Source organism: Phyllobates terribilis, unplaced genomic scaffold (genome assembly GCF_046119375.1).
Source record: "Phyllobates terribilis strain yellow unplaced genomic scaffold, ASM4611937v1 Scaffold_5__5_contigs__length_657084704, whole genome shotgun sequence".
In the NCBI taxonomy this organism is placed as follows: domain Eukaryota; kingdom Metazoa; phylum Chordata; class Amphibia; order Anura; family Dendrobatidae; genus Phyllobates; species Phyllobates terribilis.
This window is the reverse complement of record NW_027362765.1, coordinates 457,853,167-458,064,423: the sequence shown is the minus strand read 5'-3', so window position 1 is coordinate 458,064,423 and position 211,257 is coordinate 457,853,167. Positions and strand designations below refer to the sequence as shown.

The following is a 211,257-nucleotide window of genomic DNA, read 5'->3' as shown; positions in this document are numbered from 1 at the left end:
AGGCCAGTAGGGGGAGCAGGCTGCCCCTATAAAAGCTGGAACTGGGGGCAGGGTTAGAGAGAACTTGATGGCCTGTCTCAGGACTGAGACTTGTCCCAGAGCAGAGCAGAGCAGGGACAGACAGTTGTATTGCACCTAAGAGGAAGTGTGGCAGGAGGAGAGCCACAAGCCAGAGACAAGAGGCGAAGAGAGCCTGTCTTGGCAGATAGAGGACTTAATCTACCAGACTTTGGTGTCTGAGGCTGGGAGGATTCTACATCCTCCAGCAGATAACCAGTCCGCAAGGGACTGTATATTCCTTGGCCTAAGAAGCCTGGAGGCCCTGCCACAACAGAAGGGACCAGCAAAGCCGTACAAGGCTGGGAGCAGAAAGGAACCCACGTCGCAGGCCATACAGGCGAGAATACACGGAAAGCTCGGAAACGTGGGCTGTTACCCTATAACGAGGAGATAGCCAGAAGGAGCACAGAAAGCACGGTAGGCCTACACCCTCACCCTGACCAGGGCCAATTTCCCCATTGCTCTCAGACATCCAGGTCCCCTCCTAGCCGGGACTGTTTATGGGTCAGTTTACCTGTTTTAGTAAAGACCCTGGACTGCAACCTGTTGTCTGTGTGCTCTTTGCTCCTCCAGCACTATCAGCACTGGGACTCTCACTACCATCACTCCCACCATCCATTATACTGCCCTGGGGCCGCACTCTTCCCGTGGGGAGTCACACCATCCCAGCTGCACACCTCATCAGCCCCAGCGGTCTGCCTTGCAGCGGCGGTACCTAATGACCGCAAATCCACGGGTGGCGTAGTCGGACATAATCAATAGCACATAACTGACTACCACTGGCCTGACCACCCTGAGCCACGGAACCGGGTTGCCACTACTACTCCCATCGTTCCCTACTGCCCGGATCCGAGTGCCCCACGGCCCAGGGGGCGAGTCAGCTTTGGCGTAGTCGGCAGGATTTCGTGCCCGCAACCACCGGGTACTGCGTGCCTGAAAAAGACTTTTGTAACTTACCTGTGGCGAAGTTTCCCGCCGTCCGGAGTCGTTTCCCGCCATCCGGAGCCGATTCCCGCCATCAGACGCCATCTTGGACCGTTTCCCGCCGTCTTCCCGCCATCCGCAGCTGTTTCCCGCCATCGGACGCCATCTTCAGGACGCCGCGCGGGAAGAAGAGGGGCGTGGACGCCAAAAGCGCGCGAGACCCGAAGCTCCGCCCCACGCACCGACGCTGCGCAAGGTCCTGGAAGGGAGAGAGAGCGACGCTGACGTCATCAGGACGCGACGCAAGGTCCTCGTCCAGAGCAGCAGCAGCGGAGCCGCGGCCTACAGGAGAGGATCGTCGGAAGGTAGGCCACGCTTAACTAGGGGGGAGGAAGATGTCGGACACAGAGGCGCCCACTACCACCAACGCAGCTGCAGCAGCGGTGATGCCCTTTTCCCTGCCCTACATCCCTGGAACGGCCTGGCTGCCCAAATACTCAGGGGAGCCCCATGCCCTAACTGACTTTAAAGAAAGGCTGTACAGTTTGTTCCAGGTTTACCCCCTGACGGAGGAACAGAAGGTCAGCATACTAACAGGGCAGTTAACTGGCGCAGCCCAAAGGGAGGTAAAGTCATGGCCCACTGAGGAGAAAAGGACTGTGAAGGGTATTCTGGCCCGGCTGCGGGGCACCTTTGACACACGTACCTCCGCTGATATTAAAATGAGGTTCTATGGATGTAAGCAGCGGGCACAGGACAGCATCAGAGACTATGCCCTCAATCTGCAGGAAGCCTTGAGGGCTATTCAACAAACTGACCCTGGCAGTGTGCAGGAAACGGATAAGCTGCTAACAGAACAATTCATAGAAGGTCTGCTGTCTAGCGCCCACAGGGCCCAACTGCGCCTCATGTTCTTTCAGAACCCCGACCTGACCTTTGCCCAATTTAAGGACAGGGCCATAAGGGTGCTCCGTGAATCTGCAACCAGTGGCGCTATAAACCCCCGGCGCCCTGCTCTCACCTACCACCAGGAGGCGGCACCCTCCTCTATGGACCCCGTGGGGGCTGATGCACAGGCCCTGAACCAAGCCCCGTCGAAAGATCTGCACCACCAAGTCCAGGAGCTGACCAGGAGCGTCGCGGCGTTGACCAGGACCGTCCAGGCGTTGCAAGTGGACCCGTCAAGACCCATCGAGCTGGCTTCAAGTCCGGAGGATGTCCCGTGGCGTCAACAGAGGAGGATCCCGTCGTTCCAAGGGAGGCCCACAGACCGCTACGCCGAGGATGGACAGCCCATTTGCCGTCGATGCAACCAGCCCGGACACATTTCCAGGTACTGTAATTTAAACGGGTCCAACCTGGGGCAGAGGGCCAACCCCCAGGCATAAGATCACCAGGCCCTTATAATTGGCGTGATAAGTACTTTGGGGGGCGCCCGGTTTTACCCGTGGTGCTGGACGGTATCCCTATGAGCGCCTTGCTGGATACTGGGTCGCAAGTAACCACTATCCCTTATGTACTTTTTAAGCAGTATTGGACTGATGCTGATATCACACGGTATCCAGACAGTAACTTGAGCATCATCGCCAGTAATGGCTTACCCGTGCCGCAGATGGGGTTCAAGGAGATGACCATTAAAATTGGTAAAGTTGAACTACCGGCACAGGGAGTGATTATCGTGGACATTGACCGTCGTGAAAGTCACCCTAAAATAACTGTTGGTACTAACGTGATCGAAAATTGTCTTTCAGAAGTAATTGTAATTCTACAACAGGTGGCGGTGAATGCTAGTTCCAGCCAACAGAGAGTCCTCAACAAGGAGATAAAAGCCCTTATGAGACGGCAGCAGGTAGAACTGTCTGGTGGTTAGATCGGTAGCGTAAGACTGAGTGACCCGTTCCCCATTTCCATGCCTCCCAAAAGTGAAATGATGATCTGGTGTCGGACTGCAATCGGGTTGAGAGGTAGAGACTACCAAGCCATGGTAGAACCCGTGTACTCAGACAGCAGGCCCACCATTTTGACAGCCCGGGGGGTGGTTGATGTCCATCATGGGAGGGTGCCCGTCCGCATCCTCAACATTGGGGAGAGGGAGGTACACTTACCCAGGTACGCTACACTCGCCAAACTGTTTGTTGTCGAACACAAAGCTATCAGGGCCGTGGAACCCTTGCCTCCATCTCCACAGGCGGAGGGTAATGGCTCCCAGAAACAAAAGGAGGACTGGTGCCAGAAACTCCATGTGGGTGCTGACTCCACTCCCCTGCACCAAAAACAAGGAGTCTTACCGGGTGGTACAGGAGTACGAGAGAGTCTTTAGTAAGCACCCGCTAGACTTCGGCAGAGTAAAAGGGATAGAACACCACATCCCCACAGGGAGCCACCCACCAATAAAAGAAAGACACAGACCTGTACCCCCTGCACATTATCAGAACGCAAAGGGCATGCTAAGAGAGATGAAAGAAGCTGGGGTTATTAGAGACAGCTGTAGCCCCTGGGCAGCCCCCTTGGTTCTGGTGAAAAAGAAAGACGGCACCATGAGAATGTGCGTGGACTATAGACAAATCAACTTTATCACTCACAAAGATGAATATCCGCTGCCTAGAATAGAAGAGTCTTTAGCCGCACTAAAATCAGCTAACTTCTTTTCTACTTTGGACCTTACTAGCGGGTACTGGCAGGTTCCTGTGGCAGAGGCTGACAAGGAGAAGACCGGCTTAACCACCCCGATGGGACTGAGTGAGTTCAACTGTATGCCCTTCGGGCTCTGCAACGCACCAGGGACCTTCCAGAGGCTGATGGAATGCTGTCTAGGGCACCGAAACTTCGAGACGGTCCTCCTTTACCTGGACGACGTGATCGTCTATTCAAAGACCTACGAGGACCATCTAAAGCACCTGGCCGAGGTGTTCGAAGCCCTGGCAGGCTATGGCCTGAAGGTGAAACCATCGAAGTGTCACCTGCTGAAACCAAAGGTCCAGTACCTAGGGCACGTGGTAAGCGCGGAAGGAGTGGCCCCCGACCCTGACAAGGTCACGGCAATCAAGAGCTGGCCAAGCCCCTCGAACATCAAAGAGGTGAGACAGTTTCTCGGGTTGGTAGGCTACTACCGAAGGTTCATCCCCGGGTTCACTAAGATGGCAGCTCCTATGCAGGACCTCCTGATCGGACAGTCTAAGTCCCGAAGTCAAAAGCCACCCTTCAAGTGGGATAAACCGGAAGAGGAGTCCTTCCGCCAGCTAAAGATGGCCCTCACGGGGGATGAGATCCTGGCCTACCCTGATTACGGCCAGCCTTTCATTCTCCACACAGACGCCAGTAATGTGGGACTGGGAGCCGTACTGTCCTAAAACCAACAGGGCAGAGAATGGGTGATCGCATACGCCAGTCGGAAGCTGAGGCCCACCGAGAGGAACCCGGAGAATTACAGCTCCTTCAAGCTAGAATTCTTGGCGGTGGTGTGGGCCGTGACGGAACGCTTCAAGCATTACCTGGCCTCCGCAAAGTTCACCGTGTACACGGACAACAACCCATTGACACACCTGGACAATGCAAGACTGGGTGCCCTGGAACAGCGGTGGATGGCCCGTCTCTCCAACTATGACTTCGTGATCAAGTACCGGGCAGGCAAAACCAATGCCAACGCGGACGCCCTATCAAGAATGCCTCACTTACCTGAGGGTGACGAAGACCCAGAAGAGCTGGAGGAGGTAGAACTCCCCGCGTTTCACCGGTATGGAGCCGCTCAACACTCTCACCGCGTGAAGGAGGAGGATCTAACAACTGTGATGATCAATCCCCTACCTCACCATAGCTGGGCCGAGACCCAAGATAGTGACCCTGCAGTCCGCCTGGTGAAAGATCTGCTGACCCGGGAAGACGCCCGCCTAGATCCCGATGCCATAGAGGAAGCCAAGCAGCTATGGAAGGAGAAGAGCAAGCTGTTCCTCTACGAAGGCAAGTTGTGCAGAAGGATTGTCAACCACCGGACGCACGAGCTGACCTGGCAAGTCGTGGTCCCAAGGCGGGATGCAGCTATGGTCCTGGGGGCTTACCATGACAGAGCGGGACACTTCGGTTGGAAGAAACTGGAGTTCCTGCTAAGAGGAAGGTTCTTTTGGGTCGGCATGAGAGGAGCTGTAGAAAAGTGGTGCAGAGACTGTGGCCCTTGTCACCTAAGGAGGAAGGACCGCATCAGCCAGAAGACACCCTTGAGGCCCATCGTCACCACGCAGCCTCTTGAGCTGGTAGCTCTGGACCATGTCAAATTGGCTCCCAGCCGGTCAGGATACATCTATGCCCTGACAATCGTGGACCACTATTCCCGTTTTCTAGTGGTGGTCCCGGTAAAGGACTTGACAGCCCAAACAGCGGCCAGAGCCTTCCAGCAATATTTCTGCCGTCCACAGGGTCCAGCGTTCGAGGCTGAAATCTTCCAGGAGTTCTGCAACCTCTATGGCTGTAAGAAGATTCATACAACGCCTTACCACCCCCAAACCAATGTGATGTGTGAGAAGATGAACAATATAGTCATTGATCTCCTAAAGACGTTGCCCCTGGAGGAACGCAGCCTGTGGCCAGAAAAACTGCCGGACCTGATAGACCTATACAACAATATCCCGGTGAATGCTACAAACTGCACCCCGGCTTACCTGATGCGAGCCAGACCAGGTAAGCTGCCCGTAGACCTGGAAATGGGAGTCCTGACGCCTGAGGACACCTCCCCGGATGCGGACTGGGATACGGAAAGGCAACTGCAGTACAAGAAGGTACAGGAGAGTATGGAGAAGAGGCTGGCCCAGGTGAGAGAGAGGCAAGAAAAACTCTTCAATCAACACGCCCCTGCTGGTCCCCTAGAACCTGGTGAGCAAGTCCTAAAGCGAAAAAGAAGGCTATATAAGTTGGACGACCAGTGGGAACGGGAACCCTACACCGTACTGCAGTCTGACCACGACAACCCGAAGGTGTGCGTGATCACCAAGGACGGAGGAGAAACCACTAGCACCGTCTCCAGAGACCACCTCAAAAGGTGCCCCGAGCAACTCCGTAGTGCAGAAGAGGATCAGAGTGACCTTGAACCCGCAGAGGACAAGGAAGAAATGATCAGCACCGTTCTCGGAGAGTTCCCTCAGTCCTGGACTCGCATAAATGATGCCATAGTGGTACCCATCCTGCATTTCCTGCAACCGGCACAGCAACAACCAACACCAGAGCCGGAAGGTGAAGAGGAGCAAGCGGTTCCAGAGGCAGAAGAGCCTGTACCAGCAGCCCAGGAGAGTCAACCCTCTGCTGACAGTGAGCCTGCCATGCCTGCGGTAAGCCATAGGACCCGCAGACAGCTGCCTGCACTACCTGTACACCCAGCTGTTAGCTGTACCCCTAACGCTAGTGGGGAAAGCCAGGTTGATCCACCACCAGACAGTGGGCTACGTAGGTCAACCAGGAGCACAAAGGGGCAGATACCCGCTCGCTGGAGAATAGAGCGCGCAAAAATTGTAAATAACCCTGTTACCAAATGTTGAATTTGTAACATACCTGGCGGCGTCCTTGCATGGTGGTCCATCTCCCACTGTGCAAGAGCGCGCACTTGATCTCCAGTCCAGAATGTCTCTCTGGCTTCCCTCCATGCTGTCTGTTTGTGTCTGTTTCTGCTGCTTAAGGGCGGCGCCCGATCACTTCCTGCTTTTTGTACCTGCTGTGGGTCACACCCCTTGTGCGTCCTCAGCCTATTGCTGTCTGTCACCTGGTATATAGCTCAGCTGCTCCCATCTATCCCTGCCTGAGCATAGTGTTTCATTCAGTGTGTGCTTGCACTCTGAAGGTGCCAGGTCCCGTTCTGTGTTCTCTTGTCTGCCTATCCTGGAGGCTGTATTTCCAGGCCTGTCTGAACACGCTCCTAGCCTGTTCCTCCTGCCTTCTAGGGGCCGATTACCTAGACCCGTTCCTGTATCTTGTCTGACCTGTCTGAACACGCTCCTAGCCTGTTCCTCCCGCCTTCTAGGGGCCGATTACCTAGACCCGCTCCTGTATCTTGTCTGTCCTGTCTGAACACGCACCTTGCCTGTTCGTCCTGCCTCTCTGGGGGCCGTATTCCCAGACCCGCTCATGTATTCCGCTGCAGTGTCGGTCTCCTCCGTACACTCAGTTCCAGTCTGAACTCTCTCCTATCCTTTACCTGTTTTGCCTCTATGTCCGTTCCCTTCCTTTTTCTGCAGAGTCTGAACTCGTACCTAACTCCTGCTTGTTGTCTCTGTACTCCCGTTTGTGAGTTTGTGGTCCACTCGCTACTTCTCTGCTAGTACCCTGTGGGTGTCTGGCTCTGCCTTTCCCTTCCTGTCTGTTCCGTGTGAACAGAGCCCTGTCCCCCCTACTCAGCCTAGCCTGCTCTGACTCCTTTGCTCACCGCTCCGGCGGTTCTAGCCTGCTCTGACTCCTTTGCTCACCGCTCCGGCGGTTCTAGTCTGCTCTGACTCCTTGCTCACTGCTCCGCAGCCTAGCTCCGCTCTGTCCCTTTTGCTCACTGCTCCGGCAGTCCTGTCCTGCCCTGCTTCTACCCGCTGCTCCGGCAGTCCTGTCCTGCCCTGCTTCTGCCCGCTGCTCCGGCAGTCCTGTCCTGCCCTGCTTCTGCCCGCTGCTCCGGCAGTCCTGTCCTGCCCTGCTTCTGCCCGCTGCTCCGGCAGTCCTGTCCTGCCCTGCTTCTGCCCGCTGCTCCGGCAGTCCTGTCCTGCCCTGCTTCTGCCCGCTGCTCCGGCAGTCCTGTCCTGCCCTGCTTGTGCCCGCCGCTTCGGGCGTTCCCTCTCTGCTGTGGTTGTCTACCGCATCTGCGGTTCTGTGACCCAGTCTGTACTGGGTCTTAACCTTTCTGTGCTCCAGCCCGTCCTTTCGGCCAGTACCTCCCTGCCTGCATACTCGCCTGTATCCACCCATCTGCATACCTGCCGTGTTTGCTTATATCCACCAGTCTGTGCCAGCCTAACCTGCCTGTTCCTGAGTCCCAGTGTGTACTGGGTCCTATCCCGCCTGTGTTCCTACCTGCTAGTGCCTCCCTGTCTGCACTCTAGCTGCGCTTGCCTTTACCCGCCTGCCTGCATACCAGTCGTGCCTGCCTATACCCTCCAGTCTGTGCGCCAGCCTAACCAGCCTGATCCAGTAATCCCTGTGTGGGTCAACCCCCGTGTCCGGAGTTTGACCTGGAGTAGCACCTGGTCCCTCTGCCCGGTTTCTCCCTGGTGCACTGGCGTCGTATGCCGTCGTGCCATCTTGGTCGGATCGGCCAGATACTTAGTCACGCCCCTCCAGGCACTCTCCGGTTCATGGTCCAGTGGAACCACAACACCCGCACACGCCAGTCAGTCCGGGCGTGTGCATAACAGCATGCTCAGGCCATGGTTCCCGTTGAGCCCCACGGCCTTCGCTCTGAGAAGTTTTCCAGCGAATACATGCATTAAAAATAAATAAAATTTATTTTTTTTTTTTCTCAGCTGAGTTCCAGGCGAATTACGCACCCGTCCAGATGGATCTATCTGCTCTCGTTCCTGCGGATCCGCCACGTTACTATGGGGATCCAAGACAAAGTCGTGCATTTGTGGAGCAATGCATGCTACACTTCAAGTTCTACCCTCTATGTTTTCCCACCGATCGGGTTAAGGTGGCATTCATTATGTCTTACCTGGCGGGTGATGCCTTGGAATGGATCAACCCCCTATATGAAACACAGGATCCGATCCTCCTGGACCTAATGGCCTTCCTGGTGGCCTTTCTAATGGTCTTCGATGATCCTAACCCGGAGGCTCCTGCTGAAGCTTCACCTCCCAATATCCCGGAGCAGCCCCGATGGGTAATGTGTGTGGGTAGCGCAATAGTCCTCCAGCCCAATGAGACTACTGTCCACCCAGAATCTTCACAGGGTGACTACGCTTTCCGGAATACATCTCCCAACCTCAAGAGGCAGTCCAGACGTGCTAGACGTAGAGGCAAGCCGTCACGCCAGGGTCTGTCCTCCCTGAGACCTCCTGACCCCAACCTTGAAGTCCCTACTGAAGCTTCATCTCCCTGTATTCCGGAGAAGCCCCAACGGGTAATGTGCGTGGGTAGTGCACCGGTTCTCCTGCCCAAAGAGACTTCTGCCCATCCAGACTCCACACAGGAGAACTTCCTGCACCCGGCATCAGATGCTTCACCCACTTTAACCGGTGTGCATGTCCAAGGATGCTCCAAAGCTGTGGTTACCTCAGAGTCTGTGCACCTCTACTACCTGGCGGAGGACCCCCTGTTGCCTCTTGAATCCTCCGGGATACCACTCGATGACAAATGGAGAGAGACTTCTCTACACCCGGTACTCGATACTTTGTCCGCTTCGTCCTGTGAGCCTGACAATGGGTACCCCAAAGTGGTAGTTACCCCCGAGTCTCTACACCCCTCCGACCAGGCGGAGGACCTCCAGTTGTCTCCAGAACCCTTCGGGGTGCTACCTGGTAGCGGAAGGACAGAGACCCTCCTATACTCTGTACCTGATACCTCACTCGCTTCGTCCAGTGAGTCCAACCTAGTGTACTCCGAAGCAGAGGTTACTCCCGAGTCTCTACGCCCCTCCGACCAGGCGGAGGACCTCCAGTTGTCTCCAGAACCCTTCGGGGTGCCACCTGGTGGTGAATGGTCAGAGACTTTCCTATATCCTGGATCTGATACCTCCCTTGCTTCGTCCAGTGAGTCCGACCTTGTGTACTCTGAAGCAGAGGTTACCCATGAGTCTCTACACCCCTCTGACCAGGCGGAGGACCTCCAGTTGTCTCCAGAACCCTTCGGGGTGCCACCTGGTGGTGAATGGTCAGAGACTTTCCTATATCCTGGATCTGATACCTCCCTTGCTTCGTCCAGTGAGTCCGACCTTGTGTACTCTGAAGCAGAGGTTACCCATGAGTCTCTACACTCCTCTGACCAGGCGGAGGACCTCCAGTTGTCTCCAGAACCCTTTGGGGTGCCACCTGGTGGTGAATGGACAGAGACTTTCCTATACTCGGTACCCGATACCTCGCCTGCTTCCTCCAGTGAGTCCGACCTAGTGTACTCTGAAGCAGATGTTTTCTCTGAGCCTCTGCACTCTTCTGACCCGGCGGAGGACCTCCAGTTGTTTCCTGAATTCTCCAGGGTACCACCAGATAACAAAGAGACAGTGACTTTTCCTCATTATGTACCTGATAACCCGTCTATTTCTTCCTGTGAGCTTGACAAGATGTACCTCGAAGCAGAGATTACCCCCAAGTCTCTGTCCCCTTCCAACCCGGTGAAGGACTTCCAGTTGTCTCCTGTACCCTCTGGGGTGCCACCTGAAAATATGTGGAGAGAGACTTCCTTGTGTGCTGTTCCTGGTACTCCACCCGTTTCGTCTGTTGCTGAGGATGGCTGGATAGGAGGTAGCATCCTAGCTAACCAGATGAGATCAGTTTTTCCTGTGGACAGTGGAAGTGATCTCCTTGAAGTGAACGACTGGTCCTCGAATTCCCTGCGGAAGATTCTGGCAGGCCTGAAGAAGAGGGGGCGTAAGGGGGGGGGTACTGTAACATACCTGGCGGCGTCCTTGCATGGTGGTCCATCTCCCACTGTGCAAGAGCGCGCACTTGATCTCCAGTCCAGAATGTCTCTCTGGCTTCCCTCCATGCTGTCTGTTTGTGTCTGTTTCTGCTGCTTAAGGGCGGCGCCCGATCACTTCCTGCTTTTTGTACCTGCTGTGGGTCACACCCCTTGTGCGTCCTCAGCCTATTGCTGTCTGTCACCTGGTATATAGCTCAGCTGCTCCCATCTATCCCTGCCTGAGCATAGTGTTTCATTCAGTGTGTGCTTGCACTCTGAAGGTGCCAGGTCCCGTTCTGTGTTCTCTTGTCTGCCTATCCTGGAGGCTGTATTTCCAGGCCTGTCTGAACACGCTCCTAGCCTGTTCCTCCTGCCTTCTAGGGGCCGATTACCTAGACCCGTTCCTGTATCTTGTCTGACCTGTCTGAACACGCTCCTAGCCTGTTCCTCCCGCCTTCTAGGGGCCGATTACCTAGACCCGCTCCTGTATCTTGTCTGTCCTGTCTGAACACGCACCTTGCCTGTTCGTCCTGCCTCTCTGGGGGCCGTATTCCCAGACCCGCTCATGTATTCCGCTGCAGTGTCGGTCTCCTCCGTACACTCAGTTCCAGTCTGAACTCTCTCCTATCCTTTACCTGTTTTGCCTCTATGTCCGTTCCCTTCCTTTTTCTGCAGAGTCTGAACTCGTACCTAACTCCTGCTTGTTGTCTCTGTACTCCCGTTTGTGAGTTTGTGGTCCACTCGCTACTTCTCTGCTAGTACCCTGTGGGTGTCTGGCTCTGCCTTTCCCTTCCTGTCTGTTCCGTGTGAACAGAGCCCTGTCCCCCCTACTCAGCCTAGCCTGCTCTGACTCCTTTGCTCACCGCTCCGGCGGTTCTAGCCTGCTCTGACTCCTTTGCTCACCGCTCCGGCGGTTCTAGTCTGCTCTGACTCCTTGCTCACTGCTCTGCAGCCTTGCTCCGCTCTGTCCCTTTTGCTCACTGCTCCGGCAGTCCTGTCCTGCCCTGCTTCTACCCGCTGCTCCGGCAGTCCTGTCCTGCCCTGCTTCTGCCCGCTGCTCCGGCAGTCCTGTCCTGCCCTGCTTCTGCCCGCTGCTCCGGCAGTCCTGTCCTGCCCTGCTTCTGCCCGCTGCTCCGGCAGTCCTGTCCTGCCCTGCTTCTGCCCGCTGCTCCGGCAGTCCTGTCCTGCCCTGCTTGTGCCCGCTGCTCCGGCAGTCCTGTCCTGCCCTGCTTGTGCCCGCCGCTTCGGGCGTTCCCTCTCTGCTGTGGTTGTCTACCGCATCTGCGGTTCTGTGACCCAGTCTGTACTGGGTCTTAACCTTTCTGTGCTCCAGCCCGTCCTTTCGGCCAGTACCTCCCTGCCTGCATACTCGCCTGTATCCACCCATCTGCATACCTGCCGTGTTTGCTTATATCCACCAGTCTGTGCCAGCCTAACCTGCCTGTTCCTGAGTCCCAGTGTGTACTGGGTCCTATCCCGCCTGTGTTCCTACCTGCTAGTGCCTCCCTGTCTGCACTCTAGCTGCGCTTGCCTTTACCCGCCTGCCTGCATACCAGTCGTGCCTGCCTATACCCTCCAGTCTGTGCGCCAGCCTAACCAGCCTGATCCAGTAATCCCTGTGTGGGTCAACCCCCGTGTCCGGAGTTTGACCTGGAGTAGCACCTGGTCCCTCTGCCCGGTTTCTCCCTGGTGCACTGGCGTCGTATGCCGTCGTGCCATCTTGGTCGGATCGGCCAGATACTTAGTCACGCCCCTCCAGGCACTCTCCGGTTCATGGTCCAGTGGAACCACAACACCCGCACACGCCAGTCAGTCCGGGCGTGTGCATAACAGAATTGTTTGCAAAGTTACATGCATGTTTGGTAATTCTGTGTTTCAGTTTCTTGCAGCTACTGTATGGACTCAAAGGTTATGGACTTTTTATAACCGGGACCTTGTATGGACTGCGTTCGGAGCCTAACCAAAGAATGAACTAAGATTGTAAAGGACTTGGGGTAGGACAGACCCCCACCTGGTTAAGGCTCCCCGTTGTGCTAGTGATATGGACACCCGGTCACAGACCACACTGTGACCTTAAGAACTCAATCTGTGCGTCACTTGTATACTAATATTTTATGGTTATGCATATTGTCTTTGTTTATTGTTTAGTCCCGGAGTACTAAATTTCACTAGGGGGGAATGTGTCACCCTGGCCTGGATGCCACAAGTGTAATTAAAGATGTGTCTGAGAGCAAGGGGGAGGTTCTCTAGTCAGGGGAACATTAGCATGCAATGCCTCCTGCCTCAGGCCAGTAGGGGGAGCTGGCTGCCCCTATAAAAGCTGGTGCTGGGGCAGGGTTAGGGAGAACTTGATGGCCTGTCTCAGGACTGAGACTTGTCCCAGAGCAGAGCAGGGACAGACAGTTTTGTATTGCACCTAAGAGGAAGTGTGGCAGGAGGAGAGCCACAAGCCAGAGACAAGAGGCGAAGAGAGCCTGTCTTGGCAGATAGAGGACTTAATCTACCAGACTTTGGTGTCTGAGGCTGGGAGGATTCTACATCCTCCAGCAGATAACCAGTCCGCAAGGGACTGTATATTCCTTGGCCTAAGAAGCCTGGAGGCTCTGCCACAACAGAAGGGACCAGCAAAGCCATACAAGGCTGGGAGCAGAAAGGAACCCACGTCGCAGGCCATACAGGCGAGAATACACGGAAAGCTCGGAAACGTGGGCTGTTACCCTATAACGAGGAGATAGCCAGAAGGAGCACAGAAAGCACGGTAGGCCTACACCCTCACCCTGACCAGGGCCAATTTCCCCGTTGCTCTCAGACATCCAGGTCCCCTCCTAGCCGGGACTGTTTATGGGTCAGTTTACCTGTTTTAATAAAGACCCTGGACTGCAACCTGTTGTCTGTGTGCTCTTTGCTCCTCCAGCACTATCAGCACTGGGACTCTCACTACCATCACTCCCACCATCCATTATACTGCCCTGGGGCCGCACTCTTCCCGTGGGGAGCCACACCATCCCAGCTGCACACCTCATCAGCCCCAGCGGTCTACCTTGCAGCGGCGGTACCTAATGACCGCAAATCCACGGGTGGCGTAGTCGGACATAATCAATAGCACATAACGCACTACCACTGGCCTGACCACCCTGAGCCACGGAACCGGGTTGCCACTACTACTCCCATAGTTCCCTATTGCCCGGATCCGAGTGCCCTACGGCCCAGGGGGCGAGTCACTGCCACTATACAATGCACTGTGTGCATATATATATATATATATATATATATATATATATATATATATATATATATATATATATATACTAGATGGTGGCCCAATTCAAACGCATCGGGTATTCTAGAATATGTATGCAGCCGACCGGGCGCGACTAATCAGCGAAGCAGTATTTAAATGGGTTGTGCATTACTTTAAATTAACCCCCCAATGTATCCCCCCGGGGCCCCTAATGAATTTTTGGAGAACCGGGGAGCGAGGCCGCCGGTCAGGGTACTTCTGCTGCGAGCAGCCGGGAAATGACCGGCTAGCACAGGGTGAGCAGGTGAGCATGTGAGGGAGATGACCGGCTAGCACAGGGTGAGCGTGTGGAGGTGTGAGGGTGAGCGTGTGAGCATGTGAGGGTGAGCGTGTAAGGGTGAGATTGTGAGGGTGAGCGTGTGGTCATGAGCGTGTGAGGATGAGCGCGTGAGGGTGAGCATGTGAGGGAGACGGTGTGAGCGTCTGAGGGTGAGCGTGTGAGCCTCTGTGGGTGTGCGGGTGAGGGTGAGCGTGTGAGGGTGAAGGTGTGAGCATCTGACGGTGTGTATGTGAGGGTGAGCGTGGGAGCGTGTGAGGGTCAGCATGTGAGGGTGTGCGTGTGAGGGTGTGCGTGTGAGGGTGAGCGTGTGAGGGTGAGCGTAGGAGCGTGTGAGGGTGAGCATGTGAGGGTGAGCGTGTGAGGGTGAGCGTAGGAGCGTGTGAGGGTGAGCGTAGGAGCGTGTGAGGGTGAGCGTGGGAGCGTGTGAGGGTGAGTGTGGGAGCATGTGAGGGTGAGTGTCTGAGGGTGAGCGTGGTAGCGTGTGAGGGTGAGCGTATGTGGGTGAGCGTAGGAGCGTGTGAGGGTGAGCGTGTGAGGATGAGGGTGAGTGTGTGGAGGTGAGAGCGTGAGGGTGAGAGCATGAGGGTGAGCATGTGAGGGTGATGGTGTGAGCGTGAGTGGGTGAGGGTGAGAGTGTGAACGTCTGTGCGTGTGAGCGGGTGAGGGTGAGCAGGTGAGGGCGAGAGTGTAAATTTGGCACCAATATCGCTGATTGGTCGCGGCCGGCGGCATCGCCGCTGACCTCCATGCGGCTGCCGTCGGGAGATCAGCGGCTAGGGCCGTTGATCTCCCGACGGCAAGTGTGAAAGGAGGACCGGGGACCGGCGCCGCCTAGGCCGCCGGTCGGGGTACTTCTGCTGCGAGCAGCCGGTCATCTCCCGGCTGCATCGCCGCTGACCTCCGTGTGGCAGATGAGCCGCTAATGGCCGCCATCTTGTTCTGAAATCCCGCGTCGCTGGCCGCGGCCGGACCAATCAGCGACGCGGGATTTCCTGGACAGAAGGACAGACAGACAGACGGGATAAGACAATTATATATATTAGTTATATATATTAGTGTTATATATATATATATATATATATATATATATATATATATATATATATATATATATATATATAACATGATGGCAGACGAGCTGTAGCTGTCAGTCAGTGAGGGTTGCAGACAGCCGTGTGTTTGCTGCCAAAAAAAAACATTGATATAAATGGAACTGATTTTCAGATCTAGCGATGTCTGCTACCGACAACCCGAATTATTTATAGGCCGGGTTATTCTGTATCCCTGTTTACTATTTCTATATTGTGTCATCAGTGTGTTTGTTATAGCTGCACTGTGACCTAAAGCCCCCCACACATCCGATGTCGGCCAGCAGCTGTGTCTCCCAGCACCCTGAGGCTGTGTGCCCACGATCAGGAAAAGCTGCATGTCTATGCGGCAGCAAACCCGCAGCGGCCAGATGTTACAGCATAGTGGATGGGATCTGTAGAAATCCCATGTCCACTGTCTCTGTGCACCCGGGGACACGGACATGCAGCACATCTTTCCAGACCGCAACATGTCAATTTCTCTTGAGGGTCCGCATGTGGACTTTCCCCATAGACTAACATCTATGAGGATAGTCCGCAGGTGAAAAAACAAAATCACGGCCGCTCATTTGCTTAATGAGGGCCGAAGCCACGCGGCTGTTCAGCAGCGTCGGGACCACAGGCGGCTCCTGATCTTGGGCACATTCCCTAATACAGAGGAAAGCGCACTTGTCTGAGAGCTGCCCCTACAATCAGTGTTTATTAGCTGTAAATCGTGACTTTGTTTATTTTAACTGATGTCACTGTGTTATAGCTGTGACATCACTATATTATAACTGTGACATCACTATATTATAATTGTGACATCACTGTGTTATAACTGTGACATCACTATATTATAACTGACATCACTATATAACTGTGACATCACTATATTATAACTGACATCACTATATAACAGTGACATCAATATATTATAACTGTGACATCGTTGTGTTATAACCGTGACATCACTATATTATAACTGTGACATCACTATGTTATAACTGACATCACTGTTATAACTGACATCACTATATTATATCTGTGACATCACTATATTATAACTGACATCACTATATAACTGTGACATCACTATATTATAACTGACATCACTAGGTTTATTATAACTGACATTATTATAAATATGACATTACTGTATTGCAACTAACATCACTGTTTAGTACAACTGTGACATAATTGTATTTTTTACTGTGATATCAGTGTTTATTATTACTGACCACTGTATTGTAACTGTGACATCACTGTATTACATCTGTGACATCACTATGTTTCTTATAACTGACATTGTATTTATTATAACTGTGGCATTACTGCTTATTATAACTGACATCGCTGTATTTTTTAAACTGTGATATCACTGTGTTTATTATTTTTTTACTCACTTATATAGCGCCATTAATTCCACAGCACTTTCAGACATCATCCTCACCATTGGGGCTAACGATCTAGATTCCCTATTAGGCTTTTTGCACAGTAAAGCTTGTCACTTCTTTCACCATTTTTCACTCATTGAAAGCAAAGGGTTGTCCAAAAAAAACACTGCAAAAAAACGCAGTTACCAGGTTTTCCTGCGTTTTTAGTGAAAACAAGCAGGTACAGCAGTATGTGAAACCCATTTACTCTTGCGGTTTTCCTAAGTTTAAACCATCTTGTCTTGGTCACCTGAGATGGCAGTTTGGATTAGTACAGTTTAATTAAATTAGTGATGCGTACAAAGTAAACAGTGGCCGACCAAGGTGTGAGACTGAACAATGCCTGTTGCCGACCAAGGTGTAAAATTGAACAATGCCTGAGCAGCTCAATGGCAGACCAAAGTGAGAAAGTAAATACTGTGCTAATATAGCGCCCCGAGGGCTCGGTTGCTACAGGGGTATTGCACCTCAACCAGAGGTGTGATATTCCACTCCCAGGTAAGGATGGAGTGTGGACCAGGGCTCAGTTAGCTGCACACACATACACTCCCCATTTCCGGGGGACAGCTCGACGGTGCTCCCATTTTTGCAGGCACAACTGACCATGTCCCTGGCTGGAGTGGGGAGGGGGGAGAGAACCCAGTGGTGTAGGAGCAGATAGGGGGCGGTTTCTGGAGCACAGGAAGGAGCTCATTGGGTGCAGGTCACCTGAGCTCGGGCACAGAGAAGCAGATAAAAGGTGGGAGCCATCTTAAGTCTAGGAGAGAAAGAGAGAGGGAGAGAGAGCTGACAGGGAGCTGCGGCTCAGCCTGAGTTCAGCTCCACGAGGCAGGCCTAGAGAGAAGGCCGGGGCCCATGAGGAGAAGGAGAAGGAGAAGGAAGGAAGGAGAAGAAACAGAGAAGTGGAAGGGCTCCAGAAACAAGAAGGCAGAAGGGACCCTAAGAGAGCAGAACGGTCAGCAACCGTTGCAAACCCCATTATACCGGGTGAAAGGGTCAGGCCGTGGAAAGGTACCGGATCCCTAAATTGGTGGAGGCGAATCTACCCTCAGCCAAGAACCGGAGGCTGTGACCATTTATTGGTGCGACCCCCCCCGCTAAACCTGCTAGGAAGGCACCATATAGGATAGCGGGAAGTGAAGGCCAACGCTTACCCGACACGGTCCGCGGTAGCTGGATAGAAGTCAGGACACTGGTGGGGCATGAGAGGCCAGAGAAAGGACAGAAGGGGGTCCTGTGCCACACTCCTGAATTGCCTGGGGGTTGATCGAGCCCCTCACCTGGTGGACGCAGCACGGCTCGGGCAGTCATTGCTGACAGAAGTGACGTGGATAACAACTGTGAGTAAAAGACCCTGGACTGCATCATTGGACTCTGTGTGATTTATGCTGCGCCTGCACCATCACCCCCAGCATCCTACTACACTGCCCTGAGGCTATACTCTTCCCGTGGGGAGTTGTCCTACCCCTGTGCTGCACACCAACACCAGCCTCAGCGGTCTGCCTCGCAGCGGCGGTTATCTCTGACCGCAATCCACGGGTGGCGTAGCCGGACATTCATAAATCTATAAATAGACTGCCACAGCATTAGGTCTGACCACCCTGAGCCACGGGATCGGGTTGCCACTACTACCCCCATCAGCACCGTACACTAGAAGGCCCGGTTCTGGGTACCCCACGGCCCAGGGGGCGAGTCACTACAAACTCAATGCTCTGCCAATGTATTGGGTAGACTATTCCTGAACAATTCACCTCCCCCCACTGTTACATTTGTAATTTTGGTTAATATGGTTTCACATATGTCTTGCATTGGTGACCTGTGTTCATGCTTCTGTGGTGGAAGCAAAGCTGAACTTTGAGATCCTGAAAAACGCACCAAAACCTGCATTTTCTACGCTGTTCCTTTTGTGCCAAGACAGCAGGTTTTGCTGCAGAAAAAAATGCACCAAAAACGCACTGTGTGAACATAGCCGTAGTATGTCTTTGGAGTTACCATCTGAATGTGTTAAAAATGCTGCAAAAATGCTGAAGGAACTGTCAAAGCACATTATGGCTTAAAATACTCTCAGAAAAAAAAAATCCAGCGTGTGTATTTTATTGCAGAAAACACTACGTATTTTACTCTCCAAGTGTACTGCGTGAAAAATGCTGCAAAAATGCTACGTGGGAACATACCCTTACCCTTTGCATGGGAATTTTATAGTTGTATAGGCACCAAAACTTCAGACTGCTGCTTCCCTACATGTACAATGACTTCTGGCCACCAACACAGCCATGCTTGGTCCATTTCTAGCCAACATCTGCCTCCCGCTCCAGTGTGGAGGTGCTCCTCAAGCTCCATGACAGTTCCTCCACCATGCTATCGATTTTTGTCATGATAATCTTGTAGGTAATGCCACTGTCTCTGGAGAAATAATACACAGCCCTGGTACTGCTGGAACTGGAGAAAACCCACATTTTCCTTTATTCTCTCATTTATCTGCAGGACTTAGAGTTCTCTGAGACACATGGTACAAACGTGGACATTACCACGTTTGTGCTTAATGATGCAACTCACACTTTCTAATTCTCTTCCAGAAAACCTGTTTAATATTTGTTATAAAGCTTTTATAAGCCGATCCATGAAGACGTACTGCACTTTCATGCTCGCCTGAAATACACACCACACCTTATAGACGCAGACAGGGTTTGCTCTTTTACTATAAAACTAAAGAGCTCTTTGTCATTAGAAACTTTGCTCGTTAATTCCCTACATAGGGTTGATAAAATATCACAATGTTATATTGCTTTTATACTAGACTCTAAATATGCAAATTGCTTCTCCAGAGAGGACGAGGACTAGAACTCTAGCGCCGCCTATAGGAAGTAGCAATCCTAAAAGTCAATATCGCCCCTTGTCACATGACTTAGGATAAAAGCCAAAATCTCAATTTGTAGACACAGTGTTTCGGGGTACTACTCCTCATCAGTACAAAGTATGAGATCTGATTTGGCTGGGATCTAAGGGGTAACAATTCTCCTTGTGGAGTGTGACGAGGCAAGCCTGGCATGTCAGAGTGAGGAGACTTATAAGCTGTGCAATTCTCCTCTGGGAAATTAAATATGCAAATTGTCTCTTCAGAGAGGAAGAGGATTATACATTTGCATATTTAATTTCACAGAGGAGCATGCATGGCTTATAAGTCTCCTCACTCTGACAAGCCAGGCTTGGCTTGTCACTCTTTACAAGGAGAAACGTTACCCCTTAGATACTAAACTCTAAAAACACACAGGAAAAGTGAGTCTAGAATGATTTCACTCATTGTCGTTTTTTCCAGGAGACTTCATTGCTTGTTACACTTTGGCTAGGTTCACATGTTCTGTATTTGAAACTTGTTTTTTTTATGCAACTTAAAAGCTGCTTTATAGCCACAATGTGCACAAAAAAAGATAGAAAAAAAGTGCAAGGCATAAAGATACAAATAAAAATATAATTTTATTTCAACATCAATTAAAATTGAATAAGCTAAAAAGCATATGCATGACACAAGACATTCATGGCTGGTAAATACCATAATAACATAATGGATCCACAATATATACAATCAACTACAATAGAAAGAGGGTACAATCATATGTTACAGATGGATACCAATGTAATAAAGGTGTTGAGGTACAATAGATGTACATAGTAATTAAAAAAAGATCAATTACCACAGGATAATTTAGTATATTTCCATAAGTATGGAGTGTAGAAAAATGCACAGTGGCAATAAGGGAAAAGTAACAAATCTCACCAGACCATGAAGAACCGCACCCAACATTTGAATGAAATGAAATGCTATAGAGGACCCCACTGCTGACACCGAGACATAAAAAGCTAGACTGCAGTTTGACAAAATGTATGTGAGTAAGTCAAAATCCTTCTGAGAAAACATCTTGTGGACAGATGAGACCAACTTGGAGCTTTTTGGTAAAGCACATCATTCTACTGTTTGCCGAAAACGGAATGAGGCCTACGAAGAAAAGATCACAGTACCTACAGTCAAATATGGTGGAGGTTCAAAGATGTTTTGGGTTTGTTTTGCTGCCTCTGGTATTGGGTGCCTTGACTGTGTACAAAAAGTACTACTTGTATGTCTCATATCAGATGCCTTGTTGTGGTAAAATCAGCAAGTCACTGGCAGCAGAAGTTTGAGTGACTTGCCAGTGCAGAAGCTATGTGAAGCCAATGCCCATAGAAGGGCAGAACACTAAAGAGGAGCGACAGCAGCCGGAAAGCGCAGGGACAGAGTGACGACGAGGGAGGAGAAAGATAGGATAATGAAGCTAGGAGGCAGCGTTATCTTCTGGACTGCTTATGCCCCATAGCCTGGAAGAGGTCATTTACATAAAGCGATAAAAGCTGATTTTTCCACAACAAGGCTTCTGATATGAGGCATACAGGGATGACTTTTTTCAGCAGTCTATAACCTGTATGCCCATATTAATAGGTCAGATCGCTCAAATATGGTGACAGATTCCCTTCTCCTTTTTTCCCTGCATTCCCTTTAAACACACATGCTGGGGATACTATGAAGTAGCATAATACAGGTCTGCAGAGCTCAAGGATGTGAAAGGTCCGCTTAAAAGTTTTTTTTTGCTAGATATTCAATGAGCTATCTCAGTCTCTAGCTGAATGTAATATTAGGCAGGCAAACTTTCAAAAAGGAATATACAGCCATTCAGTCATGGATTTTCAAAGTATACCACCCTCGTCAAGTATCTCATCATAAGTCCTGGAGAAAAATTAGGAGCCGGACCCCACTTTACCCTTTGTTAGGCTCACTAAGTGAGATGGATTTTCTAAGCCCCAGCAGGGGTGGGCACAAGGACCCCAGGCATTGAAGTAGCAAGCTGGAAGGCACATGGGCAGTGAGGACCTTAAATAGGTCTTGTTAGATGACATCATTGATCCACTTTGGGCAACTTGCAAAAATCGATTGGGAGCACAGCAGAGGGCAGCGGACCCAGGGGAAGGAAGCGGAGCCGTGGATACCCGAGACAGGTTTGTAACACCCTTACCAACTTCAGCAACAATTAGGGATCTAAAAAAAAAATGTGATGATGGTTTAGGTCTCTGTCCACTTCTCATCTTTTGCTGAGTCTGTGAGCATTCTCACTTTCCTCATCCGCTGTGATTACTAACTAGCTGGGTAGAGTTGGTCCACATAACAGCTGCTACCCTGGTAGTTAAAAGTCAACACATTTTTTATTTTTTTAAATCATTTTGTCCAGCATGGGAAATTATGAAACTTTGCAAGTCACTGTATCAGAGGATCTGCTTTCATTCCTGTATTGCATATAAAAGGCATCTAAACCCAGCATTTTGCTAGTTTTTTACTTGTCTTTAGCTGCATTGATATCAGAAAGTACTGATGTGGAGTACAGCTGATGGCAGTGATGGGTCAGCTCAGCACTTGTCTCCTCCTCTGAGTTTTCTGCTTATCAGAACAATCTCCCGCAGCAATTTACCGTATCCCCAGAGTTAAGCCCTCGTCTCACATAGCGAGATCGCTAGTGAGATCGCTGCTGAGTCACGGTTTTGGTGACGCAACAGCGACCTCACCAGCAATGTCGCTATGTGTGACACTTTGCAACGATCAGGCCCCTGCTGTGAGGTCGCTGATCGCTGCAGAATGTCCTGGACCATTTTTTGGTCTTTGCCCTCCTGCTGGTCAGCACACATCGCTGTGTGTGACCAGCGGGACCAGCGATCAGGCTGGTAACCATGATAAACATCGGGTTACTAGGGGCACACGCGCACTTAGTAACCCGCTGTTTATCATGGTTACCACTCTGCTAGGGTGAGCGGTAACCTCCCGCTCACCGTAGCAGGCTCGTAACCAGGAGCAGGACATCGTGGAAAGATTCTTTCCACGATGTCGCTGATCGCTGGTGAGCCTGCCTGTTTGACAGCTCACCAGCGATCACATAGCGACGCAGCAACGATCCCTGACAGGTCGTATCGTTGTCGGGATCGCTTTAGCGTCGCTAAGTGTGACGGGGCCTTTAGTGAGACTCTGGTGCTGACCCTGTCACTGCCATCATCTGTACTCCAAATCAGTACGTTCTGATATCAATGCAGATAAAAAGACTGGTGAAAAGCAGGGGTTTGGAATTCACTTACATGTAAAAAAAAATTTACAAGACAGAACTCAAACCACCTAATAAAGTGATTTGCAAAGTTTGATAACTTTCCATGTTGGATAAAATTATTTAAAAAAATAAAAATTTAGTTACCCTATAAAGTCTTATTTCTATATTTACCTGAATTAATATAATAGGGTCAGAATTTCACATTTGTTTTTTTCTCGCCTATATTCTCCATTTCCTACTTGTTACTTTTCCTGTTCCTCCCAATGTTTTCAGTGACTTTTTACCTTTGGGCCGGTTCTGTCCCTGCCCCCCAATGGTAGAGCGTGAGCGATGCAGGCCCGTAATATAGCTCTGGGATCAGATTCCTCACACTTCACCAGAGGTTCAAATCCCATTTATAGAAGCTACATGTGACCTGCTCAGGAGAGAGGATCAGCATTCACTGGCAGCAGGGACAGGAGAGGCAGAGGAGGGCTACATAGGAGCTGAAGTAAGTGGAGCGCAGCCTGGATTATCATACAAGCAGCCCAAGAGGCAGATCAGAGACCCCGGCCCCATCTCATACACTCTGGACAGACTTTGAGACAAGGGGCAGAGATTATCAGGTGACTCAGAGTGCACAGAGGACGTCTCCGCTCCCAGGGATATGTGAGAAGGGTAAGAGACGATGACTTGTACATATAATCGCTCTGGATCCGAGTCTTTTAAAGGAGTACTGACGCATAACATGTCACGTAACAGTAAAATTATTATTATTTTTAAATAATAAGTAACTTTATGAAAATCAGATTGTATTTTCAAGGCTTGTAACGTAGGGTAACAGCATACACGGGAACGTTGGAAAGCTTATATTCATATTATTGTTTAGTAAAAGTATTTTCTAACTTATCTAAAGTTGGCCAATGGCTAGTATAAGATGGGTATATTACAGATGCCAATCCCTGCCCAACCTGGTGACCTGAACTGACAGCTTTCTAGATCCCAAAGGCTATGTTCACACACGTTGTGTTTCTTTCTGCTGCAAATCTGCTGCTAACTTTTCTCTGTCAGGAAAACACCTGCGTTAAAAACGCAGGTTTTTGGTGCGTTTTTTTGTTGTGTTTTTGCTGCGTTTTTTTGACCACCCATTACTTCCTATGGGTGAAAAACAGTGCAAAAACGCAGGTGCGTTTTCTGCTGCAAAAACGCTGAAAGAAGTGACATGCTCTATTTTCCAAAAACACAACCAAGTCACAAAATACGCAGCAAAAAAAATAAAAAACAAGATGTGTGAACAGAGAATTCTGGTTTCTCATAGACTTTGCTGGTACTACAAAACGCAGCTGAAAATTTTTCATAAAAATCTGCAGCAAAATACGCTGCAAAACCCAACGTATGTGAACATTGCCGAGTCAGGCTGGGATTTGCGTCCATAATACAGGCACACAAATGCGCCAGTAATAAACTTGTCCGAAACTTGCCAAGGTCTCATCGTCATCAGGGAAAGATCCTTTAAATCAACCTAGATTAGCAACATCTCTTTGGGGCAATCACAAGTACTTATGATTATAAGGAGCAGTGGTCAGCAGACCCTTACACAGCCTGATGAGGTGTCAGATTGGGCATGGAAATGAGCCAATTTTGGTACTTAAAAACATGGGGAACCCAAGTCACCTCCGGTGGTTGTCCCTGGCACAAGGAACTAACAGCATTGGTCCTTCTGAATGTAAAGAGAAGAGGCACAGATAGGTGAAAACTTGTGGATCGTTCGGTGTCATTGTAGTCCGACCTTCACTGATCTTGAAATTGTCACCTATCCTTTGAAAGGAATCTGTCAGTGGGATGAACCCTCCTAAGCCGTCTATATGGACATGTAGGTCACAGAAAGCTGAATAAAATGATACCTTGATATCTGTGATCCGATGTCTTATTCCAGAGAAATCCACCTTTTTACTATATCTAAATGAGCTGTTAAGATCTATGGGCCGGACCTAGATTTTCCGGAGAATCTGCCTCCAGAGGGTACAGTAAATGAAAGGAGGAGGTACCAGTGTGAGACATGTAATGACTGACAGTCTGCTCTCCTGATCTACATGTCTCACGCTGGTAACTCCCCTTTAATTTACAATAATCTCTGGAGGCAGATTCTCACGGAGATCTATGTCCCACCCATAGTCCTGAACTGCTCATTTACATACTTAGAACAACGTGGATTTCTCTGGAATAAGATATCTGATCACAAATATCAAGGTATCATTTTGTTCAGCTTCCTATGACCTGCACACCCACATAGACGGTTTAAAAGGGTTGATCCTACTGACAGATTCCCTTTAAGGATGGCAATAAGCCTTTAATTAAATACTATTTTAGACCCTATATAAAGGGTATATCTGGGACTTTGTTAAAAACTAAAAATGTCCCTAAGTACTAGCCGGCATGTAGGTAGCAACTATCTGCCTGTTAGAGTTTAGGCATATTTTTAGTCCCGGATATCCCTTCAATGATATGTCCTGAGTACAGCGTTTATGGTGTAGAGAAAAGTGGACATGCTCATGTTCTGTATATACATATAGGTGTGACCCTTTTCTCTCCATCTAAAAACTTTATTTTGTTAAATGGGCCACAGATCAGTCATTGGGGTTTTCAGACTGGCCCAACAGAGAACCAACGACCAACAGTTCCTCTAGTGGTCCCAGTTTATGAAACAGGTCAAGGAGAAGACAACCTCAATTGAGTCCAATATGGAGTCCATCACTTGCTCTCGGAACAATTATTACAAGGGTCGTTCATAAATAATGTATTCTAATATATGGATGATATGATCTGTGTGCAGCATGATAACAGTGTTGGATGCAAATTTAAGTAGGTGAGCACATGGATGGCAGATGGGCCCTTGGATTTATTTATTAAGTGGACCTAAGGGGCCCCAGTCATGCACAGATCAGGGCAATTGAATTCGCTACTGCTCTCCACTCTATGACCTGAGTCACTTCTACTTGTAAAAAGAGCAATTTGGATAATAGGTGTATAATACAGAACTGCTCATAATGAAAACTAGTTAACGGTTGTCTGTACCTGGATACATTGTGATTCATAGTAAGACTTGGGTATTTGTTTAAAGCTTTTGCCAGCTTTAGTAGACATGTCAGCTGTAAGCAAGGACAAACACAGCCACCACAGTGACATGTAGATTCCCAGGCCGGGAGGAAATGTTCTCTAACCAAAAAAAGATTCAAAAAAGTATTTAAATGCTTTACCTATCTATTTATATGTATAATCTGCCTAAATGAAACATCAATAACATGGACTGTGCGATTAAATAAAAGTGAGCTGCCATACCAGAAACAGTCTATGGATGATGATGATGGTGGTGTTGTTCCGGGACCACTTATCCCTATACTGCACTATAGAGCTGACAATGACCAACCATCTGTGTTTCATAGTAAAAATGGAAGATCTTCCCAGTGCAGGAGGCAGACCTCTGTCCAGGAGAATATGTGGCCACCTTAGGAGTCTCCGTCAGGTCTGTATTATCAGCTGCCAAATGTGGGAGATATTCTATAGTAGAAGTAATGCTCACTAATATCTAATGGAATATTACACTAATTTTTTTGAATTTGTGCTTTTCATCTTCACACCCCTATACAGGGATCTGGCATTATCTGCCAGGTCTCCTTGGTTGCATCCATGGAATAGCTCCCGACTAGTGACGCAGGGTGAGGGAAAAACATATAGGACAAGGGCAAAGTCAGGTCAGTACACAACGTCAAGAGAAGGTGGATCTAATCCCAGGAAGAACTTCATTTTAACAGGGATGAAAGTGCCCAATTCTGGCGATCAGTGGGGTTCCTAGCTGTCCACCTCCACTAATCTAGAATGGATTAGCGAACCCCATTAATATCTAGAATGAATAACCTATAGCAACCGGGGAACCCACCAGGATAGTAAATATATAACTGGCAATAGCTAAGGAACACAAGATTTAAATAGAGTTCCTACAGTGCCCATTGGCCACCAAACCCAACATTGTGGTTGACCAATCAGTAGGACCATCACTGACATTGACAGCCTTGTCAATCAGCCTGGCTGGCATTAAAAGAGGTACCAACCCCAGTGGTATCACCATAAATGAGGAAGAGAGCTGCTGTGTCTGACATAATGAGCGGCACAGGAGTAAGGATGGGTACGTTTGTCCCAGTAATAAAGTAAGGAATGACTTTATAATTTTCCTGTCTATACTTTTAAATATTCTGCTTGCTTGATAAAATGTATCTATCAAAAAATAATATATTTATTATTTATTTATTTTGCTTTGCTTATATAGTGCCTACATATTCCCCAGCCCTTTACAAGCATTGTCATCACTGTCCCCATTGAGTCTCACAATCTAAATTCCCTACAATAAAGATGGGCTGGAAAGACAATAGCGCAATGGGGTCTTATCCAGATGAAAAGATATCAAATGAATGGGAGAATTGCTCACCTGGCAGGGTTGTGTGACCACAACCGCATAATACACTTAAGGCAGGTTACTCCACAAGGATTCCAGGATGGACGATAGTGAAGAAAAGTGGGTTAAATCCTGCGCTGCCTGGACAGAGGAGACCGTTGATATAATGCGTTTTTTTTGTCAACACGTTTTGAAGTTACACACTTCTTCAGAACCAATTATGGTGTGTCCTAAAGAAGTCTGTAACTTCGAAATGCGTTGATAAATAAACTTCATTTTATTCTACCCGGGTCTCTGACTCCATCCATCAATGGTCTCCTCTGTCCAGGCAGCGCAGGATTTAATCCATTGTTCTCCACTTTCGTTCAGTCTAAATTCCCTATCATTAAGTGTTTGTAGTGTGGGAGGGAACTGGAGGAAACCCACACAAACATGGGGAGAACATACAAACTCCTTGTCCATGGGGGTAATCCAGGACCCAATATACATGTCTGTAGGATTATGGCAGAACTTGTAACTTGATGATTTGTAGCCTGTAAATAGATCACTGCCTGTGGAGATCTGCTCTTCACGTACAGCGTTATGTAAGCCCGGTGTCAGCTCATATTTCAATGACAATCAGCTCCATTGAACAGTATACAACAATATGCAGGCAAAGGCAAGTGAAGAGTGGAGCATACACCTGCGCTGTAGAGCAGAAGACCTCCGGATGCCCTACAGGCTGGGCGCTCCCGGTATGGACACCGCAGACTAAGAGTAAATAAGCAGCTAGTAACTGGAACACTAGCTAATTATGTCAGGAAAATGATATTCCTAGCTGTTCCTCAATGTAATGTATAAGCCATTAAAACAATGACATATTATACTTAGTGTAGGTAATTTGGCAGTGAAATAGGAGTTTTTCCAATAATGCACATTGTGAAAGGTACATAGATGTGCAGGGACAGGAACAGACAACCCAGCAGCTATGGCAGCTGGCAAGGAGAGATGTGAATGGTATGCAGCCGGCTGAGAGGCATCATCCCAATCAACAAATAGCAAAACCAAAAGAAATGAAGTGGAGTATAAGCTGGTATGCATGCAACATGTAGGAGCATGTTCACACCGGTCACTAAACAGACAAAACTTAAGATAAAAACAAAATGAACATATACAGTGGGTACGGAAAGTATTCAGACCCCTTTCAATTTTTCACTCTTTGTTTCATTGCAGCCATTTGGAAAATTCTAAAAAGTTCATTTTTTTTCTCATTAATGTACACTCTGCACCCCATCTTGACTGAAAAAAACATAAATGTAGAAATTTTTGCAAATTAATTAAAAAAGAAAACTGAAATATCACATGGTCATAAGTATTCAGACCCTTTGCTCAGACACTCATATTTAAGTCACATGCTGTCCATTTCCTTGTGATCCTCCTTGAGATGGTTCTACTCCTTCATTGGAGTCCAGCTGTGTTTAATTAAACTGATAGGTCTTGATTTGGAAAGGCACACACCTGTCTATATAAGACCTCACAGCTCACAGTGCATGTAAGACCAAATGAGAATCATGAGCTCAAAGGAACTGCCCAAGGAGCTCAGAGACAGAATTGTGGCAAGACACAGATCTGGCCAAGGTTACAAAAGAATTTCTGCAGTACTCAAGTTCCTAAGAGCACAGTGGCCTCCATAATCCTTAAATGGAAGAAGTTTGGGACCACCAGAAGTCTTCCTAGACCTGGCCGTCCAGCCAAACTGAGCAATCGTGGGAGAAGAGCCTTTGTGAGAGAGGTAAAGAAGAACCCCAAGATCACTGTGGCTGAGCTCCAGAGATGCAGTAGGGAGATGGGAGAAAGTTCCACAAAGTCAACTATCACTGCAGCCCTCCTCCAGTCGGGCCTTTATGGCACAGTGGCCCGACGGAAGCCTCTCCTCAGTGCAAGACATATGAAAGCCCGTATAGAGTTTGCTAAAAAAACACATGAAGGACTCCCAGACTATGAGAAATAAGATTCTCTGGTCTGATGAGACGAAGATAGAACTTTTTGGTGATAATTCTAAGTGGTATGTGTGGAGAAAACCAGGCACTGCTCATCACCTGCCCAATCCAATCCCAACAGTGAAACATGGTGGTGGCAGCATCATGCTATACCCCCATGTTTTTCAGCTGCAGGGATAGAATGACTGGTTGCAATTGAAGGAAACATGAATGCGGCCAAGTACAGAGATATCCTGGATGAAAACCTCTTCCAGAGTGCTCTGGACCTCAGACTTGGCTGAAGGTTCACCTTCCAACAAGACAATGACCCTAAGCACACAGCTAAAATAACAAAGGAGTGGCTTCAGAACAACTCTGTGACCATTCTTGACTGGCCCAGCCAGAGCCCTGACCTAAACCCAATTGAGCATCTCTGGAGAGACCTGAAAATGGCCGTCCACCAACGTTCACCATCCAACCTGACGGAACTGGAGAGGATCTGCAAGGAAGAATGGCAGAGGATCCCCAAATCCAGGTGTGAAAAACTAGTAGCATCATTCCCAAGAAGACTCATGGCTGTACTAGCTCAAAAGGGGGCTTCTACTCAATACTGAGCAAAGGGTCTGAATATTTATGACCATGTGATATTTCAGTTTTTCTTTTTTAAAAAATTTGCCAAAATGTCTACATTTCTGTTTTTTTCAGTCAAGATGGGGTGCAGAGTGTACTTTAATGAGAAAAAAATGACATTTTTAGAATTTACCAAATGGCTGCAATAAAACAAAGAGTGAAAAATATAAAGGGGTCTGAATACTTTCCTACCCACTATATCTTGCTATAAATAAGTAAAAAGCAGTAGTGCATATAAATAACATAGTAAACACTGTCTTTTATTTAAAAAAAAAAAAAAGTGTAAAAGCCATCTCACCAGCGCCCAGGTGTACCCAGTCGGGTCGGTCCCATCCTTTAGTATTAAATATTATAGGAGTCGTACAGGCATGCACACTCAGAGTCACTGCGGGTGCGCTCTCATCCCTCTCTCCTGTCTGCTGCTCCACTTGCTGCAGTAGTTGCTGTGTGAACCTGTGTGCAGCGATAGGGCACTGATCGAGGAGACGGAACGGTGCACCGAGCCCTTGGCCGCACCAAATAGCCTTCATTTGCATATACAACAAAACCGTTTTGCTTCTGTAGAATTAATGGGAAATCTGTACAACAGGCATGCGTTCTACAGGGGCGAAGTCTCCATTGAGACACTATAAGGGCTTTAATTCAAGTTTTTGGGGGGTGACTGACTCACTTTAAAAGTTGATTTTGCTTGTAAATGGAGAAGACATAACCATTACTTATGAAAGCCAGTGACAGAGACTATATTTCTCAATAGTATAGAGCTGCTGTACAGGCTCAGTCAGATGCCATAGGTGTGGAGGTATCTTACCCTAGAGAAATGTCGCCACCAGGGAGGGAAGTAAGATAAAGAAAGACATTGGCCCAGATTCATCAAGATTGGCTAATTTGCGCCTCAATGAATCAGGAGCGTCTGAGAAGTGGTATGCTTCTCGTCACAAATCTTACTCCTCGAGGGACTCAATTAAGACTTCTGGCATAAGGAACACCACCGCCCACCATGAATGAGCTGTGACGTTATGCACCCATCCCACGAGGAGAAACTCGTGTGAAAACACCAAAACTTGCACAATTGCAACTTTTCAAAGCTTTTTACACCAGAAATCTGGCATAAAAGCTTTGATGAATTCAGGACCCAAAGTTGCATTTACGTTTCCCGATTATCAAAAACCAAGATAAAAATAAAATGAGCATATACCCTGTAGTAAGTCAGCAAGTAAATAGTAATAGTACATGTAGATAACATAGGGTACTTATTTAACACTATTGTGGTCAAAAAATCATAAAAGCCATCCCACCACGACAAGGTGTACCCAATCAGGACAGTCCTATCTCTAGTATTAAACCTCAAATTATGTCAGCAGATGGGGCCAGTAGCGGACACAGACAGAAGAGGGTCCCTGTGCAGGAACAGTATATGGGCCTTTTGCAGTCCCATAGCTCATCATAAAGCACAATTTCACCTCTTTGGAGGTGGTAGTGGCTCCTTTATCTCTTGGGCCCCTGTGCGGCAGGTTGTTCCAATGATATGTCTGCCCATGGATGGGGCAGAGCAGGACCCAGACCTGACTATTCAGGACCCTGCACAGCTAAGCATTTCATCTATATAGCTTCCAACTGGTAGGTGTCTGAACAGTCGGTCTTAGGTCCTGCTCTGCCCGATCTATACTTATGTACTTACTACAGGGTATATGCTCATTTTGTTTTTATCTTGGGTTTTGTGTGTTGGGTTGCCTCAGTGTGAAAGTGCATGTCATGGGTTTACCACGACAGAGAGGAGCCAGAAGACCGCAGCGTCTGATTACACGTAATCCTGCTTTGGTTAGAAGCACTTCTCCCTCATATTAAACAGTGCAGGTTTCTGTCAGCAGTTCAGGGGTTAATCTGTTCAGCTTGGAATCTCTGAAGCTTCCTGCTTGCAAGTTCTCAGCTGTGCAGTATCAGCCACTTCTCTCTCCTATATATACTTGTCTCTGGCAATCTGGATTGCCAGTGTTAAATCTTGTACGGCCTGGTGAGGAGCGAAGGAGTCGGTTTTAGTAGAGGTGTTTTGTAGAATTGTTCTTTGACTGTTGCTTGGTGTTTCGGCTGTGTGTATAGTCCCCATCCTCTCCTATTTAGTTTACCTACCTAATCTCTCCGGTGTTTCCCTCTATTGTCTGTGAGTGCATATTTTGTATGATTGGTATTTTCAGTTATTCTTTTACATCCCTCCTTGTTTGTCTGGTTTGTGTATTTACTATTCCTCCCCACTTCCCTGGGTGGGGGAGGGAACAGATTAGGGCTGATTCTGGAGCTCAACAAGGTACGTGGTCCCAGCATCTTCACCATCAGAAGTAACCTGGGGAGCAGGGAAAGCTAGGGAACCCCTAGCGTTAGGGACAGGGAAGGAGCCCCTGGCCCGGGTTATCAGACAACAGAATTGTGACGGAGCACCTACATAATTCACGTATTTCAATTTATGCTCCAGCTCCTTTCTTGGTTTTGCTTCACGATTATCGTGAATGAGTGTTCCTAATGTTTCTGATTGGACAGCAGAGGGTCCCTGTAAAAGTATGGTTTATGGGCGCCTTCAGCTCATAGAGCATCAACCTAATAATGTCCTGTCTCCAGGTAATTGCGATTTGTGACACATATTAGTTCGGCTCCTTACATGCACTATGGTAAATAGCTGCTTTTCGGGCCCCTGTAGAGCTGCACAGGTTGTCAGTCCCTGTATTTGGTGTTAATAAAATCCCACATCAGTGGTTATAATGCTACACGATTACGGATTGACAATTATATAAGAACAGATCTATTTGTGTGTAGTGATCTATAACCGCCAAAGCAGCAGTAATAATAATAATGACATCATCAGACTCAGGGTCTTGTGTCTGAAACCCCTCTTTGTTTTTTTAGTTTTGGCAGTTCATGTTTGGCTCCCTGTCCATGTGGTCGGATGAGGATTAGCTGTTGAGATCATGTTCCTTCTCAGTCGCTTAGCAGGACGCCGACAAATTTAGCTTAGAAAGACTCACACTTGTGATTGGTAGAACCCTAAACTATTACATGGACACCGCTCTACTATCAGATCTACAGTGCTGGACATTCACATTATTTCTGCTGCCAAGTTAGGGAAATTTTACTTTCTTGAGATACCCTAACTTTAGTCTCTGATTTTGAGTATGTGCGGATTCCACCTGAAAAAGCACTTAAGAATGTTAGAAAGAATGAACATTTGTCAAAACAACTTGCTTGATCGTATGTTCAGTCTTTTCGAACTTCCAACGTCGTGAAGCGGCTAATAGAAGTGACCCAACCATTCTTCAAATGGCTCACTAGTTTATATATACAACTAAAAGAAAGGTCTCAGCAGCAAAACCATGGGAAAACGGTCAAAACACAGAGTTTTACTGAAGTGTCTTGTGCTTCAAAAACTCAGCGGGTACACCAGTGTCTTAAAAGACGACGTGGGCACATACCCTTAAAGGGTTTATTGGTTGTACCCAATCAGTAGGATCAATGACGGTCTTCCGATGACACGGATTAACTTGAAAACTTGGTACAACTCCTTTAAAGGGAATGTGTTATCAAAAAATATCAGATTTTTTAAATCAGATTTTTATGTTAAATTGTTTCTTTTTAATCTTTAACATATATATTTATATAAAACCAAATCAGAAATCTTGCAATTTTCACACCTGCCACAAAGCCTAATGCTAGATTCGTACTCATATTCATATCTGACCGTACAGATGACCTTTCAGCAGTCTCTTTATCATTACAGGCTGGATTACAATGACAAAGGACACCTCTGTATACTGTATCACTGTGTAATACAAGAGAATGGGGTGGCATTGCTGGGCAGGATTATTACCGGCTCTTGTTGTACATTGTCAAGACGTTGATACAGCCCAATTAGTACCCACAATGGTGTGACACCTTTTACCCCATCAGGTTTATCACATTTTTTTTTTGTTCCTTCTAGTTTGATGTTTGGGAAAAAAAGAAAGTGGTAGCCAACTTTTTCCCTTTAGGGTCGCGGCCCCACTATCAGTATTCGGTCAGTATTTTTTCTCAGGAGTGGGAGCCAAAACCAGTTGAGGAACAATCAGAGAAAAGGTCTAATAGAAACAAGTCACCAATTCTACATTTATCACCCACTCCTGGTTTTGGCTCCCACTCCTGAGAAAAAATACTGACCGAATACTGACCAGATACTGATAGTGGGGCTGTGGCCTTATATTGTCTCTCCCACAGTTTCATGACCAGTAGTGATGTGCGCAAGTGTTCGTTACTTGAGTGTCCCTAGGGTGCGCGGGTACACACTGATTATCGGGGGAGCTCGAGTGAGATATTCGCGTCTCCACAGCCGCATGTTTCATAGCTGTTAGACAGCCACAAAACTTGCGGAGATTGCCTGACATACATGGGCAAGCCTGCATGTTTTATGTCTGTCTAACAGCCATGAAACATGTGCCGCAGGGACCCAAACATGTCACTCGAGCACCCACTATACTCCGTGTGTACCCGAACAACCTAGGGAAACTGGAGTAAGGCTATGTTAGTTCACACGTTCAGGATTTGAAGCAGAAATTTCCTGAGCGTTTCTGCATCTCCTTGGCAGGAAAAACGCTGCGGAAAAACAGTGCGGATTTGCCGTATTTTTGATGCGGTTTTTGAAGCGTTTTTTGAAGCATTTTTGTACATCAATGAATGCTTTTTGGAGCTAAATAAAGTTATTTGGTGGGACATTGCATAAACCCTTGGATTACCATCAGAACTGGGGTGAGTATATTGGTTAATTTAAATGATTAAAGAATGTGTCTGTTGTATTTCAAATAAAGTGTTTACTCTGTGTCTGTGTGTTTATTTAACTCTTTACTTTACTTTAATTAGGTGTGGTGATGAGAGGGTCTGATTAACACCTTGTCATCACCAAACAAAAGAGCTAGGTGTCAGCTAATTTCATTTGCCCAATCTCATTAGCATTTCCATTCATGTAATTTATTTGCAAACATGGTCCCTGGCCATTATTAACAGCTTACAGCTGTTTCTTTAGCCACTACGTCCCCCCAATCAGTGCTCAGCAGCGCTTTGGACGCAGCGTATTTTTGCTGTGTCCAAAACGCGGTGCTCTAATGCTGCACTTTTGTTGTCGGTACATGTGAATCCACTGCATATAATAACACTTCAATTAGTCAAAATCTGCTGCGGAGACTAGCGTGTCCGGTACAGAAATTGACATGTTGCCGGTGAGTTTGGGCACGTCGCCACGATCAGGAGCCGCTGCAGGTTTAACGCTGCGTGTTTATACAGCGTCAAACCCGCAGCGTCCAGATGTTACAGCATAGTGGCTGGGATCTCTAGAAATCCCATGTCCACTATGAATGCATCTGAGGCTGCAGATCGCCCGCAGACACAGACATGCGGCGCGTCTTTCAGGACCGCAGCATGTCAAATCCTCTTATGGAGTTGCTAGTCTCTGCAATAGAAATTTGACCACTAGAATGTATTCAATGCGATAAATCCGCATGGTTCAGTGAACACATGTGGATTCACCTGCGTTCAATAGAATGCAATGTTTTGGACGCAGCAAAAAATATGCGTCCAAAGCGCTGCTACTTCCGGATAGTGGGCACAGAGCCTAAAATTAAAGCGGTGGCGAGTGGGGTAATGGGGTTGGGGTTCACGTCAGCCTTGTATTGGCGGATGACGTGAAGCCTAGGTTAGTATTGGAGGGCGTCTATAAGACGCCCCATTACTAACTGCGTAGTAAGGTTATCGCTGCCTTTTCAATAAAAGACAAGGCCAGAATAAAGTATTTTAATGAAATAAAAAACACATGGTTTTTCAAAAAAATTTTTTTTATTGTACTCTGTCCGTGAATCCCTAGTCTCCTGAAAAAAACGTAAAAAAACAAATAACCATATCCCTCACCTGTCTGCCGTCATGACGCAGTCCACGATTACTGCTAACGATTGTCCCTCGGCGATCCAGGTCACTTCTACAGCAGTGACATCAGCAATCACTGATGTCACTGCTGTAGAAGACAGCAATGTATACTGACAGGAGGGTAAAATCACTCCTGTCAGTATAGATCGCTGCTGCAGGAGGTCACTGGGTGTCATCAGCTGAAGATCAGCTGATCAGCCCTGGTGAGCTCACCACCATGGGAAGAACATCGCCAGGGACCAGGACCAGGAGGGCACCCCCTCACCCCAGGTGAGTGTAGTGTTTTTTTTTTTTTAATTTTTACTTTTTTTTTTTCTTTTTTACACCGCGGGCACGCCAGCTCGGTTGAGGAGACTACTGCTCCCCCCAGCCGCACCACTCTCGCTGTTATCAGCGGGAGCAGTGGTCAGATGAGAGGAGTAGTAGTCCTCCTCTCCCGACACGGGTACCACCCGCAACGTGTTTCCGCCGCGAATTCACGCCTATCGGCTTTAATTGAAATGCAGCAAATCCACAGATATAAATATTATACCTGCGGATTTGCTGCGGTTCAATTCAAGTCAATGGGCGTGAATTCGCGGCGGAAACTCTCGAACAATGGACATGCTGCGTTTTTTTTCGCAGTGGTAATCCTGAGCGGAAATTTCCGCATCATGTGCACAGCACATCAGGATTACTATTGCTATAGCTAGCAGAGCATTTTTGATGCATTTTCGCGGCTTTTCCGCTCGGGAAAACCGCTGCGAAAACGCATCAAAAACGCTACGTGTGCACTTAACCTAACGAGCACTTGCGCTCATCACTAATGACCAGTAAAATGATTAATTAGTTTAGTCTAATTCAAACTAGATCCTTAGATTTAAGGAAATATAGTCCACTAAACAATTACATTTAATCACCTGTCCAGCAGCAGGGCAGCTATGTTATTCTACAATGCTGGCAGCCATCAATTTAAGACACTCCTTAAGATAATCCGTACCAAATTGTTCTCTTCACAGTAATATTGCATCTAAGCCATTTGTGAGTCAGACGTTACACAAGTGACAAGTTGATCCAGTATAAAAGATGTCTTCTGACAGTCAATGGTGCACGTGAGCAATGTTATGTTACATGATAACGCCCTGCCCAGGTGGAGGTACAGGCGTGTAACCCTGACGAAGCAATGCAGCAAGGACTCGGTAACATGCAGTAGTTTGGTTCGTGCCATTCTTGCATTGAGTAATGTACGGTTTTCCATAGAAGTAAGTCTAGTAAAATTCTAGAATAATTTTTAAACCTACCTGGATAATAAAGATAGGTTGGACATTTACTTTGAGTAGTCCATAGATGGGAAGAGTTGCCGTTGATACGACTAGCATTTCCATGCATTCTGATGCAGTTAATGCAAAAATATAATTCCATGTTAAAACGGAGCACATCCAAAAACCAAATACACTGAAAATGTTGACCAAAAACACTATAAAGATGGAGGAGCTAGATGCAATCTCCATAGGCAATAGCTGCCTTAGGCGACTATTCTTGCCTCTGCACGGCAGCCCTTTTGTGGTAGCAATTCACTGGATCCTGTTTTGGTAAACAGCTAAAAGGACAAAATTTGTGTCACTGTCCAAATATTTCTGGACCTAACTGTAGCTGTCAACTAAACGAGCATTCATCTGACTTTTAGAGTATAGCAGCATTCTGGATGAATCTCACCTGCGCTGCTTCCAAAACGCTGCGTTGTACATTACAAGCACAGTGGATGGATTTATAGATATCCCATGCCCACTGTGCTTCTATTTCACACTGCGTAAACTCACCCACAATGCGGGTTTACGAGGCGCAGCTTGTTCATTTCTGTAGTGGAAACGCAAGTCTCCGGTGCAGATTTTGACTCATTGAAGTGTCATTCCATACGGTGGATCCGCATGTACTGACAAAACAAGTGTGACATTAGAACACAGCGCTTTAGACTGCTGCTAGTTCCTGATTGTGTGGACGCACCACATATTTAAAGGGGCTTTCCCACCATAGACAATAATATACAATAATATGCAATCGCTGTGTTATCGGTGGAGGTCCAATCTCTGGGGCATCTACTAATCCCGAGAAGGAAGGGGAAGAGGCCCCATCAGCATGCATTGTGTCTGGTGATTTCAGTTGAAGAGGTGTTTAGCGCAAAAAAACTTTTTTTAACACTATTTTCGCTCAGCTCCAACAAAGTGGGCTGAGCTTGTGATAGAGCGCGATGACCCCTGACCATCAAATTCACAATGCGCAGCGGCATTTGCTACACTACAAATCTTACTCCAGTTGGGACTGTAGTAAGATTTGTGGTGACGTACACACAGAGGTGCAAGATTGGTGAGAAAATCACCGATCTTGATGAATCGGGGCCTGAGTGTTTTTATATTTTGTTCTGTGCTAGGATTGTTGAGGAGTGGACAACCCCTTCGAGTGAATGATTATTCATTTGCATGTTTGTTACACTTAGATGTTTCAGATCACAAAACAAATGTAAATATTAGATAAAGATAACACAAGTAAATACAAAACGCAGTTTTTAAATGAAGGCCTTTATTATTCAGGGAAAAAGAAATCCAAACCTACAGGGCCCTGTGTGAAAAAGTGATTGCCTCTCTTAAAACATAAATTAACTGGTTTATCACATCTTTGGGAAGCTGAGTTTAATTTCCCTAGTCACACACAGGCCCGATTGCTGCCACACCTGTTCTCAATCAAGAAATCACCTAAATAGGACCTGCCTGACAAAGTGAAGTAGACCAAAAGATTCTCAAAAGCCAGACATCATGCTGTGATCTAAACAAATTCAGGAACAAATGAGAAACAAAGTAATTGAGATCTATCAGTCTGGAAAGGATTATAAAGCCATTTCTAAAGCTTTGGGAATCACAGTGAAAGCCATTATCCACAAATGGCGAAAACATGGAACAGTGGTGAACCTGTGGCCGGCCGACCAAAATTACCCCAAGAGCACAGCAAAGACTCATCCAAAAGTTCACAAAAGACCCCACAATAACATCTAAACAACTTTTGCTGTCTACCAAAAAAACCTGAAGGAGAATGTCCGGCCATCAGTTTATGACCTCAAGCTGAAGTGTACTTGGGTTATGCAGCAGAACAATGATCGAAAACATACCAGCAAGTCCACCTCTGAATGACTTAAGAAAAAAAACGAATTAAGACTTTGGAGTGGCCTAGTCAAAGTCCTGACCTTAATCCAATTGAGATGCTGTGTCATGACCTTAAAAAGGCGGTTCATGCTCGGAAACCCTCCAATGGGGCTGAAATACAGCAATTTTGCAAAGATAAGTGACCAAAATTCCTCCAGAGCATTGTAAAAGACTCATTGCCAGTTATCACAAACGCTTGATTGCAGTTGTTGCTGCTAAGGGTGGCCCAACCAGTTATTAGGTTTAGGGGGCAATCACTTTTTCACACAGGGTCCTGTAAGTTTGGATTTCTTTTTCCCTTAATAATAAAGACCTTCATTTAAAAACTGCATGCTGTGTTACTTGTGTTATCTTTGTCTAATATTTAAATTTGTTTTGTGATCTGAAACATTTAAGTGTGACAAACATGCAAAAGAATAAGAAATCAGGAAGGGGACAAACACTTTTTCACACCGCTGTAGTCTAGACTATGTACTGTGAGATTAGTACATCAGCAGCAGGTAATTTGCTACAATGTATCAGGCTATGTGCCCAGGATGCAGAAAGGAAGCAGAAAATTTCTGCAGCATTTCTGCATCTCCCTGGCAGAAAAAAACGCATGCAGATTGTGCATGCGTTTTTCCTGCAGAATACATGCGGATCCACATGCGGGTTCACATGCGTTTCCGCATGCAGATTGACAAGCACTTTCCAGGCGATAGCATCACTTGGAAAGTGCTTGACAACTAGGTCACACTGTATAAATCCATGCAAACAGCATGGATTTATACAGTGTGAACCGTAAAAATTAAAACAAATAAAGCTATACTCACCCCCGAGGCCACGGCGTGGCTGCAGCGCTGCTTCCTGGCTGGTTCCCGGCTGCCGGCATATCGCGAGACAGAGCGGTGAAGGGCCTGCGGTCACATGACTGTGACGTCACCGAAGGTCCTTCAGCGCTGCTGGCATTCAGAGAGAAGACGCCGGACAGGTGAGTATAAACTTTATTTGTTATTTAATTCTTTTTTTACAGGTACAATGGTACCCAGGTCTGGATGAGAGTCTTCTCTCCTCCAGAACTGGGTACCATCCGCACATAGAGACGCATAGAAGCCGCTTGTAAAAATGTACAGACGCGCATTCTATGCGTCTCAATGCAAGTCAATGGCGGGAGTTCCGCTGCGCTTCCGCAAAATTAAATGACATGCTGCGGATTTTTGCATAGAACATGCGGAATCCCCTTGGGGACCATGTGGTGCGGATTACCTAGCGTTTCACAAGCGTTTCCGCTGCGGAAATTCCGCAGCATAAACGCTTGGAAAACGCTACGTGGGCACACAGCCTCAGTCTGAAATATCCATTGTTCTGCTCACAGTGTATTGTCTAGACTAGATACAATTGTATCCATTTCTCAGCTGAGAGCAGTGAGAGATACTGTATATACTGATTTGTTACCTCTAAATCTAAGGCCTCATTCAGACATCAATTTTTTTCACATACGAGAAAAACAGACCGATTACTCTGATCAGACTCTGATCAGAGTTTGATCAGGGTGTGGTATGAGTTTCATCTGATTTTCTCGTACGTGGAGAAATGGAAAAAAAAAACGTGATTTTCTCCATTCTGAGAGTCCATGAAAATCGGACTGCACTTGGATGTCATCCGAGTGCTGTCCGATTTTTTTCACAAACCCATTGACTTACATTACCGATTTGTGATCCGACCCTGAGATCAGACTTTTCTTAGATATCTTCCGCGGATCACTCAGTCCGAGGATAAAATTGGACATGTGAATGGCCCATAGACTATCACAGGTACAAGTGCTATCCGTAAAAAAACATGGATAGCACTCGTCCGCAAAAATCAGATGTCTGAATGAGTTCTCATTCACTTACAGCAAACATATTATTTGAAAATAATAGAAAACTGAGACAAAGAGTGTATTAGAAAGTTGTGGAACTTTTTATTCTTTCTGTGATTAAACTTTATTTACATAAAAATCACTTCAATTCCCTTATAAGTGAAACGTGAAGGCCGAATCCCGGCTCTGCAGCTTTATAGGTGACAGATGATCCTGGATTAATTGTGTCGTCTACTTCCTAGGTTTCTTGCTAGGGGCGGGTGTTGGCAGTGTGTGTTTAGCAGGTTTGGTGTGATGACGGGCGGGTCTCAGATAATAGTTTTATTTTAGCTACTTAGTGCAAGAGGAAGAAAAAACAACATTAATTCTGCATGTACAGTCAAGAAGCATATACCACGATCCACAGCTGCAGACCGCACACTGCATGGGATTCTCCAGTAAGGGAGGACTGAGAAGTCTTACAGCGAGGGCCTGCAGAAGAAACTACTAGACTATATGAAAACTACTGTAAGCGTCAGGGCTCTGAAGGGACTGTAATGATTAATCACTGTGTTCTCTGCCTAGATGTCTCTTTGATAGTCTCTAGTGACTGTGATATATTAAAATATGCTGGAAAGATGATGCAAACCCCAGCAGAACACTGACCGCAATAAGTGTCGTAATTTACCTTTCTAATAAAACTGTAATTGTCTTTATCTTTTTTTTCCCCAGATTCTGTCATTACACCAGAGAGTACAATATGGGAAATGACAACAGCCACAATAAAGAAGTCCCTAAGGTGAGTGGATATTTTATGAAATTACCTATTTTAAAGGGCTTGACCTACTTTGACAACGCCTTTTGAATCCCTGTTTCCCCTCAGTAAAATAATAACATCTATACTCACCTCTGGTGCCGGTGCCATTCCAGCGGTGTCGGCACAGGCTCTCCTGAGGCTCATGTGACACTGGTATGTCACCCAATCCCTGTGGCCAAACAGCGCCGGATTTACTCTCTTCCCCTATGGATGTAATTGACATCCGGAGGAAGTCAGAGCTGTGACTGCTCTCCCACTTCCTCCGGATGGCTTAATTTGTTTGAAGGAGGCAAGAGTGAAGCCAACACTGATTGGCCTCAGGGATCGCGTGACATAACAGTGTTACATGAGCCCCGGGAGAGCCGGTGCCGATAACGCTGGAATGATGCTGCAACTGTAGGTGAGTATAAGAGTTATCAATTTACTGGAAGGAAACAGGGATTCAGAAGTTGTCAGAGTAGTGGTGAACGCCTTTAAAGAAGTTTTCCGGTAGTGACAAAAATTTGGCTCAAACTGCATGAAATGATAATTAAAATATTACTTCACAGATTAATCCCCTGTTTCTCCCACGCTGCCACCCCAGAGCTCCCTATAGTCTCTGCTTGATTCCCTGAAATGTTCATGTGCTGTCTATCTACATGATCACTACAGCCAATTATTGGTCTCATGTCATTCACCTCATGATCATCGCTATGACCAGGGGTGGACATATCATTGGTGTCACCTGTGCAGCCACACAGGGTCCCAAAAGGTAAAGGGGACCCATTTCCACTTCCAAAGTAGGTGGAATTGTGCATTATGATGAGCAATTGAACTAAAAAGGGCCCATATATTGTTCTTACACTGGGGCCCTTTTCTGTCTGTGTCCGTCAGTGGCTACGACAATTGATCGGCTGCAGCAGTGACTAGCTAAAGTTTTGTGCATTCCAGAAAACCCTGGTAAGGGCTCGTTCAGGCAAGCGTATTATGCCTACGTATTCTGTCCAGAATAAATTTGTAGAGCACAAGGACCAAGGTTATGGAATAAGGCCGTTCATATGACAGTTTTTTTCATATCGCAGCATGCACTATTCTCTTCTATTTTTGAATGAGACTTACACACTTAATGGGGGGTACAACAAAAAAAAGAATCATATAAGGGTCATCCATATTGCATTCTTTTTTTTACAAATTCATTGTCTGTCTGTGTGTGTAGAGGGAAAAGACTACCTCTTGAAGCTCATCAAGAGAATGCCAAGAGTGTGCAAAGCAGTCATCAAAGCAAAAGGTGGCTACTTTGAAGAACCTAGAATATAAGACATATTTTCAGTTGTTTCACACTTTCTTGTTAAGTATATAATTCCACATGTGTTAATTCATAGTTTTGATGCCTTCAGTGTGAATGTACAATTTTCATAGTCATGAAAATACATAAAAATCTTTAAATGAGAAGGTGTGTCCAAACTTTTGGTCTGTACTGTATATGCCCCAGCTTCTCCTGTGATGTATATGCCCCAGCATCTCCTGTCATGTATATGCCCCAGTGTCTCCTGTGATGTATATGCCCCAGCGTCTCCTGTGATGTATATGCCTCAGCATCTCCTGTGATGTATATGCCCCAGTGTCTCCTGTGATGTATGTGCCCCAGCGTCTCCTGTGATGTATATGCCTCAGCATCTCCTGTGATGTATATGCTCCATCGTCTCCTGTGATGTATATGCCATAGCGTCTCCTGTGATGTATATGCCCCGGCGTCTCCTGTGATGTATATGTGACGCGCCCAGGGGATGGGGACGACTCGGCGCCCGGGCCTTGTTGCCTGGTTTTGGGGATGTTGCGGTGGTCGGCTCCCGGGCCCGTACCCTGGGGAAAGTTATATGGGATAGGGAATGTTCGTGATGCCACCTATGGTGTCTGGTGAGGATCACCAGCGCTGCGACTGTCCTCTGAGGCCGGTGTTTAGGCAGCTTAGTTGGTGCGGCTCCCAACAGGTGGAGCGGGGCCTCAGGGCAGCGTAAGTGAGGGGATGCAGGACAGAGGGGACCCAGCCGGGTCAGAGGAAGGATAGGCACACACACGACAGTTCACTTCAGTACCTTTACTGGTGGTGTTTCAGGCACGATCCAGGGCACTTTAGGGTGAAGGGTATTCTGTCCTCATGCAAAACAATTGAAGCAGAAACCATCCAAAACCTGACAAATTCAATGGACGAGAGAGTTCAGAAGCTCCTTTCGAACAAGCGGTCCTATGTGCAAATGTAACATCACCTAGAATAAAGTTTTGAGTTGAAAACTGTTTGATTTCAGTTTGTAATAACCTGCTAATGCTTATAATTTCAAAAATGACCATTTTTTTGTTCTTTATTAAAATGAAAAGGTTGAAAACTCTGCTGTGCATAATAATTTGGAACATGCATTTTGAGTGCAGTTTGAGTTTTTTATTTTTTTTAAAATATACTGTTATCATAGGCAGTTTGTACAAAAACCTTTCAATTGTACTCTAATAGTTATTTTACTGGAAAATTACAATGACTGCAATTCATATACGGTAGGTAATTTGGGAAAATCTGAGAAAATATTTGCATAATAATTTGGAACACAGTGTAGTCCTCCATACAGTATTATGGGCACCACATAGTCCTCCATACAGTATAAATGAGCGCCATTTATTGCTCCATATAGAATAATGAGCCCTATATATTGCTCCATACAGTATGGGTCTCATATAATGCTCCATACAGAATGGGCCCCATATAATGCTCCATACAGAATGGGACCCATATAATGCTCCATGCAAAATGTGCCCCATATATTGCTCCATACAGTATGGGCCACATATAATGCTCCATGCAGAATGGGCCCCATATATTACTCCATACAGTATGGGCCCCATATAACACTCCATACTGAATGGGCCCCATAGAATACTCCATACTGAATGGGCCCCATAGAATACTCCATACTGAATGGGCCCCATATAATGCCCCATACAGTATGGGCCACATATAATGCTCCATACAGTATGGGCCCCATATAATGCTCCATACAGTATGGGCCCCATATATAGCTCCATACAGTATGAGCCCCATATATAGCTCCATACAGTATGAGCCCCATATATTGCTCCATACAGTATGGGCCTCATATATAGCTCCATACAGTATGGGCCCCATATATTGCTCCATACAGTATGGGCCCCATACAGTGGGTATGGAAAGTATTCAGACCCCTTTAAATTTTTCATTCTTTGTTTCATTGCAGCCATTTGGTAAATTCTAAAAAGTTCATTTTTTTCTCATTAAAGTACACTCTGCACCCCATCTTCACTGAAAAAAACAGAAATGTAGAAATTTTTGCTAATTAATTAAAAAAGAAAAACTGAAATATCACATGGTCATAAGTATTCAGACCCTTTGCTCAGACACTCATATTTAAGTCACATGCTGTCCATTTCCTCGTGATCCTCCTTGAGATGGTTCTACTCCTTCATTGGAGTCCAGCTGTGTTCAATTAAACTGATAGGACTTGATTTGGAAATGCTCACACCCGTCTATATAAGACCTCACAGCTCACAGTGCATGTAAGACCAAATGAGAATCATGAGCTCAAAGGAACTGCCCAAGGAGCTCAGAGACAGAATTGTGGCAAAGCACAGATCTGGCCAAGATAACAAAAGAATTTCTGCAGTACTCAAGGTTCCTAAGAGCACAGTGGCCTCCATAATCCTTAAGTGGAAGAAGTTTGGGACCACCAGAAGTCTTCCTAGACCTGACCGTCCAGCCAAACTGAGCAATCGTGGGAGAAGAGCCTTGGTGAGAGAGGTAAAGAAGAACCTCAAGATCACTGTGGCTGAGCTCCAGAGATGCAGTAGGGAGATGGGAGAAAGTTCCACAAAGTCAACAATCACTGCAGCCCTCCACCAGTCAGGCCTTTATGGCAGAGTGGCCCGACGGAAGCCTCTCCTCAGTGCAAGACATATGAAAGCCCGCATAGAGTTTGGTCAAAAACACATGAAGGACTCCCAGACTATGAGAAATAAGATTCTCTGGTCTGATGAGACGAAGATAGAACTTAGCGCTCCAGACCGACACAAAACTGGAAAAGCAGTTGCGAGTAGCAACATCATCACTACCACCTACCACCACACCGCATACCGTATAATGCTGCATTCTTCACTTTTTTTAATGGCCTTGTTCCCATGTAGCATAAACGCTAATTGAGCTTTTTTGTGCAGAAAATCTGTGTTCAAGCAAAGTAGAAATGATTTAATGAAAACTCCTTCTCACTGTGAATCTAAAGACAATGTAGAACTGTGTATTTGGGCTTTTTTCCCCTATAGGTTTTTTATGTATGGCCTGGAAAAAAAAATGCAGTTGGAATTTTAACTGCAGAATTCTGCACTAAAAACAAAGCATAAAAAAACTCTGATTTAAGTCTGGAACAAAAACGGATCAGAAAAGGAGGAAAACTAATTATACAGAAAAAACGCAGCAGAAGAAAAGCAGGATGTGAAGATGGACTATGGCTGCCATATCATCCTTATCAAAGCTTAAAGCGGAGAATATTGCACTACATAAGACCTCTGATGGAGCATGTCCAATTTATTTTCCAGTTTTTTTTCTGACATATTTTTAGTTAAATCTATGGAAAAACGTTAGCATGTCTTCATATGAGGCTGGAGCCATGCAGAGATACAGAATGCCCGGCTGCACCACCCTGGTGCCCGGTTATGACTTGCCGTGATAGGATTGTGCCTGAGAGTCCTTTACCGGGGGTCACAGTCTATTAGCTGCAATTTAATTACCTCTGTGGAATCAACACCGAAAAATCACAACAAATTACATTACAAAGTGTATGAATGGGATATACTAAAACCTTATAAACCTTATTCACATGTTGTGGGAAAAGTGAAAACTGCACATATTTTAAGACATATTGTGGACAACAGAATGATTGACATTTTATATTATGACAAATGTTGACTTTATGTATAAATTCAATGCAGGATAGAAAGTTTAAGGCATCACGTATGATTATGATTTCTATTAAATGGATATTACAGCTTTTCATTTCTACATATGGGCCATGCGGGCGTCATCGCTTTTCCCTATTTGTAGTCTGCAGACGTAACAATGGTTCTGTAGTCTAGCCCCCTCTAGTGGCAGACAGATGAATTACATCGACTGATTTATCTAACAGTAAAGGTGCAGTCAGATGGCCACATAACACGCTATACAATGTTTTATCGGATAGTACTCGGCCCAGTGTTATACTATGGGGCTGTGCAGATCTGCAATTATTTTCTCATTCTGATTCGGCATGAGAGAACAATCGCAGAATGCTGCGAGTGGCTCCGATATTCAGATTACACACATCAATACAAGTCTATGGGTGTGTGTCTGAATATTGGGCTGCACTTGGATGACATCCAAGTGCAGTCCGATTACCGCAGACACAGAGAATGGAGAATACGGGAAAATTAAGTTCTCTGTCTTCTCTACTCCTGTGCTGCGATTCTCGCATGCGAGAAAATCAGATCACACTCAGATGATACTCAGATCACACTCTGACAGAGATTGAGCCAAGTTGTCGTTAGCATAACCGTTCCTATTCTCTCGCATGAGAGAATCGATGGCCATGTGACCCCGGCCTTAGGGCTCACTCAGACGTCTGATTTTTTTTCACATACAATTATTCTGATCAGACTCAGTGTGGTACGAGAGTCACCCGATTTTCTCGTACATGGAGAAATAAAAAAACAAAAATAAGTTCCCCCCTTCTCCATTCTGACAGTCCGTGAAAATCAGACTGCAGCACTCTTTTTTTACGGACTCATAGACTTGCATTGCCGATTTTGTTCCGACCCTCGGATCAAAATCAGACAGGTCTCCTATATTTTCCGTGGATCACTCTGTCCGAGGAAAAAATCGGACATGTGAACGGCGCCATAGACTACGCAAAATATGTACGTTCGAATGAGAGGGGAAAGAGACATGTAATTACAGAGCAGAAACCATGGGGGTTGTTAGAAGGGGCCATTAAAGTGGACAAAGATATAACAAACGCAATGTCTGTTTACAGGAGGAATCCACGACTAGTTCTAGCAAAACCAACACACAGCGCCCCCTCCAGGATGTCCAGGAGGTAAGTGTGATATCCTACTTATTTACAACCCTTAAAGGGGTTGTCCACCTTTATGAATATTTTTTTTTCTCAAGTGCATGCAATTGAAGCTAAAAATCATTTTTGCAATTGGGTTTCATTAAAAAATTTTGCACAGTTTGTCTTTTATAGCCGCTGTATTACCGTCTATTGCTGGCTGTAGAATGAGATAACGGGGTCGGCCACATTATCTTTAATTTATTATTTAATTTAATTATATAATTTTTAAGGACATGATTTTGTAGCACTTACTATTATATCGGTATGACAGGTTCTCATCCTGGGTCTAGCTCCAGTTTCCCACTGCCGCTCATTTATGGGTATTTTGGCTCCAGCAGTAAGAACTTGTGAAAAGTCCCCTTCAATGGACGTCTTCAAACAGAGGCAGGACAGACATCTGTCTGAGATGATTTAGTGAATCCTGCTTTGAGCAGGGGGTTGGACCAGATGACCCAGGAGGTCCCTTCCAACTCTACCATTCTATGATTCTATGATTCTATGAAAAGCACACATCACCGCTGCAGCCAATCTCTGAGCTCAGTGGCTGTGCCAAGGTAGACATCACAATCCACCAAACTTAGTGATTGGCTACAGCGGTGATGTGCACTGTAATCATGACATTACCACTGCAGTAAACACTGAGACCCGAGCAGTGATGGGGAACCGGTGCTGGACCCAGGGAGGGTGAGTATTTGTTCTGTTTGTTACTTTAGGTACATTACAGTGGTCGGGGTCCACTTTCCTGAAAGTGGAAAACCCCTTTAAGGGTGGACACGTATGTATCCATGAAAAAAAAATTCACAGTGCAAATCAATAAAGGGAATCATCAAGCTGTTTTTTTTTGCTATGTAATGACCGCACAAGGTAAGGACAGAGACCCTGATTCCAGCAATGTGTCACTTAGTTTAAAGGAAACCTGTCACCAGGTTTGTCCCATACAAGGTAAGGCCAGTACTGTAAGCCCTCATATACAGCATTCCAATACGCGCTATATAAGCCCCCAATCCGGCCTGCAACAAAAGAAAAACACCTTTCATTATACTCACCTGGGGGGGGCGGTCCGGTCCGAGGGGCGTCGCTGGTCTTGATCCTGCCCTTTGTCTCTTCTTGTGATGGCTTCCCCCTTCTGTGCTTTGTGTGGATGACACGTCCTATGTAATCCACACAGTGTCCCCGGCATTGCGCTCCTGCGCAGGCGTACTTCTCTGCACTGACCAGGGCAGAAAAAAGTACTGCAGTGACCATGCACCGGGTCTCTTTGTACTAGCAGAGCTCTGAATTCTGAGCTGTGTATAACCCCTCCCACACCACTGATTGGCAGCTTTCTGCATACACTGTGCATAGGCTGAAAGCTGCCAATCAGTGCTGGGAGGGGTTGGACCAGGAGGTACGAGACACCTAGTCCCTTTAATGATAATCTCCTGCTGATAAAACACTGATTGTATTGAAACAAAAAGATACCCTGATTCCTGCAATGTGTCACTTGGCTATCTGCCCCTTCATCATTGTGCTCTCAGATTACATAACAAAAACCTGCTGACGTATTTCCTTTAATTACTCTCTTTGAACATTTAAAAAGTTGGGAGGTATGATTTACTTTTATCTCTTTAACTAAAGCTGGGCATACACATTAGATTAACATTGACCAAACCAGTGACTTTGGTGGGACCAACAGACCATCTAATGTGTATCCAGGTGTCCTGACTCTAACCTTACTCTCAACTGACAGCAGCTGTTGGGGAAAAGGTGGATTGTGCAGTTGGATTTCAACATGCCCCGTCCTTTTGTTCCCACAGCTGATTTTGTATGGGTGGGGGCATGGGTATGGGCATGTGCATAGGTGGGGGCACGTGTATGGGTGAGGGGCATGTGTATGGGTATGTGTATAGGTGGGGGCATGTATATGGGTATGGGCATGTGTATGGGTGGGGGACATGTGTATAGGTGGGGGCATGTGTATGGGTATGGGCATGTGTATGGGTGGGGGGCATGTGTATGGGTATGGGCATGTGTATGGGTGGGGGACATGTGTATAGGTGGGGGCATGTATATGGGTATGGGCATGTGTATGGGTGGGGGACATGTGTATAGGTGGGGGCATGTGTATGGGTATGGGCATGTGTATGGGTGGGGGGCATGTGTATGGGTATGGGCATGTGTATGGGTGGGGGACATGTGTATGGGTGGGGGCATGTGTATGGGTATGGGCATGTGTATGGGTGGGGGCATGTGTATGGGTGAGGGGCATGTGTATGGGTATGGGCATGTGTATGGGTGGGGGGCATGTGTATGGGTGGGGGCATGTGTTTGGGTATGGGCATGTGTATGGGTGGGGGCATATGTATGGGTGGGGGGCATGTGTATGGGCGGCATGTGTATAGGTGGGGGCATGTGTATGTGTTTGGGCATATGTATGGGTGGGGGGGAATGTGTATGGAGTGGGGGCATGTGTATGAGTGGGGGGCATGTGTATGAGTGGGGGGCATGTGTATGGGTTGGGGGCATGTGTATGGGTTGGGGGCATGTGTATGGACTGGGGGCATGTGTATGAGTGGGGGCATGTGTATGGGTATGGGCATGTGTATGGGTGGGGGCATGTGTATGGGTGAGGGCATGTATATAGGTGGGGGCATGTGTATGAGTGGGGGGCAAATGTATGAGTAGGGGCATGTGTATGGACTGGGGGCATGTGTATGAGTAGAGGCATGTGTATGGGTGGGGGGCATGTGTATGAGTATGGGCGGCATGTGTATAGGTGGGGGGATGTGTATGTGTTTTGCATGTGTATGGGTGGGGGGCATGTGTATAGGCGGGGGCATGTGTATGGATGGTGGGCATGTGTATGGGTGGGGGGGCATGTGTATGGGTGGGGGGCATGTGTATGGGTTGGGGGCATGCGTATGGGGGGCATGTGTATGGACTGGGGGCATGTGTATGAGTGGGTGGCATGTGTATAGGTGGGGGGATGTGTATGTGTTTTGCATGTGTATGGGTGGGGGGCATGTGTATAGGCGGGGGCATGTGTATGGATGGGGGGCATGTGTATGGGTGGGGGGGCATGTGTATGGGAGGGGGGCATGTGTATAGGCGGGGGCATGTGTATGGATGGGGGGCATGTGTATGGGTGGGGGGGCATGTGTATGGACTGGGGGCATGTGTATGAGTGGGTGGCATGTGTATGGGTGGGGGGGTATGTGTATGAGTGGGTGGCATGTGTATAGGTGGGGGGATGTGTATGTGTTTTGCATGTGTATGGGTGGGGGGCATGTGTATAGGCGGGGGCATGTGTATGGATGGGGGGCATGTGTATGGGTGGGGGGGCATGTGTATGGGTGGGGGGCATGTGTATAGGCGGGGGCATGTGTATGGGTGGGGGGCATGTGTATAGGCGGGGGCATGTGTATGGACGGGGGGCATGTGTATGGGTGGGGGGGCATGTGTATGGGTGGGGGGGTATGTGTATGAGTGTGTGGCATGTGTATGGGTGGGGGGCACGGGGAGGTAGCTGTTAGTTAAACAAGTGTATGGAATGTGTATGGCTGGCCTCAGGTATATGCCAGCACAGTACTGCATCTGATATCAGACGTGTGGAAATTGGCAGCCCTTCCTGAACCGTATGTACAGTCATCGAGATGATAGTGCCCAGTCTCCTTGTAATTCTGTATGCACAAAGCAGCTATTAAGGTAAAGATTAGAATCATTTTCTGTTGTGCTTTGTTACATCCTGATTTTGTATGACATCAGTGACCCTATAGTTACTCATTTTGGGTCTTTTGGACCTTACCACTACTGTCCTGGCTGTTTGTTCCTGGCACAATTCATGGTTTCTGGAACATCCCTGACCTCTGACAGCTCTGAATACCAGGGTCCTCTCTAGGTGTCCTCTCCCTGACCCATCACTGACCATGTGTGGACAGGCTGGGTGGTTGTTTTTGCAATCTGACTCCTTCATTTCTGGGAACGACCTTGGCCCAATACAAGGAATTCACCTACATTGTGGTGTCCTTTCATTCCACGCCTGGGACCTCACCAGAAACTATGGTAGATAACATGGTGCTGATCCTATGTCTCTGATCCCAGCCTTATTAAGGTACAAAGTATTCTACAGCTTTTTAGCATTTATCTCATTTTTGTGCATATTTATTTTATATAGAAAATTAGTTTAGCCTAAACGTTGTGCCATTTTTTGCACTTTCTCATAAGGGTTCACGTTTCTGCATGGGTCAGGTAGTTGTGTCTTCTTAGTTTGGTGTTCATATTCTTGGAGCAATGTGAGTTAGCTCTTAGTGAGACTGTAGTACGCCATTCCCCGTCTGACCCCCCTGCCTAGAGACCCCAGTAACACTTGTTATGGTGGGGATTAGACGTACATGCTGTGAGGGACGGGCGCCAGAACTGCAGCTGACGAGACATGAAGGACGTCTTTGATGCTTGTTGGCTTTAGTCTTGTTCTGTAAAAACTGTTGTATGTTAAATGTTCGGTGAACAGAATAGTTCTTTTGTTAAAATTTCTGCTTTAGCGAGTTACATTGCGGTTACATGCACAATATACAGACACCGCGTCTCTGTGCACAGCTGATCTCACACGTCCTGCTTCTGACACCCCCCGCAAAGAGCCAGTAATGCTAGGGGAACTGGGCACATGCCAAATATTTCCTTAAGAATCTCTCACCAGATTTTACAATACAAACTGCATTGAAAATCCATGTCATAATGGTCCTATAATTCTTTGTAATAGATTTCCTGTCTAATATTAAACTGAGCATTTTAGGAGTTAAATGGGTTTTCCCACAAACAAAAGTACATTTTAATGAATAGATCTTGGAATAATGATAATTTCTACAATTGGATGTGTTTAAAAATAATGTTCCTGTGCTGAGATAATCTTATAACTGTGCCGCTGCTGTGTACTGTGTAATGGCTGTGTCTGACCGTGCAGGAACATGGTCTGATCCTACCACAGCTCCTGGGCAGGGGAGGAAGCAAAAGATTATACAGATAGCACAGCAGAGGATCACAACTGATTCTTACTTGTGAAATAAAACATTTCACTGCCTATTTTTAAACAATGTTTTACTTCAAAGTAAGAATCAGCTGTGATCCCCTGCTGTAATGTCTGTGTAATGTTTTTCTTCCTCCCCTGCCCAGGAGATGTGGTATGATCAGACCATGTTCCTGCACGGTCAGACACAGCCATTACACAGTACACAGCAGGGGCACATTTATAAGATTATCTCAGCAGAGCGACATTTTATTTAAACACCTCCAATTGTGGAAATTATTATCATTCCAAGATGTATTAATTAAAATTAACTTTTGTTCGTAGGAAAACCTCTTTAAGCTTTAACTGTAGCTGGACTCTACAGGAATATGCAGCCATTTTGACATGAATTTTCAAAGTAAGCACACCAGCCTCATGCCCTCTAAGGGATATTCTATAAAAACAAGTTGGTGATAATGTATTGATCGGTGGAAATCCAACCATTCAGACCCGCATTGATCGGCAGATCTGGAAACGGATATATGTGATAACTTGTTCACCGGAGAACACTTTTTAGTTGAGGTTTACAAATACCAAGATCAATAATGAAATACACAAAAATAAAAAAGTACTAGTTTATTTAAAATATAAAATATATAAAAACGGCCTTTGTTAAAAAAAAGAGAAGGAAATAAACCCAAAACAAATACACTGTCACTTAGAACAAAGACAATTGGTGGGTGAGCCGGAAATGTGCTGCTAAGTGAGAAGAATCAATAAATCCATTGATAAATGCAAAAGTAAAAATGTGCAAGATAATATAACAGGCGGTTACATCAATAAATTATGTTCAAGCTCGAAATAAAGGCCAAAGCAAGCCAAAACAAATAGGTAAGAATAAAAATACACATATCTGACTGAAAGAAGAGTAGAGATGCCGAAGAGAGGCCTAGAGAATACCGCACATAAATAGGGAGTAAAAGACCATAATGATATTAGAGAAGTTCACCCACCAATGCACAGCAGATATATGTTTCGCCAATGGCTTTGTCTGGGGTTCACAATATACAGGTTTCCGTCAGAATCCTATATATGAGGGAATCGATTATCTCATATGGGAACACAGTGGTGGCCTTTATCATGGGAGTATTGTCACTCTTGCCAGCGCTGGGGCTTCCACTTTTATGGTATTTCCATGGAAGAAATTCAAAACCCTGATGTACAGCAGATTTGCAGTTGCACTGCCATAGATCATAACGGTGTTTTGTCTAATTGTCATTCATTGGAGTTAATCCTCCCAATTTCTGTGCGGAATCTGTAACGTGACCGCAGGCCAAGTAGCCATGGCCGAGCTGCTGGATCATTACACCCTGGCACTTTACAGGAAAAGATGGCTCCTGGCTGGTTGTTGGTGTTAGCGTTATGTGGGCCTTGCACCCACCTTTAGCCAATGGTATTGGCTGGCCAGGAGCACAAATTCCACAGAATAATAAAGGAGACTTCCTTTCAAACATAGGTACTTTACTGAATTTGATAAGGGTTATGTACAAGGGATAGCGGGTACACATTCTTAAGCACATTTCCGCCACAATGTAAAGCATTTTCACAAACATCGTTTCCTTCCACTGTAGTCTACTCCAGGGCCGGTGAAGCACACTGTTTTGCCCTACGTCACCACAACCCAGCTTCTATCCCATAGTCCAGATCACTGAGTTTCTCTCTACTCGCTCATTGGTTCTGCGTCCTATCACTATGTACCTCCTGGATCTACCTCTCAGGACCCCCACTAGTCCCACACTCTCAGTCCTCTTTAGGTCCGTTACCTTCAGCACTAGCAAGCCCTCTGGTTTCTCGTAACACATCGACCTATCCAAGGACCCCTTTAAGGTGGAAAGCCAACCTGTCTCTTCAATAGCTCTCCTTTTAGGATCTCCCTATTCTTTGCTCCAGTCTATTCTTAGCAGTGGATCACCCCTTGGCAGCAATGCACTCTTGTTACCCTCACAACTCTTTACGCTCACTTACCCTGTTGTCTTTTTGCTGGGCAGAACTTTCCTATCTAAACACTATACTGACAGGACTTGTACTATACCTTACTCTATCACATCCTACATTACTATACACTATGCATATTACACTTTCAATGCTTGTCACACTCTATACATTACCATATTACAATATATATACAAGACGCATAACATTATTCACACTCTATTACAACGCTGTTGATGGCTTCAGGGGTAGAAATGTGACAGTACAGTCCACCACTCTTATAAATCTACAGTAGCCTTCACCTAGCTGACAGCTAAAATCCACACCGAAAATATCCAAAGCATATGAATGGGCTGGCAGAAACCCCATACACCTGTATGAGATGTGGACTCATATTGTCTAAGGCCTCATTCAGACTTTGCGTTTCATGTACGTTTTCTATCCGTGTTTTCCTTGGGTAGTACTGGTCCTCTTTGTAGTCTATGGTGCTGTTCACATTTCCATGTTTTTCAAATCCAATTGTCAAACCGAGCGATATCCCATTTTTACTGTTATCAGTAGAAAAACCGTACATTTTTTTCATATGAGAATAATGGATGGCCCTCTGATAGTAAAAACAGATACACTGACCAAAAACCGATGCAAATTGGATCCAGCACACCAATGAAAAACAGTCCAATTTTTCTTGTATGATTTTTGAAAGCACTAAAGCAATGCACCGCGATACGTGTGTATGTCATGGTGGTGGGTCTGTGTACAGGGGTCGGGGGCTAGTTCCTATTTTCTAATGAGAGAACTGAAGTTTTGTACATATATGATATTTAGCAACATGCTCTTACATACAGTACATAAAGAATAATGATGGTGTATTCATGTTGATTGTTTTATGGGGTTTTTAGGCTGCTTAGTCAGGAGGACGATGTCTTCTGAATGTCTGTGCCAGGGTGGAGCAAGGACATTGCTGCTTGCAGATGGAGAACTGTCTGGATTGGATTCTCATTGGCACAGCTACTGGAAAATATTAGGAGTACTCAGCGGAGGTTACTTGATCCCTCAGCAGCAGCAGCATGAAGGATTTGCTTTTTTGCTCAAGGTTTCTAGAAGCTGCACAGTGACTTTCCAGCGTTATAGACGAATGTCAGTAGCTGCGGAGACCCGTGTAGGGTAATATTATACTTATTGCTCGTGTATTATACAGCACGAGGCTTTTCTGCACAGTCAGGCTATGTGCACAAGTTGAGCAATTGCAGCAGGTTTTTCTGCTTTAAAGATAAATGTGTGGAAAAATACGCCGATGGTTAAAATCCGCAAGGAAAAAATCAGCAGCGTTTGGTTGAGATTTCAGAAATCTCATTAAAGTTTCTGGTACTGTAGTCTGCAGTGTTTTTTCCCTTGAAAAACGCTCGGGAAAAAAACGCAGGAAAAATGGGAAAAATGCAGGGTGTGAACAAGCCCTAATTCACAGCTCATTTACACAGTGCAGTTTTGGTGCAAATGCATTTTCTGTTGTCCTAACCATAAGTGCATCCTAAAGGGAAGAGACATATATAGCAAAGTCTAAGGCCAAGGTCACACGATTTTAGACTCTCTCATCCGAGAGAATAAGGCCGATTATGATAATGACACTCTGAACAAACTCTGATTAGAGCGTCATCATTGTGTGGTCTGATTCTCTCGGATGAGAGAATCAGATCACACTGTGAGGATAAGATGGAGAACAAAATTTCTACATCTTCTCCATTGTGGGAGTCATCAGAAATCGGAATGCACTTAGATGTCATGCGAGTGCAGTCCGATGTTTTCCACGCACCTATAGACTTGAGGGGTGAGTGGCATCCGAATTCAGAGTGAAATCACAGCATGCTGTGATTTTCTTCACAGACAGATTCTGTCAGTGAAAAAAACGGTCATCAGCGCTGCCCCATTGAATAACATTGGGCCAAGTGCTATCCGATAAAAAAATCAGATGGTGCTCATCCGATGTATTCGGTGGTATGAGCAAGCCCTAATGAGGACTATAAACCTTATATAGCTGTTGGTCAAGAAGCTAGTCCTACTCTTCCCATCCATACACATGCAGGTTCAGCTCAGCATTCATGTATTCTTAATGGGGAGAGAGGTATAAGCCACTGCCAGACATCCCTGGCAGCAGCTAATGTCCCTTGAGAAGTTATGTTAAGTCTAACATAACTGATCCTTATTTGTCCTAATTTGGGGTAAAATTAAGGACTCCTACCTTCCAGGTTAGATGGTTAACCAATCCCATTGAATTCAGTGGTCTGCCCTACCCTTATCTAATGTATATGGGCTCCTTTCTGCTTCTCATTTGTGGACTATGTCCTAGTCTAAAAACAAAAAATGAAAATCTGTGTGAATGAGGAGTAAAATCAACCAACTAACATACCCATAAAAATACTCTCCTGCCAGAGGCAATTATACACATTGGGCTAGGTTTACGCCATGTTTTGGCCAGTGCCAGTCAATTATCATTAGCTAAACATAGGAAACAAACAGTCCTTTTCACATACTCATTCAGCACAGCTACTTGTCAGAATAATATATATTGCTCCGCAGGGGCAGCTGCACCAAGAGGTAAGGGGGCTTCTACCACCTCCAGCGCAGGTGGAATTGTGCATTATGATGAGTTAATTGACTGCATCTATTGTTTTTGCAGAAGAGCCCAATTCTGTCTGTGTCCTTCCCTGGTGCACTGTACATGTTTTTTCATCCATTATAGGGTCATTCACAAAATAATAAGTTATTCACTATCTAAGGGATAGAGGACACCTTGCTAAGTGCTTGGGGTTCGACCTCAGGACCCACAGTGATGTCAAGAACGCTGCTCTGGAACCTCGAGAACAGGAAAGTTCACGTCCGCGGCCTCTGCTTCATTCATTGTCTATGGACCTTCCGTAGAAACACGGCTATTTCTGGCAGGCCCATAGACAATGCATGGAGTGGAGGATGAATATGCGTGTGAACAGAACCCAATTTTATGGTAAGTATATTTTTCTCCCTTTAGCTCTATGTAATATGTTCTACTGTACAAACATAGAAAATTGTAACAGACTGTAGTACTCATGATACCAAACTCATTTTGTTCTGATTGACTTACGCTACATCCCTCGTAGCCATGACAAGCCTCTGGAAGCACTAATGGGCCTCCCTCCATGGGCGCAGCTGGTTAATTCCTCTCTGGAGAATCTTAAGTAGTCCTATTCCAGTTGAGGTTGCCCACTGAAATGTGGCAATAATGGGCAAGATAAATGAGCTGTTATATTCCCTGTAGATGTCTAATTGATGCTGAGCAGTCTGCAATGTCTTCCTAAGTTCTCACCGAAGCCGTGATTTGTGGATGATGAGTGCATACGTTGTACATTTGGGAACTGCAGGGCACAACCTGATGTCAACTTTCTAATTAACCTCTATATCTTTGTATCAAGTATCTACAAAATCACTGAGATGTGCTGGAATGATTGATAACTCCCGTGGAGCAGACAGCTGGAATGCTTCCAAGGTATAGTTATAAGGGGAGCTAAGATTAGAGCAGTTTTCCTTTCCTGCTCTCTTCTGGAAAGTCTGGGCCATAACTTTAGTGAATGCAGGGGTCGCAGTTTCACCTGGAGCCCAGCACACCCAAAAGGTCCCTCTGCCACATAGGAGAAGAACAAAAACTCATGATAGTTGGGGGCCATCTTTGTAGATTTTGCATTGGGGCCCACGAGTTTCAAGCTACACCCCTGGTTCACAATCTACCCTCTCTGATATTCTCTCTTGTCATGCTTCATAGAAAGCAAGCCTGGAGATCCCACAAGACAACCACATGGTGTCTCGTTGACTACCTTCATTGCTTTCAGCCTTCAGTTTGGGATCTAAGGGGTAACGTCTCTCCTTGGAGAAAGTGACATCCCTGACATGCCGGTGTAAGGAGATTTATAGGCCATGCAATTTGCACATTAGTTTGCTTTCTTCTAGAGGAGGACTATCTGGTACCAGGCAAACCAGAAACTCCTCTAAAGGCCCCTTATACGTATTAGACTAACGTCAGCTGAACCCACCAATATCGACGGATTGGCCGACAGTCGAATGTGTATGGGGGTGTCGGCTGACTTATGGTCGGGAGAGATGCTGATCAGTCGTGACCGATTTTGGATTGCTGATCACATTGTTCCTCCTGAGATAAGCCGCAGATTGTTATGTGAGTCGGTGGATTCACACAGATAACAGAGGAGCACTCGGCCAAATGAGCGCTCCTGTGTTTGGGAAAGTCGGCTGAGATGGCTGTCAGGCAAAGCAGCCATCAAATGTGTATGGCCAGCCTAAGGCCACGGCCCCACTTTCAGTATTTGGTCAGTATTCAGCCAGTATTTTTTCTCAGGAGTGGGAGCCAAAACCAGGTGAGGAACAATCAGAGAAAAGGTATAATAGAAACAAGTCACCAATTCTGCATTTATCACCCACTCCTGGTTTTGGTTCCCACTCCTGAGAAATAATACTGACCGAATACTGACCAAATACTGGTAGTGGGCCGTGACCTAAAAAGAAGATCCACCTATAGGAAGCTGTTTTGGTGTTCTTGGCCCTTCATACAGACATGGTACAGGTAAGTCTCCTTCGTGTACTTAATATTTTTAGGTCAATAATTTTCCTAAGAAATAGTCCTATTCTTTTTCTCTGTTAATATACAGGGAATTAGATTGTCAGCTCACGTGCCGAGTAATGAGTGCAATGTGCATTCTTTGGAGGGTGCTACAGAATATGTTGGTGTTATATAAATAACAGTAATTTCATTGTCTTATATTAGCTATCATAATTTATTATAGTACAAAAACATGGTCAAGTGAAATACAGGCATTCTTGTGGAATTACTGGTTTATAATAATTTTTTCCTAGATTATACTTTGACCGACTGGAAAATCTTGTGGTATCTTTCATAATCAGAATAAGGCGGCACATTTCAATGCTGTTATTGTGGGTTTAAGGCATGTCAGACCACACTAACCAGGAGACACTGGTTTTATTAAATAGGATGTTTGTATTTCTTATGAGACAGGGGCTTTAGAAACCACAAATCCTCCCTATTCTGAGACTAATATATGTTCTTATAGGTCAGAGATGTCAAATACACAGAGGGCCAAAATTAAAGCCTTGGACAAAGTTTCTGGCCAAACTTGATATTTATTAAAATAAAATGTCTACAATTGAGGACATTTTTCATTATCATCAAATATAACAATAAACCTTTTCAGTTGGAAACAAATTTAAAGGGACAACAACGAACAAAGGACATTTTAATTAATAGATCTTAGAATAAATATTGCAATAATATAATATGTAATATAAGTGTAGTAAAAAGCACATGACCCAGTGGCCCAATTTAAATATATAATAACAAAGGATATAAAACCTTGAATAAAACCGATAAAAAAGTATGATGCAAACAAAAGTGCCCCCCAAACACAGTATGGTACCCCCACAGTGAATTCCTCCACAGTACCCTCCAAACACACGGTATGATGACTCTACCGTACCCCCTCCCTCATCCCCTCAACAAAGTATGAAGACCCCATAACAGTATGATTCCGCAACTGTAATCGTCACACAGCCCTCTAAAGAGTATAAAGGCCCCACATAGTCCTCCATACGGCATAACGGGGCCCTGCATAGCCTTCAATACAGTATAATGGGCACACATAGTGCTTAATACGTTATAATGGCCACAAAAAGTGCTCCATACAGAATAATGGCCCTACATAGTCCTCCATACATTATAATGGCCCCACATAGTGCTCCATACAGTATAATGGGCCCCACATAGTCATCTATACTGTATAATGAGCCCAACATAGTCCTCCATACAGAATAATGGGCCCCAACATAGTCCTCCATACAGTATAATGGGCCTCACATGGTCCTCCATACAGTATAATGGACTCCACATAGTCCTCCATACAGAATAATGGCCCCACATAGTCCTCCTTACAGAATAATGGGCCCACATAGTCCTCCATACAGTATAATGGGCCCCACATTGCTCCTTACAGTATAATGGCCCCACATAGTCCTCCATACAGAATAATGGCCCCACATTGTCCTCCATACAGTATAAATGGCCCCACATAGTCCTCCATACAGTATAATGGGCTCCACATAGCCCTCCATACAGTATAATGGGCCCATATAGTCCTCCATACAGTATAATGGGCCCATCATAGTCCTCCATACAGAATAATGGCCCCACATAATCCTCCATACAGAATAATGGGCTCCACATAGTCCTCCATACAGTATAATGGGCTCCACATAGTCCTCCATACAGTATAATGGGCTCCACATAGTCCTCCATACAGTATAATGGGCTCCACATAGTCCTCCATACAGTATAATGGGCCTATATAGTCCTCCATACAGTATAATGGGCCCATCATAGTCCTCCATACAGAATAATGGCCCCACATAGTCCTCTATACAGAATAATGGGCTCCACATAGTCCTCCATATGGCATAACGGGGCGCTGCATAGCCTTCAATACAGTATAATGGCCACACATAGTGCTTCATACATTATAATGGCCACAAAAAGTGCTCCATACAGAATAATGGCCCCACATAGTCCTCCATACAGTATAATGGGCCTCGCATGGTACTCCATACAGTATAATGGACTCCACATAGTCCTCCATACAGAATAATGGGCCCACATAGTCCTCCATACAGTATAATGGGCCCCACATTGCTCCTTACAGTATAATGGCCCCACATAGTCCTCCATACAGAATAATGGCCCCACATAATCCTCCATACAGTATAAAGGGCCCCACATAGTCCTCCATACAGTATAATGGGCTCCACATAGCCCTCCATACAGTATAATGGGCCCATATAGTCCTCCATACAGTATAATGGGCCCATCATAGTCCTCCATACAGAATAATGGCCCCACATAGTCCTCCATACAGAATAATGGGCTCCACATAGTCCTCCATACAGTATAATGGGCTCCACATAGTCCTCCATACAGTATAATGGGCTCCACATAGTCCTCCATACAGTATAATGGGCCTATATAGTCCTCCATACAGTATAATGGGCCCATCATAGTGCTCCATACAGAATGATGGCTCCACATAGTCCTCCATACAGAATAATGGGCTCCACATAGTCCTCCATACAGTATAATGGGCTCCACATAGTCCTCCATACAGTATAATGGGCTCCACATAGTCCTCCATACAGTATAATGGGCTCCACATAGCCCTTCATACAGTATAATGGGCCCATATAGTCCTCCATACAGTATAATGGGCTCATCATAGTCCTCCAAACAGAATAATGGCTCCACATAGTCCTCCACATAGAATAATGGGCTCCACATAGTCTTCCATACAGTATAATGGGCTCCGCATAGTCCTCCATACAGTATAATGGGTCCCACATAGTCCTCCATACAGAATAATGGGTTCCACATAGCCCTCCATACAGTATAATGGGCCCATATAGTCCTCCATACCGTATAATGGGCCCATCATAATCCTCCATACAGAATAATGGCCCACATAGTCCTCCATACAGTATAATGGGCTCCACATAGTCCTCCATACAGTATAATGGGCCTATATAGTCCTACATACAGTATAATGGGCCCATCATAGTCCTCCATACAGAATAATGGCTCCACATAGTGCTCCATACAGAATAATTGTAACGGGTCTGGGAGGCGGAACCTCTGAGCTACTATACAAGGGGGCAGTCCTTGTAAGGGAGCGGGTGGCGACCAGGCAGGCAGTCACGGCAAGTGACCGGGACAGTCTCTGGAAGAACGGGCAGGAGATCACGGCAAGTGACTGGGGCAGTCTCTGGGTGAACGGGCAGGTGGTCACGGCAAGTGACCGGGGCAGTCTCTGGGTAAAGGGTTGGTACGACCTGTGGCGGCTGATGGTAGACTTGAGCTCCCAGGTGAGCAGGCGAGAGTCTCTGGATAAACGGGTGGTCACAGCATGTGACGGCGGAGCCTCCAGGAAGACCAACAGACAGGCGGCAGATGAGCGCTCCCAGGAGAGCGGGCAGAAGTCTCTGGACAGGCGGGTGGTCACAGCACGTGACGGCAGAGCCTCCAGGTAGGCTAGCAGACAGGCAGCAGATGAGCGCTCCCAGGTGAGCGAGCAGGAGTCACTGGACAGGCAGGTGGTCACAGCATGTGACGGCGGAGCCTCCAGGTAGACTAGCAGGCAGGTAGCAGGTGAGCGCTCCCAGGTGAGCGGGCAAACTGGTCCATAGACAGACTGACGGGAGTAGGAAGGCAGACCGTCGGACCTCAGGCAAGCAGGCAGGTGGCTGGTGTGCGCTCCCAGGTGAGCGGGCAGGCTGGTCCTTAGACAGACTGACAGGAGTAGCAAGGCAGACCGTCGGACCTCAGACTAGCAGGCAGGTAGCAGATAATCAGGCAGGAATCTGGCAGGTAACTGGCAGGTAACTGGCAGGTAACTGGCAACGGGACCTGAGGGCTGAAGCAGAGTAGTGAACAGTGCAACAACATTGCTCGGGCACCTCCATTTTGGAGGAGGTGCCTTATATATGGTAAAGTCCTCCGGCCATTGGCCGGGGACTCCTTAGGACGGCGCGCGCGGCCCCTTTAAGAGGGAGGGAGGGCGCAAGCACAGTGGCCGGGAAGGAGCGCGCGCTGCCAGCAGAGCGGGAGAGGGACGCCGGGCACGGAGCAGAGCGGTGAGGGGAACAGCGTCCCTGCCTAGCAGAGGGCAGGGACGCCGGCACTACAGTACCCCCCCCTTTAGGCCCCCCCTTTTTTAGGCCAGATAGAAATTTAGCTAGGATGAGAGGGGCATGGATGTTCTCCCGGGGCTCCCACGTTCTCTCCTCAGGACCAAACCCCTTCCAATCTACCAGAAAAAAGGTCTTTCCTCTTACCCTTTTGGTGGCAAGAATGTTCTCTACCTCAAACTCGTCCTCAGCAGAAACCGGAGCAGGAGGCGTACCTGTAGACTTGGAAAAAGAGTTAAGCACCACGGGTTTGAGGAGAGATACATGGAAGGAGTTAGGGATCCGTAAGTTGGCCGGGAGTTTCAATTTATAGGCCACCGGGTTGATCTGACTGATGACCTCCAGAGGACCGATGAACCGAGGCCCTAACTTGTAAGAAGGTATCTTGAGTCGAACATATTTAGATGAGAGCCAGACTTTATCTCCTGGACGAAATTGTGGAGGATCCAGGCGTTTTTTGTCAGCGTGTCTTTTCATACGCTCGGATGACAGAAGGAGTGCGGACCGGGTACTCTCCCATATGGAGGAAAATTTGCTAACGAGAGATTCCGCAGCCGGGTTGTCCACAGAGGTGGAGACAGGAAAAGGAATCCGAGGATGCTGACCAAAGACTACAAAAAACGGGGATTTGGAGGAGGATTCGCTCTCGTGATTATTATAAGAGAACTCAGCCCATGGTAGGAGATCCACCCAGTCAGAATGGTGGGCATTAACGAAGTGCCGGAGGTAACTGGTCAGGTTCTGATTGATCCGCTCCACTTGACCATTGGACTGTGGGTGGTAAGCGGAAGAGAAGTCCAGGGTGACGTCTAGTAGTTTACAAGTGGCTCTCCAGAAACGTGAGGTGAACTGTACCCCACGATCCGACACGATGTGGAGGGGCAGGCCATGAAGACGGAAGATGTGGCGGATAAAGTCTTTAGCCAGCTCGGGTGCAGACGGAAGGCCTGGCAGGGGAATAAAGTGAGCCATCTTGGAAAAGCGGTCAGCGACCACCCAAATGACCGTACAACCGGCAGAGACGGGAAGATCTGTTATAAAGTCCATTGCTATATGCTGCCAGGGGGCAGCAGGTACAGGAAGCGGAAGGAGGCGTCCGGCTGGCAGATGTCTCGGGACTTTGTTGCGGGCGCAGGACACACAGGCAGAAACAAAGTCTATTATGTCCTTGTGCAGGGTAGGCCACCAATAGTGCCGGGCAATAAGCTGGAGGGTCTTTTTCTGACCGGCGTGGCCAGCTAGTTTAGACGAATGGCCCCAGTGTAGGATCTTCTCCCGATCAGGTACTGAAACAAACGTCTTACCGGGAGGGAGACGATTTAGACTCACGGGAGCCACCTGCATTACTCTGGCGGGATCGATGATATGTTTAGGTTCTTCCTCGAGATCGGACACCAGAAAGGATCGGGACAAGGCGTCTGCTTTGACGTTTTTGTCAGCCGGGCGAAAATGAAGAACAAAATCAAAGCGAGCAAAAAACAAGGACCACCGGGCTTGGCGCGGGTTAAGTCTCTGGGCATGCTGGAGGTAAGCCAAGTTCTTGTGGTCAGTGTAAATTATTACCGGATGAAGAGCCCCCTCGAGTAGGTAACGCCACTCCTCCAACGCCAGCTTGATGGCCAATAACTCTCGGTCTCCTATGGAATAGTTGCGCTCAGAAGAGGAGAAGAGTTTGGAGAAGAAGCCACAAGTTACCATTCTCCCGGAAGATGATTTTTGAGTAAGTATCGCTCCGGCTCCAGAGGAGGAGGCGTCAACTTCCAGGAAGAACTGCTTGTTGCCGTCCGGGCAATGCAGCACCGGGGCGGAAGAGAAGGCCTGTTTTAGGGAAAGAAAGGCCTCCTCTGCTTCGGGCGGCCACTCTTTGGGATTAGTACCCTTACGGGTGAGCGCGGAAATTGGGGCAGTCCGGGAAGAGAAGTGCGGGATGAAGAGGCGGTAATAGTTGGCGAAGCCCAGGAACCGTTGAATAGCCTTCAACCCCTCTGGTCGGGGCCATTTCTCGATGGCAGACAGTTTCTCAGGATCCATTTGTAGGCCGGTCTGAGAGATAATGTAGCCCAGAAACGGAAGCGAGGTCTGCTCAAAGAGGCACTTCTCATATTTAGCGTAGAGATGGTTCTGCCTGAGCCTGAGCAGGACCTGACGAACATCCCTCCGGTGAGTCTGGAGATCCGGAGAGAAGACCAAGATGTCGTCCAGGTACACCACTACGCAGGAGTAGAGAAGGTCCCGGAAGATGTCATTGACCAACTCTTGAAAGACGGCAGGAGCGTTACAGAGGCCAAAGGGCATTACCAGATATTCATAGTGGCCGTCCCGGGTGTTGAATGCCGTCTTCCATTCATCCCCCTGACGGATACGAACCAGGTTGTAAGCCCCATGGAGGTCCAGTTTGGTGAAGATTCTAGCCCCTCTCAGACGATCAAATAACTCCGGAATGAGCGGAAGGGGGTACTTATTTTTCACCGTGATCTGGTTAAGGCCTCTATAGTCTATACAGGGACGGAGAGAGCCGTCCTTCTTTTTTTTACGAAGAAGAAGCCTGCTCCCGCCGGGGAGGTAGACTTCCGGATGAATCCCCTGGCCAGATTCTCCTCAATATATTCGGACATCGACCGGGTCTCAGCAGCGGATAATGGATAAATACGCCCACGGGGAGGAGTAGTACCGGGTAACAAGTCGATAGGGCAGTCGTATGGTCTATGAGGGGGTAGTGTCTCTGCTTCCTTTTTATTAAAGACATCAGCATAAGACCAATAAGGAATCGGAAGTCCAGGTAGATTAGCTGGGGTAGGAGAAGGACGGACGGGATGGACGGGAACCAGACAGGTCTTATGGCAGTCCTGTCCCCAGCGAAGGACTTCTCCGGTCTGCCAGTCAAGCACGGGTGCATGTCTCTGGAGCCAAGGTAGACCTAGCAGGAGGGCGTGAGAGAGTCCAGGCAGAACATGAAAGGAGATACTCTCAGAATGCAGCATTCCCACTTGCAGAGTAATGGATTCGGTGATGAGTTGGATGGGGCGTGGTAAGAGACCCCCATCCACGGCAGCAACAGACAAGGGTACAGCCAGAGGTTTGGTGGGGATGCGGTACTTCTCTACCAGGGACTGTGAAATAAGATTCCCGGCTGCTCCAGAGTCCAGTTGGGCTAGTTCGAAATAACGGTTCTCCCCGCAGACGATTGAAACTGACAGCAGCAGAGATGGAGAGGATTTATGCTTGTCTAGGTCGACCTCTCTGAGCGAACCTAGACACAGGCGTTTCCCGACCTCTCTGGGCAGGCACGGATCCGGTGCTCCTTACTGCCACAGTAGAAGCAGCTCCCCTCGGCACGGCGTAAGTCCTGACGGGTTTTGACCATCTTGGTCTGGTCGACCTGCATAGGCTCAGGAGAGTGTACCTGGGGAGAGACGGAGGGAGTGACGGGTTTCTGAAAAGTAGGAGCTAGACGTGGAAACCTCCTCTCACGGGTGACCTCTTTGGCACGCTCCTGGAACCGTAGGTCAATCCGAGTGGCAAGAGTTATTAGGTCATCGAGAGTGGTAGGAACGTCCCGACCGGCAAGTTCATCTTTAATACGGCCGGACAGACCCTCCCAGAAGACGGATACCGGAGCGTCGTTATCCCAGGCCAGCTCCGAGGCAAGGGTACGGAACCGTATGGCATATTGGCCCACGGTGAGACTTCCCTGACGGAGGCGTAGCAGAGACGATGCGGATGAGGTCTTCCGTCCGGGTTCATCGAAGACTTTCCAGAAAGCCGTGAGGAAGGCAGGCAGGTCGGACACCAGGGGGTCTCCTCTCTCCCATAGAGGATTTAGCCAGGCCAGGGCCTCCCCGGTGAGATGGGACATGATGAAGGCAATTTTGGCCCGGTCGGAGTTAAACTGGTGGGACAATAGTTCAAAGTGCAGGGTGCACTGATTAATGAAGCCCCGAGCCTGGGCGGGGTCGCCTCCGAAGCGAGGAGGTGCAGAAAGCCGGGGTCCGGGGCAGGATACCATGGTATTGGTGGGCAGCGGAGCTGCCGGGTTGCGAGTCATGGCACTGGCGGTGGTTGCTGGTGGAGCAGTCAGAGTGTCCAGGCGAGAATTGACATTCCGCAGGTGACCCAGGATGGACTCCTGTTGGGACCTCTGACGGGACAGTTCATGACAGAGGTCCGAGAGCGAGGGAGCTTGGGTGCCACCGGGTTCCATGGCCCGAGCAAACTGTAACGGGTCTGGGAGGCGGAACCTCTGAGCTACTATACAAGGGGGCAGTCCTTGTAAGGGAGCGGGTGGCGACCAGGCAGGCAGTCACGGCAAGTGACCGGGACAGTCTCTGGAAGAACGGGCAGGAGATCACGGCAAGTGACTGGGGCAGTCTCTGGGTGAACGGGCAGGTGGTCACGGCAAGTGACCGGGGCAGTCTCTGGGTAAAGGGTTGGTACGACCTGTGGCGGCTGATGGTAGACTTGAGCTCCCAGATGAGCAGGCGAGAGTCTCTGGATAAACGGGTGGTCACAGCATGTGACGGCGGAGCCTCCAGGAAGACCAACAGACAGGCGGCAGATGAGCGCTCCCAGGAGAGCGGGCAGAAGTCTCTGGACAGGCGGGTGGTCACAGCACGTGACGGCAGAGCCTCCAGGTAGGCTAGCAGACAGGCAGCAGATGAGCGCTCCCAGGTGAGCGAGCAGGAGTCACTGGACAGGCAGGTGGTCACAGCATGTGACGGCGGAGCCTCCAGGTAGACTAGCAGGCAGGTAGCAGGTGAGCGCTCCCAGGTGAGCGGGCAAACTGGTCCATAGACAGACTGACGGGAGTAGGAAGGCAGACCGTCGGACCTCAGGCAAGCAGGCAGGTGGCTGGTGTGCGCTCCCAGGTGAGCGGGCAGGCTGGTCCTTAGACAGACTGACAGGAGTAGCAAGGCAGACCGTCGGACCTCAGACTAGCAGGCAGGTAGCAGATAATCAGGCAGGAATCTGGCAGGTAACTGGCAGGTAACTGGCAGGTAACTGGCAGGTAACTGGCAACGGGACCTGAGGGCTGAAGCAGAGTAGTGAACAGTGCAACAACATTGCTCGGGCACCTCCATTTTGGAGGAGGTGCCTTATATATGGTAAAGTCCTCCGGCCATTGGCCGGGGACTCCTTAGGACGGCGCGCGCGGCCCCTTTAAGAGGGAGGGAGGGGCGCCCTAAGCACAGTGGCCGGGAAGGAGCGCGCGCTGCCAGCAGAGCGGGAGAGGGACGCCGGGCACGGAGCAGAGCGGTGAGGGGAACAGCGTCCCTGCCTAGCAGAGGGCAGGGACGCCGGCACTACAATAATGAGCTCCACGTAGTCCTCCATACAGTATAATGGGCTCCACATAGTCCTCCATACAGTATAATGGGCTCCACATAGCCCTCCATACAGTATAATGGGCCTATATAGTCCTCCATACAATATAATGGGCCCATCATAGTCCTCCATACAGAATAATGGCCCCACATAGTCCTCCATACAGAATAATGGGCTCCACATAGTCCTCCATACAGTATAATGGGCTCCACATAGTCCTCCATACAGTATAATGGGCTCCACATAGTGCTCCATACAGAATAAAGGGCTCCATACAGTATAATGGGCCCCACATAGTCCTCCATACAGTATAAAGGGCTCCACATAGTGCTCCATACAGAATAATGGGCTCCACATAGTCCTCCATACAGAATAATTGCCCCACATAGTCCTCCATACAGTATAATGGCCCCACATAGTCCTCCATACAGTATAATGGGCCCATTATAGTCCTCCATACAGAATAATGGCCCCACATAGTCCTCCCTACAGAATAATGGGCTCCACATAGCCCTCCATACAGACTAATGGGCTCCACATAGTCCTCCATACAGTATAATGGGCTCCACATAGTCCTCCATACAGTATAATGGGCTCCACATAGTACTCCATACAGTATAATGGGCTCCACATAGTGCTCCATACAGAATAATAGGCTCCACATAGTCCTCCATACAGTATAATGGGCTCCACATAGTCCTCCATACGGTATAATGGGCCCCACATAGTCCTCCATAGAGAATAATGGCCCCACATAGTCTTCCATACAGAATAATGGGCTCCACATAGTCCTCCATAGAGAATGATGGGCTCCACATAGTCCTCCATACAGTATAATGGGCTCCACATAGTCCTCTATACAGTGTAATAGGCTTCATATAGTCCTCCATACAGTATAATGGGCCCACATAGTCCTCCATACAGAATAATGGCCCCACATAGTCCTCCATACAGAATAATGGGCCCACATAGTCCTCCATACAGTGTAATGGGCCCCACATAGTCTTCCATACAAAATAATGGGCTCCACATAGTCCTCCATACGGTATAATGGGCTCCACATAGTCCTTCATACAGTATAATGGGCCCAACATAGTCCTCCATACAGAATAATGGCCCCACATAGTCCTCCATACAGAATAATGGGCCCACATAGTCCTCCATACAGAATAATGGGCTCCACATAGTCCTCCATACAGTATAATGGGCTTCACATAGTCCTCCATACAGTATAATGGGCCCAACATAGTCCTCCATACAGAATAATGGGCCATACATAGTCCTCCATACAGAATAATGGCCCCACATAGTCCTCCATACAGAATAATGGGCTCCACATAGTCCTCCATACAGAATAATGGGCTCCACATAGTCCTCCATACAGTATAATGGGCTCCACATAGTCCTCCATATAGTATAATGGGCTCCACATAGTCCTCCATACAGTATAATGGGTCCCGCATAGTCCTCCATACAGAATAATGGGCCCGCATAGTCCTCCATACAGAATAATGGCCCCACATAGTGCTCCATACAGAATAATGGGCCCTAATTTAAAAAAAATAAATAAATACTCACCTCTGCCCTTTCCCCGCTGCTCCAGGCTCTTCATGGTGTCTTCTAATCCTCTGCACATCACGGCACAGTGGGCGCGTTGTAATGATGTCATCGTAACATCAGAATGCTGATACAGTTGAACGTGTGATGCCGGGCGAGCGGCATTGTGGGCCATATATACTCACCCTATGGGCCAGAGATTGACATATGTGTTATGGATTAATAAATTAGGAGAGCCACACAACCTGATTGTCTGCAATAGTCACATGACATAGCAATGTCACGTGACCACTGAGCGACACAGCGCCGGCATCGCTGGAACGATATCTATTTGGCGGGTGAGTATATGTGTTTTTTTTCCTTTTTATTAGATGGTACACGCTAGCAGATAAAAAGGGGTTGTCCGACTTTAAAGAGGTTGTCCACTACTTTAGCAATGATGACCTATCCTTAAGATAGGTCATCAATGTCTTATTGGTCGGAGTCTGACACCCGGCACCTCCGCCAATCAGGTGTTGTTGGTGTCGGCGGCGTCCGTCAGACGGAAATACTCACTTGCCGAGCTGTTCCGTCTTCTGGTAGTGGCCGAGGCTTGTTACTGCACATCCGCCTCCTATTCAAATCAATAATTGGCGGATGTGCAGTACCCGGCCGCGGCCACTATCAGAAGACAGAGAAGCTCCTCAAGTGAGTATTTCTGGTCACAGATAACAGCTGATTGGTGGGGGTGATGGGTGTCTGACCCCGGCTGATCAGACGTTGCTTACCTATCCTAAGGAAAAGACATGAATGCTAAAGTAGTGGACAACCTCTTTAAGATATATATGTATAAGGGCAGGTGCAGACAAGCGTATGTTCGATGCGATTGCAATCCGAAAAAACATCGAATCGCACTTGGATTAATGTTATGCAGTGGGGCCGTGCACATGCCCGATATTTTCATTGGACAGAGTTTGAGGAAAAAAATCGCTGCAAGCCTGAGTTTGATCCGATATTCAGATCACACTTGACCATGGAAGTCAATGAGTACATGGAAAACATCTGACTGCACTCGCATGACATCTGAGTGCAGTCCGATTTCCGTACTTTGACACAGCGTACAAGATGTGTGTAGTCCTACACACACACACATGCAAATATATATATATATATATATATATATATATATATATATATACTGTGTATATATATGTATATATATATATACACATATATACACTGTTCAAAAAAATAAAGGGAACACTTAAACAACAGAATATAACTCCAAGTGGATCAAACTTCTGTGAAATCAAACTGTCCACTTAGGAAGCAACACTGATTGACAATCAATTTCACATGCTGCTGTGCAAATGGAATAGACAATAGATGGACATTATTGGCATTTATCAAGACACCCTCAATAAAGGAGTGGTTCTGCAGATGGGGACCACAGACCACATCTCAGTACCTATGATTTCTGGCTGATGTTTTGGTCACTTTTGAATGTTGGTTGTGCTTTCACACTCGTGGTAGTATGAGACGGACTCTACAACCCACAGAAGTTGCTCAGGTAGTGCAGCTCATCCAGGATGGCACATCAATGCGAGCTGTGGCAAGAAGGTTTGGTGTGTCTGTCAGTGTAGTGTCAAGAGGCTGGAGGCGCTACCAGGAGACAGGCCAGTACACCAGGAGACGTGGAGGGGGCCGTAGGAGGGCAAAAACCCAGCAGCAGGACCGCTACATCCGCCTTTGTGCAAGGAGGAACAGGAGGAGCACTGCCTGAGCCCTGCAAAATGACCTCCAGCAGGCCACAAATGTGCATGTGTCTGCACAAACGGTTAGAAACCGACTCCATGAGGGTGGTATGAGGGCCTGACGTCCACAGATGGGGGTTGTGCTAACAGCCCAACACCGTGCAGGACGCTTGGCATTTGCCACAGAATACCAGGATGGCAAAGTCACCACTGGCACCTGTGCTCTTCACAGATGAAAGCAGGTTCACACTGAGCACATGTGACAGACGTGACAGAGTCTGGAGACTCCGTGGAGAGCGCTCTGCTGCCTGCAACTTCCTTCAGCATGACCGGTTTGGCAATGGGTCAGTAATGGTGTGGGGTGGCATTTCTTTGGAGAGCCGCACAGCCCTCCATGTGCTCGCCAGAGGTAGCCTGCCTGCCATTAGGTACCAAGATGAGATCCTCAGACCCCTTGTGAAACCATATGCTGGTGCGGTTGGCCCTGGGTTCCTCCTAATGCAGGACAATGCCAGACCTCATGTGGCTGGAGTTTGTCAGCAGTTCCTGCAAGATGAAGGCATTGAAGCTATGGACTGGCCCGCCCGTTCCCCAGACCTGAATCCGATTGAGCCCATCTGGGACATCATGTCTCGCTCCATCCACCAACGTCACGTTGCACCACAGACTGTCCAGGAGTTGGCGGATGCTTTAGTCCAGGTCTGGGAGGAGATCCCACGGGAGACCCTCCGCAACCTCATCAGGAGCATGCCCAGGCATTGTAGGGAGGTCATACAGGTACGTGGAGGCCACACACAATACTGAGCCTCATTTTGACTTGTTTTAAGGACATTACATCAAAGTTGGATCAGCCTGTAGTGTGTTTTTCCACTTGAATTTTGGGGGTGACTCCAAATCCAGGCCTCCATTGGTTAATAAATTTGATTTCCATTGATGATTTTTGTGTGATTTTGTTATCAGCACATTCAACTTTGTACAGAACAAAATATTCAATGAGAAGATTTCATTCATTCAGATCTAGGATGTGTTACTTGAGTGTTCACTTTATTTTTTTGAGCAGTGTATATACACATATACAGTATGTATACCATATATATATATATATATATATATACATACATAAATGGGTTAAGATTCCAGGCCAATATTTAATATTTAGGCACAAGAAGATATTGGTGTTTTCACATATGGACACAGATTGTTACATAGCGACGTCTTCTGGGATACAAGAGCGTGGGAAGGACAAACAATCCCACAATGCTGCCTTTATCCCTGGTTTCCACTCCAACATGAAGAGGTCTGCGCTGCGGATCTCTGCTCCCAGTAACTCCTGCGCTCTCTGCATTCGCGCTCGGCACATTGACAGTGACATGAATCCTGTTTGCCTTAATAGGATAATCCAGTATTAGATTAAACAAGGAGCACACAGATCCCGGTTTCCCTGACGTAGTTCAGATATTTTTTTATTTTTTTTTATGGAGCCAAAAAGCAATCCTGATTGGATAGAACCGATTTTGAACATGTTTAGTTTATGCATTAAAAAAAAAAACATTATTCTTCCTGGAGATGAGCATTGCCACCACTTGAAATACTTCATTTCTCCTGCAGTGGACGTTGCAGGAAAGTCACGCAGCAGTGCTCATCTTCTCTAGAATAAGGAATCTATGAGGAGACAACCCCTCTAAGGTTCTGCACTTTCTTGCGTCGTCAGTCGTGCTCCCCCATTATGGCACCATGATTGGAGTAGGGACAGGTGCATGCAATTGCACTCATCCAAATCGGTAGCATATTATAAAACTATGAAACACTTTAAAAAAATGCAGTTGTAAATAAAGGATATGTACAGAATTTTAGTATGGTCTACTTGCTTCTTTAATGCAACTTTCTAAATAGTCTTCATTAAAACATTTCAACTATTTTGCTGCTGCAGAGTGTCTGTAAGTCCTCTATGTAGCCGAGTGCTCTGCAACAAAGCTACAAATCCATCAGAGCTCCTGCTTCTACTCCTGATGGCTCTTCTCCACCTCCCTTTTCTCAGTGTTATGCCACGGCCCGACTAACAGTATTTAGTCAGTATTCGGTCAGTATTTTTTCTCAGGAGTCGGAGCCAAAACCAGGAGTGGGTGATAAATGCAGAATTGGTGACTTGTTTCTATTATACCTTTTCTCTGACTGTGACTCACTTGGTTTTGGCTCTCAGTCTTGAGAAAAGATACTGAATAAAAGCAGGAAGGAAGGAGAGGTAATGAACATAGATCACCACAATGTGGACATAAAAGAAAGTATATGCAGTCTCAAGGAGGGCAGAAAAAGGAGGAAAGCACAAGAAAAGGAAATAAGTGGAGGATAGAAGCTGTGCTGGTGCTTGAGCTAATTAACCCAGCAGAACTCTGGATACCTACAGAACTCACATCCAGCATGTATTACAGGGAGGGACACTTCCACAAGATAAAAATCTGAAACCTGGAGAGGGGCTACAAACTGCATATCATGGGATCAGAAAATGAATAAGCGAATGAAGGTTGCAGATTGCAACTTAGTGCAATTTTATTAATTGAAGTTAACCACTAACATATGTGAAAATATATATATTTTTTTCATGTCAAAAGGTGTCCATAGCCTTTAAAAAATTATTACGCGTGGCAAAGTCCGGCCAATGAGCAACAGAGACTCCTGAGCTGAGGACAGCAGATAGAGAGAGCATTGGTCTGAGGCCCCTCAATAAGAAGTGCACCTCTAAGGCTACGGCCCCACTATCAGTATTTGATCAGTATTCGGTCAGTATTTTTTCTCAGGAGTGGGAGCCAAAACCAGGTGAGGAACAATCAGAGAAAAGGTCTAATAGAAACAAGTCACCAATTATGCATTTATCACCCACTCCTGGTTTTGGCTCCCACTCCTGAGAAAAAATACTGACCAAATACTGATAGTGGGGCTGTGGCCTACTTTTGACTTACAGGCATGGCAAACTGTGATAGACACTAGCCCTCCAAAGGCCTGCAGTAGCACAGTGCAGGCTGTATAGCCCACAGCCACTTGGACACAACCTAGTGGGATCTCCGATGGAAGTTGAGAACCCCAACCATGGTTAAGAATCACACTAAGGCTATGTGCCCACGATGCAGAAATGCTCAGGATTTTTTCCTGAGCGTTTCTGCATCTCCCTGGCAGAAAAAAACGCATGCGGATTGTACATGCGGATTGTACATGCGGATTGTACATGCGGATTCCTGCCAGGGACATGCGGAAACTAAGCGTTCTTCACTTTCATTTCCGCATGCGGGTTGACAAGCGCTTCCCAAGCGATTTTAGCATCACTTGGAAAGTGCTTGTCAACTTCACACTATATAAATCCATGCAACCGGCATGGATTTATATAGTGTGACCGAGAGAATGTCAAAAAATAAATAAATAAATATATACTTACCCTCCGATGGCCTGCGCTGTCTTGCTTCACCGTCCCAGCTGCCGGCAGCGGTGGATTGAAGGACCTGCCGACGTCAGCGTCGCGTGACCCGTCACATGACTCTGACGTCAGCGCAGGTCCTTCATTCCATTGCGAAGTGCCGGGAAGCAAGGAGGAGCGCACCGCGGGCCGCCAGAAGGTAAGTATATATTTATTTTTTGTTTTAATCCTTTTTTTTACAGCTTTTTTAATGGTACCTGGGTGTGGAGGAGAGTCTCTACACCCGAGTACCATCTGCACATTAGAACGCGCCAATTCCGCAAGTACAGATGCAGTCTTGCGGAATTGGCGCGTTGTAATGCAAGTCAATGGCGGTGAAAATGCACCACTTCCGCAAAATAATTGGTAGTGCTGCGTTTTTTTCCGCAATGATAATCCGCAGCGGAAATTTCCGCAGCATGTGCACAGCACATGCGGATTATCATTGGGGGACATGGCAGACCTTCTACCATGCATTTTTGCCGCTGCGGAAACGCTTAAAAAACGCATCGTGGGCACACAGCCATAGGTTTGTGTTACGTATTTCCAAATAAACCTGTTAAACCTGTTACTCGGGAGCGTCTCTTTAATCGCTATGTTTGGTTTAGTACAAATGCCAGGGGGGTTTGTGAATTCTGGCTATATTACGAATAGTAAAATTATAGCCACCTGCATATCAGCCTAAATGGCCATTGTGTCCAGTAATGCAGCAGTATGGGATAGGTGGTTACACATAGATAAATGCTGCACTACTGGACAGAATTTCCATTTCGACTGATTTGCAAGTGGTTGTAATTTTAATACTTGATGTAATATCCAACATCTCTCTCATGGTGATTGTAGTATACTGAATTTCGATATCTTCTCTATGGTGATTAAAGTTGAAGAGAGGTTTAGATATAGATGTTTTCAGTTTTGCGGGTTTAGGCCACGGCCCCACTATCAGTATTTGGTCAGTATTCGGTCAGTATTTTTTCTCAGGTGAGGAACAATCAGAGAAAAGGTATAATAGAAACATGTCACAAATTCTGCATTTATCCCCCACTCCTGGTTTTGGCTCCCACTCCTGAGAAAAAATACTGACCCGAATACTGATAGTGGGGCCGTGGCCCTAGATTGGGGCTACACGGCAGCTTTGACAGAGGTGGTTTGGTCAAAGATCGCTGAATGGATTGCAGCACAGTGCAAGTTAATGGGGTCGCATTGCAACCTGAAATGTAACATAACAAGCAAGTCCCCCAAAAATTAACTGGTTTTGACTTTTTTTTTGCGACTTGCTTGTCATGATCACTATACCTTTGTTTCGCAATGGAGCCTCATTCACTTATATTATGCTGTGATGTAGTAGCGGCATACAACAATCTTTGACCCCACTGTGTCATAGACAAAGTCACTGTGTAGCCCTTTTCTTATTTGACCGATCCTATAGGACAGGGGTCCCGAAGCTGTGACTCAGGAGCCACATATGACTTGTTGCGGCTGTCTGCTATCTTGGTGCATTAATTCCCCGCTGTTGTGAAACAGAGGGTTGTGGACCATTCATAAGGAAAAAAATATTCATGCATCTTCTCAGTATATTCGCATTGGCTTTCCAAAGGTGAAGGTCTGCACCATCTACCTCTAGGTCACTCTATAATATTAGTGTTAACATTAGTGAATACGTTGATTTTACTTACCCCTGTATATCTTGTCCTCTTACAGGAATTCCATCCATCTCTAGATGCCATCCCGGTGCTTTACCCTCAGTGGGATCCTAACAGCTACCAGGAAGGACAACAGGTGGGAGAACAGGACACGGAAACATTATTTCCATCACTATTTTCTGAAAGCCTGCGTGTCCCTGCAACAAATAGGTAAGAACCAAAAGACTAGCTTTATTGTGCGACATGTATATGCCTTCTAGTGTCTTAAAGGGCATGGCATCTAGAAATAGTCTACGTAAAAAAAAGGTGTGTAACTTTGAAAATACATTGAATTACTTGTTCTTATCCGGAGTTAAAGTTTTATATTTTACTATACAATAGAAACAGTGAAGGTATGTTAGGAGACTTCAACCATGAAATATTGTGAATGCTGGTCCGTACATCGCTGACTGTACTCAGACTATCAATGTCAGATGTGTGAAGTCAGCCTAAAGGCCCAGTCAGACGGCCATACATATCGGACCCAGATCGAAACGCAGTGCACGAACTGGCTAGCAGCTCTTCCTACCCGAGCATGACAGCTTGATATATGTAGGGTGAACAAATAATTGTATGGAACCCATAGAGTGCTGACATTTTTTTTTTAAATTGCAGTTTTGCTAGCAATTAAAGGGAACCTGTCATGTATAAAAATCATATTAAACTGCAGATATGGGGTTAATCTGCAGGTTAATAGCATCCTGAAGCTGCCTGGCACACTCACTGAGAGCCCCACTGCCGGGAGGAAATTAACTTTATTCCTCCCCGGCTATCAGTCATAGGGGTGGCGTCTGCGTGGCTTCAGTCACCGCTCAGTGCATAGTGAGTGTCAGCTGCATCCTTTTCCCCGGCACTGACTGACAGCCAGCTCTAATGGTTATCCTGTTGTCAGTCACTGCCATGGCATGGTTACAGCCATCGCTCACTATGTACTGACCGGCGACTGAACCTGCGCTAGCCCTCCCCTATGACTGAAAGTCTGAGGCTACTGGGAGGAATAAAGTGCATTTCTTCCTGGCAGTGGGGCTCTCAGTGCGGGCAACGGGCAGGTTCAGAATGCTAATAACCCGCAGATTATAACCATATCTGTAGGTAAATAGAGTTTTTTACATGACCGGTTCCTTTTAAAGGGATTTGAATGGCAAGTAGAATTGCTAGGAAAAAAAAAAATTTCCTTTTTCTTAGGGCAGGTACAGATGGCCATAGATTCTCTCATCCGAGAAAATCGGGTCGATTTTGCATATCACACTCTGCTCAAGCTCTGGTCATGGTGTGATCATAGTGTGATCCAATTCTCTCGGATGAAAAGAAGATGTAAAAAAAATTCTCCATCTTCTCCAATCTGTCAGTCCTTGAAAATGAGACTGCACTCAGATGTCATCCAAGTGCATTCTGTTTGGTTTTCATGGACTCATTGACTTGCATGGCTGCATGTAATATTGGATCAAACTCGGGCATGTAGCGATTTTTTCCTGGGACCATGCCGAGAAAAAATCTGACGTACACGGCCCCATAGAATAACATCATTCCTAGTGCAATCCGATGTTTTGTCGGATCACATTCAGACTGAAAATACGGTCATCTGCACGAGCCCTTATAATCCATGTAAGTTTCTCTAATGTCTTATACAAGTCATTTATGGAAAAACTCCTTTAAAGGGAACCTGTGATGTTGAAACTGGTCTCTGATCTGCAGGCAGGATGATATAGAGCAGGAGGAGCTGATCAGATTTGTAGACATTTTTGTGTGAAAGTTTGAATAAACTTTTAAATCTCTGGTGTTTGTATGTATGAGTCCCGTGAGCAGTCGTACTAAGTGATTGGCAGTCTTTCCTGTATGACTATACATGCAGAGAGAGCTGTCAATCACTAGTAGGACCGCCCACTTGACTCATACATATACAAATACTAGAGATTTCAAGGAATAAAACACAAGTTATACTGAATTTTTTCTCACAAACTTATATATCATTCTACATATTTTCTCCTTCTCTTTACCATGCTATCCATAGATCAGACCGCAGGTACAATGTGACAGGTTCCCTTTGAGATTGTGTTCCACACTTACATATTCTGCTGTGGATTTTTCTGTAAATCCACATATAAATCCTTGATGGGTCTTTTATGCAGATTTGTTACAGATTTGACACAATGCATTATGAAGAGTGAAATCTGCTGTGAAAATCTGCAGCATAAATTTACATGCCGTAAATTTAAAATCTGCACCACTTGTCCAGCTGCAGTTTTTATCTGCAATGTGTAGATGAGATTTGGTAAACTCTAGTGATTAGTGAGTGTGCTCGTTTAACCCTTTAATCGAGCACGCTTGGGTACTCGCCGAGTAGTTTCGACGTGCTCGGCTTCTCTGTTTGATCCACCACGGCTGCATGTGTCACGGCTGTTAGACAGCTGTGACACATGCATGGATTGCCTATAAAACAGGCAATTCGTGCATATGTTACAGCTGTCTAACAGCCACAACACAGGCATTCGTGGCAGATCAAACAGAGAAGCCGAGCATGCCGAAACTACTCGGTGAGTACCCGAGCGTGCTCGTTTAAAGGGTTAAACGAGCACGCTCGCTCATCACTAGTAAAATCTCATCCACTTTACTGCTGCTGTAATATGCTTTGGATTTTCTTCCTGCAATTTCAGACTGAACATCTGCAGCTTGTCTTCCACTTGTGCACATACCCTGGAAAGTCATGTGCGAGATTCTGAGGGATATTTCCATTAGGACGATCCTAATCCTGGCTGGCTGTCAGAAGGAAACTCCTCTTTGCCAGCCTTGAAGCGTCATTGCTGTCTAGTGACAGTTCTCTTGAGGACCATGTGCTATATATTTTTATTTGCAGATTTTAAAGGGAATCTGTCATCAGGTTTTTGCTACCTCATCTGAGAGCAGCATAATGTAGGAACAGAGACTTTGATGCCAGCAATGTATCTCTTAGTTTACTGGGTGCAGCAGTTGTGACACAATCAGAATTTTTAGCAGTAGCATGAAGCAGAGCTCAGAAAGCTAACGCTGCCCACATTGTCTATTGACAGTCAACTGCTTATCAGAGAAGGGGGCGTGGTCGAACCACTTGGCAGGAGGCTGCTAGTCTTGGCAGTGATAATATCCTAGTGTTAAAACACTCATTGTTTGAAAACAACAGCACACAGCCTAATAAGTGACACATTGCTGAAATCTGTGTCCCAACCCCTACACCATGCTGCCCTCAGATTACATAGCAAAATCGTGTCAATAGATTCCCTTTAAGGCTAGTTTTAAATGTCCAACATTTACGGTCTGAGCATGACTGTGATGTCGGGACACATTGACAGTCCCTTGACCCAAACTCAACAGCCTCCCAGGTGTATAAGAGGCTGTTGAGTTCAGATAAGGAGAACAGTGGCCGGTGTGGACATCAAGGACCATACTTGGGTAGTGAATGTTGGACACGTGAAATTGACCTAATAAAGATCTCTACAGCAGCACGATCAACTGAGTTCGACAATCATTGGAAGTGAGAACATCATCACTTGTCCTGCAGAAATGTGAATGAGAAGAACTTGGACAGTACAACTTTAATAAACTGTAGAATTCGGAATGATTGGAACATCTCGCTCATTCTTTCCATATAAGCTGATGTTCCTACAAGTTGAAAGCCGCAGAGTTCATGACTATCTCTAGCTTGTCAACTTGTCGAGGACATGGAAAGCTGCAGAAGACGATGCTTAGTAACTTGGAAAAAAAGTAGTGATTTGCTCACGGTGTTATTTCAGCATGGACACCTATTTCCCACTGTTTAGTGATCCTTTTATTTTCCCAGGAGTGGTGACGTTACATCGCAGCGTTGTGTTTCAGAGGAAGGACAGCTGCTTCCTGCCCTTCCGCAGACTGATCTTTATATAGGGGGCCTGGAATATAAAGAATCTAGGCAGAGCTCGCAGCCTGGCACCATCAGGTATTATTATTATGTGCATAACTCGTGTCTTTTATTTAACAGCTGTGAGCTTGGTGCAAACTATTTAAAGGAAGAAAAAATGCAATTATTCATTACTTGAAAATAGCCCGAGCTTGTCTTATCGCCTGCGACATGCTGGGTATGCTTGCAATGACTTTTCTATTAGGAGTGGAATATGCTGCCGCGAGCCAAGAATTGGTCTTGTACAAACCTGCTACATTCTTGGTGCTTATAATCTGGGATAAGTATTAATATCGAACAAGTAACAAGTTCTATAGAACAAAGATGTAGAATTTGATCTGAAAATGGAGCGGAGCTGAAGAAACCTTCCTACATTTTGGTATTATTCCTGCCTTGGTTTAACCCTAAAATGGAAATGATAATAATAATTCTTTACAGTTCTTAATAAATCTTTTGTGTCTGTAGTAAAATTCCCAATACTTTAAGGATAAGGCTTTTAAAGGGGTATTCTCATCTTAGAAAGTGATGGCATATTCTAGTAATATTCCATATCTTTATGATCATTGGGTATCCGATCATTGAGATCCCAACTTGTCCTCAGGGTTAAGGGACCAAACCGTTGCTTCAGCGCTGTGCTGCCGTCCCTTCACAGTTTTCCCTCTGCCGAAAAGTGTTTCCGACCACCAGCTCCATTCAAGTGAATGGTGGTGGCCATAGTACCCTGCACAACTGGGTGGCCTGTAGTTCCCTGCACAGCTGGGTGGCCTGTAGTTCCCTGCACAGCTGGGTGGCCTGTAATACAACTGCACAGAAGAAAACTGTGAAGGGGTTGGGGCTTTGAAGCGGCGCAGTGACCCTCCATTCTCAGGATGGTTCCATAGATCAGACCCCGGGATCTGCCATCACTTTCTGACATGGAAATATCCATTTGAAGAGATTTCAAGGATACTACATTAATCCTTCGCTTAGGCCATCAACGTATGATCGGAGGCAAGCTAACTCCTGGGACCCCCTTTACATTATTTGGACTTTGCTTTATCATATATTGCCCCTTAATTTTTTTACAGGTGTTGTCAGAGCAAAAGTTGCTCATTATTATTCTTTAAAAATAACCAAATAACTCATATTCACCTGCTGTCTCCTTCCTGGATTCAGCACATGGTGTTTGGCATCACTGGAAGCAATTATGTCACCATTTAACCAGTCACAGAGCTCTGCGGTTTGTGATAGCCTGCAGCGATAAGGTGACTTGAATCATGCAACATTGGGTATTTTTTTCTGATGATGCACAGTTCAAGTCATCTGACCGCTGCAGCCTATCACAAGCCACAATGGTCCTGTGGCTGGTTGAAAGGTCCAGTCATCGCTTCGCTGGACGCAGGAGGGTGACCGCAGGTGAGAATGATTTATTTATGTTATTTTTACAGAATCCATCCCCCAAGTAATGAGGACCTTTTACTTGGAAAACCCTTTTTTTGGGGGGAGACCCCAGAGTGTGACATTGCCACCAATCATAAATGCAAGAGTTTCCCTAAGAATAGGTCTTCAATGTGATATCCCGAATGACCCTTTCAATAAGAACTAGCAAAATATAATCACCAAGTTTGGTTTGAGATCAAATAGCAAATAGTCTAGTGACCAACCCCTTCTGAAATTCTCCTTTTGGTCATGTGGAGGTAGTAGAGTGAACTCCCCTGAATTAGCATTGGGTGGTCCTGATGTTTCCTCTCTTTTACTGCACCAATTATCAATCCACCAACTCACTGGTTGAACAACTTCATTTAGTATCGGAATTGAGTATGTAGCCAAGATTTTGCAACATGGAAGACATTTTTGGGTCTTAACTAGTGATGATCGAGTATGCCTCATTAACCCTTTCGGCGAGCATGCTCGGGTGCTCGCTGAGTATTTTGGCGTGCTCGGCATTTCATTCATTGTTGTTCTGTTCGCCAGGCTATCTCTGCATGCGTCACTGCTGTCTAAAAGCCGTGACACTTGCAGGCGCGGCGACAATGAATGAAATGCCGAGCACGCCAAAATACTCGGCAAGCATGCTTGTTAATGAGGCATATTCGATTATCACTAGTCTTAACTAGTCTTAACATCTTAATCTTAAAATTAACCTTAACCTTAGATGTGACATTACTACAGTGCATCGTGCTAGTGACTGCTGCGTTTTATTGCAACAAATGTTGTCTTAACCTTCTGCTTGATGAGCATTCTTCATTCTTTGCATGCAGAACTCCTCTAAGTGTCATAGACTTGTGGTCTCCTTGGGATATCCTTTCCTGCAGTCGTACTTGCCTTTGATTCCATGTGTCTGGCTTCAGTCCAGCACTGCTGGGCTATTTTCCTATCTGGCCCTCTCTGCTATCTGGGCACACAGCGCACATTCATATATGACTGGTAGTTAGACAGTATCTCAGACATATGCCAGTGTATTGCATTCCTTCAGCTATGCATCTTTGTAGGTAGATTATGGCATTGTGTTGACTTGAACTCTTCATTCGCTATATTAATTTATTCTGGCATCATACTTGGCCATCGTCTACGAAAGTCATGCACAAATAACTATGCGATAAGGATGCTGCTATCCTAGTGACCAGTCAGATTATTTAATTTACCTTGTAAAAGGCAGCATGAAATGTTAAACTCCTAAACTACTGGTTATAGCAACTTTCTTTGCATGGTGTGTCAGTTTTCATACATGTCTTGACTCTGTCTTAAGCATGCACTGCATGGATCTGCATATCCAGTTGGCTATCGTTCCTCTTGGTGCCTGCATTTCCCCCTTTCCTTCACTGCTTTTATCCATATTTATTGAAGGACTGAATTCTTTCTACCATTTCCCTTGTTAACTGCAGCAATCTCACCACCAGTGAAGAAGGTTCAAAAGATGAAGAATTTTTTCCAGCAGAAGATACAGGACTGATAGGAATACTCCGAGAATGGGGAGAACAAGTATTGCCAGAGAAGATCTCTGAGGCAGCCGAAGAGGAGAAGACTATCCCACTGGAGATGACTCAAGCTGCCCTGTCATCCGAAGAAACATCAGCCACTAGTCCTGGTTTTAATTTGAAAGCACAAGAAAAGTTTTTGGCAGGTGAAGATTTATTGGCAATGCAAGACACAGGACCAGACACTGATCTATCACCCGTAACTAACTTGAAGAGCAATAATGTTGTAATGAAGGGTGATTGCAATCTTGACAATCCAAGTGTTCTTCCTCTGACTTCCATATCACAGCTGATTCCAGCATCCGAGGAATTATTCCCCAGGAATGTCCCACTGTCTCAGCCAGTTGTAATGCTCCAAGAACCAGATGACTCTGACAACCAAACAAAGGACTATTGTAAGGATAGTAATACTGATATAGGAGAACAGAACGGATCATGGAATAGTACAACTTTAACTACAGATGGTGTTGATAGCCAGACAGGGGGGCAGAGCCATATAATCTTGCCTTTTATAACAGATGGGAGCTCAGACATCTATAAGGATAAACTCCCATTACCCCAAAGCCTTGAAAAAGGGAGCTGCCTCCACGACGGAGAATCCCCTACAGCAGAGAGCCCTGAGCCCAATCTGGTGGTGTCGGAGCTCAATACTTTTTGTGATAATCTCATTACATCATTGCTTAATCAACAGTCTCCGCTTGAGGTGACAGAACCACAAAGTCTTCCAGCACAGATGGGTAAGATAGCTGCTTATTCCAGTTCTCCTGTCAATCCACCCAATAAATTAGAGATAGAGACTAAGAGATGTTTTGATGGTGCAGGACACGTAGAAGAGGCAACCTTAGAGGAAAACACTCATAAAATTGGTGAGGAATACGGATTGCAAAAAAAGTCCATCATAGATGTTGGAATGTTTAGTACTAAAGAGACAATAGATGACAAATTAGAGACAAAGGATTTGAAAAATAGCAATGAAAATAACATTACTTTCAATCCATTCATCCCATTGGGCATTCAAATTCCAGTGACTCCTCAAACTGAAAATATTTTATGTACATCTGACAGTCTAAATGATGACATAAATCAGGTTACGCTTGAAATCCCAGCAGGTCTTATAGGTACAACTCTGGACTCCTTGCATGTGACTAGTGCAAGTGATCAAGTCCAGGTAGTCAATCAGGCTAGTACTGAAAGAGTTAAAGACCTAAAATTTCAGAGCTCTGTAAATAATTTACTTTTTCAAGATGTGTCAACCTTTTTCCTAAATACCGCAGATCTACACCTAGCAGCGCCAAGTCCTGATCCAAAGGAAGAAACGGCAAAGAGTTTACCCATATGTAACAAAGACCAATCGCTCACTTCACCATCCATTGAAGAGTATGGACCAACATCCATAAGCCAGAGTGAACGGATATCCCAGCAAAACATCGAATGTAGTCCAGTGGGTCTTACTGGGAATGAGCTCACAACTGAACATCCTAGCATGGACATGGAGAAAGTGGCCATATCAAGGAGGAGTAATACTGAGTATGGTTTTAATGATTTGCTGGGCAGCATTAAGGAGGTCTTTGTAGATGATGAAATAAGAGTAGACACCCATAAGGAAAAGGCTTTAAACACTGATACAGAAAACAGTTATTTATCTGTTTCAGCATGTCCTGTTGTTAGGGGACACTCCCCAGGCACACAAGTTTTACTAGATACACCAGCAGAATCTATAAAAGAAAATTTTGAATCTTTTTCAAAAGCCGGAGAGGTCAATATTCTCCCTCCACAGATGGAGACTTTATTATCTTTGAACGAGAAGTGCTATGATGATGTATCAAGTCCAAAGGAAGAAAGTTTCTCAAAAGAAAATTCTGAGATATTTCCAGTTCAAACCGAGACGAAGACTAGCCAAAACCAAAGTGGAAATGACATGTGCCTAAATGCTATGCATCAAAGGCAAAGTCCTGATATTAATGGAAAGCTACAATCATCCCTCCTGTCTGATGTGGAAAACCTGAACCACAGGCCAGATTGTACCGTGGAGGAGACATCCAAGGTTCAGACAAAACAGAATGTGTCTGTCTTAAATCCAGAAGAGTTTAAAATGGTAGATTTCAGTTGCCAAAACCTGGAAAGCAGGTCTACAAAGGAGAAGGAGGTTTCCTTGAGTCAGCAAGATATCGCGTCTTTAGAGAACACACCCTGCCTTGACAATGCTTTGTATCCTGTCAAAGCCCCAGAGGAGAAAGTAGAAGACGTGCCTTTAGCGTCCACATTAGAAACTCTAGAAAACATATCGGATGTAGTTATAAGTGCTGAAATGGACAAATCCATCTCCACATCTTGTAAAGACATGAGCACCATGGATGGTACAGATGTTTTAGAACTTCAAGGGGACAACTTTTTGCTGCACAGTCAACTAGATGAAGAGAAACAGTTGGAATTGACAATGGAAGGTCAGTCTTTTATACTTTCTTCAGATAAAGATGACCGTACTAATGAAGATATCCTTACTATCCAAGCTCAAGGTTCTCTAGATGCTTGTCCACAGCTTCACACTTTAGATGATACATCAACGCAACTTCAAGCAGCCGGTGACAACTTCAGCTCTATGGAACAACCAAAAGATTGTGCTACAAATAAACCAGATATTGAAATAGACTTTCGCAATATGGATGGAGTTGTTGTAGACCCTTCTCAAGATGTATCAAAAATTGAAAATGCAACTAATCTTTCCAGTATCAACCTTCAGTCTGAAGATTCTCAAAAATCTACATTCATAGCAGCAGATAAGAACTTTCCATCTGAAAATGATATTTTAAGTATTCCTCCTCAAACCAGTGACGAAGAAGATGGGAGTCCTTTACCAATGATGTGTCCAGAAACTGAAACCCAAGTATGTGATGATCTTACAGTCAAGACTGAAAAGTCTGATAACAAAGAAAGAATTTTTAGTAAAGAATTATCTGCACAGACTCTTGAAGAAACTGATGGGGATCTTCAAGTTTTGTCTACTGGAAGTACCGACATCAACCCTCTTACTGACAACACAGAGGAGTCCTTTTTTAATCAGGGTAATATGGAAACAACTGAAACTTTTACCGAGCATAGGAAATGTACTGAAGAAATTGAGAATGATGAGCATGTGTATGTATGCTCCGCTGCATTATTAGAGGGACCACAACCTCCAGAAATATCTTCTCTTCCTCATATACCGGAAAGAGAAAACTCAAAGTCTGATCTTCTGTCTGTAGAGGACACATCAGGAAAATCACAAAGTGTAATTGAGGAAACAAATGATAAGAAAAATGTAATAGAAGAGTCCACACAAGTGACCAAATTATTTCCACCGATTCTTGATGACCACAAAGATATTTTGCAAAGGCTTCAGACAGATGGATCTGCAGTTTCTTTAGGTGAAAAGGATCAGTTAGATACAGAAACTTTAATTTCACATTACAATCTCGAGGAATGTACGGATGCTGATCGTGTAAGCACAGAAAAACCAGAGGAAGCTTTTAATATTCTGCATAATAATACACACAGGGAAGTACACCCTCAGGACAAACATCCTGAAATGGCTTTTGAAGGAATGCATAGTCCAGTCGGGGAAGAAGCAATGACCCAGAGTTCTCAGGAGCACACAAGCAAAGCCATCAAGGCAACTGTAGGCACTGAAGGTATAGTAGAGCAGAACGTATCTGGGTTGATTGGTATGATAAATCCTGATTTGATGAAGACCCAAATAAATTGCATACAGAATTCAGGCTCTGCTCCTGAGCTGCACATCTTTTCCAAAAACACCACCGGATTTCCTTCAACAGTACAAAGTCAGATAGATTTAGGGATAAAAAGTGAAGAACTTCAATTAGTCAAACTTTGTGAAGAATCAGAAACCCCAAACATCATCACTTCTGGTTCTTGGGAAGGACATGAAATGACTCCTGAATCCTTACAACTTCTTCCAAAAGAGAACTCTGATGATACAATGAAGCCTCAAATGATTATTAATGAGTTATTTTCTGAACTACTAAACCTTGTACCCGAAGAAAATTCAAAAGCATCTGAAGTTATAATGGAGAAGCCTGATCTAAGTGCAACAGAAGTAGATGCTGTTCCTGAAATAATAGGAGTACCAGTGTCTGATCCGCTAACCGCTCTAGAGACAGATATTCTTTTTGATATGTCAGGGTCCACAGTTAAGGAGACGGCAATCCTATCTGATGAACCACCTTTGCCTTCAGAGCAGACAAAGACCGTATCTACAGATATAAGCCCTCCTTCTGATGACTTGGCATCTTTAGTTGAGCCTGCAAGTTCTGCGGACACAAGTATTACACATGATACTACTCACATAGAACTGCTCAATGAAAAATGTGATCCTTGCCCTGTGGAAACAGTCATCATACAAAAAATGGAGCAACCTGACCAAATGGTATTGTCTACAAACCAAGAGAAAATATACTCATTCTCTGAACCACCAGGAATTGATCACACCGAAGACAAGAAACTTTCTTTTCTTACATCTGCTATTGGAACAGACCTACCTATTCTTGACTATGGTCATCATTCTAGTGTTGCTCAAGAAAAATCACTTACATCTCCAATTATAGCTGGACCTTCTTCTCCAGTGATTAAAGGCCCAACTTTTCCAGCATCAGACTCATATAGCTTCACCCAGAAACTGCGTAGTGTCCTGCACTCTGATCAGCCAGTCACCAAAAAGCCTGTGAAACCCACGACTCCTGAGCTACTGGTGCTCCCCTCAAGTCCAACGATGCCTCAAGGGGTAACCAATGAAAGGTACTATTGTGATTTTGTTTGTTAATTAAGTATTCTGGATAATTGTAGTCGTAATGTGTATGTGGATTTTGCCACTTACTGGATTGTGGCAACACTGACTTAAAGATTTAGTACGACTTTAGTTTATTCACTATGGGTTGAAAAGTCACAAATGACCTTGCACGTATTGTAAAATGTCCAACACAGCAGGGAATTTTGCTACAGTCATAAATGACTGATGACTTATTTACCTTTATGGAATAATTGAGATCGCTACTGTGATTTTACCATGACAGCTTTGCATCCTTTACACCTTTCAAGCTGCTGAAGAACAATTGGTCATAGAGTTGGTGTGATTCGATTTGTAGGACTCAGTCCATCGGCCACATCAGAAATCTATGGCCACTGGATGGGAGTCTTGAGAACCCCATCCTACCTGACTTCATCCACGGCTTTATTTTGATTAGCCAGCCTGGCTCAATGTCATATCTGCATCACTGCCGGGCCAGCTAATCACCAGAAGAGCCATGAATGTCAGGAGATAGGAGGTGGTTCTCCAGGCTTCTGTCGCAGCAGTCACAGATTACTGATGTGACCAATGGACCGGGTCCTCCGAAACAATTCGCACCGACTGCAATTGATGGTTAGAAAACTTATTGCCAAGGGTCTAATGAGCAAATACTGGATTTAATGGTTTGGTATTTAACCCCTTTGTCATAACTCATAATTTGATTTCATAGATTCTCCCCATGAGACGAATGTTACTATAAATTGCAACTTTGAACTTTAACATTTTTCTTATTGAATCATATCGGATATGTTCAAAATTTGGGTGCTATAATATATTGATCCGTTTTAGCACACTGATATCATGACTTGTGTTTTTCCATGTACCTTGATGAATATGATGGATCTGTTTTACACAACCTCATTTCCAAATAACACAAAAAAAATCAAGGGATGTTCAGTTGTGTCAAAAATGTATGGTGAATCCACAACACCACATAGAGCATGCTCGAAGATATTTAGCCAGTCCGAAAATCTAAAATGTGTTTCCTACATATGAATGGGGTGTTGATTTTGCTCCAAAAATTTGCAACAATTCTTTAGCAGGTAGCATAGTCCCTTAGGTGACAGGGGGATGTGAAACATTTTTTACTTTATTATTCCACTCTGTAATTAAAAAATGACCACCCATATAAGTATGGAAAGCTACATTTTGTTATGTATGTTTTGGATGATGCCCCTTGAGAACTTGATGTGGACGAAGGACAGTATGTCAGTGCTAATGGTATTAAACAAAGGACAGTACAGTGGGTACGGAAAGTATTCAGACCCCTTTACATTTTTCACTCTTTGCTTCATTGCAGCCATTTGGTAAATTCTAAAAAGTTCATTTTTTTTCTCATTAAAGTACACTCTGCACCCCATCTTGACTGAAAAAAAACAGAAATGTTGAAATATTTGCAAATTTATTAAAGAAAAACTGAAATATCACATGATCATAAGTATTCAGACCCTTTGCTCAGTATTGAGTAGAAGCCCCCTTTTGAGCTAGTACAGCCATGAGTCTTCTTGGGAATGATGCTACTAGTTTTTCACACCTGGATTTGGGGATCCTCTGCCATTCTTCCTTGCAGATCCTCTCCAGTTCCGTCAGGTTGGATGGTGAATGTTGGTGGGAATCTTATTTCTCATAGTCTGGGAGTCCGTCATGTGTTTTTGAGTAAACTCTATACGGGCTTTCATATGTCTTGCACTGAGGAGAGGCTTCCGTCGGGCCACTGTGCCATAAAGGCCCGATTGGTGGAGGGCTGCAGTGATAGTTGACTTTGTGAAACTTTCTCCCATCTCCCTACTGCATCTCTGGAGCTCAGCCACAGTGATCTTGGGGTTCTTCTTTACCTCTCTCACCAAGGCTCTTCTCCCACGATTGCTCAGTTTGGCTGGACGGCCAGGTCTAGGAAGACTTCTGGTGGTCCCAAACTTCTTCCATTTAAGGATTATGGAGGCCACTGTGCTTTTAGGAACCTTGAGTAATGCAGAAATTCTTTTGTAACCTTGGCCAGATCTGTGCCTTGCCACAACTCTGTCTCTGAGCTCCTTAGGCAGTTCCTTTGAGCTCATGATTCTCATTTGGTCTGACATGCACTGTGAGCTGTGAGGTCTTATACAGACAGGTGTGTGCCTTTCCAAATCAAGACCTATCAGTTTAATTAAACACAGCTGGACTCCAATGAAGGCATAGAATAATCTCAAGAAGAATCACAAGGAAATGGACAGCATGTGACTTAAATATGAGTGTCCGAGCAAAGGGTCTGAATACTTATGACCATGTGATATTTCAGTTTTTCTTTTTTATTAAATTTGCAAAAATTTCTATATTTCTTTTTTTTTCAGTCAAGATGGGGTGCAATTGTCATCTCAGATAACACAGGTCTCCATGAAGAGCTGTAAAAATATTAATGTCTCATTATAGCAATTTGTGGTGTTTTAAAGTACCTAGACCTCCACTATTTTAAACCTATGACTTATCTCTATAAATTACAGCGACTTTTTAGTCACCTGTACAAAGGATGGATTTGAAAAATTCCATAGCAGACTTTTCAGCCAATTAGCAGCAAAATCTGCATAAGATTTTCCATGGATTTTGCCTCTTTCCATTGAAGTCAAAGAAATTCACAAAAAGAATTGCCATGTTGTGAATTTACAAATCTGCACAGCATGTCGTTTTCCGAGTGTCACTTTGCCGGTTCTATATCAGGCCTTGTTCAGTCTGTGTGTCCAAGAGGCAGAGCACAAAGAACAATGCTAGTTTATGTGCTATTGCACACGAGTGATTTCCGCATGGTGAAAAAACATTGCAAGCACTGGTGTGTTCTGTTTTATGCCCCAGACTAAGGCTAGGTGCAGACGGCTGTAGATTCTGTCATCCAAGAGAATCGGGTCAATTATGCAAATGACACTCTGATCAAACTCTGATCAGAGTTTAGTCAGAGTGTGATCACAGTGTGATCCAATTCTCTCGGATGAAAAGAAGATGGAGAACAAAATTTCCCCATCTTCGGCATTTTGTTCGTCCACGGAAATCGGACTGCACTCGGATGTCACCTGAGTGCAGTCCGATATTTTCCTAGGACTCATTGACTTGCATAGCCAAGTGCAATACGAATATGGGATCAAACTCGGGTATGCTGCAATATTTTGTTCCGGAAGACTGTGAGGGAAAAAGCGGACATGTGCACCGCCCCATAGAATAACATGGGGACAAATGCTATCCTTCAAAACGACAAATGGCAATTGTCCGATTATTTTTACGACTATCTGCTAATGATTGTTTAAATGATGAACAATGCGATCGTAACTCAGGATCTGCACACCATGTCAGACAGCACAAGAATCATGAATGAAATGGTTGAATACCAATCGTTCCATCCCTCCGTTTTGCCGGTCTAATAGTTGAACGAGCAAACAATCGACATTTACATTACACAATCTTCAAAACATGAATGAGAATTTTTTCACTCATCCAAACGATTTGATGCACGATAAATGAGCGTTTTTGGACACACCGTTCAGTCGCTCAACTCAATCACATTATCCAATTATCGTGAACGATGGGTCGTTACTGTTAGAATCTGATGGATTGTTAGCCAGTGTAAATGCCCCTTAATCAGAAGTGTACATAGAAATCATGGAGCCCCATAGCAGAAGTTGTAATTGGGCCCCCCTAACCAAAAAAATAATTAATATGCAGTGGGGTCACAGAAGAGCATATCATAACTTTGCAGCCTTTATAAAGTAATTTTCCTCCTACTGAAGCCCTAGATTCCCCTTGCATTGCACCCGCAAAGTATGATGCCAACAAAAGTGCCCCCCAAACACAGTATGATGCCCCCATGGTGAATTCCTCCACATTAGCCTCCACATGCACAGTATAATAACCCTCCTGTACCCTACCTCAACTCCCCAGTAAAGTATAGTGACCCCAGCACAGTATGATCCCCCAACTGTGACCCCCACACAGCCCTCCATGCAGTATAATGGGCCTACAGACAGTATAATGTCCCCACATTGTATAATGGCCCGCAATAGCCCTCCACACAGTATGATGGACCCCACACAAACCTTCACACTGTATAATTGCTTGCAAACAGTATAAAGGCTCCCACACAGCCCTACAAATATGATAATAACCCCCACATAACCCTCCATATAGTATAATAGGCTTCATAGTCCCCTATATTATATATTGCACCGCATAATCCTCCATATAGTATAATGCACTTCTCATAGTCCTCCATAGTCCATACAGTATAATGCACGCCTCATAGTCCTCCATACAGTATAATGCACCCCCATAGTCCTCTATACAGTATAATGTACTACCCATAGTCCTCCATACAGTATAATGCACTCCCCATGGTCCTCCATTGTCCATACAGTATAATGCACCCCCATAGTCCTCCATACAGTATACTGCACCTTGCATAGTACTCCATACAGTATAATGCACAGTATAATGCACCACCAATAGTCCTTAATACAGTATAATGCACTCCCTATAGTCCTCCATAGTCCATACAGTATAATGCACTCCTCATAGTCCTCCATTTAGTATAATGAAGCCCCCATAGTCCTCCATACAGTATAATGCACTACCCATAGTTCATACAGTATAATGCATCCCCCATAGTCCTCCATACAGTATAATGTACTCCACATAGTCCTCCATACAGTATAATACACCCCCCATATTCATCCATACAGTATAATGCACTCCCCACAGTCCATTCAGTATAATGCACTCCTCATAGTCCATCATATAGTTGTCACTATGCTGTTGCCTGACAACCAGGGAGCAGGGGCACCTACCCTGTCCCTAACACTAGGGGCGCCCTATCTATCCCTGTTCCCCAGGTTACTTCAGATAGCGAGAATGCTGGGGCCATGTACCTTGCTGTTCTCCTGAATCAGCCCTTATCTGTCCCCTCCCCCACCCAGGGAAGTGGGAAGGAATAGTGTATGTAAATACACCAACCAGACAAACAAAGGAGAATGTACAGGGATAAAATAAAATACTATACACACAGAATATGCACTCACAGACAACAGAGGGAAACACCAAAGTGATTATCAAGGTAAACAAAAATAGAAGAGGATGGGACTATGCACACAACCAAAACACCAAGCAACAGTCACAGAACAACTCTCCTTAAATGCCTCCACTGAACACCGACACCTCCACTCCACTCCTCATCAGGCTGTATAAGACTTAACACTGGCAATCCAGATTGCCAGAGCAGAGACTAAATAGGAGAGGGGAGTGGCTGATGCATCACAGCTGAGAACTTCCAAGAAGGAATCTACAGAGACTCAAAGCTGAGCAGTTTAACTCCTGCACTGCTGAAAGAAACGATCACCATTTAGTAAGAGGGAGAAGTGCTTATATTCAATGCAGGAGTACGTGAACTCAGACGCTGAGGACTTCTGACTCCTCTCTGTCGCGTTAAACATGTGACAATAGTATAATGCACCCCCCATAGTCCTTCATACAGTATAAAACACTCCCCATGGTCCCTATAGTATAATGCAGCCCCCATATTCCTCCATACAGTATAATGTACCCCACATACTCCTCCATACAGTATAATGCACCCCCATAGTCCTCCATACAGTATAATGCACCCCTATAGTCCTCTGTACAGTATAATGCACTCACCATAGACCTCCTAGGCTGATCTAATATCAGCCTGTCTCCACTAACGTCCCTGTATTGGCTCTTCACCAATCACCACACGTGAACCTCACCCTGTCTTTCCCTGGCGTTTGGCCCTGGCTAGGGAAGGGAGGGGGTGAGCACTAGTCGATCCCCACTGACCACTAAAGACAACAAAGGGGAACAAACAAGGGAAGATAGCTTAGCTTTTAGTTGACTTCAGAGAGATGAACACTTGTCCTCATAGCTCCAGAGAGGATGAGCCTTGCTCTGAGCCTTCACAAAGGGTAATGTGAGTATCGCCGGCACATCCCTCTAGCAGACAGCAGGTATTTATACACCCAGCCCAGTATGTTAATTAGCCAGAGGAAGGCAGCCACTAGGTCCTAGAGAGACAGCCTCTAAGAAGGTGTCTGCAATGTCAAACGTAGAGCTCTCCTGCAACTAACTGCAGGTCGACTGTCTGTCAATTCTGACACACCCGTGACAACATTATTACGGCCACCACAATGTACTCATTGATTTAAAAAAAACAACAACAATAGTCACGTCTCCTCCTCGTTCCCCCTCATCCTTGTTGTGAAGCTCCCGCGCATCTCAGCGCAGCGGGCGCCATGTAGTAGCTTCATAGCACCTGCTGGGCTGAGACGTCAGACGCCGAGGAAGAATGATGGGGAGGAAGCATTATCTGACGCTCCCTCTTTCATTATTGCTTTCAACTGTATCAGCATCCAGGTTGCCAATACAGTTGAACTTGCGATGGCACCGGGCCCCCCCCGGCTCACGGGCACCATAGCAGCCGCATGGCTTGCCGCTATTGGCTATAAGTCTGTGCACAATGTCTTTTTCAGGAGGATTATGCCTGGAACCCACTGAAAAATCGCCACAAAACTGCCACAAAAATGAACATAGTAGAAATGATGTTGCTGTGCCCCTGTCCAGTCTTTTGTTACTTATTTTAACAGCTTCTCCGCTCTGAAATCACGTAGTGGTTAAAAGATGTAACATGTTCATTCTTTGGGCGGCTTAGTTTTAGAAGCTGCCTGCTTTTTATAGTTGAAAGTATAGAGAAAAGACGCCGGTGCAGAGTCACCGTAACAATCGATGGCAAGATCACCAGCGAAGCTACTTCTGGAAAAAGACTGACGTTTTATCCTGAAGCAGCTTCTCTTAGGAAAACCTCGGCAGCCTCGCCAGCGTCTTAATGATGTTGTGTCACACATACCCAAATTGTGCCGCCATATATCCTCTCCCTCTAATCACCTTATAACTACAACTTGATTACCTATTCAGAACTATGCGATAATTGGGTAGTAGTGCTTAACTCCCCATGCTCATTAGACAACTGTTGATAGTTCAGCCAGCTGCTGTCTTCTGTGACTCTACCGTTGGCAAAACCCATCGATATCGAAGGGTTTAGCCAATAGTCTAACCCAATAAGAATCTATATGGCTGAATAGATCACCCAGAGGCAAATCCCTTTAGGACTCACATACACAACGTTGTTGCATGCACAGACACAAATGGTGGTGCGCAAGCTGGACTGTGATTTTGCATTATGCACCCATATTCACCTCCATATTCCCCTATAAGAATTCTTCCACAATATGTTACAAGAGTTTTTCCTTTTCTCCCTATTTGCACAGATACTCTCTTCTCTTATAATTGTTTTTATTAAAGAAGCACTCCCATCAAAGTTTGTATCCTCTTAAAGGGAATCTGTCACCACTTTGGAGTTATGAGACCTCTACTATGGGCATACAGGTGATAGAAAAGTAAATCTATACATACCTGTATGGCCCATAGCAGAGGTCTGATTGCAGAGAAATCTGGTTTTATAAAATCTATCTTCCAGAGGCTTGGCGTCCTGGGGACGCCAAGCAAACCCCTCCTATCTTCTTACTATTCTCCTGCTCTGCCTCCCCTCCCACGCATGGGCAAAGCACCGCTCACATGGAGCGCGCTTTGTTTCCCTCCGGCCCTTTTGGCTGCGTACTGCCAGTGGAGCGGAAGTCTCATTGACTCACCGTCGCTTGCGCAATACAAGGCTGTGGCGCAGTATGCAGCCAAACGGGTTCGGAGGGAAACAAAGCGCGCTCCCCTGGATGCCAAGACTCTGGAAAACAGACTTTATAAAACTAGATTTCTCTGCAACCAGACCTCTGCTATGGGCCATACAGGTATGTATAGATTTACTTTTCTATCACCAGTATGCCCATAGTAGAGGTCTGATATCTCCCAGGGGGTGACACATTCCCTTTTATATATAGCAATCATCATATTATACAGCACTGTGTACTTACAATTGCTCATTTTCTCTTTCTACCCAGTTAATTCTTCTATTTTATCTGCTCTATGTAGAAACAAGAAGTCTCTTTCTGTTGCATGGGTCATCTCTCCCTCTACTACTCCTGACCTAGCTGCTCTGCTTCTCCCCCTGCCAAGGACTTTGCAGTGATGTAGATTTGTAGTTCTAATGATGACTCATGCAGGGGAAAGTGACTTCCTGTTTCTACATAGAGCTTAGAAGGATTCGGCTGGTCTGTTTTTAATCAAGTGATGTCATAGACCTAATGGAAAACAGAAGAATTAACTGGGTAGAAGGGCTAAATAAGCAATTGTAAGTACACAGTGCTATATAATATGATAACTGCAATATATGAAGAGGATTAAAATTTTAATGAGAGTGCTTCTTTAAGTATATTTCTGGTTCCTTCCTCCCCAGAGCCTTTTTGCAGTTGACAGCCATTGCTCTAATGATGTAATCCCCTATTTTAACCAGACGACTTACAGATCAATATTCCTATTGTAATGAGTAGCCGGCCCTGTGTCACGCTAGCAGCTTGGGGCAAGAACTTGCTATACAGTACACTGACTGACCGTGGTGTCTGGTGCGCTGTCACTCCTCTAATTTGTGACCTCTGAATTGTTGGCAGCTCTCTGTGACAATATGGTTGTCAGGTGTCACCTACTTCATTGCACGTTACTTTGTATCTCGGCATACTTAGGCTTCCTTGGCAACCTTACTCTGTTGACAGGTCATTACTTTGTACAGTGTGGCGGTATTGTATCGGGTTGCTCGCAGGAGGTGGGGAGTACGGCCGGATTACAAGTATTATAACAGATTTCTGTTCGTTATTTGCCAATATTGAAAGGCAGGATGTCAAATGTGTGCTGAAATAAAGTTTCCAGAAAACTTTTCCATATGTTAACTTTTTTTTTCCCCTTTGATCCTAAGTGTATCCCAGGAATAAGACGTATTTCGGACACCTCTTGACAGGTTTTGGCAGTGGCTCCTGGTCCTGTGACACACTGACTATCTTTCTATAGACTCAGGGCAGAGATTACTACTCCCCCCTCCCTGTTCGCTTTCCTCTAACTGATTGGAAGCTTTTGTATTCCTGCCCTTAGGGGTGGGAATGTTTTAGCAGTGCCTGGGCATGCTGCTTCAGTGTGTGTCACAGATTCATCTGGCCCTGTGCAGGACCCCATTTCTGGTAGCTTTCAGTGCCCTTCCCTGAGGAGGAGAGAAGGAGGCAGAACCCCTCCCAGACAGGCATCATTCCAGTCCTTGGCCTTTTGTTGTGTCTCAACTTTCACTAAGGAGAAGTAAAGTTTGCTGCCTCCTTTCATTCCAATCCTGGGGACTGACAGACACAGGCATGGGACATCCGGGACAATTTCTCAGACGCTTGTTCCTTGGGATCTAAGACATAGCAGGGAACGGCTCGGATCAATGAAATCGAAGCGGATATTTGGACTCGGTGAGTAGGGATATATTTAGGGATACTGTGCCAGGAACACCGTCGTATTCTAGACATTAGCTGGCTAAGAGGATCATAGTACCAGCTATATAACTCCTACTGGCCTGTGATGGGCGATGTACCTGTTCCCCTAATCCCGGCGTGAGATATTTGAGACAATACAAGAGTTTTACCTAAAATCTGAAAAATTAAAGAGACAAAATAAGACAAGGAAGCTGCGAGTCTGTGTCTTCTACGTGTGACATGCAGGAAAAGTTTGGCAAATGGAAGATTTTACGATTTGATGAATCATTGCGGGGAATGTTGGATATTATTGCTAGGCTGATGTCATACGGATCATTGAGGACGGCAAGACTGCAATAATAAGATATGGATGAAGTAATATAAGGCATGGTAGTCTGGATATACTGACTGCCAAGATGGCAAATATATCAGGGTTTAGGACACGGGTCATTTTACACCTGTTTGTGAGTGGAGAATTGGCACAATAATAATGTGGCACAGACTGGTAATGCATACTGGTATTAATGTGGCACAGAGCGGTGATGTATATTGGTAATAATGTGGCACAGACTGGTAATGCATACTGGTAATAATGTGGTACAGAGCGGTGATGTGTACTGGTAATAAAGTGGCACAGAGCAGTGATGTATACTGGTAATAATGTGGCACAGACTGGTAATGCATACTGGTAATAATGTGGTACAGAGCGGTGATGTATACTGGTAATAAAGTGGCACAGAGCAGTGATGTATACTGGTAATACTGTGGCACAGAGCAGTGATGTATACTGGTAATAATGTGGCATAGACTGGTGATGTATACTGGTAATAATGTGGCACAGAGCGGTGATGTATACTGGTAATAAAGTGGCACAGAGCAGTGATGCATACTGGTAATAATGTGGCACAGAGCAGTGATGTATACTGGTAATAATGTGGCACAGAGCAGTGATGTATACTGGTAATAATGTGGCACAGACTGGTAATGCATACTGGTATTAATGTGGCACAGAGCGGTGATGTATATTGGTAATAATGTGGCACAGACTGGTGATGTATACTGGTAATAATGTGGCACAGAGCAGTGATGTATACTGGTAATAAAGTGGCACAGAGCAGTGATGTATACTGGTAATACTGTGGCACAGAGCAGTGATGTATACTGGTAATAATGTGGCACAGAGCGGTGATGTATACTGGTAATAAAGTGGCACAGAGCAGTGATGTATACTGGTAATAATGTGGCACAGAGCGGTGATGTATACTGGTAATAAAGTGGCACAGAGCAGTGATGTATACTGGTAATACTGTGGCACAGAGCAGTGATGTATACTGGTAATAATGTGGCACAGACTGGTGATGTATACTGGTAATAATGTGGCACAGACTGGTGATGTATACTGGTAATAATGTGGCACAGAGCAGTGATGTATACTGGTAATAATGTGCCACAGAGCAGTGATGTATACTGGTAATAATGTGGCACAGACTGGTGATGTATACTGGTAATAATGTGGCACAGAGCAGTGATGTATACTGGTAATAATGTGGCACAGAGCAGTGATGTATACTGGTAATAATGTGGCACAGACTGGTGATGTATACTGGTAATAATGTGGCACAGACTGGTGATGTATACTGGTAATAATGTGGCACAGAGCAGTGATGCATACTGGTAATAATGTGGCACAGACTGGTGATGTATACTGGTAATAATGTGGCACAGACTGGTGATGCATACTGGTATTAATGTGGTACAGACTGGTGATGTATACTGGTAATAATGTGGCACAGAGCAGTGATGTATACTGGTAATAATGTGGCACAGAGCAGTGATGTATACTGGTAATAATGTGGCACAGAGCAGTGATGTATACTGGTAATAATGTGGCACAGAGCAGTGATGCATACTGGTAATAATGTGGCACAGACTGGTGATGTATACTGGTAATAATGTGGCACAGACTGGTGATGCATACTGGTAATAATGTGGCACAGACTGGTGATGCATACTGGTAATAATGTGGCACAGACTGGTGATGTATACTGGTATTAATGTGGCACAGAGCAGTGATGCATACTGGTAATAATGTGGCACAGACTGGTGATGTATACTGGTAATAATGTGGCACAGACTGGTAATGCATACTGGTATTAATGTGGTACAGACTGGTGATGTATACTGGTAATAATGTGGCACAGAGCAGTGATGTATACTGGTAATAATGTGGCACAGAGCAGTGATGTATACTGGTAATAATGTGGCACAGAGCAGTGATGTATACTGGTAATAATGTGGCACAGAGCAGTGATGTATACTGGTAATAATGTGGCACAGACTGGTAATGCATACTGGTATTAATGTGGTACAGACTGGTGATGTATACTGGTAATAATGTGGCACAGACTGGTAATGCATACTGGTATTAATGTGGTACAGACTGGTGATGTATACTGGTAATAATGTGGCACAGACTGGTAATGCATACTGGTATTAATGTGGCACAGAGCAGTGATGTATACTGGTAATAATGTGGCACAGACTGGTAATGCATACTGGTAATAATGTGGCACAGAGTAGTGATGTATACTGGTAATAATGTGGCACAGACTGGTGATGTATACTGGTAATAATGTGGCACAGAGCAGTGATGTATACTGGTAATAATGTGGCACAGACTGGTGATGTATACTGGTAATAATGTGGCACAGAGTAGTGATGTATACTGGTAATAATGTGGCACAGACTGGTGATGTATACTGGTAATAATGTGGCACAGAGCAGTGATGTATACTGGTAATAATGTGGCACAGAGCAGTGATGTATACTGGTAATAATGTGGCACAGACTGGTGATGTATACTGGTAATAATGTGGCACAGAGTAGTGATGTATACTGGTAATAATGTGGCACAGACTGGTGATGTATACTGGTAATAATGTGGCACAGAGCAGTGATGTATACTGGTAATAATGTGGCACAGAGCAGTGATGTATACTGCTAGTAATCTGGCATGGGTTCCTCTCCTGTTACTGGGCTTTGTCTGACTCTCCTGTTGCAGTGTTTATTCATGGCTGAATGGTTTAGGGCAAAGTCCTAAACTTAATTTGCTTTATTTGTCTCTCGGCTCAGTAGCAGTGTGATCTGTGTCAGGTACTCCTTATAGAGGACCTGCCAGGATACTAACATGTTTGCATTAGTAAATTATTGTATTTCCTCTGAAATAACAATTCTATCGCATCTTTTCTCCCAATCCTATACTGAGCAGTTCCTCTGTTATTTTTCATAGAAATGTATAAATTACTTGAGAACTGGGCATTACCATTGCCTTTGTCAAAGCAGTTTGTCCATGTAGTGAGCACAGATTAGTCAGTCAGTGACAGACTAGTAGGGACCCCTCCCAATTGGAAATTAATTCGTACATTTCCAGGAGGAATAATGGAGGAACCACAAAATACAGAGGTCTAAGAAAAGATGATTCAGAATTTTTATATGGAATACAAATATTCACTAAAACAAACATGTCAGGAGCGCAGACAAGTCTTAGGTCACTAAGGAACATATAAAGACGGCTCAGGAGCTGAGCCTGCTTTATATGAGGCAGATGCCGGCTGTGTTTCATGGCCGGCATCTCCATGACTTGGCCCCCCTGACGCAATCGCGGGGAACTGATATAATGCACTGTGACAGCCTGGGATCTGCTGAAGGCCCAGGTAACCGAAATCTTATTCCTCCTGTGAAGCTCAGTCACAAATTTCACTATACTCTATAATATTGTAGTATTGCAGTATATAGTATAAGTAATCAAGCGATCACAGGTTCAAGTCTTCTAGATAGACTAAAAAATTGTGGGAAAAAAACATTTTAAATATAAAAAAATGTAAAAACATATGTAAAAAGTTTCAATCCCCCCCCTTTTCCTTCTTCAAAAATTAAGAAAGTAAAAATGTTTAAAAAATAAACATATTTTGTTATTCTGTCCAAAAAATGTCCGACCTATCAAAATATAAAATAATTTATACCATATGTGAAAAGAGATAAAAAAAATAGGAGCACCAGAATTGCCATTTTTCGGTCACTGCATTTCCCCAAAAATGCAATAAAAAGTGATGAAAATGTCATATGTACCCCAAAATGGTATAAATGAAAATGTCATCTCAAGGCGCTAAAAACAAGTCCTCGCACAGCTCCATTGATGAAAAAATAAAATAATTATTGGTCAGAGAAGGATGATGCTAATTTTTTTTTATACAAATTTACATTTTTTTTTTCCATAAAACAATAAAAACGTGGACACTTTTAGTATCACCGTAATCGTAAGACCTGGAGAATCATGTCGCCAGGTAATTATTTTTTTTTTTACCATAGAATGAAAGCCGTAAAAACTAGACCCAAAAAAAACAATAACGGAATTGCAATTGTTTTTCCCGCAATTTCTCCACACTTGGAATTTTTTTCCCATTTCCCAGTATGGTGTATGGTAAAATTAATGGTGTCCTTCCAAACTACAGCTCTTGCCCCTTAAAAAAAGTACAAGCCCTCATATGGCAGGGTAGATATGGAAAATAAAAAAAATAAATTTAAAAGCAGCCAGACATGATACCATCTCATCCACTTACTGCGTCAGAAACCTGCACCGCGCTCTAATTCAGCCATTTTCTGCCAATATTTCTCATTTTAAAGGGGTATTCCCTTCTTCAAGATCCTATCCAAATATGTAGTAGATGTAATAATAATAATATAAGCAAATATCTCCAATTAGAAATGTAGTATAGTTTTTCTGACTCGCTATGTCTCTTTCCTAATGTGCAGGCATTGCAGGACCTTAGGTATCCATGGTTACGACCACTGATAAAGTGACGGTTAGTTAGCTAATTGCTAGTGGTCGTTACCATGGATACCTAAGGTCCTGCAATGCCTGCACATAAGGAAAGAGATATAGTGAATCAGATAAACTATACTACATTTCTAATTGGAGGTATTTGCTAATATTATTATTATTATTATTATTACACCTACTACATATTGGGAGATGGAAATACCCCTTTAAGTTCCTTATGCAAAATCCACCAGGCAACGCTGCATGTAAAATGCTCCATTTTAGAGCTCTGTCTAATGTAAAGAGTTAAAATGCACAGAAATGAAATTGTGCAATTACTTAAAGGGATATTCTCAAGTTTGACAGCTAACCCCTATCCATAAGATAAAGGACAACTTCCCAATCTATAGGGGTCTAACCACTGGGACCCCCACCAATCCCGATAACATACAGAGCTCTGAAGAGCCCCGTGTGATTGCAGTGGTGATTGATCATGAGCACTACTACTCCATTCAATCTTAATGGGACCAACCGAGATTGCTGAGCGCAGCACTCGGCTGCCCCAGCACTGACTGATAGCAGCTCAGCATTAGAGTTGGCTGTCAGTCAGTGCTGGGGGAGCGGCTACAGCTGCCACTCTCTATATACGGAGTGGTGACTGAACCTGCGTCGACACCACTCCGGTGACTGAACGCTAAACTCTCCCGGAAGGACTAAAGTTTATTTCCTCCCGGCAGCGGGGCTCTCAGTGCAGGCGCCGGGCAGGTTCAGAACGCTATTCATTAATAGATTAACCCCATATCTGCTAGTTAATAGCGTTTTTTCTCACGTGACAGGTTCCCTTTAAACCCCATTCAACAAATCAATCATCAGAACAACCTGCAACACAAATTTCCGAAATCTTACTGCTTTTACAGTAAAGAATCCCTGTCTGTGATTTTGTAGAAACCATTATATACAATCATGGCCAAAAGTATTGAGAATGAGACAAATAGTAATTTTTCCAAAGTTTACTGCTTCATTTTTTGTAATGGCAATTTGCATATACTCCTGAATGTCAAAGAGTGATCAGCTTAACAGCAATTACTGTACTTGCAAGGTCAATATTTGCCCAGAAAATGAACTTTAACCCCCAAAACACATTTCAACATCATTGCAGTCCTGCCTTAAAAGGAGCAGCTAACATCGTTTTAGTGATTGATCCATTAGCACAGGTGTGGGTGTTGATGAGGACAGGGCTGGCGATCAATCAGTCATGATTAAGTAAGAATGACATCACTGGACACTTTAAAAGGAGGCTGGTTCTTGGTATCATTGTTTCTCTTCAGTTAACCATGGTTATCTCTAAAGAAACACGTGCAGCCATCATTGCACTGCACAAAAATAGCCTAACAGGGAAGAGTATCGCAGCTACAAAGATTGCACCTCAGTCAACAATCTATCGCATCATCAAGAACTTCAAGGAAAGAGCTTCCATTGTTGTCAAAAAGGCTCCAGGGCGCCCAAGAAAGACCAGCCAGCGCCAGGACCGTATCTTAAAACTGTTTCAGCTGCGGGATGGGACTACCAGCAGTGCCGAGCTTGCTCAGGAATGGCAGCAGGCTGGTGTGAGTGCTTCTGCACGCACTGTGAGGCGGAGACACTTTGAGCAAGGGCTGGTTTCAAGGAGGGCAGCAAAGAAGCCACTTCTCTCCAGAAAAAACATCAGGGACCGACTGATATTCTGCAAAAGGTACAGGGAGTGGACTGCTGAGGACTGGGGCAAAGTCATTTTCTCTGAAGAATCCCCTTTTCGATTGTTTGGGACATCTGTAAAACAGCTTATTCGGAGAAGAAGAGGTGAGCGCTACCACCAGTCTTCTCTCATGCCAACTGTAAAGCATCCTGAAACCATTCATGTGTGGTGTTGCTTCTCAGCCAAGGGAATCGGCTCACTCACAGTCTTGCCTAAAAACACAGCCATGAATAAAGAATGGTACCAGAATGTCCTCCAAGAGCAACTTCTCCCAACCGTCCAAGAGCAGTTTGGCGCCCAACAATGCCTTTTCCAGCATGATGGAGCATCTTGCCATAAAGCAAAGGTGATAACTAAATGGCTCATGGAACAAAACATAGAGATTTTGGGTCCATGGCCTGGAAACTCCCCAGATCTTAATCCCATTGAGAACTTGTGGTCAATCATCAAGAGACGGGTGGACAAACAAAAAACAACAAATTCTGGCAAAATGCAAGCATTGATTATGCAAGAATGGACTGCTATCAGTCAGGATTTGGTCCAAAAGTTGATTGAGAGCATGCCAGGGAGAATTACAGAGGTCTTGAAGAAGAAGGGGCAACACTGCAAATATTGACTTGCTGCATTAACTCATTCTAACTGTCAATATAACCTATTGGTACTCATAATATGATTGCAATTATATTTCTGTATGTGATATAAACATCAGACAAACACTAATAAAAACCAGAGGCCAGCAGATCATGTGAAAATATAATTTTGGTGTCATTCTCAAAACTTTTGGCCATGACTGTACTGTGAACATAGTAAATGCCCCCATGTTATGGTTAAAATGCTCTCGCTATGTCAGCAGGAGAGTTGGTGAGAACCGATTCGTAGTACCTAGTCCAATCTATGGCTGAAGGATGGGTACCGACTGTTACATTACGGCATCCACAGATATTTTGATTAGCTGGCCTGGCTCCACATCACCGTTGTGATGTGACGCAGCGCCATACATACTAATCAAAAGAAGAGCCGCAGATTCTGGAAATAGGAAGGGGTGGTACTCCAGGCTCTAGTCCATGGGGCACAGACTACTGACTGGCTGATAGATCGAGTCATGCTGGTATGGTATGTACCATATGTACATGGATATATATACATGTGTATGTGCAGTGTGTGTGTATGTGTATATATATATATATATATATATATATATATATATATATATATATATACATACAGTGGGGGAAATAAGTATTTGATCCCTTGCTGTTTTTGTAAGTTTGCCCACTGACAAAAGACATGAACAGTCTATAATTTTAAGGGTAGGTTAATTTTAACATTGAGAGATAGAATATCCAAAAATGAAAATTCAAGAAAATCACATTGCATAAATTAGATAAATTTATTTGCATTTTGCAGTGATAAATAAATATTTGATACCCTACAAACCATTATGAGTTCTGGCTCCTACAGACCAGTTAGACGCTCCTAAGCAACTCATTACCTGCAATAAACACAGCTGTCTTACATAGTCACCTGTATAAAAGACTCCTGTCCACAGACTCAATTAATCAGTCAGACTCTAACCTCTACAACATGGGCAAGACCAAAGAGCTTTCTAAGGATGTCAGGGACAAGATCATAGACCTGAACAAAGCTGGAATGGGCTACAAAACCTTAAGTAAGCCTCTGGGTGAGAAGGAGACAACTGTCGGTGCAATAGTAATAAAAAGGAAGACGTACAAAATGACTGTCAATCGACACCGATCTGGGCTACCATGCAAAATCTCACTTCGTGGGGTATCCTTGATCATGAGGAAGGTGAGAGATCAGCCTAAAACTACTCGGGGGGAACTTGTTAATGATCTCAAGGCAGCTGGGACCACAGTCACCAAGAAAACCATTGGTAACACATTACGCCTTAAAGGTTTAAAATCCTGCAATGCCCGCAAGGTCCCCCTGCTCAAGAAGGCACATGTGCGGGCCCGTCTGAAGTTTGCCAATGAACACCTGGATGATTCTGTGAGTTATTGAGAGAATGTGCTGTGGTCAGATCAGACAAAAATTGAGCCCTTTGGCATTAACTCAACTGTGTTTGGAGGAAGAAGAAGGATGAGTACAACCCTAAGAACATTGTTCCAACCGTGAAGCATGGTGGGGGAAACATTATACTTTGGGGGTACTTGACGACTGCACCATACTGAAGGGAAGATGGATGGGATCATGTATCTCATGTATCTCTAGATTTTGGCCAACAACCTCCTTCCCTCAGTAAGAGCATTGAAGATGGGTCTTGGCTGGGTCTTCCAGCAAGACAATGACCCAAAACATACAGCCAAGGCAACAAAGGAGTGGCTCAAAAAGAAGCACAGTAAGGTCATGGAGTGGACTAGCCAGTCTCCAGACCTTAATCCCATAGAAAAATTATGGAGGGAGTTGAAGCTCCGAGTTGCCAAGCGACAGCCTCAAAATCATAATGATTTAGAGATGATCTGCAAAGAGGATTGGACCAAAATTCCTCCTGACATGTGCACAAACCTCATCATCAACTACAAAAAACGTCTAACTGCTGTGCTTGCCAACAAGGGTTTTGCCACCAAGTATTAAGTGTTGTTTGCCAGAGGGATCAAATACTTATTTCTCACTGCAAAATGCAAATAAATGTATCTAATTTATGCAATGTGATTTTCTTGATTTTTGAATATTCTATGTTCTCAATGTTAAAATTAACCTACCCTTAAAATTATAGACTGTTCATGTCTTTGTCAGTGGGCAAACTTACAAAAACAGCAAGGGATCAAATACTTATTTGCCCCATTGTATATACATGTGTATGTGCAGTGTGTATGTGTATACGTGTGCATATGCGGTGTATAAATATATATATATATATACATACATATATATATATACATATGTATGTGCAGTGTGTGTGTATATATGTGTATGTGCAGTGTGTGTATATATTTACGTGTGTGTGTGTATACATGTGTATGTGCAGTGTGTGTATACATGTGTATATAAGTGCAGTGTGTGTATGTGTGTATATTTACATGTGTATATGCAGTTTGTATCTGTGTATATTTACATGTGTATGTGCAGTGTGTGTATATTATATGTGTATGTGCATTGTGTGTGTGTGTGTGAGTGTGCGTGATGACATGATTATATTTGAATAAATGTTGATTTTTTTGTTTAAGATTAAATGAGGATTTTTGTTCATGGAAATAAATAAGACATCCCCTGAAAATAAACCCTAACTCATCTTTCAATGCAAAAAATAGAACAAGACCCTATGTTATTTTTGGGGAAACACAGTATTTGGCAAAGTATTATAGCCAAAAGAGAATGAGTATTCTTTAGGAAGTGAGTTCTTCAAAAATGTTAATGTATACGGAGTCCCCAAACCCTGACTGTGGCTGTGTGTCTATATGGCGGTATGTGCTAGGTAGACATTGGGTGCTCATGTACAGTGACATTGAATATCCGCTTTTTGTCAGTTCTTGCTTCCCATTAATGCAGTGTGTGGTCCTAGGAGAGGGATTTTGGGAGAACATTGATGTTGGCAGGGATGACTAACCAACAATGGCATGAAGTGCTGCAGCACAATCAGCAGCTGCGCTGGACGCTCCAGAGGGAAGCAGCGGTTTGAATTCCCTAATAATGACATCACAGTAGTCCCATTGCGCCTCCTTTATACACAGGGCGGCTGGACACAACAGCTGGTACCTCACTCAACCACGACATCCACAGCTAAATGTATCACCCCCCTGACTCATTGTCATCTACAGAGGTCATTTAGCATTAGGACCATTAATCTCCCCACATATCATCTGCAAGAACCTCCATGACAGAACTCCTTCCCGTATGGACTAAGTGCTTTATCTTTTCCGCAGAAGGACATATATGGTCCAAGACACTGAATTCTAACTTTTTCTGTGATCTTGAGATTCTCAGCTGGAGGGGAACCGTCAGGACGGCAGCCGCAGCATTTGCTATGGTGCCTGACAGCTGGGGGCCTGCAATTCCCACTGTCACACCCCAAAGACATCAGGGCACTGCTGCAGGAGGGTCATGAGGGGCTGGAGGTGGCCCCCACTGTTACTGACATTGGTGCAGGCCTCCTTGTTGTATATATGCAAAATGTGATGTCATCATACCTCCTAATGACATCACTGATCAGACCCGTGTACACCGACCAATGTTACCCAGTACACAACAGGATTGCCCTCTTTTATTTATGAAAGTGCTAATATTTCATATACCCTCCTCAGGAGTGCACATATCATTAGTGCAGCCTCACAGGGGCCCCAGAGGTTTAGGGCCCTCTCTTACCTCCAAAACAGATGGAATTGTGCATTATGATGAGATATTGGACTGCAAAGGGCCCAGATACTATTCTCACACAGGGGCTCTCTTCTGTCAGTGACCACCACTGACCTTACTAACCTCTTTGGGACTGGGATATATCTCAATTTTTGCACTTTTGTTATTTCCTCTCCTTTTTTTTTATTTTTGCATCAAGCGGTATGAGAGATTTTTTGCAAGACAAATTGTAGATTTTGAATGAAACCATTCATTTACCATATAATGAGCTGGAAAACAGAGGAAAAAAATCAGTCCGGTGATAATCCTGATATTAAAATGAGCATTTTAGGAGTCCAGCTCTATCTGGACTCCTAAAATGTTCATTTGAATATCAAGGGGATTATAGAGTGATTTGGACTTGGATTTTCAGAGTAAGTAAACCAGCCTCAACAGGTATAATAATATATGCAGTTTATATTATGAAACCTGGTGACAGATCCCTTTTAATGTTAGAACCATCATGATTTTTTTTTCACCTTTTTTGATTGTCAATGGCACAGCTCCAAAAATCAGAGCTGAAATGGTGAAAAGTCACCCATAAAAGTGTCCAGATAACACAGTACTGCCTGCCAGTTGTTCAAGTGTTTACACAGTGCGGGTTATAGTGAGTGATACTTTGTATAATAGAAAGTAATATATACATGATAACTGGCTGTAGGTGGTACAAACACTGCTCCATCTTCCCATTTATGGTCCGCAGAAGCTGAACAGAAAATCTGGGGCTCTGGAAAATATGCCTGAAAAGCTGCTGCACATTGTACAGAGTGTTATATGGAGCTGTATGGCTGAAATCACACCTGCATTTTCTGTGGAGCTTTTTCATGCTGTTTTTGATGCAGTTTTAGGAGACAAAGCCGGAATCTGACAAGTCCATTATTTATATTCCCCATAAGGCCGTGCTCCTAGGTAGCGGGGAAACTGCTTTTTTTTCCCCTATTGTTCGTTTTCTGCGGAAAATCCACAGTTTTTAACAGTTCAAGCAAAGTAGGTATGATTTCAGGAAAACTCATGCTGACTGTGTGTGAATGGTGCTGCAGAAATGCTTGTTTGTTTATTGGTGTGTTTTTTTCACCCATATACTTCTAGGGCAGCACGGTGGCTCAGTGGTCAGCATTGTTGCTTTGCAGCGTTGGGGTCTTTGGTTCAAATCCCACCAAGAACAACATCTTCAAGGAGTTTGTATGTTCTTCCTGTGTTTATGTGGTTTTCCTCCTACACTCCAAAGACATACTAATAGGATAGAATTTAGATTGTGAGCCCCAATGGGGACAGTGATGATAATGTCTGTAAAGCACTGTGGAATATGATGGCGCTATATATATGTAATGCATAATAAAAAAAATAGGAGCTTGAAGAAAATGCATGCAAAATCACAATTGCATTTTAATGGGGTAAACCAGGACTATTTAATTATTTTTTTTACTACGAGCCTAAGGCTATGTTCACACATGCGTTTTTGCTGAGTTTTTTTCCGCGGGCAAAACCTGCTCTCTTGGCATTAAAGAAGCCGCTTACAAAAAGCTGCGTAAAACCTAATATGTGCGTTTTTTGCTCCGTTTTTGCACTTAATCATTGCTTTCTATGCGGAAAAAAAACGCTGAAAGACACTGCAGTTTGCAAAAATGCAGCAGTTTTCCAAATCAGTCAGGAAAAAAAAACTATTTGTGTGCATGAGATTTCTGAAATCTCATAGTTTTTGCTGGTACTGTAAAATGTAGGTTAAAATTTGCATAAAAAAATGCAACAAAACATGTGAACATTACCTGAGAACTAACATGCAGTTACTTACTACCTACCTGTTGTGCCTGGCGCCGATCTGTGCCGGCACAGAGCTGTCACAGGCCGCTCCTGCCAGTGGCTTCCGCTGATGTCACGTCGACAGAGCAGCCGCTCTTCTTCTTCTTCTGCTCTGTGACTGCCGATGTCATTCTGATTGACAATAGATCCCCACTGCATTAGGGCTCTTTCACACGTCAGTATTTCCTTTCTGGTACGAGTGGTGACAGTTTTCAAATGAATGGGTCTGTGCACGTCATTGTGTTTTCACGGACCGTGTGTCCATGTGCTCCACACGCTGACATGTCCGTTTTTGGACGACAGCACGGACAAAAACGTCAGTGGGTCCTTGTAAGCATGTGCTGCACACGGATGCCTTCTGTGTGACATGTACCGGCACTTGGGAATCAGTGTACAGTTAGCGCTGTTCCCAAGCACCGGGTGCTGAACGCTGCCCTCATCATGGTTCCCTGCCGGCGCTGCAATCAGCACCAGCAGGGACAGTGATGAGGGTAGTAGTGTCTGCTCCCGCAGTGTCCACCTGTGTAAAAATAAGAATAAAATAATGGATCCTTATACTACCCTGTTCTGAGTGTCCCCTGCTGTAATCCATGCGACCGCTCAGTAGAGGAGCCGAGGAGAATGAAGCACTGCAGCAAGCGTGCCCCGGATCTCTGCTGAGCACAGGAGCTCCTTTCACTCACTGAGCGCAGCTCCGGGGTCGCTCGCTGGAGCGACTCATTCACCCCGACTCCTCTGCTGATCGGTCACATGGATAAGAGCAGCATTCAGCATTCTGCGCTTGGGAACAGCGCTAACTGTACCACTGATTCCCAGGTGCCGATATGTGTGCTCCTGATGCGGCACACGGGTGGCACATGGTTGCCAAATGTGTGACACACACGGGACACGCATATCTCCGGTACCGGTTTTTCCGGTACCGGAAATATAGGGACGTGTGAAACCGTCCTACCTGCAGGGAGCCAGCTGTCAATCAGCATGACACCGACAGACACGTCCCGTTGACAGAGCAGCCCGGAAGAAGAAGAGCTGCTCTGTTGACAAGGAGCAGCTGAATCGCCGGCAGGAGCGGTCAGTGATCAGTGATCACTCTGAGCCAACGCCGGGCAGAACAGGCAAATAGTTGCTTCTGTTAGTGACTACCTTTAACTGTACAACACCTTTAAGTGTGGAATCGCAGAATTTCTGCACTAAAAAATGCATTAAAAAAAGTCAAATCAGCATCTAAAACTCAAAAAATTAAAGTGTATAAAAAACACGGTAAGCAGAGCTGGCTGCTATTTCATATTTTGGTGCAGAAAACGTAGAAAAAAATGTAGCTGTTCCGCACTTGGGAAGATGGCTATTAAACTTCTGACTTTGGCTAGAAAAACTGCATGAGAAACCATAAAAAATGACCACCCAAACTGCACGTGTGACTCAAGGCATATCAGGCTGTCGTGGAGGTGTACGAGCCTTGTGGAAGCGCGCCGAGATTTTCCGTTGGATTCCATATAATGATTTTAGCAGAGCAGATCATAAATATTCCACACGAGGAAGTGGAATTCTCTGTTTGTGATTATGTGTTGCCAAAAACACAGATGTGTCTATAATAAATACTGCGGCCGAGAACAATAGCGTTACCATAGCATCTAATCCAACGGTCATTATGCAAGGGAACGTCAGAAAATTGAAGGGACACTGCCCTAAAAATATATTCTTCATTGGGAAAGGGAATCACTTACATAGCAATTCCATAACACTATAAAAATGTTTATTAGGAAATGGAAAGAACTGAAAGTAGTTATCCAAGACTATTTTTTTTATTTTTTTTTACTACGGGCCTAAGAACTAACTGGCAGATAGTTGCTACCTACCCACCTGTTGTGCCCGGCGCCGATCTCCGCCAGTCACAGACCACTCCTGCCGGTGATTCAGCTGCTTCTGCTGACATCACGTCGACAGAGCTGCAGCTTCTCATCTGTTCTGCTTTGTTGACGGGACGTCACTGCCGATGTCATGCTGATTGACCAGCGGCTCCCCGCTGCCTAACTGCAGGGAGCCAGATGTCAATCAGCATGACGTCGTCAGTCACGTGCTGTTAGCAGAGCAGTCCGAATGAAGAAGAGCTGATCAGTTGACGTAGAGCAGCTGACTTGTCGGCAGGAGCGGTCGGTGCCTGTTCCGGCATTGGGATGTCATTGGGGGAGTTGGGAGAATAACTTTTGGCCAAACGCTATTTAAGCGTTTTAGGCAGGCGTTACTAGCGCTGCTGATCTGGACGTGACAGACTCGTGCTGTTGGCAGGCACTTCTACCCCAAACATCTTGTTGAAAAGGATATCTCAGCACCAATAGTGCAATGCATTATAAATGCCAGACTTGGAATTCTTCTTTATCACATTTTGAACGCTTATTTTCAACAATCTGAAGCCTCTTCCAAATCTCTTGGAAAGAAATGGTGTCCAGCCTTTTACATTAATAACGATTGTAGTGACAGGTAACACATGCCTGACCCCTATGTATCCTCATCATTGTGAAGTCTGCTTAGAGTTTTTCCAGGCGTCTCCTATAGAGGGGAGCCAGGGATTCCTGGTAATTACTCATGATGATCACTTTATCATGTTTTATGTAAATTATTTTCATTGTGATTTCTATCCTTCCACAAGTCTGTACTTTGCAGCTCAGTTTTGAACACTCTCCATCCTGATCTTCCTGGTTCATGGATAAAATGCTAACGCTACAGTGAACACCAATACTCTGACACAGCATTACCAAAGAGGATGCATGAGAGTTAATGAATATTTTTGTGTAATTCCAGAAGGTGTATTGATGGGGTACAACCCTCACGGACTTTGGTATTTCTTATGCTGTCAATTGATCCCCCCCAAAAAAATTGTATCAGTTGGATTTTCCCTGGACTGGTCCTATGTTTGCTGAGAAACTGCCTGTGTTTTCTGACCCTATTGGAATAAATCTTGTTCACTTCAAGGGAATCTGTCATGTAAAAAATTGCTATTAACCTGCAAATATTAGGTTAATCTTCAAGTTAATAGTGTTCTGATGCTGCATGGTGCGAGAGAGCCCCACTGCCGGGAGGAACCTGCAAATATGACCTGCAAATTAACCTGCAAAATTAACCTGCAAATATGAGGTTAATCTTCAAGTTAATAGGGTTCTGATGCTGCATGGTGCGAGAGAGCCCCACTGCCGGGAGGAAATGAACTTTATTCCTCCCGGTAGCTTTGAGCTTTCAGTCATAGGGGTGGGCCCGTGCGGCTCCAGTCATAGTGCTCTAGTGCTGAACCGACTATCAGTCAGTGCCAGGGCACGGTTACTGCCGGTGACTGAAGCTTCACCTCTATGACTGAAAGCCCGAGGCTGCCCGAAGGAAAAAGTTAATTTCCTCCAGGCAGCGGGGCTCTCAGTGCAGCTGCTGCACAGCTTCAGAGCGCTATTAACCTGCTGATTAACCCCATGTCTGCAGGTTAATAGTGGTTTTTTTACGTGACAGGTTCCCTTTCAGCACTTAGCAGGCAATGTTTGCTGCAGCTTTTAGTCTGTTCTGTGTATAGTTCGTGGTGTGTTATTATACATCCTCCACATACCTAATAGAGGAGTCCACGAATGTGGATCCAAACAATAGACTAATTGTTGTAACTTTGGAGCTTGTCCTGACGAATAAGTTGCAATTATTGAAATCATATTGGAGTTTTCTGACCTACAATTATTGTGTAATATTTTATTAACCACCGCAATGTAAGAACATTAAGAGACAATATTTATGGCATTTCTCTGTATAGTGTGTAAGCAGTAATTCTGTAGATTATATGGCATGATGTTCTAGTGATTATACCTCTTTATAGTGCTTGCATCAATATCCTACATAATGTGCCAGCCACAATGCCCGCTCTCTTACCTGGGGTCATTTATGACGCCATTCGAGGTTCAGTGATAACAGGAGTGACCTCTAGCAAACTCCACGCTTAGACTATGAACTTGGGATAACGTCTTCTGGTAGTCGGAAGGTCTCCACTTTATTTAGGGTTCTCCTTCTAGAAGGGTGGGCATATATGCTGTTAACGTAATGGCACCGGCTGCTACTGTCTTCTGGGAAACCCATGACTGCTTCCAAGATTTGTAAGGATTCATTGGTCATATATGAAAAGTTATACATTACACCAATTTGCTAGACTAACGTTAATGCCATTGTCAAGATGAAAAATAATCATTTTGGTAGATATTTAAATTTTTTTTAGATTCTCGGACTTGGATTTATGTGATATAAAGTGGCTCCCCCTGAACAAAATAATTTTGCACGTCCTCCTCAGAAAACCAAAATATATTGAAATACATTGGACAAATATTCAATCACCTATAACTACAATTAAAGATCCCACAATGAGTTTTTGACGTTGCGTACTTAATTCGTACAAAAAAACCGCAACGTTTGCGTTTTTGACATTGTTTTTTTTGTGCATTTTTGTCACAAAACCTGAATACCAGCAAAGTGAATGAGATTCCTGAGTCTTGTGCACATGTTGCTTATTTTTTCCTGGCAGATTTAAATCTGCAGCATGTCAATTCTTTCAGCGTTTTTGCTGCAGATTTCGCCCATACTAATGAGTGGGGAAAAATCTGCAACAAAAGGTTCATGTAAAAAACACACCAAAAACTAGTGTATTTTCCACAGTGTTTTTCCTGACAACACATCGGAATTAGCAGCAGATCTTTCTGCTGCAAATCCTGAATGTGTGCACATAGCCTTAGGCTTGTACTTGTTTTTATTATGTATACCCCTTTCCACATGTAAAGCGCCATGGAATAAATGGTGCTATAATAATAATGTTCACATGTTGCGTTTTTTTGCTGCGTTTTTTGTTTTTTTTTTGCGGTGTTTTTTTAATGCAAATTAAAAGCTGCGTTTTACAGTACCAGCAAAAGCTATGAGATTTCATAAATCTCATGCACACATTGCTTTTTTTTTCCTGACTGAATTGGAAAACTGTTGCGTTTTTGAAAACGGCAGCGTGTAACTTCTTTCAGCATTTTTTCACCTATAGAAAGCAATGAGTAAGTGCAAAAAAGCACCAAAAACGCAGAAAAAAACACAGGTATCAGGTTTTGCAGCATTTTTAGTGAAAAAAAGCAGGTACAGCAGGATGTGAACACCATTTATTTTTGTGATTTCCTCAAGTTTAAACCATAATGTCTGGGTCTCATCCCCTGAGAATGGCAGTTAGGATTAGTGCAGTTTAATTAAATTAGTGATGTGTGTAAAGTAAACATTGGCCAACCTAGGTGTGAAATTGAACAATACATAACCAACTTAATGGCCAACCAAAGTGTGAAAGTATAAACAGTGTCATACAAACTCAATGCTCTGCCAATGTCTTAGGTAAACTATTCCCAACCAGTTCACCTCCCCCTGCTGTTACATTTGTAATTCTGTATTTTTTCATGAACTTTTTTGTTTAGAATAGTTACTATTTTTTCAGACATAAAAATCTTTTCCCACTAAATAATTTGACCAAATTGCCCTTTTTTTTCCAAAAATGGTTTTATTGTCTCACATATGTCTTGCACTGGTGACCTGTGTTTAAGCTTCTTTGGTGGAATTAAAGCTGAACTTTGGGATCCTGAAAAACGCAGCAAAAAACGCACCAAAACCTGCTTTTTGTAAGCAGCTTCTTTACTGCCAATAGAGAGAGAGTTTTGCCTGCAGAAAAAACGCAACGTGTGAACATAGCCTTGCAGTTCCAGCAAAGTGGATGTGAAGTAAACTGACCTGCGGTGCGATTTTACAATCCGCAACACGTCAGTTTCTCTTGCGGGTGCGCTGAGTTTTACCAACTGAAAAATCAAATAGATAAATCAAATAGATAAATAGAAAAATCTCTCCAAAGGCAAGGAGGAAAGTGGTCGTCCAAAAGAGCTGGCATTAAATGTGGAGCTGGCCATAGATGGCTTAGTGGGCCATCAATAGTTAATAGACTGGAAGACTTATGGGTCCCTCTTCTGTATGAGGATTGAGTTCCTCCCAGCTCAGATGTGTCATCATCATCATCATCACACAATAGCAGCACAGTGTTCAGACATAAAAGCAGCGGAGCCGCCTGTTTTTAGGTCATTGAACACTGCCTCCTCTATTATAAAGGTCACCAAGGAAGCAGAATAGTTTCACTGTGACCTTCACGTATCTCACACACAGTAAAACAAAGCAAATAAAGATGCATTAAAGAATAGGATCACGTAAACTTTACTTACTTCACCTGCCGCGGAACTGTTTGCAAAGTGCGGATTTTCCCAGCGCATTATCATTTATTCATTGCAAATTTATGCTTAGAAGCGTCTATTGATATAATCTTTTCAGTAGGGACCAAAGCACTTCATTTCATAAATTTCACTGGTTTAATGCAATTATAGTCCCAGCTTTACTATATAGAGTGACAGGTGCAGCTTAAAGGGGATATTTATTTTGTCATCTGTTCTCTCTTGGCTCCTCCTAGAGGCAAAACAGATATCACATCTCCTTTGTCCACTAGATACAAAAAATATCTGTTTTATTTATTGTCACAGTCATCTCATGGGCTAAAAGTATGTGGTGGGGTCAGATTCTCTTCCCATATAAAGCATGTCCTTTATTTACTGGATTATGTTTTTATTCATATAAAACACTCTTTTTCATTTCTTTGTATCATAAATCAATAGTAATAAGCAACTTTGTAATATTTCTTATCAGAGAAATCTACTTCTTTCTCCATCAGGACTGATCTTTCATTCTCAATATTCTCAATTCATAGGTAAAATGTGTCTTCAGTGAATACAGACTTCCCCATTACTGTGACAGGAAATGGCAGTTGGTGCTTATGAAGTTCTATGGAGAACTGTAACTGTCGTTTCAGGAGAACTTGCAGCAGAATGTCTGTGTAGGCCTCTAGCTCCTCCTCCTTTCTCCATAGAACTTGAAAAGAACCAACTGTCATCTCCTATCTCAGTAATTGGAAAACTGGTCTTCGCTGAATACCCATGAATTGAGAGTGAAAAATCAATCCAGGAGGAGAAAGAAGCAGATTTCTCTGATAAGATATATTACAAAGTTGCTCTTTATCATGTGCACTATTGATTTATTAAATTTAAATTAAAACAAAGGTTACTCTTTAAAGCACCCATGCACATTAGGTATAAGTCGTGTGAACTGGCGAAGTTCAATGGGACGTCTAGATTTCCAGTGTGGACAGGGCCTTCTAACTGATATCAGAAAGTATATTAACACTTTAGTGTTTAACCTTACTAAAGGTGCAGTTTACCGAGTTACAATATGGTGATCACCTGTTATTTGTCCTGGGAGTCGGAAAATGGGCTGATAATTAAAACTCCGATGACTTCAGAATAAGTTATCATGTATACCAATATTTCTATCCATTGCATGACTTGTATACTGTTTTTTTTCAGCAGTTTTGCAGGTTCTTTCTCTAATTTTCAGTGTCTCTGAGCTAGTATTTGGAAACTAGCTGCTATGATGTCTGCCATACAAAGTAGTGAGACATGAGAGATTCCAGGGTGAGAGTAACACTTACTAGAAAGCAGCACCATCTGCGTGTCTGTGCTTCTTTCTCTCTGATCCCCTCCTCTCCCTCTCCATAACCTACAATAAGCAGCTATAATCCTCAGAGCTGGCAGCCTCTTAACTTGATTAAGATGGATTTTAGCTGTATGTCTGGTGTCAATGTTCAATTCAGGAAGCTTAGGGAGATGGCTCATAAGTGGAGAAAGAAGTATATCTGATAGGATTTATTAGAAAAAAAATTTTATGTTCATGAAATGACAGTGACCATTTAAGAGTCATGAAATCTGGGAACGTCCATGGATGAAATAAATGTCCTGTTAGGTGAACATTTATGTTTATATAAAATTTAACAATAAGAAAGACAAAAGGTGTACAAAGAACTACTAGGAATTCAAAGCAAAGGTATGAATTGAAATTCATGGACCTGTATGCGAAGACGATTGAGCTTCATCAGGTACCATTGCCCAGGTGTGTCGGCAGCCTCTGCATCCCCTATAGGTGCACCTTTTAGAAGGCTATTTTTGGAGGCCCCTATAGCATGCAGACAACTACTGATGACAATCATACTATCATTTAATTTCCTTATCAAAGGTCTTGGTACTGTCGAACATTTTTGGCCCCTTAAAAACCTATTTTACTGATAATCCCAACCTATTGAATAGAATGACAGAACTATAGTTCAGACTGACACACAGGTAAAGTGTGGTGGTAGTAGTAGGTAGGAAGTAGCAATGGGAATTACATTTACATGCCAATCAAAGTTTACAGGAAGAAACTGTAGCAAAGGTACTTCTATAGCCACCGTGAATTCTCCATGACCCGCCTGTCCCTACAGCCATAAAGGGGCCCAAGAGGTAAGGGGGCCACTTCTCCCTCCAAAGCAGATGGAATTGCGCATTATGATGAGATATTGGACTGTAAAGGGCCCATATATTGTTCTTGTACAGGTACCCAATTCTGTGTCCGCTCCTGTGTCCTGGTATACACCTGTATCACCAGACAGTATTTTTGTTTAAAGGGAAACTGTCTGCAGGTTTTGCTATGTAATCTGACAGCAGCATAATGAAGAGGCAGAAAGTCTGATTCCAGCGATCTATCAGTTTACAGGGTGCTACATTCTGGCACCCAGGGCAAGAATTCAGTTTGGCGCCCCCCATTCCTCAAGCACATATGTGATTTGCACACTTAGTCACGTACTGCTGTCCTTAATTCAATGTTCAGAGAAAAACTGAGAGAAGCAGAAAAAGAAGCTAATTGTCACGTGACCGTAAGATTGAAAATTGCATGTGAGTGAGGTATCTATGATATGATTGCTGGAACCGGCAAGCAGAGCTGAATCCTGACAGTGAGGATATTACACAATGTTAGGATTGGCTGCAGGGCTTCATTTTATGATTAAAGGGCCCATCCTCCCATACCGTTTCCTCATACATGCACCCCATCTCCCCACCTTGTGCTTCAGACAGTGTCTTTAAATTTCTCCCGCTTTCCCATATTGTGTCTGCACCTGTCCCTTCCTTGCTCCCCAAACTAGTGTCCTCAAATCCCCCCCATTACACTAAATCTCCCCAACCCCTCCCCCGTTACACTAAATCTCCCCCTCTCACACTAAATCACTCCCACACAGTAAATACCCCCATCTTAAATAACCCCCACACACATGGAATATCCCCATCCTAAATCCCCCCACATTACGATGAATCTCTGGTGTCTTCAGCTCTGGAGCACTTACCACCAATAAGCGCCTCTCTTTACAGCGCCGACGAGTAACATCAGCAGCGTGATCACATGACAAGCGGTCAGCTTCAATTGTACTCGTGTCTGAAAGGCGCGAGTACAATTGAACACTTGGAGCCGGCGTGCTGTACCTTCTGTGAGCCGGCTGTCAGCTTGACAGCTGGCTCAGAGAATGTCCAACTCCTAGTCCAATGGGTGGCAGAATGCAGCTGCTGGGGGAGACACCCCAGACCGCCGAATTAGGCAGTCTGACTGCGCCCCCCTGCTGGCTGCGCCTGGTGCACATGCCCTGGCTGCCCCCCCTCTAGGTGCGCCTCTGCCTATAGTGATAATCTCCTGCTGATAAATCACTTATTTTATTGAAGCGGCAAAACGCAGCTCAGTAAGTAACACTCTGCTAGAATCAGGCTCTCTTCCCCTATTTCATGGTGCTCTCAGATTACATTGCAAAAGACATGATGACAGATTCCCTTTAAAACCAAATTTACCAAAGCTATTCCCTAAAATATCTAAGCAAAGTGTTGCACAATCAAAGGGTACACATTCTCACCAGAGACATGGGGATTCTTTCTCTCCTGTCTATATGTAGCACATTTTCAGAAGCAGCATGTAGGAAATTATACTGAAACACTGAGCATTGTAGCTGTGAGTCCAGAGAGTGAAATCTTTCCAAGGCACTGGAGTAGTTATTTTGATATTTTGTTGTCCAAAACACATCAAAAAGCCGAATAGCAACTTTTTGTCCAGGAACAAAATTACTACTTTGGTGCCTTGGAAATATTTCACTCTCTGGATTAGTCAACAACTTGGTGGTAAGTTGTCCCAAGAACACACGGAGCTTGTGGTGTGTTGTATGGAAAGACTATTACAGATGGCTGTGAATCCAGCTCTAGGTGAGCTAAACACTTACCAGGAAGCATCTTGTGGGATACATTAAATATCCCATTAACAGAACACAACTCCTACAGAAAGAGGCCAATATATTACACAGTGGCAACAAATATGAAAGGGAATCTATTTAAAGAAACAAAAATTAAGAAAAAAAATTGTGATGATTTTTTTAACTTTTTTTTTTTTTGCATATTTAGAAATTATATAAGGCTGTGTGCCCACGTAGCATTTTTCAAGCGTTTTTGATGCGGAATTTCCACAGCGGAAACGCTTGTAAAACGCTTGGTAACACGCACCCCATGGTCCCCAATGGGATTCCGCAAGTTCTATGCACATGCTGCGGATTTTTCCGCAGCGTTTATGCTGCGTTCAAAAATCCGCAGCATGTCATTTAATTTTGCGTTTCCGCAAGCAGAATTGCCTTTGTTCAATGCATAAGAAACGCAAGGCAATTCCGCATGTGGAAAACGCGTGATAAACGCGCGAAAAATGCGCGATAAACGCGTGCGGAATTCCGCATGCATTTTTCCGGGAGAGGACTTGCAGAAATGAAGCAGAAATTTTCTGCTTCATAAATGCAACGTGGGCACATAGCCTTAGAGTACTTTTTATATGCAGATATATTTTTTTATTTAGCTTGGATACTGTATTAATAAATATAATGCATTTTCTGGTAGCCCGGGCTTGATGATACATTACTAGACACAGCTCCTGAGTGTCCATTTATTCCCATGGTGCCCTCATTAGATGATCATTTTGCGCACCCTCTGATTTAGAAACACATTATCGTGTGACCGTGCGCCACCTTTGGTTCGGAGCATGAGATGACCCTGTTATAGTGCCATTACTCGACAGATGGCTGTGTAATATGAGTATGATATGATGTCCCATCTGTGCCATCTCACCCTCACGTGTCGCCCCCTCCTCCTGGCCACCAGTCCAAGCTTGAAGCCCTCGCTTATATTGCCCCAGGTGGCTGCTGGAGGGTGCAGCGTAACCAGAGAAAATGGATTTTGACAGCTGGAATGAATTCAGGCATCTGGAAGTGACATAACAAGGAAAATGGAATGGATTCCCGATCCTCAGGGACTCCGAACAATGATACCAAATATAACTGCACAATTATTCACACATTAATCTAATAAGACCCAAGCACACCACAACAACTGGTAGAACATGAAGAAGGAACGGTAACTGGTTACATCTCTAGTGCATGTAGTATTGTCTACTGTTCATAGAAATGGTAGAAAAGTGCTTAAATAGCAACTCCAAGCGCAATGTTCTTTATTTAGCATCCTTATTTGCCCTGTGGGGAATTGTAAAAAGTTTGCAGAAGAATCTGATGTCCAGGGATTTACTGCAGGGAGCAGATGAAATCTGAAATCCCTGTAGCCTTGTGTATGCTAAAGGAAGCAGGTTTAATAAAATGAGGAGATTGCTTCTTGACCAATTTACTAATATAGACATAGAGAACCACCCAACAATGGAAAATGCAAGGCAAAAATTTAATAAAGGACCATTTTTATTTCAATACATAAAGCAGGAAAAAAACGACATGCAATAATAATAATAATAATAATGAGATGTCACAGGTAACTAAAGGAAAAAAAACGGGGACACCTGGTATAAATATATATATAGATATAAGGAATCAAATTTGGTAACCTGACTGCATAGTAATAACCTGGGTAAAATGAGTATATAGCCCAAAAGAATAAATCATATGTATACACATTTATGTAAAGTGGGGAAAATAAGTATTTGATACACTGACAATTTTGCAAGTTTTCCCACCTACAAAGAATGGAGGAGGTCTGTAATTTTTATCGTAGGTACACTTCACCTGTGAGAGACAGAATCTTAAAAAAAAATCTCGAAAATCACATTGTATGATTTGTAAATAATTAAATTGCATGAAATAAGTATTTGATACAATAGAAAAACAGAACTTAATATTTGGTACAGAAACTTTGCTTTGCAATTACAGAGGTCAGACGTCTCCTGTAGGTCTTAACCAAGTTTGCACACACTGCAGCAGGGATTTTGGTCCACTCCTCCATACAGATCTTCTCCAGATCTTTCAGGTTTCTGGGCTGTCGCTGGGCAACATTGAGTTTTAGCTCCCTCCAAAGAATTTGTATTGGGTTCTGGTCTGGAGGCTGGCTAGGCCACTCCAGGACCTTGAAATACTTCTTATGGAGCCACTCCTTAGTTGCCCTTGGCTTTGGGTTCAGGTAATTGTCATGCTGGAAGACTCAGTCGTGACCCATCTTCAATGCTCTTACTGAGGGAAGGAGGTTGTTGGCCAAAATCTGGCAATACATGACCCCGTCCGTCCTCCCTTCAATATGGTGCAGTCGTCCTGTCCCCTTTGCTGAAAAGCACCCCAAAGTATGATGTTTCTCCCACCATGCTTCACAGTTGGGATGGTGTTCTTGGGGTTGTACTCATCCTTCTTCTTCCTCCAAAGACGCTGAGTGGAGTTCATACCAAAAAGTTATATTTTTTCTCATCTGACCACATGACCTTCTCCCATGCCTCCTTTGGATCATCCAGGTGGTCATTGGCGAACTTCAAACGGACCTGGACATGTGCTGGCGTGAGCAGGAGGACCCTGTGTGCCCTGCAGGATTTTAATCCATGACAGCATAGTGTGTTACTAACGGTAATGTTTGAGACTGTGGTCTCAGCTCTCTTCAGGTCATTGACCAGGTCCTCATGTGTAGTTCTGGGCTTATTCCTGACCTTTCTCAGAATCATCCTTACCCCACGAGGCGAGATCTTGCATGGATCCCCAGAACAAGGAAGGTAGACAATCATCTTGTGTTTCTTCCATTTTCTAATAATTGTGCCTACAGTTCTTGCCTTCCCACCAAGCTGCTTGCCTATTGAACTGTAGTCCATCCCAGTCTTGTGCAGTCTACAATTTTGTCCCTGGTGTCCATACACAGCTGTTTGGTCTTGGCCATGGTGGAAAGGTTGGAGTGTGATTGATTGAGTGTGTGTGTAGTAGAAGGCAATGAACCATCAGGAGAACTCTTGCAGGATGTGCCAGAGATGAGGAGAGATTACCATCTGCTGGCCAGGTGAAATCAAGCGGAACCAAGTTGTGCTAGAAGAGTTGAAAGGGGAGCAAATTCAGATGCCGGACCTGATCAGGTGACCTCCAGGAAGGATTTCTTGGATATAAAAGTTCAGCGCGCCAAGACACAGGGAGATTTGGCTCCAGGCTGCAGAGTGGTGCAGACGTGCTCCAGAGGTACCGCAGAACCCAGCGTGACAGGCCTCAGCCGGAGGCCTGCATCGCACAGGAGCCGGACACCGCCTGATAGGCTCCGGACTCCTCATAGAAGTGTCCCGAGTCCTGCGCATGTTGGTCAGAGTCAAGACCTGCGCTCTATACCGAGTAAGTTCCTGGAACCCGACGCCGCCTGCCAAGAACCGAGGTCTGGACCCCTTTACCCCAAGCGTGAGAGACTACCGTCAATGGTCAAGCCGAGAAGAGCTGAGAGAGGACTGTGACAGGAGAAACACGCCAGCAACAGTGGAGGAATCGCGCAAGTGAACAGGGCCGTCACTTCCAACTTCCACGTACGGTCCCGGAGACAGTTGGGATTAGGATTTCAGATTGGGTGGGGGCCGGTTGTGCGGGGGAAGCTAAACGGGATCTGATAGACTTTATCCGGAAGAGACTTGCAGTCTAGCGGGAAGAACCTGTGACCCCCACTAGGGCATAGAAAGAGAACTCATGTGGTGTCTCCCATGTTTGGGTGCGTCACTTCATTTTTGCAAAGAACTTGACTGTTATTTACTGAAAAACACTTCTTATTGTTATTCCAAGTTACTGTTCATTACCCCTGTTACTAACCCTCCTTCTAAATAATTGTTCTACATATAAAGTCTTTATATCAGCCCCCTGACTGTTTACGCCTTGTGTCTCTGTGCATTGCATCCCGGCACTTGTGTTACATTTGGACAGGTGTCTTTTATACAGGTAATGAGTTCAAAAAGGTGTAATTAATACAGGTAATGAGTGCAGAGTAGGAGGGCTTCTTAAAGAAAAACTAATAGGTCTGTGAGAGACAGAATTCTTGCTGGTTGGTAGGTGATCAAATATTTATTTCATTCAATAAAATGCAATTTAATTATTTAAAAATCATACAATGTGATCTTCTGTTTTATTATTTTAAGATTCTGTTTCTCACAGTTGAAGTGTACCTACCAAAAAATTACAGACCTCTCCATTCTTTGTAGGTGGCAAAATCGGCAGTGTATCAAATACTTATTTTCCCCACTGTATATTCACATACCTGATCTGTAAGGGGAAAGTAGGGCAGGAGAAGGTAAAAGACCTAGTCCAAGTAAGACGTCCACTGAAGATCACATTTATATATACAGTACAGACCAAAAGTTTGGACACACCTTCTCATTTAAAGATTTTTATGTATTTTCATGACTTTGAAAATTGTACATTCACACTGAAGGCATCAAAACTATGAATTAACACATGTGGAATTATATACTTAACAAAAAAGTGTGAAACAACTGAAAATATGTCTTATATTCTAGGTTCTTCAAAGTAGCCACCTTTTGCTTTGATGACTGCTTTGCACACTCTTGGCATTCTCTTGATGAGCTTCAAGAGGTAGTCACCGGAAATGGTCTTCACTTCACTGGTGTGCCCTCACAGGTTTAATAAGTGGAATTTCTTGCCTTATAAATGGGGTTGGGACGATCAGTTGTGTTGTGCAGAAGTCTTTTGGATACACAGCTGATAGTCCTACTGAATAGACTGTTAGAATTTGTATTATGGCAAGAAAAAAGCAGCTAAGTAAAGAAAAACGACTGGCCATCATTACTTTAAGAAATGAAGGTCAGTCAGTCCGAAAAATTGGGCAAACTTTGAAAGTGTCCCCAATTGTAGTTGCAAAAACCATCAAGCGCTACAAAGAAACTGCCTCACATGAGGACCGCCCCAGGAAAGGAAGACCAAGAGTCACCTCTGCTTCTGAGGATAAGTTTATCCGAGTCATCAGCCTCAGAAATCGCAGGTTAACAGCAGCTCAGATTAGAGACCAGGTCAATGCCACACAGAGTTTTAGCAGCAGACAAATCTCTACAACAACTGTTAAGAGGAGACTTTGTGCAGCAGGCCTTCATGGTAAAATAGCTGCTAGGAAACCACTGCTAAGGACAGGCAACAAGCAGAAGAGACTTGTTTGGGCTAAAGAACACAAGGAATGGACATCAGACCAGTGGAAATCTGTGCTTTGGTCTAATGAGTCCAAATTTGAGATCTTTGGTTCCAACCACCGTGTCTTTGTGCGACGCAGAAAAGATGAACGGATGGACTCTACATGACTGTTTCCCACCGTGAAGCATGGAGGAGTAGGTGTGATGGTGTGGGGGTGCTTTGCTGGTGACACTCTTGGAGATTTATTCTAAATTGAAGGCATACTGAACCAGCATGGCTACCACAGCATCTTGCAGTGGCATGCTATTCCATCCGGTTTGCGTTTAGTTGGACCATCATTTATTTTTCAACAGGACAATGACCCCAAACACACCTCCAGGCTGTGTAAGGGCTATTTGACCAAGAAGGTGAGTGATGGGGTGCTATGCCAGATGACCTGGCCTCCACAGTCACCAGACCTGAACCCAATCAAGATGGTTTGGGGTGAGCTGGACCGCAGAGTGAAGGCAAAAGGGCCAACAAGTGCTAAGCATCTCTGGGAACTGCTTCAAGAATGTTGGAAGACCATTTCCGGTGACTACCTCTTGAAGCTCATCAAGAGAATGCCAAGAGTGTGCAAAGCAGTCATCAAAGCAAAAGGTGGCTACTTTGAAGAACCTAGAATATAAGACATATTTTCAGTTGTTTCACACTTTTTTGTTAAGTATATAATTCCACATGTGTTAATTCATAGTTTTGATGCCTTCAGTGTGAATGTACAATTTTCATAGTCATGAAAATACAGAAAAATCTTTAAATGAGAAGGTGTGTCCAAACTTTTGGTCTGTACTGTACATATATATGCCACAAATGTAAAAATATCACTAGTACCTGTGTATATAATCAGAAGTTAGTCAGGAGCAAAATAAATAGCCAGGGACCCACTGCACCCGACGTGCGCTTCACATAGAAATGCTTCATCCAGGAGCATTTCTATGCGAAACATGCGGCAGGCCCCTAGCTGTTTACTTTGCTCCTGACTGACTTCTGCTTATATACAGTTGTGCTCAAAAGTTTACATACCCCGGCACAATTTTTCCTTTCTTGGCCTTGTTTCAGAGAATATGAATGATAACAAAAAAACTTTTTCTCCACTAATGGTTATTGGTTGGGTGAAGCCATTTATTGTCAAACTACTGTGTTCTTTCTTTTTAAATCTTAATGACAACCAAAAACATCCCAATGACCCTAATCAAAAGTTCACATACCCTCGTGATTTTGGCCTGATAATATGCACAGAATTTGACACAAATGGGTTTGAATGGCTACTAAAGGTAACATCCTCACCTGTGACCTGTTTGCTTGTAATCAGTGTGTGTGCATAAAAGCTGAGTGAATTTCTGGGATCTCTTGCATCTTTCATTCAGCCACTGATGTTTCTGGATTGTGAGTCATGGGGAAAGCAAAAGAATTGTCAACGGATCTACGGGAAAAGGCATTTGAACTGTATAACACAGTATAGGGATACAAAAAAATATCCAAGGAATTGATAATGCCAGTCAGCAGCGTTCAAACTGTGATTAACAAATGGAAAATCAGGGGCTCTGTAAAAACTAAACCACGGTCAGGTAGACAAACAAAAATTTTGGCCGCAACTGCCAGGAAAATTGTACGGGATGCAAAGAAAAACCCACAAATAACATCAGCTGAAATTAAGGACTCTCTGAAAACTTGCGATGTGGCTGTTTCAAGATGCACAATAAGGAGGCACTTGGAGAAAAATGGGCTGCATGGTTGAGACTCCAGAAGAAAGCCATTACTGCGCAAATGCCACAAAGTATATCGCATACAATACGCCAAACAGCAGAGAGACAAGCCTCAAAACTTCTGGAACAAGGTAATTTGGAGTGATGAGACCAAAATTGAACTCTTTGGCTACAACGATAAACGTTACATTTGGAGAGAGGTCAACAAGGCCTATGATATAAGGAACACCAAAGATGAATGCAGAATGTTATCAGCAAATACTGGAGGCAAATTTGCACTCATAAGCCCGGAAGCTGCGCATGGGACGTACTTGGACGTTCCAACATGACAACGATCCAAAACACAAGGCCAAGTCAACCTGTCATTGGCTACAGCAGAACAGAGTGAAGGTTCTGGAGTGGCCATCTCAGTCTCCTGACCTCAGTATCATTGAGCCACTCTGGGGAGATCTCAAGCGCGTAGTTCATGCTAGACAGCCCAGGAATTTACAGGAACTGGAGGCTTTTTGCCAAGAAGAATGGGCAGCTTTACCATCTGAGAAAAATAAAGAACCTCATCCACAACTACCATAAAAGACTTCAAGCTGTCATTGATGTTAGAGGGGACAATACACGGTATTAAGAACTGGGGTATGTGAACTTTTGATCAGGGTCATTTGGATGTTTTTTGTTGTCATTAAGATTTAAAAGCGAAAACACAGTAGTTTGACAATAAATGGCTTCACCCAACCAATAACCATGAGTGGAGAAAAAGTTTTTTTGTTATCATTCATATTCTCTGAAACAAGGCCAAGAAAGCAAAAATTCTGCCGGGGTATGTAAACTTTTGAGCACAACTGTACACAGGTACTAGTGTTACCTTCTTCTGCCATACTTTTCTCTTACAGATCAGGTATGTGCATATACATAAATGTGTACATATATGATTTATTCTTTTGGGCTATATACTCATTTTACCCAGGTTATTGCTATGCAGTCAGGTTATCAAATTTGGTTCTTTATATCTGTTTATATATTTATACCAGGTGTCCCCGTTTTTCTTTCCTTTAGTTACCTGTGACGTCTCATTGTTATTATTGAATGCAGTTTTTGTCCTACTTTATGTATTGTATTAAAAATGGTCTTTTATTATATATTTGGCTTGCATTTTCTATTGCTGAGTGATTTATAGTTTATGGTGCGTATAAGCCTTATCATATGGATTGTGGCTGTAGGTGTTTAATATAGACATAGATTAAATAGCTGCATTTAATATTGTATTGCAATATGTATACGGTAGGGAAAGTGTGTCACATTGCAATGTTAAAGGTGTTATCTCACCAATGCAGGTCAGGAGCACTCTGCTCCAAAATCCTCTTCAAAAAATACTTTAAATGCACTTTAAACCAGGGATATGGAGTCGGAGTCGTGGAGTCAGAGCCCATTTTAGTGGAGTGGGAGTCGGTATAAAATGGACCAACTCTGACTCCTAAAATATATAATAAATTGGGTACAGTAGTTCAATGTAGTTTGTGGAGAATATTTTTTCATAAGAATTTGGGAAAGTTGTGAAATGTCCTATAAATGTCTGTCCTATTCCTGATCTAAGGGTCTAGACTTTTAGCTGAGATAAATCTGTGCTACAGTAAATTTATCACTTTAAGCATGAGCCATGTATGAGGGAGTCGGTGTCATGGAAATTGAGGAGTCGGAGTTGAAGGTTTGGCTTACCGACTCCACAGCCCTGGTACTGGATGCTATCCAGCCTGTGTGCCACAGGACTGACTAACCAGAGACTGCCTAAAGGACTGTTTTCTTAGTTTTTCCTGCACTGAAGGCCGTTTATTTTCCTTTTGCTTGTGGACGGTTTATGAGGTAATAAACCGACACGGACATTTAAATACAAATTCTTCCAGTTTTGCCTCCTGACCCACCCCCAAGTGAGCAGAAACCCCACAAAATCTATATCTGTACGTGTATGTATGTGTATATATGTGTGTATATATATATATATATATATATATATATATATATATATATAAGAAAGCGCGGCAGCACTCCATTATGGCCAAGATACATAAAAACAAATAAAACCATTTGATTTAAACTGTGTTATTACTCAATAAGCTTTACTTACAAAAAACGGAGGTTCTTAGCGCATAAATTGGCCAATTCATGTGTGCCCATCAACCGCTGCAAGGTGACCTCCCATCTCATGGGTACTACTCTGCCTACATGCCTCTCTTGGGCTACAAGCCTATAAGTCTGGACAGAACATGTCACTTCTGGGCTGAAACACCTACAATTTAAATGGGCTGCCACTGAGAGCCCCACTGCTAGCAGGAAATTAACTTTATTCCTCCCGGCAGCCTACGGCTTTCAGTCATAGTGGAGGGACGGCGCAGCTATAGGCACCGCACAGTATACAGGGAGTGGTGGCTGTAACCACGCCCTGGCACTGACTGACAACCGGCTCAGCATTAGAACCGGCTGTCAGTCAGTGCCGGAGGTGTGGTTACAGCCACCACTTACGATGCAGTGAAGCTGCACCGGCCCTCCACTATGAAACAGAGGCTGCCGGGAGGAATAAAGTTCATTTACCCCTGGCAGTGGGACTCTCAGTGTCACAGACGCTATTAACTGCAGATTAACCCTATATCTGCCGGTTAATAGTGTTTTTTTTTTACATGACAGGATGTCTCTCAATACACTAATTCCTAACACTAATTTATACAACTTCCTTTGAAGTCAATGGGTCAGAAAAAAAAATGTGTCTACAGCTTTCTCCCCCAAGCTACTTATGTAGAAATGCATGTATTTAACTAAAAATAATCTCTAGATTTATCATTGTAAACTAGGAGCATTAATTTCTGTACTAAAATGTAGTTATTTCAGGTAAAGAACAAGCTGAATTTTTACATTTATTTTTCCAGGAGTTTTCACAGCTCGACTGGTTTATAATCAGATTTATTTTTCTGTAGTGTGGAGCCAGGAGTCGCCGTAACCTGCAGTGTGACCAGCGCCGAGAGACATCTGGTCTTGTTGTTAGCGCTTTGGGAATTAGAGATACTAATATCTCAGCAGGAGGGAGAAAGTGATATCGAGCCCTTTTTTTTTTTTTTTTTACAAAGAGAAGGAAGAAGCTTCCATATTGTTCTCTGTTTTGTATGCGCTGTTAACAGTTTCATTAACCCAGATAGTTTTTCAATTCTTTGTAACCATCTTCTTCATCGGCCCGGAGATTGCATCTATTTTAGTATGTACACTAATTGGATATGTATCTGGAAGAGTGTAATGCTAGTAATCTGCAGAATCAGGAGCAGAGGATAGTAATGGGCCTGTAGATTTTAGTGTGTAGTTATCTAATAACTAAAGCTTAGTTCATTTTCTGCTGAGATTTTAATAAAATCTGTTCCCAATCTTGATCAGAAAAGAGAATTTTTTTTAGACATTTGTGCTTGATTGTGCGTAGATTTAAAGGACTGTTCCCATCTTATAAAGCGATGGCATGTGCCTGGGCCATTTGTGGGCATCATATCTCTTATCAATTTGAAATAGGTTTTTTTTTTGAATTCCGGACAGATCTTCATATATTTAAGGTGATCCTGACAGGCGATACATGATGCCCAATCCGTGGGCAGCGTGTATCAGACACTGGCTATATTTTCTCCACCAGGTATGTTTGACTCTGATACGCTGCGGCGTTTCAGAGAAAAACATGGTTTCTTCCCGCCTGCTGTCCTAGAATGACAGGTCTCTGCATATATGCGCATGCAGGCAGAGACCCGTCAATCCTGGGTTGTGGGCGTGGAGAAGCCGCCGGGGACCCACCCATCTGACTAGTCTAAAGTGTGGTCTCGTCTCCAGTGGCTATTAAAGCTCCCATCACCAGTCTGGGGTTGCTATTTTTATTTAATTAAAGAGAAAGCAGCCTCCAAGTGGTGATTTTTCTAAATGTCTCCTATTAGCAAAAGTGGGCACAAAGATCTCTAACTCCCCACTAAAGGATCTGGGTTCAAACTTCCGAATTGTGGGATCCTCGCTGTGAAAGGGCAAGATCCCTGTAACGGGTCTGGGAGGCGGAACCTCTGAGCTACTATACAAGGGGGCGGTCCTTGTAAGGGAGCGGGTGGCGACCAGGCAGGCAGTCACAGCAGGTGACCGGGACAGTCTCTGGATGAACGGGCAGGAGATCACGGCAAGTGACCGGGGCAGTCTCTGGATGAACGGGCAGGAGGTCACGGCAAGTGACCGGGGCAGTCTCTGGATGAACGGGCAGAAGGTCACGGCAAGTGACCGGGGCAGTCTCTGGGTAAAGGGTTGGTACGACCTGTGGCGGCTGATGGTAGACGTGAGCTCCCAGGTGAGTAGGCGAGAGTCTCTGGATAAACGGGTGGTCACAGCATGTGACGGCGGAGCCTCCAGGAAGACCAACAGACAGGCAGCAGATGAGCGCTCCCAGGTGAGCGGGCAGAAGTCTCTGGACAGGCGGGTGGTCACAGCATGTGACGGCGGAGCCTCCAGGTAGGCTAGCAGACAGGCAGCAGATGAGCGCTCCCAGGTGAGCGGGCAGGAGTCTCTGGACAGGCAGGTGGTCACAGCACGTGACGGCGGAGCCTCCAGGTAGGCTAGCAGGCAGGTATCAGATGTGCGCTCCCAGGTGAGCGGGCAAGCTGGTCCATAGACAGACTGACAGGAGTTGGAAGGCAGACCGTCGGACCTCAGGCAAGCAGGCAGGTAGCTGATGTGCGCTCCCAGGTGAGCGGGCAAGCTGGTCCTTAGACAGACTGACAGGAGTTGGAAGGCAGACCGTCGGACCTCAGGCTAGCAGGCAAGTAGCAGAATATCAGGCAGGAATAAGACAGCAAGCTGGCAGGAATCTGGCAGGTAACTGGCAACGGGACCTGAGGGCTGAAGCAGAGTAGTGAACAGTGCAACAACATTGCTCGGGCACCTCCATTTTGGAGGAGGTGCCTTATATATGGTGAAGTCCTCCGGCCATTGGCCGGGGACTCCTTAGGACGGTGCGCGCGGCCCCTTTAAGAGGGAGGGAGCGCGCGCGCCCTAAGCACAGTGGCCGTGAAGGAGCGCGCGCTGCCAGCAGAGCGGGAGGAGGACGCCGGGCTCGGAGCAGAGAGGTGAGGGGAACAGCGTCCCTGCCTAGCAGAGGGCAGGGACGCCGGCGCTACAATCCCGCTCTTTGCAGTAGACCAGCACTGCCGTATACGTTAAGCGATTATGATTACAGTTACTGTTCGGTAACAGCATAGTAAAGTATACGGCCGAGGTGGGTCAGTGCAAAGAGCGAGATCTCATAATAACAAACAAGATCTCACTCTTTCCCAACGAGGAGGACCATGGAGGACTATGGAATCCTGCTCTGCACGCCAAGATTCCACAACATGGAAACTTGAACCTAACTTTTGCTACAAAGTTGGGTTCTTAAGGTGGGCATTTGGGACCATTATTACCACTTTTGTTAATAGGTGATATTTTGAATTTCTTGAATAATAAGGCTACAAATTGGTTTCATTATTTTTTTTTTTTATCTCCTCGTGTGTTCTTTTTTTTATATCTGTTTATCACAAGAATTCTTTAGGGTGCAGTGCCCTTATGGGTTGTCCCTCCTGGAGGTCTAGTGGTGGCTCGTGGCGATCAGGTTCCTCACCCCTGGTGGCCAATTGTTTCCCCTTTATTAGGGGAACAGACCTCGACTGAGGCTCCTAATAGACCTTGGGGAGGCAGAAACATTGGCGGATAAACCATTGGTGCAATCTGTGCGGCTGGTTAAGGGGGTCCACTTCTACCTCCGAACCAGCAAACAGCTTCTGTCACAGACACATTATGGGACTGCAGAGGACCCATATATGGTTTTGGCACAGGGGCCTTCTGTCTGTGTCCACCTTTGGGAAGCACATATAGAAGTTGGGAGCAAGATGGACTCTCTTTAATTTTCATTTCTCAGTAAACCTTGGCATGGCAACCCAGGTAAAAGCTGGGACCAAGATGGACTCTCTAATTTTCAGCAAAGGAAATCAAGCGATCCCGGGTTCATGCTTGAGGTTCCGGTCTGTAGTGACGGAGAAAGCTTTGTTGGGGGCCCTTTTGCCTTTCAGAGAGGACTTGTGATAAACCGCATCCTTTTCACTTTTTTTAGTAGCACGCTGCAATTTTTTGCACTTAGGTAAAAAAAAAAAAAGTGACGTTCTGGGTCTTTCATAAAAAAAAAAAAAAAAAAAAGAAGAAAAATTCTAATTCAAAAGCAAATGGTCAAAAGTTCAGATATGAAAGAGTTAATCAGAAGCCATTACTCCCCCTCCTCTACATTCCCTTTTCCTGTGTTGCTGATGCTGCTGTTGCTTTCCCCATCTCTGCTCCTGTACTTCAGGTGGAGATTGACCGCCCATCTTGCTCTCTACAAAGGAGATATTTTCCATAAAAAAATCATACATCTGTAGGCGATGAGGATTGCCAATATTCCATTTTTTTTTCAGTGAGGAGCGTAACAATCCTGTTGTCTCCCCTCCCCCTCTTCTTGCTTGCTTTTCATTGTGCTGTCTGAGCAGGCGAGCATCATCACCCGGTGCGCTACAGCCATTTGCATTCAGCCAGTGAATGTGCTGAGAGCTTGAAAGATTGACTGGACTAATCACGGTGACATTGTGACTGAGCTGCCGTGGGAAGGACGACACAAATGGATTCTGTTCTGCGAAGAGGACGACTATGACCATTCGCATTGTGTGAGCAAATGTGCCATTCCTGCCTGCCTGGCATCAACATTGCGCTGCGTGACGCTGGATTGTGGATGGCGAAGGACTGACGGACGTTGATCTCTGCTGTCATCCCCGGGGGCTGGATAATAGGACTGGCAGCAGGTCGCTGCTTCGCTGCACACTGCAGGGTCCTGTCTTGCTCTGGACCAGGCACTGCTGCTTGGGCAGTGCAGGAGGCTGGGAGCCGACCTGCAGCCTGCTGAGGATGGGAGGGACTGAGTCAGCACTGCAGCAGGGACAGGCCACAAGCCTGGCAAGTGAACCCTCCGAAAATATGTGAGTAGCTTTTAATTCCCTTTTAAAGAGGGGTATTCCCTAGTGCATATCAGGATCTACATGGCGTGGCTCATCATACATACCACCATGCCCTATACTTGTCAACTGTATCTGTGTTATCATTCATACATAAATCCTCGTTGCTTTGCAGCTCTAAGCTACGACATCTCGGCAGGGCAGTAGTAATCCTCTTGGGCTGAGACACCCTGTGCACTATTACAGACTTATTCTATTAAAAAGTAGAAACATAAAAAAATAACTCAACTCGAAATATGTGAAGCCTGCCGGTAGACCGCCATACATAAATGACAACTTCCTACATAGGGACATCGGTTCTCTATAGAGGAGATATTGTTACTATAACCCTAAACATATACAGATTTTCTCGGAAGATGACCCAATAAACATTTCTATGGAGACATCATCGGTCTTTTATCGTAGACACATGAGGATAGATGTGGTAGTATCATTTATGAGAACTTGTGTGGATGGCTCTAAACACCTGTATGGTCTACTGTCCGAGATGAACGATTCCCATCAAGGTGCGTGCTGCTTTCCCCCTTTTCTCTGTATTCCTCAGATTTTCCATAAACGCTTCATTTATAGAATTTGTTTCCCATGAACACACAGCCGTTACTCCTGACGCCGACTGGCAACTGCCACCTTCTTTTATCCAGCTTAGCTGCTGTTGTCGTCCATTGTCGAAATGGTTTCTCGTCTCTGAAGACATCTATTCTGTTTTTGCGCAAGACTGCATGGAAAATGTCTCTAATAAGCGTCAGGCAGCTGCCCTGAGGTGGCCTTGTGCCAGTAAAGCTTTGCCGTGTCCTCATTTGTTTCCCTGCCTTCATTATGTGTACATCTCATTGCTTCTCGACAGCGCTCCCCGCTATTCTACCTCACAATCCTTTCAACCAAAATTAGCCTTTTCGAGAGACATCACACAGCGCTCCTGTCATGTTCAGGAATGTGTGTCGTCTCTGCCTGGTAATGGCAAAGAACGGCAGCATACGTATCTCCCCGATTGGAGTGGGGAGACGATTTTAACATCCCTTGAGGTCAAATGCATTTTCTATAAAATATTTTTTTTCCATTGTCTGCCAGCACAACCATAATTTTTGTGATGGTGGGAAGAAGAGGAAGAGAAGGAACAAAACAACGGTGCGAGGGTTAGAATGAAACATGGCTCCGTTACGGGCAGCAATGTTTACCTTATTGTGACGTTGGCATTGCCACTCGTAGGAATATCAGAAAAAGTATTCATTATTTTGACTTTTTTTTATTTAAGCCTACTCTTTTATAAAATTCGGTGTCACTAGGTATATTACCAGTTTAAGATTCTCAAGTGCGCTGATCTTTAAAGGGATTGTCCATCCTCTTCAAATTTAAAGGGAATCTGACAGATGATGCCTGCTGCCCAAACCACAGGCAGCATGAATCACCCATTGGCTGCATGATTACAGCCTTCTATGTTTCACGCACAAGTGCTGCGAGGTTTCAGGGAAAAGTATACTTTAAAAAACGGCTGGGGACGAATTCGACAGGCGGATACTTGGCTTCTTCTCCCCACCCACTGCCAGTGAATGACAGGTCTGTCCCTTTACACGTTTGTAGGAAGAGACCTGTCACTCACGGGAAGCAGCTAATGAGAAGCCACTGGAGGTCCGCCTGTCCAACTAGATTACCGTGCAGCTTGGTCCCCTGCTATTCAAACAATATATTTGTCTGAAAAGCCGAAGCATTTCAGTCAAACATACCTGGCTGAGATCATACAGCCAATGTGTGATACATGCTGCTCATGGATCGGGCAGCATGAATCAGCTGTCAGGTTCCATTTAAAAATAAAACACTCAGAATGGTGTAAAATGGTAAAATAATTAATACTCATGTTACTGATCCCCCACCACTTTCATTCAGGGTCCCCAACCGGTCTCTGTTCTTCTTGTTTCCGCTTAGTATGGATATGTGGCACTGCAGCCAATCACTACAGACAGTGATTGGCTACAGTGGTCCACATCTCAGTATCTAGAGAGGCCAGAAAGCACTGGGAAATGGACAAAACAGGAGCAATTTAAGAACGATGAGTATTACGACAATTTTTTGATTCTTTTTGGTTGTAAAGTCCCTTTAATTGTCACATGACTCTAGGTTTTTTTGGTGCCTATTTTTGGAGGCAGACATTTTGTAACCTGAAGACATATTTTTTACAATGGCTTCTATATGAACCGCTTATGAATTAGCAATAAAGTCATGCTCCCCTTTCGCCCCCATTCCAGTGGTTGCCTGCTCCATCGCTGGTCTTTGATGACTAGGCTGCAGGAATGATGTGCTCTGCCCAATATTTGACCATGGTATCAATGATATTAGGAGAGGGGTTGTGACTTCAGCATTATGTGAGGGTGGATGTAATTTTAGTGAGTTTTTCCTCTCTTTTTGTATCTATAAGGTTTTTCTTTATTTGACCCTCATGTCTTCCCCTTTGTAATGTGTGCATTAATTGGTGAGGATGAAAAGGCATGGGAGCACCAGCCTCGAATTGTATGATCCCGTACTTGAGTGCTCCCCAAAAACTTCTAGGACTGTTTTTTTTAATATACCGCAGCTATTAATACATCCACCTTCCCCCACACAAACCTTTAGATTTAATTAAAAAGTCATTAGGGTAGGGAGGAAACATTACAGTCGGGTAAGTGTTCCCTCGGGTAAGAGATGTTTACAAGGATAAGAGCTCGGGATATCTGCTTCATGTTGAAGATATGTAACCCTGTAATTACCTGGCAAGTTACATAAGAGAAGGCTTCTTTCATATGCAAGTGCACGTGTAACTTGTACATTGGAGGCTGGTTACACGTGTTCTACATTGGTCATGTACATAAAGCAAAAAAGTTGACTAACCAGTTAGAAAATCTCAAACTTTTATATACTTAAAATAAAAAATAAATAAATAATAATAAAAAATCTATCTATCTATCTATCTATCTATCTATCTATTAAAGTAACATGTAGAATGGAGCTGACAAGATCATTCCCTACAGGAGATCATGGAGGCAGACATTTTTTTTGGTCTTCCAGGCAGTAGTTACATTGAAGATCACTGCAATCACCTTCTTCCCAGTCTTCCCATAGAATAGGTCTTCAAATGTAGATACACTTTACTTGCCAACACTCCAATAAACTCCAGTAGGCTGACCATACACATGACCAACGTTAATGTTGACCAAACCCGTTTTTGGCAGGTCCATTAACTATCTAATATGTTTGGGGGTCACTGACTCTCCCACAATAGCAGGTGTTGGGGTGAGAAAAGGATTTGACTGTTAAGTTTCAACAAAGCCCATCCTTTTGTTCTCAGCGGGGATACAGTACCTTGAAAAAGTACTCATACCCCTTCAACTTTTCCACCTTTTTTTCCACATTACATCCACAAACTTAAATGTATTTTATTGGGATTTTATGTGATATCAAGTATTTGTGAAGTGTAAAGGAAATGATAACATGTTTTTTTTAATTACTTTAAAAATATACCTTACATTTTAAAAGGTTGACATGCATTTGTCTTCGGTCCCCTGTAGTCTGATACCCCTAAATAAAATCCTAAGTGACCAATTGCCTCCAGAAGTTACATAATTAGTAAATTAAGTCCGCCTGTGTGTAATTTATTCTCAGTATAATTACAGCAGTTCTGTGAAGGACTCGGAGGTTTGTTTGAGAACATTAGGGATCGAACAGCATCATGAAAACAAAGGAACACACCAGACAGGTCAGGGATAAAGTTGTGGAGAAGAGTAAAGCAGGGTTAGGTTTTAAAAAAAGAGCCCAAGCTCTGAACATCTCATGGAGCCTCATCAATCCATCATCCAAAAATGGAAGGAGTATGGTACAACTGCAAACCTACCAAGACAGCGCCGTCCACCTAAACTAACATCCCAAGCAAGGAGAGCACTAATTAGAGAAGCAGGCAACGGTCACTCTGGAAGAGCTGCAAAGATCCACAGCTCAGGTGGGATAATCTGTCCACAGGACAACTATTAGTCGTGATTCTGCTACAGCGGTTATATTAGGAAATTGCGGATAATGCAGACTATTCTTTTGTATTTTCTTTTCCTTATCCAAAAAATAAGTTCTTTCTTCTTTACGGTGTTTTAGAAGGCTCTGATACCTACACCGTGCCGGCAGTCCATGGCTTGTAGCCTGTCTTCTTCTTTTGCACTCACCCATTTCCTCTTGCTTTGATTTTGCATGTGCTAATTCAGCCATGCCTTGTATCATTTCCATACCAGACAAGGGTCAGCGCTGTCCCTTTAGGGTGTGTAATTGGACTCTGTTAAAACTGTTCTAAATGCATTTAAAGAGTAACCGTCGTTTGAATTTTGATTGCATAAATTGATAGTGAGACTAGTGAGGACTCAACTTAATGGGAATTCAACCCGATGACTTGATACTATCAAGATAACGGCAGAGAAGACCTGGTTCATCCATTAAGTCACCATGGCTCAAGCCGAAGGCCGTTAAAAAAGCAAAAAGCAAAAAATCAATAGTACACATGGAAATAGGCAACTTTGTAAGATATCTAGATCATTTTGCTTCTTTCTCCTCCTGGACTGATTTTTCACTCTCAAATTAGGGGTAAAATCCTTATTCAGTGAAGGCAGATTTTCACATTACTAATTTTGGAGATGTCAGTTGGTGCTTATAAGACTCTATGCAGAGGCGAGGGGGGAGGAGCTAGAGGCAGACACTGACATTCTACTGCAAGTCCTACTAAAACAATTACACTTCTTTTTTGCTATAGATTTAAAATGTCTTTTCAGGTGCACTTCAAACATAATGTCTGTGTCTGCCTCTAGCTCCTCCTCCCTCCCCTCTGCATAAAATCTTATAAGCACCAACTGTCGTCTCCTATCTCAATAATGAGAAAATCCATTTTCACTGAATATAGATTTCATCCTTGAATTGAGATTTAAAGATCAGTCCAGGAGGAGAAAGAAGCAAATTTCTCCTATAAGATATATTACACCGTTGCTTATTTTCGTGTGTACTATTGATTTATGAAATGAAAATTAAAATGACGGCTACTCTTTAATAATGGTAGACTATTTGCGTTATTATCCGAAATGATATCCTCTATGTCTGTGTGCTTATCTAACAGGTGTCTGTGTTCCTACCTAACAGGTGTCTTTTTCCTGTCTCCTGCTGCTACGCCCGTGTGTATGTCCAAACTTCTTTATATTCTATTCATCTCTGGGGTTATTTCTCTATTTTACTAAATAAATTCCCTAATCCCCTTACTCCAACCCATAAAAAAGTCCAACATTTCTTCTTAAAATGAATGTCCAAATGTCTGTACTAATTTCAGTGGTTGATACCTTTTAATGGCTAACTGAAAAGATGGTAACAAGTTGCAAGCTTTCGAGACTACTCAGGCCTCTTCATCAGACATAGTATAAACCCAAAATCTGAAGAGTCACATATGTATACACAATGGGACACAGAAATAATGTAATAGATGAGACAGGTAACGTAAAGCAGAGCTATTACTGTGGGAGAAAGATAAACAGTCTGGCCGTAAATATTGGATTAGTTCATAGATAAGGACTGTAAAAGTTTTATTGTCCGGTGATTGAGGTCTGGTCCAGGATTATGAGGACCCCAAAGTTCTGAGGACCACATTCCTTAGTTGATGTAGAATGACATAAATCCATGCCACACATGCGCTCGGTGCACCCTTGGTGTGGCCAAACAGTTCAGTGCACCTTCCCACCTACCTGTTGTTTTCACTGAGCCACCCTGAACACACCCTATTGCACCACATATTATAATTAAAAATGCATCAAAAACCACCTTGACCCATACTGAAAAAATATGTAAAAAAACACATATTTGTAAAAAACACTTGTTTTAGGAGTGTTTTTTAGTCCTGAATTTTTCAGCCAGAAAATCTCACGTACCCTAATTGGTATTTCTTCTTTTACCACATTGAAAGAAAGCATATGGGGAAAAAAACCCTGCATTATCGGTGTGTTCTCTGACATGAAATTAATAGGAAGCTTATTCAAAGAGTATTTGAAGTGAATTTTGGAGCAGAATGTGCTCCAAAATCCATGTCAAAGACATCAGGGTGCAGGTACCCTTACTACTACAGTTACCATAAAATTCCAGCTGCTCTTTAAGTTCCGCTGCCCGTGAGCCACAGAGTATAGATGGGTGTCCCTAGGTCTTTATCTATAGGATACATATTCTGTAAGTGATGACGGTGCTCTGCAGTGCAGTGTTATCTCTGCTGCATGTACAATGACTGAAGCCATCACTGACATGTAGAAGTTGTAATATATACAGTACAATATATATACCTCCATACAAGAATTGGTTGTGTTCTTATTTCTGCAATATATTCCGGAGCTGGTACTTCCAGGATGAGCGTGTTTATTTATGTGCACCATATGGGCACTTTTCCAGGCAGGAGAGCTGGATACATACATTGACATCCATGTATCGAAAGGCTAATTGGACATTTGTGCATGTGAGTAAAATTGTTATTTTTATTTAATTCCTCAGAATAAAAATTCTAGCAAATTACACATTTTTTTACTTATGGTTTTAGAGGTTCTGGGAGTTGAGGTGGAAAAAAGCAGGAGACTCCTCTACGGGAAGGCCCCCTTCCATCGGAGATCATCATGCTATTTATAGAGGAAATCTAGTTTTCCTAATGAATAGCAATCCGTCATTAATTGTGAGCCACAGGAATAATTAGCATCATCCTTAAATGCCATCTTGTAGACGAAGCAAGGCCTTCTTCTACCCATTAGGCCACGTTCACACGTTCAGTATTTGGTCAGTATTTTACTTCAGTATTTGTAGCCAAAACCAGGAGTGGAACAATCAGATGAAAAGTATAATAGAAACACGTCACCACTTCTGCATTTATCACCCACGCCTGGTTTTGGCTTACAAATACTGAAGTAAGAACCTGACCAAACACTGAATATGTGAATGTGGCCTTACGGGTGCCCTCACACCCTGGTTTAAAAAACAAACCTTCTTTGAACTGGCATAATATTTTTTTAATACATTGTGTATTTTTTTTGCAAATGTAATTTTTTGTGCTTGTGATTTTTTTCCCAGTTTATGTCATTTTTTATCTAATAGCCCTCTAATGTTTATTTCCCACTTATTATGCATTAATGTATATCCTGTTTTTGGGTGTTTTTCTTTTTTTAACGCTTTTAACATTATAAAACGTGGTATGCTAAGAAGACTGTAGGATCACATAACTTAAAACACTGTAAGGCCGGGGTCACTCGACAGATGTTCTCTGATCTGGGAAAATTGGGCTGATTATGCTGATCACACTCTAATCAAACTCTGATTGGCGTTTGATCAAAGTATGATCATACTGTGATCCGATTTTCTTGGATGTGGAGAAGAAAAAAAAATTCTGTCAGTCCATGAAAATTGGACCGCACTTAGATGCCATCCGAGTGCAGTCCGATTTTTCCAAAGGACCCATAGACATGCTTGGCTGAATGCATTCCTATAATCGTATGTAAATCGGGCATGCTGCGATTCTTTTCCTCAGACTGACTCAGTCCGAGAAATAAAAATTGGGCATGTGCACGGCCCCTTAGAATAACATGGGAACGAATGCTATCCATCAAAACGAAGGATAGCACTGGACCAATTTTTACAGTCGTGCACATGAGCCTTTAGGCCGGGTACACATTACGTTTGTGGCCATTTACGGTAGTGCACATGAGCCCTTAGGCCGGGTACACATTATGTTTGTGGTCACTATTGGGCACATTCGCTCAGAAGGTGTGCGTCCAAAAGTGTGTATAAAAAGAATATATATTGCATGATATACATTTCTTTATAGTGATCCTCTATATAGAAAAACGCAGTCTGCTCTGCAACGCTCTACAGTCTCATAGCGGCCACACGGAGGCCTAAAGAACACACTTTTGGCCTCCGTCTGGTGAATGGTCACTTATGGCCAAGTTACAGTATACGTCGGAAAAAGCTACTGACGTCGTATACTGTATGTTAATTCCACAGACACAGTGTGCACAGCATAAAAAATGCAATGACGTCGTATACAGACACAGTGTGCAGAACATAAAAAATGCAATGATGTCGTATACTGTAGGCTAAGTGCACAGACACAGTGTGCACAACATAAAAAATGCAATGACGTCGTATACTGTAGGCTAAGTGCACAGACACAGTGTGCACAACATAAAAAATGCAATGACGTATACTGTAGGCTAAGTGCACAGACACAGTGTGCACAACATAAAAAATGCAATGACGTCGTATACTGTAGGCTAAGTGCACAGACACAGTGTGCACAACATAAAAAATGCAATGACGTCGTATACTGTAGGCTAAGTGCGCAGACACAGTGTGCACAACATAAAAAATGCAATGACGTCGTATACTGTAGGCTAAGTGCACAGACACAGTGTGCACAACATAAAAAATGCAACAACAAAAAAAATTAGTCTAAAGATGAAGATGATTTTTTTAGTCTAAAAATTAGCCTATAATAATTAGCCTAAAGATGACAGCAGCCCTCTTGCCTGCTGGGATCATACGCCATGTCACAAGTGTGTACTAGGCCCACACATAAGGGAGCAAACTACACAGGACCTCAAAAAGCTAAATCAAAGCACTGCCGCATTTTCAACCCTCAGTGCCAGTTTGCTGCAGGACAGTATTGGAACCAGAGGTCGGCATGGCTGTCCGCTGATTATGCCATAACTTTTCTACGCAGCAGACCACGTCATCGTTGGGTAGTAGAGCAAGACTGCCGCACTGTGCTCCTCCTTGGCGTGCATTGTATATTGCTAGCACCAGATTTCACAATACAAACTGCATACATCAATATAGAGATCTCTTTAGACCTGATAAGGCTGGAGCACTTACTTAAAAAAAAAAAACTATGTCAGGATAGGTGGATGATCTTTATAGAAAGTTTCCCTGTCTATTTTTATAATGGTAATTTTATTAGTAAAATTTCAATTTAAATATTGTAAAGCCAGTTGACATGGATTTTCAAAGTGAGTGCTCCAGTCTCATCAGGTCGAATAACTCTATGTAGTAATGTATACAAATTTTATGTTATGAAATCTGCTGACAGATCCGCTTTAGACTAGGTTCACCTTCCCGTTGCACAGTCTGTTCTATTTAGAGGAACAGACAAACGGAAATCGTGTGCAAAATGGATCAATTATATCAGTGATGCAAAAGGAAGCAGAGGGTCCCATTGATTATGATCCTATTCTCTCGCATGAGAAAATCGCAGCACAGGTGCGGAGAAGACGCACTAAATTTCTCCATTGTCTCGGAGAGCGTACATCGGGCTGACATCCGAGTGCAGTCTAATGTTTCACATGCATAACTGTGAAATTATGTATATTATATCTGATTTATTTATAGAAAATAGTGCTTTTCTTCATACTACAAACTGTTGATTAATTGATTTTGGCACTATACCACTTTAATCTCTGATAGCACTGTGTCACTTTAAAGTTCTGATCATATTGACCCGCAGTTTGTTTTATGAACTTTTTTCTGAAATTAATCACATAACTTAATATTTGTTAACATCTCCTGTATCTCTGCATGCACCATCTCGCTTTTTAATTTGTTGTGTCTTTAGTCTTGTCCAATTTTTATGGTGTTTTTAATTCTTGATCAATCAATAAAGTTTAAATTGTTTACTAATGAAGCTATGGATGATATGATTGAATTCTGAGCGTTCTTTTTATATTTAATGTTTAGCTTTGGCTCGGATCACGCCCTTGTTGGCGTTATTTTTTGATATGTAGCTATCATTTGGGACTCCAATCCTCCTTTCTTTTTGGTATTAATAATGTTTCACATGCACCCATAGACTAGTATGAGTGCGTGTGATCCTAATATCGGAGCCACTCGCAGCATGCCGAATTGGCTTGAGAAAATAATCGTAGATCTGCACTGCTCCATGGTATAACACTGAGCCGAGTGCTATCCAATAAAACAGAGCACTTACCCGTGATATATCCCAGTGTGAGCGAACCCAAAAACTGACAAAAATTGGAATACAGAAGGAGTCTATAGTAATCAATGGGGCCCCTCCGTTTTATATGCACATTATTTCTGTTTTGTCTGTTCCTCTAAATCACATATGTCAAACTCTGGCCCGTGCGACACCAGAACCATGTGGGGCCCATTACACTGTATGGAGGACTATGTGGGCCCATTATTCTGTATGGAGGACTATGTGGGGCCCATTACACTGTATGGAGGACTATGTGGGCCCATTATTCTGTATGGAGGACTATGTGGGGCCCATTATACTGTATGGAGGACTATGTGGGGCCCATTATTCTGTATGGAGGACTATGTGGGGCCCATTACACTGTATGGAGGACTATGTGGGCCCATTATTCTGTATGTAGGACTATGTGGGGCCCATTATACTGTATGGAGGACTATGTGGGGCCCATTATTCTGTATGGAGGACTATGTGGAGCCCATTATTCTGTATGGAGGACTATGTGGGAACCATTATTCTGTATGGAGGACTATGTGGGGCCCATTACACTGTATGGAGGACTATGTGGGCCCATTATTCTGTATGGAGGACTATGTGGGCTCATTATTCTGTATGGAGGACTATGTGGGACCGATTATTCTGTATGGAGGACTATGTGGGGCCCATTATTCTGTATGGAGGACTATGTGGGGCCCATTATTCTGTATGGAGGACTATGTGGGGCCCATTATTCTGTATGGAGGACTATGTGGGGCCCATTATTCTGTATGGAGGACTATGTGGGGCCCATTATTCTGTATGGAGGACTATGTGGGGCCCATTATTCTGTATGGAGGACTATGTGGGGCCCATTATTCTGTATGGAGGACTATGTGGGGCCCATTATTCTGTATGGAGGACTATGTGGGGCCCATTATTCTGTATGGAGGACTATGTGGGGCCCATTATACTGTATGGAGGACTATGTAGGACCCATTATACTGTATGGAGGACTATGTGGGACCCATTATACTGGAGGACTATTTTCTCGTAACACACGGATGGCATCCTCCTTGTGCTGTCTGTGATTTTCATAGATCTAGACTTCTATGGATGATTATGATTTGTGATTTGGATCAAAAATGGACATTTCTCTGGTTCACAAAAAAAAATCACAGACACGTGAACATCCCCATAGACGAATGAATACATGTTCTATCTTTGAAAAACATGAATAGAACACGCAAGTGAAAAACGGAGATTTGAATGAGGCCTTGATGTGTTGGGTATTAGTGTTTTACAGTCCCGGAACTTATTAGGCCACGTTCACACTGTATATGTAAGCCAAAACCATTAGCGGGTGTAAAATACAGAAGTGGTGACGTGTTTCTATTATACTTTTTCCTCTGATTGTTCCTCTCCTGATTTTGGCTTACAAAGACTGATGTAAAATACTGACTAAATACTGAACATGTGAACATGGCCTTAGTTGCAGGCTTTTGTTTGTGCACTGAAGATAATCCCTGTTGTGTACTGTGATATCTGGCGGCGATCCTCCGTCACGTCCCCTCTCTGCCGTGTCATTGGCCTTCTTCGTTGTTATTTCTTGATTGCAGAAGCTTTTTACTTATTATGTTCTTAGCTTCTTACCCGCTGGAGATTAATCTGCACTAACACATGTGCATCCTCTTATCCTCATGTTAAAGTCGCGAAACCGGGATTGTAGACACATTCCATATTGTGGGCCTCACTGCGTCCATTCATGGAGAGATGTTGTCTCAGCCTGTAAACTGTTTATTCAGTGCTGAAGTCACCAGGTCTCTGTGTGCGCTGTAGGCACATGGTAATGTTAGATCCACAGTGGTGCGTCACGCCTCAATGATGTCACCAGACACCGCTGTACACTGCCCAAGTATATAATGGGTATGCTGCAAAGGCAAGTCAGTGCCAGCTAATACTAGAGGAGAAGAGAGCCATGTGCCTCAGGAATATTACCGCCATGATGGGACATGTTGGGCAAATCGACGCTCTGATCCACAGAGGCGGTAATGTACATTCGGGCCAAACCAATTGCCTCCACTGCACTAATTTACAAATATAATGCTACACTTTAAATGTATGTTTTAGACTCTGTTCACACTGTTGTAAGGTTTCCTTTCTGTTGGGTCAAACTGCTTCTGATCTCTGATGGTCAGTATGGTGCAGTCTGCATGTCGCGGTTCTGTTTCCATTTAAGTAGCGGACACCATAATGGAAAGCAGACGGACCTCTTTATAATGAACAGGCTCCTTGCATCTGCCATGTATCGGATCCGCTCTCTGCATGGATTACGCTTCTCTACACTTAGGAGAAATGGAATTGTCTAACGTAGATGAGGACAGATTGGGATCCGTTAGGGTCCATTACACAGATCCTTGATAACCATCGTGGCTCCTGGAATAAAGCAATTTATAATACCCGTGTGAACAGGAGTTTAGAAAGTTTTCATTCTATGCCAGATTTATTCTAATACTTTATATGTATAACACCCTTGTAACCTTCTGCTGCTGTGAGACGACAGTTCCCACGATGGGTAGAAACATCTGAAACCACTCTGGATTACATCTGGTAGATTATATACTGATGTCTGTTCACAAAATGAGAAAACCTCAACATTTATTTCACCCTCTCCCTATACATCTTATTCCCTTATCCCCTTGATATTAATATTGAAGATGTATATACAGGGTGGGCCATTTATATGGATACACCTAAATTAAATGGGAATGGTTGGTGATATCAACTTCCTGTTTGTGGCACATTAGTATATGGGAGGGGGAAAACTTTTCCAGATTGGTGGTGACCATGGCGGCCATTTTGAAGTCTAATATAAACTAATCAGAGCTGTTTATACAACACCTGCTGGCTAATGGGAGGAGTGCAGAATCAGGCAAGCTCTGCTTGCCCTTTGAATGTAGGTGTTTTTAGCCCAGAAGAAGACATGTTTGTCCGTTTAGTTGTAGGCTTGTAGCCCAAAAGTGGCATGGAAGGCAGAGTAGTTACCCATCAGGGGGAGGTTACCTTGCCGTGGTTGATGGGCACACATGAATTGGCCAATTTATGCGCTAAAAACCTTTGTTTTTTGTAAGTACTTGCTGCTGAGTAAAACAGTTTAGATCTAATATTTTCATTGTTAAGACGTATCTTGGCCATATGGAGTGCTGCTGCATTCTTTTGATATAGATAATATAAATATATATATATATATGTATATGTATATTTTAAGGTTGTTGGGATCTCTACCGAACGTGCCAGGACTCTAGAATCCCAATCTATAAGAACCACAGAGCGCATGGATATAGGCATCACCTATAACATCACCTATAGGCAATCTCTTGTACGTATGAACGTAATGCTTTATATGAACCTCTTGAATTTCTGATATATACAAAGTACAATAAAAAGTGACCTATGTGACCAGCAATATGGGTATCAAGGGACTATCCTGAAATTGACCAAATTCAGTTGTTTTATTAAAATAATTTCTGAAAAACGTATTATTAATATATTTAATATCAGAATGACCTAATTATCATAAGTAATTTTTAAGATCTAAAAACGTTGAGCAACCTACATTTTAGTCTTCCAGAGAACAGTATTTTATCTTGAATAGACATTTTTAAAGAGAATCTGTCAACAGGTTTTAGCTATGTAATGTGAGAACAGCATGATGTAGGGACAGAGACCCTGATTCCAGTGATATGTTACTAGCCAGTATGCATGCTGTCATTTTGATGACACATAGCTTTCTGTGTATACCGCACATTGACAGAAAGCTGCTAATCAGTGGTGGGGGCGGAGCTATACAGAGCAGTTGACCAGGAGGCACGAGAAATCTAGTCCTGTAGTGATAATCTCCTGCTGATAAAACACTGATTTTGTTAAAACAGTAATTCACAGCTTAATAAGTGATACATCACTGGAATCAGGGTCTCATCCCCTATATCATGCTGCTCTCAGATTACATGGCAAAAATCATATATCACTGTATGACCTGACCTTTGGGCCCCCTACCGATGCTGAGAATGAAGGGGGCCACAGCGCTAGTTTACAAGACCCATCAAGTGAATGGGGTCGTGCTGCAATCCTGGGCACTGCACAGCCGGGTCTGGATGCATCACTGTGCAGGGGAAACTCAGAAGTGCGTGCAGCACTAAGGCAGAGTGGCCTTTCTGATCGTTGTCAGGATTGCTGGGATTCCACAGACTAAAATTGCAGTGACGACATATCATTTTGTTATTTATAGCAAAACTAGTTTGCAGAATCTTTCAAAACTGTATGTTCTGTTGAGTGATATATTTCCTAGAATTATTTTATTTTGAGCATTTTCCCTTTCTCTATATTTTCTTCTCAGTCTGGTCCATAAACAGTGAAGGGTTTGGACTGCTGTTCACACTTTATGTAATAATGTTTTTTTTTTGTTTTTTTTTCATGTATAGGAGCTCCGATTCTGAAGAAGCTTTTGAGACCCCAGAATCAACAACCCCAGTAAAGTCCGTACCCCCAGTCGCTATTCCTATTCTTCCAGAGGATCAAGAGCAGCAACCACAGCAATATCAAGAAGAAGAGACTCCTTACCTTCCACCAAAGCCTGAAGAACCAGGTAAACATCAGAGAAGACAAGGACTATCTCCTCAATGTAAACTTAAATAGGCTCTGTTCATTGTGGAGAACTCTCATTTTTTTGGAATATATAAAACCTTTAGTTTGTATAAGTGGGTTCGCTATTAAGTGGTTTTATTGCTGTGAGGTCTTCGGAACGATGAATATGTTAAATTAATTCATTTTCACTTGTCCACACCAGGCTATGGAATTATAATAAGAGTTTTTGTGCCTTTTATTTTTCAGATCCAGTTCCTAACTTGGAAGGTGCAGAAGCCCCTGATGTAACAGAACCCGAGAACTTTACTGATTCCCCTTTTCGCCAGCCGTCTAGATCATTTTCTGTGGTATTTGATGAAGACAAACCTATAGCGAGTAGTGGAACTTACAACTTAGACTTAGAAACCATTGGAATTCCAGAAACCATTCCTAGTTCCCCCGAAGACCCCACCAAAACTCGACGAAAATCCACAGACTCAGTTCCTCTGAGCCGCAATACTCTGTCTAGGTCTCTTAGCTTGCAAGCTGCGGACTTCCAACTTGATGACTTACCCAACAGCCTAGGAGGATCTGACAGTGCTTGTAGCACTTTGCGTAGGACAAAAAAAGCACGACCAGCATCTCTGAAGAAGAAAGCTGCAAGTACTAAGAAACAAGTAGAAGCTGGAAACGCAGTTGACCCTAAAGATACGAGTCCAACAATATCCGGGCAGCCACAGGAAGTAGAAGTGGACAGAAATTTGCAGGAGCAACTTGCTCCTTCCCCTCCTCCTCCTCCTCCTCCTTTGGAAATAGATGCCGACTTGCCAGTAGTTGGGATAGAGGAAAGTTCATTCCCCTCAGCCCCAGAGTTGTCCCAGACAGATTCCCAGCTTAGTGGCATTGCAAGTTCTCCTCCTGTTGAGACCTATCAAACACAACTAACAGGAAGGTTCTCCCCACCGATACCTACCCACCAAAAACTTGAAGTGGCCCCTATTGGCCCTGAAATACCAGACAACCCTGCAGTGATCGGGCAATCAGTGAGGCTGGAGTTCGATTATTCTGAGGAGGGTCGTGAGGGCCAGCCTCCCTCAAGAAAAGGCAAGAAACCCCCAGGCAAAATGCCACTGCGGAAACCCAAGCCCAAAAAGGCTGTGGAAAAGCCTGATGCTCCTCCTGGATCCCCTAGTCATATTCCAAATGATCCTGAGGATATTCCCATTGCCAAAGGATCTTATACCTATAATTTGGATCAGTGGGATGATCCAAATTTTAATCCCTTTTCTTCCAGCGGGAAATTGCAAGACCCACTCTCATCTACTCAAGAACCTCTTCCTGAACCAACTAAAGCCATTGTTCAAAGATCACAGTCCCCGGCAAAAACTCCAGCTTCTTTTGAAATAATTGCTGAGCAGAATGGAGAAAGCAATAAGCCAGCGAAGAAAAAGAAGACCCCGCTCAAAACGTAAGTGACGAAAAGCTTCTATTGCTTGTGGCAAGAATGGCTGCAAAACGAGGGGTTATTTTAAGAATTTGGGCTTTGTATGGTCTATTCAAGGGGTCGAAAAGAAAGCATAATCCATACCCTAAAGACAAACCCCATTTTAAATAGATTTAACCTGTCGATTTTTCATGCACTGTTAATGCAATAGAAGCAATAAGTCCATTAGGGATACTGTGACCTATATAAGGCTTATGTCCTGCGGTCTCCTGCTTTTATGTTGCCACTGAAAACTGGGGCATCCCTTCAATAAGCAGAGTGCTTTCTACATTGCGGCTCCCGGTTTTTTCATGCCATCTTTTTCCAATATTATTATTGTGAATGAATCAGTCTGCAGTTGGAAACATGGAGTAAATATATATATTCTTCATCCTGTCAATAGAATGAGGGGGAGATGAACAGGCGTAGAAACTGTAACTTGCTTCTGAAGAAAATTATGTGGCCCAATTTTTTGCATTTTTCCCTATACACTCACTATACACAGAGAGGTGACTGAACCCGCGCCGGCGCTGCCTCTATGACTGAACGACGAACACTGCCGAGAGGGATAAAGTTCATTTCCTCCTGACAGCGGGGGTCTAAGTGCCGGCGTCGGGCAGGTTCAGAACACTATTAACCTGCAGATTACACCCCATATCTGCAGGTTAATAGCATTTTTTCACGTGACAGATTCTCTTTAAAGGACCAAGCCCTTACTATGGGAGAGACCTGTCAATCACCCGACACTAGGAGAAGCTACTCTCATCTGTAGCTATGGTCTCCGGATCTTTAAAATATATATTCTCTGATCTGTAACAGCTGGGGGCATTGGTGGAAATTTAGCATTGGGGCCCACATTGCTGAAGGTAACAGTAATTGGTTGATAACCACCAAGTAGCACTGATCCTTCTTATGGTTTCTGAATCTATGTTCACGCAAAGTTTTGAGAAATTTTCTGGAGCAGATCTTCTACAAAATCCTCCTCAAAAAGCGCTTCAAAAACACTGTTAATTCCTATAGGAAATCCACTTTGCTGTTCATATGAGGAGTATTTTTATGGTTTTGTTGTTTTTTTTTTTGCCTAAAGAGGTTTTGAAAAAAGCCTTTTTTGAGGAAGACCCAAAGAAAACCTCCCCAAACTAGGCCCCATCAATTCAAAAGGCTGCAAAAAAATGCCATAGGAATCTCTTCAAAAACTCTTTAAAGCCACTTCCTCTGCCAAAAGAAGGAGCATATTTTGAAGCCGTTTCAGGTTGGAAAAACTCACTTTTTTACGAAAAACTCTGTGTTAACATAGCGTTAGTGTATGTCCTCCCAACGTCTTTTTCAAGCAGGCGAACCTACCGAGTTTTTTTTAGTGGTTTTTTTTTGTTGTTTCCGGAGTGCTTTTTCGACAGTTTGGATTGCCAGCATTTTTTGTTGTTTTTTTAGCAGTTTTGTGGTGTCTCTTTTAGGGCTCTTTCACACGTCAGTATCTCCGGTATGAGTGGTGACAGTTTCCACACGTACCGGAGACACTGACACACGCAGACCCATTCAAATGAATGGGTCTGTGCACCTCTCAGTGTGTTTTCTTGGACCGTGTGTCCGTCTGCTCCACACGGAGACAAGTCTGTTTTTTTGCGGATGCTCGGTCCGCAAAACGTCCCACACGGATGACATCTGTGTGTCATCCGTGTGACACATACCGGCGCCTGGGAATCAGCGCTACAGTTAGCGCTGTTCCCAAGCGCCGGTGCTGAACGCTGCCCTCATCATGGTTCCCTGCTGGCGCTGTGATCAGGGACAATGATGAGGGTAGTGGTAGTGTACTCCTGCAGTGTCCCCACCTGTAAAAATAGGAATAAAATAATAAAATCCATGTACCGTATATATTCAAGTATAAGCAGACCCAAGTATAAGCTGAGGTACCTCATTTTACCACAAAAAACTGGGAAAAATTATTCGAGTATAAGCCTAGGGTGGGAAATGCAGTAGCTACTGGTAAATTTCCCCATCCTGTTATGCATTGCTTCCTCATCCCCAGTCCTGGTATGCATGGCACCCCTCATCCCCAATCCTGGTATGCATGGCCTCCCTCATCCCCAATCCTGGAATGCATGGCCCCTTCATCCCCAATCCTGGTATGCATGGCCCCTTCATCCCCAATCCTGGTATGCATGGCCCCTTCATCCCCCAATCCTGGTATGCATGACCTCCTCATCCCCCAATCCTGGTATGTATGGCCCCATCACCGCACACATAAAAAATAAACACTTATACTCACCTTCCTTCCTCACCTCTGCTTCAGCGCTGCGTCATGTTCTCCTGCTGCAGCTCATGTCAGCATCTGAGCAGCGCATGGCGTCACAACCATGCGCTCTCAGACACTGATGTGAGCTGCTGCTGCCGGCATATTCACTCCTCTCCACGCCGGGACTATGTGCGTGGAGAAGAGTGAATATGCATTCTCTTTAGTAGCGGGCACTGTCAGCAGGAGCCGCTGCTCAGCGCTCCTCTGTGCCCACTACTAAACGAGAATGAATATTCATTCTTTTCCACGCCCATGGGAGTGTAGAAGAGGGAATATTCATTTCTCTTTAGCAGCGGGCTCACGTGGTAGCTGCTGCAGCGGCTACTCCTTGTGCCCCGCTCCTCCGCCGCTGCAACCCCCCCTCCCCTTCACTATCCACTACCGGAATATGTATATACCCGAGTATAAGCCGAAGGGGTCTTTTTCAGCACAAAAAATGTGCTGAAAAACTCGGCTTATACTCGAGTACATACGCTACTCACATCTCCTAGGTATCCCCCGCTGTAATCCATGCGACCGCTGCTGCCGAGGAGCTGGGAAGAATGAGCCGGAGCTGCGCTCAGTGAGTGACATTCTCCCTGATTCCTCTGCAGCAGCAGTCACATGGATTACAACGGGGATACCTAGGAGAGGTGAGTACATGGATTTTATTATTTTATTCTTATTTTTACAGGTGGGGACACTGCGGGAGCAGACTACCACTACCCTCATCATTGTCCCTGATCACAGCGCTGGCAGGGAACCCTGATGAGGGCAGAGTTCAGCACCCGGCGGGGGCTTGGGAACAGCGCTAACTGTAGCGCTGATTCCCAGGCGCCGTCCGTGTGATCCTGATGTGGCACACGGTTGCCACACACGAGACACGGATATCTCCGTGAGATGTGGACGTGTTAAACCGGCTTTACTGACATTTTGTGGTTGTTTTTTTAACTTCATTCAACAATGAAGAAACTGCTATTGTTTTTTCAAGGAAAAATGCTGGCTCAGAAAGATGCCTGTTCGTCTTCTGGGTGTCCTTTGAGCCTTCCAGTTGACTTCTATTATAAAGTATTGAGCATCTTCAGAGCAGAAAATGCCTGAACAATGGTCCACTCACTTGGCGTCTTTGTAAATCTGAAGCAGTTAAAAGACGCTTAAAAGACAAAACTTATGAACAGCAAGTAGTTTTTACGTATGTTAATTCTTTTGAGCATTTAGTGAGCACTTTTTAGGCCAAATTTCAGAGGCGAATCCACCTGAAAAAAACATTGCATGCACATACTCTTTAAGCCACGTTCACACGTTCAGTATTTGGTCAGTATTTTACCTCAGTATTTGTAAGCCAAAACCAGGAGTGGAACAATCACAGGAAACCTATAATAGAAACATGTCACCACTTCTGTATTTATCACCCACTCCTGGTTTTGGCTTACAGATACTGAGGTAAAAAAATCACCAAATAACTCAACAAGTGAACGTGGCCTAAAGTGTGAGCCTCATGAGTAGCCATGTTTATCTGAGATTGTGTTCATGGAAAATATTATTTTAATCAATCCAGTAGTATGACTAGCTGCAGATTTCTGGATCATCTGGAAGAGCCTTTCAGGCTGTGTTCACATGCAGCGATGTTGAAAACTGCAGCAGCTCTGTGCCTGTTTACACCGTTTCCCTAAACAGTCACTTAATTGTGCAGGAAAATAGCTTTTTTCACCTGCAAGATAAAGCGATTGTGCAGGGAAACAATGGAAAGACCGCAGTAGCACAGATCTACTGTGGTGTAAAGCCGCGGTTGGACTGCTACGTGTGAACGCAGCCTTAGTCACCATAGCTAGGGCTAACCATTTGGCCATGCTACATCATTTTTGGTCACAAACCACAAGCGACTTTCCCATAATAGAGCTCAACGTAAGTCACATGTGAGTATAAAGCTAGGGATCATCGCACTATAAAACCATGGTGCGACATCAAATCACAGTTATGTACCATTTTTATGCAACTAGGTGTCTTGCAACCAACGTATTGAATAAAAAATATACCCCGTCCCTGCCCATAAGTGTTTCACTGTTATACAGAGACCGCTATATATATTCTAGAGTAAAATCCTATTGTTCGGGGTTTGGACGGTTGTTGTAGCATTTTAATAAGAAGTTCCTTCCTGGTATAAGCCGGTGTTTGTGTCTTGTGGCGCCGCGGAGGGCAGATTTCAGTACGTACACAGCCTGTCTGTCTGTCTCTTTGTCTCCGTGTCCTTAGGATGGTTGAAGATGTCGTGTCTGTCTGTTCTCTCTTGTAAGTAACTCGTCATTTCTATATTCCTCACTTGTTCGTGTCTCCATTGTTCCTGCTTCACTCCGCATGGATTTCTTTTCCTCGGCTTGTCTTCTTCCTGTTGTCTGCCTATTCTGACTTGTTAAATTGCTTCTTACCTACATAAAACCCCTGCAGTACTTCATATTGTGCTTGTGAACATGTGGCGTGTGCGGTCTATGTGTACGGCAGTGTTATTAAGGGGGAGGAAGGGGAGACGTCTTGGGAGAAACAACTCTTTCTATCCAAAGGGACATGCATTGGCACTCTGCAGATTAGGGCTTTATCTTTTTAGCTTTTGTCGTTTTAGTTTTAAGTATTCAACCAATTCTACGTGAAATTTTGGCACGAGACATCTGTACAAATTCTCAGATGCTTAATTTGGCAGTAGCACAATGGGGTAACACATGGCACCTCACTAATATTATGACAATAACAATACTTTTAAGTTATCCGATGCAGAAAAAGTAGGGTAACAACCAATATGGATGCCATAGTATATGGGGTATTCTTTTTCATCTGATTTTGCCAGATAAAGTTGCTATAAGCTTGACATTTCCACCTGTATTAAAAGGTTATTCCCAACATAGTAAGTTATTACTTGCCATAGGATAGGGGATAACGGAATCTCAAGAATAGGGCTCCAAGACCCAGAAACCAGCCCTCAAGAGCCCAGTCCTAAATAGAGAAGAGGAAGCATGCTCGGGATCTGCTCAATTCATTATAAATGGGACTTCCGGAATTAGCCGAGCGCTGTACACTGTAATCTTCTCTGACAGTCCCATAGAGAATGAATGGAGCAGAGGCGTAGCATGAGCACCCGGATTCTGGATCCCCGTTCTTTGGATCGATAGGGATCCTAGCACTCAGACCACCAGCTGTCGGTAAGTTATTCCCTATCCTATGGATAGGGGACAACTTACTATCTTTGGAATAACCCTTTAAGTGAAAATGATTGGCTATACATTGAATACATGATTGATTTGGGTCCAGGAGAGATTGTTTTCTGTCTCATAGAAGGAATCCCAAGCAGGGAAACCCCTTTAAAAGGAGCATGTATCACTGCATGGAAATGTGCTATTCAGTGTTCTGGAAAAACCGCGTGAGCTGTAAGGACTCATTCAGATGTCCGATTTTCATATACGAGTGCTAGCTGTGGTTTTCACAGATAGCACTCATACCTGTGATATTCCATGGGGCAGTGCACATGTCCTGATTTTTTTCCTCAGACTGAATGGTCCACAGAAAATATCAGAGACATCTCTAATTCTGATCCGAGGGTTGTATCAAAATTGGCAATGAAAGTTTATGGGTCCATGAAAAAATTGGACCGCACTCTAATGACATCCAAGTGTGATCCGATTTTCACAGACTGTCAGAAAGGAGAAGGTGCAGACATTTATTCTTGTTCTCTCTCCACATATGAGAAAAACTGATGACACTCGGACCACACTCTGATCAAACTTTGAACAAACTCTGATTTAGAATAATCAGTTTGTTTTTCTTGTACGTGAAAAAATCGGATGTCTGAATGAGCCCTTATAGTGATCAGATTTCCCATAAACAGATATAATTAGTAAGTCGCTAAATAGAAAATATTCCAATCTCGGCCATTTATGGCATATCCATTCACTTCTATGGGAGTTCTGAAAATTAATTTATGGATGTGCCATAAATGTCTGAGGTGGGAATTGCCCTTTAACAACCAATGAAGATTTTAGGCTCAAGGCACATTGCTGTACTCAGGATTTGTGGCACATGGACACCAAAGATGACTACCACATTCTGCAGGCCCGTACTGTACCTCCACGTCTTATCAATTTTACGCAGCTACATGGAGGTTTTTTTTTCTTAAGAATTCCAATAGAAAACAAAAAATGCTTCACACTGAAATACAGTACATGTATACACAGGGATTCTCCTCTATAAGCATTGCTATTAGAGGAAAATATGGTGCCCTGCAGAGCCACCTGTATTGCAGTCCATAGGTGCCACACAGGGTTCGTGCTCATAGTATTGCTGTACGTATGAGCCCTATGTCTAATAGTAATTTAGTGTTTAAGTCATTGAACTTAAATTACACAATTTTTGACTGTTTAAATTGCACATTCCTAAAGGCTCATTTAGACGATCATACAATTGGTCCATATGCCGTCCGAGTGTGTCATGGAGCGCACATAGAGATCACACTGACCCATTATAGCTAGTGTGCCAGTGCACTGGTCGATTTCCCACAAGGGTCTGTGCGTAAAAAAAATGGCAGCATGCCCTATTCTGATCTGTTTTATAGAGGCATCTACGACACCTATCCAGAATGCCGACGAGCACATGGAACTGCACACGGATCCAATCATGTCCAAACTTTGTAGCTGCACCTGGCCTCTTTTTCAATATGGCCGTCTGATCTCGGCCTCATAGCGATTTGCTTGTGGCTGTGATATGTTTTTTGGTTGACTTTGTTTTATCTTTTCTTGCATTTTAGTGACACATTTAGGGTGAAGAAATCACCAAAGCGTTCTCCAGTTACTGACAATGGCTCTGAGGTATGTATGGAAACGCATGTAATATAATATCTCTAGGCAGCCCCTGTACTTTCCAAGGAACTTAATTGGCACTGTACAGAATTTGCATTGATGTGAGGGATTATTTGCATATTATTTAAGTCATACTATTTTTTTTTGTCTAAATAATTTTTATTAAAGTCATACTATTTTTTTTAAGGAGCTCACGATACTGTGCAAGTCAGACAACGCTCCCGTAATAGCCTCAGAAGAACATGCTACCGATGAGGAGAAGCTGGCCTCTTCAGTGAGCAGCCAGAAATGGACGTGCATGGCAGTGGACCTGGACCAGGAGAAGCAGGACTACCCCCAGCCGTCTGATCTCACCAGCTTTGTCACTGAGAACCAGTTCCACGGTTCCTCAGAAGGTACGTCTCTGTGGATTCCCATGTGCATTTGTAATTTTACCCCTACCCCTTAGTTGCTAGACCCCGTACATCACTACAAGCCTGGCCAGAAGCAGCTCATTTATAGATTTGTTTGCCCTTGAAAATGTGCTTTACTAATACATTGTATTGATCAGCGTCAAGGCAATGACCCTCATATGCTGCACACTGAGCGCAGAGCGTCTCTTAGTGTTATGTGAAGTTTGACCTATAGATAAGGTGATAAATACGAATACTTCTTATATAAAGTTGTGTACATCTATGGCAGGGGTCTCAAACTCAGCTGGGCATATGGGCCGCACACGGAAAAACATTTAATTTGTGGGGCCGCATTATTTGCATGACAAAGTGACATTTTTAGTGATACCATTTTATTTTCTATACACCTTTTGAACTGGTCCTCATCTAGCAGACATGGTCTCCCCTCCAGGTCCCCCATCTTGCAGACATGGTCTCCCCTCCAGGTCCCCCATCTTGCAGACATGGTCTCCCCTCCAGTTCCCCCATATTGCAGACATGGTCTCCCCTCCAGGTCCCCCATATTGCAGACATAGTCTCCCCTCCAGGTCCCCCATATTGCAGACATGGTCTCCCCTCCAGGTCCCCCATATTGCAGACATGGTCTCCCCTCCAGGTCCCCCATATTGCAGACATGGTCTCCCATCCAGGTCCCCAATATTGCAGACATGGTCTCCCATCCAGGTCCCCCATATTGCCGACATGGTCTCCCATCCAGGTCCTCCATATTGCAGACATGGTCTCCCATCCAGATCCCCCATATTGCAGACATGGTCTCCCCTCCAGGTCCCCCATATTGCAGACATGGTCTCCCATCCAGGTCCCCCATATTGCAGACATGGTCTCCCATCCAGGTCCCCCATATTGCAGACATGGTCTCCCATCCAGGTCCTCCATATTGCAGACATGGTCTCCCATCCAGGTCCCCCATATTGCAGACATGGTCCCCCATCCAGGTCCTCCATATTGCAGACATGGTCTCCCATCCAGGTCCCCCATATTGCAGACATGGTCCCCATATTGCAGACATGGTCTCCCCTCCAGGTCCCCAATATTGCAGACATGGTCCCCCATATTGCAGACATGGTCCCCCATATTGCAGACATGGTCCCCCATCCTGGTTCTTATCTTGCAGACATGTCCCCCATCCTGGTCCTTATCTTGCAGACATGTCCCCCATCCAGGCCCCCCTCCCCATGGTCCCCGTCCCCCCCCATACTGCGCACAGGGTCCCCGTCCCCCCCCATACTGCGCACAGGGTCTCCACCCCCCCCCATACTGCGCACAGGGTCTCCGCCCCCTCCATACTGCGCACAGGGTCTCCGTCTCCCCCCCATACTGCGCATATGGTCGTCCCCCCCCATACTGCGCTCAGGGTCCCCGTCCCCCCATACTGCGTTCAGGGTCCCCATCCCCCCATACAGCGGTCAGGGTCCCCGTCCCCCATACTGCGCACAGTGCCCCCCCCATACTGAGCACAGGTCCCCTGTGGTGTATTTCACATGACAGAGAAAAAAAAAAGATTCTTACCTGTCCTCCGTTCCCTCGGCGTCCTTTCTGCACCTGTGGTCCGCAGGCACAGACCGCGTAATGATCGCTGCTCTCTCCAGCAGCCACCGACATCAGCGCTGTAGTGCAGTGTATTGCCGCGCATAGACCGGCTCTCTGCACAGCAATACCAGTGTCACCCGCCGGCCTATCAGAGGCAAGCAGCTGACATCTGCGCATGGCAGTGACGTCATACGCCGCTGCGCTGGGACGCAGACGTCAGCTGCTGGCCTCTGATAGGCCGGCGGCTGACACTGGTATTGCTGTGCAGAGAGACGGTCTATGCGCGGCAATACACTGCATTACAGCGCTGATGTCGGCGGCTCCTGGAGAGAGCCGCGATCGTTACGGGGTCTGTGCCTGCGGGCCGCAAGAAGCAGCCGGAGGGGCCGCATGCGGCCCGCGGGCCCCGTGTTTGAGACCCCTGATCTATGGTATATCCAAAGTATATGGCATAAATGTGATGGGACCTCATCTGTCCCAAGAACAGGGCACCGTTGCGTGCAGCTTTCAGCGTGGACGTGGTCGAAAATCCCATACAAAAGAATGGGAATTGAAGCCATCTCTCCACCAACAGCCGTGAATATCAGGGCTCCATTCTAAAGATGTATGCAGAATACATTTACGGTATACCCTATAACGAGACAGGAATACCCCTTTAAGCCATTTTGATGGTTAGTAGTTTTGGAATCCAAGGGTAGAACTAAAGAGTGCTAGGAGCCTTTGATCCTAGAGACCCCTATAGTTATGATGCTGGATAATGATCCCTTTTACAGCTTATGAATGTACTTTTTAATCAGTTTAATAAAAATGTATTTAATAAAAAATATTTCTAGAGATTCTCAGATCGGTAGTCAGACATTTATAGGGACCTCTTGAAATGCTGGCCTGATCACAGGGAACAATAGATATTCTATGGATCCCACAAGCACCAGATTAAAAAAAAACTACCAACCCACTACTTACATCTAGGGATGAGCGGACCCATGGAAGTTCGGTTCGGGTACCAGAACTGTACGCGAACGTGAACCAGAACCCGAACCTTATTGAAAACAATGGAAAACCGAACTTTGGAGGAGGAAAATTCTTTCTCTCTCGACAGAATTCCGTTGGAACTCCGAACATTAAAACAGATTTCCGGGAGAAGTCCATGTTCGGCGTTTAGCACAGGACACTCAGTGTCCGATTCGAACACCAAACTTTTAAGTTCGAGTTCCCTCATCTCTACTTACATCTCCTCTCTTCTTTCTTTTCCTTTCTTTTCTTTACGTTTCTTCAGGGCCCTGCACCAAAACCTGCCTTAATGACCCTTCCCTTTTCTTGTTGAAAAAAATAATACTTTACTATAAACCAACCACAGCAAAAAAGTGATGTAGGACAGATTTGAGACTAGCACCTGTGAGCCGTATGACTGGTCAGAGCTTTGTTGTCTATATGCTAGAAGTAATAGTTGCGTTATGGCATATTATAAAAGTGAATCTGTCGCCTTCATAATGGCAACATAAGGCTATGTGCCAACGTTAAGAATTTGCAGCAGAAAATTCTGCTGCAAATCCGGATGTGTTGGCAGAAAAAATGCTGCATAAAATCTGCTCATTTTTGACATGCGCTTTGATGCGTATTTTTTACCCCTCATTATTATGGATGAAATACGCTTCAAGAATTGACATGCTGCACATTTGCATCTGCTGCAATTCTGCAAGGAAAAATATGCAACATGTGCATGAGACTTCAGAAATGTCACTCACTTTGCCGATACTGTAAAACGCTGCGTTTTTCCCGCATCAAATTCGGGAGACAAAAATGCAACATGTGCACATAGTCTAATGTGGGAACAGATCCGCTTTCCTTTATACCAAAACAGCACAAAAAATATTGTGCTGTTCGGCTGAGTAGAGCATTCAGAGAATACTCCAGACACATGAGGGCTGATTAATCAGTGTCTTTGCCCATTAGAAAAATGGTTCTAATAGTGACTTTTATGTTTGTGCCTTATTCATTATTTCATTTGCGCCTTTTTTTTAAGCTAATATGGTTTCATCTGTTTCTTTGATTGTGCTCAATTCATTAATTGTGGCAAAATGCATCAACCCACGTGTCATTTTAAAGAATTTGACACAAAAATCAGAAACTAATTGCACAAGACGAAAAAGAAAACATAAAAAAAATGCAAATGATGAGTCGCGGCCATAGTGTGTGGTGTATACATGCCCCCTCATCCCACCTCTCACTCCCTTCCTGCCTGTCCTCCTCCTCACATAATATGTGACAGCTGGCTGCTGCAGATCTGCTACATAACAGCCTGTCAATCACTGTAAAAAGGCGGGACATTGCTCCCCTCCTGAATACACTGGACACCTAATTATGTCTACACTCCAATTGGCACAATATTTTCTGGTGTCATTTTGACTAATATGATAGCGGACCTGTCCCCATACTTTGCTGATCTTACATAGTGCAGCATAGTCTCATGACAGATCCACTTCAATAATAATTTTCTTCTTTTTTTTTTACAAAAGTTTCACCTCTTAACAGAATTAATATAGAGTAAAGGCCTCATTAACACGTCACTTTTTCTCGTACGAGTTCTATCCGTGTTTTTCACAGTGCTCGTATCTATGACAGTATATGGGGCTGCAAAATCACAGAGACGTGTACGATATTGTTCCAAGTGTTGAATCAAAATCAGAAATGGGCCCGTGAAAAAAATATCAGACTACTAGATAGGAGAAAGTAGAAAAACTTTTTTCTTTTTATTACTCGTCCGAGAAAAACTGATGAAACTCGGATCAAACTCTGATGAAAATCTAATACAACTACTCTAGGACCATTTTTCTCGTATTTGAAAAAATAAATAAATTTGAGTCCTAAATCTGGAATCACAATGAATTATTCTGGAAAGTTAAAGTAGGTCCCCATATTCCCCCTTATTGGGGTTCATTTGTCTCTGTAATAATAATAGTATTGCAATTTATTATCATTTCAGCTCAATAAACTGATGTTCGGGAAAGATTGGGCTTGCACTTATGTCATGTGAAACATGTAAGAAGCTTATTATGGTGGTTGTCCATGTGTTGAGAACCCAAATGATCTCTAGAAAAAGAGGGGGTACAAGCACCGCTGAGTGATGTGTCTCTTCGGTTCCTGTTAGATTATAAAACCTTGATATAGAAAATCTTAAATATAGAGGGTATTTACTTTACATGCATAGTCCGTGGTATTTTCCAGATTACAGTTATGTTGAAATATTCTTGAATTCATTTGTTTTTCAGATATAGATTATGGAAGCTCATACAGCATCGAATACATGGAGAAGACTGGAAAATGCTCTCCGGTAGGCCCTATTCTAATGGATATTTCAAGGTTGGGAGATTAATAGCCCCATTTCTCCTACATTGAAATAAACTGGAGTTATGGAAACTTTTTTTTCTCATTCTTAATACTAATGAACCCTTTGATTAAAGTCAATAGCTGGAAGTTGACTTCACATGTGTAAGCTAAAGGGTCATTTGCACCGGCCGATTTCAAGGCATAAACAAGCTTCGATCGACTATATATAACCGGCGTTCATTAATGACCTGTTTACACATCCAATATAAAAATGAATAATTGTTAATATGACCATTCTGTCCCCCCACAGTGTGCATGTAATCGGCAGCAGATCCTCTGTTTTTTAGGTCGATGTGCTACAAACAAGAATACACTTGTTCAGCCAAGCGTTTTGCTTGTTCATTGGCTGATCAGTGGCATGTATAAAGGGGTCAATGATTGGGAATTAAAGGTCTTGTGAGCACTAATTCACCAATGATTGGCCCTTGTAAATGGATCATAAAGAAGATATTTCACTGGATTTTTTTTTAAACTGAGTATCTTCTCCAATTGTTGCTGTTCCACCGATTCTGGAACAATTTTTCTTTTTCTTCTATGCCCCTCTGTTCCAAAGTTATTCCCCCCCCCCAATAATAATGGTTCACATTTTCTCTTCAACCAACTGGGCTTGTACCACTGAAGATTTCTGTGGGCGTGACAAAGTTTTGATTGGCCAACGTCAGAGAGGAGAAAAAGAAAATGCCCTCAAAGAAGTTCTGTGGTACACCATTATTACCGAGGGGTATAACTTTGGAACGGAGAAGCACAGATAAATAAGAAAAACTGTTCCAGAATCAGTGGAGCAGCGACAATTGGAGGATGGTTGAAATAAAAAATTCCAGTGAAAGGTCCTCTTTAAGCCTACAGTATTACATTAGTTTTCTATTATTTGATCCATGCTGTTGTTTATGTGTATAGCAAAAGCCACGTATTTAGCCTTTGGGTATTTGCAAAAAATTGCAGGAGAATCAGGCTTGAACAACATGTCCTTGAACAGATCAGACACATAACAGGAAGTAACTAACCCGCCTGTCTACACTGTAAACCTGTCATGCTATAAATTATATGCCGGCTTGCAGAACTCTTTTGAAGTTCTTCTGTATTGTTGACTCCTGTATAATTACAACATAACAGTCAGACCGATTGAGTGGTTTGCAAGAAGGGTTACATACGGGGTGTGACAGCAGACTGCATTTTACACAGCTTGGCTCAGTCTCACCTGTATATTGTAATATTTCCCTAGATCCGTGACATGCCTCAGACGCAGTCCATGTACCTCATGTTTGAGGCATCCCCGGATAGCCAAGGAAAAACCCCAGCCAAGTTCTCAGACTCTTGCTCTACTGGAACAGAGTAAGTATTTAAAGAACGCCGAGCATGGTATACAGTGGTATATAGGGGTTTAGAGCTGCCTCTGCTGAGATGATATTTGCATTGCAAATAAATGACCCAATGTTCTGCTATAAAAGACTGGTGTATCGAAGAGCGGAGTCAGTCCGACAGTTGTACTCTATATTTACATATGGTCTATGGTTTCTTGTTAGCTCCAACTTTGAGGAAATGGATCCTACCTTGTGCTCAGGGCAGCTGTCCATCTCAAGATCTCCACCAATTATGCAAGACAACGTCCGCCAAATCGTGGAGAGGTCACTGCAGAGGGAAGACGAGCAAGAAGTGCTTGGGAGTGGCAAAATGGAGCTGGTAAGAACACAATGGATGATACAGGCAAAATCTAATACTGGATTGTTAGTTTCAATGAACATAGAAGTAGACATTAAAGTCAACCATGCTGTTAAAGATCTACTAAACTTTTTTTAAATTTTATTTAATTATCCTCCAGGCATTGCAAAGTTATGAATTTTTATAATATACTTCATGGCCGTATTTTGCTTCTTTTTTCCCAAGCACTATCCTGCAGTGCTGTTTCAGTGCTTAGTTTAAGCTCTTTTTGAAGCTACTTTTAACTGCTGCTCAGCAAAGTTCTGTGCATGATATTAATGCAATCCATGCATAGTATTTTTGACTATGGGGTGGGGAGCAGAGAGTCAGATTGTTTAAATATAGTGTAGGGATGTTACTGAGCAGCAGTTGAAAGCAGCTTCTAAATGAGCATGAATTGGGCATTGAAACAGTATTATGGTATAATATTTGGGAGAGAAGGAAGCAAAAGAAGGTAATGAAGTATATTACAAAAAATCGCACCTCTGCAATGCCTGGAGGATAAGTAAATTAAAAGAAGCATAGTTATTCTTTAAGGCAGTCACTGTGTCTGCTCTATATAAATGGTGGTCTTTGGAAGAAGCTCACCTCAGGTTTGCACCAGGCACCATAGCATCTTGTATAATGGTCTTGTGTTTCCCACAACCCATCTACCCTACAAGTTATAAAAGTGAGAAGAATATATTAGCAATATGTTGAGGATGTGATGGTGTGAACCAAAACCAGACAGGGTATTTTTTTAATTTTATTATGGCATATTTTTCCTTCTACATACACCTTAGTAGATATTATAGAAGTTTTTATTTACTTTGTGCTTGTTCCAGTTGGTGAAATAATGACATTAATGCCCATACACCTTAAATAGTGACCAGCTCAATGAGCTCCTTCAACCAACAGCCATGTCTCCTGTTTGCCCCCACATAGATGCTCTGTGTTTTAAGTGAGTGGTGGGGAAAAAGCTGCTCCCAGTCACTTCTAACAATGAGCTATAACCTGTGGGTCCATAGAATTGTATTCAGGATTCCCCCATACCCATTAGGTGGTCGGCCTGTCTCGAAGAAATCAACACAGTTTACTGCATTTAATCCAATGTGTATAAGGGCCCTTACTCTTGGTTGTTTGAGGTCTTTCTTGTATACATACGTTCTTCTTTCCCTACAACATGGTAGTGAAACAGATGTAAGAATTGATCCCATAGTTTGCTTTGGGATTCTACTTATCACCATGATCATCAGTTGTGCCGGACCCTTAAAGGAACCAGATTAGGGCTCTTTCACACGTCCTGATATTTCCGGTATCGGAAAAAACAGTACCGGAGAGCAGCACCTATGTGGCACACATCTGATGCCCGTGTGCTGCATCAGGATCACACGTGCCGGCGCCTGGGAATCAGCGGTACAGTTAACGCTGTTCCCAGGTGCCGGGTGCTGAACACTGCCCTCATCATTGTCCCCTGCCGGCGCTGCGATCAGCACCAGCAAGAGAACCCGGTGCTTGGTAACAGCGCTAACTGTACACTCATTCCCAAGCACCGGTACGTGTCACACGGATGACATCTGTGCGCGGTACTTGTTTAGACGGACCCATTGACTTGAATGGGTCCATGTGATATTCTGCTGCCTGCTAAAAACGGACATTTCTATGTGTGTATCACACGGTCCATGGAAACACACTGACATGTGTGCAGATCCATTCATGTCATGTGTGTCAGTGTCTTCGGTACGTGTGGAAACTGTCACCACTCCTACCGGACACACTGACGTGTGAAAGAGGCCTTAAAAAACACAACACGTTAGCCTAATTCTAGTTCCTGAAACACTATCAATTAATCCTTGAAGAGATCAGGAATCCCAGCGCATCTCATGAACTCCTCACTGGCCTTTGATGTATACACGATAACCGTCCTCTAGGGCTTGTGGTTACTTACTTACGCAGTAAGGTTAAAGAGTGGGATCAGTAATTGTTTTTTGGCTCTGCATTCAATTTATAAGCTACTAAGAGAAAGCGTGTTTCCTCATAGGAACTAAATAAATAAATTATATCAGCATCTCGCATCTTCCAGATGATTCATGACTCTGGAATTACAGACAGAAAATATGGACCCCTCTAGTGTTGTAGACCTGCAAGAAGCAGACATGTGCCCAAGCATGTCTGGCTATTCATAATTGTAGCCATAGAAATCGTGAGACCCCATTGCAAAAGACTGTCCCACCCTCCACACTCCCTCAAAACTAAAATTATTCGTCGGATCAGGCGGGGTCACTGTATAGGCATACGTCCCAACTTTTAAAGACAGGTATTGCAGCACTTATATAGAAACATTGCCCTACTGAAGCCCCTTAGTGTGCTTCCACATTGCCATACCCCTAACATGGACCCAATACTGTATGATACCCCAAAAATTATTCCCCCACAAATCCACCTCCGTAGTGAATGCCCCAACACAATTTGCCTCCACATTACACTTGAACACAGCAAATTATGATACCACCAACGTAGTATAATGTCCACACAGTGCCCTAATAATGGTATAATGTCCTTACAGTGCCCCCAGTACAGTATGATGGCCCCAAAGCCCACCAGGACAGCATGATGCCCTCACAGTTCCCCCACACAAATTATGAAGCCCCATAGTGACTTCCAATACAAATACTGACTGGTCAAACAAAAAAAAGACTCCTCTAGCCCCATTCCACTTATGCATTGGTCCTATCTGTGCTATGTGTGAACTACGGCTTCACACATCCAGCACTATACAGTGATGTCATCATGCCAGCAGCGACAGGAGTCAGATGCACAGGCTGAATGGTGGAGAAGAGAGCTGACTGCTCCCTGTTCCACCAATTTCATTCGACTTTATCTGCATCCTGAGGATCCAAATACCATTGAAATCAAGATGATGGGTGGAAAGGGGATGAGGGGGGCTTAGCACGAATCCCCCTAAATCATGGCCACATAGCCACAAGGTCTGCTGCAATTCAATGGTATGCTACTGACTGTAGACCTTAGTTGAAGTTGTGTTAATATTCCCCCCAAGCAGTCAAGGGAAGCTCACTGCAGCTGCTGCAGGGGATATGAGGAATGAGTCGAAACTAGTGATTCTCTCATTTGGCCATCTATCTAGATATGTACTCAAAATAAGTATAACAGTCTCATCAGGTCTAAGAGATCTAATATAATGTGTGAAATTTGGTCACAGACCCACTTTAAATATGTAGGAGGAATTGCATAAGTAACACTGACCAAAAAATTCATATGACTGGACACACACACACAATCAGTGTCTTCTAATGAAAGAAGAGAGATGGGGTACTCAGAACCGGGCCTCTAGGTGGAAGGTGGATGCAGTCGTGGCCTAGGCTCGGCCTGTGCCCAGGGTCGTCACATCAAAATAAGGGCTAGGAGGGTCAGTGGTAATCGAGTGGATGTAATGACTACGCCACCTGTGGTTTCTGGTGATCCTCCACCAGCGCTGCAGCAGTCCTCTGAGGCGGGATGTAGTGGCAGCTTTGGATGATGCTACTCCCCACAGGCGGAGCAGGGCAGAGACGCGGATGGAGCGAGTAGTAGTGAATTCTGGTGCAGTGCAGTGCGGCGCAGGAATAAAGGACCGGAGGCCATAGGGGTAGTCTTCCAGGTTTTACTCACAGTAGAGCATGCAGCTGCAAGGCTTCTCCCTGCTCCTCACGGCGCTCTGCGGCCACCAGGACCGGGGGGGTCCGACAACCTCCGGGTAGTTCAGGTGCTTTGGTCAGGACCCCGCACCAGATTGTTCCTAGACTTTCTCACTAGGTCCTCTCCTGTCTGTGTGTAGTACGTGTAGTAAGGCCGGGTCTCCTTCTGGTCTATGCACAGAACAAGGGTACGGGTGGCAACTCTGCTCCGTCCGTTACCCGGTGGGATCCACTGAGCCTTCCGGGCTTTCCTGACTAGGACGTGAAGTAACAAAGTCGGGTATCGGGGGCCGATCCCCTTTTGCAGCAGGAGTCCCTCTGACTAGGCCAGAATAAAGAGTACAGGTGGCGTATGCCGCTCCGTCCATATTCTCCGGGATCCTTTTGCCTGTGGAGCTTTACTCCTCCGCTCCCCTCCAGGCCTTCTTAAGTAAGGACCTTGACCGGGTAGAGACAGTCGTTAACTCTTGCCCGCTCCTCGACTCAAGGCCAGAGTACGAGGACCGTGTCCCCATCAACTGCAGGTTCACACAGAAAGCCACGTTCAGTGATGAAGATCACAATCAAAGACCTTGAACTTAAGATGGCTGGCTTTTAAATATGAATTTAGTGGTGTAACCTAAAGTGTGTCCTCCACCCTCACCCACTACATGGTTCCCCCTATCATTTGGTTCCCCCCATCTCCTCTTATCCCGGCTGGGGCAGCACCCTGGTGCCTTTAAGCCCCCCTCAGGTGGGAGAGGTGTAGTGTTGGATGCAGAGGTGGGGTCCTGACAGCTGCACCATCCTTACCTCGAAGAAGAGATACCACACCTCATTAAAGAGATGCAGTACCCCTGTGGCGACCGAACCCTCAGGGGCGCCACAAGCATATCTATAACATTTAGATATTCTGTATGTTCAAAATAATAATGTCAAATAGTAGCAAAATAATATCTCTAAATGGGGCCACTTGTTTGAATATTTTACCTATTTTTTAGGTTTAGTCATGCCCCTCACCCAGGGGTACCGCGCACGCATGAAACCTGAATAAATTCAGACTCTAAACAAATCCCCAAAAGTAACTCGCTCCAGACTGTACCCCAAAATCAGTCTAAACCCCACAATTAGTTTGGATCAGACAACCAAATTGACCAAAAGCCAGACCACCAACCAAAGGAAAAAAATATTCAAAGCCTAGATCAGATGCCTCCATATACTCCTCTCTCCCCGTTTTGCAACACTTTTGCTCCAGGCTCCAACTTACACACGTCCACTGTACGTTAGTGCATCTATGATTTTAGACTTTTTTCTTTGGAGTTCTGCTTAAATTGCAGGAATATTCTTTTCCACCAGCAATGCTTATATGGAAGAATATGCTGGCTCGTGGAAGAACCATATAGCAAAATATTCTTAAAGGGGTTTCCCCTCAAACAAAGTTAATTTTACTCAACATTTTAATCAATAGACCTTTGAATAATAATAACTTCCACAATTGGATGTGTTTAAATAAAATGTTCCTGTGCTGAGATAATCTTCTAAATGTGCCCCTGCTGTGTACTGTGTAATGGCTGTGTCTGACCATACAGGAACATGGTCTGATCATAACACAGCTCCTGGGCAGGGGAGGAAGCAAAAGAGTATACAGACATTACAGTATGGGATCACAACTGATTCTTTCTGTGAGGTAAAACATTGCTTAAAAACAGGAAGTGAAATGTTTTACCTCACAAAAAGAAACAGCTGTGATCCTGCGCTGTAATGTCAGTATACTATTTTGCATCCTTCCCTGCCAAGGAGATGTACACAGCAGGGGCACATTTATAAGATAATCTCAGCACAGGAACATTTTTTAACACATCCAATTGTGGAAATTATTATTATTCCAAGATCGAATAATTAAAATGTACTTTGTGGGAAAAACACTTTAAGTGTATATAGGCATAGACCTTTATGCTATAACCATAAATTATTGGGCCCCCTATAGAAAATCTTTAATTGTCTACCATCTAACTATCTACAATGTGTCATTAAAGGGTTGTTCTCAAGATGAATCTTCGATAGCACACCGTTCCCCTGCCTCCCGACTTTCTGCTTACCAGGGGACAGTGGGCGCCTGAGATTGACAGTTCGGGGTGGTGGCATGGTTGACCCTCTGGCTCGGACTGTGCGTTCTCCTATGCTGCTAGCAGAAGCAGATTTGCCTCTATAGAATCAGAGGAGCGCATGGGGACTGAAGCTGGGTGGATCCAGCAATCTGCTTCAGAGCAGCACTTACAAGCCCTTTGCTATACAGCTTGCAAGTTCTGTGCTCCTTGCTAAGGAGACTGGCCACAGCTGATAGACTGCAGAGGTGGCCGGTAACCAAGACAACAAGCTGTTCACTGTAGAATCCAAAATCCCTTCGTTTTTCAGAACGAAGAGGACTTTTCATATTTTTCTATTTTTATAAGCACTTTACAATTTTACCCATTTATCATGTGGAAAAAAAACCTAATCCAGGAGAGGAGTGTTTGGACCTTCTCAGGCACCATAGCCCCGATGCTATTCTTGCCCACCCATCTAGCAACAACCCACTACTGTAAAATAATGCTCTGACATTTTTTAATTATTTGATGACAGGGTTCCCCCGAGGACGACTATGTGGCATCGGAGGCCTTAATATCACGGATCTCCCACCACACTGCCCTCTGCGACCAACTTAGTTACCTGGAGCCGGATTTAGCGGAGAAGAACCCACAAGCCTTCGCACAGAAACTGCAGGTTTGTTTGCTAAAATCTTAATTCATGGCGCTCTTTCTTGCCGTGTCTGCACTATATTTCCCATAATGCTTTACTAGCCTACAGAGCATCCTGGGATATGTAGTCCAGGTGGATCACATGCCTTTGTATTGTCTTCCCCGTCCGCTGTCCTATTCTGTGTAACCTCTTCCCCATCATGTGTCCCTCTCCTTTTCCCGCATTTTGCTTTTCTCCGCCCAATTGTTCTTATTCATTTCCTGCAAATGCCGATTATTAAACGCATTTCTCTCTGGCTTGTCCTGTTTCCGGGAGCAGGAGGAGTTAGAGTTTGAAGCCATGCGGATTGAGGCTGTGACGCTAGCCAGGCACATTTCCCAATCCTCACAGCAGGGTACAGAGGTATCTGGGGTGCGTGTGCAGTGACTGCATCCATCTGCTGGTGTGTGTCCACTCATCCCCCACAATTCAGTCCATGTTCCACCCGCGTCCCCACACCCCCACCCTTCACTATTAACCCTAAAGTCTAGCTGAATACATTATATTAGGATTTTACCTAAATAAACTCAATAATTTCAATTTCAATCAAACTCTTTTTAATATGGGCAACTTTCCAAAAAAAAACTTACGGAAAATTTCTAAATGTCATTTTATACATTTTTTAGAATGGAAAAAAAAAATTGGGAGATACTTAAAAAAAATGTCACAGCAGGAAACTGGTTTAGGGTAAATGATAAATTCCTTCCTCTGTTTTAAATACTCAGTATTGTTAAAGGGTTTTTTCTAGACTATAATGTTAATGGTCATCACTCCAGGCAGGTCAACCAATCGACTGATTGAAGACGCCACTTAAAAGGGTTGTCCAGACATGGGGCTCCATTCTGCAGTCATTCTATGCGACTGCAGACTTGTGAATCCTCACAGCACGCACAGTGCACATTGTCAGGATTCGGTGGTGCCGGGACCGAGCAGTTATGTGACCACAACTATGATATTTGCATTCTTCTGGCCAGATTCTGACTAGACGTGTCCTTCTGCTCACGTCTAGTTGACACATGACCGCATGTGTGCAAATCGTGCGCCCGTGATGGCAATGAACAATCCTGACAGTATGCAGTGTGCACGCTGTGAGGATTCACAAGTCTGCAGTCACATAGAGTCACTGCAGATTTGAGACCCAAGCCTGAACAACCCCTTTAACTGCTTAGGCTTAGCGCCGTAAGTTTTGTAGTGGTTGTTTCTGGTACTGCAACTTCGAATTGTATTGAACTACAGTACCAGGCACAGCCAGAATCTAGTCTGCAAAGATGAATCTGGTAAACGAAAAAAGGAGAACTTGCTGGAATGCCATGACCCTTTCATCAGCTGATATGTAAGGGAGCTAAGAGTCGAAACCCCATCAATCTGAGACTGATGATGACCCATCCGAAGGTTCCCAGAGAACCCTTTTAAAATCTCTTTTGCTGTCAATATATGGGAACATTTTTGCTTCACATCCATATAGGTTTTACTTTAACACTGCTGAGGTGTTGCTACAATTGGATCCAGTTGAGGCAATACCCTGTGAGTTATAAGTTATGGCTTATAACACAAATCCCATCCATATGGGCCTCATAAAAGGGACCTCCGATCTGAAAACCCCCTGCATGAGCCAGAAAGCTATTCTGTGAAAGTGGCTCCTACATCCATGTTTTACATTTCATAGATCTTTTAATTTGAGATCAAAATCAGAATTATGGGGGGTGTCTAACTTCTAAACATAAAACACACAGCCTAATTTTTTGACAGCACACAGATGTTAAAAATGATGAGTAAATATATGACACCGTGTAAAAATAAATAAGTTGCGGAACTTTTGTATTAAAGAGCGTTCTTTTTAATAATGCCAGAAAAACCCCTTTCAGATAGCCCATAGTAAAACAAATTATGGTAGTCTTAATAAACGCAGTATGTTTCGTCTAATTTTCCTATTTTTTTTTTTATTGAATTGTTCATTTTGAAAAACCAACTTTGTTTAAAGGGTCCCACTATAAAAAGCTCAGGGTTTCCTGCTGCTCGACCTCCAGCAAACTGATGTAATCTCTGCAGGAGCTCAGCAGGAGGCATTCATTTGTACTACAGCACCTCCGCAGGAAAAATGAAGAATTACACTTATCCTATTAAATTAATGCTCTCTTCCTTGCTTTACACATGTTGAGTCCTGCAGATCTAGAGATACACTTTGTAGGTGCCCCCTGCTCATACTAATAGATGAAGACCCTGAACGGGGACCCACACCAGTCTTACAGTGCATTTCAGGGAAATATTAATGTTTGGATAAATGTAATTTGGTTTCTTCACACAAAGATAATGTAGGAAGTAATAGAAGTATCCATATATAACCTATATACTCTGTATAATTCTCACCACTGGCTGGAGAACTAGAACTAAAGTGTGATGACCATAGTTACAAATGTAGTTTTATTGTAACAAGAAAGTCTCAGCAATAATGACATGGTACGTTCCTAAAATATTGGAAAAAGGGGAAAATGTTGAAAAGCCATCCAAAAAACTCCCAATTAATAATTTTCATGCACTCACATTGCATATTGTCTCATATAAAACACTGCAGTGTCAAGAAGCATTTGGCAAAAATAATATAAGAATCCAGCAAACGGAAGAAAGGCAATTTTATCCACTGTTAGAATAGAGCGGCAGTGCGCATGCTGAACCACCTCCCCATTCATTCCCTATGGGGCTGCCAAGCACAGCATTCTTTTCTTTACGGCAGCCCCAAAGAGAATGAATTGGGAATGCACACGGCAGTTCCATTCTAGCGAGGATGTAAGTGCCCTGTTCTGGCCATCTCTGGGGATTCCAGACCCCCTATCTATAAAATATCACTAGAGTCTGTTAAAGTCGATTCGCAGGACCCTGTCCATCTCCACGTCAATAATGTCTAGTGGTCAGGTCCCCAGCAGTGGTCAATAATGTCTAGTGGTCAGGTCCCCAGCGATGGTCAATAATGTCTAGTGGTCAGGTCCCCAGCCGTGGTCAATAATGTCTAGTGGTCAGGTCCCCAGCAGCGGTCAATTATGTCTAGTGGTCAGGTCCCCAGCAGCAGTCAATAATGTCTAGTGGTCAGGTCCCCAGCAATGGTCAATAATGTCTAGTGGTCAGGTCCCCAGCAATGGTCAATAATGTCTAGTGGTCAGGTCCCCAGCGGCGGTCAATAATGTCTAGTGGTCAGGTCCCCAGCGGCGGTCAATAATGTCTAGTGGTCAGGTCCCCAGCGGCGGTCAATAATGTCTAGTGGTCAGGTCCCCAGCGGCGGTCAGTAATGTCTAGTGGTCAGGTCCCCAGCGGCGGTCAATAATGTCTAGTGGTCAGGTCCCCAGTGGCGGTCAATAATGTCTAGTGGTCAGGTCCCCAGCGGCGGTCAATAATGTATAGTGGTAAGGACCCCAGCGGTGGTCAATAATGTCTAGTGGTCAGGTCCCCAGCGGCGGTCAATAATGTCTAGTGGTCAGGTCCCCAGCGGCGGTCAATAATGTCTAGTGGTCAGATCCCTAGTGATCTATCACCTATCCTGTGGATAGTTGATAACTTATCTTCACTGGACAACCCCTTTAAGTCATGGAATAAATCCATCTTCTGTTTTAGTACTTTCCTGTAGATAAGAGCATTTTCCAGTTTATAAGGTTCCCCATTCCAGCTGACAGTCTCAATAAGGAGATACAGGACCTCCACTTCCCTTCTGTCACTAGTGGAAAACCAAACTAAATTTGGTAGAAGTATCCTAAACTGTTCCCGTGCACCACTGCCTGACCGGTGTTTGTTATGTTCTGTGCATGAGTATTGCAGTCTGGTGCATGTGAATTTACAGAAATACATTCAATATGCTTCAAATACTAACAAAGTATAGCTGTAAGTTGGAGATATTGCAGCTAACCTTGTTTTCCGTTAGACGTCACCGTTCTAATTGGAAATATGTAGTCTATTTGTAAAGCAGTTTTCTAATCGAGACATCCCCTCTATGAGAAGAGAGTCACTGACCAGGTGCAGTTCTGAGACTGGCCGACCCGAGTTACCTATGTATTTCATGGATGACCATTGATTTGAATTGTTGTCAGTAAGCCATGGGCCCTAGTGCAAAATGTGCATTAGAGTCTCCCATCTACCACATGTGGTTTATAATACTGATGTGAGAGATGGGCCTTTGGGCCCCCTCAAGAACCGGGACTATGCGGGAATGTTACCTCTGCATACTTATACATCTGCAGTCATTTAATACTACAGTTCCCTTCCAGTCTCCATAGTCGGAGAAATGAGCTGTCGAATCCTTTCTACAGCAAAATCAGATGTTTTTACTGGAGGTCTTGGAAGAAAGACGTCATATTAAAAGTTTGCCTTTAATGAGACAACTTCTTTTTGGGAGACCTGTCCCGCGGTCCTGGCAATGTCCCGACTTTTACTCTCTCCTGCAATGTCTCTCCTGCCATCTTCAATACTCAGTAGCTCCTTCTCCCCTTGACTAGTGGGGGTGAGGCCGTTGTTTCTCTGCACTCTAAATACTTACGCTCAATTAAATAACTTCTTCCTCTGTATGCTTGACATCTAGTCTCCCCAGGATTCGAGCCCCCAACCTGTATCATTAAAGGCAGTATCAAAAGTTATGAGCCACAGCCTGCACTGACAAATGCAAAATTTTTGCTGTGTTTTTTTTTTCTGCTTTTTCCCCCTTATTTGATGTGGGGTTATTTTTTGTGTGCAGATTTGAAGCAGCAGAAAAGTTTTGATACCACACTTAAAAATACAACAGTGTTTTTTTACATGCATTTTTTCAGGCTCCACATAGAAGTTTATAGAGAAATATAAACAAAATTTCCAAAATATCTCCAGTATTGAGTATGAGATGCACAGAAATATGCACACTTATACTTCTTGGCTGCTATCAATGAGATTATTAATGGTTGTTTGAGAAATGTTCTGCACACTGAATACACTTCTGCACATAAACCATCAAGATCCTCTGCTGGCAGCTCCTTCTACAATTGCCGACCAATGATATCCCAGATGTTCTGGATGGGAAACAAGTCTGGAGACGCTGCTGCCCATGGTAGTACATTTAGTCCATGCAGCCTGCTCACAGTAGTATAAACAACAATGGGCTTGGTGGTGTCATTTTTGAAAAAACAGTTCTGGAATAATTTGGAGAAATGGCCTGCAGCCACACCATCAACACAAATATTGCAATGATAGGAGGAATAGAGCTTTCAATTATACACTAATATTGGAAAATGTATGTATTAGGGACATAGTGCACGAGTTGTATTTTAATAATTTAAGTTAGTGTTTGATATATGACATTATAGATTTTAAATAATACTCAATAAAAATTATGTTTTAATAATGTCAATGGATTTGGTGGAAAAAGGCAATTTATTTCTGTTCATTTGCATCAGCAAAGACTGACAATTTACTTTCAATCCAATCCACAAGGACATTAATAAAGAGATGAAGAAGAATCGGTCCTAGCACAGATCCTTGTGGCCCCCACTGCTCAAACATTTTAGAGTTTCACTACTCTTACTGGAAGGAACCCTTTCCCAACCCAACCGATGTTGAAAGCACCATTCCTGTACATTTTAATCCTCCTGGGTCATTGTATAGTTTCCATAATGAATAAATCATGTGCTTAGAGTGGGTATCCTCATTCTGAAAACTTTTCTCTGCCGGCTTAGTTCGTTGGAAAAAAACAAAACCACACTTTACTTACAGTCCCCAGGTCAAGCTCTTTGTCTATGTTGATCTATGTTGTTTGGTTGCAACAGTGAGGTCACATAAACCGTGCTGCCGCCAATCCCTAAGCTCAGCGGCTAATGCGGCAGAGCCACTGACCTCAGTGATTGGCTGCAGCGCTGTAAACATGATGCCACCATTACAGCAGCAGAGATCGAGGCAGTGCTGGGGACACAGCATTGGACCCGGGGAGGGCAAGTAAAGTGCGGTTTGTTTTAATAATACAAATTGAATTGCCAAGCAAACATTTTTTGAAAGGAGACAACCCCTTAAAGGCTAGGGCTGCACGGTAATATGTCACACAGCATTGAGATCGCTGTGCCACATTGCAGCATCGCGCCTAATGATTTCTATTTTGTTGAAAATACGACACAGAGTGGGAAATGTTGCCAAGTTTGTTGGTCGCAAATCACATGCAACTCTTTTGCCTTTTACTTTAATGCGTGCGTCCGAGGCTGCGTGCGTGCGACCGAGGCTGCGTGCGACCGAGGCTGCGTGCGACCGAGGCTGCGTGCGACCGAGACTGCATGCGACCGAGGCTGCGTGCGACAGACACCGAGGCTGCGTGCGACCGAGACTGCGTGCGACCGAGGCTGCGTGCGACCGAGGCTGCGTGCGACCGAGACTGCGTGCGACCGAGACTGCGTGCGACCGAGGCTGCGTGCGACCGAGACTGCGTGCGACCGAGGCTGCGTGCGACCGAGGCTGCGTGCGACCGAGACTGCGTGCGACCGAGACTGCGTGCGACCAAGACTGCGTGCGACCGAGGCTGCGTGCGACCGAGACTGCGTGCGACCGAGGCTGCGTGCGACCGAGGCTGTGTGCGACCGAGGCTGCGTGCGACCGAGGCTGCGATTTGGCTGTTTTTTTTTTACTGCAAATCACAGCTCTAAAATAATCTAAATCTAGAGTTGCACAGATGTTTTTGGTCATGTGACTTGTCTGAGCTTTGCAGTCGCAGAACACGTGTCGCGGTGTAGCCCCAGCTGAATATTAATTTTGTGCAAGCTAAACAATCCCAATGTTCATATGAAATAAGGAAGGAGCCTTCTCACAATCTAACTTCTGGCTCTCCAGCTGTCGTGAAACTACAACTCCCAGCATGCCTTATACTGGGAGTTGTAATCTTGTGTTTGCTGTGATTTTTGTTTCTAAGTGGTTTTCTATTTTCCCTTGTTATTGAGACACAGGGAGGCCGCGAGTAGGTAACTGCTGTAGGACTGCTGGCCCTGTCCAGGAACTCCATCTAGTTGTTCATTAACTAGTCATGGGGGGCGGTGCGACCTTTGGGTAAATCACCTCTCCCAGTAGTACAGTTTTCCACTGGGGAAATACCAGTTTGTACTTTACTGTAGACTGGTTTGCAGGTAGCAATAAAAGGAGATTTTTTTTCCTGCTTTGCCTGCGCTGCCGTCTAACCAGAGTTTATCATTTTCTGCATTCTCTTGCATGTAATGAAGGGTGTACAATGCAATAATGATGCAAATGGCTTGTAACTACCTGTTCTTCCCATCTACAGTCTGAAGTGTTGAATCCTGCTGACATCGGCCTTTCACATAAATCACTATACTCTCGTTCAGTGGCAATGGAGACAGCTGGAAGTAGCCTTTTACTTACCTATAAGCAGCCCGACCTTGACGCAGCACTTCAGCTTGCAAGAGAAGAGGTAAATGCCATCATATTTTCTAATTAGCTTTCTTATATGTATATTCTCCTTTTCACATAAATACTAAACTGATGATTTTAGGAATTGGGACACTACAGCATATCACATTTTCATTTTAAATTGTAGCTGCAGCCTTTACCCACTAGGTGTCGCCACTGCAGCACAGGATTATCTCTAACCACAAAGCTGTTACATCTATAGACTGAGCGGGATCTAAAGGGACGGCCATGATTTTAATATTAGGGACAAGTTATTCTGTAGTTCATTTCAGTCCTAGTTACACACAGCTCAATCAACTTAAATCTATCAGCACCTATATATAATCCCTGGGCACAAGTGGCGTAACTAGAGTCCAATGGGCACCAGTGCAAAATTTGGACCTGGGCCCCCACCTGCATTTTAGTCAGATGTATGGGCCCCTGTAGCTTTCTAGATCCTATAAAGACATATGTGTTCATCCCTATGTAATGATATCCCCCATCCTGGCCCAATCCTGTAATAATGTCCTCCATCTTGGATTCCATCGTGTAATAATGTCCCCCATCCTGGGCTCCTTCCTGTAATAATGACCCCCATTCTGGGACCCTTTCAGTAATAATGTCCCTTGTCCTGTGCCTCTTTCTGTAATAGTGTCCCCCATCCTCGGCCCCTTCATGGTATAGTGTCCCCTATCATGTCCCCCATCCTGGGCTCCTTCCTATAATAATGCCCCCCATTCTGGACCCCTTCCAATAATATTGCCGGCCACATATATATATATCATAATGTCCTCTGTCCTGTGCCTCTTTCTGTGTGTGTGTGTATATATATGTATATGTATATATATATATATGTATGTATATACAGTACAGACCAAAGGTTTGGACACACCTTCCCATTTAAAGATTTTTCTGTATTTTCATGACTATTAAAATTGTACATTCACACTGAAGGCATCAAAACTATGAATTAACACATGTGGAATTATATACTTAACAAAAAAGTGTGAAACAACTGAAAATATGTCTTTATATTCTAGCCACCTTTTGCTTTGATGACTGCTTTGCACACTCTTGGCATTCTCTTGATGAGCTTCAAGAGGTAGTCACCGGAAATGGTTTTCACTTCACAGGTGTGCCCTGTCAGGTTTAATAAGTGGGATTTCTTGCCTTATAAATGGGGATGGGACCATCAGTTGTGTTGTGCAGAAGTCAGGTGGATACACAGCTGATAGTCCTACTGAATAGACTGTTAGAATTTGTATTATGGCAAGAAAAAAGCAGGTAAGTAAAGAAAAACGAGTGGCCATCATTACTTTAAGAAATTAAGGTCAGTCAGTCCGAAAAAATTGGGCAAACTTTGAAAGTGTCCCCAAGTGCAGTTGCAAAAACCATCAAGCGCTACAAAGAAACTGGCTCACATGAGGACCGCCCCAGGAAAGGAAGACCAAGAGTCAACTCTGCTTCTGAGGATAAGTTTATCCGAGTCACCAGCCTCAGAAATCGCAGGTTAACAGCAGCTCAGATTAGAGACCAGGTCAATGCCACACAGAGTTCTAGCTGCAGACACATCTCTTCAACAACTGTTAAGAGGAGACTTTGTGCAGCAGGCCTTCATGGTAAAATAGCTGATAGGAAACCACTGCTAAGGACAGGCAACAAGCAGAAGAGACTTGTTTGGGCTAAAGAACACAAGGAATGGACATTAGACCAGTGGAAATCTGTGCTTTGGTCTGATGAGTCCAAATTTGAGATCTTTGGTTCCAACCACCGTGTCTTTGTGCGACGCAGAAAAGGTGAACGGATGGACTCTACATGCTTGGTTCCCATCATGAAGCATGGAGGAGGAGGTGTGATGGTGTGGGGGTGCTTTGCTGGTGACACTGTTGGGGATTTATTCAAAATTGAAGGCATACTGAACCAGCATGGCTACCACAGCATCTTGCAGCGGCATGCTATTCCATCCGGTTTGCGTTTAGTTGGACCATCATTTATTTTTCAACATGACAATGACCCCAAACATACCTCCAGGCTGTGTAAGGGCTATTTGACCAAGAAGGAGAGTGATGGGGTGCTACGCCAGATGACCTGGCCTCCACAGTCACCAGACCTGAACCCAATCGAGATGGTTTGGGGTGAGCTGGACCGCAGAGTGAAGGCAAAAGGGCCAACAAGTGCTAAGCATCTCTGGGAACTCCTTCAAGATTGTTGGAAGACCATTTCCGGTGACTACCTCTTGAATCTCATCAAGAGAATGCCAAGAGTGTGCAAAGCAGTCATCAAAGCAAAAGGTGGCTACTTTGAAGAACCTAGAATATAAGACATATTTTCAGTTGTTTCACACTTTTTTGTTAAGTATATAATTCCACATGTGTTAATTCATAGTTTTGATGCCTTCAGTGTGAATGTACAATTTTCATAGTCATCAAAATACAGAAAAATCTTTAAATGAGAAGGTGTGTCCAAACTTTTGGTCTGTACTGTACATATATACATATACACACACACAGAAATATATAGGACCGGCTATTTATTACTGGGCTGGTTTTATCATTCCTAAGATGGAATACAAATTTCTACAGATCTGAAGCTTTATGCTCGCTGATATAATTCTTTATGCTCGCTTTTCGCATAAATTAATTTGATTACTTAGTTTCTTTACTGCCAAATCCTAACTTTCCTATTAAAGTGTCTTTTTATATCAATTAGATTGTTGTGAAAGAAAGGGAGACCATGGAGTGGAAGAAGAAATATGAAGAGAGTCGCTGTGAAGTGGTGGAGATGAGGTAAGCTGAAGCTATTTTGAGGGCTGATAACGTCTGGTTTGTGGATCATACTTTAAGTAATTGGCCCCTAAAGTCATCACCGAATAGGATTGTCTTCTTTGGACTTTTGGGGTCTTTTAACAAGGTTATGGACAGGGGCTTTCATAGACATTCCTACCCTCCTCCACAAAAAAAAAATAAAAAAATGAATATTTGGCAGGGTCACAGAAGAGCATATATCACAATTTTGCAGCCTTTACAAAGCAATTTTCCTCTTATTGAAGCCCTTTAATTGCTCTTTCATTGCCCCCATAAAGTATGATGCCAACAAAAGTGCCCCCAAAACACAGTGTGATACCTCCACAATACCCCCCCCCACACACACACACAGTATGATTACCATACACTACTACCCCACACCCTGGCAAAGTATGGCCCTCCATACAGTATAATAGCACCCACACAATCCTCCACACTGTATAATGGCCCCCACTAGCCCTCCAAACAGCATAATGGCCCCACTAGCCCTCCAAACAGCATAATGGCCCCCACACAACCGTCCACACAGTATGATGCCCCACCTGTGACCACAACACTGCCCTCTACACAATATGATGGCCCCCACACAGCCCTCCATACATTATAATGGCCCTCCTTACAAGTATAATGGTCCCCACAACCACACACACTGTATAATGGCCCCTACACAATCCTCCACACTGTATAATAGCCGCCCCCACTAGCCCTTCAAACAGCATAATATCCCCCACACAACCCTCTGCACTGTATGATGGACCCCACACAAACCTCCACACTGTATAATTGCTCACATACAGTATAATGCCCCCCACAAAGCCGTAAAAATAGTATAATGGCCACCAAATAGCACTCCCTATAGTATAATGGTCCCACATAGTCTTCCATTCAGTATAGTGGGCCCCACATAGTCCTTTATACAGTACAATGGGACCCACAGAGTCCCCCATACAGAGTAATGGGCCCCACATAGTCCTCCATACAGAGTAATGGGCCCCACATAGTCCTCCATACAGAATAATGGGTCCCACATAGTCCTCCATACAGAATAATGGGTCCCACATAGTCCTCCATACAGTATAATGGGCCCCAAATAGTCCTCCATACAGTATAATGGGCCCCACATAGTCCTCCATACAGAATAATGGGCCCTACATAGTCCTCCATACAGAATAATGGGCCCCACATAGTCCTCCATACAGAATAATGGGCCCCACATAGTCCTCCATACAGAATAATGGGCCCTACATAGTCCTCCATACAGAATAATGGGCCTCACATAGTCCTCCATACAGAATAATGGGCCCCACATAGTCCTCCATACAGAATAATGGGCCCCACATAGTCCTCCATACAGAATAATGGGCCCCACATAGTCCTCCATACAGAATAATGGGCCCCACATAGTCCTCCATACAGAATAATGGGCCCCACATAGTCCTCCATACAGAATAATGGGCCCTACATAGTCCTCCATACAGAATAATGGGCCTCACATAGTCCTCCATACAGAATAATGGGCCCCACATAGTCCTCCATACAGAATAATGGGCCCCACATAGTCCTCCATACAGAATAATGGGCCCCACATAGTCCTCCATACAGAATAATGGGCCCCACATAGTCCTCCATACAGAATAATGGGCCTCACATAGTCCTCCATACAGAATAATGGGCCCCACGTAGTCCTCCATACAGAATAATGGGCCCCACATAGTCCTCCATACAGAATAATGGGCCTCACATAGTCCTCCATACAGAATAATGGGCCCTACATAGCCTTCCATACAGAATAATGGGCCCCACATAGTCCTCCATACAGAATAATGGGCCCTACATAGTCCTCCATACAGAATAATGGGCCTCACATAGTCCTCCATACAGAATAATGGGCCCCACATAGTCCTCCATACAGAATAATGGGCCCCACATAGTCGTCCATACAGAATAATGGGCCCCACATAGTCCTCCATACAGAATAATGGGCCCCACATAGTCCTCCATACAGAATAATGGGCCTCACATAGTCCTCCATACAGAATAATGGGCCCCACATAGTCCTCCATACAGAATAATGGGCCCCACATAGTCCTCCATACAGAATAATGGGCCTCACATAGTCCTCCATACAGAATAATGGGCCCTACATAGCCTTCCATACAGTATATAAAATAGTCTCAAATTCATTATAACAACAAGTAAATGCTACTTCACACAGATTTCTTAGCATAGTTGGGGAAATCGGGCACCTTCCATCACGAACAAAACGCTTCCTCTTGTACCCCTTCAATACCTGCTTAATTAAAAAATAATCATTAATTGGACGCTGACCCAGAATTTTAAGAAGGAAAGAAATACCGGATACATTTTTTGCTATTGTTGAATATGCAAGCCCTTTATCAATACATGTCAACACAAAAGTGAAAGCAGCCGGCTCCGAACACCTGTCAGCTCTCAACATGCCACCCGCACAGAATTCTGACCACAGCTCCCAAGCCGCCAGGTAACCCTTCCAGGTTGAACCCGCTAGTGACCTTTGCAACAATTCCATTATTAGGCCCAGATTATTCCCCACAAATATCCTGGACAATCCTCTCCTATCCGTTGAGCGCAGGGTGCGAGCCTGAAGAAATCCGAGAACTGTAAATGAGAAAGTGATTCAGCAACTGCACTATATTATATCAACTTCTACCGCCTTCAGCCAAATGTTCCTTTTGAGACACAACAGAACTAAATGCCTGAGCAGTCTAACTACTAATTTACATTTACTTGACAAGCAGTTCACAGCAAGAACTACTCCTTTCCTACTGGAATGAATGAGAATATTCCTATTAGACAACTGCTCTCCCCAAATCGCTATTGACACCAAAATGGGAAAAACTTCTAACAAAATTATATTATTTAAAACGCCATTTTTTAACCAGGCAGGGTGTCATTTCTCTGCACACCACTTACCACACAGACACCAAAACCTAAGGAAGAATTTACATCCATATACCACTCCAATTCAACCTCAGCAACAAAGGCAGACCGCCAGATTGATAGGCCATTAAAATACTGCAAAAAATCTATCCAGACTTCTAAATCTTCCTTGACCTCCTTGGTTATGCTCACATGAAACTGCGGGTTCCCAACTCCTGCAATGTGCGCGGACAAGCGTCTACTGAAAACTCTACCCATAGGCATAACTCTAGACGCAAAGGCTAGCAAACCCAACACAGACTCAACTTCTTTGACCATTGCTTTCTTCTTACTGAATAATGCTAGCAATGCATTCCTACATTTGTCAATCTTAACTAAAGGTAATCGACACTCGCCCCTAACTGTATCTACTACAATACCTAAATATTCAATACAACTAACCGGATGAATAGTTTTCCCTCTAGCTAGCGGGATACCACACAAATTGATTGAAAGATAGCTAACAGCTCACTACAAACATCAGAATCAGCTGGGCCTACAAAAAGAAAATCGTCCAAGTAGTGCGCTATACCGCCCTTCATGGACTTTACTGCTGTCACCCACTCCATAAATGAAGCAAACGCCTCAAAATAAAAAACACGATACTGAACAACCCATAGGCAGGCATTTATCTACATAGAAAGAACCATTAAACTGAAAACCAAGAGAATTAAACCCACTAGGGTGTATAGGCAGCAGCCTAAAGGCAGATTCTATGTCGGCCTTGGCCATTAAAGCCCCAGGCCCAAAACTTTTAACTATCTCCACTGCCCTATCAAATGATGTATAGCTAATAGAAATAACGCTATTGTCAATGCTGTCATTTAAAGAAGACCCGTATGGATATGATAAGTGGTGAATAAGCCTAAACGAATTTGGCTCCTTCTTAGGGACTACACCCAGAGGTGATAAACGAAAATTATTAAACGGACGCACCCTAAAGGGGCCCGCTATTCTCCCTTCCACTATTTCTTTACTTAATTTCTTCTCTACCACCTCTGGGTGTAGATCCAAAGATTTTAAATTATTCACCCATATACAGCCTTCCCCCAGGAATTGGGGAATATAGAAACCCTCCGTAAAACCATTAGTTAGTAAGCTGGCTCTCTTGCGGTCTGGGTACCGCTCTAACCAGGGGCGCATTTTCTCCAGATTTACTGGAGTCAATGCCCTTGTTAAGGTGCTCCCTTGTGGAGGGCTGTCCTGACAGGCTCGCTTTTTTTGTCTTTTTAAAAAACACCTGGACATAGGATGTGACCCTCCACAAAAGGAGCACTCGTGTTTGTATTAGCAAGTACCTTTCCTCATTGTAGTTTGAGCCGGTATTTGGCGCTGAACATTCGCAGGTTTGGAGGGCAGCATAAGGTCCAGCCACAAACCCACATCCTTAACCCCCCCCGTCTAAGGGATGGGTATCCCAATAGTTTCTGTCTAAAATTCTCATCATAGAAATACCAGCTCAGATTACCAAAATGTTTGTATGCTTCCAATACTATTTCCACATGTTGGAAAAGCCCTGAACACTTGCTGGGAAACCTCTCACCCATAACACTGGCGTAAATACAAAAGGCTTGCAGCCAATTATTAAAAGACCATGGAATCGGTCTGCGTCCATCATTGTCTTTCTCCAGCTGGGACAGAAAGTCCTTAGAAGCTGGCAGCAAAGACAAGATATCCAAATATTCATTACGCCAATTTTTTTTTTTTTTTTTACTGTTATGGGTCAGTGATAACCCAGAGAGGAGACAGTGCATACTAACGCTTCCTTATAACAATCCTCCCCTACCCCTTTAACCCCTGAAGCTACAGGAGTTAATATGGATTCCTTCTCCCCCCCTCTCGCCCCCCAAGCCCTGGTCTAAGTGCTTCCATATCTCAGCTACACCCGGGGCCCTGGAGGACAGACTAGCTGGCCTAGAAGGCACAGCAGGGGGCTGTAATAAGTCCCTCAATGAGGACAATACATGTAACAACTGTTCCAGAGTGTAGTGTGTATCATGATGGCTATACTCACCGCCCTCAGGCGACCCGTCCTGACTGTCCTCACGCCTGAAGACCTCGTTCTCTGTGGGCTCTCCAGCTTGCGGACCAATAGCCTCAGGACCAGCAATGGCTTCCTCTAGCCGGTGGTCAACTGAGGCTAGCTTGGTCCTTGTGTGTGGGGTGACATCAGCGGCACCCCTACGTCCTCGCCTCCTCCCTGGTGTCCTGTGCGCCCTTCACTGGGGATGGAGAGTATATCACTCTCCCCCTCCTGGCTCCGGCGCGCAGGACCCCGCCGCCGGATGACGTCATCAGGGCTTCCGGCTCAGCGTCGGTGATGTGCTCCTCCAGTGCTTCCTGTTCTCCGTTCAGTCTGCCGGCGGCACTCGGTCCGGGCCCATCTCCCTCATCCTGGTCCAGGCATCGACGGATCCACGACAGGGCACCTTCCTCCCCCATCTTGCGGCGCAGCTCCTCCATCAGGGCGACCATGGTGACACAGGCACGGCGGCGGCGGCAGCAGCACTAGATGAGCAGCGTCTGAGGACTGACACTCTCCTCAGGCGCTGCCATCTTTAATACCCTGCACCACCAATGTTTAATAAATATTAGGACCCTATCAGCAGCTGTCACATAGGGAAGAAGTAGTCTTCCCCCTGCGACACCTCACTGACAGGCTAGATACCTGAACCAATCCCCAGCATGGCGGGAAACCATTCCAGCCACATTAACCCTTTCAGGAGAGGAAAACAATGCATAATAATGCCATGCATTCCCCTCCTGAAGGTCCGGGTCTTAACATTCTGCAGCCAGAAAAACAGTGTAACACTGTAACACAGAGGCTATAGAAGGGAAACAGCTACATTTTTAATGAAACCTAGTTGCAATAATTGATTTTTAGCCGAAAATACACACATTTAAAGGGAGTCTGTCACCCCAAACTGCATTTTAAATGGAGTCAAACGGCGTCAGGAGAAAGGAGGCAAGGAAGAGAACATGTTCGGCTGCCATACTCCAGCAGCATTGAAACAATGCTCACTCTGGGGAGCGGAGTAAGGGCCCCAATATGCAAATGAGAAGGCATAATGGTGCACGTAGCAGAAAAAACGCATCAAATACTCATCATGAAAACTTATCCTAATACTCACTTTCTCCGTCTCGTGCTACCAACACATCCCCGTTCTCGCAGCAGTCTCTGCTTACCTTGAAATGATGATATGCGTCAACACGTGACCTCGGCAGTCAGTCACTGTAGCAGTAACATGTCAACATCATTGAGGTCATGAAAATTAATATGCAAATTGCTGCTTCAAAGAGGACTTGAACTCTATAGCGCCACCTGTTGGAAGCGGAAATCCTACAAGTCACTATCGACCCTTTAACGAGTCTTGCAATATGACTTGGGATAAAAGCAAAATTAGTATCTCAATTTGCAGACACAGTGTTTTGGGGTATTGCCCCTCGTCAGTGCAAAGCATGAGAGCTGATTTGGTTAGACAAGAGGCTTTGGACTGAGGTCTAAGGGGTAACGTTCCTCCTTGTGGAGAGTGACATACCGGCTCTGGCATGCCAATGTAAGGAGGCTTATTCGCCGTGCAATGCTACTCTGGGAAATTGAATATGCAAATTGCCTCTTTAGAGAGGAAGAAGACTACAACTCTATCGCGCCACCTGTTGGAAGCAGCAATCCTACAAGTCACTATTGATCCTTTAACGAGCCGTGCAATATGACTTACGATAAAAGCCAACTCAGAATCTCAATTTTCAGACACGGTGTTTCGGCATATTGCCCTTCATCAGTGCAAAGAAAGAGATCTGATTTGGCTAGGTGTTAGACTCTGGACTGAGGTCACCATCGATCCTTTAACGAGCCTTGCAATATGACTTGGGATAAAATTACTGAAAATTCTACATTTATTTTGGAGCTCTGAGGAAGGCCAGCCTTGCATGGTGACATAGGATGTCATGTTACATCCCAGCCCATTGTACCTACAGCATTGTATCAGGTCTATACGTTTTAATGCAATGTGTCACACAATAAATGCCATCCCTGCTTTTTTGTCCCATTTTTGTGTATGCTCCGGCCGCCGGGCCGTCGTCTGTGAATTTGTGATATAAACCATTTCATTCTGGGGTGGGCAACCTGTGACGTAAGTCTACGATCTAGGTTATAGTATTAATGGGTCTGTGAGCCTGAGCTTTTTTGAGCAGAGCAGCCGATCTTCTTGTTGACTTCTGTAATCCTGCTTTTTATACCTCAGACGGCCCTGCAAATCCTAAACCCTAAACCCGTCTCCATATGGTAGTGGGATCAGTACAGCCGGTAATTCACCTACACTGCAGACAGGTCTTGGGGTGGAAGCATATAAAGAATAGTCTGAGTATTTGCAACTGATTTTTCTGCAAAAAACAGTGTTTGCAGAAAAAATTCTGCAAAAAATACTCACGTTTTTGCTGCTTTTTTGCTTGTGTTTTTTTATGCTTTTTTTCCTGTTCATTTGAATGGTTGAAAAACGCCCCGAAAACGCTGAAAGAATTGACTTGCTGCAGATTGGAAAAAATGCTCTGAAGGTTCAAATCTGCAAGGAAAAAATAAGCAACATGTGCATGAGGTTTCTGAAATATTCACTTTGCTGGTGCTGTAAAACACGAGAATGCATGAAAAATAATGCAGCAAAAACACAATGAGAGAATACATATCTTTTATGCAGTAAAAAGGCAATTTATTGCATTAATGATGCACATAAGATGGAACTGATTGATATTAAAGGAATTGTTCCGACATATGATATTGATGACAAATTCCTATGTTGGTCATTAATATCTGATCAGGTCATCACTCGGCACCCCACCGATCAGCTGTGATCTGCAGCAACCACCGGATACGAAGATTGCATGGAGCTGCCCTGCGCTCAAGAGAATAGGAGCTGATCTGCAGATTTCGGCAGCTGGAGATAATAACAGCTGATTAATGGGGACACCGGGTGTTGGACCTACACCGATCTAATATTAATGACCTAACTTAAGGCCGGGGTCACACCAGCGTATGACCTGTGAATCGGGCCGATTATGCTAATCAAACTCGGATTAGAGTTTGATCAGAGTGTGATCTAATTTTCTCGCATGAGAACAAGATGGAAAAAAAAATGTCTCCCATCTTCTCCATTGTGTCAGTCCGTGAAAATCGGACTGCACTCAGGTATCATCTCAGGCCAAATCCACAAGAAAATCTGCATGTAAAATATTCAGATTTTGCTACAGATTTTTTAGAGAAAATAAAATGTAAAGATCCGGCCAGGGGCCTCACGTCCAGTATATAGAAATGATTTTCAGACCCAGACATTTCTGCAGTAAATCTGCCTTGTGTGTATTTCCCGCCATTAATAATAAATCTGAGCTGCTTTTTTTCTGACAATTCCTTTTTACTTCCCTTTTATAGGAAGATCGTTGCTGAATATGAGCAGACGATAGCGCAGATGATCGGTATGTATCCTATGTGGAAGCGTGAGATGTGAAGTAACACTTCTGTTTGGCTTCAAGCTAGAAATTCCCAGAAAATACTCATTTACCTTTTACAGATTTTAACGTCTTGATTCGTTTGTAACTTAAAGATTGATGTAAAGGGTTTAACTGTGAAATAAATCAATCTCAGGGCGTCCTGCTGCTGAGACCTCCAATGATCACATATAATCTGTTGGAAAACATGTAACCAAGTATTAAATTTCAATGACCATTGAAATATTGTGTTTTATACTGTATAATACACAGTGCAATAAACACTCTATATAACTGTGCTCGCTAATGGATAAACGTCCTCTATTAACTTAGAATTGCCTAATAGATTATTTAACAAGGGTTTTTTTTTTTAAACCAGACATTTCCATTAACTTTATATACTGTACACAGCTCAAATAAGCTTCTGCATGATAATACATAGGAAATAGTGATGAGCGAGCATGCTCGTTACTTGAGATTTACGAGCATGCTCGGGTGTTTCCCGAGTATCTTCAGCGTGCTCGGGTGTTATGTTTGAGTCGGGCTCTGTGCATGATTTGCGACTGTTTGACAGCTTTAATACATGTGAGGAATGTCTATTTCTTAGGCATTCCTCACATGTATAAAAGCTGTCAAACAGTCGCAAATCATGCGCACAGCGCGACTAAAACATAACACTCGAGCACGCTGAAGATACTCGGGAAACACCCGAGCATGCTCGCCGAAAGGGTTAACAGAACATACTCGCTCATCACTAGTGGGAAGCAGTAAGTATGAATTGCCCAAATTATCAGGACTTTAGTCCAGTTCTGGAGATGCAGAACCAGCATTTTTATGGCACTAAGTATTCTCAGCATGTGTCGGCCCATAGGTTCTCCTCTAGGTACTCAGGTCATTGTACTATGACAGGGTCTCCAACTGTGGCTAAGGGGCTGCTTGGCATCTGGAGACCCCAGAGCCAACATTCAGCTACATCCCTATAATTACCCCCTTGTATTTGGGTTAATCTTTTGCTATATTCGGTTCTTTCTACTTCTAACCCCTCCATTACGTTTCGCTTTACCCTAAATTTTGTCTCTAAAACCCTACTAAATTAATCTAATTTTATTTGCATTATTTTTTTTTTTTTTACCTCCTGCTTTCTGCTTTTATTTTTTTGCTTGCAAACATAAGGCAGCCCAGGTAAGAAATGAATGTGTGCCCTTTGTCCTGTACTTGTGAATCAGTAAATGTGTCCAGCAAGTCATCAGCAATGTCCGGTCAATGATAATGGCCATGCATTACAATCCTGCAAAATACTGTCGCCATAGTATAGGCTGACTACACACATAGCCGCTCATACTAGATGCTGCAGGTTACTGATGCCCTGTATAGAAGTAGTTACTTGACTGTAACAATATGATGGCTGGGGATCCTAGTGATGGGGTCCCACCGATCATATCCTTCATTCTGAGTACTGGTGGGGTTTCAATCAAATGAAGAAACCCCTTTAAGGCCGGGGTCACATCAGCTTATAATTTCTCATCTGAGAGAATTGGGACTATTACGCTAATCACACTGATCAGAGTTTGATCATAGTCTGATCCGATTTTCACGGATGAGGAGTAGATGAAAAAATTACTTCTCCACTTTGTAAGTCTGTGAAAATCAGACTGCACTCAGGAGTCATCTGAGTGCAGTTCAATGGTTTCCACAGACTCATTGACTTGCATGGCCAATAATCAGATCCAACTGGAGCATGCTGCAATTTTTTTTTTCTCGGGCCAGCTCGGACTCATAGAATAACATTGGACTGAGTGTGATCCGAAGTTTTCTATCAACCTATATACTCTGACATTGTCCAAACAGTGCTAACTATAAAGTGACACATCACCTTAAAAGAAGAATGGTAACACCCAGTTGTCAGTTTATTCATAAATTTCTAGGAGGAATAACTGAGGGACGGCAAAACATAAGTTCTAAGAAAAGATGCACCAGAGCGACGGGAAACTGACCACTTATCTTTTAAACGGGTATTCCCATCTCCAAGATCCTATTCCAATATGTAGTAAGTGCAATAATAATAATAATTTTAGCAAATATCTCCAATTAGAAATGTAGTATAGTTTTTCTGATTCGCTATGTCTCGTTCCCCATGTGCAGGTATTGCAGGACCTTAGGTATCCATGATTAAGACCACTGATACAGTAACAGTTAGCTAGTTGCTAGTGGCCGTAACCATGGATACCTAAGGTCCTGCAATGCCTGCACATTAGGAAAGAGACATAGTGAATCAGAAAAACTATACTACATTTCTAATTGGAGGTATTTGCTAATATTACATCTCCTATATATTGGGATAGGATATTGGGGATAGAAATACCCCTTTAAGCCTGGACTCCAGGGGAGGAGTCCTGAGGAGATAATTTGCATATTCCCACTGCATTTTGGGGTAAGTGAAGAGTCTCCGCGAGCTCAAAGAACACTGGATTTTGGCTGTTGGAGCTGAAAAGAGGACATCGGTAAACCAGGGGAGGAGTCCTGAGGAGATAATTTGCATATTCCCACTGCATTTTGGGGTAAGTGAAGAGTCTCCGCGAGCTCAAAGAACACTGGATTTTGGCTGTTGGAGCTGAAAAGAGGACATCGGTAAACCAGGGGAGGAGTCCTGAGGAGATAATTTGCATATTCCCACTGCATTTTGGGGTAAGTGAAGAGTCTCCGCGAGCTCAAAGAACACTGGATTTTGGCTGTTGGAGCTGAAAAGAGGACATCGGTAAACCAGGGGAGGAGTCCTGAGGAGATAATTTGCATATTCCCACTGCATTTTGGGGTAAGTGAAGAGTCTCCGCGAGCTCAAAGAACACTGGATTTTGGCTGTTGGAGCTGAAAAGAGGACATCGGTAAACCAGGGGAGGAGTCCTGAGGAGATAATTTGCATATTCCCACTGCATTTTGGGGTAAGTGAAGAGTCTCCGCGAGCTCAAAGAACACTGGATTTTGGCTGTTGGAGCTGAAAAGAGGACATCGGTAAACCAGGGGAGGAGTCCTGAGGAGATAATTTGCATATTCCCACTGCATTTTGGGGTAAGTGAAGAGTCTCCGCGAGCTCAAAGAACACTGGATTTTGGCTGTTGGAGCTGAAAAGAGGACATCGGTAAACCAGGGGAGGAGTCCTGAGGAGATAATTTGCATATTCCCACTGCATTTTGGGGTAAGTGAAGAGTCTCCGCGAGCTCAAAGAACACTGGATTTTGGCTGTTGGAGCTGAAAAGAGGACATCGGTAAACCAGGGGAGGAGTCCTGAGGAGATAATTTGCATATTCCCACTGCATTTTGGGGTAAGTGAAGAGTCTCCGCGAGCTCAAAGAACACTGGATTTTGGCTGTTGGAGCTGAAAAGAGGACATCGGTAAACCAGGGGAGGAGTCCTGAGGAGATAATTTGCATATTCCCACTGCATTTTGGGGTAAGTGAAGAGTCTCCGCGAGCTCAAAGAACACTGGATTTTGGCTGTTGGAGCTGAAAAGAGGACATCGGTAAACCAGGGGAGGAGTCCTGAGGAGATAATTTGCATATTCCCACTGCATTTTGGGGTAAGTGAAGAGTCTCCGCGAGCTCAAAGAACACTGGATTTTGGCTGTTGGAGCTGAAAAGAGGACATCGGTAAACCAGGGGAGGAGTCCTGAGGAGATAATTTGCATATTCCCACTGCATTTTGGGGTAAGTGAAGAGTCTCCGCGAGCTCAAAGAACACTGGATTTTGGCTGTTGGAGCTGAAAAGAGGACATCGGTAAACCGCGCGCCTACCGGCGCGCGCATTTTGAAGCTTTTTTTTTAAGCTTTTTTCACTGTTTTCAGAACATTAACAATAAGAACATGGAAGAGTCCAGGAGCCATTTGGTGAGCTGCATATCCTGCTACATGTTCACAGACTTGCCAGTGGAAAAGCCAGACTTCACATGCCAGAAATGCAAGCTTGTGTCCCTGTTGGAGGAAAAGTTGCGAAATCTAGAAGAGAGGTTAACTACCTTGAAAATCATTAAGGAAGGTGAAGAGTTCTTAGACAGAGCAGAATTATCTCTTCATGATTCAGAAAGAGAAGAAATTCGAACTGCACCTGACGAAACAGAGGAATGGAAGCATGTGACCCACAGAAGCAGGAGGATCGAGAGGCAGTCAGCACCCATACTGCTCAGGAACCAGTACCAGGCTCTCACACAGGAGAACCATGAAGAAATACAGCAAGATAAGACTTTGCCAGCAATGAATGACCTTGTAAGCCCTCAGAATCCTCCTGGATGGAGAAAGAAGAATGTTGTGAAGAAAAAACGGAGAGTGGTGGTCATGGGGGATTCCCTGTTAAGAGGAACAGAGGCCGCTATCTGCAGACCAGACATAACCTCAAGAGAAATGTGCTGTCTTCCAGGAGCAAAAATTAAAGATGTGTCTGACAGGATATCAAGACTCTTCAGACCTACAGATCACTACCCATTCCTGCTAATACATGTGGGGACAAATGACACCGCAAGAAAGGACCTGGCAACCATCTGCAGTGACTTTGAAGACTTAGGCAAGAAAGTGAAAGAATTGGGAGCGCAGGTGGTCTTCTCATCCATCCTCCCAGTGGATGGCCATGGAACAATGAGGTGGAATAAGATTCTACAGGTGAACAACTGGCTACGTCGATGGTGCCGTCAACAAGGATTTGGATTTCTGGATCACGGAATGAATTACCTATACGATGGACTACTTGCTAGAGATGGGGTGCACCTTACGAAGACTGGAAAACATGTATTTGGAAGTCGCCTTGCTACACTCATCAGAAGAGCTTTAAACTAGAACAATGTGGGAAGGGAAGCAAAAGGCCAGAAAAAGCCATACAGCTGACAAATACTATTGAGATCTCTGCTACTGGAAGTGGAAAAGAAGAACAAAGACAAAAAAATCTAAATAATAAAAATATGGGAGGAAGAGAAACCAATCACAAACTAAAATGTTTTTATACAAATGCACAAAGCATGGGCAACAAACAAGGAGAATTGGAACTACTAATGCAGGAAAAGGAATATGATGTCATTGGAATCACTGAAACTTGGTGGGACGATACACATGATTGGAATAAAAGGCTAAAAGGATACAACTTATTTGCAAGAAACAGACTTGATAAACGAGGAGGAGGTGTTGCATTGTATGTTAGAAAAGCGTATATCTGCACAGAGATTGAAGCTTCAGAGACTGGGAGTTCTGTGGAAACTGTTTGGGTAAGAATACAAGGAGAGAACAACGGAAAGGACACCATTGTAGGCATTTACTACAGGCCACCTGGGCAAGCTGAAGATATGGATGAACTCTTTATGTATCAAATGACCAAGTTCTCCAAAAAATATGACGTAGTGGTCATGGGAGATTTCAACTATCCAGACATTTGTTGGGAATCTCTCTCAAGTAAAACTAACAGGTCAAGCAAATTCTTATCCTCTCTTGCTGACAACTTTATCTTCCAAAAGGTAGGGGAGAAAACAAGGGGATCTGCTACTTTGGATCTAATCCTTATAAACAGGGAGGAAATGGTTGAGGAGGTAAAGGTGGCTGGGACCCTAGGAGGCAGCGATCATGCTATTATAGAATTTTGGATAACTAGAGGAGGAAGACATGTGAAGACTCAAACTTGAAGGTTAGATTTTAGAAAGGCAGATTTTAAGAGACTCAGAAAGAGAATAGGAGGGATCCAATGGCTGGATGTCCTTAAGGACAAAAATGTCCAGGAAGGATGGGAAATTTTTAAAAATGAGATTCTCAAAGCACAATCGTTAACAATCCCGAAAAGTAGGAAGAATGGGAAGCATTTAAGGAAACCAGGATGGATGAACACAGAACTTAAACACATGCTAAAAAGAAAGAAAGAAATGTTTATTAAATGGAAAGAGGGAGGCATATCTAAAGAAGATTATAATGCAGTCTGCAGATCCTGCAGGGCACGTATCAGGTTAGCTAAAGCTGACAATGAATTAAGGCTTGCAAGAGATGTCAAAAGCAATAAAAAAGGATTTTGGGGGTATGTCAAAAGTAAAAGAAAAGTCAAAGATGCTATAGGATTTTTACAGGATGAAAATGGAGAAATGGTAAGAGAGGATGTTGAGAAGGCCGAACTTTTTAATTCCTATTTTGCATCTGTTTTCTCTCAGAAAGAAAATGTAACATCAACTGATCTTCACTGTCCTTTTAAAGGAATAGAGGAATCCAAGTTATCAGTAAACAGAAAGATTGTGAGGGAATATTTAGCTAACATAAATGAGTTCAAGTCTCCAGGTCCAGATGAATTACACCCCAGAGTACTGAAGGAGATTGTAGAAGAAATTTTAGAACCACTCTCCATAATCTTTGAAAATTCTTGGAGAACAGGAGAAGTCCCAGAAGACTGGAGAAGAGCAAATGTTGTTCCTATCTTCAAAAAGGGGAAGAAGGTGGACCCAGGGAACTATAGGCCGGTGAGTCTGACTTCTATACCAGGAAAGATCTTTGAACAAATTATTAAACAACATGTATGTAAGTACATGGATAAGAATGAAGTGATTAACCAGAGTCAGCATGGGTTTGTAACTAACAAGTCATGTCAGACTAACTTAATTTCCTTCTATGACAGAATCACTGACTGGGTGGATCAGGGAAATGCTGTAGATATAGTATATCTTGACTTCAGCAAAGCATTTGACAAAGTATCTCACATCATCCTTATTGAAAAAATGACCAAGTATGCAATGGACCAGGCAACTGTTAGGTGGATTCATAACTGGCTTAGTGATCGGACTCAAAGGGTGGTTGTAAATGGCTTCACATCCAGCTGGATGAATGTCTCAAGTGGGGTACCACAGGGCTCCGTCCTGGGACCTGTATTGTTCAACATCTTTATCAATGATTTAGATGAAGGAATTGAGGGTAAACTGATTAAATTTGCTGATGACACAAAGCTAGGAGGGATAGCTAATACTAGAGAAGAGAGAGAGAGGATTCAAAAAGACCTAAATAAACTGGAGCAGTGGGCAGCAACCAACAGAATGGTTTTTAACCGGGAAAAATGCAAAGTACTACATCTGGGCAATAAAAATGAAAAAAGCATATACAGAATGGGAGGAATAGAGCTAAGCAACAGTACATGTGAAAAAGACTTAGGTATACTAATAGATCATAGACTGAACATGAGTCAACAGTGTGATGCAGCAGCAAAAAAGGCAAATACAATTCTGGGATGTATTAACAGAAGCATACAGTCTAGATCACGTGAAGTCATTATCGGTCTTTACTCCTCTTTGGTCAGACCTCATCTGGAATACTGTGTACAGTTTTGGGCACCACATTTTAAAAAAGACATCGACAAACTGGAGCAAGTTCAGAGAAGAGCGACCAGAATGGTGACTGGTCTGCAAACCATGTCCTATGAGGAACGGTTGCAGGATTTGGGAATGTTTAGCTTGCAAAAAAGAAGACTGAGAGGAGACTTAATAGCTGTCTACAAATATCTCAAGGGCTGTCACATTGTAGAAGGATCATCTTTATTCTCATTTGCACAAGGAAAGACTAGAAGCAATGGGATGAAACTAAATGGGAGGAGACACAGATTAGATATTAGAAAAAACTTTTTGACAGTTAGGGTGATTAATGAGTGGAACAGGCTGCCACGAGAGGTGGTGAGTTCCCCTTCAATGGACGTCTTCAAACAGAGGCTGGACAGACATCTGTCTGAGATGATCTAGTGAATCCTGCTTTGAGCAGGGGGTTGGACCAGATGACCCAGGAGGTCCCTTCCAACTCTACCATTCTATGATTCTATGATTCTTTAATCACTGCAAGCACAAGATTTTATGAAATATAGAAGGCGGCCAGGAGGTGCATACACAGCTCCCCCCATCCCATTGTAGTGTAGGGTATGGCCCCAGCTAAACCTTACATAGCATTGGATGAAATTGCTGCAGAGGTTCGGAATATGTAATAATGTGACTGATTAGCGGTAAGAATTGTATGATTTTGGACTTGTCTATTTTGTTATCACTGGAAGGATTGAAGGTGACGCTGATAATCTTCTCTTGTTTTGTGGGACAGAGGATGAGCAGAGAGAGAAGTCCGTGTCCAACCACACAGTGCAGCAGCTGATCTTGGAGAAAGAACAAGCTCTCGCCGATCTTAATTCAGTAGAGAAATCCCTGGCCGATCTCTTCCGAAGATATGAGAAAATGAAGGATGTGCTGGAAGGATTCAGGAAGGTGAGCGATCTGCCCGGACACTGAGATCCACGCTGACTCTTTACGATAGTGACGGATATGGTGATGTATAAATGACCTGTTCTTCTACAGAATGAGGACGTGCTAAAGAAATGCGCTCAAGAATACCTGGCGCGAGTCAAGAAGGAAGAACAGCGGTACCATGCTCTGAAAATCCATGCAGAGGAGAAGCTAGACAGGTAATGGAGCGTTAATGTGGTCGCACATGCTCAATAACGCTACATTCACATATCACCATTTGGGACCTCTGTTCTCGTCATTAGTGGGGGTCCCACCAGTTGGAACCCCCAGCGATCATATGTTTATCACCTATCCTGTGAATAGGTTATACATATTGTTTATGGGAAAACCCCTTTAAAGTAGGGATGACTGAACCAATCCCATGGGCAACAATAAAACTTAAAGGGGTTGTAGAATCTGCTGAGTTTTGGGGTGCCAGTTAATATTAATTAACAAGATCTACTGGATCTTTAAAAGGGGATTTATTACAAATAGGATATTTACAATAACATACATAAGGGAAACCTAACTAAGGGACAAGGGAACAATGTAAGGGAAAGGGTAAAAGGAGAGGATGGTAGAAGATGGGAAGTGGGAAGAAGCAGAAGAAGAATAATAAAAGATAAACTAGTTTGATGTGCTACCTTTATATCAGTTACACAGTCAGACATGGCCCACACATTGCCCATCCCTGTAACACCTCCAAATAATGGTACCATCCAATCAGGTCACAGTCTTTGAAGTTCTCCAGAAACATTGCACATGGCTGCTGATGCAGACACTCTTCTGAAGGTGGCGCTCTTAGGTTTAGAATGGGTAAGAGTATCAGAGGTCATACATGATTGCAGTGGTCTTCATCTTCCTGCTGATGGTGTCTGGTATATAGCCAAAAGGTCTTTGTATCAAGTGGCCTGAGGACAGGTTCAACTCCATTTGGGCTGGCTCCAAGATGTCCATCAAAAGCATTGTGTACCAATATACATATCCATAGGCCAGAGACAGGATGTCTATCTCAGGAGCAATGGTATACAATCCAAATCCACAGGGGCAGTGCACATATGTAGATTTCACTAGGTGACAAACAGGATCTGCATTCAAGATCACCACAGATGGTTTGAGTACCTGTATCATCCAAGAGGCTGGAGGGCCTATACTCATTCCGTATGTAGATGCAACCTTTACTTTATCACTAAAACAAAGGACATCACACAAAGAACACCGGCCTTCTCACCTAGCAGGTTCACAACCCTGTATCTAGTTTCTCTTGATAGAGTCCAGGAAATATCCAGCACTCATAAATTCAATACAGAGTTCAGTCATAGATATTGTCCATGTTGGGTTCCAACAGGGGTATTACCATCTGAGATCTTTATAGCATGTTCCCTAAATATCTGATAAATGCTGCTTCAACTTTTAGGATTTCCCAGCTGACTGTTTCACTAACTGCATAAACACCCCCTTATCTACTCCTTTCTTGAGTGCTATGCCGGGGTCAGTAGTCCCCCATTGTGCCATATCACAGATGGCCACACAGGGCTCCATTAGTACTTGCCAGATTCTGCTTTCATGCTGCATGTCACTTCACTTCTCTCCGGCATGTAAAATACATGTGAGCAGTCACCAGTCACCGACGCTCATGTCTGTGACCAGATGGTTGGGGGTCCTACTAAATGGCATTGTGGGCCACATGTTGCCCCCAAGCCGCAGATTGTGCACCCCTTCTTTAACACCTTGATGAATATGGATACAACTATATGTCCATACCAGAATTTGCAAGTATGGACCGAGCTCAGGAACTAAGCCTGCTCCATATGTGGCATCTGCATGTAACAGTAGTGACCAGAACTAGCTCAGATCGCTTCTTTTTAGCCATTTAGATGCTGCTATTAATCAATGTTACTTGTGCACAAGTGCACTGGCTACCATCATCTCCCTTCCCCTGCGATAGGTTGGCCTTCTTAAGCTATGTTCACACACGTTGTGCTTTTTTCTGCTGCAAATCTGCTGCTATCTTTTCTCTGCCAGGAAAACATCTGCATTAAAGAACGCAGGTTTTGGTCCATTTTTTGCTGCGTTTTATTGACCACCCATTACTTCCGATGAATGAAAAAAACGCTGCAAAAAGCAGGTGCGTTTTCTGCTGCAAAACCGCTGAAAGAAGTCACATGCTCTATTTTCCAAAAACACAAACAAGTTGCAAAATACATATAAAAAAAAAATAAGACGTGTGAGCAGATAATTCTGGTTTCTCATAGACTTTGCTGGTACTGCAAAATGCAGCTGAAAATTTGCATAAAAATCTGTAGCAAAATACGCTGCAAAACCCAACGTGTGTGAACATAGCCTTACGGTCACCCCACCTCGCCAAAAAAATGCAATCAAGTCATGTTTTCCACCCAAATGGTATCAATGAAAACATCAGCTCGCCAGGCAAAAAAGAGGCCCTCACGCAGTTCCATCAAAAATAAAAAAGTTACGGGTCTCAGAAAATGGTGGCACTAACCAACTTGTTTGCATTTTTTTTCAATCACTAAAATAATAAAAACATTTCTACTGGTTTGGCATCATCGTAATCACTAACCTGAAGAATCGTATTGCCAGGTCATCTTTATTGAACAATGAATGGCATAAAAACAATACCCAAACAATTGCTGGTATTTTTCATAATTTCATCCCACTTGAAATTGTATTCCCATTTTTCATTACATTTTATAATAAAATGAATGGTGTCATTCAAAACTACAACTCATCCCTCAAAATTAAGCTGTTTATAAGGCTATGTGGATGGAAAAATAAAAAAGTTATGACTCTTGGGAAAAAGAGAAGGAAAGAACGAAAACGCTATTACAAAAATTGGCAACAACAGGAAAGGGTTAAAAGGACTGGTTCATTAAAAAAAAAAACATCCATCACCTATGCCTATATGATCCTGAGTAGGGCAACACACCAACACCTTGCATCGCTACTACAAAATGTAGGGTGCAAGCAAGTAAGAACCAGTCTACAATCATCACTGCCCCTTCAACCGGCTGATTGGCATGGATGCCGAGAGTCAGACCCCCAATGATCTAATATTGATTGCCTACTTCTATTCCAAGTATGAGCAATCAATTTTAAAGGCTTCTTTAACATAAAGTGTCATAAGTCATCATAAAATATGTTATCCTCTTACAGAGCTAATTCAGAGATTGCTCAGGTACGTGGCAAGTCCCAGCAGGAACAAGCAGCTTACCAAGCCAGTCTGAGGAAGGAACAGCTCCGAGTAGATGCCTTGGAGATAACATTGGAACAGAAGGTTTGTGCAGGCAACATATTGCCCCTCTTTCTTTGACTTCTCATCCCTTTTTCATGGACCTTTCACCCCTTTAACTTCTCTCCTTCCTTTCTTTGCTTTCTCAACCATCTTTCTTTGACTTCAAGCCCCTCATTCTTTGACTTCTCCCTTCTCTATGTCATGCAAGGTGTAGGAAAGACTAAGTGCAACATGAATGGAAGGGGGAAAAGGGGGCCCAGACTCTAGGGAAAGGGGGTAGTGGAGACCTTATATCACCCTGTCTCCCCTAATGTCCCTATATTGGTTCCGCACCAATTGCCGCACAGGAACCTCGCCCTGTCTTTCCCTGGCGTTTGGCTTTGGCTAGGAAAGGGAGGGGATAAGCGCTAGTCAATCCCCACTGACCACTAAAGACAACAAAGTAAAACAAACAAGGGAAGATGGCTTAGATTTAGTCGACTATAGAGAGATGAGCACACGTCCTCTTAGCTCCAGAGCGGAAGAAGTACTGCTCTTGCTCCGAGCCTTCCTAAGGGGTCATGTGAATATCGCCGGCACCTCCCTCTAGCAAACAACAGGTATTTATACACCCAGGACAAGGTGTTAATTAGCAAGAGGAAGGTAGCCACTGGGTCCTAGAGAGACAGCTTCTAAGAAGGTGTCTGTAATGCCAAACAAAGAGATCTCCTGCAACCAACTACAGGGTGACTGTCACTTCTGACACACCCTTGACACTCTATCTTCTCGCCCCTCTTCTTTGACTTCTCACCTCTCCTTCTTTATCTTCTCAGCCCTCTTTCTTTGACTTCTCACCTCTCCTTCTTTGTCTTCACTCCCCTCTTTCATTGACTTCTCACCTGTCCTTCTTTATCTTCTCGCCCCTCTTTCTTTGACTTCTCACCTCTCCTTCTTTGCCTTCACGCCCCTCTTTCATGGACTTCTCACCTCTCCTTCTTTGTCTTCACGCCCCTCTTTCATGGACTTCTCACCTCTCCTTCTTTGTCTTCACGGCCCTCTTTCATGGACTTCTCACCCTTTTTTGACTTCTCACCATTTTTTCTTTGATTTCTCAACCATCTTTCTTTGACTTCTTGCCCCTGTTCCTTTGACTTTTTGCCCCTCATTTTTTGAATTCTTGCTCCTCTATCTTCTCGCCCCTCTTTCTTTAACTTCTCACCACTTTCTTTGACTTCTTGCTCCTGTCTTGTCACTCCTCTTACTTTGTCTTCTTGCCCCCTTTCTTTCACTTCTCTCTATTCTTTCTTTGACTACTCACTTCTCACCTATCTTTATTGGACTTCTCACCCCTCTTTGACTTTTCACCCCTCTTTCTTTGTCTCTTCACCCCTCTTTGTCTTCTCTTTGTGTTTCTCATGCATTCTACATTTCCCTGCAGAATAAAGAAATAGAAGAACTCACCAAGATCTGCGACGAACTGATTGCTAAGATGGGAAAGAGTTAACCGGCTTCTTTTCCTATGAGATGCTCAGTTTCCTTGCGAAGTGCAAGTGGGATGATGTGGCGATCCAGACTTTTTGTTTGTACCTGAAATGTTGAGAGGAGGTTCAGGATGCGTATGACGCAAATTTCCCTCCTGCGTGTCCTTCCTGTATCAGGGAGGCAGAAAACCGTCCCTGAATTTTCTTGCGTATTGTCAAGTTTTATATGGCTTTCTTCTGATTGAAACACTGAGCTGTGAGCTCGTCCTATGGTCCTGCCGGGCAAGACTGCATCATGTTTAAGACGTTTCATATAAAAAAATTTGGGACACCCTCCTTGCTGGACTTTATTTAAAATAGTTGTAAGAAAATAGCAAAAAAAGGCTCATAATAGCATGAACGGTGTGCTGTAAATAAATCTGTATTCTGCTAACACTGGAGAACCAATCTTATCCTTCCTACATGGCTGCACTGTCTTTGTTGGTCTGTTCTTGTTCTTTATCACAGGAGAATGACTTGTCTATTTAATGGTTGCACTGATGATGACAGCTTCAGTATTTGCCAAGGACGCAAAAATTGTGTGCCACTGGCAATTAAAAGGTTTACCTTAATTGTACATGGTGCATGTGTCTGTTTGTATTACTGTGACTTTCTAGAACATTTCAATCTGTCCTGCTCCCCAAGGGGCTCGCAATGTAGTTTTCCTATCAGATCCACAATCTCAGTATTAAATACATGCATCTCCATGCAAATATCAATCTCAGGACCCAGTGTTGCAAGGAATCATTGCTAGTACGTAAACCACCATAGTGTCTGATTGAGGTTCATTGGGTGCATCAGGTTGGTGGACCCGTCATTGTGTCTGCACACGGTGCAGCAGGTGGACATGTCCTGTGCTGCAAAATAACATTGCTAGGATTTAGGATTCTTTGGACACAAGGTGAGAGCGGCTTCATTTTATTCTTCTGGTACACTATGTATACTGTACACGGTCGTGAACAAGCTCCTTAAGGAACCTGTCACCTCGAGAAACGCTATGTACCGGCAGATATTGTGGTAATCTGCAGGTAAATAGAGTTTAAACCATGCCTGCTTGCCTTACTTGAAAAGCGGCTAAAGGGAGAAAATGAAGTTATATCTTCCCTGCAGCTGCTTGCTTCCAGTCCTTGGGGTTGTGCAGAGAACTGACATTGATTGACAGCCTGTTCTGCACACAAACACTGCACACACATGTTGCAGAGCAGGCTATCAATCAATGTGCCTGGAGACATTACAGCACACTCATTGTGTAGTAGAAATGACAGCTCCCTCTGTCGCCTTGATAACTAGAAGTGAGTGGCTGAAGAGAGGTAAAAACTTCATTTTTCTCCCTGTAGCCGCTGCTTCTGTAAGTAGGCTACATAGGATTTAAATGCTATTTAACTGCAATGTACCCTTTATCTGCAGATAAATAGTGGCTCTGGAGATGAAAATAGTTTCCAATTTCTATCTAGCTGCTATTTCTGAGGTTTTTCTTATGTAAAGAACACATAACACAAGGGAATGTTCATGCTAAACTGTAAAAAGAAAATCACAATCTTATTATTTCATTGAGGAAAATTATTACTAATAAAGTACATAGCACCCTGTTCATATTCACTTTTGCCTTACATTTGATGTGAAGGCGGGGAAAGCTCCAGATGTCTAAGCTGTAGGCCTCTATTACCAGAAAGACTATTATGGTATCTGTTTAATGGATACGTCCTGAAAATTCTCATAATGTACCCAAGAAAAGGATCCCATATTAGTGTACGGGTGGTAGATGCCACTTTTGGACATATCAAGATAATAATTATATATTTTATAGGGGTATTCTAAAGTTTGGAAGTTATCCTTTATCCATGGAACAGGGAATAACTTCCCGATCGCTGGGGGTCCAACCGATGGGACAGCCATTGTTCCTGAGAACTGTAGCCCTGAAGAGCCCAGTGTGAATGAAGTGGTGGTCTATTTTGCACCTTGCGACATCATTCATTCTTATGGGAGTGTGGAAACCACCCGTGAGCTCCACTCAGCTATCTGTGCTGGTCCCATTAAGAATGAATGATGCTGTGGTAGTGCACATGATCGACCACCGCGCCATTCACACGGGGCTCTTCAGAGCCCCAATTCTCGGGATTGGTGGGGTTCCCAAAGGATAGGGGATAACTTCCAAACTGGAGAATACCTTTTCAAGGAGGACAAAACAGAGACATGCAGTGCTTAACGTTAAGTAACGTCTAAGATGCTTTTCACCTGGATCAGTTGCACAATAAAGCGCAACTCTCTTGCAGACGTTTCGACACCAAATCATGAGCTGCTGCCCTCAACATTCATTTATCGGCCCCGACTTCAAATGGTATGAAATTAAACAGTGCAGAAAATCAATGTGTCTGCACTGTGGAATTACACTTTTTTCAATACTTAAAAAATATATAGATTAAAAGAACATATACAGAGCGGGCACCTGTGTCTTAACAGTGTTTCTCAAGTGTATTCTACTAGAAAATAATGTTTCGTGGTTGAACTAAATCAATATGTATTGGGTTCAAACACATAACACATTGTTTTCTACTAGAATAAACTGTTAAAGCACAAGCACTCATTTTTTGTAAATAGACTGTATATGTTTTTTTAATCTATACAATTTTTAAATATTAAAAAAAGAGTAATGGTGGGGAATGTAGAGTAATGTCGACAAAAAAAAAATTTAGATTTGAGAGTCCTCAGTGGTTGATACCTTTTAATTGCTAACTGGAAAGATGGTAACAAATTGCAAGCTTTCGAAACTACTCAGGCCTCTTCATCAGGCATAGTATAACACAAAATCTGAAGAGTCACATATTTATACACAGCAGGGCACAAGAATAATGCAATAGGTGAGACAGGTGACATAAAGCAGAGCTATTACTATGGGGAAGGGATAAACAGTTGTGTCTGTAAATATTGGATTAGTTCATAGATAAGGAGTGTGAAAGTTATATTGTTTGTATACTGGATATACTTATATACTGTAGACATATTCATTTATTTAATGTTACGAGCAGCCCTAAAAGAAGACCCGTTTTTTTGAACTGTTCATTTTGGTTCTATTAGTCATCCATCACAGTCTTTATTTAACGTATATGCAGCCTATATGATAAATGGAGGCCAAAAATGCTATGTGAACACAGCCCAGTAAAGTTAAAAAGTCCACACAGATAATAAACTTGTGTCCTTTGGATTTTGATTCTGCATGTTTCTTGTTTGTTTGTATTTGAAGTGTACCATTCTGACCTTCTATATAAGATACTTACTTAGAAAGAACTTGTTTTATTTACAGTATCTGCTTATTTTTGCTCATATTTTGTATTATTATTATTCTGGGTTGGCATTTTGAGCTTCAGAACGAATTACTTGTTATCCATAAAGTTATAGTCAACTTACAGTAATAGTTTATTCCAGGGTGACCATTGTATTTTCAGGGACAATTGTGACTTTCACTATTGAGGGCCATGAACATTTGTGTATTACATAGACGGCCACTTAGAGTAGTTGTCCAGGTTTGGGCTTCAAGTTTGCAGTAACTCTGAATAGTGAATTCTCACAGCGAGCACATTGCACGCTGTCAGGAATGTACTTCTGACCACATTCCGACTAGACTTATCCGGCTTCGCTAAATTCACTTGTATTGAGCGAGGCCGTGCACGTCTAATTGGCACATGACCACATGTATGCAAATTGCATACTTGAGGTCACACGCCCGCCCTCTCCCAGAGTGACTGCAGACTTGAAGCCCAAGCCTGAACAACCCCTTTAATTTCAGTAGGTTGGTGCCAAGTGAAATGATGCTTAAAGGGAACATGTCATGTCTGATAACTCTATTAACCTGCAGATATTGGGTTAATCTGCAGGTTAATAGCGTTATGAAGGTGCCCGTGTAACATACCTGGTGGCGGGCTTGCATGGTGCACCATCTCTCACTATGCAAGATCGCAAACTTGATCTTCAGTCCAGTCTGCTAGCCTGGCTTCTATTCATGCTGTCTGTTTGTCTCTGTTCTGACTGCTTAGGGCGGCGGCCCGGTTACTTCCTGTTTTTTGTAGCTGCTGTGGGCACACCCCTAATGCGTCCTCAGCATATTGCTGTCTGTCACTGGATATTTAAACCAGCTCCACCTTGAAGCTGGTGCCTGAGCAACTCTTATCCTCAGAGGGCTTCTTGCCTCTGATGTGCCAGGTCCTGTTCTGTTTTTCCTGCCTGTCCGCCTTCCTGAGGCTGTATTCCCAGGCCTGTCTGAACACGCTCCTAGCCTGTTCGTCCCGCGTTCTGGGGGCCGCATACCCAGACCTGTTATCTGTGTCTTCTAGCCTGTTTGTCCGCCATTCTGGGGGCCGCATACCCAGACTCGCTCCTTTATCTTGCTGCAGTGTCAGTTCCTGTCTGAACATTCAGTTCCTGTCTGAACACTCTCCTAGCCTGTTGCCTGTTTTTCTCTATGTCCGTACCTTCCCTTTTTCTGCAGAGTCTGAACCTGCACCTAACTCCTACTCGTTGTCGCTGTACTTTCGTTTGTGAGTTTGGAGTCCACTCGCTACTTCATTGCAAGTATCTTGTGTGTATCTGGTTCTGCCTTTCCCTTCCAGTCTGTTCCGTGTGAACAGAGCCCTGTCCCCTCTGCTCTGCCTTGCTCACCGCTCCGGCGGTTCCTGCCTGCTCTGCCTTGCTCACCGCTCCGGCGGTTCCTGCCTGCTCTGCCTTGCTCACCGCTCCGGCGGTTCCTACCTGCTCTGCCTCGCTCACCGCATCGGCGGTTCCTGCCTGCTCTGCCTCGCTCACCGCTCCAGCGGTTCCTGCCTGCTCTGCCTCGCTCACCGCTCCGGCGGTTCCTGCCTGCTCTGCCTCGCTCACCGCTCCGGCGGTTCCTGCCTGCTCTGCCTCGCTCACCGCTCCGGCGGTTCCTGCCTGCTCTGCCTCACTCACCGCTCCGGCGGTTCCTGCCTGCTCTGCCTGTCTACCGCATCTGCGGTTCTGTTCCTGAATCCCAGTCTGTACTGGACCCTATCCAGCCTGTGCTCCAACCTGCTAGTACCTCCCCGTCTGCACGCCAGCCGTACTTGTCAGTACCCTCCTGTCTGCGTACCAGCCGTGCCTGTCAGTATCCTCCTGTCTGCACTCCAGCCGTGCCTGCCAGTGCCCACCTGTCTGCACGCCAGCCGTGCCTGCCAATACCCACCTGTCTGCACGCCAGCCTAACCTGCCTGTTCCTGTATTTCCCGGTGTGGGTCAACAGCCGTGTCCGGGGTCTGGCCTGGAGTAGCACCTGGTCCCTCTGCTCGGTTCCTCCCTGGTGCACGGCATCGTTAGCCGTCGTGCGACCTTGGTCGGATCGGGTTGATACTTAGTTACGCCCCTCCAGGCACTCTCCGGTTCATGGTACAGTGGAATCACTAAATCACGCACACGCCAGTCAGCCCGGGTGTGTGCATAATAGCCCGGATGCTGTACTGAAGGTGCAGCACCTGGCAGAAAATGAACTTTATTTCTTCTGGGAGCCGCCGGCTTTCAGTCATACAGGCGTGGCAGCGCGGCTTCAGTCACCGCTCAGTATACAGTGAGCAGACGCTGTAAGCACACCCTGGCACTGTGCTGCGAGCGATGATTGAAGCTGCACTGTCACGCCTGTATGACTGAAAGTCAGAGGCTGCTGGGAAAAACAAATTTAATTTTCTCCCTGTTGCCGCAATTTCAGTACAGCGACCGGACACCTTCTTAACGCTATTAACCTGCAGGTTAACTCTATATCTGCAGATTAATAGCACTATCAGACATAACAGGCTCCCTTTACTTTCAGCAGCGGATGACAGCACTACTTTTGTTATGGGAGTAAAAAAAACTAGACCTTTCCTCAATTCTTCTCCATGATGTAACCCTGACCTAAAAGTGTTAATTATCTTGAGAACTCAGGAGGTCACAATAACCTGGGTTAGGAGGCTTAGGGTGGTAAGATGGGAGTCTGTTGGAGAGATAATGCTGATGACAGGAGCTTTTAATAGGAATGAGTTGTTTCTAGCAGTGTGTGCGGCCCCCTTCATGAAGAGATTTACAAAAGACGATAATCCTTGCAGTAGAAGCGGCCTTCTTCACCAGTCTATAGGAAGCCCAGGCACCGGGACAGTCACCATGTGGCTGGTGAACACCCTTCTGCTTCTCTCTGTTCTCAGGATACAGGAAGGTAAGTAGGGACTCTGAAGTTTTGGAGTAAATGTCTAGCGGAAAGTTATAGCTCATGAAATATTCTTGGTCTGCCACCTACGCTCATCTTACTGTCTAGATGTCAGCCATACTTAGAAGTCATTTGTGCTTTGCTATTCTCGTAGACCATATTGTAGTTCAATAACATTTTACTATTGTCATGTGATACCATATAATCGAATAGTAGTGCTGCACCTACAAGCTGCATCATCCTACAAAATATTACACTTCTAATTTTGCAATCTAAGTCTAATGAAACTAAGGCTTGCCAATCTAGGCAATTTGCCAAGTCTTTAGGGGCCGTCTTTGGGTAGGACCACTGGAATAGGAATATACTCTCCAAAACTGTCAGACGTTACCAATTAGGCCGGCTTCACTTTTTTTTTTCTCATACGTGAAGAACTTCTTTTTTTTTTTAATGTGCTGGATCCATTTTTGGTCCATGTGTCAGTTTTTTACAATTCTTGTTGCATCTGTTTTTCTTGTATGAAGAAAAAATACAGACAGTACATTGATGACATCCATTTGCTATCTGTTTATAGCCATTGACTTTCATTGCCGAATTTGATCCACAGCACGGATCCAAGTAGGACGTGTCTCCAAATTTATTGCGTGGACAATAGTTCCGCAAATAAAAAGGACACGTGAAAAGGCAAATTCATTGTAATGGATCCAAGATCTTCCATAAAAATAATGAATAGCACACATATCAAAAAAACTTATGGTGAGAGAGAACATTACCTGACCAGCTAATCGTGATGCCACAAACTGGGGAATCACATCGCCTGCACTATTTGACCAGACATTGGCCAATTGGTCCACTTATCAGTACAGAAAATATATAATTTCATGTAGTTCTCAGCTCAATCCGGATTATCTGTAATTTCTGGTGTTATTGGTGCACTTGGTTATTCACAGATGTAGCTTCTCCATGATGTTTGTTCAGGGTCATATTTTAGACCTTCCCACTAAGCTGTCTGACCAACGACCATTTCCTTTACTATATTTAATTTTCTAAAGGGCGTTTGCTAGATATATTTGTATTTACTTGCCTTGGTATAGTAGTCATCATTAGTAGGTTTTTTCCACTGGAAAATAAACACCTTACGATGTTGATTGAGAGACTCCAAAAGCTTGTGGTTTTAAAGCTGCAAGCTAAATACACTAATCATGGTTTTCAGTACTACCTTAGGTGCCTAGGCTTCTATACTTATAATATATGTGCCTTACAATGATGGTGAATGGGGGCAAACAAAGGCATTGGGGCCCTTGTGCAAGAAAAAAAACTTTGCAAAATTTATAAATCCCATCAGCAAATTATCCTCTTCATTTTTAATATTTACACTGGAATGATGATACTGGGCATCATGGGTCCTCCGGTGTCTGGGCTAGTCTTTTTGTCAGATGCAAAGACCAGAGAATGATCCTGTGGTCGAGGGTTTCATTTGCATTGCAATTATGTTATGCAATATCCAATATTCAGAAATAATTACTTTGCGGCTAAATATAAGAGGGTTTCCAGGATTTTATTCTTCGGATAGGCCAATTATTGTATCATATATTGGG

The 211,257-nt window shown here is 44.4% G+C and overlaps 1 protein-coding gene across 4 annotated transcripts; it reads left to right on the top strand.

Annotated features, from left to right (window-relative positions):
- Positions 1 to 23,137: 23,137 nt before the first annotated feature.
- TACC2 (transforming acidic coiled-coil containing protein 2) lies at positions 23,138 to 204,050 on the top strand. Of its 4 annotated transcripts, none has more exons than XM_073685361.1 (22): positions 23,138 to 23,411; positions 41,427 to 41,493; positions 47,571 to 47,633; positions 77,161 to 77,312; positions 80,956 to 81,090; positions 83,916 to 88,799; positions 149,608 to 149,771; positions 150,017 to 151,217; positions 158,294 to 158,354; positions 158,533 to 158,740; positions 163,597 to 163,658; positions 164,937 to 165,046; positions 165,238 to 165,394; positions 171,688 to 171,828; positions 172,123 to 172,206; positions 179,105 to 179,251; positions 181,939 to 182,015; positions 190,414 to 190,457; positions 198,548 to 198,708; positions 198,799 to 198,905; positions 201,901 to 202,021; positions 203,397 to 204,050. In XM_073685361.1, the coding sequence occupies exons 2-22, from the start codon at positions 41,455 to 41,457 to the stop codon at positions 203,460 to 203,462; spliced, it is 8,184 nt and encodes a 2,727-aa protein (XP_073541462.1). In that variant the 5' UTR covers positions 23,138 to 23,411; positions 41,427 to 41,454; the 3' UTR covers positions 203,463 to 204,050. The 4 variants fall into 4 exon arrangements, with proteins under 4 accessions (XP_073541462.1, XP_073541463.1, XP_073541461.1 ...); XM_073685362.1 differs by lacking the exon at positions 23,138 to 23,411 and adding an exon at positions 40,968 to 41,222 and having other exon boundaries at positions 158,306 to 158,354; XM_073685360.1 differs by lacking the exon at positions 23,138 to 23,411 and adding an exon at positions 40,968 to 41,222.
- Positions 204,051 to 211,257: the final 7,207 nt, after the last annotated feature.

Coding starts and splice junctions, on each gene's coding strand:
- TACC2 (XM_073685361.1), top strand. CDS start 41,455: ATGGGAAATGACAACAGCCACAATAAAGAAGTCCCTAAG. Junction 151,218..158,293: donor AAGAAGACCCCGCTCAAAAC/GTAAGTGACGAA, acceptor CTTGCATTTTAG/TGACACATTTAGGGTGAAGA. Junction 190,458..198,547: donor GACGATAGCGCAGATGATCG/GTATGTATCCTA, acceptor TTTGTGGGACAG/AGGATGAGCAGAGAGAGAAG.